The sequence below is a fragment of the Ornithodoros turicata genome, chromosome 7, assembly GCF_037126465.1.
Source record: "Ornithodoros turicata isolate Travis chromosome 7, ASM3712646v1, whole genome shotgun sequence".
In the NCBI taxonomy this organism is placed as follows: Eukaryota; Metazoa; Arthropoda; class Arachnida; order Ixodida; family Argasidae; genus Ornithodoros; species Ornithodoros turicata.
Genome location: NC_088207.1, coordinates 19,411,356 through 19,699,713, shown reverse-complemented (window position 1 = coordinate 19,699,713; position 288,358 = coordinate 19,411,356). Strand labels below are relative to the sequence as shown.

General features: G+C 46.5%; 7 protein-coding genes and 1 non-coding gene across 19 annotated transcripts; 5 read left to right on the top strand and 3 right to left on the bottom strand.

Moving 5' to 3' along the window:
• The first annotated feature begins 4,187 nt into the window (after nucleotides 1-4,187).
• LOC135400282 (beta-hexosaminidase subunit alpha-like) lies at nucleotides 4,188-48,004 on the top strand. Of its 3 annotated transcripts, none has more exons than XM_064632081.1 (14): nucleotides 4,188-4,878; nucleotides 14,209-14,293; nucleotides 15,217-15,514; nucleotides 20,415-20,533; nucleotides 25,290-25,400; nucleotides 28,336-28,437; nucleotides 28,536-28,644; nucleotides 33,379-33,583; nucleotides 37,233-37,319; nucleotides 37,376-37,448; nucleotides 38,295-38,466; nucleotides 42,181-42,271; nucleotides 42,374-42,478; nucleotides 47,723-48,004. In XM_064632081.1, exons 1-14 carry the CDS (start codon nucleotides 4,874-4,876, stop codon nucleotides 47,784-47,786), a joined length of 1,626 nt encoding a protein of 541 aa, XP_064488151.1. In that variant the 5' UTR covers nucleotides 4,188-4,873; the 3' UTR covers nucleotides 47,787-48,004. The 3 variants fall into 3 exon arrangements, with proteins under 3 accessions (XP_064488151.1, XP_064488150.1, XP_064488149.1); XM_064632080.1 differs by having other exon boundaries at nucleotides 14,206-14,293; XM_064632079.1 differs by lacking the exons at nucleotides 4,188-4,878; nucleotides 14,209-14,293 and adding an exon at nucleotides 14,367-14,515.
• A 9,095-nt stretch (nucleotides 48,005-57,099) lies between these two features.
• LOC135399640 (uncharacterized) lies at nucleotides 57,100-72,312 on the top strand. The gene is made up of 6 exons (XM_064631365.1): nucleotides 57,100-57,194; nucleotides 58,166-59,635; nucleotides 62,159-62,572; nucleotides 68,679-68,809; nucleotides 70,223-70,343; nucleotides 72,213-72,312. Exons 2-6 carry the CDS (start codon nucleotides 58,185-58,187, stop codon nucleotides 72,220-72,222), a joined length of 2,127 nt encoding a protein of 708 aa, XP_064487435.1. The 5' UTR covers nucleotides 57,100-57,194; nucleotides 58,166-58,184; the 3' UTR covers nucleotides 72,223-72,312.
• Nucleotides 72,313-81,620: 9,308 nt separating this feature from the next.
• Nucleotides 81,621-82,265, bottom strand: LOC135400515 (receptor expression-enhancing protein 4-like). Its single transcript, XM_064632346.1, has one exon. The coding sequence runs from the start codon at nucleotides 82,263-82,265 to the stop codon at nucleotides 81,621-81,623; it is 645 nt and encodes a 214-aa protein (XP_064488416.1).
• A 4,524-nt stretch (nucleotides 82,266-86,789) lies between these two features.
• On the top strand, nucleotides 86,790-113,234 carry LOC135399639 (organic anion transporter 3-like). Of its 5 annotated transcripts, none has more exons than XM_064631362.1 (10): nucleotides 86,790-87,220; nucleotides 89,516-89,619; nucleotides 91,102-91,256; nucleotides 92,003-92,171; nucleotides 94,253-94,343; nucleotides 98,255-98,349; nucleotides 100,452-100,657; nucleotides 102,612-102,808; nucleotides 108,782-108,909; nucleotides 112,760-113,234. In XM_064631362.1, exons 1-10 carry the CDS (start codon nucleotides 86,822-86,824, stop codon nucleotides 112,992-112,994), a joined length of 1,779 nt encoding a protein of 592 aa, XP_064487432.1. In that variant the 5' UTR covers nucleotides 86,790-86,821; the 3' UTR covers nucleotides 112,995-113,234. The 5 variants fall into 5 exon arrangements, with proteins under 5 accessions (XP_064487432.1, XP_064487431.1, XP_064487430.1 ...); XM_064631361.1 differs by having other exon boundaries at nucleotides 86,790-87,229; nucleotides 92,006-92,171; XM_064631360.1 differs by having other exon boundaries at nucleotides 86,790-87,229.
• Nucleotides 113,235-123,737: 10,503 nt separating this feature from the next.
• LOC135399638 (signal peptide peptidase-like 2A) lies at nucleotides 123,738-152,980 on the bottom strand. Its single transcript, XM_064631359.1, has 14 exons — nucleotides 152,877-152,980; nucleotides 152,157-152,219; nucleotides 146,707-146,817; nucleotides 145,989-146,171; nucleotides 145,831-145,908; nucleotides 144,554-144,699; nucleotides 143,213-143,406; nucleotides 142,381-142,477; nucleotides 140,153-140,348; nucleotides 137,406-137,480; nucleotides 135,694-135,847; nucleotides 132,784-132,861; nucleotides 132,563-132,717; nucleotides 123,738-124,089 (listed from the first exon to the last, which is right to left on the bottom strand). The coding sequence occupies exons 1-14, from the start codon at nucleotides 152,886-152,888 to the stop codon at nucleotides 123,820-123,822; spliced, it is 1,812 nt and encodes a 603-aa protein (XP_064487429.1). The 5' UTR covers nucleotides 152,889-152,980; the 3' UTR covers nucleotides 123,738-123,819.
• Nucleotides 152,981-153,935: 955 nt separating this feature from the next.
• LOC135399637 (N-acetylated-alpha-linked acidic dipeptidase 2-like) lies at nucleotides 153,936-190,058 on the top strand. Its single transcript, XM_064631357.1, has 19 exons — nucleotides 153,936-154,159; nucleotides 157,175-157,329; nucleotides 161,639-161,787; nucleotides 163,539-163,683; nucleotides 166,413-166,535; nucleotides 166,680-166,802; nucleotides 167,584-167,770; nucleotides 170,377-170,467; nucleotides 172,033-172,116; nucleotides 173,377-173,459; nucleotides 175,603-175,721; nucleotides 177,483-177,630; nucleotides 179,244-179,308; nucleotides 179,378-179,466; nucleotides 182,289-182,370; nucleotides 183,400-183,652; nucleotides 189,531-189,612; nucleotides 189,717-189,812; nucleotides 189,884-190,058. Exons 1-19 carry the CDS (start codon nucleotides 154,132-154,134, stop codon nucleotides 190,038-190,040), a joined length of 2,259 nt encoding a protein of 752 aa, XP_064487427.1. The 5' UTR covers nucleotides 153,936-154,131; the 3' UTR covers nucleotides 190,041-190,058.
• Nucleotides 190,059-197,064: 7,006 nt separating this feature from the next.
• Nucleotides 197,065-205,843, top strand: LOC135400280 (uncharacterized). 6 transcript variants are annotated; one of them, XM_064632078.1, is made up of 13 exons: nucleotides 197,065-197,185; nucleotides 197,277-197,332; nucleotides 197,404-197,455; nucleotides 197,538-197,656; nucleotides 198,313-198,372; nucleotides 198,505-198,546; nucleotides 198,701-198,748; nucleotides 198,871-198,885; nucleotides 199,788-199,943; nucleotides 202,996-203,205; nucleotides 203,278-203,487; nucleotides 205,458-205,630; nucleotides 205,692-205,843. In XM_064632078.1, exons 3-13 carry the CDS (start codon nucleotides 197,424-197,426, stop codon nucleotides 205,701-205,703), a joined length of 1,077 nt encoding a protein of 358 aa, XP_064488148.1. In that variant the 5' UTR covers nucleotides 197,065-197,185; nucleotides 197,277-197,332; nucleotides 197,404-197,423; the 3' UTR covers nucleotides 205,704-205,843. The 6 variants fall into 6 exon arrangements, with proteins under 6 accessions (XP_064488148.1, XP_064488147.1, XP_064488144.1 ...); XM_064632077.1 differs by having other exon boundaries at nucleotides 197,255-197,332; XM_064632074.1 differs by lacking the exons at nucleotides 197,277-197,332; nucleotides 198,871-198,885 and adding an exon at nucleotides 199,510-199,521.
• Nucleotides 197,782-197,854, bottom strand: Trnat-ggu (transfer RNA threonine (anticodon GGU)). The gene has a single exon. It is a non-coding gene; the product is annotated as a tRNA-Thr (tRNA).
• Nucleotides 205,844-288,358: the final 82,515 nt, after the last annotated feature.

Below are 288,358 nucleotides of genomic sequence, written 5' to 3'. Positions count from 1 at the left end.
TTTTTTAACTTTTTCTGTGACATTTATAAGTGCCAGAGCGAAAGCCAAACTGGAAATAATGGAACAGATCAAGTTTTTCAAAGAAAGTTTCATGTCTTATGTATACGAGTTTTTCAAACACCTTGCTGAGAGGTGAAAGTAGTGAAATGGCACGATAGTTGGACACATCCACTCTACTTCCTTTCTTATAAATGGGAATAACTTTCGCTGCCTTAAGCGCGCCAGGAAGTATTCCCTGAGAAAAAAAATGCATTGGTTATAGCTGACAGAGGATCAGCAACTAAAGGAGCAAGTCGTTACAATAGCACAGTGGACATGCCATCATGCCCCGGTGATTTCGAGGGTTTAAGAGAATCAATAACCGATATAACCTTTTCGGCGGTTGATGGTTCAAGGAAAACACTATGCGGATTAAAGGGAGGAAGAGGGGTGACTGGCCACTCCTACTCAGTATAGGTACACGATAAACCACGCTAGTGAAATAATCGTTTAATTTCAGCTGGATCAGTCAGCAAGTCACCGCTCTGGGACAGGAGTGACGCAACCATATCGTTCCGAGTATTCTTGTTCAGCAAAGCACCGTTTATCATGTTCCAGATAGCCTTGGAGTTACGCCGGAATTCCCTGATAACCTTAATAAAGTATTCTTGTTTCGCAGATTGGAGCATGTTTCTGAGAACGTTATTATAAGTATTATATCGGGATCGAAGACAGGAGTTTAACGATGATCGCCGCATCTTGACATAGAAATTGTTTTTATGTTTGATACTAAGATGACCTTAGTGATCCATGGCTGCCGAATTATACCACGCTTGGATACGGCAGATGTGGAAGACGATCTGGTGATCATACTACGAGGGTGGTTTCATAAGTTTCCGGCCCGACCAACTTTTAATAGTCATAGAGACGAAACAAGTGTATCACTTTTCGACATAGTCACCCTTAACTTCGATGCACTTTTGACACCTTTCAACCAGCATTCTTATACCCTTGAAAAAATAGTCCGAAGTTTTGTCCGCAAAATGCTGGAAAACTGCCTCTTGCACCTCAGTATCATCACTATATCACTATCGTTCGACAGGAAGTAGTCACTCTGTGCCAAGTCTGGTCTGTAGGGTGGGTGGTGGATTTCTTTGAAGCCGCACTCCTTCAGTGCAGCCTTGGCAACAGAAGCATTGTCCTGGAGCAACCGGACACCTCCACTCAACCTGCCGCGTCTCTTTTCCTTGATGGCGTCTCGCAGTCGGTGCAGGAGTGAAGCATAATAAGTCGCATTCACTGTGGTGTTCCTCTCTTTGAAGTCGATGAGGAGGATCCCGTGACAATCCCAAAATATTGTTGCAATGATCTTCTTTGTGGGTTGTGTGACCTTGGCTTTTCTTGGGGGTGCTTCTCCTGGTTTGCGCCATTCCATCGACTCCTTTTTCGAAAGGGGATCATGGTAGAGCACCATAGTCTCATCCCCTGTGACAATTGACTTCAATATTTCTTCTTCGTTCTCTTGACAGAGTTCCAAAAACTCTTTGGCACAGACGACGCGCTGTTGCTTTTGAAGTGACGAGAGAAGTCGTGGCACCCATCTCGCACTGACCTTTTTCATGTGAAGGCCCTCGGCGATCATGCGAAAAACGGTTGTTTTGGAAAGTCCCAGCCTTTCTGAGATTTGCTTCACCTTCAGACGCCTGTCGCCCAGCACTTCCTCCTCGACAAGAGACAAATTTTCTTGTGTCACCACTTCCACTGGACGACCATCGCGTGGATCATCTTCAATGGACTCTCGCCCCAGTCGAAACTGCTTAGCCCAGTCTTCTACCGTTGTGTACGGGGAGGCAGATCTCGGCCCTCTGCGATGCTTGCGAAGTGGTTGCGGACACATCACACCTCCTGCTGACCTGCCCCAAGTACACCAACCATCGCGATACCCTTTTCCGCTGCCTCGAACGTTTCGGGCACAACCAGCTCACGCTGGCCGCACTTCTTGGCCCTGTGCCTCAGCACCAACAGTGGGCCGTCACAACTGCCTTACTGCACTTTCTGAAGTGCACTGGCCTGGCCTCTAAGCTCTGAGCTGCGCGCTCCAGGAGCCTCACCTTCGTTTTCTTTCTTCTTCTTTTTTTTTCTTCTCTTTCTTCTTTCTCCGTTGTTTTTTTTTCCTTCCCTTCTTTCTTTTCGTTTTTGTTTTTCCTCCTTTTTACGGAGACTCACCTTTTCCTCTTCGTCCTTTCCTTTCTATTTATTCTTCGTTTTCTTTTTATTTTTTTCAAATGGAATAGCATGCCGACCTTGGTCTGGCAGACCTTTCCTTTCAATAAATATATATTCCCCCCCCCCCCCCCCCCCCCCGTTGTGTACGACGGAGAGGCTTCCCTGTACACGTTGTCCAGTCGCGCTTTAATTTCTTTAGGCGAAAGTCCCTCTTTTGTCAAGAATGCACCGAATGACCGTTTTTCCGACCGTGAGTCCGAATGACACGTTTTTTGAAACACCCTGTATTATATACAAGGTGTTTCAAAAAACGTGTCATTCGGACTTTATAAAAAAACGGGGCGACGGAAAAATACGGGGTAAACGGCATTTGTGTGGCAACTGAATTTGCCATCTTTCAAAAATATTTTCATTTGATTTTAATTAAAAGAAATTGAATTTCTTTAATTGAACTCGAAAATTTTCCAAGTCAACCTAGCGTGTTTTTTTTTTGTTCTTTTTTTTTACAGAATTAGAGAGCCCGTAGCGAACTTAGTAGGATCCACCAAGAAATTCGCTCGATATTGCAAATAGAACTGCCCAAAAAAAGTCCCGAAATTGAGGCTTCAGAGTTTCGGGTATTCAACGGCGCTCAAAATCAGTCGCAAAGACGCGCGGAGAGCCTGACATGCTCCTGCCCGCACAAAGCTAGTACAATTTATCGCCGAACCGGCGTGCAGCACAAGACGTGCCGATAACAAGGCGGTTGACATTGCACCATAGACTCTTAGAAATGATGGTGGTGGTGGTGGTGGTGATAGGGCTTGCCGTTGTCGGCCTCACGTATGTGGGCAACGTCACGACTCACGCCCTGGGGGAATGTGCGTCCTGGGCCGACTTCTAAGGGAACTGTGCCGACATACGTCTGAAAGCGTCTGAGGAAAACCTCTTAGAAATGAACTTCACCGCATAGCACGCACTTAGCCAATCATAATCTCGAATGATATCGTTATCTGCCCTGATTTGTTGAAAACGGGAGGCGTACGCCTTTTTTGTGACAATTATGAACAGCATAAGTGTCACAAAAAAGGCGCACGCCTCCCGTTTTCAACAAATCGGGGCAGATAACGATATCATTCGAGATTATGATTGGCTATGTGCGTGCTATGCGGTGAAGTTCATTTTTAAGAATGTACGTTGATAAGCGGCAAACAAAAATGATTCCGCCTCTTTTTTCGCGCCCTCTTTTTTTTTCGACCTTCTATCTTTCATGGGGGCAGGAGCATGCGCTGCTCTCTGTGCATCTTTGTGACTGATTTGGTGCGCCGTTGAATACCCGAAACTGTGAAGCCTCAATTTTGGGAATTTTTTTGGGCAGTTCCATTTGCAATATCAAGCGGATTTCTTTGTGGATCTGACTAAGTTCGCTACGGGCTCTCAAATTCTGTAAAAAAAAACGTTAGGTTGACTTGGGAAATTTTGGAGTTCAATTAAAGAAATTCAACTTATTTTAATTAAAATCAAACGAAAAAATTTTTGCAAGACGGCAAATTCAGTTGCCACACAAGTGCCGTTTACCCCGTATTTTTCCGTCGCCCCGTTTTTTTATAAAGTCCGAATGACACGTTTTTTGAAACACCCTGTAGAGTGACGCGTGTAGGTCATATTAAAGTTAGAACTATGATTATTTTCGTGATTTGACAGATTTACACGTAAGGTGGGTAGTCACTCTTAAGATGAGTCTTATTAGTTGGATTCCGTTATCTAATAACCACTGTCTTGGTCATGGTCTACACTCTTAGAAATGAACTTCACCGCATAGCAGGCTCCTAGCCAACCGTCATCTCGAATCGTCCCTTATCTTCCCTGATTTGTTGACAACGGGAGGCGTACGCCTTTTTTGTGACACTTATGCTGTTCATAATTGTCACAAAAAGGCGTACGCCTCCCGTTTTCAACAAATCAGGGAAGATAACTATATCATTCGAGATGATGGTGAACCTGCTATGCGGTGAAACTCTCTTTTTAGAGTGTACGAGATCGTCTCTTTAACGTGCCCCGCCGTCAAGAGCTTTCTAACGCACGTGTTTATGAGAACTTTGAATTTTCTTCACGGGTTGATATACGAAGAATACGAGAGCGTGTGAAAACGTGAACGTGTACAGTATGAGCGCATAAATGTTTTGGAGCAGCCTGCGTCACCGTGAGTGCTCCGCTTCAGACTTCCTCGGCAGCTATTGCAAGAAAGCCAGGTACTGTACGCCGTTGAACTACACTCACCAACTGAAATTCTTTGCATATACGGATCGCATTACCTTCGTTGCTGAAGCGATTGCTGTTGCAGAACAACTTGTGACGAAATTACAGCAACAAACAACAAATCGACAGGTGAAGTCGATAGATCCACCTAAGCAATATTCCTAATATCACCACACTATTCGCGTCACCTGAATTCACGTATTATTCACCTCCAAGTTACGGTGAATTGGGTGAATTAACCGCTGTATGAACCAAATATGTCACGGTCGCGAGTGCAGAGCACGTAAACCATACGAGTACGCTGGCAATACGAGTACGCTGGTATGGAAGTGTCGCTGAATGCAGACGCGGACTTTGACACCTAGACGTCATAGAATCCCGGAGAAGCAACTGTGAGAATCAATCAGACGCTTAGCCGGGAGGGTCCAGAATGTTGTGAGTATTAGCCTCTTTTTCTCCTTCTCTGAAGGAATGTTTTAAACGAGTCCGCGAGCGGGGGGCTACCGTACTGAGGAGTAACTTTTTCTGCAGCGTTGAATGAGCTGATGCATCTCGAATTCTTAAACAGGGAAGCATTAGCAGACTCCTACACTATAGTAATGAGGCGTCGGCAGATCGTTTAGAAGCAGTGGCAAAAATGCTAGGGGAGTCATCTACAACAGAGTTGCCGAATTAAAATTTCGGAATTGGAATGATTCCGGAGTGATGCCCCGTTTTTAGCGCACCGGAACGGAATGGGAATGGAGTTAAGTCACCAGCTGTTGGGAATGGGATTTGAATGGAGTTAGACATGGTTGGGGCCGGATCGAATGGCCAGCGAATGGTGTTAAATTGCAGGCCTCCAGCACGCTGGGTTTTGAGCAGGCTTGTGCGTAACGCGTTACTAGTAATTACGGTACTTGTAATCAAATACTTTTTTGAGTAATTGTTCGAGTAATCAGTTACTTTGCTGTCAAAGTAATTTTTCGAGTAATCAATTACTTTCCGGAGTAATCGATTACTCAGTAACAAGCAGCTCGTGCTGTCAGCCTTTGTTGGGCCGTTCTATACTATAGCAAGCGGACGTCATTGTAATAACGTTCTGGAATTTCAGGGTCTCTCTCCCTAATCTCTTCCTACACCAGTGGGGGTTTAGTGAGTCATGGGGAAGTTCTACGTGCAATCTTCTTCCACAATCGGGTTAACGTCTTCCCGGGCGATAAATACAGTAGACGTAAGATCTCCCTGTCGTGCGCGTTTTTGCTTTTTGTGTTATTTTAGCTGCTCCACCGTTGAACCTTTTTTTTTTCTTTTATGCGGCACACAAAGACGGGTATAATTTGCGTGAATGCAGAGTAACGACCGGAGTAACGCGTTACTTTTCTACTCGTTACACAGTTACATTTGGAGTCGAGTAATTGGTAACGGTAATCAATTACTTTTGGCGTAGAAGTAACGGTAACGGTAATCAATTACTTTCTTCGAGTAACGGGCACAAGTCTGGTTTTGAGTGGAGGCCACTCAAAGTAAGTGTCTGGCAATCATTCAACCGAAGGTCGTCTATAGTTTCGGATTACAATGGAAGAAAAACGTCCACATTTCGGACGCTGCACGTGCAGGCAATCTTGCTCGTAAACGCCAGAGGAACATAAAATTCATCAAAATAAAGCAGTATACGATTTTTAGTTCGTTGGCTGTTGGTGGGATATCTGGTATCCCGTTACATGTTTCGTGTTTTTTTCTTTTTTTTTTTTCTTTTTTGCACTGATCAGTGCACCAGTTAATAAGTTAGAGTGCACCACTTTAGTCGCGGAGTAGGAATACGAATTTCCTTTTATTGGGTGGAATGGAGAATGAGCCTCGCGTCTTCATCCCGAGGAGTTAAAAGGAATGGAATTTCGACTCGCGGCCACTCCTCGGAATGGAATTGAAATTGAATGGATCGACCCATTCCGCAACACTGATCTACACTGCATGGAAACCTTGTTGCAAACTGCGAATTTGTCGCTAGATGTAGATATACAGGGTGTTCAAAATTAAGCTTTCACGAGCGCTACGCAAACACAGCGATGACAGGAAACCGGATGACAACTTTACGCTATACTTCTGTAAGAAACAGGTGCTGCTAATCATGTAGCACCTGTTTCTTACTCAAGGAACAGAAAAAGTAGCACCAGTTTTCTTTTGTTCGCATGTTTATAAAGAGCTAGTGAAAGCTTAATTTTGAACACCCTGTATTTGGCGGGGTACGTCCCCCCCCCCCCCCCCCCCCCGCGCTTTATTGTGTTGTTTCTTGTTTTCCCTTTTTTGATTCTGGGTCTTTTCGATGTGCTTGTACGGGCTGTCCATGTTTATGTGTCTTCAGATTATACCAATATTGGGGTAGCTTGCCCTGCCCGCGTCAGAAATAACATCTTTATGATTTTCTCTGTAGTACCTAATGTCACGGTTTCGCAGCGGAAACTGCTCTATTGCAAAGTTCCCTTCGATAATGGCCGACTGTGAAGTAGAGGTCGGTTGCTCTGTTACGTAAATACGGCAAGGATCTATCGAAAAACCGCACAACGAGACCGCATCGTACGACCAAGATACCTCGCTGAACTCCTGCACATAATCTGAAATATAGGGCAGTTTAAGTATACGCCCAGTCAGACTTGCTCCCCCCCCCCCCCCCACACACAATACCTTGTGTAATATAAAAATTCAACACCTACTGGCTCAAAGTCAGATATTGAAGCGCATATAACCAGCAAAATTAATGTTCAGTAACTCGTCGTATTCTTCACATTCCATGTGAGAAAGACAGAAATAGAAATAAATAAAATAATAGTTAGTTCTTAAATAGGAAAAAGAACTGCGTCCGTTTTTTACGAAACTAAAAAAAACACCTTTACCTAAAGCAGACACCCAAATTTGCAAGGTGCATTGCCACCTACTTAAAGTCATTCTTTTTAATTGTACATTTAGCTATAACGGGGACTAACGGTGACAACTTCTGTCTCTGTCCCCGTAATGCCTGGCGCGTCCATGTTTCCCATTAATAAAGACAAAAAGTTGCTTAAATAGCTATCCGTTGCCAAAGGCGTTGCGTTTCGTATTCACAAGACGTTTAAACGACCTTGACATCACGATCAGCCGCTTCATTTTAACAAAACGCTTAAACGTTTCACAGTAACGACACGTTTAAACGTTTTGTATTAACAAAACCTTTGAACGTTTCGCATTAAACAAAACGTTTAAACGCTTCATAAGGAAACGTTTTCCATACTATACGTTAATCTAAACGGCGTATAAAACGTTTAAGGCTGGTTCACACTGTCACGTTTACGCTTGCGTCTACGGGTTACGGGCGCTTACGGTGGGGGTTGCCATGACGACGCAGAGACGGCGCCCGCAAGATCGTTTCCGCAAGGTGTTGAAGCAACTTTTCTTCCGCAAGCTCCGTAACCGTAAGCGCACTGACCAATAGGATGGCAGAAAAGTTCGGATGCCGCGCAAGCGTTTTGTCTCGCGCGTCTCTTTGCATAGATGGCGAAAACAATGGATGTCTTAGAAGCTCTTATTCTCCTAGTTGAGAAGTTTCCCTGGCTATGCAATAGCAAAAGAAGCGACTACAGGGATGTCACGAAAAAAGAAAACTCATGGATGACAATTAGCAAAGCAGTGGGTCTGTCAGGTGATATCTTTACTCAATGAATCTGTCCGAAGTAGCGAGTTGTACGTTGCACTGTCGACGATGGCGTTAAGTTAAGAACATTAACAGTTAAGAACATCGTCAAGGAATGTCTCATCTGATCTTCCAAAGCAGCCGGCACCGGGGTGCTCGACGCTGGACGCCATGCTAGTCTGTGGCTCTATTTCACTTTTCTTCGGAAGGATGGCGCTCTAGGAGGCCGCTCCTCATTGGCGCCGAAACGTAGTAATGTGAACGATGGAGGAACGTAGCCGGCAACGAGATGGGTACTACGTAAGCGCAACCCGTAGCCCGTAAGCGCGAACGTGGCAGTGTGAACCAGCCTTTAGACGGAAACGTCTTAATCGAAAATCACAAAAACGTGTTAGATCCCGAGCCCTAGTCCGAACAGATGAAAATTACTCAGTGCGAGGTCCGGTGAGTACAGCGTATGTGGTATGCACTCGAAACGCAGATTTATGATTCTGTCCGCTATCGTATGTGCATGCCGTGTGGGTGCTCGTATTGTCGAGCTACAGCAACACACCACAGCTCCACGACTCTCACAAACCACGAGTCTTTGACCGGATTGTAGGCTTCAAGTTGTTCTCAACCAGGTCAGGGAGTGATGCGCTGTTCACAGTGAGCCCTTTGACCACGTAATGTTCGACTATTGGGTCTTTATGGCCCCAGAAGACCGTGAGCGTGAGCCTGTGCACACCGTTGGAGCTTCCAGAAACTTGTTTGGACTTGGTGACGCAGTGTACTGCAACTCCTTGCTTGCTCTGTTGGTCTCTGCTTCGGCGTAGTGGATCCGGCGCTTGTAACCAGTGACAATGCGTCGAAGAAGATCGTGTTCTTGGCCTTCAGAGCGTCGCAGTAGCGTCTCGCAAGTATCGACACGCCGCTCCTTGAGGTCCGGGAAATGTTATTTTGCTACCCACCTGGAGGATACGTTGTGGTATACTGCAGAATGTCATGTATGACATAATGCGCCGAGCCGTGATAAATGTTCCATTCTTCAGTTACTTCGTCGATGAGACGCGGGTTTCCGTGTATAAGCCGTTCGATTCCAGAGATTGTGCTCGACGCATCGAAGAGTGAACCCAGCCGGAGCGAGGTGCGTTAGCCAAGCTTAACACTCCACTTTGCAACATTATGTGTCACTCTTCTTCTGTGTCATGTGACACACGTGCCCCTTCATACTGCTTCAACATTCTGCTATGAATATCCGCAGGCTTTTCGCTCTCTGCACCCAAAACTCGAGTCACCGAACGCTGCTCCTTTCCTGGTGTATGCTAAAATGTGGCCACATTGAAGAGAGCCGCATAACAGGGCGGCCGTACTGAAAGTGCTATGGTCACGTAACGTTCCCAAGAAGCCGCCCTGCATGAGTACACGACTTCCTCTATTGGCGGACAAAATATATCTGCAGCGTAGCAGCCTATATGACGGAATTTCATTTTTGGTACGGTTGAATTGCAGTTACTGTTTGGCGCCTGCCTCGTATTTCACAAGTTCTAGTATGCATAGCCCGACACTTCTGCACACCTCCGCCAAGTGCTGTACGTAGCGGCAGCACAAGTGGTACTGTAACCGTATTCGCTACTTTTTCGGAGAAGCGGAGTAGCGATCCCATTACAATTTAAACATGTACAAGCAGGGGCGGATCCAGGGGGGGGCCCTGGGGGCCCGGGTCCCCCACGAGACATACCTCAACCCCCCATTCCGGCAGATTTTCCTGCCGCACGGCGAATTTTCCTGCTACATAGCGACCCCCCCCCCGTCTTCTCTCTTTTTTTCAGTGCCCCCCCCCCCCCCCCCGAGGATCTTTCCTGGATCCGCCCCTGTGTACAAGCAGAGATCCCTGGACCGCCTTCATGACCAAACCTTTGACTTTGTGAAAGTACTGGGCGAATGGTGCGTGTGATGGACCAGATGTGACTGCTTAACCTCACAGCCCAAATGGACGTAGAGTGAACAGGGAAGCCGTTACACAAACGTTATTTATGGTTTCGGGGGTGCCGTCCAGTTCCTACACTCGAAAGGGTGTAACGCGACACCGTCGATCGGTCCCGTCTCTTCCGCTTCTCGGAAAGTGTCCGTTTCTCCCGGTTTGGTCTCGAACTCTCGACCACCATGCGTGGAGGAAGGCACTTGTGCCAGAGCTCCCGAAGGAAGCACGAAGGCCTAGGACCGAAATGGCAGGATGGAGAAAGCCAAGTTACGGCAGGTGGCCACTGCAACGACTCGGACGACAGGCCAACCCATCCTCAGGGCGAAGACAACGATTTGTGAGCCAGCCTTTCTACTCCGTGCTCTTATTAACTATGTGAGCCACAAAATCTGGTGTGTCGTGTACTTCTGTACCCAGCATGGACTCACGCGTCGGTAGCGAGCCTTCACACCTGCGAGAGAGAGAGAGAAATACATGATGACGATGATATGGGGATGACTTCCGTTCATTGAGCACCGCTCACACCTGCGATTCATTGTCAGGGTGTACAATGCTCACTCGTCACCTTCGTTAACAGAGCAAAGCTCTCGTCTTTTCAGACGTTTTCTTTCACTTTTGTTTTCTCAACTGGATCTGGACTAACTTGTCCCGCGGTGAGCGGGCTCACATCTCAGTCTTTTCTCCTACCATCATCATCATTATCATCATCAAGTACAGGAAAAAAAAGTAGTTCCGCTAAAAGTACCGTTACCGCTCCTTTGATTAAAAAACCAGACACACACAAATCTGTTTTTTTTTTAATTGTTTCTTTCTCTGTTGTATGTTATTTGTTTGGGTTACTGTCTGTTCCTTTGTTAACATGTTCGGCGATTCTCTTCAATTTGAACTACCCTCACAAGCTAAGTGAAAAATAATAGCACGGCAGTGGGGATAGATTTGTGATTAGGTTGCGAATTGCAAAGCTACTGCATGCGCGTTGATGATATCACATTGTTTCAATGAAATGTTTAGTTATAATTTCAATATTGTTTAATGTATTAATTATTATATATACAATTATATTATCAGTTAATCTTGCATTACTATTGTTGTTCAATTAGTTATTGTCTGTAACTTTATTTGTTTATTGAGTTTTATTTACGTTTGTACTGTCGTTGGTAGCAGGCAAACAGTATGTTGTGTCGTGCAGAACAGGAACGCAGAGAAATATCCGAATCATAGCAAAGTGTCTCCTCGGTAATTTCACCGTACAAGTTCACACAGTTAAGTTCTTGTCCCCTTGTTATTTTTTGCGGCTTCCCTTGTTATGTTTTGCGGCAGTAGGTTTCAGTGACGAAGCTATGTGCGCAGTGATGTGCCAAAAGGACGAAATGAATACGAGACTCAGTACAAAAACACGATGTTACAAGTGGCTGGAGTCAGAGAAATGCAGTGTTCGCTAGCAAGGCAGGATTTTGCGAGACATCAAATAAACATATCCTCTCGTCGCATCACATACAGGTGTTTTGACACAGATCGACAGCCGCGAGCGGCTGTATATCTCCTTCCGCACAGTTACATATATTATAAACACGGTGGCTGGTTCCGTGCACTTTGTCTCCATTCCCTTCGTTCGCGCCCCTCAAACTTTCTACATTATTTGCACTTGCAAAATCAGCCCTTCTTATTACGCCGGTCGCCACCGCAAGCTACAGTTCCACTAGAGAATGCATAGAACGGGTGGCGTGGTACCACGTCGGGTACTACCAAGACCGCCACTGGCGGCGCTGTCGCGACGAAACAGTTCGCCCTCTTTAGGTGTAGCACGGTGCCTATAGTATACAGGGTTATTCTAGCAAACGTTACACATTTCGATCGTACTATAAAAATAGAAGACTGGGTTTGGCCCATCCAAAACTTTCTAGGCTGATAGCCACTCGTCTGAAGTAAATTTTTTTGTAAGTGATATGGTCATGTAGGAAGAAAATCAAACAAAATCTCGCCCTATGCATTTTCAATGGCCTATTCCGCATAAACACCGCCATTTTTTTGTGTCAGCTTCACATTCATGTCACTTCACACAGGTAGCGCTGCCTACAACGACGTTGCATATGCCGATTCTGATGTTATGCACCAATCCTCCTGTTCCAGTCTTGTTCTTATACTGGTGCCGCCTGTGTGTGGTGCAATGAAAATGAAGCGCACACAGGAGAAAATGGCGGCTTGTGAGTGAGATAGGCCATAGAAAATGCATAGACTCGAATTTTGCTCGATTTTTAATTTTTCTTCTAGAGGACCATAACGTTCACAAAAAAATTCTAACAAAACTTCAGACAAATGGCTGCCAGTACGCAAAGTTTGAGGTTGAATAAACCACGTCTTCTATTTTTACGGTGCGATAAAAATGTGTAACGTTTGCTAGACTAACCCTGTAGTCAGAATTCGTCTGCTACTGCGATTCGCCGTTCTGCGAATTCAAGGACCCGCAAATGATTGCAGCTCACCTGGAACCTGCAGACAGACCTGAATATTTAGACAAGAAGTGCAACACGCTTTCCAGAAAACCAGTTTTGAGAAAGATCGGTACCGTTTTGCGCTTTATTTCCAAGTTTTCCCATTTAATACGCGGGGACGTCCAATCACCAATGGCAGACGACGGTGGTTAGTCGTGATGGCCACGACCGGTGAAAGCAAGTTCGCGATTGGCTGCCACCGTTGAAAACACGATCCTGATTTTTGTTGCGTCACGTCGACCAGTAAGCAGGCTTTCTCTATGCACGTGGTGTTAGCATGGGAATGGCATACGATGTGTCTGCGTGATTCTTTAAAGGTGGTGTCTGGATAAAAAACGTAACGCCGGTTGTTGGTGTACACTTTCCGCGACTTTCTTCGAGTGCCGTGCTGTTCAGTGCCACGAGGAATCTTGCCAGGGTTTTGAGAATGTGTTGGAGGTACCTCTTGTTGTCTGTGCTTGCTATGGCGGTGCATATGTATTTCTGCGGCCAGTACTCCGAACGAAAGATGCTCTATGTTGCGAATCACTCAAAGCTAACGGCTGCAGCCACTGATGGTTGTAAGACAGTAATTTTGGTTCACTACAGCTTATCCATCACCAAAGAAGAAGGCTTACTACGGATAAAATAATGGCATTACGTGAGAAGTACGTGATTTGCATGAACTTAAATTCACAAAAGGGGCTAGTCTTGCTTGCTTCAGGAATATTGTGGTTTCATCGTTGGTGGTGTAATGCTTATCGATGGCTGTTCTTTACTCTGGAGTGTTCTGTGTTGAATCAATGTATAATGTTACGTGTCAATATGTAATTTTTCATTACGTAAAACTGTTGTAAAACCTCTTCGAATCAACACATTACTTACCTGTGCACTACACCGTTCATTTGGGCCACTTTTTAAGAAACTGGTATTCTGGTTTTGACCATGCCAATTTGGTTACGAAAACAGGAGGGTAGCTGGACCATCTGCCTTTCTAGGGGTATGCCTGTGTGCGCTCTTCTAGGATGACCCCTAGCAAGCGCGCAATCGCACCACAGCGCAATTTCAGGCGTTGTGACTTCCGCCACATTCGTCAACAGCCACATTGGTCATACCCAGCTATAAAAGCAGTGCTACGCTTTCAGAATAATAAAGGGGCTGGGTCACTGCAATCATTGTATATGCATCATTGAAATTTCGCAAAATTACCTCAGGAAATGTGGCAGAGTATCGCCTTGTGCGATGAATCCCAATCATTATCATCATCACAATAAAATTGTTACTACGTTTTACTCGACAACTACATGCTTCTCTGCGTAAGTGCTGTTTAAACGTATCACTGTGACAATAAAACATTTAACCAATTATACTCATATCGAGGCGATAGTTTCCTTTTTTCCTTGGTTGTAAAAGCCTGGTATGAACCATGTGCATCATGATGCCTTGTGACCAATTGTGGCACTATGGCACTATTCATAGTAATTTTGTGTTGACAATTCTTCCTTATTATTAGTCATACTCTAGGTTTTTTTTTTATTCGCGCTCCAGTTGTTACGAATGCACTGCATTTTCATTGGTACTTGACACCTTATGTCTGGAGTGGTCGAAGTATTAAGATCTGAATATGTAACATGACTGTACGTATGCATAGCGGAAGTTGATGAATTTATTTATTTTTTCAGTAGCAGTACGAAGCACATTCTGGCAATCTTCCTCTTCGTCAACATCGTCGGTGGTAACGAGATTAAAACACCGAGGACAGTAGAAGTAGTAAGCAGAATATGAGAAGACATTTTTTGTTGTTTTGTCGTGCACTTCGGCATAGTGTCCGATTCGCGTTGCAAGGCTGGTGTTGCTTCGCGAGAACCATCAGATATGACGTTACAGCAGACGAATCGTAGACGAAGCTCGAAAGAAGAAAAAAAAATGTCAGGAGAATTACGAATTGCGACTACAAACTACGGGATACCTAATCGCACAAAAGATCTTCCTGTAAGTAATTCAGGCACGCGAGAGAGAGCTTTCATTTCAATCTTGCTGGTCAAGAAGGCTCCTCCCTCGTCTGCTAGTCTGTGACGTCACATCACCTGCCCAACAGTGAGGCGCGCGCCTTCTTTTTGTCTTGCACTGTTGTATATGTCGCAGCACGCCCCGCATCTGACATAGAGCAGTCGACCGACCGTCTTCCTTCCTCACCGTAGCAGCAGGCAATTCGCGGCAGCCAATAAAAGTGCTCTATTATCTCACGCAACTATACACGCCATAAGAAGCTGGGAGAAGAAAGCCGCCAGGCACTCTTTCAAACTAATTTTCTCTGGAAATACGGGTTTCTCAAAGGGAATATTTTGCGTGACAGTTCTTGTCACACGGTAAAAAAAAAATATGTATTACAGATACTTTTCTTTTCAAATATTTTCTACTCAACACATACTTAATCTGTGCGAAGGGAACCCTCGCCGAAAAATACTTACGAAAACGAGCCCGTTGGAATGCTTTAAAAGTAAACACGTGAACTCTTCACGTCAACGAAGCACGTGGGTCTGCTTCCTCATGTTATGCTCCTCCTCACAATGTGTGCACTACATTGCCGACTGACGGAGATATACCTCTGTGACTGCAGCTCTTAGGTTCTTTCGGAGTATTGTGCATGTAGGCTTCTGAGGTTCGTCGCTGAATAGCCACTTCATGTGCAGAACCCTTCCTCTGGAACAGTCTGGCCGAAGCCCCAGGACCAGAAAACATCATTTCGTCAATACATCATTGACTCTTCGACTTTCAAGCTCCGGCTGGAAAGCGACGTCTCAAAATGCGACATACTAACGGAAGCACTTCAGAGGTACAGACGCCTCTTCTTCCTACCAGACTGTCCAAGGCAACGGAGCCAGTCAGGTGTAGGTCCCTGGAACAATCCTGCGGCAGAGACATTGACCCAGCTGCAGGTACATATGACCACGTGTGAGGTGCAGCCATATTTAGGCATGGACGAACGCTGTAAGTATACGTGTAGTGGATATATGTTCTGGAGGAATCATTTTTAGAGGTTCATGTACAGAAAAAGGGAGAAGTGAGATTGGGAAGAAACGCGTCTTGGGCATGCCTGCTTTCGCGTGGGTGTTCGCTTTATTTGTTAGTATTGTGGCGGCCCGTGGATGGTGATGAGAACGTGCCTCTGCTGGCGCACGGCACAGCCCCGGCCTGGCTGGCAGGGCGAGGCAGCCGAGGCAGCAGAGGGCTGTGCCTCTGCTGGCGCACGGCACAGCCCCTGCCAGCCAGGCCGGGGCCTGCCGGGAACGGCCTGCCCCTACCGGCACCGTCCTAGTGTGAAGCCACGTCCATCTGCCCGCTAGGACATTCCATCATAGCCGGCCAGGACTCATGTAGAGGAACTCCACCTCCTCTACATTTGGTGACCCGAACAACGAACACGATGTTCGGCGTAATTCGGCCATGCAACATCCTAAATTTTTCGGCTGACCAACAGCGAACCACCCTCTAGCAGGCAAGGCGCACCCGTATCACTGTTCCAGCGAGGACCCGCAGGGAGACCACAGTAAGCTCAGGTCATGGCTTCCACCTGCTTCATGACGGTCCTCCATGGCATATCGCTGGCGGCAAACGGCGTCCGCGCTTACGTACCGGTCGCGGTACTGTCGCCCACTCAGCAACGCACTCACCCAACAACAATCAGCTCTCAGCAACTACCACTCAACGCACTTACTCGCAACAAGCAACGCAGCAACGATCACTCAACGCCGCACAACGCACTCACCGCCGCTCAACACAATCAGCAACCACTCAAGCATCCAAGCACTCAGCATTCACATCTCATCACTGGAACCCGCCCGGATCACAGTGCTCTTGTTCCCGCCATTCCGCTGCTGCTGCACCAACAGCCATAATCACAAGCAGTGTTCCCAGTCGTTCACGACGAAAAGGACGACGAGGTCGGGCTGGCTACCCCAGTATATCCATACAACAGTGCTCTAGAACACTGCACCTATTTAGCTGAGTATGAAATGCACACACAAAGGGGAAAAAAGCGGAGAACCGAAAATAAACTGGGAAAGGAATTGACGGCTGGCAGGGTAACCTACAACTCAGTCGACGAGCACCTGTCGCGTTATTAGATGCACTTCAGAACGAAAACTCGTCAAGGAAAAAGTTGAGTCCTTCCAAAGCAGGCGCTTAGTGGTGCAATGACTGGAGACTCTGAATCTTTACGGTGTCGAAGGTTTGGGCGTCCAGACAAGCCAAACTTGCTTCCAGTACCTTTCAACTATGGGCAACTACCGCCGTACTGCTCTGTATTCTGTACGACTTCGCACTCGCTGTAGTCGGGATAATAGTTGGCCAGTTTATACAGCAATCGACAGCTTCACGGTGCATTCAATTGCAGCCCATGTAGAAGAGGCGCGCTTCCTCAGGGAAACGACGGATACACTTGGAGACGTAACTAAGGGTCAACCGTGTACAGCAGTGCAGACCGGTCCATTTCAGATCGATTGAGGACTTCTTTATTCATCGTGTTATGACCGATAGGCTCAAAAAAGTGCCACCTAGCTGTACTCAGGGTGGCTCAGTACTGAGTGCAGGTTGTCCTCGCTGCCCTCACGACCTTCGGTGACCTCGTTGCTATATAGGAGGGTTGTTTTCTACGCTGAAACTAGGAGGTGACACGCGTTGGAATCCCGGCATACGCTGTGCTCTCTGGACGTTTTCCTTGGATTTTCCTCAGACACTTTAAAACAACTGGTTTCACAGTCTCCTGTGAAGTCAGTCCAGGAAGTAGGGCCCCCTCCCCCTGAACAACATATCATCAGGCAGATCGCTCGACAGTAAACGCCTTCAACTAACATGTTCAGAGGTCATGTATAGTTCACGCATAGAAACTAATACTCTAGGCGCAATGGTTAGTCTTGCCTGGCTAACCTCTCCTGGTCTTTCTACTTCCCCATAGTACTAGCACAACTAACACGCACAAGGCCGACTAGAATTGAGAACGATGTCGCTCTGTCACGTGGCGTAAGCCACTTTTGTAACAGGCTGTGAAGCTCTAAAGCCCTACAGAAAAGGTGTGAGGCTCCCGCTTTCAGCAGTCAGAACACAGAACGATAACGAAATTGAAGAAACAACACACACAGACGAGACGTCGGAGATCAGGATCTTCGTTGCCCAAGCTGCACTCATCATAGATAAGGTGCGATCAAAAAGTCCCGAGACTAGCTCAGTAGAACGATGAGAGATATAAAGAGATTAGAGGTTTGAGAGAGCTACAGGGACGAGTGCACTGTAGTTCATGTCAAAGACCTTCGTTTGTTCTCATGCCGAGCGGCATCCGTTTCTGATTATTTGTTGCTGTGCTACAGCGACGTTGTCAATAAAAATGTATCGGCAGGTGTACTATTGGCTTTATATGGGAGAAGAGGATTTCCCCTAGTTTTCCTTCCCAAATGCACTACCAAAGGTATCATGTCGTGAAGGGTTGAACACCCAGAACCCCCTGTATCAGCGCCAGTACTGTAATATACACTTTTTTTTTTATCACGTGCACGGGAGCCGTACAGACATCAATATGCTGCAATTGAAGCAGATCGCAAACATCAAATTCTACGCCAAACTCACTCGGTAAATCTACAACAGAGACCTTTGAGATGATCCAGCAGGCTTATGGCAATGATACAGTGAGTCGTGTAAGGTGCCTTGAGTGGCACTCACGCTTCAAGAAAGGCAGAAGAGCATTGGAAAGACGAGGAGAGGTGAGTGTTGCAACTGGCCCAGTGAAGTGACCGTCTCCTGAAACAAAGACAACAGCTGCGCGACACGTACTCCAAAAGAGGACACCAAGGCTACTTGTGATTAAGCCATTCATTATGTGGTGCCAACCGTCTGGGTTGTGATCAGCAGCTGACACTTTAGTGAATAGACTCAGTCTTCGTCCTTGTTCCCTTCGGGCACCTAAGAAGGTCACCTATGGATAAGCTCCCTATTCATCTCCCAGACAGCCACTCTTCGAGATCTCAAACAGGTGCGTCTGGCGACCTCGAGACGTCTGCAGTGACCAATGGCGGACTGTGACCGGTCAGCGGGATGGCTGGACAAGGTTAACAAGGTTAAGGTGACTCCCTTACCCTGAAATTTTCCTTTAAAAGAGCGCGGCCATAATGGCTTCTTTGTTCTTGAGATGCTGAACATGTAAATAAACATCTGTTGTTGTTGAAGACGGACCCCTGCCTCACTACCTCCAGCACAAGACCGCTCGGACCCCCGAACCGCAACGCCAGGTAGGACATAAAGGAGCACAGCCCCCGAAATTGTCGATGAGGTAAGGGAACCTGTGCATGACGACTGTAGGAGAACCATTTTGGACATCTCTGACGTCGTGGATCTGCCACATGGCACAGTGCAGAGAATCCTCACATCTGATTCAGGCATGCGCGGCATTGGGACCTGCGTTGAGGACCTGACCAGAAGGAGCATCGTGTTGAACTCTGTCGGAACCTTCGTGAGCAGGTTTTGAGCGATTCAACATTCACGTCAACGGTCATCACTGGGGACTAGACGTGGGTGTACGGTTATATCTCCTCGAAGTTATACCCCCAAGACTGAAGAAGGAGAGGGAAACCAGGAGCGCGACCAAGTGTATGATTATATATATATATATATTTCAATATTTGCCGAGTTGTGCAGCGGCAGCGTGTATTTGTCTCCGAGGGCCAGGTCGATAACGCACAGTTTTACTGCGACGTTCTCTAGCGTTTGAGGGAGGACACTCGACACAAGAAGCCTGGACTGTGGCACGGCAGCAATTGGATGCTCCATCGCGACAATTTACGTGCTCACAACAACATAAACTCGGCAGTTTTTGGGTCGCAGCAGAATAATCACCGTTCCGCACACGCCCTAGTCGCCCGATTTGGTCCCCTGCGACTTCTTCCTCTTCCCAACGATGAAGCTTAGGCTGAAGGGCCGCTGTCTCGAAGCTGTGAACGAGATCCAGCGTAAATCGCAGAAGTTGCTGGACATGCTCCGAGAACAGACTTTCAGGAACCGTCGCGACAGTGAGAAAGGCTCTGGGAGCGGTGTATCTGTGCACAAGGAGACTCCTTTGCGGGTGGTAATAGCAAAACTTCATATGCTCCTATTCTCGGAACTTTGTGATATCACCTCGTATGGCGAACCAGCTTGCCTGCGTATGTGGGAACACGGAACTGATTCGTTGGTTATCGATAAGCGCGCTACGTGCACAAAGTCTCTTTTTTTTTTTAATGTAGCCGTATATTTAATGCGACGATTTCGTTGACATACAGAGAGTAGGAAATCACGCTTCCTGAATTTCTAAACAAGTTGCTGTCGGTCAAGGCAAACGTCAGTGTAGCTAGTAATGGAGTTATCATGGAAGGGCCCAGACACATAAAATGCATAAGCATATTGCTTTTATGTGATGCCTTGTCTTGCGCAGTAGCTATACGGTGATGCAGTGGGAATGCTTTTTGGGGAAGGAAATATCTGTCATTGAGAAGTGAAGCTCAGAAAGGTTGAAACAGCCAGAATATATGCGGGAACTGGCATTCCTGCAACAAACTGTGCCCCTGCCACAAAGTCGATTAGTGAGTGCTTCTTTGTTCTCTGCAGTGAAGAGGCTGCGTCTGCACGCAAGTAATTCGCAATTGAGTCACACGTGCCCACATGACTATTTGACGCACCTATTGTGTAGTATAGCATGAACCTGAAGGACAGCAGTTGACGAAAAGTAGGTGAGGGCCCGCGGCAGCCAAGGAACCTCACACTCGCTTGCATTTCGTTAACAGCGCCCTCGTTCAGACCATTGCATGATTGCTCGCCCAGCCGCTACAATCTATACGGTACTATGTACTATTCCACTTGTTTCCAGACATAATACAACTGAGTGCTTTTGAGCCCGAGGCCCAGGTGCGTGCAGACACGAACTGGGGCATACTACGAGGACTGGAGACGTTCAGCCAACTAATCCAGACCGTCAATGACACACACGTGAGGATACAACCTTTAGTACTTCAGTAGCTCCTACGAACGACGAGGGAAGGTATTACTGACATTCAGTACTGCACCGGATACCTGACTTTGTGATTTTATTTTCCCTGTGAAATGTTTATTTTTTTTTCTCGACACTACTTTGTGCGTTAGAAAAACAACATCAGCGAATGAGGGAAAGAGAAAGAAAGAAGCAGTTAATTGAGCTGTGAGAAAAACGAGCAATAGAAGACAAATTAGCATAAATAGCGCGATGATCGCACCGGTTTTTGTACGAAAAAAACACACACACACAAGCGCCGTCCATTACTTATGCCATCTCAAGAAATGCATGCATGACTCCACGCTCTGCGCTGCCGAGCTCTCGCGGCGCGGTGACCAGAGCAGCAACGCCTTCTAACTACAGCACTGGCTGTCTTGGCACTCCCAATGCACTCACCTCGGTGAAAGGAGGTTTGTGACAATGGGCGTGTCGACTGTGTTTATTGTAGATCGCGAGTGTTGTATCGTTATTCATCTGTCATCTAGGACGAATGGGTAGCACAGACTGCTAATGGATTATGCGGGCTCTATGGACACATCGTCACTTTCACGACCTGCTATGTGCTGACACGACCATAACACTCGCCGATTTCCCTATGGAACTTCCGTCTGCGAACAGCGAGCGGAAGTGACGTGTTACGCGCAATGCGCCCGTGCGGCGGCGCTTTGTACGGGCCTCATCGCCTCGGCTCAGTAATACACGTGTATGAGTGTTCATGTGCAGAGTATTAACATTTTTTATTCCCATGTTTTGTAGTCAACATAACAAGGACGATTAATACAACAGCCTACAGCGTGATTTGTGGAAAAGAGGTGCGAATAAAGAACGTGATGGCTGCGTCAGTAATGACGAGAGTAACAGCTGGTGGCGGACGATGTTCCCTTGCAGGGAACACACTTTCCGCATTTGCAGAAATAGTCTTGGCCAGGTGAGGTTTCAACCATAAGCAACGTAAATAATGTGAGGTATGTTGTAGAGGATGACGACGAGGATTTTGTTGGTGCACTATTAGACTACACACGTCATTTTTCGTACTTTACGCGACGAGGACTTTTCACGAACAACGCATTGCGGTGCTTGCTTTTTTGTGGTCTCTTTACATTCATGCGATATACGTGACCTCATAAAGTGTGGCTGACATCTTTCCTGCAGCTGAACAAGGGATTGGCTGTCGCATGAGGAAGCACAGCCCTGGAAACAGGAGGACAATTAATGACCTGTCCCATTGTTTACAAGCAAGCATGATCATGCTACAACGTTCGCAACCAACACAACTATAGTACCTCAAAAAGTTTCTCAGTGGCTGGGGTTGCTGTATCAATTCAGGGAGTAGCTTGTGAGTAGCTTCCTCAAGGCTTATTACGAACCCAACAAATGTTCTTGTTGGGTAGCTTAGACCTCCACGATCAACGTTGAAAATAAGTCTATTCAACAACGATCTCAAGTGGAACTGGAGCAAGGGACGATGACAAGCGGATTAAAACATAAACGACAGGAGACCCTCCCTTTTCTGAGCCAGCCTGGGGTCGGTCCAGTGGCTTCAGCGGATGTCTTATCCAGGCCCTCCGTTGTGTTTTTATTTGAGTTTGCTTGTAGCTCGGATGGTCTTCAAACACTGTTGGAACTGCGCCACGCTTCCTCTTGGCAGCTACGTCGGAGTCGTCGGCTACGAAGTGAAGAGCATACAGTAGAGAAATCCGTAGCTCGCCATGGTTCATTCGTGCCTCATTAAATGTAAGGTGAAGATTATATGACCATGAGCAGTATTTCACCGTTTGTGAGTCGAAGGGCACGATGTGGCGCAAGAATTAAGAAATGACACATTATGTTTTTGTGAAGGAACTGATGTTCTGAAGCTGGAAAAAGGTAGAAGGGACAAACACATACACCCCTTCCCTTATGTGCCTTCTATGTTGTTCCAGCCTCAGAGCGTCAGTTCTTTCATGTTCAACAGTTGCCGCCTGCGCCGATCCCGTCGTATGAATGTGTGTGTGAGTGAGCGAAAATTTGAGAGTGAAAGGAGGATGAGTGAGAGAGAGTAGCTGGTTTCTCCCTTCAGAAGACGCACCCTGGAAGTCACTGAGAAGGCGTGCATGTTAGCTTAGCTCAATTGGTGGAGCCCTGGACCGGCAATCCAGATGATGTGGGTTCGAGTCCTACAGCTGGCTAGCCTTTTCAATTACTTTAATCTTTCATAGTTATGTTTTCGTGCTCACCTGGATCTGGATCCCTAGACATGTTATGCGGCCATTTATTCCGCAAGGTAGCGTCCGACAGATACCCGTGAAAGGAACTTTTTTTTTTATTCCGTGCTAGCGACGCGAAGCAACTGTGGCTGTGAGCGGCGTACAGACGTGGACAGATGGAGAGAGGACAGCAGGAAGGAGTGAGGGAGTCCATATGGATCGAGAAGTTACGAGTTAAGTTACCGTGTGAAAAATGTAACGAAGTCAAAAGCGAAGTTCTTCAGCCTGAAATGTAACTCGCAGTTACGGAGTTATTTAAAAAAAAGAACGAGTTACTTCCAAGTTACTTCGGACACTAAATAGCTTTAGGTAACAGCAGGTGCACCGCGCGTGAGCAGTTGAGTTAGACCTTGAGTTACCTGCGGAGTGCAACACGCTTAGATCGTTTTCGTTTATGTCCAACTCCAACAATAGACCTCTACCTGTTTGTAAATAAATGACGTTATAGTGGTCGACAGCGCTACAAAGCTACGTTCGAAGCAAGTGGTGAACAAGGTAGCGCCCGAAAGCCACTGTCTTCAGGGGATTACGATGGTCTCTGAAAGGGACGCGACCTTCGGTCCTACTTTCTTTCAGTGGGAGGCATCCAAAACGTGTCCGTTCGTGGAGCTGGACAGTCCTCTCCTTCCGATTTGTTTCGGTTTCAGTCTGTCTACCAACGTCATGATGACGTTCCTCTGGTAGAGGTCTATTCGAACGCTTCGGATCTTACTCCCTGTAGGCGCACAATTGTTCAGCTTCATTTCTATGACATCGGTTCTTACCTCCTGAATAGAATACAGTCATTGATTGAATACCACAAAATGGCATGAAGGAACCGGAGAGAAAGCAAGAAAATATGTGGGCGTGAGTGAAAAGCTAATTAAAAGTAACTTGGAACTTAAGTTACTTTGGAAAAGTTACCTGCAAAAGAAACGAGTTCCTCTGAAAGTTACCACAGCGCAGAAGTACCGAGTTAAGTTACAAATTACAAAGAAAAAGAACTTAGTTACAGTAACGGGTTTTGTTGCTTGGGGGACCAGGGAATGAAAGGAAATTCCTGGGGAGCAATGTCCCACCTTTGACTTGCAAAGAGAAACGGTGCAGTACACCCTAACGTAGGAACGTACACACAGTGAAGTCTGATTCAGAAATTGGCCAAGGCAAGCACACTTCACCATGCGAAGCCACGCTGTCAACATGTGGCCCGCCGTATGCTCGGCGGCCCGTACGGAGCACCCCAGACGTGCAGTGGTCACTCCGCGGAATAATTTCTGCGGGGCTGGGGAGAAGCGCGAGTATTATGGTCGTGTCAGTATATATAGGTCGTTGTCGCTTTATAAGGCGTGCGTCTGTGTCTCCTAAAATGCACCGAACCGTCTCTGCCACGTAACCATAATCATTACACTATGACAGCCACGGAGTTATGTAGTCGTCCAGATTGAATAGATCGTTCTCGCCTATTCGACGCCGCCATGGATGAACGCCACCTATAGATATAGATAGGGTTTGTGGTTTTCGGCATTTATTTTCAACCCAATTCGGGGGGTGTTTATCGGCATTTATATTGGGGACTATAAATCGGATTTTTTCGGCATCTATATTCCGCCCAAAAAATAAATGCCCGAATACGGGCATCTATTTATTTCGCATGAAGGAGAGCCTATTTTGCGGGCGAAGTAACAACGAACCGAAAAGAAGTGAATTGATTCATGGTTTCATTAACAATGTCTTTTGTTGCCTGTGCCAAACCGGCAAACAATGAGACTACCTCTTATTGTAATAGATGCAAGCGTACATCATCATGCTCGCATCTGTCATAGCGACTCGCTCCTTGCGATTAATAACACGCAGTTTAGAGAACGCGCGCTCAACATTAGCGTTAGAAACAGGAATAGCCAGTATGCTTAAGGTGCACTGCGATAACAAAGGCCATGTGCTGGGACGGGTCGTCCAAAACTGAATAGGAGATATATCCACCTGAGGGGCAGGGCATGCAGCATATTCGAAAAACTCGCCCTTTATATCATCCATACGAGATCATCAACAGAGCTGAGGTCATCCTCCTATAAGCGCTTACGCACAATGAAACAAGGGCACAGCCCTAAGATAATGCCACGCTCGAGAAATAGTCGGCAAAGGGAGATTTCAAGGGGATTTCCCTTTGCGGTTCCAGGGATGGCAGCTGTTAGGATACGAGAAATTCGTATTTTTTCGGAATATTCCGAATCTGAAAAAAATCATTCGGGGGGTGTTTTCCGGCATTTTCCGGAAAATGCCGAAAACCACGAACCCTAGTCATATAGAATAACAACGGACAAATTACAACTCGATGCCTTTACCTGCCCAATACCTTCTCTCAGTCATTCACACGTGGACGAATACGTCGGCTTTTCTCCAGACTATTAAATGGCGTCTGGCTGTTCCGATATCGCATAAGTTGCCTTTTAATTGAATAAAACGAAATTGTTCACCGCCTTTTGCGCAGTTCCTGATCAACGCTACCTACATCGAGGACTTTCCCAGGTTCCCTCATCGAGGGCTCTTGATCGACTCTTCGAGGCATTTTCTTCCGTTGCGGACAATTGTACAGACTTTGGTAAGCATATAATCCATAATGTATGTAGAGTATTTATTACATTGATCTCATGGTATGTACAATTAAACGAGTGAATGTATATGGAGCTTTGAACGTAGTTCAACTCTACCAAATTCGTGGCGCTGTCGAACACTATGACGTCATTTGTTTACAAACATGTAGATGTCTATTGATTGTTACGCCCATTCGAGAAAGGCGCTCGAAGTCAGGCGGGGCATCCCATCGCGCTTGCCACATAAAGTCGTGTGACAGACCTCGGGAGGTCGTTGAACCTGCTTCGAGCCCTTCCATGCTCACATTGGTTGTACCAAATATATTTAATAGAATGTGAACAAATATATTTGTAAGGTGTTAGTAGAGCCCTGATATTTAGGCATTTGCCAATAGCTAGACGACCTGCGCCTCTACGTCATTGATTATGTAACGCCGCCGCGCAATGCATGCTGGTGGCCACTATCAACCTTATCAGCCTATCATGTGACGCGTTGTTCCCGTTTCTTGCCCACCACAGCAAGATACAACCTCGAAGCAGACTTCTCGGGACCTCACATGGTTAGCGAGAGGATAGAGAGGTAGCAAGCGAGCTGGTGGTATAGATCCATAACTTAAAAACCCGAGACTAGGGGTCAGAAAAACGGCAAACACAGACAAGGTCTCAAACACAGCTCAAAGTTTACTTAACAGCACGAACGTATAAGGGTTCAAGTGCGTGAGAATGAAGGGTGAGGAGAACGTAGGAACGTCCCCAAAACCAACAGGAAGGTCAGGGAAGGCTTGCTGACACAGTTCCAAGCCGAGATAATGAAGAGCGTTTCCCTCATAAGCCTTTTCTTAAGGTCACTCTCACTGGACATTACAAAGGTTCCATGCTATCAGGGCGCACAACCTCTACAGACTTGGAAGTGGTTTACCCATTCGGAAGAACAACCGTTATTTTTTACTTTGAGGGCATGCTCCCGCAAGCGATCATTTAGGCAGCGTTTACTTTGGCCGATATAACAAAAACCACATTCCAGAGGTATCTGATATACAATATTAGAACGGCAGTTCACATACACAGTTCTGTGGGTTTTACACGAAGTTTCAGCTTTTTCAAAAGGTGTACACGAGTCTAAACGAAAATCATTTCTAAATACAAGGTTCACATCAAATTTCTTCGCAACAAAAAGCAGGCTATGAGAAATTTTATGAAAATTTTATGAGAAATTTTATTTTGTTATATCGGCCAAAGTAAACGCTGCCTAAACGATCGCTTGCGGGATTGTTCTTCCGAATTGGTAAAACACCTACAAGTCTGTAGAGGTTGTGCACCCAGATGGCACGAAACCTTTGTAATGTCGAGTGAGAGTGACCTTAACAAAAGGCTTATGCGGGAAACGCTGTCCATGATCTCGGCTGGGAACTGTGTCAGCAAACCTTCCCTGACCTTCCCGTTGGTTTTGGGGACGTTCCTACGTTCTCCTCACCCTTCATTCTCACCCACTTGAACCACCCTTATATGTTTGTACTGTTATGTAAACTTTCAACTGTGTTTGAGACCTTGTCTGTGTTTGTCGTTTTTCTGTCCCCTAGTCTCGGGTTTTTAAGTTATGGGACTCACATGTTTGTTAGCAAAGGGTCGTCTATAACTGCATAAATGCGCTTAAGTGCGACATTTTCGAGTCTGCAAACCTTTTTCGCGATCTCATTCCATAACTCCCCTTTCTAACATTGCCAGGCTGTCTTTTGTCCACCTCTTGATGCCTGTAATGGATAGTTACACAGAGGAACTAATAACGGGGGTGTTACCTAACCTTCCATTTTTCCTGTGCCACGCTCTACGCTGTTCGTGCAGCAATGCCAGATTTCGGCCTCCGACGGCCACGCTAGAGCACGGTATAAGCGTCGTACAGGTGTACCAGTGCGCAATTATACATTTTCCCTCTTTTTGATTCACGACTGTGGGTTGTTCTCTTTCAGGCAGGAGAAGGCCCCTTGGTTAGCTAGATGATATTCAAATAGCAGAAGGGATTAAGATACGCAGCCATTCCTGGCGTGTCCAAATGTTCATGGTTGGCTATGGGATACCAAAAACATGAGTCGTTATAAATATAATGTACTCTCAGGAGCGGCTAAAATATCTGTGTAAAACTGGTGGTGCCATCCTGGGCTCGGCACCATGCATAGAAGTACATTGAGGCAGTTGAAGCTTGTACAGTATATGATTTAAACGAATGCGAGCACCAGCATCGCATATGCTGAAAACTTTACAAGAAAGTCAGTATACATCATCAGGAGAACGCGCCTATTTCTTCGTTTCACTGCCTATGTTGGTGCTGTTTGGGGCTTAAGTGCCTGACCTTTAGGTCCCTATTAATGCCTAAAAAGCTCAGCCCCAGACATTAGTAGCATTGTGGCATGCTTTTCCCTCAGTGTGTCTGCAGTCGTTTTTAACCTGAGAACACTATCTCGGACGGGAAGGGAGAACTTAATAATATATCGCGTCGTTACGTTGAACTACAAAAATATCTTCCGTCAAATGTAAGCGAACTGAACTGAAGCCATGACATGCACAATGTTACAATCACTATATTGTCGTCTTATGGGTAGGTATGGAGCGAAACAAACTTGCAATATCGATCATAGGATGAACATGACTATAGTATGTCTGTACATGACTGAACATGACTACCGTACGTCACGTAACATTTCGACATCTAACGTACAGATAAAAACAAACGCTACTACATTATACTGGCAATAGTCACTGACGGCTGCGCATCACTGATATTTTGACACCAAAGCTTGCGAAAAACATTCCTCGCATTGGATAGACAGTTAGGCCCTGCGTGTTGAATGGCAGCACTCACAGAAAGCGTACATAAAGACGGTAGAGTTACTGCACGTCGCTGTTTCAACTTTTCATCTTACATGTACTCTTTTTGATACTCAACAGGACGCCATGGCCTACAACAAAATGAATGTCCTCCATTGGCACATTGTGGACGATCAGTCGTTTCCTTACGTCAGTTCCCGGTTTCCAGCCATGAGCGAGAAGGTGAACACAGCGCATTCATCACTCGGACATGCCCCGTAGAGTTCATTGAAGTGGGCAACGTAGCGGAACTATCGTTTACCTTCATCTGTGTTACGCAGGGAGCGTATGATCCCATGACGCATGTGTACAGCCCCAAAGACATTCGTTACGTCATTAAGGAAGCTGCGCTTCGTGGAATCCGTGTGATTGCCGAGTTTGATACACCAGGTATGTCTGTCGTACGTCATACTGACGTCCGTACACCATTTCTTATGGGACACGCAATCGCTTGCATGGTTTGATGGGGTGCGATGGCTTCGTGTTTTATGTATATATATATATATATATATATGTTGTTAGGGATATTAATGAAATGGTAGTACGGTAGCTGGCTACCAACTGTTGCTAATACACGACAACAACCATACTTGTGTGCAACGCACAAGTTGTGGTTACGTCACAAAAACCTGATGACGAGATATGAAGCCGCAAAAACAAGTATTTGTTTGCAGCGGGCGTGGGTGTATTGACATGCAACGAATCCGAAAGCGTTGACAAATGAGACAAATGATAAATGTCATTACCAGACACACGGGAACAAAAGGAGGTTTTAGAAAACCGTAGGAGACCTCAGGTACCGACTCCGTAACGCTGTGAGCCAATGAGAGCGCTGACCGTTGCGTTATAGGCTTTACAGTTCATCGACTCGCTATGCGTGTCTAGATGAGGTGGTGTTCCTCTACATGCGTTCTTATCGGCGATGATGGAATGTCCCAGCGGGCAGATGGACATGGCCTCACACTAGGACGGTGCCGGTAGAACTGGCTGACAGGCGCAGTGCCGCGCGCCAGCAGGGGCACGTCTTCGTCATCGTTCACGGGCCACCACATGACTTCCCCCCCCCCTCCTCCCCTCAGACGCGGAGCGGTGCATGCGGTTGAGGTCCACGTCGATCCATGAAGAGGAGAATGGGAACGATTCGTGGATGACGGACGACTGGACACACGGCTTGTGCTTGTGGCTGTTGATGCAGCAGCATCGGGATGACGGGAACGAGAGCGCTGCGATCTGGGCAGGTTCCAGCGATGAGATGTGAATGCTGAGTGCGTGACTACTTGGATGCTAGAGTGGTTGCTGATTGTGTTGAGCGGCGCTGAGTGCATCGTGTGGCGTTGAATGATCGTTGCTGCGTTGCTGAGTGGGCTACATCACCGCGACAGGTACGTAAGCGGGGATGCTGTTTGCCGCAAGAGAAGTGCCGGGGAGGACCACCGTGAAGCACCTGGAGGCCGTAAACTGAGCTCGCTGTGGTCTCCCTGCGGATCCCCGGTGGAACAGTGGTACCGGTGCGACTTACCTGCTATAAGGTGGTTCGCTGCTGGTTTGCCGAAAAATTTAGGATGATGGATGGCCAAATTACGCCGAACATGATGTTCGTTGCTCGAGTCACTAAAGATCAGCAACGATCACGTTCGGGTCACGAAACGTTGAGGAGGTGGTGTTCCTCTGCATGAGTCCTGACCGGCGATGATGGAATGTCCCAGCGGGCAGATGTTCGTGGCCTCATGCTAGGACGGCGCCGGTAGAACTGGCTGCCAGCGCAGCGCAGTAGCGCGCGAGAGCAGAGGCGCGTCGCCGTCGCCGTCCACGGTCCACCACACGTGGAAAGGAACCCCCTTCCGAATCCGTCTCGTGAAATCAATATGGCGACCCGATGACAGTCGACCACTGTTTCGGGTACCTCAAGAATTCCATGCAAACACTTTATGTTGGACGATGATTTATTCCACATTTGAGAAGTGCTTCATAGAGGAAAGAAAGAGCTAAAGAGATGACACGGTAGTGGGCCAAGCGGACGGAATGCCACGATGACCCATTCAATTAGTTAGTTAGTTAGCCCCAGTACCTAAACCCTTTTACGAGAATTCCTCCTATCGCCGATAGGTGCCGCTACGTCCCCGTTGTCGGAATGGTACAATGGGGAAGCGTTGATTTCACGAAAACACTAACAGGACACTTCGCATCCCATTCGCAAGCCGTTAGGGAGTCGCTTACGATTCTCTAACCTCTTTAATAAAATGATGATGCTCTTGAGCCGAAACGAGAACATCTGCGTGTGCGCGCGCCCTCCCGTACAAAGAGAGAGTGGTTTGCCCGACTGTGTTCACATCCCGTCTCCAGGCGTCACAATGGCGTCAGATGCGTTGCACATAGAGCAGTGAGCGTGGACGCGCGTCCTCCTCCGCCGTCGTCGTTGACAGGGTGGGGACTTCCTAGTGACGGGTCCGCGCCGGCGCCTCTGGGCGTACGTCATTTGAGGTCATATCTCTCCGTCTGTCGTTCGTTTGGCTTATGCTAGTGTACAGTTATTTTCGTCGCGACTTCTCCTGGCATTTGGAACATTTTTGCAACAATACAGAGCGCGACAACAATTGAAAATGGTGGTGTGAAAACTCGCACTGCCAGAAAGTTATGCGTGAAACGCGAAGTAACGGTGGTTGTACCTGTCCAACAAAACAAAAGTAGGTTCTCGGAACGACTTCGGAACCTCAATGTTTCTCGAGCTTTTTCTGTAATAGTCCCGTGTGCTATCACAGCTCCCGTATATAAGGAAAGGGTATGATGGTGATGTAACGTTGTTTGCCAGAAAGGGGAAATATTTCATGTCCGGTTTACCCCATTTCATTACGAAGTACATTCCCTACTACAATCGTCAGTGCCAGATTTACAGTGGTGGGGGCCCCGGGACACTGTGCTGTGGGGGCTCCCTCGTGTATTCTATGTCTATCCAATGTGTTATCGGGGTCGATATGCGTGGACGGAGGACATATCTTTACCAAGTTTCCGTTTCAGGGATGCGTTTCAGGCATGCAAAACAGTTTTACCTTAGACACGACCTTTTCTGGTGGGGGCCCCGGGACAAGTGCCCCGTCTGCCCCCTTAAATCCGGCACTTACAACGGTATTGAAGTCGGTAATACAATGATAACTACAATGGTAATTTAGCGAATCTGCGAGCCTCCCTCTCCCACCCACGATTTTGTTCAGCGATTACCATTGTATCAGGTGAAGTCGGGAATGTATCTTCCAGTAGAATCATATAAATGTTAGATGCGCTTTCTGTCTATGAGAAAAACGCCAAGAAGCTCGAAACGGCCGTCTCCCTTCAGATCGGCGTTCTAATGATCGCCGTGGAGGGAGACAACGTAGTGCATGCCTGCTCTTCGTTTTTAGGGCGAGGGCAGTACTATTTTTGAACCGTGATGTGGGCAACCTTGTGCTTGTCCCATCCTACAGTTGGCGATACGAAACGTTACATTCACTTTACAAACTTCGTAGTTCCGTTGACGCGATTGAAGAGATTTGTTTAAAATGGATAAAACGAACTCTACGGCGAAAGTTCTCTACAGATGAATATTTTCCTGCATATTTTTCCCAACGTTCCCTCTATTTTTGACATGATTACTAAGACATCCATTTGTTGTGAAATGTTTGTCGTGAAATTAGCTGCAGCAAACTGTCATGCTTGCATAGCAAAGCCGTCATTTGGATAGCAGACGCCAAAGTTTTTCAAGTGTGAGGTTCAATGTCGAAGGTATTCACTGAAGTTGCGTACGTCCCATCGTGGCAACGCACGTCAACATCAGAACGACGCGCACAAACAAGACGCCTTGTTGTTTCTGTTGCTTTCTCGCTCCCAGACTCGGATTTTTCTTTCTGTAAGTATGATACCAATCGGTCCTTTCTAAGGATGCTATCACGTTTAAGTAGTTTGGCACTTACAGAGAAAAGAAACTGAAACAGACACCGTTATGAGGCCCACCGATATTTCAGGTGTTTCGTAGAAAATGTAATTTTCGAAACGCGCGGGAGTAGTGATCACGCCGCCGCCGATACCAGCGTCACGCCGACTTGCGTCGATTCACGCCGCTGCCACCGTCCAAAAATGGGCCCAACGCTACCGCCGACCGTCGACGCTGTCGACGTCTATACGCCGCTCATAGCTGCAGTTACTTCGCGGCGCTAACACGCAATAAAAAAAATGATAATAATAGAAGAAAACTGAATACAACAAGGTCCGTACGGTGTGCCCGACGCACCCTACATTTGTAGCTGTAAGGGACGAATGTCGCCTCGGTAACAGCATCGGCGCACACCTCTAGTTGCACATAAGTATGATCATGGCTATACCCGTACATCGACGACATGAATTGTGATTCAACGTCGAAAAAAAACAAAAAACAACGTATTAATGAAACATCCGATACATATGAGTGCACCTTGCACTTGTTCGTGTAATATATACATGTAATATATATTTGAATTCTGCCTAACGCGATTACATTTGCGGCGGCATGACCAATGAAGCGCGATTGAGAGTAGAGCTTCAAAATCTCATACATTCAGAAGTTCGGAATGCTGCTTACATAGACGGCGCTAATTGCACGGACTTTCGAGAACAGTGGACACCCTTTCCCCAGTTTATATCATTTGTCCTCTACGGATTTGCACTATTTGTGTGAGTCGGCCTCGTCAACAGCGCGTTTGCACATTCAACCCATATGCAGTTGCTTACTTGTTGTCACCTGTTGTTAGATCTCAATTAACGTACTGCAACACCAGAGATTTATGATATCTTTTTCCAGATTGACAAGATTTTATATGTACTTTCCAGGGATCGCTCCGATGTGTGATTTAGCATATGTTGACCTATGAGTTCCTGCTTTAGTGCTGTACGTGCACTATACCTATAACCCGGCTTTGTGAGCGTGTACTCCTTAAGTAAATAAACATTATTTGGAGTGACGCTCGACTATGGGCTTGTTATGCGGTGAAATTCTGCGAGGTTCCGCGGTAACACGTGAGATGCTCGCATATTCAGTGCTCATTATTTTGTACGAAAATGCAACAAAGTTTTAGCTCGGTATTGATATGTGCTTTTGTAACTCTGTTATATGCATAGGTCACACCCTGTCGTGGGGTAGAGGACATCCTAATCTTCTGACCACTTGCTACGGGTACAAAAACCCAACTGACGCCTATGGTCCCATCGACCCATCGAGAGATGAGAACTACGTATTTCTGGAGCGGTTCTTCCAGGAAGCAGCTCAGGTCTTCCCCGACCAGTACATCCATCTGGGAGGCGATGAAGTCACATTCGATTGCTGGTAACATGACGGTTTCCTTGTAAGCAGGACCAGACCCTCGGTTCGGGGGGAAGAGGCGGTTTGTTTGTCGGAGCACGTAGTGCAGGAGGGGGGAGAAAGAAATCCAATGTAGAAAATTACGTTTTGGTAGGGGGGCGATCGCCCAACCGGCCCCCGCATGGATCCGCCGCTGTTTGCAAGCCCACTCTGTTGTTAGCACCACACTCTTAAAGGAACTGTAAAGTGAAATTTGACCCCCCCCCCCCCTGTCTCTGTGTGCGACCTGGCAGTGTTTGCCTATGTGATGCCTCACATACACTCTTAAAAATGAACTTCACCGCATAGCACGGTCCTAGCCAACCATTATCTCGAGTGATATCGTTATCTGCCCTGATTGGTTGAAAACGGGAGGCGTACGCCTTTTCTGTGACAATTATGAAGAGCATAAGTGTCGCAGAAAAGGCGTACGCCTCCCGTTTTCAACAAATCAGGGCAGATAACGATATCATTCGAGATGATGGTTGGCTAGGAGCATGCTATGCGGTGAAGTTCATTTTTAAGAGTGTAGAGCCTAGGCACTCAAAGCGCGTTAATTATTACACGGCATAAATTAAATCGGACGGTAGATTGCGCCCCGCAACAGCTACAAAAGTCATAATTGGAGTACTTCCGTCAGGTGATACCTAAGTAATACACAATGAACTTATGATCAGATACTAACCTCCAATATGCACTACTTTTAGAATCACAAGAATTACTAGGACAATTCTTGCAAATATAGAAGAAACAGTATCCCAAAATACTGTCAGCGCCCTCTGTTTGTTCTCCTCCCAACCATATCGCACGGCGAGGGCGTTTATTGCGGCCTTGCGAGGTTTGTGTACGCAAGAAAGTTAATTTCCTGCCGAAATTGAACGATGCTTCACCTGACAGCGATGCCAGGTATCTACTGTAATGTTCGGGGATACAGCAAGTGTGCTCTTTCGACAAGGGACGTTGTGTACCACAACCAACGGAAAATGCACGGAAACGAAAGTTGTTGCAAGTGCTTGGTCAAGACAGTCGTGAACCACGCCGTATGTGCTCAACCCATTTCAGTGCTCAACCCAGTCAGTTGCTCGCTGGCTGTCGAGGAGAGCAGACGTGCGCTCGGTTGCTCCGCAGTCCCCGCGCCCGCTCAGTTTCTACCTGGCTGATGAGCAGTCGCAAGGGAAAAAGATGAGTGATTTACCGGAGTTTGCACGTTGTTTTACCGTGCTCGTGTTAAGCCTTTTCTCGCTGTACGCGCATGTTTAGACTTGTTTAGCGGTGTCCCGTACCAAGCCTGTTGACGCACGTTTACCGTCGTGTGGCTAGTGGTTCCCACCTTGTGTTAGCTGCGTAGTGTTGTGACACTGTGGTTAGGCCTTTTCTCTCGCATGCCTAGACTTGTTGAGCAGTGCTGCTATCTTTACGTGCCGCTAGTACTTTGTTGGTCTCTGTCTTTCTCGCATAGAGCTATGATGCTGGCGCCATCTGGTGTGATGCCGCCCGCACGCGAGTCACCCGCACCGGCGTGATTTCTTCAAGATGGCGTCGTTAATTTTCAAATAAATTATTTCCCACTGTCTACTTCCTTTCTATCTAGTTTTTTTTTCTACAACCCCAGTTTTACATAGAAAATCCATGACAAGTATTGCACTGAGTTAGATTTTGCCCAATTTAAAAATTTAAATTTTTAAAAAAATTTAAAGTAATTTTAAAATAATTTAAAGTAAAAATTTCAATACTTGCCGAGGATTTTCTGTTTAAAACTTGGGTTGAATGATTACTACTGGTGTTGTGACGTTGTGAGGCAAACGTTTACAGGATCTCCATGTTCACTCGCATTATAGACGCTGTTCTTAGGATATCCATCGAAACGCTCATCTTGAATGTCAGCCGGGTAGACTTCTCGGAGGGGGCTACCACCCCTAGGAAAGTTCCGGGCGGAGGTCAGGCCCCGAAGCTACCACGCAGTCGGTGGCTATATGAGGAGAGGCTAAAAGGAAGGCTGAGAGAGAGTAATGGCGGAGAGCAAAGGACCTGTACGGAACCGGTACCTCCCGGCGATGTACGGAGGCACATGGTCGTTCCACGCGTAAACGCCAGTGCGCTTCGGCACACTGGTATTGAATCCAATTCAGGTCGTGGTTCGTTCGGCTGGGTTGCGTGTTCCCATGCTGTGTGCGAAGTGCTTTGCTTGCTGTCATCGTGTTTGTGTGGATTGCTTCTTTTGTGTTTAAACCTTTTGCTGCGGCACGTGAGAACGGTCCACGGCTCATAGGTAGGCATGTTATGCACACTGTACCTATCATTTCAGCTCACTTATTGAGATGCCCCCCTTCGCTAGCCTGGTTTCTAGCTATTATGAGAGTTCTGTGATCGGCACCGACATCACCTGAGGAAGACCGAGATCATGCGCGGGCCAAAATAACTTTTTGTTTGTTTGTTTGTTTGTTTGGTGAGATTAAACGTATGTCCTTTTTCCTCGGCTGAATTGAAACTTTCCACAAACAGCCTAAAGAAGTACAGAAGAAGAACCTACAATCCATCTGCAAGGAGAACGGGAAAGGGGTGCAGTGCCGGACAGCAGTTTACGGAAGATGCTCCGACGCATTCCTTCCATACAGTGTCACGCTAATAGCGAATGGGACCGTACGGAGTTACAAACAGATTTCTGGTTTACCTAGGCACATGTCTCTTCATTCGTATTTCATTCGCTGCTATTGCGTGTCACTATGAGGAAGAAATGCGTCGGAGCATGTTCCCTAAACTGTTGTCTCGCATTGTACACAGCGCTCGCGAGTCCAGACCTATGGCGGGAATGAAGAAAAAGCCCCGTGGTCAATGGAAACATCCGAGGAGATTTGACGCGCTTTAATCCGATTAGGGCCACAGTTATATGGCCCAACCTTGTCTTATGGGAGGCGATGGATCAGGGTCACAGGCACCAGACGCTTCGTTTGGGCAGGGTTCGCAAATTAACCTTGAGGACGTGGAACAGTGCAGGTTGTGAACGGCAAATAACATGATGCTTCTTTCATTTTTATCCTCCTCATAGATGGAGAGTGGCTCCAAATACAGCGCATTTTGCTCAACGAGTCAACAGTCAATTTATATGCGTGAGCGCTGACACCTGGGAGGCAATTTCTTTTCCCTCTCCTCGGCTCACGAACCAAGTCGCGCTGAAACTTTCAAAATGTATTCGTTTTTCTTCACCCACTGGTGGCTTCGGCATATGCATTTTTTTTCACAAATGCGAGAAACAAATACAATGACTACTATTTGACTAATGCCTGTATTTGAGACGGCACCACCCTAGCTTCCTTTGTTCTTAGGTCCCCAAGCGCTCAGCGTTCAGGCAACGAGTGGTCGTGAGCTTATATAGTGTACTATCAAGCCGTCATTTTTACTGGTATGGTAACTCGTGTTCGGTGAAATGTGGCCCAAGTTGTCTAGGAGCATCGTTCCAGTTCCGTACGTAGTTGTGCATATGCATTCCGGCGCGGAACGCGAAGCGTCTCCGCAATGAGCTAGAAGGGTATACTTGCGGTCCAAGTAATGGTCTCCCAGTCATATTCAACCCCCCCCCCCCCTCGCCCCAAAATTCCAACAATGCTTCCTGACTCATGTCTTCTGATATTCGTAGGAGATCCAACCCGAACATCACTCATTTTATGGAACAGCTAGGCATTGCGGGCAAGTACAACAAACTAGAGCAGCTCTATTTTCAGAGGTACGAAATTCATACCATGACGAGTAGCAATTACAGCACCTATTCTTTCTTCGCAGAGTCGTGAACTTAGTGGAAACGTTGCAGAAGAGCTATTTTGTGTGGCAAGATGTGTTCGACAACGGCGTTCAGGTATGACATACGATTCTGCCACACAAGTTATGATCATATCATGACACATAGAATATACACACTTCGCTCGTGACAATAACGCAGTTGGGATTGTCCTTGAGAGCAAAATGATGATAGTCGCTCTGTTATCTGCTAATGATAACGACAATTCGTTGCTCTCCCTCGCGAGCCCACCAAGCCCACCACACCCGCGAGCCCACCAAGATCATGATCAGTGGCCGCAGTGGTCGATTCGCGAGTTATGGATTACAGTCACCTTAGCGTTCGCCGCCGCCGCCGCCGCCGCCGCCGCCACAAACGTGTCCTGAGCCCGCTTGCAGGAAACTTCTGTTAGGATCCTAATCTTGAGGCAACTTCTTTTGGCGCAGCTCTGGCAGTGCATTTCGCTGATAAAAAGTGTACGTCAGTAGCACGTGATACAAGCACTAGCAAGGCTGCGCTAAAGGGCATTCCTCAAGGTTAGGATCCTAGCAGCAGTTTCGTGCAAGCGGGCCCTGAAATGTCAGCCCTCCTTAGTCTCAAGGTGAGGGTGTCTTGTGGGGCTGTATAGGTGTCCTGCACCATCAGACTGGCGTCCTGTGCCATGTTCGATCCCGCAACCTTGAAAACAGAAAGCGGGCAACGTTGCACCGCTACGCGCCATTACCAAACCACTAGACATACATGTCTAGATGATCCTTGGGAAACTGTGAAGCTACAGTGTGCCGCCAATGCCGCATTTCGGATATACGAGAACATGCTACGTGCGAATATTCTCTCGGAAGTTCTACCGCACAACCAAAGTTGCTGTGACAAGCGTCAGACGTTACGTTTATTCACACGCACATTTTAATCATTTCATTGTAGCTTGCGGAAGAAAGTATAATTCACGTATGGCGGCAACCTCATGAAGAAGAGATGTGGAGAGCTACCAACAAGGGTTTCCGAACTTTGCTGTCATCGTGCTGGTACCTGGACAACATCTCCTACGGCCACGACTGGCAAAAGTACTACCAGTGCGATCCCCGGAAATTTAACGGCAAGTTATGCAAAATAGTGTAGGTAGTTCTTTACACGCCAGCGTGATACGTTTCTTGAAAGCTGTCACCAAAAGGGAGAAAGAGAGAGTAAAGACTAGAAAAGAAATCTTTATCTGCTATAGTGCAACACTTGTACCATCAGGATCTCTTTGTTACTCCCTGCTTACTTTAAAAGCGATAAAACCCCCGTGCCGGGGAACAAGTCAAAAGACGACACAAGACACAGGCACAGCTTCGTTCAGAGAGTACTATTCATGGTATTAGTAAGGCATTCTGTTGGTTGGGTGACAACAAACACAGTTTTTGTCCAGGTGCACCGCCGCACACTAACGCGCACCCTCCCCGTACTATTGTTCTTCATTAAACCTCTAACACTTTCAGCAAGTAGTTGCACCTGTTGCGTCTTGGTCTTGCGTTGCGGTAGGTGCGCGTGCACAAGTGGGACGCGCGTGCGATTGAAGGCACCTTGTTGGGGTTCAGTGAAACTCAAAAAGGATACAGGATTCTACTGAAAGGGTCCCACGATGTCGAAGTGACACGCAGAGTAGTTTTCGACGAAATGCCAGTCATGGAGGCTTTTTGCATACAAGCTGCTCATGCATCTTCTAGTGGGCACGAGCACGACACTGCAAGACACCAATGCCGAGAGCCTTTCTGTGACGTTGAGCAGTGTCCAGGACCCGTCCGCTGAATTGGAGGTCGATGTGTGGACGCCGCCTCCGCTGCCGTCTTCACCAGTCCAACAAGAGGAGGATCAAGTAACTGCACCTCGCCGTTCGGAGAGAACCAACAAAGGTGCACGCCCAGATCGTCTGGCATATACGTCTTCGGTTCAAACCATCACTGATCCTGCGAGCTGGAAAGACATGCAAAAATTACCTCCTTCGGACAGAAGCCAATGGTTGGGGGCAGCCCAGGAAGAATTACCTGGGACCTTGTCGAGCTGCCAGACGGCAAACAGCCCTTTGGCTGTAAGTGGATCTTTAAAACCAAGCGGGACAACGACGGCAACGTAGAGCGTTATAAAGCAAGGTTGGTTGCTCAAGGGTACTCGCAGACATTTGGCGAAGATTATGACGCTACCTCCGCGCCCGTGTTCAAGCTAACCACGTTGCGAATACTTCTTACTCTGACATCGACACGGTGGTTACACGTCCGTCACTACGACGCGAAAACAGCGTTTCTCCACGGCGATGTTGAAGAAGACATCCATATGAAGCAACCGGAAGGGTTTCTTGCAGAGAGGCAGGAACACCTTGTGTGTAAATTGCAAAAATCCCTTTACGGTCTGAAGCAGGCAGCCAGGACTTGGAACATAAAGGCAAACAGTGTCCTCCTTGAACGCGGCTTTCGACATAGCCAAGAGGATCCGTGTTTATATTCCAAGTTAGTAGGCACCATGCGCTTGTATGTGTTACTCTAGTATATGGGCGATATGGTGATTTGTCATGAAAACGACGACATTCTTACTGACGTCGTAAGGGAACCCAACCAGTCGTTTGAGACAAAGGACCTTGGGCCAGTCAAGCTGTACACTCTAAAAGATGAACTTCACTGCATAGCACGCTGTGCGCCAACCATTGCCACAAATGATGGGGCTATCGCTTCTGATTCTAGGAGAGATGGAGGCGCACGCCTTTTTGTGTCAATTTCGATGTATGATAATTGACACAAAAAGGAGTACGCCTCCCTCCCTCCCGGAGGCCGCATAGGTACACAAATTATGACTCAAGACTTAACACGAGCATGCCGGGTGTTTCGTTTGACGAAGGTCCCCCGGCTGAATAATTCGTGAACAGGTGGCGCCACCGAAGAGAATTCTTTTTGGCAAAGATCCTTGAGACAACGGCCATGAACCGAGTAGTGAGCAGCTCATTTGCATGCGCTCACTAACTAAGTAAAGGTTCTAACTTTTAAATTTTACTTCGCACGCTTACGGGACCCCTGTATTACGCGTCGGGAGCTTCAGCAAGAAATATATAAAAAAAAACGCGTGCACCAATGCGCTCTCTGGACCAGCTATCCGGCTATCAATTTCGTGTTCGCCCGCCTCGTTGACACACGTGGGTGACTGAAGATAGGGAACAACCGCAAGGCCGCGGGAAACGCTTTGGTGTTCCTTCTCCTTCTTTGCACTCTTAAAAATGGACTTCACCACATAGCACGATCCTAGTCAAGTATCATCCCGAATGACAACGTTCTCTACCTTGACTTGATGAAAATGGGAGGCGTACGCCTTTTTCTTGTCCATTAGGCTGTACGTGAGGACAAAAAAAAAAAGAAAAAAAGGCTCCGCCTCCCGTTTTCAACAAATCAGGCAAGAACGTTGTCGTTCGGGATGATGGTTGGTTAGGAGCGTGCTATATGGTGCAGTCCATTTTTAAGCCGAGCCGAGCATACCATACTATATGCGGGAAACCCATCTTCCCCACGCCAGGTCTGGCATACTGACGGACGTCCTCTTCCCCGAAGGTTCTTGTGCGGAACGACTTTGAAAAACTCGCGGCCTCGTGCGCTTTCTTCAAGAAACGGGCCTAGCGGCGAGACTACTCTAGTGCACCTCTCACCTACAGTGTGCTTGCGTCCCATCAGTATCGGTCATCCTGCTTCTACATCACTTTGAAGTCATAAACTCTCCTCTCCCACTTTCTTTTGTTTTTTTTGGCTATAGTCGTGACGATGCCCACTTGAGTGCGGCCAACAACGGCAAGCTACCTCGACCCCCCCCCCCCATTTTTAAGAGTGTACCCCACTAGTTCACAGCGCTGGCGGCGTATTCGTCATCATTATTATAAGAGCACGCTATGTCACCTACGGAACGAAGGAACCGCCAGCCAGTTCCAACAGTCGCTTTGAGAACGAATACCAAAGCGGCTCTTGGCGGTTGTTCCTAATCTTCCGTCGCCCCCGTGCGTGAACCAGGCGGATGAACACCAAAATTGGCAGTCGGATAGTTGATCCAAACAGCGCATTGGTGCACTGCTCCGCCCAAGAAACATATAAACCGAAACCGATTAATTACTCGGAAAAATCACTAAGTGTTGACGCGTTTTTTTTTCGTGGAATATTTTTCGCTGAAGGTCCCGATGCGTAAAACAGAGGTTCCGTACGAAGCGCGCGAAGTAAAACTGAAAAGTTCGGATGTTTATTTAATTAGTGAGCGTATGCAAATGAGCCACTCACTACTCAGTTCATGGCCGATGTCCCAAGGATCTTTACCAAAAAGAAATTTTTTAGATGGCGCCACTTGTTCACGAGTCATTCAGCCGGGGGAGTTTCGTATACAGGTACCACACGGTATACCGGACCAGACGTGCTTTTGCTCATCAAATCTCTAATTTCCCACAAACTCGATGATGGTCTGCCTTATTCTCACCTACACCAGACAGCTTGCATTTTGTTTTTATGTCAGGTATCGTTTAGAACATGTCGTACCCAGCAATATAGTCTCAATGTAACCATGCGTAATTTATCATTACTCGGAGCTCAATAACCTTCCTTTACTTGGCGACGTAGCCTATAGCGTGCCCCCACAGTATAACGACCGCAAGAACCATATTCTCTAACGTTAGAAGATCGATGATTGTATTCAGCAGGGGAAATCCTAACAGATCCTACCTATATATTCTGTTATGAAGAAGCAACATGAGTAATAGACGATTAGCTGCTTTTCAAATGCGAGTTGTCATAGCGTTGGCACCGCGTATGTGTAGGCACCTCGAAGCAGAACAGTCTTGTGATGGGAGGCGAAGCTTGCATCTGGGGAGAATACGTGGACGCATCGAACTTAATCAGCCGCACTTGGTGAGTCTGGACCTTCAAACAGTCTCAGAGGCAATCACATTGAGAAGTGATGACATAACAAAGGACGCTCCACTACATGTATTTCTTGCGTGTCCTTCTTAGGCCCCGAGCATCTGCGGTAGCTGAGCGACTCTGGAGTCCCGCCTCCGCACGCAAAGTTGCAGAAGCCACACCCCGGTTCAAGAACCTGCGATGTCTTATGCTCAAGTAGGTCCTTCAGGTCACACTTGTTCTTGTAAATGGCGAAGCTCAAGCCGAAATGAAGGCGCATACTCCTTACAAAGGCGAGAGCAAGAACTGACTGTGATATTCCGTGTCACCTTGAGCAGCTTCAGGCGACCTGCTGAGGTTAAAGGAGCTATGAACTGTACCAAGCTAGCCCGCCGTGTTGTTTGTGACACCTTTTGTATAGGTGAATTTGATAGGTGCGTACCTTCAGCACATGGCACGCTCCTAGCCAACCAGCTTCCCGAATGACAACGTCCTCGCCCATGATTTGTTGTATCTACATGCGCGGCTACAAAATGGGCTACGCCTCCTGTTTTCAACAAATCGGAGACGAGAACGTTGGCATTCGAGATGGTGGTTGGCTAGGAGCGTGCCATATATAGTGAAGTTAATCTTGAAGAGGGCAAAGCAGAACGTTATGTGTACCTCCACGTTCGCGTCTGATTGGTTGCTACAATTCTTCAGATGACGTAACGATGGATAGAGGTATCCGGACGGCGGTGGCGTCTACTCGCCCGAATACGAAAGAGAGTGCGCTTTTGTATTAAAGGGTCTCTGACCAGAAGCTGGAGAGACTTTTCCGCAGTAGCTACCGATAGAATACACAAAAGCAACTTCACATACGAAAATGCATGCCTCAACACCTCGTAGTTTTCGTAAACTCGAATTTTAAACATCGCGGTTCACGCCGACGCTGGCACACCTAGCGTCAAACCAAGAAAACGTACGCATATATAGAAAACTCATCTGGTCATCCCACTGGGATGGCGTCATTCGCCCATGCAATCAGCGCGCAGAATGCCGTCACGTGATCGAACACTACAACAGCAACTTTCAGCAAGAACCAACATTTTTACACCGATATACTGTTGTCATAATTTCTGAAAACAAAAAGTATGTATATACTTCGAAATGTGCGACCTGTTTTATAACGATTTGTTTTGTAAGCGACGATTGTTTTATAACGATTGTTTTATAAGCGAGTGTGAGCGTATGTAGTCCCGTCACCGACTACTTTCTGTTTCCAAACACGTGGCGTGCCGAGAAGATCGGTTCGAGGTTATATTTTGCTCTGGTTGGCGACAAGCGGGCTAATTGGTTGATACAGCTGATAGTGCATACCAGCGTGCCTTGCCCGCTGGCATTACGTAATCAATGACATAGCGCTGCAGATCGTGTATACGGCGGCGCCATTATTATAACTATACTCCTCGTCCGCCTTCAGAATGAGGCTTTCGCGACTCCTCTCCTTAATGTGCAGACGCATTGTCATTCCAGTTAACCAATGTAGAGTTGTTTTATTAGCCCGGCCTCTTCATCCTTCATCATCACTCCTTCACCTCCTCACATGGTGCAGTCGATCCTCGAATCTTTCTTTCCTCAGTAAGCCTGTCTTTACTGATGGAGGTAGCGAGCCCTAGCCCATCACGCAAGTCAGACAAGAGCCAGCTAGTCATCTTCGCCTTCACGGTCCTTTTCAAGCGATCTCATTCGAGCCCAACCTCCAACGCCGTCTTATCGCAACTCCACAACAGCCACAGTCGTCATAGGAATCAACGGTTCAAGATGGACGCCCCTCGCATTTCTTCGAGAAACGTCGAATCGTCTCTCTCTTGTGGCTTCCCGAGATATTCTAAAACACTGAACAAGCATAACATTGCCAGGCGCAACCAAAGCCCACTCGTCGCCAGTGCGATGGCCTACACCGCATAACTTCGCTGTCCCCTGGACTCTCGCCTTCCCCTCAGCGCAACTCCATCTCTAATTAACTGGGACGCTGAATCCAGTGTCGCTCAGGTTTGTGACCTCTCGGACAAAGCAATAATACAAGAACGTCTTCGTCGCGATCTGTCACGTCGTGATCGTTTAACTACACTGATGCATCGACTTTTCGACCACCTTCAAGAACGACGAAATGTTTGGAGTTCACCTTCAGCAACATCCCGGTCTAAAAAGGAAACACAGTCATCACCACCTCAGCCTGAACAACTGCTACAGCTATATCCCGTCTAGCCAAGCGCACATCAGGAACAAGTTGTTTCTCTGCAAAGTCCTTCAGTATCTTCACAGCCTTCTTCAGTTCATAATTTACAAAGGAATAGCAGCCAGGGACAAGGACAGGAACCATATAAGCGAACTGCGGACTCTCAGCAAGCAGAACGTGTCGTTCCTGTCTGTGTCCCTGGTTGCTATTCGTTTTTCATAATGTACTGTTCCGCCTCTCGACGCTCGTTCTCTTCTTTAGTTCGTTCCGCAGCACCCACGTCGCTTCAGGTAACAACAATGGCAGAATTGTCGCAGTTCATCCACGTCTTTGAAGACATGGCTGAAGGAAGTCGAGTGTGCACATCACTTAGTAAAATGATCTGTAAACTTTCCGTGACTGCTCGTAACGAACGCGACGCTCTTGGGAGAGGACGCGATGATTGGTAATCTTGGAGACAGCTTTCCAGGCACAACTCAAGGGTAACTGAACCCTCATCGAATGGCAAGCTGAAGTAGCCGATTGCGCCCAATCTCCTGGTCAATCACTCGTCAGCTACAGCTCCGCAAAGCTCAAGCTCCTCGACCGGCACCCGGTGGGTCTGACCGAAAAGCACCAAATTCACTATTTCCTCCAAGGCCTTCATGACCACAATATCATGGCAGCTACTGTGACCCGGTTCCCCAGAACTGTTTGCGACTTCATCGAGATTTGCCACAGACCTTGACAACAGCTTCTCACGTGCCCCACTTTGTAATCGCCGTACAACCCACAGACAAATCATGCATCTCCGTTGACACCAACTGAACCACAGGAATAAGTTGATAATAGTTCTACAGTTGCCACTGCTTTCTTTCAGTTTAACACAGGATCTCACTTAAGGTCTACTCGCAACATTAGTTCCAACAACGTTTTTTTAACCGTGGTGAGCGTATATTTGACGTACCTACAACTGAACGGGAAGAGAAGTACAGATTCCTCAACAGCGCGGACACTCTTAGCAATGAACTTCACCGCATAGCACACTCGTAGCCAACAATCATCAGGAATGATATCGTTATCTGCACTGATTTGTTGAAAACGGGAGGTGTACGCCTTTTTTGTGACAATTATGAACAGCATAAGTGTCACAAAAAAGGTGTACGCCTCCCGCTTTCAACCAATCAGGGCAGATAACGATATCATTCTAGATTATGGTTGGCTAGGACCGTGCTATGTGGTGAAGTTCATTTTTAAGAGTGGAGCCCCAGCATTTCGCAGCGGCCAGGATGTCTCGTACACTACATGTTACGAATGTAGAAGGCATGGACACTTAGCATCCAAGTGCTCTACGCGCGTCAACCAGTCTGATTCATTTCAAGCTCCACCACAGGCTGCCCAGCCTAAGCAGTCGCGTTCAGTCGTCGATATCAGGTGTCCGAAGGGACCAGATGTTCTCATTGGGGCAACTTCGTAGCTTAGGGTTGATAGGGTTATCGATTCTTATTATAAGAGAGAGGTGGTGGTACGCCTTTTTGTGGCAATTTGGATATATGAAAATTGTCACAAAAAGGCGTACGCCGCCTCTCTCTTCGAATCAGAAGCGATAACCCTATCATTCTTGGCAACGGTTGGCACACAGCGTGCTATGTGGTGAAGTGTTGTTTTTAGAGTGTATAGTTATCCGCCCTGGCTTGTCGAAAACGGGAGGCGTGCGCCTCTTTTGCTTCAATTATGAACAGCATAAGTATCACAAAAAGGGCGAACACCTTTCGTTTTCAACTAATCAAGACAGATAACGGTATCATTCGGGATGATGGTTGGTTAGGAGCGTGCTATGCGGTGAAATTCGCTTTTAAGAATGTATACGGTGGCCCCTCTGTTGCAACTACACTCTTAAAAATGAACTTCACCGCATAGCACGCTCCTAGTCAACCATTATCTCGAATGATATCGTTATCTGCCCTGATTTGTTGAAAACAGGGGGCGTACGCCTTTTCTGTGACAATTATGAACAGCGTAAGTGTCACAGAAATGGCGTACGCCCCCCATTTTCAACAAATCAGGGCAGATAACGATATCATTCGAGATAATGGTTGGCTAGGAGCGTGCTATGCGGTGAAGTTCATTTTTAAGAGTGTATCCTCCTGGCTCGCCGTGAGAGAGAGACTTGGCGAGTTAGTTCTGTAGTGCTCGGACGCACCGTCGTCCCAGTTAATAAATGCAGCCAAGCCTCTTATCCTTCATCATCACCCTCATCATCATCCTTCTCCATCCTCCCAGGACAACACAACAGACACGTAAATTAAATTCCATGTCGTCTTATCTCACACCTCACCTACAGGAGGTCTAAATGGGTGAATATCTTTACATTCTCTGGGGCCACTCCACGGAGAACTGCACGGTGCTGCTCTAAGAGCGCACCAAATTAAAATGTAACGATGACGCTTCCTATGTGTAAACTCAAGATGTGGCCCCTGCTTTTTTTTTTTTCGAACACTTGTATACTGATGATTTGTTCAGGAACAAGGCAGCTCGCTTTGTTTCCTGTAAATAAATAAAAAATTATAAAAAAAACAGAAAAGGAAACTGCGCTTGATGAGAGATCTTTGGTATAGTTCCGTATTGGGGACCACTCGTTTTTAAAAATTGGTGAAAGCGTTTGGAAGGCGAATATTGCGTAGATGTGAAAGAATGTCATATACTCAATCTAAAAATGTAAGAATTCGGTGGAGTATAACCTTTTTATATGCGTTTCAACAACCCCATCTGATGCACTTCCGGCGCAGGAGAAACGCGTGAATGCCAAGCCTTACTGATACGAAATTTGCCATCTTGCAAAACCTAGGGTCGTTGAATTGGGCTAAATCATCTTTAATCACGTTAGTCCAGGTTGAGTTGTATAGATTTGGGAGGAGGGAGGGTCTGGGGGCCGGTCCTCCCCCATCGCCCCAGGCACGCACTAGGCATTGCGGGCATGAGACTGTGACGCCGGTTAGATCAGAAGGTCCTCAGTGAAGCTTGCGGATCGCCTTCAAGAAACGGGCGATGAAATTTAATTTTATGCGTTTCACGCAATGTACGAGGGTCATTCTTGTTTAATTGCATTCCAAAATTAGTTCCTCTTTTACGTAAAGGCGTTAGATTTTTATTGTTTTGTTTTCCTTTAAAAAGGACAGTGGTCCCTATACGGAACTACGTACATCCCCCTTCTTTCGTTATGAATAAATACTGACTCTCCCCCGTTCTGATGCTTTCAGACGTGGACTCACACCTGAACCGCAGGAAGGATCTGGCTTCTGCCCATGCGACCACCTCGTCTAGGATCCTTAGGCGATGAACACCAGGGAACTTTCGCGCTAATGGGCGCAACGTTATTTCCTTGAGGAGCAAGATTCTAACAGCTTCTTTGATGCTGCTCTCGGATCACATCAACGTCCCAAACTCGATCCACATAGCCTGATGTGGATAGGTGAATACAGAACAAGAAAATGGCTGAGACAATTCAAAATGAACGTCATAAATAATCTGTTTGTATACAACACTGTGTCAGCTGCTTATTCTCTCCCCACTGTCCAGTAAACATCCGTCACAGAGAAGCGAAACCTCCGTAAAACGCCATTCACCAAGTGAGCTATCCCTGCAACTCCCCAGTTTCCTTCTCTCTCTCCTACAAGCCGTGGAGCCACCTCATTGGTCCCACTGCCAAATAAGGGGGTAATAGCTCGTCGTGAGATGCGCATCGTTTCTTCAGTGGACCCATGTTGATCTATGAATACCCGCTTAGTGATGCCTTCACTTCGTCACGTGGTTTCTTAAACTCCCCATTCAGCCCTGCGCAGCAACAAACTGTCGTAGCGTAACGCGCAATGCGAAACCCCAAGGAGGGCCAAATATCCGTAGTCCGAGCCAGTGTAGGCCCTTTCCTTCAACCTCCAACATAAAAGAATCAGGTCACTGTACTCAGCGGCTCTCGGTAGCACTCAGTAGCACTCGGTGGCTACAAGAGATTGGAAATCATCCAGCGAACTTTGGAGTCGTGCCCAGAACTCATTTGTACTATTTTTGCTCTCGGTCCTGTTAAAGCACCGGTGAAGTGACTCTTAAAGGTTGTTTAATCGTTCAAGCAAATCTACGAAGAGCGATCGTGCTAAAACCGTGTTTACTAAACCTACGCCTTTTTTGTGACATAGCACGCTCCTAGCCAACCATCATCTCGAATGATAACGTTATCTTTCCTGATTTGTTGAAACCGATAGGCGTACGCCTTTTTTGTGACACTTATGCTGTTCATAATTGTCACAACAAAGGCGTACGCCTATCGGTTTCAACAAATCAGGAAAGATAACGTTATCATTCGAGATGATGGTTGGCTAGGAGCGTGCTATGCGGTAAATTTCATTTCTAATAGTGCAGGTGTGACACCAGGTTCCGATTTTGTAGCAACCCTCCAGCGGCATCTTGCCTGACGCTGCTAGCGCTGACGTCAGCGGCCTCTTGTGACAAAACTACCATCTCGTCCTGGCTCTACGTCACGGGAAACGTCATCCTGAGGTCATGTGACATTGTCTATGTTCTGCCTACACGCTGACCGACATTTCCTTGTCCGCATAAAATGATTAGATGAACGTATTTTGCTGGGGTATGTTGTACATTACTTTTTAGTCGACGTGGTAGTCTATTTCCACGAGTTCCCAGTGCACCACATCGGCTGAGTGAGCTTTAACACTGGCCTCGTTATCACATCGTTGTCAATGGCAAGTAGTACGAGACCACGTGCACACGCCGACCTGTTTAACTGCAAGCTTATTAATAAAAATTACTGGTATACAGGGGTGTCCCAGAAAATATGTCATTAAATTACATTTTAGAAGACTATCCCACCTAGAATCCCGCATTGAGCGGCATTTGCTCTTACTAAGTTTTTGCCACTTCCTGGTGTGGATGCCATCTAACTTAGCCTCTTTCATGACAGTATTTACGAACTGAACTCGGGAATTGCCAAAGTAAGGTAGCTTTTTACCCCACCAAGGTGATAATTGAGCGATAATAGTTACATATAATAATTACAAGCGATAATTGACACGAATATTGAGGAGCTATCCCATCGGAATAAATAGAGTACCTAGAGTACCTAGAGCCTAGCGCTCGACCACTTTTTGCGCGCCCTCGCTGGTAGTCCGATGAGGTGAGGTCGCTAAACCCAGCCCACAAGGGATACTAGAAAAAGAGCTCTTGAAATGGAGAGAGGGAAAGCATGATTCCAGAGGAAGCCGGATTCGCTAAACCATGCCTGTCTTATATGGTACCGAAGTATGAAAATTAAAAAAAAAACACACACGCACTCTTTGTACTATCCCTGTGGGTGGTGAGCTTAGCAACCTCCTTTCGTCGGACTCAGAACGACGACGCGCAAACAGTGATAGAGCGCTAGGCTCTGGACGCTCCGAAGCGCATGATGTTCGGCGATTTCTCCGAACTTCAAAGCTCTTCAATATCCGTGACAATTGTCATGATCTTGGAGTAAATTGGGCACGCGCTTCACATTTTTGGGGTAAAAGCGGCGTTTACTTGGCAAATTTCCGAGTTAGTTCGTAAAACTGACATAATAAAATTGAAAACAAAAACAAAACTAAAGTTCGATGACATTCACATCATGAAGTGACAAAAACCAAGCAAGAAGAAGTGCCGTTGACCGCGTGAATCTAGTTGCCGTATAGTTTCTATTACAGTTTAATGACACGTTTTCTGGGACACCCTGTAGATGGAAAGACGTTACAAGGCGACGCACAGAATAGGCAGTCGCTCTGCTTTCGTTTACAAATGGTATGGACGCTGGTAAGGGGTGCCGCCATTTTGATGATCTCGTGTATGACAACGTTTGCGCTGACGTCACGCCAGGACCTGTCCAGAATGCATTGCGTTCCCGCAGCACGGTATCATACATGGAGGGTGGGGGGCATGTCGTAGGACACCCGTGTGACTTGCCCGGGGGTGCCAGGGGTGCCCGTTTTCGCAACATATATCCCGGCGCTATCTGTTGAGATGACGGAGGCGCAGCGATACGAGCGTCCGTGAGCCAGGCACGCGATCGACAATACTACTGATTTCTCAGGAGGTACACGAAAGTTCCAAAGAGTCTGAGAAGACGTGGTTAGCATGGTTAGAGCGGTTTCCATAGCGCACGGAGAAATACGTGGGGCGGGTTCAGTCATGTCTGAGGCGTCGTGTTTTCCATGAAAACGTTACGATCTCCGATTCCTTTGCTCGCCTCGAACGATGTTGGCCTCGAAGTGATGGGGTGGTTATGCACCTATCCGAACCACCTTCACCGATAAGGGAGGCCTCCGGAATTTCTCGGTCTAACTATAGGTCCCTTCAGTTACTGGCCCTTGAGGATATTGTGAGTACGGTGAGTATTTTGAGTATTTTGTGAGTACCGTGTTCAGATGGGCATATTTTTGACGATTACGAGCCCGCCCGACACGATAGTCAACGGTGCGTGCCCACTCTTGCAAAGCATTTCGGGAGCAGCTGAGGAGCGCGTGATGCCAGGTATTACTTGGGCTCTAGTGGGCGGCTGCCAGGTGAGCGGTGTTACACGGCAAATTTCGAACGACGCAGCAGAATGCCAGATTCTAAGGTGCCTTCACCTGGCAGCCTGAAGGCAAAGACAGGTGAAGGCAAAGAAAGATTTGTAATAGGCAAAGGTATGGTAAGATGGAAACCGTTTGGAGATAGCGGCTCAAGGGGAGATACAAATCTCCTCTCTGGGATGCAAATCCCAACGACACGTGAGTATATGAGTCTACGTTTTATTGATCTGTGGCTGATAGAAAAGACCCTGTCGGGACGACTTTGTCCATCACTTCACGCATAAATTGGAATCACTGAAATACTGCCACTGCGCGGCAAAGCAAGTTCCTTGGGAACCTAAAAGATTCCCTCCCTCCTGAAGAAGGTGTCATCCTAATAGATTTAGCTAAAATCTACAGTTTTATCGTACAGGACACTCCGCAATCTTTCTAGTGTGATCAAGGACATACCACCATTCATCCGGTGGTAGTTTACAACCGTTTCCCTGGTGATATGAACTTCCGTCACCGTCACCGTACATTCTTGCGGCCCGACAATGCCGCGGTATATATATCTTTCAGACAGAGGTCACAAGCAGAATAAGAGCAGACTACCCCGATGTAAATAAACTTCACTACTTCACGGACGGCGCAGGTTCGCAATACAAAAAAAAAAAAAAATGTTTCGTCGACCTCTATCACCACTACTCGCATTTCAGCATTAGTGCATCACGCCACGTCTACCACATCACATGAGAATTGAGCCGCGCGATGGAGCTAGGACTCTGAATGGGAAGCTTGCTGCTAAAGCCAGCATTCAGAGGCCCTTAGAAGGTCACATACCCGTGGATCTCTACAGCTGGGCTGAAGCAAATCTCGACGCCATTAGGTCAGTCTGGGTGACGGAGGAACAGGTAGTGCGGCAGCAAGGGGCGCTGAAGAGCCGCTACGACAGCGCAAGGGCCGTGCCTGAAACAAGAAGGTATCACTGCTTCGAGCCCGTTACTACACTGAAATCACCGTGAAGAGAACATCCGTTCCCAAAACAACATTCCAGGTATTCCAGGTGTTCAAAGAGCAGCCAGAAACGCGGAGCCGACTTCTACTGCATCAATACTGGACATAATCTTGAGTGTCTTCACCGTGCTAGTATGCTCAGCACGACCATTCATTTCTGTTACAGACGTTTCCGTTTTGTACATTGGGTGTTTACGTCGCGAGCCAAATGAGAGGTTTTGTACAACTCGTATGAAAATGATAAGAGGAAGCTGTAAGCAAAAGTGTTTTCATGCGGCTATACGTTTCGGTCGGGTTTGTAATGCAAAGTATCCACTGGTGTTGCTATACTGGTGGAGGCAGTTTCCTTACCTGTCGCGACATTGGCGGTAGGTTGCGCATGCACTAGACCGATGCCCACAAGTCCAAATTATCGTTTTCGGCATCGTGCGACAAGCAGCGGCGTATCTGAGCTGTCGCGTTGCAGCGCGCTCTCCCTCCACCGGAGAGTGCAGCGCCTCCGCGTAGTATGTTCAGCGAAAAAAACATTTTCTCGCGCTTATCAAAAAGTACCTCTTTAGTTTTTTTTATGCAGGGTGTCCGGTGAGGAAGTGTCATTAAATTTAGAAAAATAGGTTTAACTTCAGAAAATTATGAAACTACTTGGAATGCACACAAACATACTTTTGCCACAGATTCAGGCCGTTTGCATTCGCGTCACTCATTAATTAAGCTAATTATGCTAATTGAACTCGAAAGTTAGCCAAGCAAAGGTAATGTCTTTTTTTTTTATGAATTCGGAAGCCAATGCACTATTTCAACCGAAATTACAGGTTTTTCCAGAAGATTTGTACAAAAACTTGACAGCCCCAAAACCGACCCCTTGCGAGGCGCGCTTGCTGGTATTTACGTTTGCGGAACTTTTCGTTCCATCCAAATACCCTCCCTCCTATGCGAACAAGGACATAATCACACCTTGCGCCCTTATCAACGTGCATACCGTCAGTCCCCAGCTACTGATTACGTCGGTTACCGCGGTAATGCTCTCGATCGGGTGTGGCTGTTTCCACTCAAAAAAGGCAGAGCGAGCATTTACGCAAACACAAATTTCATGAAGCACGCCTTGCCAAGTGATGGTTTTGCGGCTGTCAAATTTTTGTACAAATCTTCTGAAAAAACCTGTGATTTCGGTTGGAATAATGAGCTATGGCCATTGGCTTCCGAATTCATCAAGAAAGACGTTACCCCTGCTTGGCTAATTTTCGAGTTTAATTAGGAAGATTAGTTTAATTAATGTGTCACGCGAATGCAAACGGCCTGAATGTGTGGCAGAAGTCTGTGTGTGTGTGTTTCAATTAGTTTCATAATTTTCTGAAGTTAGACCTATTTTTAGAAATTTAATGACACTTTCTCACCGGACACCCTGTATGTATTGGCTGTAGGTTTCCTTTACCTAATGTATGCTAAATGACTGTTTTATGACGATTGCTGCCTGTTCCAAATTGGCCGTCAAAACGTTAAACTTTGCGAAAATCGCCAGGTTTGAGGTGCGCTATGGCAAAAACTACTGCATTGAAGGCTTTGAAAACCAGGTGGCTTGTAGGATGGGCCCTCGTGAACGGCCACAAAGTTTTCAAGAATTCCAGCTGTTACGTAAAGTATATATAAAAAAACGCAAAGTCGCAAGAATAATGCGCCGATAGACGGCGTTTTAGGGCACTAAAAGTTGAAGTTTCCCCAAAATTGCTGCTTTAGCACATTTTCCGAACCCAGTCGTCTGTTTCAGCAGCATAATTATGCGTGTAACTCGAGCGATGCACCCGCCTGATTATTTCAAGCACACTATGATTTTCGTGCTTACCGAAAACTTTGACCCCGCGTAAAATGACAGGGGCTCAATATTCCCCAGTAAAACTTTGGGAAATGTCAATTAATACCATAGGGTATCCACAATTATTTTTTTGGTCCAGAGGTACGGGGGGGCCGAGCAGGGCCTTTGGATCATTTGGCGTGGGATGACCCTCCTGCTTTATGAAATATACGTATTTCTGTGGAAACCGTGCAAGAGAGGTTCATCAGTCGCTTTATGACATATAGAAATTGTTTATTTGTATCCGTTAGAGATTTTTGTTGCAAAAGTCAATATGCTCAAAAGCGTCCCCTTGTCGTCCGGTCATATACTGACCCGCTGCAGTCCTATCGGTCAGGTACATCGACCATGCGCGGAACAATGCGCAAGCAGAAGGAGCTTACCTCCACAGACAAAAAGCGAATAATACCCCTGTCACACGGGCAGTCTTCAATGATCATTGAAACAAATGACCATTGAAAATGCGTGTAGTGACACCAAGTGTGTGACGTGTCAACTTCCCAAAGAGTATTGGATTCAACGTTCCCCGACAGGTTGACACGTTACGCGCTAGGTGGCGCTACACGCACTTTCAATGACGATTGCTTTCAATGACCATTGAAGACTGCCCGTGTGACAGGGGTATAAGTCGTAAACTCGACGTGTGGGCTAAACAGGAAGTCGCCTTGGTGGCACCAATTCGCTCAGCTTCATTTCAATGGCAGCGGTTCTTTCTTCCTGAATTCTTACTTCCTGTCATTGATTGAATATCACGTTCTGTGTCATAAAATGCCATGAAAGAACCGGAGAGAAACCAAGCAAATAGGCGTACGTGAGTGAAAAGCGAAATAAAACCAACTTGGAACTTAGCTTAAGTTACTTTGGCAAAGTCACCTGAAAAACAAACGAGATCCTCTGAAAGTTACCACAGAGCAAAAGTACCGACTTAAGTTACAAGTTACCAAAAGAGGAACTTGGTCACAGTAACGAGTTACTTGTAACGAATTACCTCGAATTCTGGTTCAAAAGGGATGGAAGAGTGGTAGTGTTGGTAACTTTGCTTTTGAAACGGTTTCGTCTTCGCTCTACTGCTCCGAACGCGAGTTGCTCTCCCTGGGAGGGAGTCTCTCTGCTGCCGTAGAGATGACGGGGCGCTAAGATGACATGAGCGCGTACCTTTGAGCACAAACGATGAATGGGGACTGTCATCGCCAGGACATTGCTGGTGGTGATGTGGAGAATGAAATAATGACCCCCTTCACAATAAGCAACGAAGTCCCATGGTGTTCGGGAAGGTCAAATGACCTTTGATGGCAGAGCGTTGGTCGGCTGGATTTGGCCAGGGACCAAACAATTTTGAGAAGCGAGAGTCTAGCTGGTTATACGCGATCCGGAGAGTACGGTTACTCAAGGTTGGTAGCGTTGGAAATGAAGAAGAAAGTGCTTTAGATCTTCTGGAGCACCGCAGTGACAGCACCTGGGATAGTCAACTTGTCTCAAGCGGTAACGCAACGAGACCGTAAGAGCCACGTCGAGTCGTATTCGATGAACTAATGCAGCATCGTGATGAGAGGTGTTTCGTGGCACGCGGAAAGCGAGCGTTGAATGAACTCTTCCAAGCATAGGTAGAGGGAGATGTCAGTTGTCCATTAGCGCGAAGTCAGGGAGTTCATAAAATGTAATTTTCAGTAATGCCTTAAGTACTTTTCAAAAACTGAGGAGCCTATTACGCATGTGGTGGAGAGAGCACACGATACGCATTATAGACACCAAGTACCTATTTTGCTGGTCCTCCAGGGCTGTTAGCGGTACCTCAGGTAGTGCAGAAACGACTTGTGCAGATCGGCTACATCTACATAATGAAACAAACGTACGCGTTGCCGCTAGTCTTTTTGGCGGCACATCGACAAAATTTCGGTCCGCAGGCTGTTTCCTTTCCTTGCATTTGAGAGCTGTGTGGAGCAGCCCGGAAAGATGATAGGCGCTGTGTCGTTTCACACTATACAGCTCGTCTGCAGTGCCGCGGGAAAAGACATTGCCATTGTGAACCCCCGTCCACGATTTTTAAAGGTACTGTAAAGCAGTAGAGAAGCATGATATGCCGGTGATGTGACTAGAGACTTTCTTGCTTCTAAATACCATATGCGGAACCATACGGCCGACAACGCCCTATAAATATTTTTAATTTGCCATGAAATATACGGCGTAGTGGAGCGGTGCGACGCCTGGTGTCAAACAACGCCCTGTACACAGCGGGCAATTGGTATTACAATACTGAAAATTGGTATTACACTCTATTACATCGGAACTTCGTTATTTTGATAACCATAGTATTAGTTTTCCTGTTTACCTATGCATTCTGAAACCCCTGTTAACAGTTTCACCTGTTAACCCCTGGTTTTGGGAAGTAACCCAGAGCTGGCCGCTGTTAGATGGAGGCTCTCAGTCTCCCTACTTCTCTGCTGCGCTTGCGCGCTCCTTCTGTTCGCGGCCTCTTTCGAACGAACAAACTCCCTTTGTGAACCTCTGTGAACAAACAAGTCCCGACGCTGTCTGGCTTCTTGAACGTCTGCCACATTCATTTTTTTCAACGGCTCAGCATTTCATTTGAGTTCGCTTATCCGTTTATCCTCAGATGTGGATCGTTGTGTGGATTGCAGGGGCAGATTTTCTGGTGGATTGTGGTTATGTCGGGCCCAGCGTTATACGCAATGCAATGTGGTTGCCGCGACATGTGTCAGGAGTACGGATTCATTTCAAATACGAAGTACAGTGTTGTTCGTAATCTTTAATTGTAATTTTCTAATTAATTGTAGCGGCGATTGGCATGAAACTTGCGCAGTTTTTGTCCTGGTGGCTTGGACTATCGAATAGCCACACTAAATGACATTTGATCGGTGGTGCTTTACAGTACCTTTAAACGCACCGCTTCTGAAAGTGCAGACCTCTGACTTTGTCCTTTGCACTCAGAACGCGGTTCCTCCGAGGGATTTCCCGTCCCACGGCTTCAGCTGTTCAATGCCTCCGAGAATTAGTTCTTCGTGACCTGAGGGTAAATTTATATATAAAAAAGTTCTGATTGCAGAAGAACAACCATTAGTGGCGTTAACCTAACTACGTGAAGATACCTTTTCACCCCTCTGCAAGTAATTTAATGACGTGTCACTGATTTTCTGATTGTTGCCTCCACGAACCGGTGCTGATCGCGTAGAAGGAGAGGCTGAGACAAGGCGTGCTGAGGTAGTGGAAAAAAGAAGAAGTAGTCGGTATTATCGACGTTCTTTGCAGGCAGAGCCGGCACCCACTGCTGAGGTAAGGTCGTTGTCCCGTATTTACGCTTTGGAAAGACAAAGATCGTATCAAACATTTGTTGTGTAAGGACTAGCTATAGGTACATTGATAAATTTTACGAGACTTTGGCAGCACGACATACATCCTTCTGACATAAATTCGCTTGGTGCGAAACGCCATTTCGAATGGTATTCTTCTGTCTGCTGACGTGTTGAAAGCAGAGAGTCTACTCGTTTTCGGTACAATTAACGCAAAACTTAAGGTGTGCAATGAAGGCGCATACACGCCCCATTATTAACAAATCAGGAGAAATTGAACGATGTCACCCTGACGGTTGCCTGGTTGCCCCATGGGGCATAATGTGAAGTCCTATTCAACGGTGTAGATTCTGCCTTATCCAGTTTATCAGCACGATGCTTCCGTGGGAGCCGAGGAGGATTGATGTCGTTGCCGCACCGCCATTGACCAGTGTTGGCGCAGATATTTACTTTCTTAAACGTTTTTCAATGGCAAAACAGTGAACGTTGTGCAAAAACTGCTGTGTCTCCGTTTCTAGATAGCATATATGTCTCATAAAGCCATCAACATACTTGATGATCGTGACGCGCACAAGCTTTTTGCGACAATGCTTGCTCCTTTTCTTCTTTTGCCTAGGAGCCGTTTCTAGTTATGGGTTCAGGCACGTGAACGTGACTTGTTGCGGAAAAGGCTTGGTGTGGCTATAGTCTTAGCACCTTTTACAGCTGTTTCTCCCACTTCTCGCATCTGTAACGAAGCTACTCACTGAGAGTGCGGCATAGATGCAGGCCACCCGCTGGAATAGACAGAGTCTCAGCACAACTAAAGTGACATGACGAATACAGGGCTTAGACTTTTCACACTATAAATCTGCTAGCATACCGTATGTCAAAAACAGTGCTCACCATCGGAACCTACGCCTCCCCGCTGCACCATTTGGTAGTGCTCTGATTGGGGAACTTACACACGCACAGGTCTTATCAGCAGGCGAACATGGCAGCTCCCGCAAAGCCACCTTCTCCAGGGAAGCTGCCCCCTGCGACAACTGCAAAACCAACAGCACAACCGCCTGTGCAGCCATTTGGATCTCTTGCTGCTGAAGTTGCCGCCGCAGCCCACAATCGTTCTGTGGGAGGAACACCGGGTGGCAACCCTGTGAACGCAGGGTCTCCTGCGAAACCCGCAGCATTCCCTTCCAAATTTCCCCCGCCTGTCAGTAGTAACCCGGCACCTGCGGAATCTCCGCAAAAAGCTGCAGCAAATGCTCCAGCTGAACCGACAAAGGCCTTTGTACCTCCGGCTGTGAAGCTTCTCGCCGACATCACAGCGAAAACGCCGCCCGCGAAACCTGCGTCGCCCGCAGCAAACCAGCCTCCTGCACCCCCACCCCCACCTCAAGGCCAGGTTTCGCCTCCTCCCGCTGCACCACCGCCTCAAGACAAGGTTTCGCCTTCTCCCGCTGCACCACCGCCTCAAGACCAGATTCCGCCTCCTGCCACTGCACCACCGGCTCCTACCACTGCACCACCGCAGGAGGAACAGTCTACCCCACTGCCAGCTGGTGAGGAGAAGCCCACCTCCAGTGAGCCAGCTCCAGTAGCGGAACAGCCTGAACATGCAGAACCTGCGCCGCACGTTGTGGCGGAAGTTGTGTTGAAATCTGCACCAGGAGAAGAACCTCCCCCACCACCGCCCCCTCCACCTCCAGCTCCTCTGCCTTCTGTTACCTCTCCGAGCGAAGCACCAGGTGGGAAACTGCAGGGACAAGCGGAACTCCCAATCAATGGCATGAAGAGTGACAGTAATTCGGAAGAGAAGACCAAGAAAGCGAAGAAGAAATCCCACAAGAAATCAACAGCTGATATCAAGACATCCATCAACATTTATACCAATGCGGGCGGCTCCGCGGCTGCTCTATCGAATGTGTTTCCAATGCGACCCCCTTCAATGACAATGGCGCGGCAGCAGGAGAGTTTTTCGAGTAGCAGTATGATGCCAGGGACAATGCAGAGACAAGCCGTTCAAGTGGCAACACCGCCGCCCTTGCCCGAAAGGAAAAGTTCGGCTGCTATGAGCAGACTCAGTAGCAGAAGCGGCGTGCCCATTTCACGGGCAAATTTAATCGGGCCGTCAGGTTCCGGGGTACAACCAATGCTAATGATACCGATACCGAAGCGGATGCCGAGGCCCGTGTCTCAGACTTTCAGGCAAGACGAAGGCATTACAATGAGTCAAACGGTGTACCAGCGAACGGACCAGCAACAGGGCTTTATGAATCAAGTATGCCTGCCGAATATGCAACCAGCAGTTCCTCAGCAGGTCGAGCCACCCACAAACGAGATGCCGAGATATCTCCTGTGCCGCGTGGTGCGCCCAAACAGTCCGCAAATGGCAGCAGTTCTTGAACAGCAGGGAGCCGTGGCGGTTGTTCCTCCCGCACACGAGTAAGTTTACACGAGGGTTTTACAACTATGAACAAAATCTCGTGTCTTCGGAGCCTTACGGAATATATGCCTCTGCATATCAAGTGTCTCACACTGTATTTTACCAAAATATTGTTCCTCCATTTGACGCGAAAGTGTGACGTCATAGTGACGTCATGGCGTGCTCGATCTACCAACGTGTCTGGCAACATTGTTCCTCGAGGGTTGATTTCTGTCTTCTCGCCAAAGCTATCCTGGCAGCAGACTTGTAGAGTAACTGGAGTACTAGTGTTTAATTACGTACCCTAAATACTTTTGCGAATTCGTATCTTGCAAATACTTTCGAACGTCAGTAATTAGTAATCTCACTTCCATACTTTCTTCAGTAACTTCTGATTTTCCAAACTACCTACTGTGAAGATACTTCTCTGTACGGTAACATGGAGGTCGAGCGAAAGATTATCTTTTTGTCTGGGCAATGCGCTTTGTGCTGTACCTATGTGCCTTAGCATACTGTGCACGCGGCGGGAATACAGCATTGACGAGGACGGCAGAACGTTTACAAACACACACAGAGACCGAAACTTTTAACCGCTTCCTAGGAAAGATGAATGAGGAATGATACCTGCCGCCTGCAAGATGTGTTCATACCAACCCGCTCACCTAATTCTGAGTGCATATGCTTTAGCGTCTGAAATATTCGTGCTTGGGAAGGGATAGCGTGCAGCGCCTCTGTTCCGGAAGCATGCGTGAGGCGATGTGCTGTCCTAAAGGGTATGAGGCTACACCGTGGGCATGATAGAAGGCCAGTGCCGAGAGCCCTGGCGAGCAGGTTCCCCAAGCTTATCGCGGACCACCGTCAAATGACAGAGGCCGCCATATTGTCCTGCACAAATGTCAGGCGGAGGTTTTCGGCGTTTATAACAAACAGCTATTCCTAATAAAATTATTTAAGATGACGTAGAGTCGTGTGGCGCGGTTTCTACGGATCCGGTAGAACGTTTAAATCGTTTATAAAGATATAAACCGACCATGAAACGCTCTGGCCCTTCTACCAACGGTGGGTGCGGTTGAGATTGGGCTCGTATTGGATCCGTAGCACATTACAATCCGCTATGAGCGAACTTCGGAGCGCGATCTATTATACACTCTTAAAAATGAACTTCACCGCATAGCACGTTCCTAGCCAACCGCCATCTCGACTGATATCGTTATCTGCCCTGATTTGTTGAAAACGGGAGGCGTACGCCTTTTCTGTGACAATTATGAACAGCATAAGTGTCAGTCGATATCAGTCGAGATGACGGTTGGCTAGGAACGTGCTATGCGGTGAAGTTCATTTTTAACAGTGTATGGCCCACATATATTACATTTACAAGCTCTTATTACTTCGCTTATTGCACTCGACTTTTAGTATAGTGTGCTATTTGGGAAACCGCTCTTTAGTCATGTGTCATATTATCATATATACAGCTAGGGTGTCTCAGTTAAATCCCCGGGCTAAATAATTCGCGAATGGGTGCACCAATCGAATAACTTTCTTTTTACAAATATCTGTCCGATACCACCTACAAGCCGCGCAACGTGTGAATCAGGGCGAGGGGCTCAGTATTTAAATAAATATTCGAAATGAGTTTCGTGAAAAACATGATTTCTGAAGCAAGGCGCAGTCGGCATTAAAAAGGGTACTACCCCTTTTTGGGACCTTCGGTGAACACCTTTGAGAGAAAATCTGCCACCGAAGACTGTCATTTGTTGCACTAATTAATTGGTTTCGGTTTACGTATTTTTGTCGCGGCTGGTCGCCGTGAAGCGCAAAAGGACGCTCTTCCACTCCCTTATCCACCTACGAATTACGTGGTCTTGAGCTTACTTCGCAATGGGGAGTTCTGAAGAAAAATGGAAAGCATGTGATATCAAGGTACTATGTGATTACCTGTGTTTCGTCCGTGCGATCATAACAGATAAAGGGTGCATATCAGTCAGATAAGCGAAGTGGGGATTGTTGACTGGGGACTGTGGGGACGAGGTGGCCTGTCTGACGCTGTTACTTTTGCTTCAGCACTCCCCGTTGCGAAGTATAGCTCAAGAACACGTAATTCATTGGTGGTTAAGGGAGTAGAAGAGCGTCCTTTTGCTCTTCACCGCTAGCAGCCGCGACAAAAATATGTACACCGAAACCAATAACTTACTGCAACAAATGACCCACTTAGGTGGCAGATTTTTCTAAAAGGTGTCCACTGAAAGTTCCAAAAGGGGTAGTGCCCATTTTAATGCCGACGGCGACCGGCTTTAGAAGTTGTCTTTCAAGAAACGTATTTGAATTGTTATTTAAATAATGAGCGCCTCCCACTCATTCACACGGCGCGCAGCCTGTAGGTGGTATCGAACAGATACTTGTAAAAAAGAAAGTTCTTCGACTAATGTAACCGTTCGCGAATTAGTTAGCCAGGGCATTTAACTGAGACACCCTGTATATATCGCATCAATAAGACTGTCATATTTGATGCGAATTTTTGTAGACAAAGAAATTTGGCATTCCAGGGTCAATGTGGACAACGCAGCAGCCGAGCCCACGGAGAGTAAAACAACAGTAGTGGCGATCAAGGACGGAGGCCCCGCAGTGCCTGTGAAAATTGCCCCAGTGCCAGTGAATATTTCCGCAGTGCCAGTGAAAATTCCGAGCTCACGTTCTGCGACAGTCTCCGCTTCTAGGGCTCCCGACCAAATTATTCGGCTTGAGGTCTTGAACATAACGCCTGGATCGAATGTCTCTGCGGTCGAATGCCTGGAAGAAGGCGTGAGAGGGGAGGGTCCGCTGCACGTGGACGTAGAAACAGAAATGGATCCGCCACCTGCTGCCAGCAACCCAAAGGAAGGAAAAACAAATCAGGCACAGGAACAGAACCCTCCAGCCACGCATCCGCCACCTACAGCTCCGAACATAGCACCAGTGGCGTAAGTACCAATCAGTGGTCATGCTCACCACGAAAGGACCTTCCAAAGTACCTCTCGTTGCGATTAGTTACGGAAATGCTAGTGCACTAGGGTACGTACGACCCACCATACAACTCTCATAGACGCCTTATATTATGTCTATAAACGATGGTGATGATGATGGAGATACTACACTCTTAAAAATGAACTTCACCACATAGCACGCTCCTAGCGAACCATCACCCCGAATGACAACGTTCTCGCCCTAGATTTGTTGAAAACGGGAGGAGGAGCCTATTTTGTGCCAGGCTCCTCCTCCCGTTTTCAACAAATCAGGGGCGAGAACGTTGTCATTCGGGATGGTGGTTGGCTTGGAGCGTGCTATGTGGTGAAGTTCATTTTTAAGAGTGTAGAGTCGCTAAATAGGGAGCAGAGTAGCGCCTCTGAGCCACGCCGGCGAGTGAGGGCGCCATCTTGGGTCCGGCGCGGCTGCGTTGCCTAGCAATGGGACGCCCATCTCCCCCTTCTCCGCCGGAGAATAGCACGCAGTCGAGCCAGCTCTCAACCGAGGAAACCGGTTTTTGGATGGAGGTGACTCAACATGGACGGCGCGTTCGCAGAAGCAGAAACCACGTGACACGATCGGCCCAATCGTGGACAGCGAACGGCGGCTCCGACGCGGAACAAGAATGCGATACTCTGTACCCCTATTTAGTGACTCTAGGAGCTACCAACCGCTGAGTGGCCATGATAGTTACGATATCCCTAACTATATGAACGGTACCCCGCTTTCTCCTGCACCCTGCTTACGCCATTCTCACATGTCGCCGTGGAAGGTTTGAACGGCACAACAGCCTTTCCCTACACGGAAAAGGAAACAAAGCAAGCCAGTGGCGGATCAATTCCCTATCAAAAAATAATGCTGATGGACCACCACGAATTCTGATGGCCAATCACATTTTTTGGGGGGCATCTCGTGGCCCACTAGGCATTCCTTGATTGCACCTGGTGGACCACCAGACGCTCCCTGACTGTACCTGGTGGACCACCAGACCTGTTCTGGTGGCACGTGACTGGCCACTAGGTTGACTCTGACAGCACCTGGTGGAACACCAGACCTGTTCTTGTGGCCCCTGATTGGCCACCAGGTTGATTCTGACAGCCCCTGGTTGGCCACCAGGACGGCCGAGTGGTATCGAATCCTGAGTGGTAATATGTGTCTGCCTACAGAAAATGTATACCAAGTCCAGCAAATATGCATATATGCACACGCACGTCTGTGGATGTACATATACTGCACATCAGGGCTGGTGGGGGCATTCAGCCAGTCAAGGCTGGTGGAATCAGGGCTGGTGGCCAATCAGCCCATCAAGGTCCAAAAACACACCAGACATCAGCTCTGGTGGCCCACCAAAAACTGGTTTTCAATAGGGAAGGGGTGGGGGCGGTTTTGCGATAGCCCCCCCGAGCACTACGCTAAACCCGGAACCGAGCACACCCAATGATAGCAGACAACACGAACGCGCATCACACATGAAGCTCCTGGTTTTGTACAGGAAGTTCCGCAAGGCATTGTGTTGCCGTACCTATCACGGCGGTTGGGGATATCGCCTCTTTACACGTCATTTGCTTATTCCGGCTTTGCTTTGATTTTCAGCTTTTCATCCAGCTTTTCTTTTAGCCTCTCCCCTTATGGTTCGTGTGCGATTCCGAGACTAGCATTTCCAGGAAGTATACGTTTTTTTTAGGACCCTTCGCGTTTGTAATTACCGCACGACGACTTATGACCCGCCCCATCAAAATCGGGAGTGTCATCTATGGGCTGGCAGTGAGCGTACTACGCCATGACGTTCTGCTTTTAAAGTTGTCTCAAAGCAGAAAGTGCGGGGCATACGCCATCGCTTTGCTCTTAATGCCGCAGGTCTTATTTTCTGTTCAGGAGGTAGGGGAGTCTTGATTGGCTCCAGAATGGGAGAGGATGATCAGTGACGAAACCAAAATAACAAGAAAAGGAGCTCGGTGTCTCCGCCTTCCTTCCGTCGTGCGCGCGTGCTCATCATATAGTCTGCTTATCTATCGTCTAATGATAGAGCAGTGTCTTCTCCCCGTCCGGAAAGATAAAAATGGGCCAGCGACGTACTCGAACGACTCAAAGCATTTCAATTCGGGAAGGGTCTTTCCCAGTATGTGTCCATTGCGATGTGCCTCCTGTCATGATTTTGGATGGGGCTTGTTGCATTGGTCGTACCGGTACCGGCTAAGAGGGGAACATGCTTGAATGAGAAACAGCAACAATGGATGAGACACTTGAGCAATAAAATAAACGTTTTCATAAGGTAACCACTGGGTTCATCTACAGCCAGCCATTGAGCATTTCCTCTGATGTCTATGATGAGGCTCCAGGAGTATCCTGGTAACGCAAATCCAATAGGTAGGCTATTTCCCATTAATTTATGTTACCTGAGAATGACTGTTTGGGACCACAAAGTATAAGAAGTCGGGTACGGTAAGCACGCGACACAAGCAGTACAAGCAAAATATGTGCTAGTGCAGAGATGAAGGCTTAGGAGGGGACGCGTTCCTTCATCTTCGTCCCGGTCCGTTCCCTTACAGAGTTCCGCTATTTCCTTTTCGCCACGTGCGGTTGTAACGTAGACATTCACTTATTTCTACACTCCAACTCAGCTTCAGCCTTCATTTAAGGAACAACAAAAACGTATACATTTCACGTGTGCTTGCTTCGAATGATCATATATAGGCAGTGAGATTGCAAACGTGTGCTTTAGGTATCAGATCATGCTCCGACAGAGGTTTACAACAGGTTCTTGTACAACAACTGATTATGATGACTGGGGAGATTCCACCCCAGGTACGATACTTTGTCCCACACATGTAGAAAGCTCGTTCCGCATCAGCGGAAGCATAGATCAGTTTCGAACAGAGTAATGGTCCTCAATGGAGCGCGACGCACAACTTGCGCACTCACCCCAGTGTATATTAAAAAAAAAGACAGATAATGATTAGATAGACAGAGATAATCGTAAGGCAACTTCACTTCCAAGAGACAAGCGTTTTTTTAATGACCAACAGACAACTACATCCCAAGCAGCAAAATGCACTGAAAGTCGAGTGCAATAGGGGTGGACGGGTAGATGAAAGGCCTTGAACAGATTCATGAAACTAGAGAACATTGATAAGACACATACCGTCCACCCCTAATGCACTCGACTTCCAGTACATTGTGCTGCTTGGGATGTAGAGCACATGGTCCACCATGATCTCTGGCGACGGTTACGCCTACCCAGGCATCCGGTCTGCATTATCACATTTGATAACGCGTAACATGCCCCAAGCAGCACAATGTACTGAAAGTCGAGTGCAATAGGGGTGGACGGTATGTATCTTATCAATGGTCTTTAGTTTCACGTGTCTGTTCCCACCTACACGTCCACTCCTATTGCACTCGACTTTCAGTACATTGTGCTGCTTGGGGCCCGATATCACACTTGTCACATTTTTGTTGCTCAAGTCCCTCATCTAGTGTCGCGTTTCTCATTAAAGCATGTTCCACTCCCCGCCGGTATCTCGCAGCATCGCGCAGTGGACACATGCTGGTGAAGGAACCTAACCTAGATCGACAAATTCTTTCAGTGGTTTGAGTACGTCGCTGGCACATTTTTACCTTACCAGACGGGAGGAAGGCTGCTCTATCATTCCGCGATAGATGAGCAGACTATGACAAGCGCGGACGCACAAACAAAGGTGGCCCAAGAGCGCGCGCTCATTTTCTTGTTATATTAGATTCGAGACTGATCATGCCCTCCCATTGCGGAACGAATACGGAGAGGAATGGAATCGTAACCTCTTTTCTTGTGTTCCTGTTTACTGTTTTTGAAACATAAGTGCACCGAGATTAGGCCACGTCTGAGCAGTTCCTGCGGTCGTCAGGACTTTTGTGCGTGGACTTTTGGACGTGGCCTAATCTCGGTGTACTTATGTTTCAAAAACAGTAAACAGGAACAAAAGAAAACAGGTTATACCCCTATCACACGGCAAACCGAATGGCATTCCCAGAGAATGACAATCGCACCGAATGCCATTCGTTTACATCGAGCTATACGAAGCAACAGAATGACATTCGCAAATTATGTTAGTATCGATAAATAAGGCACCAGGGCTGAACATATGGAGCACTATACAGGTACATTAGTTGTATTTTTTTTTTTGTTCGAAATTTGTGAAGCAGTACATTATTTCAAAAAATCGTTGCCTTTTCAAAGACACTTCGTTGGCTAAGTACCACGAGCGATTAAGAAGCCTATCTGCACCGCACTTGGCAACGTGGCGACTGGAAACCAGGGTAGTTCTCCGAAAAACTGTGTTCAACCTTCCTTCCTTCGTCTCAAAAGTTATCAAATTCGTGATTTAATATTGGAGTACAACTTTTCATTCGTTTTGCATTTCTGCAAACGGTTTATCGGTGTTGTTTTTGATACCCCTCTACCGCGAGGGAACGCTGTCAGTGCGAGAGGCAAGAGCGAATGAGTTCCCATGTATTGCCATTTGATTTCACCGTGTGACACGAAACGCATGTCATTCAGTGCGAATATCATTCGCTGGGAATGACATTCAATTTGCCGTGTGTCACGGGTATTACAATTCCCATTCCACTCCGCATTCCGAGGAAAGCGCTGCCCCGTCGACGCATTTGGAGCTAGCAGACAACGCGCGGTTGTCGGATCACCATCTCTCCCGTCTGGTGGCGCTGCGCAGCCCCGCCGCCACTAGCGAACGGAAGTGACGCGAAGGCGACTGCAACTTGGTTCGGTAACCCGCTTTTACGGGGGCTGAAGATATCAGACAAGTGTGTCGCAAGCAGTACGTAACGTAACGTAAGGATGCGTTGAGTAGGCTCCCCTCAGCGCGAGTGTTTCTGACTCCACTAACGCGACACGAGGGCCCCCGGCGCGCCCAAACGTGTGAGCCTCCGTGCCGCTTTTCGAGCTCCCGTTTCAGATGAGTGCAAGGAAGCACACGACAAGCGCCCGGGTGCTAGAGCTGGGTGCTGTTGAGGACGACCTTCGAAATCTGGGCTTGGAAGCGAAAAGTACGGACTGTCTATGCTACCCAATGCTTCAATTTTAGGAATGCTTCGATAAAGTGTAATATTTTTATAACGTCCATCATGCCTTCTTATTAGTGGCCAACTTCCACACGGATATCGACTGTTTTTCCAGTGAATTGCGGTGCTTTAATGCAGACACCTTCACGCCATGCAGTCGTCTTCACAGTAAACAGCTCCTGTGGCGCCCGTCACAAATTCTTATCTTTTCCATTTCGTTCTTTGTTGCAAGGAAAAGTCTTCACAACTACTGTCGTCCCTTCTGACGTTGCTGTACGTTCAAATTACGCTAACGCGTCCTCCATCTGTGCACTGCATGAGGAGTCCACAGGAAGCGGCATGAGCGAGCGAGCGGTGTAGCGCTCAAAATTGTCTTTTTGCTGTGCGCCAAAAAAGAGGGGAGCCTACTTGACGCACCCTAAGTGTCACTAAAAGGCGCGCGTATCCGCCTTTCCAGCACATCAGGGGAAGAGAACGGAGAGAGTATAATGACCTTGTACATGTACTTGTAAAGGCATGTACGAGCCATGTAAAGCTTGTAAAGGCATGTCCGGTGGCGCAGCGGTAACGCGTGCGCTTGGAGACTGGGAGGTCCGCGGTTCGAATCCGCGAGCCGGCTGTGCCGTTTGGGGTTTTTCCTGGGTTTCCCTCAGATGTGTAATAGGCGTATGCCGGCACAGTTCCCCTGAAGTCGGCCCATGGACGCAGCTATCCTCCCCCCGAGCGGATTCCGCTCGGTCTTCCACTTCACCCTCTCCTCCTCTCCACCACCTTTCCCTTCCCGAGAAACGTGCCGCCTAATCAGGCAGGCAGACCTCTCGGGTTCCTCCTAACGACACTCCTCCTCCTCCTCCTCCGCCAACCTTCTTTGCGTTCTGCCTCTTTGTCCAGCGTCATTCGTATCTTCAAGAAGGCGGTCACTACATTTTCTTTTCGGTTTCGGTTCCGACGAAGGTGTTTTCAGCGTTCATTTTAAATTTGGGAAATTGTTCTTTGCGTTTACAGCGGGAAAAGTATTGTTCCAGACCTGAATGCCAAGAAGACACATGCCGTCGTAGCAGCTGCTGTCGCCGGAATTGTCCTGCTCATGCTCGTAGTTTACATAGTGAGCACCCCGAGCCACGCACATCGACTTGGTGAGTTCATATTGAACTTTCGCAGCTCAGGCGTAGCGTCCTGGCCTACTGAGGTCAAGAACGTTGGTTCATGGCCGGCCTATAGTTGGATGGCATTGCGAGGGGGGTAAAATCTCCGACCCGTAGGCTTGTTGACTCCTGTATAGACTGCTGCACATGCAGGATGTCGCCAGACATTCGTAGGCTGACCCACCTTATGTGTAAAGCTGCACAAAATTGCACATAATTCTGCACATTAAAAACAGGGTTTGCTCAAGACGAGGGATGTACTCTTCGTAGCATGCAATTGTTGTGTTTTTAAAGCGTTACAGGTGGTGGTGCTGGTGCTGGTGGTGGTGGTGATAATGATGAAAGGGCTCGCCGCCACCACCCGCGAAAGCGTTACAGGAGGCGTACGCCTTTTTTGTGACACTTATGCTGTTCATAATTGTCACAAAAAGGCGTACGCCTCCCGTTTTCAACAAATCAGGGCAGATAACGATATCATTTGAGATGATGGTTGCCTAGGAGCGTGCTATGCGGTGAAGTTCATTTTTAAGAGTGTACTGCAGTTTGACTACAAAACAGGCTCCGCCTCCCGTTTTCAACAAATCAGGGGCGAGAACGATGTCATTGGCTAGGCGAATGGCGATGGTTGGCTAGGAGCGTGGCATGTGGTGAAGTTTATTTTGAAGAGAGTATAGCAGAACGTTATGTGTACCTCCGCGTTGGCGTCTGATTGAGTGCTACAATTCTTCAGATGGTGTAACAATGGATAGAGGTATCTGGATGGCGGTCCATCTACTCGCCCGTATCCGAAAAAAAAAGTGCGTTATTGTATTAACGCTGCGCACGTTATGAAGGGGAGGTATTGAACAATAAATTGTAAACAGAATTACGAAGCGTAGAAGTACAATATTACACCTATTACACCAGTAACTAAATACCTGCAGATAGGAGTTCTTACCTCCTTTAACAAATTCTACCGCTCAAGTCGGCAAACAGCGAAGCAGGCATTCTGTAAATTAGATAATGCACTACCGGTGGAAACAATCTTGGTCTTTCGGAACGTACCTTACTCAACGCTCAAAAATATCCCTCAGCGATGTTGTCATTTAATTCGCAGCCGTGTTCGTTTATACAGTGTACAGCTTACTGTACAGTATTCGATTATAGCGATTCCCAAACAGCACAATGTACTGGAAGTCGAGTGCAATAGGGGTGGACAATGTTCTTAAGTTTCAAGAGTCTGTTCAAGGCCTTCCACCCAGCCGTCCACCCCTACTGCACTCGACTTTCAGTACATTGTTGTGCTGCTTGGGTTTCTACTGGGTTTTCTCTTGTTTTTGGACACTACCAAAGGCAACTTGCGTTTTCGCTGAACTTTCCCAGCCGCATTCACTTTGAACGATCTAATAAAGACATCTTTTGCAGCGCACTCCTCGGCTCGCTCGGCCGTGGTTTACACACCCGATGTAACGGAGGAGTTAGTACCGAGGGAGATCGGTGACAGCCGCCAGGTGTATGCCTTCAAGAAAGAGAATCAACCCTACTGGTAAGATTCTCACAGTTAGTTCCATACACCGCGGGTCCTGCCTGCTTATCTATTATCCGTGCCTGCAGGGGGAATCCAATATACCTAGGGCGATAGAATTAGTTCTTGTCTTGTGTGTGTATTGTTCCAGTTCACAGCAGTCACAGCACACAAACACAGCACACACAGCAGTTTATGCTATCCGTTTTTCCCTGAGCTGCGATAAAATGGGATGATGTCCCCCCATCACTGGCCAATCATAGCCGATCACACTGCTTTCAAACACAAGCTCGAAGGTCACATTCGTAATTACACTCTTGAATGTACTCTGGATAACACGAGAGGTTGTCAATGAAAAAATGGCTAGGGAAGGAGCTGGTGAAGATGATGTCCTTTTTGTCCTCAACTGGTTGTTCCCTTCCCTCTGGTTGTATGTAATTCTTGTATGTGAAGTAAAATTTTCAGCTGTGTTTGACACTTCATGTTTGTGTCTGTCCTTTCGTGTTCCCTAGTCTCGGGGCAGACATGTACACGATACTCAAAAATGTATTTAAGATAAGATAATAAATACTGACGTTAGAATGTAATTAAGATGGAGTATAAATACATGAAAATTACAGTAATTAAGATAAAGTACGAAATACTTCAAAAAGTATTTGAAATACAATTAAGATACTGTTTATCCTTGAACGCAAAAAGTCACTATAGTCACTGCTCAATGCGGCGCGTCGCCGCTATGTGACATGAATCACCTAAACCCCGCGTACTATGCAAGCTGTCCCCATCTAAACACAAGTCCCAAAAAGATGACAAAGAGATACGACATAACTCCACTAGTTTATGTGACCCAGAACAAAACAAACTTCTAGCAGGTCCCTGCTCGGCGAGGTCAGAATTCGGCGTCACGGCGTCAGGGCACACATAATAGAACCCTCACTCGCCAAGGAGTAGTACACACGGGGCTATATCTCTAAATGGAAACTTCCAAGAAGGGCCAGTGTCCGAGGGACTGAGGAAATTTCCACTGAACAAGCAAGATAATGGAAAGACTAGACACAGAAAGTTTGAAAGGGAGATCCAAAATATGTAATTAGAGTATTGAGTAGCAAATACCATAAAATGTATTTTAAATAGAGTACAAATACACAAAACAAAAAGTATTGAGTAGAGTACCAAAATACCGCAAATTGTATTTAAAATACAGTATTTTAAATACAATACTCCAAATACGTACAAGTCTGTCTCAGGGTTTTACATTATGCATCACGAGGTGTTGGTAGCATTATTCACTGTTGCAGAATAGGGCAGGAAGGGAGCAAATTAGGGAGTAATTTGCAGCTTCTAGTCAGCTAAACTGCAATCAATCCCCTTTTTAGTCCCTCATCTTTATATTTACTCCCAGCCCATCTACACATGAATAAATAAACTTCCACGCACGAATCAGTCTGGTAGCATAGTACTGGCACTTGTTCTGGCAATGCATCTTGCCATTCAGAAAGTCTAAAATTAATTTTCTTGCTTCAGGGAGTTCCGTCGCCATTCTTCATGCGTTACGACTTTGTTTATCATGTGCAGTATAGATGTTCTGCCTGTGCGCAATTGTAATTGTGTCGTACTATCCATTGTATAATACTGTTTATCCAAACCGTAACAAGGACGAGACACCGCAACGAGCGTTATGCGTTGTGGTGTCTGTCGTGTCCTTCTTCCCGTTTGGTTCATGACTGATCATTAGCAACTACCACGCCTGGCTACTTTAGTTCTGTGGTCATATTGCGGCGTATCACACTTCCCCTCGTGTAACGCCCCCTTGTGGTGCCGTCACCAATAAAAACGTATTCGTTTTCATTTGATCTCATTGAGCTTGACGATCTCTGTTATCTCTTCCAGGAACCTCTGACGAGCCCACGGCGTGACAGATTCGGTTGTTGCAGCGTACGCTGTAAATGTGGAAAGTCTGTCTAATAAATATCGGCGGATCACATGTGTACGATATTCTACCCAAAAATCCACGCTGCGACAATCCAAAGACACGCTGCGAAGTGGAGAGAAGGTGAATGGGACTGCGAGTCCTGTGCTGTCAATGTATCTTACGAGATTAGGCTCTCTAGCTCATCCTCTTTAGTAATGAAGCTAGGGTGCGAATCTAACCATTTGGGCTTCGGGTTAGTTGTGAGGTGCCTTGTTAGCATTGGGGGGGGGGGCTGTTATTTTGGAATTTGGTATAGTGTAGAGGTATAGGTTCTTGGAAGAGGTGTTCGGGCGTGTCTGCCAACTTAGGGAGGTTTCAAATCGGGGGGTGGGGGTACGTCTTTTGGGAAATCAATAAGCCTTGACCCTGGCAGTTACTGCAAACGATTTGCAGCAGCTGACTTTGCCCAAAGTCCGTGACACTTTGTCAAAGGCACATGGGAGAACGAAACTGTTTTCATGTTTCCTTCGGCGGTTCTGAACCGTCCCCCACACTCTGCATTGCTGTGCGGAATGGACGGAATAACAAGCGCATTACCTCGGTAACGTGGATGAACTTAACGGTGCTTTATGTGGCTAGATTGTGAGCTTAAAGTAGTCCGAACAAGTTCGTTAACAAGTAGTTTGCGTGATACAATTGGGTACATCATGGCTAGCGCTAGTGACATCGGTAACAATGTCTGTCCTCTCTGCACGCGAAATTCTGATGTCACAGCCACGCACTGTACAGAACACCTTTTCATGGACTCGATGACACGTCCGAGTTCAGTTCTATACTGCTTGAGAAACACATGACACCAGTAGCAAAAAAGAAAAGGAAACAGGGAAGGATCCAGCTGGAATTTCCACGCTGGATCTAGGGACTGAATTGATAATGCACCCAGTCTTGATCCAGCCTAGAAATGGCTTGACCCTGGGTGGAAACACGATGGTTCCAGCACGAAAACGCATGCTCGAGAACCAGTTCCATAATGGACCCAAGCTGGAAGAAGGTTGGCTATACGCGGCCTGTTTCCAGCTGGGATCTCCGTTGTCTCGCGACGTAAACCCCCAATTAAAAAAAATGTTTCCAGCTGGAATTCCATTTCTCGATGTATCGGGGTGGCTTTAACAGGATCCAATGTTGCCTTGTATCGAAACCGATGTTCCAGGAACACATTTACATGGACGGTAGCCCGAAGGCTATATCAGGTCAAGTTGAAGCAACTGATTCATGATAAATTGCTGCACGAGAAAGCAGGAAAAGCTGAAATAGGCTAGCAAATTAACAAGTGACAATGAGCAATAAATTGAAATATATATTGTAATAATATGAGGCAGTCTGGCTGCAAGCGAAGACTGTCTATGCAAACTATGCGTCTAACAGCAAGAAAGGAAGATCTATAACGGAAGTAATTAAAACAATGTCAGCAACCCTCTGCTTTATTAATTTCTGATCCACACTAACACCCGATAACAGGTATGATAACAGATGTGCTACAAATATTCAGTGTACATGCAGCAACAGCGACAACACTGTAAGAAAATAACGTGACATCATAGAATACCGAACTGGCTCCGAAACATCGGATCTCCCCGTCCTGTAACTTGGTTGGAGATTTTGTGTCATTTTGATACACGCATGTGCGAAATCACAAAGGGCACTTATCACTCGCTCTTTCTCACTTAATTGTCCGACAACGTAAGTTCGTCATGTGCAAGCGGGACGATGGCAGTTCAGATAACTATAGATAAATATCGGACCATTGCCCCTCTCAGTTCAGATTTGGGACTTGAGGATCAACCGTCCTACACACGCCGATTACCTTTTGTCGTAAGAGAGCTCGTAGACGGGTTCAGGAACAAAACGCATGCATAACGGAGCGACTTACTACACAAATGCAAAGGCGCTCACATTTTGATACCGTCGGAGGAGTTGAGGGACGGGAGGTACAGGAAGAAGCATCTAATTTACCAATCTGCGTCTTAGGGCCAGATCTCACTTGGCGACGCCCGACGCGGCGTCGTGAGCGGGCGACGGAAGTAGAGGAGCATTCCCGCCGCCCACCAGCGGCATGGCCGAGTGGGCTAAGGCGTCCGCTCGTTGGTGGTAACCAAGGTCGTGCTGTAGACTGGGAGGTGGTGGGTTCGAATCCTACCTGAGGTTTTCCCCGGGTTTTCCGAAGACTTTCCAGACGAATGTCGGCACAGTTCCCCCTGAAGTCGGCCCAGGACGCACACTAAGACTATCCTTGACTTTGCTGACCAAGAGCGAGGGAGGCTCCGCCCCCAAATGGCGCGCCAATAGCAGGACTCGGGAGGCGGAGCGCTGCGGCCTCTGCTCTTGCCTAATAGATGGCGCATCGGTAGCGCTCGGCTCGGGATATGTGAGCCGCTGTCGTCTGCTTCTTCCGGTAGAGCTACGACCTTGAAGCCTCTGCTCTCGCGTAAGAGATGGCGCAACATTGGCGCTCGGTAAGGGCACGTGTGGTCACCATAACTTTGAGCCTCGACCTTGAGACTGGCCGGCAACCTAAATTCCGATGACGCGGCGATAGCAAACCATAGCGCGTAGTTTTGACGATTATGCTTCATGGATATGTCATTACATTACCAAATTTGTGGCCAGTTCGACGTTTCGCTCCGCTCTTTTGCGTAAACATTGTCTCAGCTCATGAAAAATGAAAGAAATATTTGTTCTACTCCTCGCACTGAAATAAATCATTTAAAATAATTGGACTGTGTGTTTCTTTTTTTCTTTTTATAAGTAGTTACGCAAGTATGTAAAAAGAACAGAAATGTTGCTGCTTGTTCTACTCCTCGCACTGAAATAAATAATTTAAAATAATTGAACCTCTGTATGCAATAAGGGGATAAGTCGAAAAATCCCAAAATGAGAAAAGGGGCCTGATATGATTGTCCGTCCCATTGACACACGTGCATTTCCCCTTTTTTTACCATGCTGTAGCGGGCCAACAAATCGCAATAAGATCCTAAGTTTTCATTGGCAGGTGCATACTGGTATGTAGATGTCATTGCAACAAAAATAGTAAAAAGAGGATAAATCGACTTATCCCCTTATTGCATACAGAGGTTTGCATACAGAGGTATTGCATACGAGTTCAATTGTACTGTGTGTTTCTTTTCACGTTTTTTTCCCCCTTTTTGTAAGTAGTTAGGCAAGTATACTGCGTAGTTTTGACGATTATGCTTCATGAATGTGTCATTATTACATTACTAAATTTTTTGGCCAGTTCGACGTTTCGCTCCGCTCTTATGCGTGAACATTGCCTCAGCTCATGGAAAAGGAAAGAAATGTTGCTGCTTTTGTTCTACTCCTCGCACTGAAATAAATCATTTAAAATAATTGTACTGTGTGTCTCTTTTTTTTTTTGTACGTAGTTACGCAAGTATGTAAAAAGGAAAGAAATGTCGCTGCTTGTTCTACTCCTCGCACTGAAATGGATCATTTACAATTGTACTGTTTGTGTGTCTTTTTCTTTCTTTTTGTAAGTAGTTACGGAAGTATGTAAAAAGGAAAGAAATGTTGCTGCTTGTTCTACTCCTCACACTGAATTAAATAATTTAAAATAATTATACTCTGTTTCTTTTTTCCCTTTTTGTAAGTAGTTACGGAAGAAAATAATTGTACTATGTGTGTGTGTCTTTTTGTTTCTTTTTGTCAGTAGTTACGGAAGAAAATAATTGTACACTGTGTGTGTGTTTCCTTTTTGTAAGGGTTCCGGGACATTTGATCGAACGTCGTTTGGTCGAAAGCTGTTTGATCGAACGCGGGACATTTGGTCGAAAGGCATTTGATCAAACACCGTTTGATCGAGACGGCAGCAGTCGTTCGATCGATTCTTTTATTCGTTCGCTTGGAGCGTTGATGAAACAAAAAAGAAGAAAACAACAAAAGAAATCTTCAGTTCTAAATGCTGTTATCCCAAGGAATATTTCACTCTCTGTCATCCGCTCGCCCATAAACGCATTCCTCATCCTAATCCACTTTTTCGCATCCAGAAGGCGATCCGATGATGTGCCTTTTTTTTTTTTTTCGCTATTTATTTGCATTTGCTGAAACTGCGTTTGCAGGAGCTTTGCAAGTAAAATTAGACGTTTAGGTCCACTCTCATGTCCTCGTGGCTGATACTGTCTCAGCGTGTTGCTAAAAGTACGCCCAAACATTTCATTTGGTAAAATGCTCCGCAAACTGGGAAAATTTTTTCCTACGCCCACGCTAGCGTGAGACATGTGGTTCGCTGCGTTTTTCCAACATATCTGCAGGAAATATGCAGAAGGTATTAGGCCTTGGGGAATTGCTTCTTAATCTTGTCACGTTGTCTGTGTGTTCTGTTTTATGACCGCTGCCGTTTCAGTCAAACGGTGTTCGATTAAATGGCTTTCGTCCAAATATTTCGTGACAGCTTTCGACCAAACGACGTTCGATCCCGGAATCCCTTACAAAAACGAAACAGTTTCTTCCGTAACTACTTACAAAACGAAAAAGACACACACAGTACAATTATTTCAAATGATTTATTTCAGTGCAAAAAGTAGAGCAATCAGCAACATTTCTTTCCTTTTTACGTACTTCTGTACTTACAAAAACGAAACACAGACGCACACACAGTACAATTATTTTCTTCCATAACTACTTACAAAAAGGGAAAAAAGAAACAGAGTATAATTATTTCAAAGGATTTAATTCAGTGTGAGGAGTAGAACAAGCAGCAACATTTCTTTCCTTTTTACATACTTCCGTAACTACTTACAAAAAGAAAGAAAAAGACACACAAACAGTACAATTGTAAATGATTCATTTCAGTGCGAGGAGTAGAACAAGCAGCGACATTTCTTTCCTTTTTACATACTTGCGTAACTACGTACAAAAAAGAAAAAAAGAGACACACAGTACAATTATTTTAAATGATTTATTTCAGTGCGAGGCGTAGAACAAAAGCAGCAACATTTCTTTCCTTTTCCATGAGCTGAGGCAATGTTCACGCATAAGAGCGGAGCGAAACGTCGAACTGGCCAAAAAATTTAGTAATGTAATAATGACACATTCATGAAGCATAATCGTCAAAACTACGCAGTATACTTGCCTAACTACTTACAAAAAGGGGGGAAAAAAAAGAACGTGAAAAGAAACACACAGTACAATTGAACCTCTGTATGCAATAAGGGTTGGTATAATTTTTGTTGCAATGACATCTACATACCAGTAGCACCTGCCAATGAAAACTTAGGATCTTATTGCGATTTGTTGGCCCGCTACAGCATGGTAAAAAAGGGGAAATGCATGTGTGTCAATGGGACGGACAATCATATCAGGCCCCTTTTCTCATTTTGGGATTTTTCGACTTATCCCCTTATTGCATACAGAGGTTCAATTATTTTAAATTATTTATTTCAGTGCGAGGAGTAGAACAAGCAGCAACATTTCTGTTCTTTTTACATACTTGCGTAACTACTTACAAAAAGAAAAAAAGAAACACACAGTCCAATTATTTTAAATGATTTATTTCAGTGCGAGGAGTAGAACAAATATTTCTTTCATTTTTCATGAGCTGAGACAATGTTTACGCAAAAGAGCGGAGCGAAACGTCGAACGGCCACAAATTTGGTAATGTAATGACATATCCATGAAGCATAATCGTCAAAACTACGCACTATGGTTTGCTATCGCCGCGTCATCGGAATTTAGGTTACCGGCCAGTCTCAAGGTCGAGGCTCAAAGTTATGGTGACCACACGTGCCCTTACCGAGCGCCAATGTTGCGCCATCTCTTACGCGAGAGCAGAGGCTTCAAGGTCGTAGCTCTACCGGAAGAAGCAGACGACAGCGGCTCACATATCCCGAGCCGAGCGCTACCGATGCGCCATCTATTAGGCAAGAGCAGAGGCCGCAGCGCTCCGCCTCCCGAGTCCTCCTATTGGCGCGCCATTTGGGGGCGGAGCCTCCCTCGCTCTTGGTCAGCAAAGTCAAGGATAGTCCACACTAATCCCCCTGTCCCCCTCTCCTTCCTGCTGTCCTCTCTCCGTCTGTCCACACCTGTACGCCGCTCATAGCCACAGTTGCTTCGTGGCGCTAACACGCAATCAAAAAAAAAAAAAAAAATTCCCGCCGCCCGGTCAGAGTGCACGGTCTTCATGTTCCCACAACAGTAGCATTTCGTCGTTCAAAGCAGATAAAAAATCACGAGGCGTGGCCTCTCTGTGTCACCTTATTGGTCGCCAGTATATCTTCTCTCACGCTCCCAGGACGCACATTTCCCCAGGGCGTCAGTCGTGACGTTGCCCACATACGTGAGGCCGACAACGGCAATCCCTTTCACCATCACCACCACCACCTTATATATAGTTCTTGGCAGCTCTCGCCGATGTCGTGAAAGAAGTTCGGCACGGCTTTTTTTTTTTTGCTCGACATCTCCCCTGTCCCAACACCGGAAATGCGCGACTATTTCCGTCGTCCGCTCATGACTTCGCGTTGGGCGTCGCCTATAGTGAAAGCTGGCCCTTAGATGTTGTAGCGCCACCGCCATCTAACGATGGTCACGGTCCTCGAGGACTGCTTCTTCTGTCTCGAGCTGTCTGTTCCTTTCGGGCAGTGCCGAAATGGCACCGCGCAGTAAACACTGTTCTTCCCCTTCTGTCCTCGAGGACTGCTTCTTCCCTCTCGATCTGTCTGTTCCTTTCGGGCAGTGCCGAAGTGGCACCGCGCAGTAAACACTGTTCTTCCCCTTCTGTCCTCGAGGACTGCTTCTTCCCTCTCGATCTGTCTGTTCCTTTCGGGCAGTGCCGAAATGGCACCGCGCAGTAAACACTGTTCTTCCCCTTCTGTCCTCGAGGACTGCTTCTTCCCTCTCGATCTGTCTGTTCCTTTCGGGCAGTGCCGAAGTGGCACCGCGCAGTAAACACTGTTTTTCCCCTTCTGTCGGAGTCTTCTAGTGTGGACTCGTTTACTCAGGCTTCCACAACGACATGGACGCCTACAAACCAACAGCAGACATTTCCAAGTTCAAAACATATTCTGAGTTGATGCCGATGGCGCTTGGTCGCATATGACGATAAGAGCATTATGGATATAGTTCCGGTTTGAAAGACTGGGAAAGGTCATGTCACGCACATCTCGCAGCGTAAAGCCAGGAACTGTCGCATTGTACAATCCTTGTTTGTAACCTACTCAGGTATGTGGAGTTGTGTGCATAACTTGCTGGGTATTTGTTTATTTAATTACTTTATTTATTTATTTTATTACATTTGAGCATATATTATTCGCACACATTTGTGCAATTAGTTTCGGCATTTTTATTTGCTATTATCTTCACAGCCAGGAATCTCGCACAATCCCGCGTACCTTCCTAAACATCCCATTTCCACCTCGGCTCAGCAGTGAACCACCCTTGTTTTCGAAACAAAGTTGGACGGTTTTAGAATGAAAATTCAAACTGCACCACTTTCAGCACTGAAACTGCCTTGGCCAGCCCAGCTCTAACCTTGGATGGCGTTTCCAGGCCGGTTCCACAGTGGACCCAGGCTGTTTTTTTTTGTGTGTGTTACTGTCTAGGATTACTATTACTAGTAGTCAAACCTTTTTCCAGTAACATCCATCCACTCTCCTGCCCACCTCCAAAAACACCACTTTTTTCAAAGAGCGCACGAGGGAACAACTCGTGAAATCGTAGCGGTCTGCAAAAGCCCTCAGCCCGCACAAATGACTGCAATTGGAACTGGAAAACATGGAAAATTTATAATCAGAAATCGAGAAAGGGTTAAAAAGATGGATGTGCACAGAAAAGGTTTAAAATTTTTCTTCACATACTTGCGGAGTCAATGATAGGGATGGTTCTGAAGGGAAGCCTGTGTTGAAGACATTGGCATGTTCCCACCTGAGGGTCTCTTCAGTACTGATGAAGAAGTCATGAACTCACGTGATGTCTGATAGGAAAGATGATAGATAATGTCATATATGTCATAAGATACTTGGATCTGACTTGGCCTTAGTCCCCATCATTACTGCACAGACATAGACAAACATCTCACGCCCCTTTTGTCCTGGCCAATCTCCCTTAGTGGCTCACGGCCATTATCTCATTGGTAGAAGAAGAAGAAGATGACGATAGCCTATGCAGCTTATGGACTGGAACTTGTTTGTAGCAAACACCTGTGCACTGAAAAAAAAAAAAAAAGCCTGTATTGTGTGCTTCCGGTGCCTTGTCCGCTTGCACACTATCAGTAGTGAACTGGCTCAACGAACGTATTAGTAATCTACAATGCGATTGTGATCGGCGGCATGTGAGCTGTCCAGTTATCGATGTGCAGCGCAAAGGGATCGTCATGCTGTATACCGTTCATAAGCAACTTCGTCTTGCAGCAGCACTTACCTCATTCCTTCAGAGATCCAAATTTGTACGAGTACTGTGCAAAGGGACAGTCGAGTGAGGTGTAGCTGTGCAACACAGCCGATGTAGCACTTGCGAAAGTAATCGCACGGCGGCGTTCAGTGTGTTTCGCCAACACCCACCGCGCGCATGCGCAGATGGCGCGTCTTGTTTGTAAACACTAAAGTGGCTATAAGTAACAGTCACTCTTTTCGCTCTATGCTACTCCATCCCTATACGCACAAGACGCACTGGCACGCTAGGCGACAGGGAGTCGTAAGGGCAATGTGCCTCACGACCAAGTGTCGCCCCAAACACGCCGGAGAGCAAAGCCATAAAGCGATATCAGGCATCATGTGCAGACGGTCAAAACCTTTGAATTACAAAAGTGCATGTCTACCGATCCATTGCATAGAGTACCGAGCAATATGGTACTGCTTGGCTACATGTCCTTGAGTGAAGCTTTGAAATAGCGATAATTAACGAAGGAAAACTACAGCGCCACGAATGACACAGCCATATTAGCCTCCACAATCAAAACCTGAGATTGGGAAACACTGAGGAGAACAAGATTGGTGTCGTGTATTCTGTGTTCCGCACTTTCAGGTTTTGAGTATGGATGTCCGTAGGCACCTGCTCACCTGCGTTCTCGCACGGGTCTATCTGTCACATAAGCCTCAAACAGCTGATACGCAACCAAAGTCAAATAACCCAGAAACTCACGCCAGGATTCAAAGTTAGGAGGAGGAGGAGGAGAAGTTTTTCCCCTGTTATTCGAAGTTTTCATGAAACAAGTCACACGGCATCCTGTGCCGTCAACCAGCCTACTCCAGACCACCTCTAACGCAAGACAGGCATAAGCCGTATTAAAACACATTTTTTTAAAAATCAAACGCATCTCAGAAGTGCGCCTTGTACAACAAATTTCTCGTCCGTATACTGTTCCTTGTCCTCCAAGGATATCACGGCACCAGAGTGTTTGTATTGTTGGCCATCGTGTTACGACTTCGTAACGGTGACATATTCCTTCTTATATGATCTCCCGGAGCAGATGACAGCTCGGCCCCCGTGTCCTCGTTCGCCGGTACGTCCGTTCCATCCATGGAGAGAACTAAATCAGACGGTATATGCTCTCGTAGAGTGCTGTCCTTGCTCACTTGGGTCATGATGCCCCGTATGATGAGCCGCTTCATTGTACGACCAGCGAAGGAGAACACGGCTACAGCGTAACATTTCAAAGCAGCCAAGCACCTGTCGACCACTGCCTCATGTCGGAGGAAACTGGGTAAGATGACTTTACGATACACGTGCTTCGCCCCCTTCGCCGACGAAGACTGCAACCACAATACGAAAGCGAGCTTCAGGGGCGCGTAACACGTGATGCAATTGGCAAAAACGATGTCGGCCAATGGCTCCAACGTAGCAAAGACTGACAACGATACCCAGTACATCATCCAGCGGACGTACTCGTAGTTATTCTTGTCGCTGATGGCTTGGCAGCAGTTATACGCAGGATACAGAACGCCCACAGTAAGAATGGCGAGGTTGCATATGGTTCTTGACGAGATGCTCAGCAGTATCAGAAGGATCCACATCTTCGGCGGCATTGAAGTACTGAAGGACGGACGTTCCAGTGCTTGAAACCGGACTTGACAGAGAATGTCGGGGTTAATGTGATCGGGAGTCTGTGTCCAGACTGCGGACACGGAATTAGTCCACGTGCGCACGCGACTGTGGAAGTGCGCGTGTAATGTGTGTAACGCCCCGCAGCAGTTTTTCACTCTGAGATGCGGCAACAAATATAACCATACACATAAAAGTATAGCGCTGTGATCTGTAATATCCCGAATCCTGAAATCAGTGCATTCAGTGTATTGTTCAGATCCTAAAGTTTCAACACTCGACGGAAATACGGGAGATATACCCTTGACACAGTCGAGACAAAGAACTGTAGAATTATTACGAACACCCAGAGCAGTGGAACACGTCCTTGCAACCTCCCGCGATGCAAAACATGCAAGCACGTTCAACACGCTAACGCCATCAAAAACACTGCGAGTAATTACACCCACTCTGTTAACCACGCATTCACATGCACAAGTCCCAATGTCATATGCTGCATTGAATGCGGCGACTGCTCTACGCAATATTTTGGTGAAACCGGCCAAGAAATGAAGGCCCGCCTTACCGGACACAGAACCCGCACCTTCGACAAACTCCTCAAAGCAGTCGCACAACACTTCTACGTTCCTGGTCACAATTTTGACAACATTAAACTATATATTCTAGAAACCACACAGACACGTGACAGACGTCTTATCTCATATAGGAGTTCAATGCCCACCCGTTCGGTATCAACAAACCACAAGGCACCATAGAAACACTTCGCAAAAAACTACGCCCAGACCTTTTCCCAACTATTCCGCACCCTTTATCATCTATCGATACTGTTATGTTCTGCATGGCCACTACCTTATCGCTTTCTTTTTTCTTCCATGCCACAACTGTGTATTACAAATATATACGTTACAAAAAAGGAATTCTTGCTCTGAAAATTTCCCCATGTAACCACCAACCTCGTTATCTTTCGGAATGCTCGCCCATTCCTGCCTGTTGTCCCGTTTCGTCCCATTGTACGTGAACCTGGCATTTCTACCGGTCGAGGAGGAGGAGGAGGAGTGTCGTTGGGCGGAACCCGAGAGGTCTGCCTGCCTGATTAGGCGGCATGTTTCTCGGGAAGGGAAAGGTGGTGGAGAGGAGGAGAGGAAAGGGTGAAGTGGAAGACCGAGCGGAATCCGCTCGGGGGGAGGATAGCTGCGTCCATGGGCCGACTTCAGGGGAACTGTGCCGGCATACGCCTATTACACATCTGAGGGAAACCCAGGAAAAACCCCAGACGGCACAGCCGGCCCGCGGATTCGAACCGCGGACCTCCCAGTCTCCAAGCGCACGCGTTACCGCTGCGCCAGGAGCAAAGATAACTGCATTCACATAACCCCCACCACACTATAACAAAGCGACCTGTACGGACAATTTCTTTCCCCCAGGGCTGTTAACCCACAATTCGCATGAACCTTTAACACGTTATGCCCAAGCTTCAAATACCATGCCAATGATGAGGACGGTGCCCACAAGAAGACTCTCTGCTCGAAATGTCGGCGGCTCTTGTCCATGAGGCAACTCCCTTCGTATTTCCTTTCGCTTCGCATCCGTCGCCCGCGTGCGTGAACCAGACGGATAAACACGGTGGGGGGAATGGACAGCCAGATAGCCGATCCAAAGAGCGCATTGGTGCACTACTCCGAGCAAGATATATGTAAACAGAAACCAATTTATTAATCGGAAAAATGACGTGTGACAGCGCGTTTTTTCTTCTTTGAAAACGTTTTTTTCTTCTTGCAATAGTTTTCGCATAAGTTCCCGATATGAAAGTCCATAGGCGTGCAAAGTAAAATTTAAAAGTTAGGATGTTTATTTAATTCTTGACTGTACGCGAAGTAGCCGCTCACTACTCAGTTCATGGCCGATGTCCCAAGGATATTTGCCAAAAAGAAATTTCTTCGATGGCGCTACCTGTTAACGAATTATTCAGCCGGGGGGATTTTCGTGAAACGCCCGGTATAGCTGAATATATAGCGTCGGTCAATACGGCACTGTTTTTTCAATGTGAGCACATATCTCTTCTTGTATCCGTACGTATTTTAGGCTTTATCGCAGAAAGCGGCCATTGGTACTCGCGTGCTTTGTGAACGAATTGCCTACCTCCAACTTGTTGGCGGCCGTCATCGTCCGAGTCAAAAAGAAAGTGAATAGCACTGGACGATTGCACTTGACGAGCACCAGCTGGCTCACTGCTCGGCGCTGGACATGTTTCATCGAGACTGGGAGGTACCTCGAGTCCCAGTGCCGATGTGCTATCTGGGGTTATTCCTGTGTTTTCCTCAGTCGGCTCTCAGATATACGTTGATACAGTTCCCTTAGATGTCGGCCTAGGAGGCACATTCCCCCAGAGCGTTACTCTTGATGTTGCCCACCTCTGTGAGGCCGACGACGGCGAGCTCTTTCATTGGCCTATGCGCATTATACACCATCGATGACCGAGCGTGCACGTCGAGACTGGGAGGTACCCGGGTTCGAATCCCGGTGCCGGCTGTGCTGTCTGGGGTTTTTCCTGGGTTTTCCTCAGACGCTTTCAGACATATGTCGGCACAGTTCCCTTAGAAGTCGGCCCAGGACGCACATTCCCCCAGGGCGTCAGTCGTGACGTTGCCCACCTACGTGAGGCCGACAACGGCAAGCCCTTTCACCACCCACCACCACCACCACGAGCGTGCACAACGAGGATGTCTGCCGTCAGAGTGTGGTGGTGGTGGTGGTGGTGGTGAGGGGGGGGGGGGCGGTGAAAGAACGCGCCGTCAATCAGCGTGCTCGTCCACGACGCTTGGTGGCCCTACACAAGCTAGCCTGTCTGCCGTTGAAGTATAAACAGGCCTTTAGAGCGAACACTAAGCACTACTTCGTAGAAAAGTCATGTCAAACGAACAAGGAGCTAATGCATATAACCGCATGACCGCACATTTTCTCTCCATCAACATTTTAGGCCATATCCAAGCAATCCGCGTTAAGTTCGTTACTTTTCGTCGCTGCTTCTAGACTGCTCACAGACCTAGAGCAGATGATGTTATGTATACCTCCGCGTTAGTTGTAATAGAGTAGCGCAAAAAAAAAAGCGGACACAGAAGAGAAACTAGCGCTTTCTTTCAACACTTTGGAAAGGTGTGCTGTTGGGGACACGGTTGTCTAAAATTTCCAGTTTCCGGCGCAGCAATCCCCTATCGGCGATGTCGCGCACGAAGGAACTATACCAATACCCTCACCGAGGGGAGACCGTGCTGAACTGCTCTCCCTAGCAGACGACGCTGAGAATGCGACGGCACTCTCTCCAGAGAGGTGGCACTGGGTGGCGTTACCTCGGAGACGGTAATGGCATAGTTCCTTCGTGCGCGACATCGCCGATAGGGAACTGCTCGGCCACGGGCTGGAAATTTTAGACAACTGTGTCCCCAACAGTACATGAACACATAAGGCCACACAGAACCCAGAGAAACCTGCCGTTACATTTCGTTCCGCCGGAGAAATGGGGGGCGGGGGAATATGTTTATTGAAAAAAAAAGGGGGGGGGGCATCTCCTTGCCAGATAGGTGGATCGACTGTGTCGCCACACATTCAGCTCCCAACTTACCCGGGTACCCGTGTTCGAATCCCAGTGCCGGCTGTGCCGTCTGGGGTTTTTCCTGGGTTTTCCTCAGACGCTTTCAGACACATGTCGGCACAGTTCCCCTAGAAGTCGGCCCAGGACGCACATTTCCCCAGGGCGTCAGTCGTGACGTTGCCCACATACGTGAGGCCGACAACGGCAAGCCCTTTCAGCACCACCACCACCAGCTCCCAACTTATCAATTACGTTTTCCTACACTATCTCTCGTGTCAATCGACCTGCGTGTCAAGGTCTTCTTGTCGATTGACAGATGTTGGCAACGTCACGATTGACCGTGACGTCATAGACCTGGTGGTGGTGGTGGTGGTGGTGATAGGGCTTGCCGTTGTTGGCCTCACGTATGTGGGCAACGTCACGACTGACGCCCTGGGGAAATGTGCGTCCTGGGCCGACTTCTAGGGGAACTGTGCCGACATATGTCTGAAAGCGTCTGAGGAAAACCCAGGAAAAACCCCAGACAGCACAGCCGGCACCGACCTGTCGGTGGTGGTGTGTGGTGAAAGGGCTTGCCGTTGTCGGCCTCACGTAGGTGGGCAACGTCACGACTGAGCACCGACCTGTGGTGGTGGTGGTGATGGTGAAAGGGCTTGCCGTTGTCGGCCTCACGTATGAGGGCAACGTCACGACTGACGCCCTGGGGAAATGTGCGTCCTGGGCCGACTTCTAGGGGAACTGTGCCGACATATGTCTGAAAGCGTCTGAAGAAAACTCAGGAAAAACCCCAGACAGCACAGCCGGCACCGACCTGTCACCTTATATTCACCTAGCTCAGCGGCCAATTGCCGACGGCTGTGTGGCACTTCTGAGAAGAACGAGAAGTGAGTAAAGACGAAGGTGTTCCAGAAGCTCGCACTGCACGTGTGAGGAGAAGAAGAAGAAATCACCATGGAAGAAGCACCGCAACAATTACCACAGGCCGGAGAAGCCGGAGAACTGCAGCCGGATGCCGACAATCCAGAGCAGCCACAACAGCCACCGCAACCGGCACCGAGGCGTCGTCGGCGGGGGAGGCAGTGGAATATGCTTTTCCTATACGATGTCCTCGTGTTTGTCGTTACTACTCTTCACAACCTGATGCCCGTTGTGGCAGCTCCGGATGTCGACCACTGGTGCCATCAGCCTGAAGAGGACCTCGTTCTCACGGTCGAGGAGTGGAAGAACATGAGCATCCCAAGGCGTTGGGATGGCAGCTACGATCGTTGCTTCATGTACAGGAACATCACGGCGGATGACCAAAGGCTCATCCCGTGCACCACTTGGGACTTTGACAACTATTACACTATTGTGAGTGAGGTAAGCTTTCCTCCTTGGTGCATAGATAAAACGCTGCCGAGTCATCTGGACATTATACTGACCACAAAGAATGACCTAGTCAAAACGTAAAACACATGACGTCACCGGAAACGCGAACCTCATTTTCTTGATGAAAGATGAAAGTCACTGAAAAGGTTAGCCAGCTGTAGGACTCGAACCCACATCTTCTGGATTCTTTCATGCTCATTTTCTCGACACAGTCAGACAGGTTTTGGATGTTGCACAATGGTTGTCTTTTTGGAACTACTACAGAAATGGAGTGTTTTCGATGAAGAGGTACATTCAGGGGTATACGCTTGTGATGAAGGAAATCGTGTATTGACTTCTACGTCGTTTCTCGGATTTGAAATAACGCTCGGCAAAAAAGAGAACGCAGCGGCAACTAAAACCAGTCTGAAGAGCTACTCAGAGTACAGTCGACGCAAGAGCTGTCTGTCTGGTTATAGGCCTGTACGGCTGGCCAGAGGGCGCGAGTGCGCATTGCTTTCAGAGACGCCTGTGGCAGTTTTGTGCAACTCTGCTAAGTACACGGTGTGCTGTTTGGCATAGCCACACAGTACTTCGTACGGCTGGGATATGCTTACTCGTTCTCTGAAGTGCGCGGGATTGACGTTTTTGTTCTAGTTTTTTTCTCTAGTGAACATGTGGATAGTGAATGGCGAACTTGCGAGTAGAGCACCTGAGAAGTAGTTTTTGGGGGTGGGGTGGGGTGAGAATTTTGTTAGGAGTAGCAGAACAAATCGGGAGAAGAGTTCAATTTCTCCTTGTTTTTTTTTCTTACAGACAAACAAACAAACAAAACGTTTTTTTTTTTTTTCTCCAGCAAATGTCAAGAAAGGGACGCTACTCGTCAAGCAATACGCAACATAGGAAGGGTTTTGTAATGTGAGTGTGCAGGATGCAGCGGGATCAGCGGCATGATAGCAGTCTTGCCCCGCGGGTGGTTTTATAGGCTTAGCGCCGTATAGGCAATAGGAAATGTTAAAAGAGCCGCGGTTTTTCCTTTTTTCGAATTATCCACGGCGAATTAAACAAAAGCAAGGCTATGAGATGAAATTCTAGAGCATTATTCATCCTCTGATATGCGATTTGGCTCTGAGGGTCCCGCATAATTCATTTTATCAGCACTACAAACCCGGGAGTTTATCTTGGCGGACCCTGTATATGTCACAAGTCAGTATGTTCTCAATGTTTTATTTCACGTCTCTCAGCACCCCACTTCCATGGAAGTTTAGCAGGCCTTGGTAACATTTGCAGAGCAGTAGGACATTTAACATAGCTACGATTTTATGATCGGTGCCTGGAGGTTGACAAGGGCCCCACACACTTTCATTACTTTACCCATGCGGGGAATTAGGGCAAGCGGTACGCCTTTGTTCAATACATTATACAGTTTCAACCTCTGAATTACACGCTCTACTTGGATTCTTACTTGTGCTATGACAAGTGTAGAGTTCATGTCCTCTACAGAAAGCTGACCTCCCCCAGTGTTGAATGGTGGCATCAGGAGAACAGCTCCATTATGTTATGTTCCTCCATTATAGTTTTTATCGCTGGGAAACCCTTGTCGCTCATTACCAGGCAGAACATGTGTGAGAAAACCAGACTGCCTTGTTATGAGGGAATCTGAGTGCCGTCCCCCATAGGGCTCAGAAACAAACGCAATCATGCCATTGGGAATGATACCCACAAGCCACTTAAGAGTGTATCCCCCCTTATAGTGAGAATAAAGGTACTAATGTTGTTCCTACGAACGCTTGTGCACGAACGGTAGTGATTAAGCGAAAAACTTGAACCAACACGTGCGACTGTAGCCGAAGCGAATACGAGTGTACTTAGCAGAGTTGCAAGACTGGCCCACCAGGGGAGAAAAGCAGCGCTGCCGTCGCCCCCCGAAACTCCAGCCGAACATGCCTATAAGGACAAAATTACAGGCAGTGGGTTCGATGTTATTCGACCCTGTCCCTCTATAGAAAAGCGTAGCTCGCGTTAGCGACCGTTAGTGCATAATGAACGCTCCGATATATAGCAGGTTTCTCACACGTAACAACCATTATTCAATGATAACTAATACATTGGCATAATGGGATGTCTGCAGCTTATTAGGCATCACTCACTTCATCTCCCCTGAAGAAACACCAACACGAAAAGTGAAGGAACTCACGATACTGCCGGATTGTGTTGTGTTTCGCATGTCCGCTAGTGAATGTTATTTGCACTGAGTAATTAGTTCGTACTGACAACACGTTTCTTTCTTTTTTTCAGTGGAACTTGGTGTGCGACCGTAAAGTACTGTTGTCATTAGCACTATCAGTCTACGTATTGGGATCGGTGATCGGTACCTTGATGGCTGGCATCGCCTCTGACAAGTAAGATTTGTGCAACAGAACTTTTCTCGATTATTCACCAAGGTTTTCGCGTGCGCTGGCATGTGATTCGTTTTAAGACAGAGCCGTCAGAGGTTGGCTTTTCCTGGAGCAGGATATGCTCAAATTCACCTCCAGAACCACTGCCATGAGATTGGATGGGACAGTTTTCTAGATAACGAGTACTGTATTCGGTAGCGGTAATTGCGCGGTGAAGGTGGGCAACAGTGTCCTCTGGTGCCCAAAAGGTGAACAGTGCTCTTAGGACCTGGCGCTGTTGAGAAAGATTTCATCGCCGGGACACTTTCCATTTATGGAAATAGCAAGAGACTGTGGTAATAGTCGCGGAAAGGCGAACCTTCTTTGCCTGTAATCAGACGCGATAGCACTATCATTTTGTGCTTTGTCTTGACCGTGCTATATGATGAAGTTGCCATTTGAAAACACCTGCCAAGCGATTTCAGGTTATGAATATAGCGCAGGACCCATGCTGTTGTCCTATGAAGCTTGAGTACGGAACTGTACTTGTTGATGTCAAGTAAAACCGGTACTGTGGATGTTGAAGTAGCTGTGGTTAACACCTGGGATTTCATTTCTTCAAGTTCTTCGGACGCAAACCGTGTCGTTGGGGGCCTTCCTGGCCACGAGCTCTCGTCGCTGTCGATCCACGGTGGTCCCTTCCACCGCAACTGACTCTCGATCAGTCGTTGAGCTGATATTCCTCTGGTCATTAAGTCAGCGGGATTCTCTTTGCTCAGACAGTAGTGCCAAGGATGCGAATCGCTGTTCTTTTGAATTTCGGTCACTCGGTTCCTTACGAATGGTTTCCATCTTGCTGCATCGCCCTGGATCCAATGGAGTGTGATCATACTGTCGGTCCAGAAATGCACGCCGCTAACGTCAAGCTTGAGGTTTCCGCCGATATACTGAAATAGGCGTGATGCCACGAGCTTGACGTTAGCGGCGTGCATTTCTGGACCGACAGTATGATCACACTCCATTGGATCCAGGGCGATGCAGCAAGATGGAAACCATTCGTAAGGAACCGAGTGGCCGAAATTCAAAAGAACAGCATTGTGTATTCAGAATCAACTGTCAATCAGAATTTCATTGTTTTTGATTTGTTGAAAACGGGAGGCATACACCCTTATGTGAAAATATGCGCATGCGTCAGTTGCCACAAAACGACGTGTGGGCTCTCTCGTCACAATGATTGGGATAGTGTGTGTCTTTGGTGAAGTTGTTTCGAAGGTGTAGAGGGAGTCACAAGAGACATGGGAGGATATTTGAGCAGAACTCTCGTTTGTGTTAACACAGCCACTGCCTCTCGTACCTTTCCCTCCGATATTGGCTGTTGGTGATACAGCTAAGCCTTTATATCTGTGGGGTCATAGAGTGTCGCCCTCTTAGCAGCTGCTACTGTAATGACCCTCTTGAAAAATTATTGGTGCGTACAATACAAAACAGTCGCTTCGTTACACGTAGGATAGGACGTAGGCCAGTAGTCTGCTGCTTGGTTGTCGTGCTTGAAGTGTGCGGGCTTGCAGTGTACAGTACAAACGACTTCAACACGTTTACGGCACTGCGCTTCTTCGTTGGCTTCGGTTGCATGGGAGTATACTCCATAACCTACGTACTGTGTGAGTATAACTACTCAGTAGTTAATTTAAGTGTTATGCTATGTCTATGAAACCGCTATTTACTACTAGCAGCGCAATGTAAGCATTCATCAATGTATAAATAAATCATCCTTCATGGTATTGCGCGTAACATTAAGCACTCGGGTGTACAAGTGATGAAAGACGGAAGTCACTGAAAAGGTTAGCCACATCTTCTGGATTACCGGTCCAGGGCTCTCAGCTGTTGTTAATGTTTTAACAGATGGACGCACGACGACCACAAAAGAAGTAAAACTTGAAAAACGACCGAGGAAAAGGACACCAATAAATTTTTATGAGGATTGTGTGTCACTTCACTAATTTCTTTCGAAAATATAGCAAAAAATAGTGGAGAATCGCGAAAAATCATTATGCTCCTCGTGTTAGATTCTCGTTGTCGTTGCACCGTTAAGGAACAAATCATCATCACGATGTCATTGTCAATGAGCGATTATCGAACAATTGCAATTGGAGCCAATGTAGGTCCGACGCAGTGTTAATAGTTAGTCCGTCTTTTGGGGAACTGCACTGCAGGAAACCTGTGGAATTAAATCATTCCAGTTTCTGCAGTCTGCAGATAGCAATAGTGTACAATGATCTAGGCTCACTGCATTTCCATCTAGCGGCAATGTTAGCGCGTACGCTGAGTATTGTCAGGTTTCCCCGCGCTAGCAGAGGATGACGTTCCAGCTTACCTTGGTATAAATGTGGTCTTCCTCTTGTTTCAGTAGCAGAAGTGGTGGGCCATGAACAGAGAAGCGGTTACATCATAAATGTGCAGTATGGCTTTGCGGTTGGCATCACGATGGTCAACCTCATGGGAGATCTTGCCCTTGATTGGCGAAGTTACCAATTGACCGCCATGATGCCCACTGCCGTGTTAGTCATCGGTTTCCTGTGAGTTGAGTTTTGCTTTCTCGGAGATCGCTTCTGTAACAACCAGGGGCGGCGCAACGCCCTAAATTGAGGGGGGCCCCAGATCCCAACCGGTGCCCCCTTCCAACACTTCCTCTCCGCGAGTACCAATTCGTGCCCGGGTCCCAAAAATTAGAGGGGGTCTGAGTGACAAAAAGTGCGCTTCCCTTAGGAATTCGTGGGGAAGAAATGTATCCCTGCACTCCACAGTATGACCGCTCGTGCTGGCGAAGATTGGGCAGGGTACGGCTCTGCTTACAACAACCGACTCTTTCTTATGGGTCGTTCTTTTCTGTGGCGGCTTTTCCGAAGGCGTTAACCGCGGACGAGAACCAGAGTGCCTGGAATTGCATGCGCAGCGCTGTGGGGTGCACCTTTCGGTTCTACAGCTTATGGCACACATGAGACCGCTGTACTATAGCAGTGGGACTGGTGGCTTTTAAACGTTGGTGAGTGCATTTAAAAGTGAAATAGTGCATGGAAGTGAAAGAAGGCCATATACCGGGTTTAAAAATAAATAAGATTTATAAAATTATGTGGTCTAGAACCGTTTTTATATGTATTTCAATAACACCATCTGAACCACGAAAAAACACGGCCACGCTAAGCCTAACTGCTTCGGGTGGGTGACCTTGTGAAAGGCATGAGCCTTGGGTTAAGTCAGGTAAGCGTTTTTAGTTAGGTTGGGTCAGGTCAGGGTAGGTTAGACAGATTGGGGGGGTCTGCCCCCCCCCCCCCCCCCAGGTACACCCTAGGCTTCGCGGGCATGAGAAAAGATGGGCCTGACTAAAGGTGGCGGAAATCAGTCCCATTGCTAAAGGATATCCCATGAGACATAGTTGTGTAGAATATACTGGAACCGGTGAACACGTTCAGGTCTCTCAGGTCATGTCCTGAGTTCTACCGCATCAGTCGACAAAACTTTAACTCCGCTGGCAATTCGATCGATTTCTGAAAAGGGTTTATGGCATTTTATTCGCATGCGGCACGTAAGCTAACACCTTGGTACCTGACCTCCATGGGAAATATGAGCCCCCTTCGCAAATTCAGGGGCTCTGGAGTAACACCTGTAACCCCGCGTTCCGCCGCCCCTGGTAACTATCCATGGAACAGAATGCACGCAGGTACTGGATAAACTGAGAGCGAGGCGCTTGCAAGCGTTGTCAAGCAGTTCTTAGTTTCGCTGGAAGGCTCGTTTGAGAAGCATCGCTTTGTCGTGAGTAATAAGGTTGTGAATGCCAATTCATTTTAAATCGTTTAGGGCAACGATTCCTCGTTTCATTCTTCTTCTTCAGCTTCTTTACTTCATTCTTCTTCTTACGTCTTCTCCCCTTGTTAATCACTGCTTAACACGGAGTATGTCAACACCTCTCGTACGGTCAGTTTCTCGGCGCCAATATGCCTTTTTCCGTGACAATTAGTATAGCTGCACAAGTGTAACAAAAGGCGCTCGCCACCAGTTTTCCTACAAATCAGGGGAGATAACGATGTTATTCGGCATGATGGTTGGCTACGAGTGTGCTATGCGGTGAAGTTTTGTGTTAAGAGTGCGGGCAACTGGGTCTGCTTCCATGTATACGTAACGAAACCATTTTGATCCTTCGGGTTTGTGTATTTGATTTCTGCGTTGCTACAATGCGCCCAAGATGCGGTCGAACCGCTATATACGCACAGTAGCGCACGGGGTCACGGCGGTGGCCCTTGGGGGCGGACGAGATGTGCATTTGCCACGCCCTGTGTGTCCCTCCAGAGACAGCCCAACAGCTTCAAACACAATGACCTTATTATCTTATACCCTGGTCAGACGGCAAACTTAAGGTAATAAACGATATGGTCGGTAACTTCACCTCTAGCACAATCACCACCTCGAATCAAATCGTTCTCTCCTCTGATATGTGGGAAAACTGGAGGCGTACTCCTTTTTCGTGACAATTATGCCAAAGCATAATTGTCACGAAGTGTGGAAACGCTAGTGCGGAAACTTTGCTGCGGAGTCTCATGCAAGCACCTTTTCCCTTTTGTACTTGTTTTAACCTAATTGCAAATTCTACTCATTTCACCAGTGTTGTACCGGAGTCACCACGTTGGTTAGAAATGCAAGTGGCACATAAAGCAGAAAGAGCGGCTGCCAAATTTGACGTAGAAGCTCAAAGGGCAAGTACCTACTACGCTCATTGCGAAAACACTAGAGTGCAAATGAGATTATAGACTGTATATCATACCTGGGAAACTGCGTAACAGTCATGACGTATCGCGTCATCAAGTATCGCGTGAGAGAAGCAAGTAAACGTCCAGCCTTGACTTAGGGATCTTAATGTTAGGTTCTTGCATTGTGTATCTTTGCGATAGCAAATATGCGTTATGGTTTGGAGAAACAAGGAAACATGGCAGGGTCTTTACCCAACATAGCTGATCTGCGCGGAAGCGTTCAACGATGTTTGTACTGCACGAAAATCTTGCCGACTGGAGGAACATATTCCAGTGAAGCAACCAGTCTACGAAAGACACTTTATAGCAAAAGAAGTAAAGCGTACGAAAACTAAGCAAGAAAAATAGGAGAAACCGTAAGGCTATGTGCCTTCAAAAGGAGTCTGGAAAAGTCTGGAGTCGTTAACTGGTTTGAGATCAGTGTTGCCAGAGTTGTATTCCACTGTGAATCGATGCGGGGATAGCATGCACAAAATTGCATCCGGGAAAGCGTCGTGGTGTTCGAGATAAACGAGGAAAATGAAAGCGCGTTCCCATCCAGTTTCAATTCTACAGTGGTGATTGAACGCCTCTTAAAGGGGCTATGAACTCTACCACGCTAGCCCGCCGATTGTGTCTGCTTCAAACGGCGATGTTAACTTGCTGGTTGTGACAGCTTTCGTATAGATGAATCTGATAGGTCCGTATATAAAACTTCAGACTGGGCCTGTTGGTAAGGCATGGCAGAATAAAAGCGCTAAAAACACGAGGACGACGAGGACGACGTTGTGAAGCATAGGGATAGATTTGTTAACTGTGTTTCTCATGTTGTATATGAAATTCCATTGTCATGTGGGTCCATGTATCTGGGCCAAACAGGAAGGTGTTTAAATGTTCGATTGAGAGAGCACAAGTATAATCTATCTGCACGTTCTGGTAATCTTTTTTTACATGTGAGGGATTGTGGTTGCCTACCTTTGTTTGGTGACACGCAGATAAAGGGCAGGTTCTCTGATAGCAGGGAACGAGAAATCTGGGAAGCTTTTTTGATAGCGGAGGGGGGTGACAAGTGCGTCAGCAGCGCTTCCATTGGGTTGACAACGAAGGAAAGGGAATTTGTGAGCTCTTTTAAGGAACGGTTGTTGTTGAAAAATAAATGTTGTTAGTGCGCTAACTGTGTGTCCGTCGCCCTCGTGTTTTTAGCGCTTTTATTCTGCCATGTCCGTATAGCACGCTGCTAGCCAACCATCATCCCCAATGACAACGTTCTCGTTCCCGATTTGCTGATAACGGGACGCGGAGCCTATTATGTGGAGCCATTATGTACCGTATTATGGTTACAAAATAGGCTCCGCCTCCCGTTTGCAACAAATCAGGGACGAGAACGTTGTCATTCGGGATGATGGTTGGCTAGGAGCGTGCCATGTGGTGAAGTATATTTTTAAGAGTGTAAAGCAGAACGGTATGTGTACCTCCGCGTTGGCGTCTGATTGGGTGCTACAATTCTTCAGATGACGTAACAATGAATAGAGGTATCTGGATGGCGGTGCATCTACTCGCCCGTACCCGAAAAAAAAGTGCGTTTTTGTATTAACGCTGCACACGTTATGAAGGAGAAGAATTGAACAATAAATTGGTAAATATAATTACGAAGTGTAGAACAACAATGTATTAAACCCGCAACGAAATACATGCAGATTGGAGTTCTTACCTCCTTTAAAGTAGCACAGAAGTATTTCGTTGTTTTCTTCCTGTAAAACTGTTAATTAAACCAGTAAGATGCACCATGCGAAGTAATTCGCACCACAGTCATAATTATCGCAAAAATTGAATTTAAAATACGCCGCAAAAAAGCGACGGCGGTGGAGAGCAGTACCAGCCTGTGATCTGCCTGGGACATCGCGCTGACGCTACAAGGACCACGCTCGCTGATTGGTCCAGAGAAATGTTGTCTGCTACACCGCTGTCGTCTGCTACTCGGCTGTTCGGGGTTCTGAAAAAGCATTGCTCATGGCTCGGTCATGATTCGGCCGCTCCTTCTATCCCCAATTCTTCGGGAGAACTGGCAAAAGTGGTTTGCGACGGCGAAGGGACAAGGCGCTGACCCCCACTGACCGGCGAACCAGAACGAGTTCTCCATGTAACGTCATCGGTGACGTGGCATCATACCTTCTTCTCCTCGCTATTCCCGGAGTGGCGAGTTAAGGGTGAACTCTTAGAGCAATGTTTATGTGAGCTTTTTTTTTCTTCTGGGAAAGATATTGCGCACATCAAAACCTTTTGCGCTATGCGGTAAAATGACACACATTTTTACGAGACTTCTCAATCTGAAATTTTTTTGGATGGCCCTCTGTACTCCTTTAAGGCTGATTCACACTGCTGCCTTTACAGTTGCGCTTGCGTATTACACCCGCTGACAGCGAATCATTGCAACTGAATATTCTTCAGAACGAAGACACACGTAAGGTGCTATACACAACCGTAAACGCAGTAATGTGAACCTTTGGAGGTGGCTTCAAGGAGCATGGACGCCACCTCGAACAAGAGTGCGCGCAGCGGCGGCGATCTCTTCCAACACCTTCTGCCGCGTTGTGACGTCAGACCATGAGAGGCTGCTATTGGCTGTCTAGAATGGTCTGCTATACGGCGTCGGAGCAAGGCGACCGGTCGGCTGCTCTGTGTCAGGGTCAGCTCTCACTTGGCGATGCCCGACGCGGCGTCGTGAGCGGGCGGCGGAAATAGACGCGCATTTCCGGCGTTGAGAGAAGTCAAGCCAAAAAAAAGTGTCGTGCCGAACTTCTTCCACGACGTCGGCGCGAGAGCTGCCGAAAACGATATACTGGAGCCCAACAAGGTAACACACAAAGGGCCACGCCTCCTGATTTTTCGTCTGCTTTAGACGACGGAATGCCACTGTGGTGGGAGAATGAAAATCGTGCGCTCCGACGGGTCGGCGGAAACTCGCCTCTACTTCCGCCGCCCGCTCACAACGTCCCGTCGGGCGTAGCTAAGCGTGAGCTGGCCCTCATATCCGGTACGGGAAGCGTGGAATACAACCGCAACATGAGGAAAAAAAGCGAGAGAGAGAGAGAGATAAAAGAAAACGTAACATATCAGACTGACGGCCGGGAGAGGCAGCTTTTCTGGTCCGCGAGATTAATAGCCGCTTTACACACCAGCATTGCACGCAGCGCTCGCATGTGTTGTTCACATGCTTTCCCAAGGCTTGTATATTTGCAACGCCTACATCTGACGTGTCCTTCCATGCTCCTTTTTTTGTACGCGAGTTTTGCTTGGAATCCATACTCGGCAGAACAGAAACTGCACTCTTAAAAGTGAGCTTTACAACATAGCACGGTGAAGGTCAATAATTGCGCAGAATGATACCCTGAATGCTCAGGCCGTACGCCTTTTTGTGACAATTAGCGTAGCTGCACAAGTGTCACGAAAAGGCTGTTTAGGACTCCCGTTCTTAACCCATCAGGGGCAGAACGATGTCATTCGGGATAGTTGGCAAAGGGCGTGCTATGCGGTGAAGTTTCGTCTTTAGATTGTGGAAGCCACTCATACACAGCGGCATGTCACTGCAGCAGAGCCTCTGAGCATGTTTATTATAAATAACTGACTCGAGTTCTATTGGAATTACCATCGTGGCTATAGCTCTGGGTGTGCATAACAAAGCGTTCGCGAGCATTTCTCAGCTTTGGCTTTGGTCTGGAGTCTGGACCGAGGATCTAGGTACTGACGCGCAGAGTCTATCACTCTGACATCTTTTACGCCTGCACCCCGTGTTCATAGGCCTTATGCGGCTTATGCGCGGTGTAAGATGGCAACATTGTCCAGCTTCTAACGCTCTCCTAACGACACTTAACGCGCAGAGACGACGAAAACGTAAACTCTTTCTATCCACGAGATTGCGTCTGCTGATGTCCAAGGAGCTGCGCTTTGTCAGCATCGCCCTGTACTTTACCTGGTACGTTCCCTTCCCACTTCATTCTTATATTGTTTGTCTCGATCACAGCGAAGAACAAAAACAAACAAACAAAAAAACCTGAAGCTGTCAGCAGTCCCTTAGTAGTGTTTACTAGGTATTTTTAGGTAAGGAAGGGGACACAAAGCGCATGTGCACATGAGGCTTCGGTTTCACGGTGACGTAAGCACTAACTGCTAATTGATAGGATGTACGAACACACCACTCTGTCAGTTTCGCCGTGAAAAGACTGCAAGATGTATACGGAAGCTACGAAACCATCTTTTTGGCGGCTCTTATGGTGAACGTTTAAACGATTCCGATGGGTAATGTTGCCGATAAAAACGGGCAGCGCTCGTTCTTTCACGGGACTGCCCAGCAAGTTTCATTTCCAGTAAACAGTCCAGATATCCATCAAATGTGACTGCGGGTCCTTCCTACCTGAAGAATCGGTAAAAACTGGTATCCTACAGAACCAAACTACGACAATCAACTTGGGAGACTAATATGTAAAACAAGGAATTCTAAAACAAAATATCACTGAAAACTGGCAGGCAAATGCTCCCACAAAATGGCAGGTAACACAAATATGCGTAATTGGAGCAAACCCAGATTGTAAATTGAGAGCACACGTTACGCACAACACCAAGGTAGAGGCGACATGATACGCCCTTTTTGATAAAAGTGCAGTGAAAGACCACTCCATCCTTTCGCTATTTTTGCTTGTCGGTAGTTGCGAGGGTGATGTGGAACTTCCACTCTAAGAATGACAGGACCTGACTTCCGCAGCTCCCGAACACAACGAACCCTTTATTATGATGAGAAGTCCTTTCACGACAGCTCCCAGCGTTGCAGCAGCCTCCCAGAGCATCCGGTTTCCAGCAGGCCGGATCGCAGAATGCCCGAACGTGCGCTTCCCTCGCGCTGGTCAGCTTTTTTTGGCCTCGTCTTTCACACTTGTTAAAAAATATGTAACAAGGGAATCGAAGGTTCTACACCACAAGGACAACAATCGGACCTGTAGCGGACCAGAAGTCCGATCTGGAACTACCATAAACGCCATGAACTGCTGCAGACATACGCAAGAGAATGCCCGCAAGGACTCTGACGCGAAGAGGATGCAGGATATAGGACGCACGCGATTGGAACCCTGCTGTTCACAGTGACACAAAAAGTTGTTCATTATAGCGTGTTATCCGAACGCCTGCAACGAAGCGAAAGGTAAACCTTCAGCCCTCAGACGCGACTAGAGACCTTGTGACTAGGGAATGGTAACGCAAACAGAAACGGTACATATTACCGAAATTCGATATGGTAACGATAACACAACATAGACTCCACGCACACTAGTCCACCATAGCACGAGCATCCACCATAGCACGAGAATGACAGCCTACGATCGCTTTTTTAGTTTTCTTTTTCTTTTTTTGTTTTGTCACCGTGGCTATGGCAGTATTGTTTACCATTGAGAGCGTCCGCCTATGAATACGACACCGGAGCCCGTCTTGGGTTTCTGGACTCAGAGTAAATGAAGACAGAAGTCTGACTGAAGACATGTTCCTAAATACCAGGGAAAAAATTGTCGGAGCTCTTTGGCTGCACGTATAGCATATGTTTGTGAGCTGCTCAAACGTTGCCTGCCTGCGTACCGTTGATGAGGCCCACGAAGGCCGAGACAGCTGTTCAGTACTGGCATGACGACGTTTGACTTACAAAAACACGCATGTATATAGATATAAATAGGAAAAATCAGAAGAAGACAAAGGGCTTACAGGAAAACACAAAGGGGAGTTTATTAACACTTAGGGACGGGGGTCGACGTTTCGGCAGTCAGCGCAGCCTTCGACGCCGGGACTGGGGTTTGGTGACAAGAACAAGCTTTGTACATGGGAGAGTGTTATTTACAAGTGAAGGAGAGTAGCCGCATGCGCTTTTATCATGACTAACATAGGTTGGTGGCTAAGAGAAAGGGGAATGACCGGGGCTGTGCGGTAGGACCTTGAGGGAACATCTGTGAGCCTGAAAAGAGACGAAAGAGTGTGTGTACGTCTGTATGTTCTGGGTCCTGGTATAGATACACTTCACAATTCGTATCGTATGCGCAGGGCAACTTGTACTACAACGTTCTACATGTTGACGTTCAGCGAGGAAGTGCCCACTGGAATGCGTGCGATCTACACAATATTCACGGGTCTTCTACCGATCCTCACGTCGGCAATAACGGTGGAGTGGATCGGTCGAAAAATCACCATTGTCGCAGCCCTCACTGTGGCCAGTGTCCCGCTCATGCTAATGGCTCTCATGTCACAACGTGAGTCACTTGTTGAGAAAACACGTTCGGCTATTTCCTGTATAGGCAACCGTCATCCCGGATGACATCGTTCCCTTTCCTGGGTTGTTGAAGACGGGAAGCATACGCCCTTTTTTGACACTTATGCAGTTACCGTAATTGCCACAAAAATGCGGTTGTTGCAAACTAGGCGTGACAACCGTATCATTCTGTGCAGTGCTTGGCCTTTAAGCGTGCTATGTGGCCAACTTCTATTCTACATTCAACATAGCGCTTTTATTCTATTCTACATAGCGCATTGCACACTGAATGCTAACAAGCATTAATGATAACATAGCATTTTGTTTCTGTTTTGTTCTGTTTCTGAGGGCGATAGATAGCCGTTTTGTTTCTAGCGGATATTTCTCGCCGATATAGCCGTCACTGCTATTACAGCGTCACTGCGTCAGATATTTCTAGCCGATATAGCCGATATAACCGTATTATTGTCCGTTTCTAGCCGATATAGCCGATATTTGTTTCTGTTTTGTTCTGTTTCTGAGGGCGATAGATAGCCGTTACTCCGGTTCACTGACAGACACCTACACTCTTAAAAATGAACTTCACCGCATAGCACGCTCCTGGCCAACTATAATCTCGAATGATATCATTCTCTGCCTTGATTTGTTGAAAACGGGGGGCGTACGCCTCTTTTGTGACAATTATGAAAGCATAAGTGTAACAGAAAAGGCGTATGCCTTCCGTTTTCAACAAATCAGGGCAGATAACGATATCATTCGAGATGATGGTTGGCTAGGAGCGTGCTATGCGGTGAAGTTCATTTTTAAGAGTGTAGAGTGTTACAAAAATGACCAGCGGTTCTCTTCGGTTATAATTATAATTCCAAATGTCGCTTGTGTGGCAGTGTGTCAACAGCACCCCTAAGAAAAAAGGGCGTGAAAAGGTGGTAATTTCTATAGGGTCTGATAAAGGGTGTAAAAGGGTGGTTAAAGCAATTACCATATATCCGAATCGCTACAAATCGTACACGTTATAATCACAATTAATTAATAATATAATCGTAATCATACACAAACGTTATACAAAACCGTACGACCCCTCGCTCCCCGTATCAGAACCGATAACCCTATGATTCGTGGCAATGGTTGGCGTACAACGTGTTATGCGACAAAGTTCTGTTTTGAAAGTGAGGCAGCAGGTAGAACTTTGCAACCTTTTAGACGCAACAACATTGCGACAACAATTAGTGCCCCACCCTTTTATCTGAGAGTGACGATGGATGCGGCAATCTGAGAGTCGTACTAGCTAATTCTAAACTACGCGCGACACACTTTCGATGCCTGTGTGCTTGACCTTATTGATTTATTTTGTCTCCAGAATCGATGAATGCAGATGCCATCGGGGACAGAAAATTTACGCTAAGTAAAGCATTAATGTCCCTGGGACATCCATACAAGGTGGCTAACGTGCTCAGTATCCGGACATCCCTGGGATATCTATGGGATATGCCGGAACAACCAGTGTTTTTGGCGTTAAGGACAGTGTGCGTCTCGTAAAGTACACGCATCCCCATTCCACACCCTGACTCTGAAACTGCAAACACTCGCGCAACTTTGCACAAACTTCCATGCATTTGGTCTCGAAGAAGACACGTGCATCTACACTCTTAGAAATGAACTTCACCACATAGCACCCTCCTAGCCAACCATCATCCCGAATGACAACGTTCTCGCCCCTGATTTGCTGAAAACGGGAGGAGTAGCCTATTTTCTTGCCATTATTCACGGCACAAAATAGGCTCCTCCTCGCGTTTTCAACAAATCAGGGGCGAGAACGTTTTCATTCGGGATGATGGTTGGCTAGTAGAGTGCTATGTGGTGAAGTTCATTTTTAAGAGTGTAGGACCCAAAGGGACTAAAATTACTTCATCTTTTTTGGTATAATCCATCTCACATATCACTTCGCCTCTTTGCAGTGAAATTGACCGGGCGCATCAGCGCAGGTTTTTACACTGGACTAACATTGACAGCGCAGAATACCGTGTTGATCGCCTACGCTTCCATCCTGCTGTACACAGTGGAGCTGTATCCAACCGACGTGCGCTGCATCGGGTTCTGTCTCACCGTCATCATCGGCCGTGCCGCGATCACCCTTATACCCTTCGTGCAGTTGGTATTATGCATTTCTTATCTGACGTTCCTACTTTACGCGTATTGCACATGTGGAAGCTAAACGCAGACATGCTGAAAGTATAGTAGGACAAGCAGCTTCAGACATCGTTAGCGAAGCTATTGGTTTGAAACTATTACTTAAGCTACATCGCACATTATGCGCTACATACTCAAGGTTGCATTTTCCGTATACAGTTCGAAATATATGGGTGAAACAGGTTTAAAGTTGACATGGTGTCGTTACCTAAACTGAGCAGCAATCCAATTCTAAGTTAATATATCAATTGTAACGTCATCTTACGCTCCAGGATATTTTACAGCGACAGCTGTTAATGGCTCAATTTCGTAAATATCTTGTCCGGTATGTCGCATCGCCGAAACACGGAAGAGAAGAACGTTGCAAGACGCAGGTCATTTCAGAGAGCCACGTTGGCTGTGGCATTGGCCTCATTGTGGTCCGTCGTAAGAAGTATACCGTCTCCTGAAGAGCTCCGGGCACATCGCGCTGGATAAGCACGGGAGAGATGCGCCAAAACTATGACGGTCATGGCCCCACATAGGTGACCGAGGCTGCTCTGTCGCTGTCGTTGGTTTTATATAACTTTCATTATATCTGCCACCTTTTTTTTTTTTTCACTTCCATGCCCCTTTAAACGAACTATTCAAGCTTACGTCAAGTGGCCGTGGCAGTGTGCAAGACTAGGATTGCACGACATCGTTTCAGGATACAGGTATATATTGATGTATTGAAGGTTCTTAGTGCAGACAAGGCTGCGTAGCAACTTGTTGCAAGGAAGGTGCGCAATGCGGAAATAGAAATAGCTCGCCGTGCCCAGAATAGCGAAGACGCGACGGCTGAACTTGCAATGGCGGAAGGAGAAAGGAGAGCCCATGCAGAGGACCGAAGAAGATAGACAGACAGGCAGGCCCAACAAGCACAGGCAGACCGACAAAGACGAGCCTAAGTGGGTGTAGAAGGCCCCGACATGCAGAAGCAGGAACAAAGAATATCACAAATGAGCGAAGAACAGAAAGCAAAAGGCTGTATTCGAACTTGAAAGAAGAAAGCGCACGTCTGAGCAATACGAAGAAACATCCACGAAGCGTGTTTGTGCCCAGCGTTGGGGGAGTGCGTATTCCCATTTCAAGCGTGCGTTACCGAACAAATAGTTTGGAGCCGTTTGCGGCATGTGCGACAGGTTTCGGTTCGAGGACGACGTGCGCCCGGTGAACAGTACGAGAATGTGTAGATGGTGTTGGTTGGGACTGAACGTGATTGAGAACGCCGAGGAACAAAGACGAACGCTTTCGTGTGTGCGTCGTCTTTGTCCCTCCGCGTTCTCAATCATGTTTGGTGAACAGTGTGCCAGTTGCGATGGATTTGTAAGAGAAATTTTGAAATATTAACATATTATACGTTAAGAGGGGATACGACCTCCGGCGGCCCCATGTATTCTCTATGGGCGAAACAATGCGATCTTTTGCAGCTAATACTGAACCGATTTGGACCAAAATGGCCTTGTTCGATAGATTTTCGAATTTCAAAAAATTCGCATTGGAGACATTTGCAATTTTTTTTGCAGAAGTTTTTAGAAACCTTACGAAAGCTGCAAAAAATTTATAAGTTCGGTCTCTCGCTTTTGGAAGTTCGTAGCTCGTTTACTGTAGCACATATGTGAAATGTAATCAGTAGCATTTACGCAGAATTGTTTCTTGAATATTTACGTGTCCATGTCATGTCTGTCCATGCCTCCAGTTGTTCACGATATTGAAAAAACTTAAGGTATGTACGGCTCCGTGAACTGCCCCGTCTTGCCATCGTACGGTAGCGCCACATTGCTGGTCAGAAGAGAACTTCATATCGTTCCGCGGAATGCAGTCACTGTTCTGGCACCCTATCCCAGAAGGGGTTTCCCCGGCAGCGGAAGCGCGAAATTGAGGTCGTGAAACCTGTCTGAAGAGATCCACGTTGAGTAGGTCGTCGCAAAATAATGGGAAGGCCTTGAGTGAGAATAGGGAGAATAGGCGGCATAGACCAGGAAAGCTTCGCTACACAGCCACACAGTATTCGTCTCGCATCGCATGCACGTAAAAAGAACGGTAGGGTTAGGGGAGGTGAGGCACAGTGAGACCGAGTGGTGTTATCATTCGCTCTCCCGATGTGTTGAAATTGGAAGACAGTTTTCTTTCTTCTTTTAATGAGGTAATATCAAACAGTCAAAGGCTGGATTATGGAAAGGCCGAAAAATAAGGAATTCCAAGAGAATGTCTGCGAAATAAATAATTTATGAATAAAACGTTGAAAAAGACTCCACGTAGAAATTTACTTTTTAACAGAACTTTTTCAAAAGAAGCTCTTTCTCTATCCACAGCTGTAAGATCCACCCCAGTACACGAGGGATGCTGCCAAAAAGTGGCATGCGCTGGACAAGGTCAAACAAAGTTATTTTAAATGCATAAAAAGCATTTAGCACATTAATTCCCAATACCTGTCCTGAGCACAGCGTTGTGGATCTACCTGATGTAGCAGATGTATAACTTTTCGAATATATATTTTTCCTTTCTTGGTGGCCTCTGGCTTTCGATAGTTCAGTCTACCGAGTTCTCGGGCTCGGGGTCCATTGATGGGTGTAACAGGGGTGTCACATATTACACCCAAAAGAAGGGTGCTTATTGGGGATATTGACTCAAAAAATGGCAAGTTCTGAAAAAAAAAAGGCTTGCTCCCAAAATTCACGGAACACTATTTGCACTGATGTACTGCAACCTGCATTTGCAAGTCTGAGGAAGCCTATCAAAAGACCGAAAATCGTAACGGCGAACTACCATAAGGCCGAAAGTCAAAAGGCCGAAAAATCATAACGCCGAAGTGTCAGAAGGCCGAAAGCCAAAAGGCCGAAAGCCAAAAGGCCGAAAGCCAAAAGGCCGAAAGCCAAAAGGCCGAAAGTCAAAAGGCCGAAGATCAGAACACCAAACCGAACATCGAAATATAGCGGCCAAAGAAACAGAAGACCTAGTGTAAGCATCCCTATGAATGACCCACTGAAAGGGTCGCTCTTCGCTCTTTTCATTAAAAAAAAGCAATAAACTATAATCTCGTATTGCCAACCTAATCTAGCAATAATCTAACATGTTTACTACAAAAAGAAAGTGTGTGGTAGGTGAATGCCAGTGAATGTTTCTCTACATTTGGTAACCCGAACCTGATTGCCACCGTCTACAATAAACACACAATGACACAGTGGTTCATATCTCTACTTTTCCTTTTTGTTTTCCCCAAAGTTATCGAAAGTACTTTATTAATGCGATGTTCTGTGAAACGATTTATTTGCTGTATTAATTCCCAACAAGTTTATTCTATAGAATCTGTAGAGCTAATTTTTTTTAATCGCAGTTGGAATACCAGTTCTCGTATCCTGGGTTCCTCATTTGTCGGCGTTTCGATAATTCGGTTTTGTGACTTTTCGGCCTTGTGATTTTTCGGCCTTCTGGTTTTCGGCCTTATGATTGTTCGATGTTTCGATTTTTCGGCCTTTTGAGTTTGTCTTTTGATAATTCGGCCTTGTGAGTTTCGGGCTTATGATTGCCACCCCAAGTCTGAGCGTCTTAGCTGCCTAGACTCTTGGGGACATGTTTACAAAAAGAAAGTGCCTGGTGGGTGGTTGCCAGTGAATGACTTGTACTACCCACTCAATGAATTAGAGGAGATGGTGTCGGTCTATATATTTGGCAACCCGAACGTGATTGTCGTCGTGTACAATAAACACTTGCAATAACACAGTCATCTCTACTTTTACTTTTTGTTTTCTGCCTAAGTGATCGAAAGTACGTTATCTAAAGGGAAGTTTGGTGAAACGATTTATTCCCTGTATTAATTCTCAACAATTCTATCCTACTTACTTTTTAGAGCTCATTTTTTATCGCAGTTGGAATAACAATTTCCGTAACTTGGTTTCCTTACTTTTCGACCTTACGGTAATTCGGTTTTCTGGCTTTCCGGCCTGCTGATAGTTCGGTTTTCTGAATTTTCAGCCTTCTGATCGTTCGATGTTTTAATTTTTCGGCCTTTTAAGTTCCGACCTTCTGATATCTTGTCTAGGTTTCGAAGGATACATGTATGTTGTAAGGATCAAATTTAGGTTCACCTGCACATAGGCGCAAAGTAAATAAACTAAAACTGGGTGTCCGCCCATTTCATCGAAAATCGTTTGGTCTAATGCCGTTTGATCGACGCCGTTTGTTGGAAAGGCGTTTGTTTTGAAAGGAGTTCAGAGCTCCGTGGAGGGGGCCGTAAGCACCTGTTCTTCCGTAAGTTTTGATTCGAGCATACGGTGCAGGCAATCAGTGTCCTCCGCTTTTTTATTTATTTCTTTGCTTTGTTCAGCCGCCGAAGAGGGGAGGCCACTGGTTATTTTAAGACCTTTATTCATTTACGAACAACACAGCTGAACAGAAAAGTGGGTACTATCCGACGAATACACATATTGATGAATATGGCCTGTATGGTTTGTTTGCTGTACTAATTGTCCTATTCACACTTGTATGCATTACCACGTTATATTAAATTTTCCTCCAACACAATATGGCCTGACGTTGGGAGCAGCAGACAGTATGTGCTTCTTCAGGGCACCCTTCTCATGTTCTCATTGCTGGTGGCAAATTTAAAGGAGAAGGTCTGAAATCGGATATCCATATGTGTGCGAAAGCCGCTCGTCTGTGGAAACTATAAGAAGGAAATTTCGCCATGGTACAACAAAACATATTAAATTAACAGCATATAAAGCATTAGTTCCGAGTGGCTCGGGACTAACATCTCCATTTTTTTTCTTTTACAAATCAATCAATCAAAACACTAGGAAGGGAGTTGCCTCAGGACAGAAGCCGCCGATATTTCGAACAGAACCTGTTCTTCTTCTGTTCTTCTGAGACTGTTCTTCAGAGACTGTTCTTCTTCAATAGTCTCTGTTCGAAATATCGGCGGCTTCTGTCCTGAGGCAACTCCCTTCCTACATCTCTACCGGTTCGCTGGATTTCTACCCATCTACAACCAAAACATTAGTTCCCCTCATTTAGAGTATGCATCTGCAGTCTTGAATCTCTGCACATCCACGCTGTCCGAGAAAAAAAAATAAAGAAGACAAAATGCAAAGGTCTGCTGCACGGCTTATCTTGCCTCAGAACATCAGTTTATCTCTTGTTCGGAGGACTTATTCGGTTAATGTTTGTAGCGACAAATAAATTTAGATTCACTTGCACACAGACGCAAGGTAAATACACTAAATCAGAATAGTCAGTTAAATACAAAATGCGTCCGCAAAATGTTCTAGTGTGAGAACTCGGCGCCAAAGAAAAATCAGCAGGTGAATATAAATAAGCGAGGGCCAACGAAATATAACATTTGGACTCCGCGCTGCGTCCAGAAAGTCAGACAAGCTAAGATAGCAAAACGTCAAGAAGTCACCCGATGCAGTCCACAAAGAGACAAAAGGGAAGAATTGGCTTTCGTCGGGACCTCCTCCTTTCTTTGTGCAAGATGGAAACAATAGTAGTGAGTTGACCTTGGCAACCCAAACATGACGTGAGATCCCTGCATCTCAATAGTCAAGGAGGTCACACGTGTTTTTGGGACTACACAATCCTGCGGAGGAGTGAGTTATTTGTACTAAGGGTAATGGTTACAGCTTCCTCCAGGCTGAGACCCGTATGTTCGTGTGGCGCCATCTACGAGCGAAAAAATCGTGAATCGGAGATGCCGCCTCACTCGTATCCCCTCTTAAGAACTCTCAAACACAGAGAAAGAAACGTGTAACAAGCACGATCACAATGCGTAATGACATAGCTGTCTCTGTATTTCAACTGCGTGCACCAATTTCACCCGAGGAACAGCGGTGAATGACGCTCACTACACCTTTCCGACACTTCTTGGCATGCATAAGGCGCGCGTTTTCGATATCGCTGGAACTTTCTTGCTTAGGGCTCCCGAGCTGTACAATATGTCCTCATCGGTTCGACGTGCCTGTTCTGCATCCTCCTGCTGAGCCCACTGCCTGAAACGAGAGCAGTTGCCCTGCCAGACGCTGAATCCAGGGGGGACATATTGAAGTAAGTGTTCTCATGTTGAAAGCTTCTTGGATGAACACCAACACTCTCAGAAAAAAGGATGGAGCAGTTATTTCAGGAGGTAATATATCCGTTGTAAGGTTCTACCTGCTACCTCACTCTCTGCCACGAATGATAGGGTTACCGCTTCTGATTCGGTGAGCGAAAGGGGCGTACGCCTTTTTGTAGAAATTTGGATATATGGTAATTGCTTTTACCAGTCTTTTACGGCCTTTATCAGACGCTATGCTGACCTGCGTGGTAACCATACAAGTTACCACTTTTTCACACCCTTTTTTCTGAGAGTGAACCATGAAGTACAGGTGCTCCAAAATAGCGTGTCCAACCTGCACTGGGGACGCGCACTCGCGAAGCAGAACTTCGCCACACAACGCCCGAATGGCCAAGATTACACAGAACGGTACGCCTTTTGCAAAGATGGCTGTACCAGGGAGGTTTTGCGAAGTTGACGGTGATTATAGCGACTGTAGCAGAGACTAGATGTCACGGCGCGAAGACATTACAATAGGAATGCCACTAATCACATCACACACACACACATGACATGGCACCCTCTGCAGCACCGACATTGATCAGCGTGGTAGTCAAACGCAGCGCAGGGAGACGGAAATGAACCGAGAGCGGTGTGCTTGCCGGACCAAGCCACTGTATACCATTGTGCCAGGTTGTAAAGCGGAGCATGACGCTGCTGCTCGAAAGGATGCGTTGCGCACAAAGAGACGGACGACGAAGCCGCATTCGCCGCGAATAGCAGACTGCGAAAAGACCATGCAGTCAGGCAAGGCCATAGGGGTATGTTGTCGCTCTCTGGAAACAGCAAGAAGCAACAGCTGTCTGCGTATGTGTGGAATAAACGCAGCCGTGAAAACATTGCGCGTTTGATTTTTTTTTTTTTTTCGTTCGTTTTGGTCTCCCGAACATCCTGAAATCTTTCCGTTCCAACCGCGTTTCAATTATTGGAAAATACAGTGAAACAGTAGGAGAGTAACCTCCAAGGTGGCTCAGAAATTGTGAAAAAAAGAAAAAGAAAGATGTCGTTGAAAGGTAAAAGGTTTCAGGATGACCGGCATATTGAAACGAATGTGACGAGAGAGCTCGGGTGTTTTTATTGAAGGTTTCCAACAATGGAAACAACACTGACACAAGTGGGTGGTATCCGAAGGGGGCTGCCTCGACGGTGACTCCAGTTTCAAATTGATGCATTTTGCTTTTTTCTATACAAATTCATTCTGGATATTTTTTGCTAGTTCTCGGTCGCATTGTGTCCATGGTGCGACTATAGAGAAGACTGCCAGGATCGAATATAGCCCTGCTTGCAAAGGAACGACGCGTGGTCATGAACCTGGGGAGTGAGCCCAGTTCAACATTTCGGCGGGATGATCAAGTGACATTATGAAGAGCAACTGTGGGCAGAAAGAGGCGAGATCTTGCATAGACAATGAAACAGTGAATGTCCTTGCAGTCTGATTATATGCCCGTGCAAGACATATATGGCATTGAGGCATGCATCTAAGCCTTAATCATTCCCCTTGTTGTCCTTGCAATTCTGTCTGTAATCAGTTACCATAATTTATATAACGATTTCCATCGGTCTCTTCGCCTCCGAGATTGCTCACAGAGCTGTTCCCACACTATAAGAACTGAACTTCACCGCATTGCACGCTATGCCCCGACCATTGCCACGGATGATAGGGTCATCGCTTCTGATTTGAAGCGAGGTGGGAGGGGGTGTACGCCTTTTTGTGGCAATTTGGATACATCACTCTTAAAACTGAACTTCACCGCATAGCACACACCTAGCCAACCATCATCTGGAATGATATCAATATCTGCTCCGATTTGTTGAAAACGGGAGGCGTACGCCTTTTTGTGACACTTATGCTGTTCATAATTGTCACAAAAAAGGCGTACGCCTCCCGTTTTCAACAAATCAGGACAGATAACGATATCATTGGAGATTATGGTTGGCTAGGAGCGTGCTATGCGGTGAAGTTCATTTTTAAGAGTGATATTAATTGACACAAAACGGCGTACGCCTCCCACTCTTCTCGAATCAGAAGCGATAACCCTATCATTCGCGCAGGGGGTGCTGTGCGGTGAAGTTCAGTTTTTAGAGTGTAGGTATTATAGCATTGAACGACGTTCCTGTCCAATTTTGGATTCTGACCGCAATGACACCTCAATCACGCGATCTTATCAGCAGAGATCCTAGATTTCCGTGGCGAAACCATCTAAGCTCTGTGTTAAAATACCGGAAACTCCGCGTATTTCCGGGACAAAAAGTTACACATAAGACTGAGCCCATGCCGGCATAAAAATTCCCGCGTCACTAATCTGCTATACGTACGTAACATAGGAACGCCACACAGTCGCTTACTGCAATGAAATGCAATGATGGTTCTTGCAACGACGTCATCAAAGGTCAGACTACATAGAGGGTGCCCGGTGAGAAAGTGTCACTAGATACTTAAAAAAAAGAAAAATCAACGGGAGATGAAAATGGGAACCCTTGTGCACAACGCCTGGGAAGGTCTTTTCCTTCTGTGAGTGTACCTCATTAATTAATCTAACTAGCTGAAGTGAACTCAAGAATTCGCAAAGGAAAGGTAATTAGACAGCCCATGTGGCCACAACACACCACTTCAGTCGCAAATACAGGATCTTTCACAACGTTTCCACAAAAATTTGGCACCGGAAAACACGTAACATCTACACACACACACACACAGAAAAAAAGAAAAAGGAAAACGCCGTTCATCAAGGCGCGCTCGTTCAAGTTGCCCCGCCTAAAGTATGGGAAGGAGGAAAGGACAACACAGAAAACAGCCCAGAACATCCGACGTCGGTGATTATCGGTAAGTGATGGCTGCGAACAGATAAGCTTGCGAAGTCAAAATACGTGATGAGGTCGGTCCCCGCCCTCCCGTTTTTTTTTTTTCCTGTTTTTCTCACGCTGTTTCCATGCTCAGTGGGGAGCATGGGCCCTTGCCGATAGTGTCCGCACTGACGAAATCCGAAAACAGGCTTGCAGAGATGGCAAGTTTTCGTCTGTCAAATAATTGGGGAATAGTTGAAGAAACTTTACATTACGATTGGGATTGCATGCTGTGGCCACGGACCTTCTAAAAAAAAACGTTGACATCCTTGACAAAATTAATTTGAGTTCAATTAAGATAATTACCCTAATTAATAAAGTACACTCACGCAAAACACTTGTTTGGGTGGCAAAAACCTTCAGGAGTGTCAAACAAGAAGACTCAAATTTTGATTTTATTTCAAATTTTGATGACACTTTCTCAGCGGACACACTGTAGTTTCAGCTTTCGTACGCTCCAGCAAGTGACACGTCCCTATATGAACGACACAAATGTCGCGTCCTCGTGCCTCCCCATAGTGTGCATCAAAATGTAACTGATTTACAATTTAACGTTGTTAAAGTAGAGCTACAGCAACCTGGCTACATTTTCCTCCTTGGAGGCGTTGGCGTAGGAGCACAACAAAATTGGCTGTCTCGCCGCTCTGTGTGAGCCGACTCGAAGACGAATAACAAGCATGGGTATTGCGATTTGAGAGAGCAGCCTAGTTTCTTGAACGAGAACCTCCCAAAAAAGTATGCTTTGTATCGCTTCTGTAGAAGGGTGTTGCGCGTATACGCTGTTGTTCACTGATAAGATTGCAGAAAGAGGGAAAGCGGTACAGAGAGGTACAGAGGTTGTACATAGGGAAAGAATACGATCCATGGCAAAGTGTGTGACATTATTTTGGTTAAAATTTCAGGCAATCTAATCACGACAATCAATCGGACAGTGTTAAGTAATTTAGTTCATTTCAGGAAGAAGAAGAAAAAGAAGACCCAGAAAGGTGCAAGGGCCAAGCAGGGGTCCGACATCGGGAGCCACGGAGGTGTACCAGGTGTACTTTCCCCGCACTTGTCAGACGTTGAGGGTAGCATGGAACGCCACGTGGAGAAGCATCACGCAAAACAGAAAGGGCATAAATCACCACATCATCACCACCATGAAAAAAACGCATCCAAAGGCATCCTGAGTCCGCAAAAGGCATCCTGAGTCGCCTCAGGATGCCTGTGTTTTGTGTAGTGTACGCTGATACTTTCATACAGGTCTTTCAAGTTTATGGCAGTGGTTTACCCTCGCGTGCCATATGTAATACATACATGGAATATGTCCCATATACACAAGAAAACAACCCAAAGAGATACTAGGTATACTGAGAATCCTTACCACGGGTTCCCCTGTTTGTACTGCAAAGTGGAGTGCTATGAGAGAATCAGTAAATTTGTCTGAATGGAGTTTTGGAGGTGGTTTGGTGAGGTTTAGATGGGTGATTTCGTTGCGTGGTTTCGGGGTTTTGATGGAGTAGCGAAGCGCCACCCTAAGTAACGAGCCAGAAGCGTCGCTTAGTAGACGTACTCCGCACGTTCGCCGGTCATTGGAAATGGAACTTTCAGAGTTCGTAACGGCAGAACGGACAAAGCACAGATAACGCACATCTAAGCAAACTGGAAGTCCTTCACATCGTTTTTGTTGAAGTCTCCCACCATGACGACCCACTCCTGAGTAAGCATAACGCAATCCATCGTGTGGTTTAGAGTGGTTGACGCTTGCCTGTGTATATTGCGTGGCTGGAGTTACACAGTAACGAAGTTGCGATGCGTGGTAAGAGGTCTCATCGTCACAGGACTCTTCTCTCGAGGTGTAACGCTGATGCCATCCTTAGTGTAGATAGCAACTCCGGGCTTTTGGTTTGCAGGACGTTTCACTCCAGTAATGTAGGAGAAGCCCTTGATTTGGATGGGCAGGGCACATCGCATATCTATCGCAGTTTCAGAGTCCAAAGTCGCAGACACAGTCTGTCGCAACGTGTCGTATCCCCCTGTCTCCGTTGTTTTCTTTCAAGCTGCTCCTTGCTAGCTTCTTTGTCCTCGTCTTTCCTTCTCGTTTCTTTCACGTGTCCGCACATCGACACCGCCGTTTTTCCTTTTACATAAGCCTTCTAATGCTAGCCCATTAAAAGAGAAAACGAGGAAAGTAAATAAGGAACAAAAAAAGAAGCAAAAGAGAACCGGTGAATCGAAACAAGCAATCAATGAAAACAAGCAAACCAGAAAGGAGGAAGCGCAAGAGCGAACCAAAGGCCTCTGTAAACGCGATTTCGAAAGGATCCACCAATGGACCTTCCTACAGTTCTGGTTTGGTTTGGCGGTAAAATAAACAATTTGGGTTCGGGACAGTTACGATTCAGTCAAAAACAAGGGGATTTAGCGGTTTTCGGTTCGGGTTCAGCTTCGGTTCCGATCCCTGCCGCCACATGCGTGCCTGGAAGGCTCACTTCGGAGCCCTATAACGTCGACGCCACGCAAATAATGCAACAGGTTTTTACATATTCTGAAAGCACAAGCATTTAGACAGTCAATAGAAAAATATCAAGTCGATAAAACATGTGGCACTTTAGAAATTGTCTCGAATGTATGAACTACTTCCGAATTTTTCCCATTTGTGCACGGCTGCAGTGTGAGACATACTGAACCTTATCAAACTCATATCACCGAAAAGAACATATCACGACCAACAAAATGATTGCTTAGCAGAAGGTATTCAACTGACGCTACACAGAACTGCCCGCAATACAACAGTAAAGTGAACGACCGGGCAAGTTTGCCATTTTTTTTACACAAAGATGGAATTTCGTAGCGCATTTTTGTACACCTCTGTCCTGTATGTGGACAACAAGAGAAAATCACAGAGCTTTCTACCCGGTGTCGTGCCTTCGCTAAGAGAGGCCAAAGTTCGCAAAAACGAAAAGAGCGATAAAAGCGAATTCCACCTCGCTTCACGCTTACTTTTTTTTATTTTTTTATCGGCAACGAGTTCACATAGCGACTTGAAACAAGCGGCTTCGTCCCAACAACATATAATTCTTCGAGCAAAATCTGAGAACACGTCCTGATCAGCCTGTCTGAGCTGACGTGGAATCACGCACCCTTGTCCTGGGAAGTATTTAAGACCATTGTCGCAGTTCAGGTCAGGTGGATTAGTATGCGTTCTAAGCCGACCTCAGGTGGAATTGTGCCGATATTCGTCTGGAAATTCTGCCAGAATTTCACGACTGTGAAGTTGAAAATGGCAGTATCAAAAAAAAAAAATAATAATAATAATAATAATAAGGAAAAAATGTTACGGCAGAAATCGCTGTGCAGATTGTCATTGAATTGCGATAGCATTTAAATGCTCGCCGCTAGCATTTTTCTAAGATGGACAGTGGAGAGCAGGAAAGATTGAAGTAACTAACGTACTTGGGCCACAGCTGCCTTGTCTATGCTCCTGACAGACACAATCTATAACACTTCCCGTGCGGGTTATGGTAATTTATCGTCACGACTAGTCGAAGCTTTCCCTCATAAAGCCCGTGAACCAGTTCTGGTGTTTCTTAATGTCCATATTGAGGTACCCCTGGGCATGATGTGTTCCCTCAATTTTTCTATGAAGATGTTGCTTGCAGAGTAGCTGAAGAGTTTGGCTGGAAGGAACTTCTTGACCCTGCATTTTTGGGGATCCTGGCGTAGTACATATAACACGTTGAGGGTGGGGGCATCCATGTATAGTCCACTTGCACACGCAGAGGTGGTGTAACTTAACCAATCATACTGGCGGTTACCTCGGTACAGAGAGCATCTCAATGAAGGCTACTGTGGAAGGCTCGTGCGTTTTCTGCGTTGGGTAGTTCGCAACTACCACATTCCCAGATCAGGCGAGGGATTGCACAACATCTGTACGAGGGTGGTTCCATAAGTTTCCGGCCCGACCAACTTTTAATAGTCATAGAGACGAAACAAGTGTATCACCCTTCGACATAGTCACCCTTAACTTCGATGCACTTTTGACACCTTTCAACCAGCATTCTTATAGCCTTGAAAAAATAGTTTGAAGTTTTGTCCGCATAATGCTGGAAAACTGCCTCTTGCACCTCGCTATCGTTTTGAAATCTCCGTCCTCTGAGATCCCTCTTCAAGGAAGTAGTCACTCGGTGCCAAGTCTGGACTGTAGGGTGGGTGGTGGATTTCTTCGAAGCCGCACTCCTTCAGCGCAGCCTTGGCAACAGAAGCCGTGTGGACAGAAGCATTGTCCTGGAGCAAGCGGACACCTCGACTCAACCTGCCGCGCCTCTTTTCCTTGATGGCGTCTCGCAGTCCGTGCAGGAATGAAGCATAATAACTCGCATTCACTGTGGTGTTCCTCTCTGAAGTCGATGAGGAGGATTCCGTGACAATCCCAAAATATTGTTGCCATAATCTTCTTTGTGGATTGTGTGACCTTGGCTTTTCTTGGGGGTGCTTCTCCTGGTTTGCGCCATTCCAGCGACTCCCTTTTCGAAAGGGGATCATAGTAGAGCACCATAGTCTCGTCCCCTGTGACAATTGACTTCAATATTCTTCTTCGTTCTCTGGACAGAGCTCCAAAAACTCTTTGGCACAGAGGACGCGCTGTTGCTTTTGAACCGACGAGAGAAGTCGTGGCACCCATCTCGCACTGACCTTTTTCATGTGAAGGCCCTCGCCGATGATGCGAAAAACGGCTGTTTTGGAAAGCCCCAGCCTTTCTGAGATTTCTGTCACCTTCAGACGCCTGTCGCTCAGCACTCCCTCCTCGACAAGAGGCAAATTTCCTTGTGTCACCACTCCCACTGGACCACCATCGCGTGGATCATCTTCAATGGACTCTCGCCCTAGTCGAAACTGCTTAGCCCAGTCTTTTACCGTTGTGTGCGACGGAGAGGCTTCCCTGCACAAGTTGTCCAGTCGCGCTTTAATTTCTTTAGGCGAAAGTCCCTCTTTTGTCAAGAATTTTATCACAGCGCGGTACTCGATTTTTTTCCATTTTAACTGAAGAGTGCACCCTGGCTGTTTGAAATGCCGCTCTCCAACCGACAAAAGCATGGAGAGGGTTGAGGGTGGTGCTCCGGCCCTCCAACGGATGGCGCTAGGCGTCCTTAATCGCATTTTCATATTCGCGCGCATTTTCTACCTCGGGCCAGAAACTTATGGAACCACCCTCGTACCTCCACCACACTTCCCCCTTTTTTTCATCTTTCCCTCTACTCCATTGCCTGGCTGCACCGAGCTGCCACCTACGAGGAGCCTGACCTCAGCTCCCTCAAACACCATTTCCCCGGCTTTACGACGCGTACGTCGCCAACTTCGTCTGCAGTTGCTAGGGCCTTTTCTACCTTATTGTCTACTTCTAGCGTGGCTGTCTTGATTGCCAAGATAGTTTCGTGATTTCTCGAGTAGTTATAGCCATACCGGCGTTTCGGTTGTCTTCTCTCTTCGTAAGGTAAACGCATCACAAGCCTTCCAATGTCGCGGTAGGTTGGTGTAGGTCTCACAGAGACGTTGCAGTTGGCCAGTACCGGGTCAGTCGCTGTATCGGTAGCATGTGCGTTGGGAGTTCTGCGTGTTAAGGGCCTCCATGTTTGTCGTTTTCCTTGGCTCACTGCACCATCTTTTCGGAAACCTTGAGACTAGTATAGGTAGTTTTTTGTTGCTGTTGTTGTTTAGCGCGCGGCCCCATAGCATTGTAGATGAAGTTGGTGCTGTTCGTCGTTTTCGGGAGACACTCTCGCCCGCTAAAGGGACATAACGTTGGGCAGACGAGGGATCAGCCCGCCTAGGCTGGCGGCACGTTGCTATGGACAGAGTACAAAATCTTGGGCACAAAAAGGCGTAGTAGAGGGAGGGAGGGAAGGAAAGGGAAGGACCGTTAACTTAAATAAGGACAGCAAGCACTGGGAAAGAACTTGGGGGTTTTATCACCATTAACTTATTTCCTAGTCAGCACAATCCCCAGGAGGTGGGGGTACAGATGTGCTGGTGGGTTGCATAACTCGCTGCAGTCTGTGTCTTGCATCAGTCTTGCATCGTCCGCATAGCTTGTTGTGTTTTGGACAAACGCGCTTTGCATTGATCTGAAGTGTCCGTCTTTCTTCATACTTACACATACTTACGCTACGTGAGGCCGACAACGGCAAGCCCTTTCACCATCACCACCACCACCACCACATACTTACGCTTGAACTAGAGAAGTTCTTCCGCCGACAACTGCTTGCGCCGGTGCACGTAGCGTCGGGACGTCCACGATATGACATCTGCAAGCGCGCCTTCTCTCATGGTGGTTTTATAACCGCGCTTGAACACCTATGGGAAATTACACCTCAAAACGCACGCCGAGCTGTCTGACCACAGCGGCTGCCCCAGAGAACGCAGCAACGTACATGTTAACGAAAAGCAAAGGCGTTTATTTGCTTACATGCCATTCTGCTGTGTTCGAGCTCTGGGAGGCTAAGTTCGTTCAGTGTAGAGATAACTTGATGCGTCGAGATAAGTAATCGGAACGCGCCTATTGGACAGCGTTGCGCATGGTGCTCCCCATTGTCCAATAGAGGCGTTCTGATTGTTTTTGTCGGCGCATCAAGGCATCTCAACAGTGAACGAACTTAGCCCGCTGTACTGTCCTCTGTCTGCTTTCTGCATGCCGTTGTGCATAAGCCACTTCTTCATCTTCGTCTTGTCTCTTCTTTTTTCTCTCTGCTTCGTGCAGCTTGCTATGCCGCATTTCACGGCTTTGCTCTTCCTCGTCACCAGGGATTTCCCTACATCCCCCTCAGGGGGGGGGGGGGGGTGTACATCCTCCCTGCATTTTTGCAACACCCCCCCTGAAATTTCTCAAGTGACTCCACCCAGCTCGGCCACCAACATGTTCTGGTAGTGAGTCCGGCGCAGCGAATTACATCCTGTGCTGTCAAACTTGGGCTGTAGGACCACAGTCATGCAGATGATGGTACCATGCATTTGTCCAAAATCATTTGAAAGTGACTGTGCAATGCATATATTGCGCGTATGTACGAGCAAAAATGCATGCGGGCACGCAAACTCAAATGTGGATCATCAAGAGCCATTTGCGCCCAACTCATCCAAGCGAGGTATTCTAAGGTTTTCACCGTTGATTGCTAGGTGTTCGTTGACAAGATGGTAGTCTCTTATCTTTGTCGGTGGTGTGATTATGCATCTTAATGTTGAAATGCCATTCACAATGAATCTCTATTCTAATGTACTGTGTTCTAAAGTAATAACATGTACAAATAAACCGGGAAAGCTGTGCAGATATTTCACCATTGTGCCACGATTCTTTCCGTGTCTAAGAAAAATTCCGTAAGTGGAACCATCACCAAGCATGACCCCCCCCCCCTTGAAAGCTCGGCACCCCCCCAGTAGTGAATTTCTGGGGAAATCACTGCTCGTCACTGCGAGGGAGTTTCTCCACGTTTAGTGGCCACGTTTGTTATCGCCTGGGAACAATTCAGCGTTATTACAACACGCGTTATCGCCAAGCAGCAGCCAATGGGTGCATGTCTTACGCGGCATACCCTGCCTCAAGAAAACGCAGTGGGTTCGCTCATAAATGCTACCGCATTTAGAAGTGTATTAACTTGCAGGAGGAACTGTTTTTCAAAATTTCTATACGATGGTATGCCGTTGTTTACCACTGTGGGGTCACCCCATGGGTACACCTGGTTTGCGCATTACCACCTATACTAACAGGCGCTATGCAGATGTGAGCAGAACCGACATAATTCGCTATCGTTTCTCTCCTTATTATCTTTGCTTTAGCCTCAGGAAGAGTTATTAATATTTTACGTGCCCTCTCTCGCTACGGCTATGACATTCTCGCGTAAACATAAACGTACCCCCGCCGCAACTTCCGGTGCCACGACGACTTGCGGTCCTTCCGCTACTAAGCACGCTCGGAACCAGCTGCCATGCAGAAATATATCTTTCGCTTTCCTGATTTGTTGAAAACTAGAGGCCAACGCCTTTTTTTTGTGACACGTATACAAGACATAACTGAACAGAAAAAGGCGTACGCCTCCTGTTTTCAACAAATCGGGAGGGAGAACGATGCCATTTAAGATTATGATTGGTTAGGAGCTGAAGTTACTGTCATTCCGTTTAAAGCAGGTAAGAACTCCTATCTGCAGGTATTTTGTTACGGGTGTAACAGGTGTAATATTGTTTTTCTACGCTTAGCAATTCTATTTACAATTTATTGCAGCGTTAATACAAAAATGCACTTTTTTGCGAATACGGGCGCCTCTTGCGATCAACAAATCATGGGCGAGAACGTTGTCAATCGGGATATGGTTGGCTAGGAGCGTGCTATATACGGTGAAGATACGGACCTATCGGATATACAAAAGATGTCACAGTCAACAAGTTGATATCGCCGTTTGGAGCCAACAGAGTCGGCGGACTAGCCTGGTAGATTTCATAGCTCCTTTAATGCATTAAGTTAGCTGTATGGCTAGGGTTTAAGAACCCGTTTGTGTCTACGAAATCACACGCTCTGCTCTAACCGTTGCTAGGAATGATAGGGTTATCGCTTCTGATTCGAAGATAGAGGGGCGTACGCCTTTTTGTGGCAATTTGTATATACACCTTTTTTTTGCACCGCTTCCGGTTTATATTGCCAAAACAACATCCGGTTTCACAGCAAACACGCTCTGCGCCAACCACTATGACGAGTGATGCAGGTATCGCTTGTGAATTGAGGAGAGAGAGGGTCGTATACGCCATTTTATGGCAATTCAAATTACCACGAAGAGGCGTACGCCTCCCATTTTCAACAAATCAGGAAAGCGAAAGATAGAATATTCTACATGCCGGCTGGTTCCGAGCGTCCTTAGACGCGGAAGGAGCGGAAGTCATCGTTGCACCGGAGGCTGTGGCGGAGGCTTGTTTATGTTTACCCGGGAATGTCATGTATATACCGGCGTGCAAAAGCGTAGTCAGAGGGGGGTTCTGGAGGTTCAACGCCCCTCCCGAAACGGTACCTTTGATAGTGCATTGGGGAGAAGGAAACAATGGGATATCCTCCTCTCCCTTGTAAACAACTTCGCGTACAACCCCTCCAGACATATTTTCCTAGCTACTCCGACGTCGCTGTGGCCCCCAGAGAACCCGATACATGCGTCGACCACTTGAGCTTGGACTTTCGCACGCGCTCGTTTGTGAGTTCGGCGCGCCAACGCCCGACACGGATACAACCCCAACGTAGTAGCTAGCTCAATAGGATGGTCACCTACTGTCAAATGATATCAAAGATGAATTCACTGCTTGTCATTACTATATGTTAAAATAGGTTGGGTGATTGCTGTTTTGGACCCTGATTTGAAGAAAGCGACTTCAGGACTGATGTGATTTGGGAAACTGTCTTATGATGCTAACATCGGCTGACGTTAACATCAGCGGCGTAGTCAGACCTCCAAGGTTCGGGGGGGGGGGGGGGGGGGGGCTCGATACGAACCGCCCCCCAACTGATCCTGGGTGCGCCAACACGCATATACTTGTGCACAAAAGAACGGAAATAATTGATGTGCACGTTCACAAGACGATTACATATAGGCTGTTATGTCCAATGAGGTGGTGTCACGAGATTGTAAGCACCTTGGCAGGCTCGTACTTTGAAAACCATTCAAGAGTGCTGCTTAGATAGCCGCCATGAACTGCAAGAACTTTCGCGATCGTCAGACTGGTCCCCCTCATATATTATTTTCTCCTCGGATTTGCCCGATTTGCGTGGGTCGGGCCGTGGCAGGTAGGGGTGCTCAAGCCCCCCCCCTAGCCCCCCCCGTGGCTACGCCACAGGTAAACGTGAAAGCCACTCTGACGCTGATGTTAGCATTTGAGCTGTCCTGGCTGATGCTAACATCAGAGCTGCTTTGATAATGATGTTATCAGAGCTGTCCAGTCTGATCTTAACATTAGAGCTGCTATGATGCTGATACTAACGCAGGAGCCGCCCTGGCTGATGCTAACGTCTGAGCTGTCTTGATGCTGACGTTGAAATGAAAGCTGCATTGACGCCAGTTATGGCAATCTTCAAAATGCTGCAGTCTCTGTGTCCTGAAATGTTCTGCAGGGAAAGCCCCTGATGTCTGCGATAGATGAGTACCCGCAAGCACCCACAGAAAACAGTGTAATTAGAAGCAAGAAATCACTTTATTCACCACTAGGAGTATGCACCTTTCAAAGCATATCCATTTATCATCAACACACCTGAGCACTCATGGAAGCACAAAATGTGTAATGATCGAACGATGAACAACGAAAAAGAGCACACCTTGCTCCTCATTTCCGGTCCAACTTGTCCTTCTTCTGGAAAAGCACCAACAAGTTGACTCCTGAATTAGATCTCCGGCAAAAGCCAGATAGCAGAATTTGAGTGTTCATCTGAACATCTCATCTACACAGCATGCAAACTGTACTGACACTGGGCTGCACAGCAGACTTCCAGGGCTTCCTCTACTTTGCTTGCGCAGTTCAAATGTTCCGCATAAGAACATTCCACCTTCCCGTAAGAGAACATGTAAGGCAAGAACTGACGTTGGCGTTGTAGACACGGATCTGCACTTTTACTGCGCTGCTTATGAACGACGAAAAATGGATGTAGTTATGACAGGGTTTCTGGTCTTGGGTAGTTACGGAAAACCGCCGATAACTGCTCGCCGATAAAGTTTATTCGCATTCGGCAAAAAACGCCGATAACCGCCGCCAGTGGGGTGAGCTTCCTTGAACTGAAGCGTACCTAAATATTCTTATTGGAAGCATTGCAGCATTCGAGTGTACTGCAAAGAACCTTGGAGCAGAACAACCTGAAAGGTGCATGTTGTGGAGGATCGAGCTTTGGAACAACGTTACAGTTAGGCTCACAATAATACCGGCGGAGGCAGTGTTATAAGGAAGAACTTCGCCGATACACAAAAGCTGGAGCAATACATGAGAAGTCTCCAGACGGCATACTATTGTGCTGACCGATCTATGAGGCTACAGGCCATCGAACAGAGCCGGCAACGACGGGAGACATGGAAGACGACAGCGACTGGAAGCGAGTGGACGGCTTTCTCTACGCTTTTCGATCCACCACATCGGTCACTGATGAAGAACGACTACGGGATTAACTTTCTGAGTATCCCGTGCTGAAGCTACCAGGCGACAAACTTCTGGTTGTCCCGTGAAAGGGACCGGTCTATCCTCGTTTCCGCAGTCCCAGACCGCCTATCACTGCCAGTCTCCAGCGCAAGCGTGGATCGGTCATTCTCAGGTCTGGTCTGTATTTAGTGTTGTACTCTTGCGTTCGATCGTAACAAACCACAACCACCAATGTTCCACTGAGATGTATAGTTTTTTCGCCTATTTTCACTGTGTCTATGATCACGGTTTCCTGGTGTAAAAAAATAAAGCCTTTTATCGCCGAATTTCGAAAAAATCGCCCAAGACCAGAAATCCTAGTTGGGGCTTTGTACTCACTGTTACCCACAGTTACTACAGCGCCGTGCTTTTATCAGAGTTCATTTATCTGAATTCGCAGGCACTGTGTAGACAAAGAAAATTGTGTACTTGACAGGTGTGTCCTTTTTGCACCGATCGCTTTAAAGGGCTCTGAAACGCGTGCCCTATCATTGACTGGTGAGAACGGCCAACAGCTTTAGCCTCCTCGTGTCTGGTTTCTTCACCGATAGCTTCTTCCCTCTTTTCTTCCTTCAGCTCGGAGCACTCTTGCTTACAGCACTGGTATCGCCTGTCGAATATACCATTAGAATGAAATATAGCTCCGGATATTGCGACAGGCATTTGCAGGAACGTACGTTTAGCGTTGCCGGTTTGCCTTGCACTGCTTTTCTTTCACACTATCGCACAATACTTCATTCCCTATGGTTTGCTTGCGGACGTGTATGAATACGCTTACAGTAACGTGCGTTTATTTTACTAAATTGCAAGAAGATTTTCGAAATGTCTATCTGCGGGGACCACAGTTAGTCCTATACGTGGCCAGGAGTGCTAGCGGATGGGGTCCTATCAGGTGTACGCGCATACGGTCCTGCTGCGTAAGATGGACTTTGACTTGGAGACGGACTTCGACTTCCATTTGGGGTTCCGTTTCTGGATGGACTTCGACTTCGTGACCGCGCATTGCTATCTGCAGAAGAGGAGCGGCGGCTGCGCGACCGACGTGAACGCGGAGGTGTCCCTAGCTCCTCCGGCGGCAGCTTTGGTAGTGGGCCAACGTCGAGGTTTTCCGGGATCGGGGGCTGCAGGATGCCAAAAAAAGAGAAAAATGAAAAATACGGCTATCGTATTAATCCTACTGTAAGCGCACAATTCATGCGACGTTTTAATATGCATCAGAAACCTCCATTTGCTTTACGCAACTAACGGAGTGGTCGGTGTGGTGCGAGCACCCAAATTCCTCAGACATCAAATCCGAATGAAAATCCAAAAACGAATCGTGCTCGAGACAAGAGCCTCGGGGGAAGCAGTGGCGCCGCATCCGGCCTAGAAACGATAAAGCGCTCAGTGCAAGGTAAAAAGAATACAGGACAAACAAGAGACGAAACAAAAGCACTGAACTGCCGAAGTATTTATTGGTTGAACAAGGCATGCATTTTATAGATGCCCAATCTCATTTCCCAGCCTCCTCGTGTCCGGTTCCTACACCTACAGCCTCTAAGAATTGTGAAAGGCAACGAGACCCTGCCCCTGCCACACCCTGCTCCTGCGCGCGTGTTGTCCTTCGTTTAGTTGGCTGGTTGTGTCGCCCCTGAACAGTCAGAGGAATAAACCGTCGTATGTTCCAGCTGGAGTCAATCTTTCCCCGTACGTTTCCCAACATTACAGGCAAACGCCCCTATAGGTTACCTACTTCAAATAGATACGTTTGCAGGCGACTAGACCGATTGGCAGTCCTTCTGGGACCAGTTCTGCTCCTGCATTCATGATAACCCAGCTTTGTATAGAATCGCAAAATTTCAGTATCTACGTCTGCTTGTTCAGGGCAAGCCTGAATTTGGCATCAAAGGGTTAGATCTCACGGCAAGTAATTACCGAGCCGCGGTACAGATTTTACAACAACAATTGTGGAACACAAGTCTCCTCATATCGGACCACATAGTCCATCTTCTGGAGCTTCCTACTATTCGCTCTTTGGATGATGTTACAAGACGCCGTTTACTTTACCATTGCAGTCCGAACTTGAAAAGTCTGCAAGTGCCTGAAACCGCCTACTGTATCGTACTTTTGGCCGCCATGCTGCGGAAAATACCTCGAGCAAGAATATTACCGACAAACAACGAAAAACTACAGCACTCTACAACCGCTTGCACAATCCTCCACGTCTCCAACTTCAGACACTTCCCTTGCCCAAGATTCCGACACGCTTCTCTCCTCTCCTTACAACAACAGGAAATTGAACACAGAGAACGTGTGATGATACTATAGAGTCACTAAATAAGCTTCGCTTCAGAGTATCGACACTGAGGTCCAAGGCAGAGCAGGAGCGCCATCTTGTTCCAGCACCACACCGGCACCATCCCCAGTTGAGGGTCAATGACAGCTAACATAATGCTCGCTGTGGGATAGAGAAGCGTGCATGATTGTTGTGCGATAATCCATGTATTGTCCACCAGAGCGTCCCGAGGTAGTCAGGGTCAGAGGCGGATCCAGACCCTCGGTTTGGGGGGGGGGGGTTTCTTTGTCGGAGAGCGTAGTGGGGGAGCGGGAAATTCAACGTATAAACTGACGTTTTTGTGGGCGATTCCCCCACCCCCCACCCCCACCCCCTGGAACCGCCACTGGTCAGGGTGAGCTCAAGGCCGTCAGCCTTGATGAGCTGCTTGCGAGAGAAAGGAACGTTTCACCCGCGCACGATAAGGTCGCTCCCCTGCGTTCCTTTGCGGTTCGGATCACCACTCAGTGACTAGCTGCACATCCAGCTTGACCCGTGAGCAAAAGTTGCAGAAATTACGAGCCTCTGGCCCGCAAATGCACATGCACAAACCCTTACAAAAATAAGTTTAGCCAGTCTATTGACATCGTTTGGACGTCCTATTTCCTGAATAGACTTCCTTTGGACTATTGAATTTATAGCCTATCTGTTTCAAGTCTATAGGCATCTTTTGGACTATCGTGTATCTTCTGTTTGGCCTGTCAATGGGGGATTGGCACCAACCGTCTATAGACAATAGACAACCTGCTATAGAAAGGAAATTGATATCTGCCATTGCCTGTCTCTTGACTTTCTATAGACCAACGATAGACTGGCGACTGGTCCACCATTCCCCTTCTACCATCATCATAAGCACCCTATTCGGATTCATGAACTGTAAACCCTTGAATCTGAACATGGAATTCTGCTGAGTTCCTGTTGTGTGAAAGTGTATTACCTGTGCTGAGAAGCAATACAAGGTAATACGTGGCCATCATTGGCACACGTCTAGGATCATCGAGGATAATCCTTCTGCAATAGCTTAACCAGTGCAAGGACGTAGCACGTGCAGTTAGAAAGGCATATGCAGCACTGCCATCTCCTTCCTAAGAGAAAACAGATATCATATATTGCTTGACTTTCGATCTTCCGCAAATTCGAGTGACCTGCTTGCCTCTGACTAGTCAGAATGAAGGGTGAGGTGTCTCAGCTTAATTCGATTATGGAAACATCCAACACCAAACTGAGGAATTGCTTGGAGTATTACCTCACCACCACGATAATTCAAAGGCCCATGATTCATCCGTTGAAATTCCCCGTCCTCTCGAGCAAACTATGGAAATTGCGTCTTCTGCGTCCTTGTGCGACGTGACATCAGACAGTCGCCTTAATCCTGTCAATGTCTCCACTATTCAAGACAGCTCGATTATCCTTCCGCTGACTGCCATGACATGGGCCCACTCCCCCGCCTGTCCAATACGAAGGAAACTTATTCGAATTCTTTTGGACGGCTGTGGCCAACGTACCTTCATTCGGAAGAACGTTTCGGAATTTTAAACTACACGGCAGGACATGAAAAAATTGCAATCTTTGCCCTCGGCCGTCTGGCAAACACCGACGCCCTACCTCGACGAGTCAGGTTATCTCTCTCTGGCTGCTTCTCAGGAAAGCTTCGTGCCCTTCGAGCCCTTGAATTCCAAGATCAATGCGTCGGAACCCTGCCTATGCCCGACGCTGTTCTCCTCTCGCATCTTGCAAGCTTGGGCATTGAAGTTGCCGATCATCATAGTCACCCACTTGACTTTCAAGACATTTTTTGTTGATTGGCGCAGATTATTACAGATTGTAACCGGCAACACACACAAACTATCCAACGGAATTGCTGTGGTCGAAACCATCTTTGGTTGGGATCTGCAAGGTCCACAGCCCAGTACAACCACACCCTCCTCGGTGGCTAGACGTCCTGTACACGCATTACACGTACAAGCCCAGGACGTTACTATAAGCGAAGAACTTCAACACTTTTGGGGCCTCGGGCACCTCGGGGTCAAGCATGCCTCAGAGTCAGACACACCAGACGATGATCCCGTACAATATCCCTTTTACCAGACTGCTCAACTTGCCGATCACCGTTATACGACAATGAAAAAACGGCAAGGAAGCAAGCGAGCTGGTGAAGATGATGCATGATGTAAAACCCCGAGACTAGGAAACACGAAGGGACAGACACAAACACGGCCTCAAACAGCAGCTGTGTTTGAGACTTTCTGTGTGTTTGTGTCTGTCCCTTCGTATTCCCTAGTCTCGGGGTTTTACATCGTGCACCGTTATACGGTTCGTCTTTCTTGGCTACAAGACGCTACTGAGTTACCCAGCGACAGGTCCATCGCAGAGAAGCGTGTAATGGTACTCACTCGCACCCGTTCCCAGGGACAAAACCATTCCACATACATACGACTCCACCATTCCCCAGTACTCAGAGCATCAACATGCAGAGAAGGTAGACTCCCAGATCCCAACTGAAGCTTCTCCAACCTATTACATGACCCATCATGTCGTCGTTCGTAATGATCGTGAGACGACGAAAGTGCGCATAGTCCCTGACATTAGCTCCGAGCAACCCGGTGCTCACTCACTGCTCTCGCACCTGGACCAATCTAAATCCTGATTGCTCAAGCTTTCATTCCGCTTCCACTCTTACAAGGTTGCGATGATCGCCGACATCGAGAAGGCAGATTATGTTAGACGTTCAAGACATCGACTTTCTTCGCTTTTTCTGGTACACGGTTCATCTTATGACGGACAACTACCACAAGTCGAAACTTGGCGCATGACGCGTGTTCCCTTTGGAGCCTCGTGCAGTACCTTCCTCTTAGCTGCCACAATACACCATCATCTACGCCTCATGGAATCCACTTACCCTTGAACAACTAGTCGGCTAAAATAGTCATTTTTACGTTGACGATCTCGTTAAAGGCGCCGATACCGTCCGTGATGCCGAAAAATTGTTTCGGGAAAACCTCAAGATATTTGACGCAGCAAGTTTGCCGGTCCGGAAACGCCTGATGAATGACCATTTGCAGCAGCAGTTTGTTCAGTTAATTTGCACTAGATTGTCCACACAACGTCTGCCAAGGTCCTGGGCATTCTCTGGCATACCGGTAGAGACGACATCAGTTGCTCCCTTTCATCAACTTCCGACTTTGTCAAGTCCGCAAAGCCTACCAGCGAAATGTCTCGCGTAGCATTTCCCGCATGTTCGATCCCTTTGGACTTAGGCTGGAATACGTGGTGTGCCGGCATTCCCAAGATCGAGAGTTTCCCACTCCCTCGTCTACTTGACCTTGATGTCCCTACTTGTATTGAGCGTATCTCTCTTTACATGTTTTCTGCGATGCAAGCCCTCACGCCTTTGGCACGGATGCATACCTTCGCTACCCAGACTCCTGCCGAGTCAGTTTCATGGTCGCCAAATCTCGACCACTCAAGATTCAGACTCTTCCGCGCCTGGAACTTACCGCGGCACTCCTAGGAGCTCGGCTTTCCCATACCGTGTCAGATGCGTTTTCGCTGGCGCTGGCGTTTTCGCGGCGAAAACTGTACGTGTGGGACGGATTCCATGACTGTCCAGGGATGGATTCGGTCCAATCTCTCCCGCCTCGCACTTTTCGTCCGTCATCGTGTCACAGAAATTCAGGGCCATATTCCTCCACGCCGTTGGAGGCATTCTGCTGGGCACGAAAATCTCACAGACCTAACCCAGACTTAACCCGAGCAGTTTCCGCAGCATTCAGGGAACCCTTGCCCAGCTACGCGAGCGCTTTTGAATTCTACGCTGCCGTCAAACTGTCGATAGAATCTTTTTTTTTTTTTTATCTTATACCCCTGTTACATGGGCACATATCTGTCGACGTTATGGAAGCAGGTCAGCCACTCAGAAAACGGCTCCGCTACCCCGGGATCGTGTATCTCAAGGTGAACCTTTCCGCGACCACTGGGATGGACTTTGCCGGCCCTAGCTGCTATCAAACGAACTTCGAGCGCAATCGCTCTCAGTGCGACGAAAGGAGGTTCCGAAGCCAGCCCACAGAGTGATAGTAGAAAAAGTAGCTGTTCCTAAAATTGTGAGAGGGAAAGCATTATCCCAGCGAAAGTCGAACGTGATAAGCCGTGCCTGTTTCATCTCTTTCTGCGATGTCGGGGAGGGCTGGGTTTCCAACCTCCTTTCGTCGGACTGACAACGATTGCGCTGAAAAATTCATCGTGCGCTATTCTGTGCGACCTCCGTTGAGCATGATGTTCAGTTATTTTTTCCGATGGGATAGCTCCTGAATGTCCCTAACAATTATCACTAATTTGACTAAATTAGGCACGCTCTTCGCATTGGTGGGGTAAAAAAGTGACCTTTACTAGGCAAATTTCCGACTTAAGCTCGCAAAAATTTACATAATTAAACTTACGTTACACGACATTCACATGAGGAGGTGGCAAAAACCCAGTAAGAACAAATGCCATTGACCACATAACTCTGGGTGGTGTAGTTTATTTATTATAATTCAATGACACGTTTTCTGGGACACACTGTATATACAGTGTGGCGCAGGAAAAGTGGACCAGTGCCTAAGAGAGTGATACACAGAAACCTGACGCTATATATTTATGGTACCAGAGTTGAACAGGTGTTACTGTTGACGTGCACCTGTATGTAACTCAAGTACCACAAGTACAGCCTCAGGTTTCCGTTGATCGCCCATTGGGATCTGCCACTTTCCTTGGGACACCCTGTCTAGTACGTTCCCAGTGGTCATTAATGGGACGAACCAGGTTCACCGTTCTAGGGGGTGTAACTGCTTACACCCTACAGACTTTACACCCAAATAGGTGTGAGTTATCAAACACCATTTTTACACTGGAAAGGGTGTAAAACAGTTTAGTGTGTGGGGAGGGTTCTGGAAGCGACTCGTCCGCTCGGTCAAGGATGTCTTGCGCAAGACTCCGGGACGCAGCTCGTTCACCTTCGAGCAACTCACTACCATCCTCACGGAAACCGAGGACATTATTACATTAATTCACTCCCTCTGACCTATATTTCCGATGACTCCCGAGATTTCTTTCCCCTTTGTCCTTCTCGCTTCCTTGTTGGGAAATGTCCCACACAACTTAGATTTTACGCTGACCCACGACGATGTCAATGAAAACCGCTCATCGATCATCGACAGAGCCCAGCGCCGCACTCTTAAAAATGAGGGGGGGGGGGGGGGGTGTCGAGGTAGCTTGCCGTTGTTGGCCGCACTCAAGTGGGCATCGTCACGACTATAGCCAAAAAAAAGAGATGTGATACGCAAGAAGTCAGCAAGTACACTCTTAAAAATGAACTTCACCGCATAGCACGCTCCTAGCCAACCATCATCCCGAATGACAACGTTCTCGCCCCTGATTTGTTGAAAACGGGAGGAGCCTATTTTGTGCCATTATGCACGGCACAAAATAGGCTCCTCCTCCCGTTTTCAACAAATCTAGAGCGAGAACGTTGTCATTTGGGGTGATGGTTGGCTAGGAGCGTGCTATGTGGTGAAGTTCATTTTTAAGAGTGTACTTGCTGACTTCTTGCGTATCACATCTCTTCGGGAGTACATCTCCCAATTGCCGTCTGCTCACCGTCTGCTCACAAAACCGCAAGGTTGTGTTCTTTGATGTAGGCGAGCTAGTAGTCCCGTCTTCCACTCACCAAGCAAGGGCCCTGTGGTCTTTCGCATGGATTACTGAGGTTCAGCCGGGACGCGACGGCGTCATCCAGGCGTGCAAAGTGACCCTTCCCAGTGGCTCTATTATTTGACGGCCCGTGCAACTTCTACACAAACTGGGATTCTAACTTCCACATTTACTTCCGCCCGGGGAGTAAGAACTGTGAAAGAAAATGAGGCCCTGCCCCTGCCACCCCCTGCTCCTGCGGCGTGTTGTTCTTCGTTTAGTTTGCCTGTTCCATCGCTCCTGAACAGTCACAGCAATAAACCGTTGAACTCACTGGAAATTGGTGTGATGCTGAATTCTGAGATTGGATCACTGAATACACAAAGCATCAAATGCCTAAGATAACTGAACGAGGAGGTAAACCGTCGTGTGTTCCAGCTGGAGTACTTTTCCCCGTACGTTTCCCAACAGCCTCTTTTGTTATCTTCATCCGCCAATCATAAACGTCAGGAAAAGGTACAGGCTGATACAAACACTACCAACTTCCCTTATTTCAATCGCCTCTCTCAACAATAAACTACCTTCTTTTTCGTAGTTCTTTTGTAGTTTTACACGGGGATACCGCTCGTCTGAGTACTCCAGTATTACCAGCATGTACCGGACGCCCGGGTAGGCACAGTGCAGGCCGCATGCATTGTATGTTTGGCAGTTGCGGGGGGCGCTAGTGCTGCAGAGGGAATCGACAACCACAGGAGCTGCTACAGAACCGACTATGCAGCATGCCAGCATGTCCACGTGAATATTGCTGCGCGGGGGACCACACAGCGTGCTTGTACCACTTGCAAGCCGCAGGACTGGCACGCGACAAATACAGCAGTCAGCTGCGTTTTTTCCAGCGGTGTCGCCTCCTTATGTCGATATATCGTCTGATTGTCTTTGACTTCCTAAATGAACTGCAGCACCTATACACTCTAAAAACCGATCTTGACCGGGTAACGCGCTGAAGGCCAATCATTGCACAGAATGATATCGTTACCACTACCGGTTTGTGGAAAGAGCAGGACTTCAGGGTATAGACACTCAGGTCCAAGGGGGAGCAGGAGCGCCATCTTGTTTCAGCGTCACACCGGTACCATCCACGGCTAACATAATGCTCCCTGTGGGATAGAGAAGCGTGCATGATTGTTGTGCGATAATCTATGTATTGTAGACCAGAGCGTCCCGATGATTTCAAAGGTGAGCTCTGCAGTCGGCCCAGGACGCACACTAACCCCCCTGTCCCCCTCTCCTTCCTGCTGTCCTCTCACCATCCTATGATGGAATGATAATCCTATCATTCGTGGCAATGATTGGCGCAGACCGTGCTATGCGGTGAAGTTCAGTTTTTTTTAGTGTAGCGTGGCGCGGAAACAATATGGCGCATGCTCGCTCTTGGAATTCAGTGTCGACACTCTGAAGCGTAGCTTATGTAGTGACTCTAGTGTAGTGTGATCATTTCGAATAGTGTAAGGCAGAGGAAGAAAAAATTTTGATGCAGCAGAAATAGTAGATAAAATACTAGATCTTCCCGTAGATAAGATACTAGATCTTCCCGTAAATAAGGTACTAACCGGCGTGCCATGCCACATTTCACTCAGATGACCCCGGAAAGTGGCGAGGATGACCGTTGATCCCAACGTGGCGGGAACCAGGTAAATGAGAGCCGGCTGAGCGATCTCCATCAATATAAGGGCGACGAATGTCACCCCTAGTCCGATTGCATAAACTGAAAACAGGCATACACGGAGCCCGTTAGTATACGTTAAAGGGGAACACGACGAGTGAGACTTACATGTAACTGCACATATATAGTAGTAGGACTCTTGCGTGTTAATGAGATCGAACCCCCTGCAGTAGGAAACTAGAAGACCTAGGTGAAGAAAATCGACTCATTATCGTTGTATTGGAAGCGTTTCAGCCGCGAACCCAGACTTGTGATTCGTACACCCAGCATTCCAATCAAATGTCTGGAAAATTATAGTGACAGCATGCAGGCTATACTGGCGTGATTACGAGGATAGTAGCAAGTTGAGCTTCAGGGGTTCCGGAAGAATGACGAAGTGGACAAAGAAATCCATTTCACGTTGTAACGTAATTAAGATAAAAACGTAATTTCAAATAGTAATGCGTCGTCTTTCAGAAATGTGAACTCCTCAAAACGTAATATATTAACTTATATATTTCTGGAAGAAATTAAAAAGAACTCGGCAAATGTTGATTTGGAATGGGTATTACAGGACACAAATCACACTACACACAAATACAGTACAGAGAGTATCGTCCCTAGCGACGAAATTCCCCATTCATCAAGTAAAGTTGCTGTTGTTCGTGTGTTAAATATTTTTTTAGAGTTTTTCGTACCATGTCAAATGGCGGTTCGGGAGTGCATGCACTAAGTGAACTGCTTTTTCGTGTTTTTCTGTGAGGAGCATATTCTTCAGATATGTGATAGAAATATCCGTACCAGGTAATCTCGTAAAAGTAATATTCTTGTTCACCACCATGTTGAGTATATCGAGACCAATTCGCCAACATTTCGAATCATTTTCACCACACTAAAAAATATTTTACTCCATTTTATTGCTTATTTTGTTTCGCACAATATTCTATGTCCCTCCGTAGCGTGCATATCAAAACTCCGTCGTGCAACTTCATCGCATAACGCACGCATTCAGTCTAAGCATTCAGAATGATATCGCGCTCTGTTTTCTGATAGCTGAAGGTAAAATGAGTATCCCATTTTCGTGCATTCGAAGAGAGAACGCCATCATTCTGAATGCTGGCTTTCCTTGAGCATGTTATGCGATAAAGTTCGGTTAGTCCAGTCAGCCCAAGCGAATCACCCAAATACTGTTGCCAAAAGATGTTCTCGAAGAGAACATAAAAGTCATCGAATAGCAAAAGACGGAAGCCTCCTTGAGTCCATATGATCCCTAGAGGTCGGTCCAAACAGCCAACCACAGAATTCGGCTGGAACAACACTACACTCAGGCGACCAGCATCGTCACCATGTAATACACGGGAAGACACGCTTTATGTGGTCGTCCAATGTCCGGTATTCAAACAGCATCGACAAAGACTGGAAAGTGCCCTACAAAAGCTTGACTGGCGTTCCTTCAGTTTTTGTAAGATGCTATAGGTCCCTCGCCTTGCCCTGAATTGCAAAGCACAGCGGAGAAAGACCTCTTCGTTTTTCTTAAAGAAAGCGGCATCGCAGACCGCTTCTGAACCCGTACTCAAAAATACGTGACCCGAAACCGAAGGTATCACATGACATTCATCCGAGTGTATGGGGTGGCTGTGGTGACTATGGTTTTTAATGTGGTAAATGTGGTGCCAAACATTCAAGCCTCTTCTTTAGATACCACCACCTACAAGGAATGGAGCTGCAGGCGACATGTGAAAGTCACCGCATAGCTCCAGGAAACAACCAGCTAAGAACAAGAAATTCGTTTTTTAGAGCGTGTACCAAACCCATGAACATTTGTCTCACGGGGCTTACCACTTAAAATCGGCAGTGTGCTGCAAAACCTTCTCCTTCAGGCTTTCCATGCTTCGAATTTAAGAGCAATGAACGCCACAGCGTGAAATAGGTCGAATTGCGCGAATTCAACCTCCCTGTGTTATTTAACCAACCACCAACCAACCAGGTGGCTTAATCACTTGCACGCGTTAGTCGCTAACGAGAGGCGGGGCACTCGTCGAGAAGGCCACGTGACAAAACACGTGCACGGCACTCTTCGCGCGATACGTGAAAGGCGTGGGATACGTCATGCGCAATGTGTCACGTGCCCATCTTTTTGAATTTCCCGCCCGCCTTTTTGAATTTCCCGCCGCTCGTTAGCTCATAACGAACGTAACGTAAGGAAGGAAGAGAAAGACGTGCGGTGCTAGGGTTTTTCGAGAGAAGAGGAAAGCGGGGCAAGTAACGTAAGAACGATGGGTAATTTCTAGCTTCCTTGAAGACTTGTAAGGGCACAACTCTGGGGACCATTCCAACGCGCTTCGATCCGAAACCGGAAGACTAACACTGACGTCGCAAGACCGATGCCCCAATTCCAGCTTCACTTTCCTGCCCATAATAAGACACCTTCTTTCATACTTTTCTCCATGCCAGACGTACAATTTCTGAGTCAGTCATATGTACACTCTAAAAACAGAACTTCACCGCACAACACAGTCAAGGCCAACGACCTGCTACGTTTTCAAACCAAGTTCAATCTAAACCGAAGCCACTATGCGGCCAGGACGTTTCACGTACGATCGGCTCAAAACCGTTTATAAACGCACGCCCCACGGTTCAAATTGGTCCTGCATCGTTTTATTCGTTCGTTCGTTTATTTCTATTTGTTTTTAACACCGCAAAACACTGTCTGGCAACTCTGGGACACATTATGGCGGCTTCCGTCCTTTGAGGGCTGTTCCCGAAAAACTTTGGGCTCCTGGACTGCGCCGAATGTTACAGAATGTCGCTGTCGCTTTCGATTTATGGAGAGAGCGGGGCGTACACTTTTTTGTGGAAGGTAACATCTCCGCTCCGCCACAGAGGGATGCGCCATCACTTTTCAGCTAACTGGGAAAGAGAATGATAGCATTGTGAACGACGGCTGGTTCCGAGCGTGTTGTTATGCGGTGAAGTTTCGTTCTCAAGAAGCCTCTGAAGTCTCTCGAGGTGTTAGGCATGAAAATTTTCAAAGTTCACCAGGCACGAGGATGTCTCCATATCCGAGCATCGTTTCTGGGTTCATGCATATGGCGATGGGCTGGTTGCCCAAAACGGGAACTCTCATCGTGGCTGGCAGCTTCTCGCGGTCCTCAGTGCCTTTTGCCACCTTAACCATGACGCTCTCTCCATCCTGCAAATGAACATTACTTACTGCTGCGTGTATTTTATCGACAACAATAGACCCTAAAATAAGAACCTCACCGCGTCACAAGCCCAAGACCAATCATTGCAAATAACGATACCGGTATCACTCTTGATACGTGGAAACTGTGGGGAGTACGCGTTTTTCTGCAACTACATAAGTGTCACAAATAGTGTCTAGAACCCCAGCAGGCGAAACGATGTCATTCCACATTAAGAGTGTGGGGTTCGGGCGGTACGAGCTGTTCCGCGATAATCGTCAAGCATGGCAAGCGAATCACCGCCACGGCATGGTAACGTCCACGCGCAAACCCTCTCTCCTGTACAATGACTACTTAAGCAGTTCCGCAGGCCGGAAGGGGTTCTTTCCTTGACTGCGTTTGGGTGGAGGCATCACGCAGATACGGTCTGGAACGGCGTAATCTTCTTTCTTGTTGTTAGTTGCTGTGCTCGTGTTCTTCGGTATTACGCTGGGTAGGGGACCGCGGTTCCCTCAGTTTCCAGCTCGATCCGAAAAACCAGAACTCGAAAATCGCCTACAGATTTGTTCCTATTGACAGGGACACTCTGAATTATGGAGTTCCAGAAATTCATAATTCTGCAAGAACTCAGCAGTGAGATATCGCAGTCTGCACCCTTTCGGGAGAACTTCACCGTTCTTTTCCAACCAACGCTCAGAATCATATCGTTATGCCATCTGTCTGTTGAAAACGGGAGACCGCACGTCTTCTCCGTAAAACTCTACACATACAAATGGTGTTCGAAAAGTGGCACACGCCCCGCGTCCTCAGCGAATCAGGGGGCTTAATCGCTTGCAGGTCGAACGAGTGCCGAGGTACTCCGGGACGTTCGTCAAAGAGGGCACGTGATACCGAACGTGCACGGCGCTCTTCGCGTGATACGCGAAGGACGCATCGTACGTCATGAACAATGCGTCACGTACGTGTTCGTCTTGATGAATTTGCCGCCCCTCGTTCCGTCGTCGGACTTGTAAGCGATTAAGCCCTCAGGGGACGGAGGGACATCATTTCAAAAAATGGTCTGCATTGAGCGTGTTCCGCGCTGAAGCTCTGACCTTACGCCCGAAAACCAAACTTCACCGCATAACACGCTCAAGGCTAACCCATGATATCGAGCATGTTCCTATGATATGAAGCATCATTCCTGATTTGAAAGAGATCAGATGGGGGACGGGATCCCCAAGCAGCAAAATGTACTGAAAGTCGAGTGCAATAGGGGTGGACGGTATATGTCTTATCAATCTTCTTTAGTTTCAAGAGTCTGTTCAAGGCCTTCCACCTACCCGTCCACCCCTATTGCACTCAACTTTCAGTACACTGTGCTGCTTGGGGAGTATTTCTCAATGGATTAAGGTTGAAGATTGCCTCGAAAGGTATCTACTCTTCCTTGTGGTGATAATTTCATCTAGTATATATCCATTATTTAGTATATAATTTATCTTGTACGTATACGGTTCCTGTGTATGTTTACCGGGATTATAAGGGAAACTGCAGATGGTGTAAACATATATGCTACGAATTTCGTACCTTGGTTAAATATGGTGTAAGAAAGACGAAGAATGCATCGTAGAACAACAGCATGACAAGAAAGACTGCAATAACCTGTAACGATAAAGGGAAGCAATCAATCAATAAAGGCGCGTGTATATCGCAGAAGCATTTATACTGAGTGTTTCAGTCGTGCAACCGCGACACCCTCTCTTGTTGATGTGCGCGATGAATCCGCGTAACATAAAATTACGCCTTTTCGCAACCATACGAAGAAGTTACAGCTGTATCATCCGTGCGCGGGCGCCACGTCTGTCCGAAACCACAGCCTATCGCCGACGTCACAAACATGTCTTAACCCGTTATTCACAAATTTCTCCGCAAGCTACGCGTTGACTGATGCAAACTCCGACGGACGCACATTCGTTTCAAGTACGCTCGTCCGGCTGAAGACCGTTTACATCTTCGATTCGAAGCTTATCCCCGAATTCGTGCGTGCGAGTTGATCTCGACTTGACTTGCAGATGCCTTGGAAGAACGCCAATGCACTTTAGAAACCCTGCTCGGCTTGAAGCGTTCTTACGCAGCGAACTCAAATTGACACGTGGTAAAAATCTCAAGTCAGCGCTCGGGCTACTTTGAACCAGACTTGGATAACGCTCTATAGTACAGCAGCTTCAAGAAGCCACATGACTCCCAGAATCTTGCCTTGCCTTGGCTTTACAGGAGCTGATGAGTCATCAATTTTTTTACAGCGACATTGCACAAGCGTTGGAGACACAGGTGTGGCACATGCTATAAGCCCTGACACTAGAAACGTGTCGCGTCTTGATACTGCAAAGCAAATTTTAAGTGTAAATTTGAGCGAAAATCCCGCTCCTAAACGCAGTTAAAGTCAGCAAGCTGCGATTTGACAAAGTACGCTAGCGGGAGGGTTCATGAAAGACGCAAACCGTCTTGAGCGACGACAGGTCTCGGCGCAGACTTGCGCAATCAGGATGTGGCTACAAGTTACATCTATGAATTCGGGGGTAAGGGAACGCGACACCGCTAGGCGACTTAAGGTGGGAGGCCGAACAAGTATGCAAGCAGTAAGGCGTGCCCACTCCAGACGTGTGCACTCGAAACAAATGGCCGTCCGCCAGAGTTTGCGGAGAGGTTTCTGAATAACAGATTCGGACGTGTTTCACGATAGGCTGTGGTTTCGGATCGGCATGGCGCACGCACGCACTGAACACAGCGAACTGTTAGTGGTGGTTTTGCTGGTGAAAGGGATCGCCTTCGTCGGCCTCACATAGGTGGGCAATGTCACGACTGACGCCCTGGGGGAATGTGCGTCCTGGGCCAACTTCTAATGGAACTGTGCCGACACATGTCTGAAAGCGTCTGAGCGTCCCAGGAAAAACCCCAGACAGCATAACCGGCGCGATTCGAACCCGAGTACCTCGCAGTCTCGACGTGACATGGCCAGCACGCTAACCACTGAGCCACGCGAGATGGTGGACAATACAACCACTGCAACAATACAATACTATTGCCCTCCAATGCGTGCGGGTTGCCGTGGTAACGAAACTGTGCGTCATCCCTCGTGTCATAGGCAATCATAGGCTGCACTACAGGAAGAAGAAGCATGCCAACACACACTCACGCAGCGGGACGCACAGATTGAAAAGCAATAATGTAAACCGGGCTCTCCCAGGGGGGGGGGGGGGGGGGGTGTCGAGGTAGCTTGCCGTTGTTGGCCGCACTCAAGTTGGCATCGTCACGACTATAGCCAAAAAAAAAAGGAAAAGAAGGTGGGAGAAAGGGGAGTTGAGGACTTCAAAGTGATGTAGAAGCAGGATGACCGATACTGATGGGACAGAAGCACACTGTAGGTGAGAGGTGCACTAGAGTGGTCTCTCCGCTAGGCCCGTTGCTTGGAGAAACGGCTCTCCCATTTGCTGCTGCGCCCGCTGCGCCAACCAATGGCACGCCGAATAAAGCGCCAGGAACCATGCACGGCCTTGGTAAAACTTCCCTCATACAGCTACGGCTGTAATGAAGCTCGAATCACGTTGTGACTTCGGAAGCAGAGAGGACGCCCTCTGCTACTCGTCGCGAGACCGACACCACCACGCAGCTACTGTATGGGGGAATCATGACAGCGCGCTACTTTCTCTGTCGTTGTCGCAAGCCAGCAATGAAACTACTGCTTCTCGGTACATATTTTTTTCAAATTTTTTCATGATGGCAGTGAAAGTGACCAATTCATATCGCTAGAAGTCGACTTCTCTGTGACAGGCTCCTTACGTTTATAAATTATCGAATGGGACCTCTTATTTTGACGAGGTACTTTCCGACGAACACATTCGCCATAAAACTGCAGCAGCAACCAGGTGCAGATCCAGAAAGGGGGGCATGTCTTCACCGCCTCCCCAATTTCTGTATACACAGTTTAATTGACCATTAGTAGTGTACATAGCATGTTATCGTAGGCTGCCTTAGTCAAGCGTCATCATGAAAAGCCATTGTTGTGAGACTGGATCGTGCAAAGGGACAAGTGCAACACAAGCTTTAACGATGAAACAAGCTTTAAGTTGTCTGGGAACATGAACAGTTGAAATACGGCATAGTTCAAATCCCGCCGCTATGTAGCTTTTTCGATGATTGCCGTATTTCAATCGTCACACTCCTTCGAAGCGGCTGACACTACGTTACTGATCCTTGATTTGTCAAATTCCTTTATCCGGCCGTTTTGGCATAGCGTACTTATGTACTCGTTACTTTCACGGCCAATGCCTTACCTTGAGGTTAGGCATGCGCAGCGCCTTCATAGCGCTGACACAGAAGCAGAAACCTAGTATGTTCTGCAGGATCCACGAAATCTTATCGTGGCGGAAGATGATCCAGGAAATTGAAAGCGCCAGCGCGCCACCTAAAAGAAATGCTTGGCGCACCTCCAATTCCTCGAACAGACACCAGCACAGTTCTTGCGGAAGCCTGCACCACGTGAGAGATAAAGTCATTATTTTCTCCTTGAGAAACGACTAGGCCTTCATTTATTACACCGTGCCTTAATTCACGACATTGAAAGCATGCGGCGAGTTTATTTTACTGCACTCCACAGTGGCGATCGCGACATAGCCCAGAACGGTGGCGACATTGTTAGATGGCGTAAAGTGTAAAATGTTATGGTATGTCTAAGAGCTGGTTTATGACAGTCATTTTCGAAGAATTCGACTGCAGGAAACATTTCAATGTTGCTGTAATGAAAAAAAAAAGAAGAAAGCTATGCCATGTGGCATAGCTTCTTCTTTTTTTTTTTTTTTTTGAACTTTCAGGCCTGGTGCAATACATGGAGGCCGCGCAAAGATTACGACTGCAGGGCGTTGCATGTCAGCATAATACCGTGTATTACGATAAGACGACATAAGACGATTGAATGGGAACAGTATTACAATGCTAACATCCTCACTCTTAAAAATGAACTTCACCGCATAGCACGCTCCTAGCCAACCATTATCTCGAATGATATCGTTATCTGCCCTGATTTGTTGAAAACAGGGGGCGTACGCCTTTTCTGTGACAATTATGAACAGCATAAGTGTCACAGAAATGGCGTACGCCCCCTGTTTTCAACAAATCAGGGCAGATAACGATATCATTCGAGATAATGGTTGGCTAGGAGCGTGCTATGCGGTGAAGTTCATTTTTAAGAGTGCTCCTGATCCAACCACTAAACAGAACGACATCGTTCTCTTTTCTGACCGTGGAAGTGAAAGGTGTTCGCATTTCTATGGCAGTCTGAGCACAGATTAATTGAAAAAAAGAAAATCGTACGCCCCGCTCACTCCTCAAATCACGAGCGATAATTACCCCTTGCCGCGATGCGGTGAAGTCGTGAAGTGCGTTTGATTGCCATCTTGAAATTAAAGTACAGTAAATCCTCGTTATGGCGAAACCGTTTTATTCGAATTATCGCTTAATTCGAACATATACGTGCTTCGGACCGAAGTTCATGGCTTCCGAACCGAATTATTCGAATTCTACTCCCAGCAGACTCCGCTTACTGGATATAGGATGATCGGATTCAGTGAGCCCAGTGAGTGAGACCGTATCGCAAACGCAGCTCTCGTCTTCTTTAGTTTCTTAGAGCGCGGCTCTCTGGAGCACTTTTCACGTTGAGCGGCGTCGGCGTTGTAACAGGCAGAGCAAACGAGGAGCGAAGCGAAGGATGAAAGTACGGGAGAGCGTCAGGAGGAAAGCAGCGGGGAAGCGTACGGCGAGAGTGAAGAGGGCGCGAAGAGGAAAGCCAAGATGGGGGGCACGCTTGGGAAGCCCGAACAGCATCTGGTTGCAGTTCGATTAGCTTCGCTCCAAATTTGTGACTGGAAACCGTGGCGGGAACGACGAACGACGTGGCGGGAACCGTGGCGGGACGAAACGGGACAACAGGCAAGAATATTCTTGCCTGTTGTCCCGTTTCGTCCACGTGTTCGTGAACCTTACATTTTTCTGTAACCGGTCTGTAGCCTAGATCACTACGTTCACATAATCCCCTCCACACTCTAACAAAGCAGCCATTCACTCCGGCCGTAGAAGCCCGTACGGAACCTTTCTTCCCTCCGGGCTGTTGACCCACAATTCGCATGAACCTTTAAACACGTCACACCTAACCCTTTAAATACCATGCCAATGATGAGGACGGTGCCCAGAAGAAGAACAGTCTCTGTTCGAAATATCGGCGGCTTCTGTCCTGAGGCAACTCCCTTCCTACATTCTACCGGTTCGCTGGATTTCTACCCATCTACGTAGAAAGTCAGAGTACCTCAGCTCGGACTTTGAAAAAGTAGCTCTTTTTTTTCCTCTTCTTATTCTTCTTCTTCTTCTTTGTTGACGCCGTTTGATTTTGCATTTTTTCGACAAGCATATATGGTTTTGATAAAGTGGATTTTGACAAAACGATCAAGGCTTTGATGAAATGACGTCCACAAATTAGAGTCGTCGGACATGAACAGTAAATCACACGTACTTAGATGTTCCGATGGGAATCCTGTAGACGACGGGCTCCAGAACGGCGACGACCGCCGCAGTTGTCGCCATAGCAAAGGTCGGAACGATAAGGTAACCTGGAACATTAGATAGCTTGAGAATAGGACACCAAAGCGCTTTAGGTCCCCAATGAAATTGAGGCTCGTCACTGCACAGGACCTGAAATAATAATTCTAAAAACCAGACGTGTACGCATTTCGGTATCAATTAACAGACACATACATTATTCACACGAATTAACAAACATAGAGGATAGACAGGTAGCAAGCGAGCTGGTGGTATAGCTTAACTTAAACCACCATAACTTAAAGATGTTCAACAACATGTTCAACAAATATGTTCTTGTTGATACAATAATACGTACACTTTCTATTTTCAGCATATCAAGAAAGATAACGGTATCATCCTGAATGACGTCTTTACTCTACAAACGGAACTTCACCGCATGGCACGCAGTGAGTCAACCATTGCCAGGAACGATAGGGTTATCGCTTTTGACAGGAAGACAGATGGGTGCGCACGCCTCTTTGTGGCAATTTTTCTCTATCCAAATTGACACAAAAGGACGTACGCCCCCCTCTCTCTTTGAATCAGAAGCGATCACCCTATCATTAGTGGCAATGGTTGACGCACAACGTGCGCTGCCGTGAAGTTCTGTTTTAAAGTGTGGTTCTGAGGCGTGCTATGCAGAGAAATTCTTTTTCTAGAGTTTACTTAAAGGGTCTAGGTTTACTTAACAGGTCAAAAAAGGTCTCAATGGTCTGTCATAAGCCTCCTTAAACGATTCGCCCAATCATCGCGCAGTTACTTACTGATATAATCGACGAGAAAATACAGAGTCATGAGCATGGCGGCCATAATGGCTACGAAGGTGACAACATCCCCAACTTTTATGTCCATCTTTCTGTCGTACTCCTTCATTACGTCACGCACTGTAGGGGGTTTCCTCTCTACGATTACCCGTGTTTTCCTCCGATGGATCTCTTTGGCCAAGTCCCGAAGGTAACTGCATTGAGAAATAATGATGATTTTGAGATCAAGAAAGGACGAGCGAAGTTTTTAGACAGCGTCGCGTACTCTAGTGCATTCGCATAATAGCCTGCAGGACAGACTGCAAGCACCGCAGCTCTTTGCTTGAAAACAATTTTATACGTGTCACCACTCATACTATGCCTGCAATAGACGATTTCAGGAAATCCCTGTATCCCTTGCGCACGCGTTGCATTCTGGCGGGATACTGTCACAAGGGAGGGCCGAACAGTCATCCACGTTTCGTTTTCGCTTAACTTGACACTTCGTGGGTTATCGGGCGAGGGAGAAGAGATCTAAACAGTTTGGAGACCTTCTCCCACTTTGTTATCACAGAAGTTCCCATAGTTCAAAGCGGCGCTAAGCTCTATCGGATTTTCTGAAGTCGTGTTTGTACGAATGTGTTGGGCCGTTGGGCTGAGTCGGCCAATCGACTGGTCAGTGCCGGGCATTCCAGGACCGGCATTGCTTGTAATCCCTTTTACAAGCCTTCCTTTATGATAATTCACCAGATTTGCCTAATTGAAACAGCGTCCAGTAGGAACTGTGCATGCCATAGTGTATCCAGCAGAGCACCTAGCTAGAGCATATGCCATAGCAACTTAAATGACCAACCAAACTCTTCCTTGCAGAGATCGTGTACTTCGCACCAATCTAGACGGCGAATTCGAAGAAGGCTGGCCTTCATAATCGTCAGCACTTTATTGTTATTATTATTATTAAAAAGGGGTGATTCAGTGTCACATTCAGGAAATGGGCAGCTCATGACGCTCCAAGCAATCTGAGAAAGGACAAACGCAGTTAAAAGAACTTATAGTCCACCTGAAAGTTATGGTTAAACACTTAAACAGGCTCTTAGCCAACCATAGTCCCGGACATAACGCAACAGACCCATGACGACAACCAGTGTTCCTTTTGTGTTGGTATCAAAGTAACGGAATCTCTGTCCGGTAAGGAGAATTCACAGGCTTGACCTCGCAATCCCACATCTAATTTGTGTATATGATGCAAAATAAAAAAAATTATTGAATCTTGAACCTTGAGAAAGTTTCGCACGCACTTCAGTACACCTTTAACGTATTACGCTCTTTATGCAGTAAATTAGTCACATAACTATAGCTTACATTTCATATTTCTTTCCTCCTGATAGGTAGGCACCCAAGGCCACTGCGGCGACAGCTATGGAACCGATGATGGCTAAGGCAGGATCCAAGGTCCTGGGCCACGTGTAGATCTCCAGACCAGTCATTTCATTCGTACGTGGCATCGTCTACAACGGTAAGGTAGTCAACATCAAGAGGAGAACGACATGGGGGGGGGGGGGGGAGCAGGTGACTAGCTTTGGCAATTTGGGCTACACTGCAAATCGAGATATGCGCCACAAAAAGCACTCCTTGCGAACTGTCATTAAATTAAATTTATTTTACCAACCAGGTTCAGAGTGTAGGTAATCGAGAATATCCCTCTCTCTTGACTTTTCGAAATCTGAGAATCAAAAGGCCTTCCGCATACGAGACGCTTTCACCTTTTTGACGTAGAATGTCATTTATCTGTAACTAGCTAGTTTGTAAATATTTAGCTGATAGCAATAGTTAAAGTGAATTAAGGGCGAATGAATTAAATTGTACGGCCAATATACCTCGCGAACTCCTCGAACAGAGGGAGCCTTCCGATTTTTTTGTGCTAAAACTCAGTTGCAATGACTATTGGACAGCTGATTACAGAGAAAGGGTTGTAATAATCAATAATAATAAATGTTACTGCTGCTCCTGGGCCACACTATACATTCACCATTTGTTGATTTTAAACCGCGACAGCTTGCGTAACATGCGACATGAACAAGTATGGTTTCAGAGAGAAAATCTAGTGGCTGCAAGACACCGCAGAAGGCGTCGATTACATATTGACAATACACTCTTAAAAATGAACTTCACCGCATAGCACGCTCCTAGCCAACTATCATCTCGAATGATATCGTTATCTGCCCTGATTTGTTGAAAACGGGGGGCGTACGCCTTTTTGTAACACTTATGCTGTTCATAATTGTCACAAAAAGGCGTACGCCTCCTGTTTTCAACAGATCAGAGGTTAGCTAGGAGCGTTCTATGCGGTGAAGTTCGTTTTTAAGAGTGTAGGGTGCCTGAGCTTCCTCAGTGCAGTGCAGGGTGAAGAGAATAGCGTTGCCTGCTACAACAGCCGCCATTCTGCATCCAAATTGTCGTACAATCCACTTAGGAACAGGCTAGATAAATAGCAGACGAGGCTTGGGGGTGGTGATGAAACCAGAACACAGCATCCAGGAATGATGACACATAGCATCAAAATGGCGGCTTCTCGGCGTTCGCTTTTGCTAACGGTGACCGCATCTGTACATCAAAAGGTGACAGGGTGCTCTACGTACGTCAATGAACTTTTTTGCCGCGACAAGCACAACCATGTTCCCCTTGGCCGTCTTCGTACGACACTCGTTCAGCAAGCGCTGAAAAAGCATCGTTACTATTGTCACTTCACGGAAATGCGCTCTACAGCAACAAAATGGCAAACTAAGCAGTTTCTGACCTTGCTGATGTTTTTTACTGATATCAAAACACCCAGCGGCTTTGCGTTCTCGAAGCTCTGCACGACTTCGTTGCAGCTGCAGTTCTCGTGGAGGTACACGAGGGCGAATTTGCCGGTTAGGTTGATACCCCTGATGTAATTGCAAGGGCTCTGAGCTGTGAGGTCCGTGAGCGATACATCTTTCTGAAAGACGCGGGGTTTGCATGAATCAGATGCCACACTCTTCTGCATACTTCACCACACAACATACTGAAGCCCAACCATTTGCACAGGAAGCACACAATGATTTGCGGAAAGCGAGGGACGTTCTCCTTTTAGTGACACACTCTTAAAAATGAACTTCACCGCATAGCACGCTCCTAGCCAACCATTATCTCGAGTGATATCGCTATGTGACCTGATTTGTTCAAAACGGTACGCGTACGCCTTTTTTGTGACACTTATGTGGTTCATAGTTGTCACAAAAATGGCATACGCCTCCCGTTTTCAGCAAATCATGGCAGATAACGATATCATTCGAGATTATGGTTGGCTAGGAGCGTGCTATGCGATGAAGTTCATTTCTAAGGGTGCACCCTGTTTTAAACAAATCAGGGGTGTGAACGATGTCGTGCGGAATGACGGTTGGCCAGGAACGTGTTAAGCGGTGAAGTTATCTTTTAAAGATGAAAGTTTGCTCGAGTAAACCATCTATACGGAACAAAGGTATGGCACATACCAGGCTATTTGGATACACAGGTAGCTCTTTGAAATCCGGGTAGTAGCGAGCGCAGACCTCGGTTTGATTTCCGTGGCTGGTGTATTTCAAAGTAGCAAATTGGACCTCTGCCTGGGAGCACAAAACGTTGGAACGTGCACAGTTTGTTCTTTTGTAGATATGTTCTGTTCACAAAGGTTGTGGTACGTAGTACATGCATTCAGTATTGTACAGTAGTGCAAACGGAGCTCCTCTCTTGCTGACGCTGCGAGGCATTTTCTCTAAAGGACGTAAGAACTCATATCTGCAGGTATTTTGTTACGGTTGTAATAGGTGTACACTCTTAAATATGAACTTCACCACATAGCACACTCCTAGCCAACCATCATTCCGAGTGACATCGTTCTCTCCCCTGATTTGTTGAAAATGTGAGGCGTCCGCCTTTTTGTGACAATTAACATTTCTACATAAGTGTCACAAAAAGGCGTACGCCTCCCGTTTTCAACAAATCAGGGGAGAGAACGATGTCACTCGGGATGATGGTTGGCTACACTCTTAAAAATGAACTTCACTTCATAGCACGCTCCTAGCAAACCATAATGTCGAATGATATCGTTATCTGCCCTGATTTGTTGAAAAGGGGGGGCGTACGCCTTTTCTGTGACAATTATGAACAGCATAAGTGTCACAAAAATGGCGTACGCCTCCCGTTTTCAACAAATCAGGGCAGATAACGATATAATTCAAGATGGTGGTTGGCTAGGAGCGTGCTATGCGGTGAAGTTCATTTTTTAGAGTGTAGGAGCGTGCTATGTGGTGAAGTTCATTTTTAATAGTGTGTTATATGTATTGTTGTTCTACGCTTCGTAATTCTATTTACAATTTGTTGTTCAATATTTATCCTTCATAACGTGTGCAGCGTTAATACAAAAACGTTACTTTTTTGCGAATACGGGCGAGTAGACGCACCGCCATCCAGATACCTCTATCCATTGTTATGTCATCTGAAGAATTGTAGCACCAAATCAGACGCCAACGCGGAGGTGCACATAACGTTCGGTTCTACACTCTAAAAACAGAACTTCGCCGCATAGCACGCTGTGCGCCAACCATTGCCACGAATGATAGGGCTACCGCTTCTGATTCGAAGAGAGACGGGGGCGTACGCCTTTTTGTGGCAATTTTCGTATACCCAAACTGCCACAAAAAAGCGTACGCCCACCTCTCTCTTCGAATCAGAAGCGATAACCCTATCATTCGTGGCAATGGTTGGCTCACAGCGTGCTATGGGGTGAACTTCTGTTAGTGTGTACATTCCTGAAAACGAACTTCACCACATGGCACGCTCCTAGCGAACCATCATCCCGAATGACAACGTTCTCGTCCCTGATTTGTTGCAAACGGGAGGCGGAGCCATTTTGCAGTCGTACGTTATGGATACATAATAGGCTCCGCCTCTTGTGATCAACAAACCATGGGCGAGAACGTTGTCAATCGGGATTATGGTTGGCTAGGAGCGTGCTATATACGGTGAAGATACGGACCTATCGATTCATCTGTACAAAACATGTCACAGCCAACAAGTTAAAACCGCCGTTCGGAAGCAACACAGTCGGCGGACTACACTGTTAAAACAGAACTTCACCACATAGCACGCTCCTGACCAACCATCATACCGAATGATATCATTCTGTGTCATGATTTGTTCAAAACAGTGGGGAGGCGCCTATCTGGGACAAGATAATCTGTCCCAGATAGGCGCCTCCTCTCATTTTCAACAAATCAATGCACAGAATGATACCATTCGGAATGACGGTTGGCTAGCGGAGAGACCACTCTAGTGCACCTCTCACCTACAGTGTGCTTCTGTCCCATCAGTACCGGTCATCCTGCTTCTACATCACTTTGAAGCCCTCAACTCCCCTTTCTCCCACCTTCTTTTCCTTTTTTTGGCTATAGTCGTGACGATGCCCACTTGAGTGCGGCCAACAACGGCAAGCTACCTCGACACCCCCCCCCCCCCCCCCCCCCTCTGTTTTAACAGTGTAGCTTGGTAGAGTTCATAACTTCTGTTTAAGCTTCTTTTTCCGGGAAATAGCCGTGCAAAAGCCGAGCACGATGAAAGTGCGTCGCTGCCGTGTATTGTGCAAGGGAGATACGAGGATAAAAATGGAGGAAAGACAGGCCCTCAATTAAATTCTTCTCCGGAGTTACGGCCGATCTCCACGAGGCCGGTTGACGAAGACTCTACTATAATTACGTGTCCAGAGACGTCTCCGCGTTATATTTCATTGTCTCTCAGTAAGCAGACAGCATCCGTTTTGGCTGTCTGCGAATTACGTCGAGCATTTCGAAATGCCTTTCAGTTTGCTCGTTTTTCGGGCAATATACGATAGTTGCATGAAAGCGAAATGAAAGCCACAATCACCTTGCGAGCAAACCAAAGAATAGAACCGAACCCGAATCGAAAAACGTTACTGACCGTTGTTTTTGGCCAAACCGGAATTCAACCGGACCGAAACAGTCGACGCGATCTTGTGACGCGAACCGTTAAAAATTACCGGTAACCGGTTCAAATAACGTTTTATACGGAACTACACTCTTAGAAATGAACTTCACCGCATAGCACGCTCCTATCCAACCATCATCTCGAATGATATCGTTACCTGCCCTGATTTGCTGAAAACGGGAGGCGTACGCCATTTTTGTGACAATTATGAACCGCATAAGTGTCACAAAAAAGGCGTACGCCTACCGTTTTGAACAAATCAGGGCACATGGCGATATCATTCGAGATAGTGGTTGGCTAGGAGCGTGCTATGCGGTGAAGTTCATTTTTAAGAGTGTACGGACGGAACTCTGCATGTTGTGTTGTGCGCAAACATAAAAATTTCTTTTTTCGTCTTTTTGTTTCCATCTCCTTTTATTACCTTCGTAGCCTTGCTGTTGCTTGCCGACAAAAGTCGTGTCCTGCAGGAATGCTCTATATATTCTGGAGTCGCGAAACAACAACAACAAAGGTGATAACTTAAAAACTTATGCCTGCTAATGTCTAAGACATACACATAAATACATATAAGGATTAGAGATCAACGACAGGTTTTGGTAGCGTTCATGAGGTGAGATATATCATAATAATATACTAATCAGCCTCAGCTATACCGGGTGTCCACTCTAACTGCAGAACTGATCGGTGACAAATAGCGAGTGTGACCTTACATAAGCCCCTTACAAAGTAAAGGGCCAGCCACACTCATGCTGGTCAGAATGAAAAGAACACACCAAGCTGGATTTCTTTCTGCATTTCAAATAAAAGAGGTAGAAACAACCATACCGACATCGTATTTAAGAATTGCCAATGGGTCGAAATTTCTGTTTGCACTTTCTGTTGCCCGTGCTTTTGTCTTTGTTCCACAGATATTTCACTCTAACTGCGACATGGTATAGCGTATAGTACGATAACGTGCCTTTTTCATAAAGGCCCCGGGCAACCATTGGAATCGCACAATTCCAATCCAACTACCATCAAGCGCTGATTAACGTGTATTCGAGTCTCCTGACTGGTAATCAATATATTAGTATCAATATCAATGACTTAAATGACTTAGACCGAGGCTAGACCGAGTGACTTAGGCTTGGTTGACTGCTATATTCCTGCTGAGATTATGCGAACGACCCAGTGGGTTAGTCAACCGCAGCGATAAGAGCCACGTGCTGGACCAGTCAGGTAAAAACGCGAGAAACCCCAGTGCCGGTGAGCTAAAATGAGTCAATCCAACTACCATGATGCGTCGTTTGCTGCTTAACGTGTATTCCCGTGTACTGACTGGCAATCAATAATTTCAATTACTTAAATGACTTAGGCTAAGGCTTAGGCCATGGAGGTAAGAAACTAAGGAGATGCCCTAAGCGCCTCTCGCAATGCAAGCGGGCGTGCTGTGACCCGCGCATGGCATTGTGGTTAGTTGCCCACACACGTGACCCATAAACGTCACGGCAAGACGTCATAAAACATGGCGTCCTCCATGCCCGCGGCGTATCTTACCTGAATACAGAGACAAGATGCGGCCGAATAACTTCTTTCCGCTTTCATAGCATCTTTGGAGTTTGAAGTTATCGTACTCGTTGAAACACAAAATACACAAGCTCTGTGTGGAAGCAATGGATCACTGAATCGCTAGAAGACGTACGTACGTCATCGTGACATTGCCTGTCTTCTCTTCTGTTTTGCTCAACTTTTGCTGTTATTTATCACGCGGCAAATGTTGAAACACCACATAAACTTCAAAGTATTGTGCAAATGGACTCCTCGAAGGTAAGAGGTTTGCTGAAGATGAGGGGTTGCTAAACTTCCAAGCCTCCGCGCAGACCGCCATAACACCGAAACATGTGTTGATCACGTGACCGGGCAACTAGATGGGCGTGGTATTGCCAGGAGCGACCGCTAGAGGGGTCCCGCGGCCCTCCGATCTTATAGCCCTCTCCTTAGTTTCTTACCTCCATGGCTTAGGCTTAGGTTAGGTGGCTAACCACCGCGACATGAGCTACATGCTGGGTCAGTCAACCCAAACTGGTAATTCATGGTTATGCTCTTGTCGTAACCATGCACTGTTTTTCATATCGCGCAAAATCTTTCAAGGTATTGAACGATCGTTGACGCCTTCCTGTCTGCTTCGAGCACTGTACCACACAAACGGAAGTGTGCTTTAACCTGTCTGTTGTGCTTGAATCCCACCCGTGGCCCGTGAACCGGTTCGTGAACCGAACAGTTTAAAACAAAAAGCCGGTTCGAACCATTATGGTTGCCTTCCAGAGCAGAACCGGAATTGAGCCCTCGTCGTGGAACCTATACCCGAACCGAACCAATAAACGTTTCGGTTCGACTCTCTGGAGCAAACACAGCTCCACCTAGCTGCCAGCATGTGCGGCGAGTTGCCGTCTCGGGAGCGACGTCCCAGGAAAGCTCTCAACTGATTTTCGCAACAATTCCTTCATGATTGTTTGGATTGCGGGAATTACACGTTTCTTGTTATACCTTTGCGCAGGGATGCTCCATCACTTCGAAATTTATCAGGAGTTAATTCCAGCTTTCTATGTGGACACAATGTTCCACCTGCATTGAGTAATTGGCCAGCACGGCATTCCGACGCCGGGTAGACGGTCCGGGTTTATAGGGTCATACCCTCACATCATATAAACATCATATCACATAAACATCAAATATGCATATAAATATATAAATAGATAAAATATATAAATTGATGAAAGACATCAAAATACGCGAACGTTGCCGAGTGCACATCACAAGTAAAATCACCCTGACATTGTGGTCTAGAGCTGGATTGCTTCTGCATATCAACTAGTGCACACGGACTGGCAGTTACTGCGCTTGATGGAAATTATTTATAAAGCCTTCGCGACAGCGTGGTTGAGATACTGATCATACTTCATTCGTGGTAAATGTAGCTTACCTGGCACATATGAAAGGCAACAACAACCAACCACAGCCTGACGTGGCCAAAGGCAAAGTCCATCTGAAAAATCGTTGCGTGATTAATAGCTATCCCAGTACTCACAAATAAGTTGCTGCTGTTGCCAACATCCATATATTTTTCGTTCTGGATAGCAGCAGCGTTAAAGTAATCAGTGAGGAAATACAAACACTCCGTGTTACGGTGTATGCTGTGCTCGCAATTCGGGTTCAGTAACGAGATATCCTACTCGAATCTTCACAAATACGTAACATAGGCTTTGCTTCACTGTGTCAATATTTCTTTTTTACTACACCGAATAAAATTCCGTTTTAATTGCGTTGCCACACGCTCTTGGCTGCGGTGCAGTACAACACTTTCAGGAAATATGTGCTCTTTGCAGATTATCGACAGCCCGATTGCAGTTCAATAACATCGTTCACATTTTATATATGTTTTAAATTGTTGCTTCTTTATTGCTATTCCTAGAGAACCAGACAAATTAAGTTCCTTTCAAAAACAAAACAAAAATGTTTGTCCTTTAACGCAATCCAAGGTCATGCAAGATCTATTTACAATTTTAGCCCATCTTGCGGAGTTTGAGCCTTACTGTACTTTAACAAGACTGTGTTCTTTCCCCGCATTTATGGATTTATCATTGTGAGGTGACGTCACCTAACCTAGGCGTCTGGAGATATCAAGAATTATAGATGTACGTACACATCGAGACATCCTTCCAGGAGATTGCAGGGCAACTGGTTCACGTACACGCACTGTCTAACGTATCCCGAGTCCACCGGAACAGAATTCGGTTTTCTTCTTCGTTTCTTCTCACGTGCCCAGTACCACTCCCACCTGTTCTGTATACTTCTTTACTATTTTTTTGTTGCAGCGCGGCAGCGCTCACAAGGGCACTGCGGCACAGTCTCTTGTGACCAGTTTTCCCCATAGCGTTAGTCGTGACGTTCCCCACCTCTGTGAGGACGACAACGGCGAACTGTTTCATTAGCATCATCATACTGTGACCAGAACCTCGTGACCTGTTGGCTACAATTATGGCATTCAACGCCGAGACTGGGAGATGACCCGGATTCGAAATCGGGCGCGTCTTGTGCTCTCTGAGTGCTTTTTTTCCTGAAGGACGCTTCGAAATGAATGATGGAACGGTTCCGTGGAAGGTTAAAGGTTAATGGCTAATGGTTAGCTCATAACAAGCGAACATAGTTACTCCTAGTCCTGGTGCCAATATCCCAATGGATCGAGGCCGGAAAGTGCGAGAAACAAGAACCCATATTTGCTTCCTTTTCAATACTGCTTTGCGTTCTCGGTGAATTTAGTTTATTAATAGCTCTAGCCAATCTCCCTTTGTGGATCATGGCCAGTATCTGTGAGGACGAAGAAGATTAAGCAGGTTTAAGCCATATCTGATAACCTGAGCCCCTACGGCGTCGATTATGTTTCGTCGCCGCGCAAAGCATGCTCGCCGACGATATTTTTATCAAGCAGGGCGACTCAGCCGACGCGTTTTTGCCGCTTCTTGCCCACCACAGCAAAATATAACCTCGAACCGGTTCTCGTGACGTCAAATCTTTGTAAACAGAGGGTCGTCTATAGTGTACAATACCCGCGATGGCCATTCTACATGAGGCAAAAGAAGAAGATCCATCCTCCAGGTACACGTTTGTCACAATCCATATTATCCATAGTATCATCTCATTCATCTCCAGCTCGAACTGGTTCTAACTCTGTTTTACCATCCTGTTGACCGCATCTCATTAGCCTGGCCAATCTCCCTGGCGGATAAGCGCCATCCCGCTTGAGGAGCAACAACAACAACAACAATCATCGTCGTCGTTTCGAAGGGAAGACCGCATGCCATCGACATAATCATCATCATTTTTTTCGAATCCCGTCACATTTGACGTCGAGGTCTTTTTGTATTATTTTAGCGGCACGTTATTGAGCAACCGTAACGATGAAGGCAGGCTCTGACTCAACCAAAGGTAAATCCACAACTTATACTCCACGAATCTGTTCCCGTGTACTGGGTACCGTTAAAGTCGTGGAATGGCGCCCAGCGGCTAATGGGACGCTCTTTATATGATGTTTCCCCGCCATTTTTTTTCTAGTTAACTACCGAAGCATAATTTTGACGCGTGGAGAAGGTGTCAATCATTGTATCGATCAAGTGGTCGATGATTGTATCTACACTGCGAACTATACCTCTCGTGGTCGTATGCACGTATGCAGGTTTCTGTCTGACTTAGGGCTTCGTTTTGATGATCCTGTACTTTAACACTGTCCAAGCCGCCATATACCGAAAAGCACGACGTGTACTGCCCGTGTTCGACATCCGTTGCGGAATATAACTGTGGCTGCGACTGTAAACAAGCCTGAGCATGGGCGCACAAGAAAAACACACACACACACACACACACAATACGGCAGCTAATACAGTCCTTGTGAAAATACTCTCTTTCTTTCGTTACAGTCCTTGTGTGCCCATGTACAGGCTTGTTTACAATGGAATTCACCCACCGGCTAGCCTGCATATACGCCTTTTTTTTTCTTTGTGTGGCTACCAGTACAGTACCTGTCAGCGCGTAGGGTCGCAAGAGATGGGAATGATGAAGGTGGGGTCCTGGGTGTCAAAGTTGTGATTTCCAGTATGGCAAGTAGTTAACTACATGTAATTAAGCTACTGCACAGTAGTTAAAAATAGTTAGAAACTATCTCTCGGATTGTAATGATAAGTAATAGTTAAGCTACATTTTTTCTGTATTTAACCACTGTAGTTAGGTTACTGCAGGCTATAACAACTTAGCATTTTATGTCTTTGTCTCACACTCACCATAGTTATGGCGCTCTTTGGCCTTTGCAGCCTTTGTGCCATTAAACCCATAATCGCTAATCGCTTTCGTTCTTTGCCTACGTTAGAGCGCTCTCCTGTGAAAGCATGAAAAAGGACGTAATTCATTGCTGTAATTCATTGGTGAAAGAATGCAATTAATTGGCGGATAAGGGAGTATTGGAGATCGTCCTTTTGCGCTTCAGCGCGACAAAAATATGTAAACCGAAACCAATTAATTACTGCAACAAATGACACGCTTCGGTGGAAGATTCTTCTCTAAAAGGTGTCCACTGAAGGTCAAAGAAGGGCTAGTACCCATTTTAATGCCGACGGCGCCCTGCTTTAGAAGTTATGTTTGTCAAGAAACTCATTTGAATTTGTATTTACATAATGAGCGCCTCCCACTGATATACATGGTGCACAGCTTGCAGATGGTATCATATCGAATTCAGCTGATCGTTTTAGTGCAGAAAAAGTTGCACTGGCTCGAGTGTGCGCGTCACAGGGCCGCTTCAATCCAATGTGCGTCCCCTTCCATAGGTCCTACCGTTAGCTCTTCGTTCCTTTCTAGGCTCAACCCACACAGGTACACTCTTAAAAATGACCTTCACCGCATAGCACGCTCCTAGCCAACCATCATCTCGAATGATATCGTTATCTGCCCTGATTTGTTGAAAACGGGAGGCGTACGCCTTTTCTGTGACACTTATGCTGTTCATAATTGTCACAGAAAAGGCGTACGCCTCCCGTTTTCAACAAATCAGGGCAGATAACGATATCAGTCGAGATGACGGTTGGCTAGGAACGTGCTATGCGGTGAAGTTCATTTTTAAGAGTGTACACTACACTACGCTTCACGAAAACGACCAGCTGAATTCGCTAACAGACCGATAGTTGTAAGAAAAGAATTCTCCGATTGGTCAACCCGTTCGCGGATTATTTAGCCCGGGGATTTAACTAAAACACCCTGGATGTACTGGAGGAGCAGGTGATCTTTCCGAAATAAACGTATATCCCCCCCCCCCCCCCCCAGGTGATGTTGCCTTGCTTCCTTTCGACAGCAAAATAGAAATAATAATAGGCTGTACATTTTCTATCGATTAATTGCATAAAATAAAACTCATTTACAGAGACAACAAAATATGCTGATTAAACGTTTTTGCGTTTCTGCTAGCTGCGAGTAGAGCAGTTCCAAATGACTGTTATGACTCTTATTCATGCTTTCTTCATTTCATACGAGCGACACCTCCGGAGGATATTTTACAGTGCCACGGAGCTTTAGCTTCACTCAGAAGGAGCGCGGTGTAATCTGCTTCGCTCCTTTCGGAATAATATTTGCTCTCGACAGACTTTTGTTTCTACGTTGTACTGCATTCGGTAGTTCGTCCAGTCCCTGCTTCACTTTTCGCCATCTTTCGAGCTATAATTTATTATCGGCATTATAAATCACATCAATGCCCACAATTTCGCATGTTCCCGCTGAGAGGGGACAGTACGTCATTAGTTGTCGACATTGTGACGACACGGGGACTTCCCCTGGGCGAAATGTTCGCCTAGCCTCAGCTGTGTGAACGATTTGCTTCAGCTTTGGGTTCTGGTGCTGCGAATGCTCGAGGAGGAGGTGTGAGAGAGGACGCACGCCCGTGACCATCCCGGTTGCGACGTCACGGAAACGTCTGATCAGGGAGATCGACCAGATTTTTCGGGAACCGGGCGGTGCACATACGGTCGATCGGTGCGTACTCAAACCCCGAAGAAGAACGGTCGGGAGCAAACTGGTAGTCGAATCGAAGCGGGCAGAAGGATCACCGTGCTGGAAGGATAGTCCCCACGAGAGGTAAACCCCAGGAGCTAGTGCATCTCTCCCTTCTCTCCCAAAGTAATCGTATACCGGGTATGTTCAACCGGTTCCCGAAGACACTCTGGAAACGGGCTGGTGAAGAGGTTCTCCTACTTGTCCCTCCGTCCTTGACCAGGGTAGACCCTCACGACAAGCTATGCATAAGTCTGGGAATACGTCGGGTTTGAACAAAAAGTAGCGCAGAAAAGTTGGAGTAAACGCTCGGGTCAGACATATTTATTTCAGTTACGCTAGGAAGCATTTTACAATTAGGCATTTGCCGGTACGCGTTAGACTCAATAACTGAGAAAACGATATTCTGTGTAGATACCACAGGATCGGTGTCAACGAACTCCGAGAAGACTACTGGTGTGGACCGTTACCTGCGCACTCCCGCCGAGAAGATGCTGTTGCGATGGGTGCTTGCCTGGCTTATACTCGCAATGGTCGCCACCGCTGTTCTGCTTGTGTTTCTACTACAGGTATGCGCTTTGTAGCATTGGAGCGAAGTGTAGGTGACGTAGCGACGTAGAAGAAGAATGTAGATAAATGAAGATTCAGTATAATTCGAATAGCAAATATGTTAAACTACACTCTTAAAAATGAACTTCGCCTCATAGCACGCTCCTAGCCAACCATTATCTCGAATGATATCGTTATCTGCCCTGATTTGTTGAAAACGGGGGGCGTACGCCATTTCTGTGACACTTATGCTGTTCATAATTTTCACAGAAAAGGCGTACGCCCCGCGTTTTCAACAAATCAGGGCAGATAACGATATCATTCGAGATAATGGTTGGCTAGGAGCGTGCTATGTGGTGAAGCTCATTTTTAAGAGTGTACCGCCTGGTACTGCTTGGGACAAAAGGTTACGGAACACCGGGGTGGCGCGTTTCTGCATTGCGGCGACACCCTTGTAGCAAACTGTAGCGGACACACATACTGAGAGGTAAACAAAACGGCTGGTCACCCGTTCCTTATTCGATCTCTTCCTCATAGCTAGCAGGGGGCCGCTATACAATGAAGAAATACGCTAGTGCCGTGTTCCGTAAACTTTTGTCCCGAGCTGTACGTGCCTATCACACTGCTGTCAAACAAAATAACGCAATATTTCTTAACGTAGCCATATTAACGCCTAATCCTACACTCTTAAAAATGAGTTTCACTGCATAGCACGCTCCTAGCCAACCATCATCTCGAATGATATTGCTATCTGCCCTGATTTGTTGGAAACGGGAGGCGTACGCCTTTTTTGTGACACTTATGCTGTTCATAATTGTCACAAAAAAGGCGTACGCCTCCCGTTTTCAACAAATCGGAGCAGATAACGATATTATTCGAGATAATGGTTGGCTAGGAGCGTGCTATGTGGTGAAGTTCATTTTTAAGAGTGTAACTCGTACATACTGTGCCGCAGCGAGTGTTACAAGCTCAAACTCTCTATGACCAACTATTGGTCACTGTCACTATCACAAAAACTAGCACGCTTCATTAACCCAGACCTGCAAAAAAATACAGTCATGGAATCGCTCTGACCGGGTTTGGTCAAGTTGATGCATCCCGATGAAAATCAGTCCTGTCTGTTTCTGTAAAATTGTGAATCATATCATTTTTGTAAATGTATTCGTGTCTTTAGTACTACATTTTTTATGTGTGCTGAAGGTGTGAAGGCGGTTTTGTTAAACTGCTGCTGATTGTCAAGTGAAAAGGGAGTCAAGCCACGTCATGTTACTTACTTGCAGCTGTTTGCGTGTTCCTCCCACCATGTGATAGGTAACATTATTATTATTATTATTAAACGTACGCAGCAATTGCTTCAACGCTAGTTCGCACCAATGAAGTAAAATGTATTATAAAGAAATAAAAATGCATTACGTGTACTCGAACAGGCCCTTGCTAAAAATGGACAGAAATTTCTAAAGTAGCAAGCGTCTTATTTTTTTCTTTTTTTTGTAAATTACAATAAATGGCGGTGTATGCTCAAACAAGTGGAACACCTTAGGGCTGCACTATTAACCACCGTGGGTGGGGGTGGGGTGGGGGGATTGTTCTAATTAATTTTTACTAATCTCCCTTTTAGTCGTGGTAGATAAAAGTTTAATTCAACGAGAATATACGGTTTTCTTTTGGTGCCCTGATACCTTTGCCGTTTTCGGAGAAAAGGTTGAGTCATAGCCTCCGTAAGAAAATGGCCCCCGAAAAAAAAAAAAACGGCAGATTTGAGGTTGTTGTAGTCTCTCTCCTAAAGCACAAGCCTTTGCGTCTGCGTCTAGCAGAGTAGCCCCGCCAGGAAATAGCAAAAACAAAGGTTGCAGCGCGAGAGACACAGAACATGATTTACCTATAGCAAAAGTGCGCGTTAATACCCATCGTTCCATTATAATACACTGAAAACTGCAAATACTGAGCGGCAAAACGGGAGGTTTTCCATGTGAATGTTTCATTCATAAGGACATGTCCGCCGAACATAAATACCGTTGACTCCAAGCATAATTTCTAATAAAATTGTGTTGGTAGGTGAAACGCTCTGTAAGGCAGAACACACCCTTGCCATATAGCAAAGACATGGGGAAAGAATTGGCGAAAATTGGCGAAAAATCGTGTCGGGATTTCTTCGTCTTCTGATCTGATTGAGTTTCAAAGAACACTGTGCGCTCGCTGATGCATCGGAGAAAATCAGTTACATTATAAAAGGTATGATCAAACTGCGGCATACCCTTGCCCAGATTCTTTGAGAATTCCTATTGCCTTGCCGATGGGGATCAGTACACTCTTAAAAATGAACTTCACCGCATAGCACGCTCTTAACCAACCATCATCTCAAATGATATCGTTATCTGCCCTGATTTGTTGAAAACGGGAGGCGTACGCCTTTTCTGTGACAATTATGAACAGCATAAGTGTCACAAAAAAGGCGTACGCCTCCCGTTTTCAACAAATCAAGGCAGATAACGATATTATTCGAGATTATGGTTGGCTAGGAGCGTGCTATGCGGCGAAGTTCATTTTTAAGAGTGTAGGGCCCCAAACCGCCAGTTATGGGTTTGATACCACTATACACTCTTAAAAATTAACTTCACCACATAGCACGCTCCTAGCCAACCATCATCTCGAATGATATCTTTATCTACCCCGATTTGTTGAAAACGGGAGGCGTACGCCTTTTTTGTGACACTTATGCTGTTCATAATTGTCACAGAAAAGGCGTACGCCTCCCGTTTTCAACAAATCAGAGCAGATAACGATATCATTCGGGATAATGGTTGGCTAGGAGCGTGCTATGTGGTGAAGTTCATTTTTAAGACTGTAAGGCTTGGTTGTCCCCGTGTAGGTTCTTTCAATCACTCATCATATAAATTGGAGCTTGCCTTATTGAAACACGTACTGGTCCGCCACTGACACTGTGCGCCTTAAAACTTCACCGCGTAGCACTCTTCTAGCCAGCCACCATCCCAAACGACATCATTCTGTCCTGTGATAAAACAGGATGCGTACTCCTTCCTCTGACACTTATGTTAGCAGTCAGGATACGCCCCGTGATTTCCACAAATCCGGATTGAAAACGGTGTGATTCTGTGCAATGGTTGGCCTCCACGTGCTATGTGGTGAAGGCCTGTTTTAAGAGTGTATAGACCCTTTTCGTTTCGTAAACAAGATGGCTCACCTGCGCATGCGCGTGGAGCAGACGTCGCTGTTGTGCAAAAGGGAGTAGGAAACCATATGGTGTGCACGGCGTATTTGACCTTTTTTGTACAGCGTAACACATGCAATAGCTACATCACTTTGCGGCATGCCATGCCTTTAATAACGTCCGAAAACACAGAGTGAGTCGATGATCGTGCGATTTTTGCCCGCTGGACAGGACAGCAACGCCGCCGCATTGCTCTGACGTGACACTCTGGAATGGGTCTGTAGTAAAAATGAGGCGAGGTGGCCATGACATATTCGAACATTTAGGTGGTTGTGACACTTGTGTGGCTACCTTCAATGATCATTGAACCCAATGTCCATTGAAGATGCGAACGAGCAAGTAGCGAGAAAGTTTTCAAAGATCACTGGATCCAGTGCACCCCTGCTGGTTGGAACGTTACACGCTTGGTGGCGTCACGCGCATGTTCAATGGGCATTGGGTTCAATGATCACTGAAGACTGCCCGTGTGACAGGGTGTTATTACATCATGGACACATTGCACCGCAGACCAGTATATTGGGTGTGAAAAATATTTCTCTGCGTGTCGTAATTGGAGATATACAAATAGACATCACCGTCGTGCTCTGACGTGATATAGGAGCGAGACCCCCGGCTATTGCTATTGGATCGCGTAGGCACGTGACTCCTCCCGCGGCCGCTTCCCTGGCGGAAATGGCTGTCGCGACGTAACATGCCCATGAGTTTCGCTATTCGCCGAGGCGATTTTCTACGCCTCTGTTGTACCCGCTGCTGTAAAACGTGGAATGCATCGACGCAAACATGTTGTTTGCATTTACCCGCCATAAATTTGGGCGAAGTATCACAACGTCTCCGAGCATGGTTAACTCATGCACAAATGATACGGTCGTCTTCAAATCGGACGCAAGAAAAAATATCGCCCACTTTACAGTTCGGTGTTCACGCAGACCCTAGTTTTTCGAAAGTCTTTCAAAGAACACAATCGTTGAATCTGAGAAAATGTGCAGTGTGCACCTATGTAACAGGAATAGCGTTACCAAAATCGAGGTCGAGTAACAACATTCCAGATATAAAATTATGTATTTTTGATGCTATATCATATTCGTTTGAAACGACTGCAGCTGAATAAATATCGCGTCGTCGACGACAAGCTCAAGGTAACGTTGGAACTGCAGCGGAGACTCACTAGAAAGGTCTACTCGAAGTCCGACGAAGTTTCCAGGATGATCATCAACGAAACTTCGAGTGATAAAATCAAGGACACGCTCAGGTAAGGGTTTACGATTATGCACTGCTGTAACATGATTTCATCACATTACACTGCTCTGAGCCAACCGTGATATCGTTCTGTCTCCTAATTTGTTGAAAATGGGATAAATTATTCTGGTTAGGACAGATTCTCCAAAAATGTCCGAAATAGGCGGATCATTCCCAGTTTCTGTGTTGACAGTGCATATCAAGGAAGAACGCTGGCATTGGCAACGGAGCGAACGGAGTGCAGTGTATTTTATCACATAGGTGATATATTTTATCACTTGTACATACATATTTTATCACACAGTGAAGGCGAACCACTGCACGGAATGGTACAGGTATAACCACAATTTGTAGAAATTGAGGGGAGTACCCCTTTTTGTGCCAATTAACGCAAGTACCTACACTGTAAACTGGAAAACACCCTTATGGGTGTAAATGGCTTGTCCTATAACTGACACCTCTTTTTACACCGTACATGGTCTGGAACACCCTTTTTAGAGGGTGTATTCCGTGTAAATCACCCCTGGAAAGGGCGCTTTTCTTTTAAAATGCCCTCTTTTGCACCCTTTAAACACCCTTTTAGGAGGGTGTAAGATCGTTAAACACTCTCCTAAAAAGGTGTACAAAGGGTGCAAAAGACGGTATTTTCAAGGAAAAGCACCCTTTCAAAGGGCGTTTTACACGGGATACACCCTCTAAAAAGGGTGTTCCAGACCATACCGTGTAAAAAGAGGAGTCAATTATAGAACAAGCGATTTACACCCATAAGGGTGTTTTTCAGTTTACAGTGTAGGTGTAAGATAAAAGGTGTGCGCCGTCCATTTTGATCCAGGGAGTCGAACGGAACCCGAGCCCGAACTGAAAACCGTTATTCTCGATTCGTCGTGCATCTTTCCCATTTTTCACAATGGCCTATGCGCATGCGTATGGCTTGAGGCGCCGAGGAGGATTATCTCCGTCTTCACAAGATGGCGCACTATGGGGACGACAGAGGTGGGGACCAGTGGGGAGACCGCACGAATGGCGCGACCCTGTCGGCCCCACTCCGGACCGGTTTCGGTCCTTTGTGCTATCCAACTGGATTTGTTTTGACGTGCGCCGAGCATGGTTCGTTGGAGAGCCGCTAGGATACCACGCGTATGTGAAAAGGGTCAGTTTCATGCAAATGCAACAGTGTCAACTAAAGGTACTATGCGGTTTATTCTGTCTCATTGTACGTTGTGCATGAATTGTCTAAAATAGGCGTACGGTTCCTGTTTTCAACAGTCCAACAACCAGACCGTTCTGCATGCTCGCTGCACCGCACGCTCCACGCCGATCATACACTCTTAAAAATGAACTTCACCACATTGCACTATCCTAGCCAACCATCATCCCGAATGACAACGTTCTCGCCCCTGATTTGTTGAAAGCGGGAGGAGGAGCCTGTTTTGTGCCGTGCATAATGGGCACAAAATAGGCTCCTCCTCCCGTTTTCAGCAACTCAGGGGCGAGAACGCTGTCATTCGGGATGATGGTTGGCTAGGAGAGTGCAATGTGGTGAAGTTCATTTCTAAGAGTGTAGCGTCGAATGTAGCAGTGGCTAGCTTCCGATTCTGCAGATGTGAGGAGAGAGCGTGGCGTACAATGTGATTTAACGCATATGCAAAGTTGTCACAAAAAGCCGTACCCCTACAGTTTTCAGTACAATATAGGCGTGTGAACGAGGGTTCTGAATATCTTTGCTCAGAAGATGAAAGGAATGCCGCAATTATTTTCTACTAGGTCTCTCGTGCGTGAGGCCTCCAGTGGTCAACAGAAGGTGCTGGATTACGTAAAGAACATGTGGACGTCGCACGGCATGGACCACACTGACCTGTTCACTTACGGCGTGCTAATGAGCTTGCCAGACCCTAACAATGAAAACAAGGTACGCAGATATCTCGGTTCAGTGAGTCGATATACCCACATTCGCTCGCGACATCTTTCCAATATTAGCCAGTTTTAGTATACCGTTGGTAGCATCACCGTCATGTTACTGTACCTATACGGGAACCCATGGCACCGCGCATGATTCATTACTTTGTTGACTACTGTTAACTACTACGCTGATTACTACTACGTTGACTGGCTGTGGTATAGAAGGGAAGTTTACTTCGGAAGCCATGTTATCAACGGTATATACTAACACTATCTATTTGCACCTTTTTTGCTGCCCGGTAAAGTTATGTCAGAAATATGGTAGCTACAAGTCATTGGTATTTTTCATTCGGTCGCCACGGGCTTGCTACGTTGGACCAATATTGGCAATATCGTTGACACAACATCGGACAGAGTTGTATTGCCAAGACTTGACGCAATATCCCCTATGTTGGCTGCCAGTGTTGGGCAGATATTCGTCGAATTATGCTGCCTGGATTATTCTTACGCGAACGGCGAAGAAAAAAATGAAGCGCTGACGATGATGATGATCGTGTTGGCCGTTCCCTTTATACCGGGCGCTGTACGCGAACCAGACAATGTTGTTAGCACTCGTCAATCGCACTTGTCAACATCTTTTAGATTTCTGTTTTCATTCCTGTTTTTTTTTTTTTTTTTTTTTGCATTGTGCCTAAGTAGGTCTAGGACATTAGCTAACCTTTAAAATATTGCTTCAACGGTCGAGGTATGAATTGGCATGTTGCATCGAGCACCTTAGGAAACGCGACAAAGGTTCTTTCAACAAGATACATCTTCTGTGGCTATGTGAGTCTTTCCAGAAAGAAGAAAAAAAAACGCCGTATTTTAGACCAACGAGAAGATCAAGCGACATTTTCGGATTCCGGCTCCGTCTCACGGGGTGTAAGCCTGAGCTCCCGCACCCTGGTAGATGTAACGATGATGTGCTACTGGCACCAGGACATCTGAGGCAGGGAAGGATAACGGACGTATTTTGCTTACCGTTTCCATTTTCGTTACTGCTGTATTTTCGTTTCCGTTATCCGTTTCTGATACCGACCTTTCAATTTCGTTTCCGTTTAGTTTCCGTTACTGTTTCCGGTAATGGAACGGTTGTTACAGAGCTGCGGGAGGACATCCCGTCCGGCTCTATAAGAACCCTGCTTTGCCCAAGTGCTGTTTCGGTGTCACGCGTACACACTACACAAGCAATTTTACGTCGTTGGGATGGGCACATGTTGCAAGATAAATATATATATATTATGTAGGAACATGTTTTCAGTCTTCACTCGGAGTCGAGCAACTCAAGACGGGCGTAACTTTCATCCAATGTCGCATTCATAAGCGCCATAGCCACAATGTACTGCCATGGCCACAGTGAAAAGAAAAAAAGTACAAGATAAGTAACTAAAAATCATAGGCTGGTATCCTCGTGCTATGGTGGAGTATAGTCATGTGTTGATGTCAAGGAGTTATGAACACTGGGGCGTGGTAAGTGAGGGATGCACCCTCGAGATCCAATTTGCGCTTTCTTCCCGTGCTCTCGAGTAGTATTTAGAGCTTTACAGGGAATGAAGTCATCAAAATACAAAAGCAAAAAATGAAAAGTCACTCAAATGTCATCGCGCAACAGAAATGGCCATTGCTCGAATACAATACCGGGCGATAAATTCGTTTCCGTTTCTGTTTCCGGTAATAGGGGACCGTGGTATGCGTTTCCGTTATCGTTACCATCTCCAATTTCGGTTATATACAGTTTCTGTTACCGTTACCATTACCGTTACCCTTCCCTGATCTGAGGGCTATACTTTCGGATACTAGAAAAAGTAATCAGCTATTTTTGTATTGAATCGGTTGCTTAATTGATCGGCATGGCAGAAAGTGGAAGTTACAAACAGTGACACCACGGCAGCAAAAAGGCACTGGCTATAAAATTCAGTAATGAATAACTGCACTCTTAGAAATGAACTTCACCACATAGCACCTCCCTAGCCAACCATCATCCCGAATGACAACGTTCTCGCTCTAGATTTGTTGAAAACGGGAGGAGGAGCCTATTTTGTGCCATTATGCACGGCACAAAATAGGCTCCTCCTCCCGTTTTCAACAAATCAGGGGCGAGAACGTTGTCATTCGGGATGATGGTTGGCTAGGAGCGTGCTATGTGGTGAGAGAGAGACCACTCTAGTGCACCTCTCACCTACAGTGTGCTTCCGTCCCATCAGTACCGGTCATCCTGCTTCTACATCACTTTGAAGTCCTCAACTCCCCTTTCTCCCACCTTCGTTTCCTTTTTTTTTTTGGCTATAGTCGTGACGATGCCCACTTGAGTGCGGCCAGCAACGGCAAGCTACCTCGACACCCCCCCCCCCCCCCTCATTTCTAAGAGTGTGGGTCCACATTTAGCTCAGATACACTCTGAGCATGATAAGAAAGGAGATGACTGTGTTTGGCTTTGCTTTTTAAACGGCCTGTGGCTTTAAGTGTTGTGTTCGGCCTCCCGTGTTTGCGTCAACTACTTGTACGTTCTTCGGCACCGATTTTAAACGATACAACAATGCGTTATCGCAAACATCTGACCCTCCTGTCATCATAATAGTCTGTCATAACTGCATATTTCATTCATTACAACGTTCGACATCACGCATTTACCCTTGCTTTCCACGCTATCCACGGGAGCGGTATGTTGATAACGTTGAAATGTAACGCAATCATTCTCAGGTGGAGCTGTACAAAGATGGTGTGTCTTCTTTCACGGCCACTAACCAAGAAGTTCCTGTTCCTGAAACTCAAATGTCCAATGGCCCACCCTTCTACGCCTATGCTGCAGCAGGAGACGTCAAGGTGCGCACTGCATATTGTGCATGACAGTAACAAATAACACGTGCCGTACATTATGCCGCGAGCGGGTCGTCTCAATGGCGCTACATAACGGTTCACGCAGCTTACCTTTCTGACTGCCATCATAGTAATTTACGCTACTTCCAGGAAGCTTACATCTACGTGAATTACGGCAGAATGTCTGACCTCAACTATCTGGAGAACCGGGGAATTGCAGTACAGGGAAAGATTTTTGTCGGGCGCCTTGGAAAGATAATGCCTGCGAAGAAGGTAAGGTGTAAGAATGAACTATACGGATTAATATGACCCAATGATCACGATGTTCGAGAATCCGTATGCGTGTATGTGAAATGGATCATTTCCGAGCAAGCCTGCGCGCACTCGCAGCCACCTGCGGTCGCCATGTTTGTCGGGCGGAAATGCGTCAGCTTTAAGGTTAGGTGGACGCTCGAGGCCGAGTTGCCACGAAGCTTTGCTCGCTTTGCACGCAGTGCGCTCTGTCTCTTTCTGTATGTCTTACCTTGTTAGTTTGACGCACGGCGTGAGCGTCGCCATGATTACTGTGTGGAAAACACGGCGTTCGACATTCCGCCACCACACTCTTAAAAATGAACTTCACCACATAGCACGCTCCTAGCCAACCATCATCCCGAATGACAACGTTCTCGCCCTAGATTTGTTGAAAACGGGAGGAGGAGCCTATTTTGTGCCGTGCATAATGGGCACAAAATAGGCTCCTCCTCCCGTTTTCAACAAATCAGGGGCGAGAACGTTGTCATTCGGGATGATGGTTGGCTAGGAGAGTGCTATGGGGTGAAGTTCATTTTTAAGAGTGCAGGGGCGACGTCAGTGCGGAAATGGTTCATTTCCGCTTTGCTTAATTTGAACTGCACTCTAAAAAAACTGAACTTCACTACATTTCAAGCTATTTCCAATATTTATTCATATTGTTCCCATGGACATGACATAGCATGACACGTTCAGGACAAAATGGCATACACGATGGTTGCGCAGTCCTTATGCCATAATTTCGCCAATTTTCTTACCGAAGGCACAAAATGCGGAAAAAGCGGGAGCAGCGGCACTGGTTTTGTTCATGGACCCGAAGGACGTTGGGCCACGAGGCAACGGTCAAGGACCGTTCCCAGACTCCTGGTGGGTCGGGGGCAGTGCTCTGCATAGGGGCAGCGTTGCGTACGTCGGAGGGGATCCGTCTACTCCTGGGTACCCTTCCAGAGGTAAGGAAAACTCGATAAAATTGTGCATCACCATGCAGAATAGGTATTACTTGCTGCTGGTTCTAGAGTTGTGTGTAGCTCAACGCCTAGTGGGCTCAAATGCACTATACCATACGTAATGCAGCGTGGCTTTCTAGTGTAGCTTGGCATAAGAGTCTGCGGAACACGGCACTGGCATATTTCTTGATAGGAGCGGCCCCCTGGTAGGTACATACGAAACGGATCACCGGCTGCTCTATGCACCTACCTGTACACGTGTCCGCTCCTGTTTGCTGCTATAGGGTGTCGCTCCAATGAATAAATGCTACACCCCGTTTTCGGTAAACTTTTGTCCAAATCTTTACATCGCTGTCGCAACTCGGTGCAGCGATAATTCTTTACCGGATCCAAAACAAAGGTTAAAACGAAGCGAACGCCACTACGTGTTGTCCTGTGATCCTTAGAGAGACAGTGCAAAATATTTTTATTGTACTCTCGGCCAAATAATAATAATTGAAATCAGTAGCTGCAGGGTTTTGTTGTGTCGCTGATTAAAGGTACTATACTCTGAGAAATTAAAAAAAAAATTCTTCAGAAATTCACAAATGAACTTCACCACATAGCACGCTCCTAGCCAACGATCATCCCGAATGACAACGTTCTCGTCCCTGATTTGTTGAAAACGGGAGGCGGAGCCTATTCTATGCCGTGCATAATGAGCACAAAATAGGCTCCTCCTCCTGTTTTGAACAAATCTAGGACGAGAACGTTGTCATTCGAGATTGTGGTTGACTATGAGCGTGCTATGTCGTGAAGTTCATTTTTGAGAGTGCAGTACACTCTTAAAAATGAACTTCACCGCATAGCATGCTCCTAGCCAACCATCAACTCGAATGATATCGCTATGTGCCCTGATTTGTTCAAAACGGTAGGCGTACGCCTTTTTTGTGACACTTATGCTGTTCACAATTGTTACAAAAATGGTGTACACCCCCAGTTTTCAGCAAATCAGGGCAGATAACGATATCATTCGAGATGATAGTTGGCTAGGAGCGTGCTATGCGGTGAAGTTAATTTTTAAGAGTGTAGATCCGCAATATCAGAAAATTTATCTGTTCGTTAGCCTGAGCCATCAGTACTCTTCATAGGTCCCAATTTTCGTCCAAACTGGGCTCATAGTTTTTGACAAAAATTAAAATCGAGAATTGCCGGCAGCACTGCATCGAAGTCTGCAGCTACTGCGCATTCCTCCGCAATAGGGTTCTGCGTTTTTTGGGGATTTATTCCTTGGGAGCTCGGGTAGGTGTTTTGTTGGGCATATATGTTTTGTCACATTTGGATATTTTCAGCATTTACAGTGAAACCTCCCTGTCTTGGGCACCCGCGGTGCAGCCAAAATGTGTCCTACTTAGGGAGGCGGCCGAGTTACAGAATACAAGGAAAGCAAAAAGTGGAAAATTTGTAACTGTGTTGCAAGAAATCGTCCCCCTTCTTCAATTCACTGTCAATAGTGTTACCTGATACTCTTACCCACTCACTTTTCACTGACGAGTATTGCTGATTGTGGTAGATTCAATTCCGTCCAGATTCCACTCAATGACATTGCCTGTGGAGCTTTTCGAGCAGCGTGCTGCTTGCTTGAGAGCTTAAACTCACTTGGAATTAAGGTGAAGCACTTGTCTCTGAAGCGTCAGCCCACTTTTGGTTTCCTTGGTGAGGTGCGTGTTGAAAAGCTCTAGAGAACCCGAAGACAAGTGTTCACACTAAAGAATATTTACTTTATGTGTGCACACTGACAGCACCCCTTTTTCGACTTTGAAAAATAAAACAACAGATTGCTGAGTTCACTACAAAAAAAAAAAAAAAGAAAGAAAAAGGAAATGGGCGAAAGCAAAAAAATGCACTGGTTCGGTCTTTTTGGTGCAACGATGGGGGGCTTAGACTCAGATAATTTGGCCAGGGTTTTGTTCGACTTAATAGGGTAAACCCTGTCCTACACACTTAGAAATGAACTTCACCACATAGCACGCTCCTAGCCAACCATCACCTCGAATGATATCATTATCTACCCTGATTTGTTGAAAACGGGGGGCGTACGCCTTTTCTGTGACACTTATGCTGTTCATAATTGTCACGAAAAGGCGTACGCCCCCCCGTTTTCAACAAATCAGGGCAGATAACGATATCATTTGAGATGATGGTTGGCTAGCAGCGTGCTATGCGGTGAAGTTCATTTTTAAGAGTGTACTTCCAGGACAGGGATGTGTCCGATATAGGGAGTTTCGTCCCCCATATAGTTTTAATGGGAGACTGAGATGGTGCCCTCTCATCAATGGACGTACTTAACAAGGGCTCAACCGTGTTCTCCTCACTTACCGGTGCGTTGCTGTACATCTGCCGCTGAGTATCAGAACACAATGAAAGGACGGGAACTTGGTTAACCACACAGGGTCAGCAGAATCCGTTCTCACTAAACCCGTGTACGTAGCACGGAACAGATCCTCCGGGCGCTCCACGTTGTTCCGTTCCCGGTTTAGGTTCAAGTTGGTGGAAATCTCCGCACAGTTTAGGTATGTCGGCACAGGACGCATACTAACCCCCACTCCTTCCTGCTGTCCTCTGTGCAGCTGGATTTTACAAAGTTCCTACGGACAACGCGATGCTACCAAAGATTCCATGTCAACCTATAGGATACGACGACGCCAGAACAATTCTTGGGTAGGTAACAGCTTTTACGGTTATTTTTAGATAAGTGAGAACTTAATTATGCAGGCTTTGTACGCGTCCTATTGCCGCTCGCGTTCCCTCCTCACGGCCTGTCTTTTGGCGCATCTTTTTAACAATATTTCTGCAATACACTGTTTATTCTACCTTTTCAGCATCGCTTTTCGAGCTTAGGCAGGAAAATAAACGTAACGTCTCTTCTCTTTATATCGCACTTGTCGCTAGCAACCTTTCTAGCACTGTGCTTTGAGAGACTATGAAATTTTCCGGAGGGCCCTGCACTCTTAAAAATGAGTTTCACCGCATAGCACGCTCCTAGCCAACCATAATCTCGAATGATATTGTTATCTGCCCTGATTTGTTGAAGACGGGAGGCGTACGCCTTTTTTGTGACACTTATGCTGTTCGTAATTGTCACAAAAAAGGCGTACGCCTCCCGTTTTCAACAAATCAGGACAGATAACGATATCATTCGAGATAATGGTTGGCTAGGATCGTGCTGTGCGGTGAAGTTCATTTTTAAGTGTGTGTACAATACTTGCTGAACTTCAAAACTTGTTGCTGAAATGATTGCTGGTTCTTCCTGTCGAAAACTCGTACACCGGGTTTTACTCCTTACTTGTGCCGTATCTTAACCACGTGCGGTTAAGATCGCCACTGTACCTCTCCTCTGCCGTCCTCCTTCTCCTGTACCTCCTCACACTTTTACCTACTAGGCTCGTGTGCCTACACTCTAAAAACAGAACTTCACCGCATAGCACACTGTACACCAACCGTTGCCACGAATGATAGGGTTATCGCTTCTGATTCGAAGAGAGAGGGGGCGTACGCCTTTTTGTGGCAGTTTGGATATATGAAAATTGACACAAAAAGACGTACGCCTCCCTCTGTCTTCCAATCAAAAGCGATAACCCAATCATTCGTGGCAATGGTTGGCGCACTGTGTGCTATGCGGTGAAGTTCTGCTTTTAGCGTGTAGGCTATGCTACATAGATAACAGAAGGCATCCGCACTCTTTCAAATGACGTCACGCACTTTGCCCTACCATCGCTTTTAACGATCGATACGTGAAGTCACCGAAATAGCGAAGGAGAGAAAACCTCCCGCATTGAAAATATATGGCAGCTGGTCTACACTCTTAAAAATGAACTTCACCGCATAGCACGCTCCTAGCCAACCATTATCTCGAATGATATCGTTATCTGCCCTGATTTGTTGAAAACAGGGGGCGTACGCCTTTTCTGTGACAATTATGAACAGCATAAGTGTCACAGAAATGGCGTACGCCCCCCGTTTTCAACAAATCAGGGCAGATAACGATATCATTCGAGATAATGGTTGGCTAGGAGCGTGCTATGCGGTGAAGTTCATTTTTAAGAGTGTAGGTGCGTGACGTTATCGAGAGAGATTGCTGAGGTCGTTTGTTATCTCGATGGCATTGGCCTCTTACCACCTCACGTGGCGGTCAAATATTACCTCCCATTTTTATACTTCAATTACATTGTCGTGTGTGCTAGATTGGATACCTTGGCATAGCGCTAAATCGTTTCCTTCTCCAGGGAGCTCAATTCTAACGCCTGTCCAGATAAATGGAAGCCACAGTTGTCGATTCCCTGCAACATTGACTCTTCTAGCGACTTGCAGTAAGTACATTATCTCTCATTTAATATTGAACGCATTCTCAGAGAAGCACGAACCCTGAACTTTTTTTCTCTCCCATCACCTTGGCATCCACTCTCCGTCTTCTCTCTCTGCTTGCTGATATGTAATTGCTCTAAATATAAACGGGGCGATGGCCGTTATGGAATGACTCAGCAACATACTAACTTCAATTGTATACATGCCCACAAACAGCATATCCACCGCTGAATTGGGAAAGGAAAGCGAGGGAACAGTGTAACCACTGACTGAGGCTGCGATTTCTTTCCTATTTACTTGTGACTCCCCAAACTTTCATTCACCTGAGAAAATTTTGAAATTGCATCCGAAAGTGCACATTCGCTAATGCAGGGTCGGTCACGACTTACCTCAGTGGGACCCTAAATTGGATTCTACCTATGTTACTGTAGTGCGCACGTCCATTGATACTGGGACACCTGCACTCAAACGAATGCGTGTTCATCGCCGATGCACCTCCTTAGAAGTTGAAAAAAAAAAAAGTGCACCGTTCCTGAGAGAAAAAAAAAAACTTTGCCTCTTACCTCACATATGAGTTCTCTAAATTCCGAGTCAAAGCAGCCAGAAGGTGACGCCTAACATTCCTCGAAAACCCCTTCGAGTCTACCAGGAGTCATCGTGCGCAATATTTTCGCTGCACGGTGTATTGTTATTGCACAATCAAATTTAGAAAAAGGTCTGCGCGTGTGGATCATTGAGGCCCGGCCCGACATCCTGTCGTGACGTAGGAAGGTCCGTGCGACGTGCTTCTATTACGGACACGGCGCGGCGTACTCCGTACGGCACGAATTGGCGTCATGCCCTCATCTCATAACGGGCTTTCTGGAAGAGGTGGAGGGCTACTGCAGATCAAAGACCTCTCGTTCGCCCTGATACGTGCCAGTTGCGATCGTCATTATTGCGCAAGGATACATGTCACACCCTTGTCACGCGGGGAGGTTTCAATAACCGTTAAAATAAACGGCCAACGAACATGCGCGTAGCTCCAGCTATAGGTGTAATGTGTCAACCTCTCAGGCAGCATTGGATCCGATGCTCTTTGAGAAGTTGACACGTCACACGCATGGTGGCGCTGTGCCTATGTTCGACTGCCATTGGCTTGAGTGATAATTGAAAACTGCTCTATATGCCGCAGCTAAAAACCAAACATTGTGCGGGTGGGGAGGGCCTACCTGCCCCTATGCACTCTATTTGACGTCCGTTGCACGTTGTACTTCTTTGTGCAGGCTCCGGGTGGCTGTATACAACAAGCTTCAGAGCACAACGATAACGAACATCGTTGCGACCATCAATGGAAGCAAAGAAGCTGGTACGCTGGTCTTTGAGTATGATCATTGGTTGGGGAACGTGCATTGAACGTGTGATGTCGTCTTTGCGGCCTGTGTTGCACACACGCCTCTATGTGTAACACACGTAAAGCAAATACAACGGAAGCTTGTTCGTAATGTGCCCTGGGGACAACACATACCGGGTATTTTAGCTAACACATCACAAAAGGCTGCTAACAAATCTGCTTCTCTGAGAATCTCGGAGTTGCGTTGTTTATCTGTATAGAACTGTATCTGTATCTCTATATTGTCAAATTTTAAAACTTTGTATTTTATTTAAAAATGTTAATATTTTGTTAAATTGTAAAATTACTCGAATTGAACTGTGAAGTTTGCAAAGTTAGCGTAACCCCTTCTAGCCCCAGCTTGAAGGGAATAGCTTACGTATAGCTAAGTACGTGTGAGTACTTGGTAAGAATATGTTACCTCGCCTTACATTGGCCCATTTCCAGGGTTCAGTTCAATAAATTACATCTCGCTTAAATAAAATTTGATGAAGGTACTTAGTAGGTGTAGCACAAGTTCACGGAAGATGAATACCGTTGACTTCATTACTTACAAATGCGTAACAAGTGCATTCTTTAGCGTTCCTTTGTGACGCTTTAGACGAATACACCATATGTGAACGTTTTAATTCATTGTTGCGATACATATTTTTTTTATATATATAAAACGAAAAACTGTCAGTGTAACGTCTATGCTGTTCAAGTTGCTTATACGCAGGGATCCGGGTTTTCAGATTTATCCGAAAAACTCCGAAAAACATACGCCAGTAAAATGTAAGGTTATTGGGATTTATCTGAAAAACTCCACTTTGGAGTATATTAGTAACCGAGAGCTCAGCAAGGAAAGCGATGCCCTGCACTCTAAGAAAAAAAATGAGTACCTTTACTCCTTTTGGGGAGTAATTGCATTGCCACAAAAAATAGTCCCTTTCGGGAGTAAATGCACGGGAGTAAATGAATATCACAGAGTGAAGACCGCATTTCACGCGCTGTTGTAAGTGTCCCAGGTACATAATTGGTGCGCATGCATGAAAATACTTTGAAGCAAACCGTCAACGGTGATATATCGAGTGATATAAAATCTTGCGCCATACTAGGGCACAATTTTGCGAAGAAAGATGCGCTAACTGTTTCTTACTCTGTGTGGCTGGAAAATTGCTACGTTTTCTGAGTTATACATCCTTATGTCGTTCAAATTGACCAAGGGCACATATTTACGTAGACTGTTGCATTCAGGAGACCATTCGCGAAGTTTAGTGACAATTTGCAGTCCTGGGGAGTAAATGTCGGGACTAAATGTTGGGTTAGGGGAGTACAATGGGGAGTAATTGCAAACTAGGGGAGTAAAATGGGGAGTAATTGCAAACTAGGGCAGTATAGAAGCTGTAATTACTCTCTGTTTTACTCCTTTTTTTCTTAGAGTGTGATTCTGAGTTGACGGTGTTCGTTTTCTTTTGAGTCGAGACTACCTAGCCAGGGTAGCAGCGCTCGCAACAAGGAAGGGGCGTTTTGTGGTCACAAACCCACTGTGCAAGAGTCTCGCGCGTAATGCGTGCAATACCATCCTTGCCCAGAGGCGCCTTGACATTGAATCACTTAATAAGACAACTCGTTTAGCGCGTATACTCGACACAAGGACATTTGGAGGTGATCTCAACCATTTCCCAGTACTTTAACTATCTCGAAGTTCTGCAGCACAGCAGTAAGCGTCTTTCAAGACAGCTTCTCTTGCATTTTGTGAGTACGTCGCTCGGTCATTTTTATTTTCCCTCCGAGTGCAGCGTATTTAGTTTCTCGGAATATAACGCACTCCAAGAAACATTATTTCCTAATATGCCAATAAATAAACTGTGACGTTATGGGAAAAGGCCACGAAACTTTCGCAGTACAAAATATGGAGCGCCACAACAGTCTGAAAAGCGCACTCAAATCCTCTTGATCCTGCGCTGCGGAAGTTCTTCGTAATGAGTTATAGATGGTGTCAAAGTTTCTGCAGCGAGTGATTGCTGTGAATCTGCTTAACAGAGTGAAAGGTTCCCATGCGATCGACTGAGACTGTATGCAGCTTGCTTACTCGCGTAACTAGCGCACTTCTTATTTGCATGCATGCCATGAACAGACCGCCTTGTGATGGTGGGCCACCATCTGGACTCCGTCACCAAGATATCGGCGTCAGATCCCTTGCTGGGCATCAGTCAGCTCCTGGAAGTGACACGAGTCTTCGGACATCTACTATCAGTAAGCAGAAGCCCATTCATATAAACCGCGTCAGATTCTCTGAACCGGTTGCTGACGCGAAATGAACAGCGTTTATCTCGTGACAAGAATTAATTTGGTAATACCGGATGTAATGTAAACGTTTCGATTTTAGGCTTGAGCTCATACCCTTAGAAAATATTTTGGACGGTTGCAGATATTCGGTTACATGTATTATGCGCTATACAAGGTGTCCCAGCTAATTGCGAACATATTTTTTAAATGTATATATATATATATATATATATATATATATATATCACTTTTTCCGAGACGAAATCAATTGCATTACAGCATAGGCTGAAGGGCACTCCTTAGGAGGCCATTAGCAAACTCCTAAGTCAACTTGAGAAGGGTTGAGGATTGGGCTAGTTGGTAATGAGACATCTGAACTGAGAGCGCAAGATACACGGACAAAGAACGGAGAAACAGACAGGACGGGCGCTATAGCGCCCGTCCTGTCTGTTTCTCCGTTCTTTGTCCGTGTATCTTGCGCTCTCAGTTCAGATGTCCTAAGTCAATGTCTTAATTAACGATGAAAGATGAAAGTCACTGAAAAGGTTAGCCAGCTGTAGGACTCGAACCCACATCTTCTGGATGGCCGGTCCAGGGCTCTACCAATTGAGCTAAGCTAATATTAATTAACTTTCAATAATAAACTTTTTAATTATGAAAGCTACGAAGTTGTCCCAATGAGAACATCTGATCCATTTGGTCATCTGATACCGGAGCCGTTTCCAGAACAAAAATCCGTTCGATAGATCGTCTGATCGATGAATGAACATCTTTTTTTTTTCTTTATTTTGTTCATTGCGCATCTTCGGAGACGCGTACTTCCTTCACCCCAATGTGAGAGGCTGAAAGAGCACACTATCGCCGCTTGCATCCCGGAAAATAAGAAGATTAAAAGATAACAGAAAATACAACCCAAGATAGGTTTATAAGTCCTAAACGTTGCCACACCAGCATTGGACAGCTGTTTCGGCCTTATTGGGCCTTCATCAGCATGCTGATGAAGGCTCAACATCTAGGTTCAACATCAACAAGGTTCTAGCTAGCCCATGTGTCAGGGGTATAAGACGCTATTGAATAATTGCGATATTGACTGCTTCTCGAACGTTTGTTTCGAAACCATCGACACACTGGGAGGGGTGGGCAGTTACTACTTGTTTTGCAGTTCAACAACCAAGCCGTTTTTGAAACCACTAACAGCTACGGCTTGGCGCGATGGAGTCGCTACAGTTCAACTCCGGGACGTCTCTTCTCACACATGCTTTATCACATCCGTAAGCTTTGTTACCTAGTGCCGTGTGGAATTTCAGGTACACTGAAACGTCAACGTGTTGAACAAACAGCAATAGCATCGCTGCCTTGGTACCTATCCTGCAACTTATGTTCATACTACCGGATTCGGAACTCCTATACAACTGATTCACGTCCACTCGTGTGCCGTACTCCATATCCCTATCGCCCATACTGCGAAAAGTAGCTATATATTCGTATGCTGCGGACGTCTGCTAATACGCGGATCTCCGTTCGTATCAGCGGATTGTGTAGGGCGCTATAATACCTAGGGCTTGGAAACGCTGAGCATAAAAGTACGAGATGTGGCAATTGACAACTGTTAATCTCGGGCTCCTTCAGAGCTACCATCACACACCTAGAGCGCTTCGATGATAACGCGGGCCACGCTTCTTTGAATGTCTGACATGGGAATAATGTTGAGCGTATATGTACTTGCAGAAAGGGTGGCGCCCCGAACGCACGTTGGTGTTCTCCCTATGGGACGGTGAAGAACAGGGCATGCTCGGCTCTACAGAATGGGTAGAGGATCACATGGCCAGCCTCAGGTCACGGGCTGTCCTCTACATCGGCACTGACGTGCTCTCTGGTACGCTACATTGTAACGCAACGGGGAATATACGTGCATTCAACGCCCGTGACATATCTTCCGCGTGGAATATGTGCGAAGGAAAATGCAATTCGTGGGTCCCTCTCCCTGTCCTTCTCTAGATGGACCACAACGCGCTCTTATCTCACCATCAAACGCGACTCACCAATCATCCCCGGTGATCGCTTGAGGAAGCCAATCCTGAGTACGCTCCGTATTGTCGGCCTCTTCCTGAGAAGGAGAGGGCTATTGCGATTCGTTTCGCTCGTAAATCAGGAGCGACGCAACCAACGAATTCAGTTCCCTTTGTACTATTGTCAAGGCAACTACAACTTTCATTTCGCGAGAAACACTTTTCACTTTAATGCCCCTTTGACACACTGCATGCGGAAGAAATACGCGCCTATGTGGTACTCATTGGGTTCTTTCAAATTCGGGAGGGAAAAATCGGTTGCTATTTACACACGAGAATTCGGGGAGAAATCTGGCGCTACGATCTCTGTTTGATAATGTCATAGGGGGAACTTTCGGATGAAACCAAAGGCATATGAAAAAAAGCCACAGCTGTGACACTGGCGCGATCGAGAAGCAATAATTTTTATACTCGTATTTCTTTTTTTTTTTTTTTTTCATTTCATTTCATTTCATTTATTGGAACATTTGTAAAAACCTGTACATCACAGGGTGGCCAAAAAGCAGCAAAAAAAAGCTGCTTGACTAGGGCACGACCCTTTATCACTCATCATTGATAGTTATATCAAAATCTAGCCGTAGAAAAACATATAAAGGAACATATACCCGAAATGCATGCACTGCACATTGGAAACAAATCAGCATAATCAGCCACACAATGCACCACGTATGCTTAGTGTCCTTAGGAAGGACAATGACACATCATTAACGTGCAAATTTAGTGCGGAAAACCTGTTTAGTATATGTGGAAGGCTATAGGTTAGCGACTGGCGTCCGTAATCTGTCCTCCTTTCTCTCATTTCTGTCCTCCTCTATTTCCGCTCGGAACTGGGGCAGTGAATGACAGCGGTATTCAAACACTTCCCCGAGCTCCACAAGAGCTCCTCTTTCACTATACTGCAGGAGGGGATTGTAAAAGGAGGACAAATAGGTTGTCACAAATAGCTCTCTTTGAATGATATTATGATTCACTTTTCCGACGGTTTATGTAGAACGACAAGTTGAATGACCGCACAAGGATTTCGGGTAGATATCGGGTTTTGACCCGAATTCTTAAAAACTGGTTCGGGAGGAACTGTAATTAAAAATTGGGTTTAACCCGAAAACGAAGAACACTACACTCTTAAAAATGAACTTCACCTCATAGCACGCTCCTAGCCATCCATTATCTCGAATGATATCGTTATCTGCCCTGATTTGTTGAAAACGGGGGGCGTACGCCATTTCTGTGACACTTATGTTTTTCATAATTGTCACAGAAAAGGCGTACGCCCCGTGTTTTCAACAAATCAGGGCAGATAGTGATATCATTCGAGATAATGGTTGGCTAGGAGCGTGCTATGCGGTGAAGTTCATTTTTAAGAGTGTAGGTACTCGGTATGAGTTGTGCAATACAGTAACGGGGCAACAACGTATTCCAGGGGACCGTTTCCGACCGAGGTCTTCACCGGCTATAGCGGCTTCAATCCGCCGCACGGCTTCAATTGTAAGTAGCACGTCGCATGATGTTGTAAGCCTACAACCGTTCCTAACGCTGTGGTACGTATGACTTCAGACTCCACATCACAAGGACATGGCTTTAACATTGCTAGACTCATGGTCTGCCGACCCCACGGCGAAGAAAAACACTCAAACGCAACCACTGTAAGTTGTATGCCAGGCGAATGGATTTCAGTTGTGTGCTTAATGTGTCTTAACGATAGCTCCAGACTGCGCAGAGAAAGAGAGCAAACAATACGGGGGTCGTACTGAAAGTCATGAGCAGTTTCTGTTTATTTATTCTCTTTTTTGTTGTTTTGTTTTGTTTTTTTTGTAAAGCAACGTGCTGTGCAAACAAAATGCAATATTTGAACCTTAGTTTTTTTTTTCTTTTTTATTTTTTTTTTATATAATCGCCGCTTCTCTGCACAAGTTTCTTCTCTCTACAGACGGCAGAAATCGGTTCCAACCTCCCGAAGACATTCGTGCTTGCTTTTTGGATTGCCTGCTTTGTCTCGTAACGTTGTCCGCGCAGCTGAACCTCCACAGATCCGAACAGATCCTCGTAGGGGGCGGTACCAGATAGGGGCTGTATGGTGGGTACGGAAGAACTTCCCAACCCATCTTCGCAACTGCTTCTGACATGAGGCGAACGGTGTGCGGGCGGCATTGTCACGCAGGAGTATCAGCTAGAGCTAGAGGAGTGTCTGGTATAGGTGAGGTTCTACCATGTCCTAGGGGAGGCCGCACGTTTAGAGGAAATGTTAGCTGTACAAGAGGAATTTATTTCTTTAGCATAAACGTAGTCTGCTTCTGCACTAGTCGCTGTTCAGGCAGACACTGCTGGGGCTGGGCCAAAATTAAGCCTTTTGCATCCCAGAAGATCGTGCCCATCACCTCCGCAGCTGACGGCAATGTCTTCTGAGTTGACGGAGATTAGAGATGACATCATTCCACGGTCTGCTGTTTCAGTCTCAAAACCAGCTTTGTCACAATGAGAAGCAGAAAGTTATCGCCTTCATGCGATACCGCTGCAGCACATCTGAGGCGACTTTTCTGTGACATTCCTGGTTTTCGGTCAATAACAGCGTGACCCACCGAGCACGATCTTTACTGTTGCCTAAGCTTCGAATCGTCTTCTGCACTGCATTATGCCCCATTCCAAGCGTTCCTGCTATACGTTGTCCACAGTCACACGACTGTCGTCTTGGATAATCGCATCCAGCACTCTCTCTTTGCCGTATTTTTTCTCTCCTTCTCTTTCACTTTTTCTCTCTTTCTCTTTCTCTCTCTCTCTGCCGTATTTTTTCCACTTACGATTGCCGATTGGAATGACCTTCCTCAGTCTTTAGTCACCTCGCCTAACCATCAAACTTTCCGTAGAAACTTGGCATCATATCTACACATTTAGTGGGGAAGCATTACCTCATGTCTTGTATGTGTGTGAAATTTTGTTATTACCTTAACTATTTGGTGCAGTGTTTGTGCTGTTTCATGTACTAATGTTGCATATACTGTACGTAGCCCCCTCATGTATCGCCCCAATGGGCTCTTTGAGGTATTTACATAAATAAATAAATATTCAATGAAAGCTGTACGAGGGCGACGGCTCGGAGGCTGATTTTTGATGCTGCTGTTGCCATATTTGAAAATTTTCACCTACGTCGATCCGAACACTGCTGGCACACATGCACACACCTCTATAAGCACGCTGGGGTCTATCGTAAATTTCCGCAGGAGGGTCTACTTCTTGAACGAGAAATTCGATAACAACATGCTGACGAAACGACATTCCTTTGTCGGCCATGTTGGTAGGAGTTCCACTGGTTGCGTGATGCAAGATTATGGCGTCTAAAGACAGTCAAGGGTAACACAACAACTGCCGCCACCTATCGCCGCAGTCCCCTTCGTCTGCTGCTGGCGGTTGGTTGTCGAAAAAGGTTGCTCTTTTATTTTTGGCACTAGCCTCGTGCCAATGAAATTACTTGAGTGAAATATGTGCTTGTTTGTGTAAAATATGTCAAAAACTACATCTGCAGTACTTTTAACTATTTGCACCGTGGCAAAATATGGAAAAGCCTGTACACTCTTAAAAATGAGGGGGGGGGGGTCGAGGTAGCTTGCCGTTGTTGGCCGCACTCAAGTGGGCATCGTCACGACTATAGCCAAAAAAAAAAAGGAAAAGAAGGTGGGAGAAAGGGGAGTTGAGGACTTCAAAGTGATGTAGAAGCAGGATGACCGGTACTGACCGGTACAACGTTCTCGCCCCTGATTTGTTGAAAACGGGAGGAGGAGCCTATTTTGTGCCGTGCATAATGGCCACAAAATAGGCTCCTCCTTCCGTTTTCAACAAATCTAGGGCGAGAACGTTGTCATTCGGGGTGATGGTTGGCTAGGAGCGTGCTATGTGGTGAAGTTCATTTTTAAGAGTGTAGAAAGGAGGGTGAAAGTGCTTACAGCGCCTCCCATTGCAGGTAATTGCGGTCGTGAACGGTCGATGTTGACCGCATCAGCATGTTCAAGAAAATCATAAGCACTGCGATGCAACAGCAATAACGTTACTTAAATTACAATGAGTGGGGAGTGTCATCACAAGGGGGGATACTATCTCTGGGGTCGCGACTACGGTCATGAGACGACGCTATGAGAGAGCCATATATCGCATAGAGAGTCACCACAGTGACATATCACACATTCCAGACATGTGTGGCCCCGTAAATAATGCGCACGACGCAGGTAAATGATGTGATGGCACGCGCCTATTGTGCGTTTGCCTTAACTGAAACGTAGCCTGATTACATGCTTGCATCCTTCCCATGCATCAATCCCATGCATCCTTGCATCAATCCCATGGGTGGATGGTACCTGGTGTTCGATCTTTGTAAACATTATTTAAGAGGAGCATGCATGGAACAGTGTAGCACTGTAAACATTAATAAAGCACACGGGTAGTTCAGAGCGTGTTTCCCTTACGTGTATCCTTGCAGCTCCTGGCCTATCGTAGGACGATCGGACGACGCGGCGTTCGTTTTCAGTGCTGGAGTTTCAACAGCCTTCATGCACTTTACGGTGAGAGGACGTTTCACTACCAGTGATATCGATTCTTAATTATCGTTATGGAGTTGTGATTAAATTCGTTCCGCGTTATGTCAAATTCTATGTTTGCTTTAAAATACCGATCAACTCAGTTTACAGCTTATTTGTTGAACCGCCTCAAATCTCTGTTTCGGCTGTCACGGAACTCACGCGTGATAAGACCGATACGCCTGTACCTGATATTAAACCGTATACAAGAAATAGGCCGTTTGGATTCCTGAACTAGCAACATTACCCAAGCGTTTCGTAATTGAGAAGTTACCCGTCAAAAAGAACTCGTTACGAGTTAAGTTACCGTGTAAAAATTAATTAAAATTAATTAATTAATTAATAATTAATTAGTTAAAAATTAAAAAATTATTAACGAAGTTCCTCAGCCTAAAATGTAACACAAAGTTACGGAGTTACTTTAAAAAAAAAGAACGAGTTGCTTCCGAGTTGCTTCCAAGTTACTTCGGACACAAAATAGCAGTACACAGGTGGACCGCGCGTGAGCAGTTGAGTTCGACCTTGAGTTGCCTGCGGAGGAGTGCAACACACTTAGATCGTTCCCGTTATGTCCAACAATTCGAACGCTTTGCATCTTACTTCCTGTGGGCGCACAATGGTTCAGTTTCATTTCAATGGCAGCGGTTCTTACTTCCTGAGTAGTATACTGTCATTGATTGAATACCACGTTCTGTGGCATAAAACGCCATGAAAGAACCGGAGGAAAAGCAAGAAAATAAGGACGTGAGTGAAAAACGAATTAAAAGTAACTTGGAACTTACCTTAAGTTACTTTAGCAAAGTTAACTTCAAAAGAAACGAGTTCCTCTGAAAGTTACCACAGCGCAGAAGCACCGAGTTAAGTTACAAATTACAAAAAAAAAAAAAAAACTTAGTTACAGTAACGAGTTACTTGTAACGAGGTACGATATTCCAGCGACCAGATCGCACCTGCGCAACTACGCAGAATTCATGTTATCCAACTTCTCTCATAGTACATTCTATTCCCTTTTAGCAGCGACCTGGTAAGGCCTTCCCCGCCCACCACACCGGGTATGACACATACGAGATGGTGGAGAAGTACGTAGACCCCGGATTCCTTGTGAGCCGCATGTCGGCGCAGATGATGGCAGGCCTGGCACGTCAATGGGCGGATCGCTCACTTCTGCCGTATGAGCTCAGGGAACTTTCCTACGAGATCAGGGTTGGACTGGATACCTTTTTTTCCAAGCACAAGAATACCATTAACTCTCTTCAGCTTGATCTGAGTAAGTTATGTTCGCTGCACCAAGTCTTACATGTACAGGGTTATTCTAGCAAACGTTACACATTTCAATCGCACCGTAAAAATAGAAGACTAGGTTTGGCCCATCCCAAACTTTGCAGACTGATAGCCATTTATCTGAAGTTTCATTCGAATTTTTTGTAAGCGCTATAGTCATGTAGAAAGAAGATTAAAAATAAAGCAAAATCTGGCCCCATGCATTTTCAATGGCCTATCCCACACAAACACCGCCATTTTTTCTTGTGTCTGCTCCACGTTCACATCACTTCACACAGGTAGCGCTGCCTACAACGATCTGACAGGCTAATTCTGACGTTATGCACCAATCCTCATGTTCCAGTCTTGTTCCATATGCTGGTGCCACCTGTGTGTGGTGAAATGAAAATGAAGCGCACACAGCAGAAAATGTCGGCTTTTGAGTGAGATAGGCCATAGAAAATGCATGGAGTGAAATTTTGCTTGATTTTTAATTTTTCTTCTACACTCTGAGAAAAAAAGGAGTCGAACGAGAGTATTAGGCAATTTTACACCCCTTGATGCAGTTTAACTCTCACCAAACACCATTGCAACTCCCTGTTTCTGCGTTTCTATGTTTTCATGCTCTAATAACTCCATTCAACCAGCGCTTTACTCCGTGGTAAGAGTTGAGCGCGAGGCGTCTTCATATTCTTGGACCGTTTTTGTTCTTTTCATTGCGTAGTCTAGCAACACTGACATCGTGCGGTCGTTTAGCGGTTGGCCGTTGTCGTGCGGGAACTTGAAACTGTATCAATGATGTTCTCAAAGCTGAATAAGATTATCTTCGAAGAACAACGTCGGCGTGCTGAAGTGCAATGAATGCCACAACTACAAATCATGTGTCTGAGTGTCGTCCTGTATGTACTTCAGGTAAGTATGCGTCCTGTGTTACGTACACGAATTATGAAAATGTGGTATCTGTTCACAGTTATGCTTCTTCCAGAGAGTTTCTTTTCGTAAGTGGACCTTTGTATCCTAAGAAGTCTAACTTCTTTGAAGAACAGGAACTTCAAATTGACGATAAGTGAAATCGTATTTTGGATAGGATGCTTTGTTAATTAATGTGAACAGCATTGCAGAATAGTCTGGCTTTGATGGAACGCACTGCAGATGACGAAGGTGGCAAGTTAACTAAAGGCTAGCATCACTCGGCATGTCTCTGGAATGAGAAGTCAACTGTGCAGGTTGTGGTAAGGAGGTACCCTGCACTGGTAAGTTTCAATGGGGTAGGTATTACCGCCGTTCTGTATTATCATTCACGTGTATCCTGACGACGACAAGTGGTGTCAGTGCAGGGGCGGATCCAGTCCGTGTCGCTTTTGTTGTTGTTGTTTGGGGGGGGGGGTTGTTTGTCGAAGCCCCTAAGTGGGGGGGGGGGGAGTGGGGATACTCCGCTGCTAAACCTGCTGTTTTGAGCCGGGGGGGGGGGCGATCGCCCAACCGTCCCTCCCCCCGGATCCGCCACTGCATCAGTGTTGAGTTCTAATGCTATTTCAGATTTACGAGTCGTTTGCAGGGCACATTGGGCAGACAGAGAAAAGAAAGTGCTGCTCCACCTCCACAAAGGATAGATGCACATTGCAAGGAAGACAAAGGGACTAGTTAGAGTAATGATCAGCTCATAAATGAGAATATTATTGATGAACAAGATAGTAAGTAACCGACATAGCACCAATCACTTTTTGCACGCACAGACATGATTCAAACCACTCATTTTCCTAGCATAGTTTGTTTGGCACAAGAAATTGTTAGTTATGAAAGTACTTGACTTATGATAACGTAACATATCGCCACTGCTCGGACTCCATTACCTATATTTATCTTGCAGATTATTACCCAGCATGAGTAATTCATGCCCTTGCTCATCTGCTGAAGGAGGTGCACCTGACCTTTTCACTTGTGTAAGTGCTCATCTTATTACAGGTGATTTACAATAGATATATTGGGAAGTGTATACACACATCTATTTTAGGCAAGATATTCTTGTAGGCTCCAAATTGTGAATTGCATATGACAGCAGTTTCTCATATAAGGCAACTACTCTTCTGCCAAGAAAAAAGAAAACTCTAAAGAGCATGTACTGCACTTTATGCCTCAGCCAGATGCACTTCAAAAGGCGCGTCTCCCCCTGCTTTCTCATGAAAAAGCAAAAAAGTGGGTGCCGATATGCCAAATTCCTATGCACTGATATGTTAATGTATAGCGACAGATTAACTTCAAATAACTGTTTTGTTTCCTGTTTGTAGGAGTTGGAAGTATATGCCAGGTGATAGTTGCATTGGGTGTGTGGCAACCTTATAATGGAAGAATGTACTTGTACCTGTGGCATCTTACCAGTTGTTTTCATAGGATCATATTAAGCACAGAAAGCTTCCTTTTTCTGTTCTTGCCAATTTGTATGAGAGACACAATAAATGTTTCTTATTGAGATATACTGTTTTGCAACACTTATTTGCATGATCTTCAAGGTGAGGAGACGACTGGAGTAATGTGCACTCCAGGTGAAGGGCATAACTTTTATGCCTTATGTAGCATAACAAGAACTCCCCAGTGGAGTTATGCTAGCCGCATGAACGGAGTTACTTTTACACCCGATATGCTGGAGTAAATAGGGAGCTGTATGGGAGTAACTTTTACTCTGTACCCTAGGAGTAAATTTTACTCCGTAGTTTCCGGAGTTGCAGATACTCTTCAAAAGGGGTGTTATTTTGCACCCCGGAGTTAGAACGTTTTACCCCCGTAAAGGAGTCGGTACGACTCCTTTTTTTTTCAGAGTGTACAGGACCATAATGCCCACAAAAAATCCCAACAAAACTTCAGACAAATGGCTACGAGTCTGCAAAGTTTGGTGTTGGATAAACCCAGTCTTCTATTTTTACGATGCGATCAAAATGTGTAACGTTTGTGAGACTAACCCTGTAGTATCTTTACTTCCTAGTTCCTACTGCTACTCTTCTGCCACAATTTTCCCTTCGCACTCTTCGAACATTGTACGATCCTAGGCAACCATCATATAGAGTAATATCGTTCATTCCTTTGATTTATTGAAAACTGAGAGCGTATGGCTCTTTTGGACATTTTAATTTTCGTGGGGACTGTCCGAAATAGATGTATTCATGTCCTGGTAAGTGTAGAAAGCCTCGAAAGTTGGTCGGAGCTCATATTAAAAAGACGAGCACACAAACGAGGACGGACAAACACGAAAGGCTCAAACTGGCAACTGAGGCCGGAGGCCAAGTCGCTTCCTGGTTCACAGTTCCTTTCACCCTCCCCCCACCCTTTCGTGTGCTCGTACAATAAACTTCAGTCGCAATTTCGTGTCTGCGCTGTTTGTCCTTCTTCCTTTTTGCGCTCGTAGATACGTACATGGATACGTACATGTCCCGTTTCCGAACAGGTTATGGGTCAAAACGTCATCATTCCGAATGACGATTGGTCACTGGAGGTGATATTATTAGGACTTTTCTGACGGTGTCGTCCATATGTGGATCGACAACTTGACAGCACATCCACAACACGGTCAACCGCACAAATTTAGAAATATGCGAAGTGGACTGCTCCATATTGTGTGCACCACGACCATTCGCACCTAGCCCCAGCGCCGATGACTCAGTTTCACCAAGCGGCCGCCTCATGTTTGTGGCGCTCAATACGGACCCCTCGGCAGACGACGCATGTCATGCGGATACCGTCGCTGCCGTCATTCGCGTTTGGCTTTGGCTGGTTTTCACACGATCGGTGGTGTTTGTCTCCAGTGCATGGTTTGTCAGACATGAGGCGTGATGCTGTACTGCACCGTCCCGCTTTGCAAGCCGAAGAAAGCAGTGTCGGACCCAAGTAGTTCCTTCCATAAGTTCCCCTCAAATGCTGCCCTACGGGAGAAGTTCCTGCAAATATATCTCGGGGTAGTGGCCTAAGTAACTGCATTGCGGTTGTTTCATTTGATATAAGGTGTAGTTTACGTAATCTTTAACGCATCTCTCTCTGAAACAACGAATGAACCATGGCCTCCGACAGACTACTCGATAGCTTGTACTGGCGATGTTAGTGGTCACGAAGTTTACGTGACCTTGCGCCTCCCGCGAGTGGAAAGGGAACATAAAGGGAGCACACACACACGCAAAAAACAAAAACAAAAAAACACACAGCCTGCCAAATCGCGTGTCTTGTGACGAATGTCGAATTGCTCGTGAGCACGTGAAGGATATGCTGGCTAAAGGAACAATTCAGTAATCAGCAAGTCCCTGGTGATCGCCAGCTTTTCTAGACAAAGAGAAAGAAGAAAGTTGGATATTTTGAATTTCGGAAGTTAAACAGTATCACCAGAAACGACGTGTATTCACTTACGAAAATTGGAAAAGCTCTAGATTATTTGCGCGGCGCATGCCTTTTGTCAACGGTGGATTTGCGTTCTGTCTATAGGCAGAGTTCAGTCGACGATAACGATAGTGAAAAGACAGCATCCTTTACCTTTCAAGGACTGTACAAGCTAAACGTCATGTCGTTGGATATGCAATGCACTAGCAAGATTTAAGCGAATGATAGACATCTTTCTCCGCTCCTATCGGTGGTATTTGGCTTTGCTGTCTGTATCGCGTTTTGATGTCGCGTTGATTGATGAACATCTCGCGTCTTGCTAGAGTATGCACCTGCTTTCCACCTGCAATATTTCGGTTTAAAGCTAAAAAAAAATGGTTGATTGGGTGATCACATTCTGTGTCACGTCCTCGACAAACACGGTGTATAACCCAACTCAAACAAGCTGCAGTCGTACGATATTTCCATGTAACCTGCCGGTTACGAGGTTACGACAGCTTATTTTATGTTTACTTCGGGATCTCTGGCGTCAGCAGCGCAAGGTGTCCCGCACGCATACTATGCGGCAGTATTTGAAAGGTCATGACATCCAAATGCAGTGGATCGCTGGCCACTGTGGTATTGCAGGCAACGAGGCTGTGGACGCTACTGCACGCAGGGCTCTTCAACTCAGGCGCGTCCCAACGATGTCCCTATATTTCACCAAGGGCGACGCGGAACGAATGCTGAACGAGCCCAAGCAACAAATGTGCAGGACCTCCTGGTTAACAGGATCGGCTTCTTCGGATTCGCTTCTGTACAAGGTCGACCCAGAGTTACGCTTTCGAGTAGCATTTTCCTTCACGCGACAAACGACGAATGTCCTACATAGGCTACGGATCAATGTACCGTACAGCGCACGTCTCCTCTTCAAACTGTAGTGAGTGTGGCGTTGTAGAGGATGTAGAACACATCCTTCTCAGGTGTCAGAAATACGTTGATGCACCGCACAGCACTTCACTACTTCTGCACTTCTTCAGCACTTCTGCCACCTTATAGAGTGACCCACGACTCATTTTCTACAACAGCGGTATCACCAGCATTAATCGCCAGGTGCCGTATCTTGTTGGTGCTGAAGACAGGCAATAACACAGATACAACCTCCATCTTCGCTCATGCGATTTCGTCTAGCTGTGGACTCTAAATGGACGCGCCGGCAATGCAGAGAAGTTTGAACAACGGTCCACTTGTCCACATGAGGTTGTGCACTACATATCCGACCTGGACTACAATCTACAATTGGTTAACACACCTCGTGACCGCTGATTATGGTCCACCCCTCCCATCGACCATATCGTTAGACCAGAGCTCTACTCCCAGCATTGTAGACCTGCGAGTGCGGGGTGGTTGTTAGAATGCTGCCCTGTTAAGAAAGCAAAGGGTTGGTGCATTCAGTCTCGAAGAATAACATTGTACGGACCTGCATTGGAAGGTTCCCTAATAACACGCGGTCAAGTTCGGCTTATATGTACGCACTTGTCTCGCAGGTGCTCCATTCAAGGCTGCATCGGAGTTCATCCATGCTACTGAGAGATTCATGAACTTGACAAAGCATTTGGACCTACTTAAGTAAGGCACCTGCCCATCTGCAATCTGCTGGAAGCTATTCAGAACAAGCGCTGAGCTTCCATCAGCATGCGCCACATATTCTGGCATACTTTTTTTTTTCGCAGCCCTATCATGATCCGTGTTGCCAACGACATCATGATGAAGATAGAGAAGATATTCATCTGTCCAGGTGGAATTCCCAGTAGGGATATTACACTGAGGTAGGGATCTGGGTTAGAACGTCCATTATGTCGATAGTAATTTTGTGCGATGTCCTTCCATTCTTATCCAGGAATCTCGTATACTCCCCTGATGGAGTCATGTTCCCTGGGATGCAAGATGCGATAATGAGAAATCCCGTGGACGTGGATGCTTTCGGCCGCCAGGTGGCCCTGCTCACTGAAGTGCTCTGTCAAGCTTCTCGCCATCTCCTCCTGTCACCCGTGTGAATAAATTCATAGATAACATTTATCTTGTAACTTGTAACTTTGATTCTCTAGTGACCCGCCGTTGGCTTCTAACGGAGGCAATTATAGTCGTGTTCAACCTAAGAGTGGTATGTCGGGAGCTGTAGGTATAACTTGCGCTCGTTACAATTAATAATGAATTACTGTGAGCTATAACAATAACCTACTGGCTCACATAGCGTTCCGAACGCTGTGTTGTCTTTTGGCGGTTAAATGGGGAGAGGAGAAGATGCACCAACATTCCATTTCTTGGTTTAACACGACTATACAGGTGTGTAGTCAAGCAGAAGCCCCAAGAAGAAGAAGAGAAAAAATAGGGACACGAAGTCTGCGAGTGCAGTTTGCCACACAACGCTAAGACAAAAGCGCTAAGGAAATAATAAAAGGCTTCCATACACAGAAGGCAGGAGTATGCGTAAAGGAGTATACTTTGAGAGAAATAAGTGTACGGCAGGGCGTATACGCTCTATTTTTACAACTAGCGTAATTGCATAAGTGTCGCAAAGTGCACGTGAGCCTCCCATATTAAAAAAAAGGAAAATAACAAATGAAAAGTCACGGGAGAGAACGAGTCGTTCGACATTTTGTTTCTCTGGGAGCGAAATATGCGATGAATTTGTTTAAGCAGAAATTCATCACATATCTCATTCACTTGTTATAGCTTACCCCGCTATTTTAATTGATATTCGTTATTTTAAACATGCGTTTTATGGGGATTCCTTAATTTTTAATTTGATTAAGTTAATTTCTGGGCGTTTGAGGCTTACGTGTTTGTGTTGTCCCCAATTGTGACCTGCCTGGGCGATTTCTCGCTTTTACAACGAAGCGTTCATGTCGCTCCTCATCATACGGTGAAGCGTTTCAAGATTCAATAATTACCTCAACCCACCAGTTTGTGTTGCTGATGCGGAGCGTAAACTAACTGATAAGATAAATGTACGTCGGGAGGAGGCACCTATTTCCAACTGAGCTTGAAATATGGACGGCTTCAATTTTGAGCCTTTTCCTTCTATGTATTGGCATAGGAGTTAGGTTTCAAGTTACTTTGGACGTATACTCGCGGAAATGTGAACTTGGATTTTTTTTTTTTCTGTTCTATCAGTATTCTCGTAATTTCCGCATTGAAAAATTTGAACGTACAGAGACTGGCTCCAGCCATGCCCTTTTGGTTTTCAAGCTAAGTGCTTTGCGGATACGTGCGGACAGGTTATGGCGTATGGACTGCAAAGTGCTTGCACGCTTGGAGCAATACTTGAGGACGGTGAACGACGGCGTGTACAACTGCGGCGCGAACTATGAATGTCAATAACTACAGTTGTCACGTGCCACTACGACGTGCCACCTATTAAGATTGGACTTCGTCCTGGGTCATCAAAAGGAACTACACAGCCATCTGTTCGAGAAGTATATAAGAAAAAAGGGAATTGACCCACGAGTATTGGCCTCGTTGCTCTAAGTGGGGACATGCACTAGCAGCTATTTTATGAAAACCTTCGTCTCTTGTTTGAGGCCTGCTGAATGGCATAACGTGTGTCCCATAGATGACGCGATTCGCGTATAAACATAGAACTTTTTTTAGAATGTAGTATGTACAACACTTATCATAGAGTGTGCAGCCTTGTCTCCTTTTTGCTTTGTTGCCTGCGGTGTCGTGATGGAGTCAGTTCTAAAATTCCTAGTCTTGCTAACAGGACTTAGCATCTTCCGAGTAGTATTAGCACGGAAATTTGTCATTTGGCTTCGTTTCTCGCGCAAATTCCCATTCCGGACCAATTCCAGTATATTCCCGACCAGCCGCGCATTCGGGACCACTCTATATTTCTAAACAACATCGACGAATTGTCCAACACCTGCGTAAAGGAGCTTAACGTTGCCATGGGTACGTTTCCATTCGTCTCACGATACACTCTTAAACCCGTACCTTTTATTGTAACTTTTAGAAACATGTAACTTCTATATAGACGTAGATTTCGAGATTTCTTATAGGTTACACCACTGTAACGTATATTTAGAGGTTAAAAGCGACCAAAGTCATGTCTTTACAACAGGAATAGAAGTTACATCTCGGAAAAAACAAAAACAGCTTGTTGTAACTTATAAATGTACCCTCTACTCCGACACTGTAACTTCTAAGCGAAATCTCCAACGATAATTTCTTTGTTAGTTTCTTATCGTTTGTTTTCCTTCTGTTTTTCAGCATAATGCCGCGTTTCAGCCTCCCATTCGAGACGACAGTTGCGAATCTAAGCTGTTATTTTTTTATCTGTTTCAGCGTCATCTATACGTCGACTACATGTTATCAATGCTGTATGAACACAGATTATAAGTTCGCAGTCTGGAATACTGATAGTATGTTTCTTTCTAAAGGGTGGAAAACCATTGTCAATGCTGCAACCACCAAGATTTCCGATTTCGCTGCGTAGCCGAGCCTTGCAAGGTATATCTAAACTGGTAGCGAAAACTAGCGAAAATACCAAATCAGACCCATCGGCAAGGCCACCAGCATGAGGCGCGAGCGATCCTGGGTGTTGACAGTAGAAGTACGGTTGTAAACAGAAAAACTTTACAACATGGGCCTGGCTTGTGTGTGTACTAATAGGTTATTCTTAATTTCAATGTAGAAAAAGCTTTCTGTTGCCCCGCTCGTGCACATATACGAGATCATCTACCACTCCATTACATTTCCGTATCCTGCTCCTTTGCGCATGTGACACAGTTGGGGGGTGTTTATCCGTGTGTCTCTGTATCCGTACCGTGTGTCCGTGCATTGTAATACGGAGTTCGTACACTCTTTGGGTTAAACAGGAAGCGACCTTCACATCTCCGTGCTGTAGATCAAGATTAACAGGTGTGAACAGATGGATGCAACAATGCATCTCCTGTTGCTGTGCCCGCGAAAAAAAGATTTCGTCGTGGGACGAGCGGCCATGATGGTGTGAGTGTTAGCAGGAACCAACTGTGCACCAACGATGTTGTGTTTTGTTGCAATGGACCTATAACGGCCACTCATTGAATAAATGCAAACGTCTAATCACTAGATGTACGTATAGCTCTAGGTGAGAAATGGGCCTTATGTGAGCCTTTCTAATTTCTTTGTGGTCATCACGACGCCTTTCTGTTTGGAGTTGTCAAAATCTGGGATAACTGTATGTATTTGGAATTGATATGATTCATTAAATATGATATGCTTTATTTTTCTGTGTTCTCGTCTGGTATTGTTGACTGGGCGCGGAAAAGGGAATACAAGGCAAGCGAAGTGGGCCAGTATAAACGTGCATGGCTAATTATGCACTACTTATTATTCATACTAGTGACGTCGTCTCTGACGTCATTTATTTACAATCGTAGTAGTCCGCGCAACGGATGGATGGCGCTGACCGTCTCTATCATGGCGTCATTCTGAAGACACAGGGGCCTATGGGAGTTGCGCTACCTGTTTAAATATACCTTGAGCCTTGTCTAGGTCTATCCACACTGAGAGCGGTTTCCTTGAAACGCTTAACGCTCGTCGTCCGTCTGTTAACAAGTGTAATCTGTTTTAGTCAGTGGTTTTCCTCGCGTTTATCATAGTATCGTCAGGAACAACGGAAAAGCTAGATGTCGCTAGCAAACAAGGATATTCTCGGTGTTCTCAGGGGAAAGTGTAGTGAGTGCGAAGATTGCAAAGAATATATAACCGAAAACGAACGTCACCACCGCAGCCCTAATTCACACACTTCGTACACTGGGTAAGTGTGCATTTTGTGCTAGGTACGTGCGTTATTTTGATAGCAAGAGCTCTTAGCGCATGTTTGTTGTGATTATGGCAAGCGTTTTGCGGTCCTGCATATGAACGCCACTTACGCTTGCTACTTTTCTGCTCTTACTTGGTCGCCAAGTCAATACACCGGCGTGCATTTTGCATAGCTGCGGATATATACATCGAGATATATAATTCGCAGCTTCCTACTTGTTGTATTCTTACGATATTCTAAGACTCAATCGCGGAGTGAACGCCTTCCCGCATTTATGCTGCTTTGTACCTTGTGCTTTGTACGGATTTGAATGGTTCCGTAACTCTCATTGTCCAAACTTTTGTTCCCAGGATCCCACATGCAGGTTCACACACCGTCACCAGCGCAATGCAGTACCTCACAGACTCGTCCCAGAGCGCCTCCAACGCTGATAACGCAGTAATGTAGCGTCTCCTGCGTTACTGTACACTCATATTCCTCAAGGTTGTGTGGGTTTTATGTAATACTGTATTGCCATTTGCGCTCGCCTCTGCAACACGAATGTGGAATACATTTTGTTCTGCTGCAATTCTCTATTTCGTTGGGTCTGTTCAGCTTAGCAAACATAGGTCAGTTGTTTTGACTCGCTGGCTTCCTCGCACTTTTATGCATTGCTTCTCACTTAGAAGATAGTTCTTTTTTCCACATACATGGTAAAGCGACCATGGTTTCTCCTCACCGCTGTCGTAACGTCATAACGTAAACACTATGTCGTTACTTTCTCCGCTACCGTGCCCTTCTCTATAGGCAACACGACGAGCAATTGGGTTAGTTGGTGCGAATGCATAATGAAGTAAACACGACGCAAAAGACAAAGGGACGGAGGAACAGACAGGAAGTGGAAGTGACGCTCGTCCTGCCTGTTCTTCCGTCCCTTTGTCTTTTGCGTCGTGTTTACTTCTATATGCAACACCTCATCGTAGTCACCCCATTGCCGAATGTTTCTAAAGATGATACAATATTTGTTCCCTCACGAGCCAGGGGGATATGAAAGTTTATTAAATGAATAAGGAAAGGTAATCTAAACAAAGCTCGCGTCTTGTTATTCCAAAATACCACTCCTAGTCCGGACTGCTCCTCTGGTGGAGTCATGAGTAAGTATACAAGGTTGTGAAAAGATGAAACGAATAACATACCGTTCACTCATGCTTTCGCCAGGGCCAACGCCTCCAAGAAGAATAGACAGTCTTCTGTGTGCTGTTGACATACTGCACCACAGCTTAGCTCTCAGAGGAATAAGCAATTACTGTTGTTGCCCATGCACCTGCTGCCACTCTTCGAGCAAGGCGATGGCTTCTCTTACAAGGCATTTGACTGTTCGAAGAACTACGTTTAACACTCTTCTTCTGGTAGTATGAGATCATCAGTTAGAGTCTACACGTGTGAGATTACTTCCGTAATTAACCAAGCAGAAGAAGAAAAAAGAAAATATGTAAATTTTCGCTGTTCATGTCATATCATTCCAGCGGCTGATCCAGGGGGAAAAAAGGGGGTGGGGGTGGCTACCGCACCCGAACACTCGGTTATACATTAGTTTTCCCTTCCCCTCTCCAGGTTACGCACTTTGACAAAGCTAGAGTCACTAAATGAGCTTCGCTTCAGAGTATCGACACTGAGGTCCAAGAAAGAGCAGGAGCGCCATCTTGTTTCCGCACCACACCGGTACTACAGTCACTAAATAGGGAGCAGAGTAGCGACACTGCGCCACGCCGGCGAGCAAGACCGCCATCTTGTGTCCGGCGCGGTTGCGTCGCCTAGCAATGGGACGGCAACAGCCCCCTCCTCCGCCGGTGAACAGCGCGCAGGCGAGAGAGCTCGCAACAGAGGAAACCGGTTTTGGATAGAGGGGACTCAACATGACAACGCGTTATTGGAAAGAGAAACCACGTGACACGATCGGCCCAATCTCGGACACCGAACAGCGGCTCCGGAGCGGAAAAGGAATGCGATACTCTGTACCCTTATTTAGTGACTCTAACCGGTACCATCCGCAGTTGAGGATCAAAGACGGCTCACGCAATGCTTGCTGTGGGATAGAGAAGCGTGTATGATTGTTGTGCGGTAATCCATGCATTGTTCACGAGAGCGTCCAGAAGATGTCACGGTGAGCTCAAGGCCGTCAACTGCTGCTTGTAAACGAAAGGAACACTTCACCCGCGCACGATAGGTGGCATCATGCGCTAACGTGCGCAGTGCGCGTGCGCCTGGGTAGCGTGGCGCGGAACAAGAATGCGCATGCTCGCTCTTGGAACTCAGTGTCGATACTCCGAAGCGTAGCTTATTTAGTGACTCTAGACAAAGCAACCCCCCCCCCGCCCCCCAAAGCGAGTGTCTGGACGCGATTTCGTTGAGTTTACTATATATTTTCGGATTGCTGTTCCAAAGGACCGGGTATTTTCTTTGTCTGCTCAGAACAAACGTTGCAAAACGAGGTTTGAAATGTGCTATCAACACGGTCACACTAGTTTTGCGGCTGACTGTATCAAGAAACTAGCCTCGTAGCACATATCATGCTGTACGTTACACAACAACGACTACATGAATGACGATGAGATGAGGTATTTCACCTCAACAATTGCGGTTCCATACAGTATGTTACACGTACATGTTTGTGGCTCGCAAATGTGAGCTCAAAAGTTCAGAACTGCACAGAATAACACCAATTATATTCCTAAATAGTCGATTGCTCTTAGCCTGTGCGAGTAAGTGAAATTGTCGAAGATCTTCACGTCAGTCTGCCTGATTACCCAGTAACTTAAAGGAATAACAACAACAAAATTGCGCTTCGCCGTTCTTCCTTCTCTTCGTTTCCTTTCTCTGTGTTCCACGTCTTCCATATAATGACAAGTAGCGGTAGCGGAGAAAGAGTCCGCCTCTACTCATATTTGTAACGGAAATACTTTTACCGTGACCAACTTAAAATATAGCGGGATCGCTAGTACGCTACTGAAAAACGTAGCGAATACACTAGCTATGTACTAGAATGATCGTGCGTCATGGGGCGACTTCACAGGGAACTGTGCCGACACGTATGACGAAAATCCAGGGAAACCCCAAGACAGCACAGCCGGCGCATGGATTCGACCCCGGGTCACCTCCCGGTCCCGGTGTGGTCCCGGCGTTCCGATATTCGAATAGTGACATGTCTCAAATATTGGAGCCCTAATTGTCGTTCCTGTGAGAGACCTAATCATACCCGAAATCCCTAGTGGTATTGCTTGGTGCAAATGGCGCGCGCGAGACAGTTTTTCCTTTTGTTTTTTGCACGAGGCACAGCGCCATTTGGTCTTCTATCGGTTCCTCCTACATTGATCGGTTTCTCCTCCTTGCTCCTGAAAATGCATTTCAACATCGGTAAGGGCTAATTATCTAACGATTTTTTAAAATTCCGATGCGGGCAAACATTGCTTCTCCTACCTACAGTAGCGTCTCCTCCATCCTACAGTTGGCAATACAAAGGACTAACAATATTAACTGCTTTCTCTACAATGAATATGTGAAGTATGTGCAGTACGTCAACGTACGATGAACGCAATGTGATTCAAATATATCGTGTACACTGTTTGGCGCAGATTACCTTCCAGGGGCCCACATGTTCAGCGAGAGCGGAATTCTGGATAAAAGGTAAGCCTATAGTGCGTGTGTCATCGACACATCTTGGAGACCCGTTACCTGCAACGTTATATATTTACATGTTTCAACACAGCGGGGAGGAGTCCGGAAAGAGCTTGCGTGGAATCTTTGGCCCTACAGTTGCTCTGCTGTCTTTTCTCGGCTGCACGATTCTTGTTCTGCTCGCTGGGTCCGATGGTTCTGTTGCACACCGTAAGGCTGTCAATATTATGTATGATGATGAACCAATATGATGATATATGATGATATTATGTATGTATGATGAACCAATAAAACATTGAATTCAACGATGAAAGATGAAAGTCACTGAAAAGGTTAGCTAGCTGTAGGGATCGAACCCACATCTTCTGGATTACCGGTCCAGGGCTCTACCAATTGAGCTAAGCTAACACGCCTCTCCAGCGACTTTCGGGGTGCGTCATCAGAAGGGACAAAAAACCAGCCACTCACTCTCACTCACCCTCCTTTCACTCTTACATTATTTGCTCACTCATACACGCATTCATACGACGGAAATCGACGCAAGCGGCACCTGTTGAACAAGAGATAAGCTGATGTTCTGAGGCTGGAACAACATAGAAGGGACAGATACAAACAAAGCCTCAAATTGCCTAAGAAATCCAGAAGATGTGGGTTCGATCCCTACAGCTAGCTAACCTTTTCAGTGACTTTCATCTTTCATCGTTGATTTCTTAGGCAATTTGAGGCTTTGTTTGTATCTGTCCCTTCTATGTTGTTCGAGCCTCAGAACATCAGCTTATCTCTTATTGAATTCAATTATTCGATCAATTATTAAGTATTAATATTGAATCAATACGATGTGATCATAGCACCTGTTTCCACTACAGTTGTCCCCTGGCACCGTGGACGGAGCTCTCCTCAAATTTTACCAGTTGTCCTAGACACTAGTAAGTACGTTATTTATGTCGTCTGCGATCCTGAGTATTTGGGGTACGTCAAATAGCAACTATTATTCTCGAAATCATTACTGTTTTTCGTTCTCACGATGTGTAGCGACTGATGTTTAGAGCCTTTTGCAGAAAATGCCAACTTTTCGACGGTAAGGTCGTGTGCTAAAGATAGTAAGTAAATGACGTCCTTGAGGTTTGTTTCTATGCGCTGGACAATGTTCTCTACGAACGTAATAGTCGCAGCAAAGTTGCTACGTATACTACAGCGTATACATGGCTGGTGACATGGAGGCATTTCAAATTTCCTGTATACTTGATTTTTCAGATCGAACAGGCTACGAGACAGGAATCAATGCTAGTACGGGTACCGTAGGTAACGTAAAATCTACATTACACTCAGACTTCGCGTTCCACACACTTAAAATAAACACGCGACACGTGGAAACGCACTTGGATAGAAGTACACGTTTCAAATAAACACATTTAACCCATCAGGGCAAGGAGTGACTGGTGACCGAAATATTAAGTATTTTCGTATTTCTATACCGTACAAAGCAGGGCTTCTGAAGACACGAGGCAATAGATGAAGCTAAGCTCTGTCTTAATAATCCCCATAAGCTTGATAACATTTACTGTTGCAGTATTTAACAACTTGCAACCTACGCAACTACGTAACCTCATGGCGTGTAAAGCATTTATTGCATGCATGCTTCACCGTGCAACGGTTGTACCTATCTTCGCCCTAAGCTATGGCGGGTGAACGTAACGAACTGTTCTTTGCACCGATCTGAAACTGCATCCCAAATTCTCGAGCAGAGGGGTATCTGACGGTAGACGGGGTAGAAAATCCGCATCGTGAATACCGAAAGTTATGAAGCTGCGCCATTGTGGCTGGAGCCTCCATCAGTAAGGCGATCACATCGCGGCGAGAGAGGTCACGTTACTGAGAACCAATAGGACGCTGAAATTTGTCCACGTGTTTGTAACTAGGGCACATAGGAAAGTTTCTTTTTTCTTTTTTTGCTCATGCTCTGACGTGCATGTTGTAATGACTTGCGCCTATCAATGTCACAACCCTGTTAGATCTACCCATGACTGAATAGTATTGTTTCACTTATTCCAAATTATAAAAAGTTTCAGGTGGTCGTAAGTAAGGCTGCGCTGGGCAGAAGCGTTCAAATGTGTCTTGTCTAAGTCCACCAATTTTTCGTAACGCAGAAATAATTCCACAACGCTGCACTGCACTGTCTGTAGAGCTCTTTTAGAATTATCCAGCAATTACTCGCTAGATAGTTGCGAGCTACTCTGACATGTTTTACGTATAGCTTCCATGTATATGCATCACTCTTAAAAAATGTCTAAGTTGACGCCGAAGTATAAAACCGTTAAGCGAAGTAAAATTTCCTTAACAGACGCAATGGACACCAAATACATTAATACCTTGCAAAAGAGGCTAAATGGGACAACTTTACCGCCAAGAACCGCACGCTCCGTAGGCACATCTTCAACCTCTGCTAGGACCGTTACGAAGACAAGGTTAGAAGAGACCGCAAACTATATCCGGCCACGTAAGTTAATTTAATCAAAGTACTTGGCATATCAAGCCCAGCAACTTCCAGAGCACATCATCTGTTACATGTACACACGTAAAATCCAACGCTAAAATAATTAGCGCTTGTTTTATTTTTGTTCGTTTTTTCGGGTGAGACCGGAATACCGGCTATGGACCATGGTTGCCCTCTTACTAGGGGGATTTATGCGAAGGTGCAGGACCGTTTACTGCAAGCAAGAGGTACAAGAGCCAGCGCCCGTGGCACGGATACAGTTGCCCTTCCGTCCTTTTCCTACCTTGCTTCGTTACAATGTCAACACCACTTTGTATTTGTGTCTTCCTTTGGTGTTCGCGCCACACTGAGTTGGCATAAGAGAACTCGGGAAGAGCGTATAGGAACAGTGTAGCTCGCTAACACGTTTCGTCCTTCGGGGTCTCTTAGCTCGTGCATCAGACGTGCTCTGATGTCGAGTACGTCACATTCGAAATGGCAACTCGATCGAGTCGACTTCTGTGCCGGGTGTTGCTTATTTTCGCTTCCCGAAAGATGAAAAGCGTCGCCGGGAGTGGGACGCAGCGCTCCGAATGGCTAAAGTGAGTGGAATGATTCGACACAGAGTAGGATATGTTTCGACTATATCGAATCTCAGGAGTTCGACATTCCGGAAGTTTCGATGCAACATCTCTCACCGCCTCTCTTTTCACACATTGTTGCACAAAGAAAACGATATAAAAAAAAAGCTATAAGGCGTTGAAAGTACACAGGCAGAGACCAGGCGGACGCACACCCAGTGACGCAGGAGGGCCGCTCACTGTTGCAACACGTTCTTCCAGCAACGGCTCACAGCGGCCGCTCCTCACATTTCAAAAACCATTTTCGTGACGCATGCGCCGTTTTCAGCCGATGTATTCCGTTGCTGCGTTTCAAACCACGACGTACTCTATACTAGAGACCTGGACATATGGCAATCGCCTATGGGAGAACCGGCTCATGGGTTAGAAAAGCTAGCGCGCGCTAGAAGCGTCACTTAGCGTTATTGGGGAGAGGGAATGACGTGTACATTATCATTTCCACCGTCGTTTTTTCTTCTACTCTGCTACACAGCCTGTTGCTATGCAGCGCTACCCTCTTCCGTACCTCTCCGTATACCTACCCTCTTCCGTACCAACATGACGATGGCGGTGATGGCGAAAGGGCTCGCCGTTATCGTGACGTCGTCAACACGACCCATCGCCATTCTATCTATTCTATCTATGCTATTGTAGCGGGCTGTGGTCAACGACGAAGATGCGACCACGCCGCCTGGAGCACCGGCCTCAGTTCCACCTGCGCAGCCATGGAGATAGGCCACTGTCATCGCTTCTCCGTGGCATACCATCATCGCCGGTCGGGACTCATGTAGAGGAATACCATCGTCCTCTACATTTGGTGACCCGAACTACGATCACCTTAGTTCGGTAAACAATTCGGCCTCTTCAACATTCCCAAATTTTGCAACAGCTTCACCGGCATGGTGCTGAGCATCCCATCCTGGAAGCCTCACAACCCAACGACACCCTGCGTTCACGTGACAGTCCGACCATTCAACTGCGACTCGACTCCTTCGAACCGTCTCATCCACACGCCACGACCTGGTCACATTTCCAAAGGCTTCTTCTGCTCGGCAAGACCACAGCTGTACTGCAGGCGCCGTATTGCGAAGCACATCCCTCCGGCACACACGCGCTTCACAGCTGCATCAACCTTCACTCCTGCCGCACCCCAGCACTCTTTCACTGCCGGCCGCGACACTCGAGCCAAGCGCTCACCTGCCGGTCGCGGCAGTCACGGCAACCGACGCCACGGCACGTTTCAGCCGGCGTCTCGGCATCTCATCACCGCTACGCAGCCTCACTCCCTGGGACCCTACAAGCTCTCGCTCCCTTGCCGGTTGCAGCACCCCAGTCAACGACTCCAGCGCCCGACCACGACGATGTCAACGCTCATTTCTCGCAAACCTCATCTTGACCGCTCCCGCCGCACTCATCGACCTCTGCCTGCAACGCGTGCTGTGCCGGGCCGTGGACGTGTCCAGCAGTGCGCGTCATCCACGGTCGCTCTTGCTCTCTCCATCCGGTGTAGACGTGCTTCATCGTTCTTCTTTCTCGCCGCTCCGCGCCTGAGGCGGGGAGCACTGTAGCGGGCCGTGGTCAACGACGAAGATGACCACGCGCCTGGAGCACCGGCCTCAGTTCCACCGGCGTGGCCTTGGAGATATGCCACTGTCATCGCCTCTCTGTGGCATACTATCATCGCCGGTCGGGACTCATGTAGAGGAATACCATCGTCCACTACACTATCTATCTACGCCATTCTATCTGTGACGCAGCATACATTGCCGCGGTTCGAGCAAATCACGTGATAACGAATAGTGCTAGCTAGCGTCGAATCCCATAGCGAAGCGGCTACCGCCAGAACTTACTACCCCGGGTGGGAGCTCTACTTATGTCCACGTCTGTAGTACAGTATTACGTCGTGTTGAAACATGTCCATTATTGTAAAAGTAACAGAAGCCTATAACATTTTTGTTCGGAAGTCCCCCTTCAACATCCCTTTTAGATATGCTATAGTGATTCTCTAGTAGGCGCGCGCACTCACTATTGTGCTATGTGAACACAATCTTGTAATATTTATTACTTTACTTGTTTTAGTTTGTAGCGTATTTCCATTGCAACGGAATGGAGGGAACTCGAACAAAAAGTGAAGGTGCCTTCCTTTGGCAACGCTCGCGCACTCAATAAAGGATGACACGCGAATTATTTATCCCAATCCATCGTCAGTTCCACCGCCAGCATAGAAATTTTACGGAGAGAGGCTAAAAGGAAAGGTGGGGAACGTCGCGTAAGTTTAGCCCGTGAAAACATGCGCAGTTCCAAAAACTGTTTGCAACGCTTGCTCGGCTGCTTGAGTTGGCTACGAATTTTGTCACATGTCCACTCTTATCAAGGCTCGTAGCCAAGGCTAGTCTTGACAACGGCAGCCTCACCTCCTTAGCCCATACCACAGTGAAACTGACATTTCTGCGTAGGCTCGTCGGAATGGAGCTACCAGTGCCACTCTCCTCGTCTCTTTGTCCGATGTTCCTCAGCAAACGTGCCCAGTCCTCCCAATCTGTTCTACTACGAAGTCGATGCAATGGGCAACGGTCGTTGCGAACGATGGGTTAACGGAGACGAGTGCTTGGACGGCACTTATAACGCCTTTTCTACCCTCTCGGAATGCCGCAGAATCTGCGAAAGTACGTGGCAGAATCCAAATCCTTGTATACCGTGTTCGGTACGCCTCATATTGGTTCTCGTATATCTCACAGATACAACGGAGATGCAGAAGAGCTCTGATCGCTGCTCTATGGTTGTCAGTCGTCCCTGCTCACCGCCCGATCGGAGGTTCGAGTACGTCTACCACAACGACCTCAACGGATCGGCATGCGTGCGACTCCCGGGAAGAAAGTGCACGACAAGGGAGTACGGATTCCCAACCCGGAAGGAATGCCTAGAGTCGTGCCACCCACGTAAAATAGGCAAGAACGCGGACTACATAACTTCCGCGTTGAGGCGCGTTCCCACTGCCGTGCGGGAGCCCGGAACTGCGTCCGCAGCGGCAGACAAATCACTTGGAGGACGCCGGAGGCCCGTTCTGTGGCGCCGTCCAAGAAGCCGCTCCTTGCGCGACCGGCGAATGGCAACGACGAAGCAATCAAAGCGAAGAACAAGACGAAGGTCCGTGGCGCATGAACACAAACGATTTCCTCGTAGCGCTCGTGGAAGTCTCACTTCCCTCGTCCTCGTAGTTTTTTTCTCGAGAGAACGGCGGACCTCGGAGCGGACACTCTCGCCGTTCTCTGTTCGGCGCTCCCGGCGCACGCCCGGCAAGGGGAACGTAGCTTTACTTGGCAACCTGCTATTGACGCTGAGAAGTTTGGGAGTCGCCTTCTGGCGTTCGCTGAACGAACCGTGTCCTGAATTTATCCCCGGGCAGTATTTGCAGATTGCATTGCGTATCAAGCCATTGCACATGTAAGAGTTGATCTTTCCTGCAATTATCTTACCTGAAAATGGACGACGAAAACAACATATGTCTTCCAATCAAGTCGCATTTTCATTTAAATAGGACAGTTTTTACTGTAAATAACAGAAACGAAACCGAAACAAGGATCCCCATGAAGAGGCGGCATAGTGGCGCCTCTAGTGAGGGTCTCGCCGCCCGTAATACATCTAGCTCATAGTCATTTTCTACAGATTTTCGCAAATCGCTCGTTTGTTCAACCATGATAAGTCGCATGTGCGATGAATCGGACGAATGTTTCGCACAGAACATAACCGGATTATACCGGTAGAAAAAAAGCTTGTACAGATAGATCAGAGATGCACAGCCTGAGTAGGGTTGTCAATCCATTTTTGCAGTCCCGGGATCCCAGGACGGGATTTCGGGATTGTGACGAGTTCAGATGGGTGCTTCCAATTATAGTTCTGCGCGGGTCAGAATTATCTAACCCGCCATTATCTAACCAAGTCCATTTACCTCACGTGACTATATCGGCGTGTTGTACGCAGTTCACGTACGCTTTGTCAATTCTGCCTTTTCCTGAAGGAAAGCACTCGAAAATTCGCAGTGTAACCACATTGGTAAAATAGTGACGGCGAAACTCTTACTTTTTTTTTAAATTTATTTTCCTGCTACGACAATGCCACTCCTTTTCTATTCATGTGCATCTCACTGTTGCACATGAAAAGAAGGCGAGTCTCACTGCACTTGAAGTAACAGGAAATATTACTTTATAATTTCCTCAAACGGTGTAACATTCCACTTGAATGAGGAACAGAAACAACAACAACAACAACAAAACGAATGCAAAGAAACGAAACACTAACCAGTTTATAAACACCGTCGCTGCGTGCTTGTCACATTGTACTCGTACAATCATTAACGCACGACCTGAGAAAGCACAGAACGTCGAGGCTGGTGTCCCCCAGTTCGGAGCGAACTTTGGTGAAAGTACTGGCTGCCAAACCGAAGGTCCGTTCAGCTTCTGCGCTAGAAGAAACGACAGTCAGCAAATATCTGTACGCACGTGTAGGCAGCGGTCCTCTGCCACCTCCAGTCATAAAACGTGTTCCTTACGAAGGAGAGAGTCTGTGCCTGATGGCCCGCAGGTGCTTGATATTCCTGTCATGTTTGCTCTCACGAAATCCCGGGATTTTCAGGAAGAAACCCCGGGACTTCGGGACGTCAAAAATTGGCCGGGATCCCGGGATTTCGGGATATCCCGATTGACAACCCTACTCGTGAGTTTCAGAGTATGACGCTAGGAGTTTTCGGTGCTCTCGCATTTGTACGGAACTTTTTGCGATGGATAATCCTATTGAACGCTGTTGGGGTGGGGGGATCTAGTTGTTTGACAGAAAAAGTCTCCGGAAAAAGAAGACTTCCAATTCGTTAGTGAAAAAAGGAAAAGAAACGCTGTTGGATTGGATTTCCCTACCTTTTCAGGAACAGATCCGAGATGCAAACCTGGAGCCGAGGGACACGACTGCCAACGACATGATCGGAAGTATCCGTTTTATTACGATGACGAGGAAGGAAAATGTCTTCCCTGGACAGATATCTGCCTTGTGTCCGGCTTCCCGGACAAAGAAACATGCGAAATTGTCTGCAGTGGCGAGGTATTCGAATGCTTAGATGGCCTAACCAAACTGTTCTACTACTCACGTGGGTCTTTTTCAGTTTCAGTCATGACTCCCTGCCCCCGAAAAATCGTCGGTATCCGACCGTCCTATTCAGAGATATCCAATGTTATGGAGTTAGCGCTAATAGCTCGATATCGATTGTTCATACGCCCAATAAATTCTAGCAGTGTAAATCACTGTGTAACTGTCTGTGTTACTGTCTGTCTTCTACTCACGAAGAGGTTGAAAATACAGCAAAATAGCAGCAATTTGAGAAAGTTGATGCATTATTAAAAGGTGTGGACTGCGATGCACAATACGGACACAAAGGCACATGACACCCGCTGTTCCCAATTGCTCAGGGTTTGTTCGCACACGAACTTGTACATCCATATTCTCCCTTAATGTTGGTCCTCTTTCTCTCGCCTTATCAGTGTGTTATCTTGTAGTCCGACTGTGCTCCTGTAGCCTTGTGTTCTCTCGTTCCGTGCTCACCGTGGACGCCGCCATATTGATAGCGCTGCGCCGTCTAGACGGGGAAGGGGGAGGGGGGGAAATCGTCGAGAACTGTTTACCACCCCAGCTAGAGAGAAGGAAAGCGCGTCCTCCCTGGTGTCGCTTTCCTCCTTACTGACTTGGGCAGGCTGCAAAAGCGCTGGTTGAGAAGCTGGCTGGCGAGTTCCATGCAGGCATGTATAATAATTCGGGGCTTTACGTCGCGAGATAACTGCGACAATTAAGCGACTCCACGGTGGTCGGGTCTGTGGCTTAAAGGGTTCTTTATCGTGCACCGAAATATCGACACACGGCAAATCACATTTAACGTTCCTCACCGAAGACTGTGCCTGAGCACCTTGTACCCTTCCACCACGTTGCCACCGTCCGACGGCCTGAGGCGGACATGTGACCGACTGAGCCACCGAAGGCTGCGCAGGCATGTATACGTGAAACTAACGCGAACATAGCAACCTAAGAATGGCATTGTCGGTGCTCTATACAACCATCAAATAACGTACGGGGCGTTTTTTCTGATCCCTTGTAGATTGTTCATTTAAAAAGGCCAAACCCAGCCCACCAACGCTGTGCCCTCAAAGCTCTGTTGGCATTTTTGGACACCATAGGACTTCGATCCTTACTGTGAAGGGGCTCATGATTTCGTTCCCAGCATCACCGCTAGCAATGGGTAAAGTATCGCTCCTGGAGATTAAACTCCCCGTTCATCATCTCAGCAAAATAGTTGTTCTTCTAAAGGTCTCAGAACAGTATACACATCGTTTTTGCAATCGGAGTTTCACGGCCAGGCGGAAATCTCGAAGAAACTTTGCACCGACTAAATGTCGAATTACCTAAAATTAGTCCCTTTAATTAAGGGGATTTTGCAGAAGCGACATAGCAGAATGCGAAGCAATCCACATTGAAAGTCATCCCAGGTTTAAGAAATCCTGAAACGCGCACATGCGTTAAAATATCCAATCCTACATTTTGGTATGCAAATGAGCCGAGACCGAAACCACGGCTGCCGGGAGCGCACGGAGCACGTCGCTCACTTCACGTCAGAAGGCCACGTGCTTTGGAGCGATGGAGATGATTGGAGTAGGTGCTGAGCTGCTGGCATTGATCAACCGCGTCGGCTTTAAGGCAAATGTAGGCAAACAGTTCCCTGTGAAGTCGGCCCAGGACACACGATAGTGTTCCTTGCGATAGTTGTAACGTTGCCCGCCTAAGCGTGAGCGGCTAGGGCATGCAGTTTCATTAATAATTATCACCACCACCACCAGTAACCGCCAGCCCAGATAAGCCACCGTCGGCGAAGGTGATGAGCACCTGAGGCCCACTTTTTTCGGTTTCGGCTCATTTGCATTGCGAAATTTAATTACGGATATTGTTACGAGGACGACGACGGTGTCGGCAGGGACCGGCGCGTGTCACGCACGGCCATTCTCATTCTGCTCATTAAACCATTGCCATCATCACGCTGTGCTGCCCGTATCATTTGGTGGAGGTGCGGGCTATCCTCCTTCGCAAGCGCTCTTGTCGTGGCCTTCGACGCCCCAGCCCCGACCTTATGACAAGACGCCGCCGCCCAGAAGATGCCAAAAGCCCCGAAGATGCCCCCAGCCTCGAAGACGGCCAACGACGCCCGCGACGACAGCCCTCAGTGGAGGATACCCTCGGCCCTGACCCTGTGGAGGCAGCACAGCGTCATTCCACCATCGTCCCATCGTCGACCACCCGTCCATCTTTCGAACATCACCGCATCGAGCCATTCCCATCATCGACCATTACAGTACAGTACCATTACAGAGTACATAATCTATTGTGCCCCCGGCAGCATGGCATTCTTCATCTATCGTGTCCCGGAGGTCACGCCTCGGGGAGGGGGGCAATGTTACGAGGACGACGACGGTGTCGGCAGGGACCGGCGCGTGTCACGCACGGCCATTCTCATTCTGCTCATTAAACCATTGCCATCATCACGCTGTGCTGCCCGTATCAATATTTCATGGCACGCGCTCGTTTCTCGATTTTTAAATGATAGAATGTGTTTTGACGATGACTTTGTATGCTTCTGAGGCTTTGTATGCATTTGTCTTTTCTATGTGTGCCAGCCTCAGAACAAAATTCCCATCATGGACATGCTATTGTTCTGACATTGAAGTTACGTCTGTTCGATAGTGCTGACACTGGTTAAATTTCATGTGGCATTCTGGTCTTATGGGTTGACGTAAGGCCAAGTAATATGGTTTTTTTTTTTCGTTTCTTTTATCTCAATAACATACAATTACATATGTTGAATTAAAAGGTCACTGCTCTCATTGGCGCGCTGCCAAACGCTTGCGAAATTGACTAGCGTTGCATCTGACGAAGGACCGGCGCTGTGACCGTACATGATTTGCGTGGGCGCAAAGGCGAACCAGACCGTCCGTTGGCCTCGTGCAGAAACGCGGGTGTCGTTCACTCCCTCTCAAAGTCGCGGTGCTGTTTGGCGTGAATTTCTGAACATCTGGCTGAGATAATGGAGACACGCTTAGCCGCACGCCGTTTCCTGGCATTCTCGGCCACACGAAACTTACGTTCCTCATTTTTGGTCAACGTGTCCGCATCTCCCGCAGCAACGACGGCACATCTGCGAGCTCTATACTTACGCAATGCTTCGTAGCACGCCGCCTACGCTGTAACTGTGCTGCGTTTGTGGTGCCGGACGATGCGGCCGATATCTCCCGAGACGCGCTGTGCAAACACAGAGAGCGTGTACACGCCGCGACGTCTCTTCTGAGCCGAGGGATCGCGATGTAGCAGGGTGAAGGGCGCGTCAGGAGACTGCGGGAGCCCCTCTCCGCCTAAGGCTACACCAAGCCGACTCTGGAAGACTCTACCGAAGCTTCCAAATTGCGTTAAAGGAATGCTACCCCATCTAACAGTCACCGACGTACATTCTACACTCTTAAAAAAATGGTGTGATTTAACTGCTTTTCCTTGCCACATATATCACTACCTTTGGAGTGTACAATTACTCTCCAGTCATCATCTCCCACACACACGCTCACCATAGTTTTGGCGCTCTTTGGCCTTTGTTGCCTTTGTGCCATTAAACGCATAATCTCTCTCTCGCTCTCCAGTATACAGAGTTAAAGGATCTTCTCACTCCCTTCAGGAAGTGAGGAGACTCCTTTTTGAGAGTAATTGTACTCTCCAAAAGGGACAGATATATGAGGCAAGTAATTGTACACTCTAAATGGAATGATATATGAGGCAAGTAATTGTACACTCCAAAAAGAGTGATATCATGTGGCGAGTGTGTACTCCCCAGAAAGGAGTTACTGTACACCCTTTTTTTAAGAGGGCACGCTCATACCCTTGCTACCGGCCTCGGTGGCTCAGTCGGTAGCGTGTTCGCCTTCTCATCCCGGAGTCGCGGGTTCGAACCCGGCCGAGGACGCCAACGACTTGGTGGCAGGGTACAAGTTGCTTAGACACGTCGTCTTCCGCGAGGGACGTTAAATACGGGTGCCGTGTGGTGAGCTTTCATCGCACGTTAAAGAACCCTCAGGTGGGCAAAAGCAATCCATAGACCGACCGCTGTGGCGTCGCTCATGATTTCAGTTGTCTCGCGACGTAAACACCCAATTATTATTATTATTATTATCATAACCTTGCTGACCTCTTCAACGGGGATAACCCCTGTATTTTCCTTCGTCTTTGTGTCCGCACAATCCCGCCGTCGAATTCCAGATTACAAACTGTCGCACGGCAATATCGGAGGCGACAGTGCGCTTAGCGGAACTGGGAGCACTCATGTCACATCAGTATGCATCCCACTTCACCACAACTAGCACTCCACCCTACTGTATATCCCAACTAGTCAAGACACTTCCGATGTTCACACGTGAGAACGAGCGATAGGTAATCTCTGGAGACGTTGTGCTCTAATCTCCCTCTGTCTATCTCTGCACCGATTCCGCTGAATAGCAACCGGTGACAAAATAATTACATTATCGCGAATGTCGCATTCGACGTAATCACAGTGAAATTCGCGGAAAAAAATGGTGGGCGCTAGTTTGAACTTGTCAAGAACGAGCGCCCGAACGGCAAGCTGAGACCAGCATACAAAGCTGTGCTATGGTCGACGTACTGGGACTGCAAGCGTTCACCTCGTCACCTGTGCTGTGGCCGAGCGAATCGCTTGAAGGTAAGTGTGGCTTTCTTGATCACTTTCCGGCAAGTTCGGCTATTTGCAAGTTAACGAAATGTTATACGGGAGCTCCTACTTTTTCGTTCTTCTCCGTTCACAGAATAGATAGTAAGCTGTGCGTATTAGAGGCCGGCGGTCGAAAGACGTTGATAATCATCGTTGAAAAGAAGCTGAGGCATCAGACCAGAAGCAGCCAATATTTAGATCAGAGACTTCCTTTCTACTGGTCCCAGTAAATCAGGGAACATGTAATTTACATTTAGCTACTTTCGATCGAAATTTCGGATAGCGAGAAAAACAGGCCATTCGAACAAATCAACGAGATTTGATAGGGTGCGACACCCTTGAGCCACTATAGGATTTCCCCTACATCTTTTCTGATGGTATGGCCCCGCGCAGAATTATTCAATTTGCGTGAAGTATGTCTTGGCTGGTAGGTTTCAAGCACTTCTTGTGCTTAATGTGGCTAGATATTCGTGCCTTAAAAATAACAACAGAATAGAACAATATAATAGAACAGACCAGAAATGAGAACAGAAAAATAGGTAGATGGTGGCTCCTACAGAGCACATTGAAAGTTTTTGTTTGTCGTTTGTCTGTTGTATTTCGTATCAGTTCCCCCCACGATCCTGTTGAGCTTTTGTACACCTCTCAAAAGATAGTAAAAAGTTGATCACTCGAAAGCAATGCATACACCTCGCCCGCGAATTCGAATCTCCTTAAAGTGCTGGTACGAACTTTGATGCTGCATTGATCGGATGCAGCTCCTAGCGATCTGTAACAAGTTCGATAAACAGAGCTGTGCTGCTGCATTCTGCATTTGATAATTTCGATGGATGATGCACTAGTTCCGTTTATATGCACGGTTTACAAGGTACGCGAGAAAAAAAAAAAGAAAGAAGGAAGTAGTGCTACTGTTGAACTACAGAACAGCATTACCGTCTCTGTCTTTTCCTCCCTGTCGGTCGCGGTTGTGTGGAGTCATTTCATCATGTTCGAAGCAATAGAAGCTCTTTCTGGAAACAGTGCTTGTTAGCAACATATGTAACCTGTCAAAGTCAAAATGTCGTGCATTTTTTATTAGAAAACTCTAACGTTTACTATGATGTGTTATCCACCGCACCCTCTAGGTTTTTTTTTTTTTTTTTTTTGCTTTTGGCTCTTCGGGGTTATGTTACCTGACGTGACGTAACGTCAATAACATCCCACGACCGATCCAACACAAGCATAATATACGAGATGGGCATAGCAGCTTTAGCCATGGTTGTTATCCCTCTCAGTCAAGCGCTAATATCATTTATTGGTGGCTTATTTAATACCACCCTTCATTTCTGTATGTTTTTGTTCTTTCCAGCAAGGCATTGCACTATGTGTGAAGAACGAGGATCAAGTCATCTGCAGGACTCGGAAACATATGTGGTGTCAGAGCCATTCGGAGATACGTGCCGTTACTGTGAAAGGCCCTGCAGCGCAAAAGAGTGCAACAGTGAGTGCTGGATTTTTGATTACTTCGAATCGCTCAACGAGCTACTGTTCAACGTTGGCTGCGAGATCTCTTGCAACGAGAACGGTTGCTATCAACTTGAATCATTTCCACGAACAACGTGTTCCGACAGGTCGCTCGGTCACAAGAGTAAAAATATTCTGCTTTGGCTCGTGGAAAATCACCACTGCATTAGCAACTTTGTGCTTCGAAACTATCCCTTAACCTCAGCCGTTCTCCACTCTGTTCGGTACTCAGCACCACTGGAGACGCTGGCTCTGTTCGACCACGAAGCCAAGCCAGAGCTTGGGAGCCTTATTGGTACGGTCGAGCGAGTCGCACTGTCTAACGTCACGCAAGAAGACGACGAAGATAGCGTGATTGGTTACGAACTGGCTCAAAGTAATCACCTCAGAGAGGTCGCATTCCGGAGCACGAGGAGCAACAATGGCCTTCTGAAGGACTTCCTGAGGTACGGAAATCCAAACACAGGCATTTCCACTCTAGCCCTTTCAGAGTGCGACCTCGCAGTGCACGCATATAAAAATTTACTAAAGTTCGTTCGAACAAGCGCAACAATAACTTCGTTGTGTTTGCGTAATTGCAACCTCGACAAGATGAAGGCTAAATTACTGGCAAATGTGATCAAGCAGAACGCAAGCATAGTGGTGTTAGATTTGTCCTTCAATACACATATGACCTGCGTCGGTCTATCTTCAATAGCGTCAGCATTGGCAACAAATAGCGCAGTAAAGATTCTGAACCTCTCTTATACCGGCAGCCGGGAAACAACCGTGGAATCCATCGGCAAAGCATTGCAACACAACTCAACGCTGGAGAACATTGATCTGTCCGGCAACGCATTGTGTTCAACTGACTCTGTTGCGGATGTAATTCGCAATACAAGGTCCATGAAGATGTTGACACTGAGGAAATGTTTCGAGGATCCGATTAACCCCAAGGATATCGCCAGAGCCCTTCGAGATAGCCTGTCCAATATATGTGTCACACTCGGCAACGTTGGAACGTGCGAAACTTTCAAAACCTTTCACGAGTTCCAAGTTTTACACCGCGTCGAATGTGGCTTGCTCTTGAACTGCAATTCTGAACTCGCCACCCTATCGGACGTAATAAGTGTTGTGAAGGAACTTCACATCTCTTCGAGCACAACACGCGCGAATGAGAGCATCGTGTACAAACACCTGCACGCTGCAAAAGAGCTAATCCGGATGGAGAACGTCAGCCTTCACCTGTTCGACGTGGAACAGCACGGTTCTCTACTTTCTTTCCTGGAGGAAACTGCATCGCTCGAGCACATTTCCTTCGATTTTTACAACTTAAACCCTGACACAATACGACTGCTTGTGTATAGCCTTCAGAAGAACAGAAGTCTCGTGTCCATCACCATTACACAGGGCGTGAAGAAACAGGAAATAGGAGATGCATGGTCGCTTTCTTGCCTGATTGGAAGTTTGGTCCAGAGCCGGACACTGGAACGTCTGAACCTTGACTTTAAATTGCCAGATTTTATCATGCCACTCCTGTCGCAGTCTATTCGGGCTAACTACTCCCTCACGGACTTCATCCGAAATGGGAACGACGACATTGGAAAGATACGATGCGCCTTGTCAAGAAATAAGATATTGCATTCGCGAGCTGTGGACTTCGTGCTACGGGACACTGAAAATAAGTCGTTGGCGGAAGCTTTCGAACTAACCTGTCACACAGGACCGGTACAGAGGAAAATTACAGAACTCACTGGGTTGTCGACCGAGTGCGTGAAACGTGTGGTGAAATCGAAACTGCTTTTCCTTCGTCAGCACTACTTTGTCATCACAGGTGTCGTCAAGGATAGGATTTGCTGTCGAGAGTGTGAGAGCGGCAGGGTGCAGATTGATCGGCTGGACGCTCCCTGTATCACTTTGATCACCTCATTCCTCAACGTGAGAGATGTAAAAACTGAGCGAATGGTGTGTTCCGCATGAACGAATAGCGCACGATTTAAGAAACGCATGTGGAGTATGTGGTGTATGCTCTGTGGGACAGGGTATTTTAATTTAATTCATCGTGATCTTTTTTTATGTGCTTAGGAGCGTTATGCATTTTGGATTGTCAATAAAGCAATGGAGTAATGCATTCTTTGCCTTCTTCTTCATGCGTTCTTTTTTTTTTTTTCTTTTTGTCTTGGCTGCTATGGCTTATACATCACCGATGAATAGATAAAAGCGACGACCAGAGTAGTAGTTTTAGTTCTCTCCTAAGGTAGCCATGGCGTAGCCAGAGAGGGGGGGGGGGGGGGGGGTCATCGCCTCCGGTACTGTATGCGGGAGAGGGAACTCCTGGAAAATTCTCTTCTCCGCATGCAAAGTCCACGTACGGCTTGGGACAAAAGTTTGTGGGACTTCTCTATAGGAGTGACACCCTAACAGCAAACAGAAGCGGAGACATACACTGAGAGATTGAAAAGCCAGCCAGTCGCACGTCACTTATTGGATTCTTCCCGATATCTAGCAGGGGGCTGATCCGGTGAAGAAATACGCCGGTGCTGCGTTCCGTAAACTTTTGTCCCAAAGTGTACAACCACTCCCGAAACATATCTCGGGCTACGCTGCTGCTGCCGAAGGAATGGAAAAATATTCAGTGGCGATTTAGCGGTAAATGCGAGAGAAATTCGTTAGCATGGAGCACCTTTACCGGTTGTCACTACCTACCACTTACTTGACTTCCGGTCGTCCACTTCACGTCTGTACTTGACTTCCAGTATCCACTACCGGTCTAACCTGACTTCCAGTTCTCTGGACTTCTACTTGACTTCCCATTCAACAGTTTCAATTACTATATGCGAGTACTATATACTATATGTGCCGACTCACTTCCTAAAAGGACTATGAAACGAGTTTTTTTTTTTTTTTCGTTTTCAGCACAAACACAACATTTTTCCGAGTCTAGAACAAAAATTTATCTTTGTCATGCGAGGAATATTCTCGGGAGCGAATTTAAATGGAGCGGCGAAGGGAGTACAGCTCGCTCCGCGCCGTGGCGAGCTGCCGCGCGGAGAAACACCGAGCAACTTGAGGAACCACGGCCGGGTCCGAGACACGTCATCGTGACGTTCGTAGTCCCGCCAGGAGCATGCGCCGTAGGATGCTGCGTATGCGTTCATCGGGAGCGGAAATCTCTACGACGCCAACTCCCGCGCGATGCTCGCAGTCGCATCCTGTGGTTTTCGCCGACATGTCGAGACGATGTTGGATGGTTGCTTGCCCTAATTCACATCAATATTAGCGGGACATCCAATGCCATATGCTTCCCAGTGACGAGACGGACAGCTTTCGATGGCACGAAGCAATTGGACCGCCGAAATGGAAAGGCGCTGCGGTGCCATCGACTCCTCGTGTTTGTAGCGAAATTTGCCATGCTTGCGATTATGAAGGAGACGCTGAATCTCTTCAACGTACTGGATACCGAGCTCAGTGTCGTTTGAAACAAGGTATAGTGTCATCACAATACCTGTTCACACCGGGGAGAGAACATGCACCTAAACGGCGCAAAAGTGTCAGTAATTTTTGTTATTGGGGCTAACAAAGATCCCTCACTCCGTGTCCAAATCCTATCACAGATTTCAGGATTGTGTAAATGGGTTAACTCTCATCTGCGCGACTTGGAACCTTACGACCGCTTTCGGCAGATAAGAGGGAGGGAAAGTAAAAAAGACAAAACAGAAGTTACCGAAACTAATCACTAAACTCAGGTGGTGCACTGTTGATAAAAATACACTTCGTTTAGCATAATCTTAAAAACCATACTCTAACAGCATATTTATGTAATATATTGAACATATGTATCCGTTCTTTTCTCTTCACTGATCTGCTTTCATGTTTACAGGTAACTTCCTCAGCAAAGCCTGGAACCTCTAAGGTGCGGTAGCATGATCACTGCAACCCACTGTTCAGAGCAGACAAATGCTGCGCAGCCTCCTTCCAGATTCTTCTTTGCAGCATTGTCTTGCCTACTATTCATGCTCTTATATTGTTCGCATGGTTCCTTTTTTGTATTTTTGTTATTTGATTTCAGTTTACTTTATCATGTGGAAAAATATGATATTGAGGAGGGCATTGTCTTGTTGACACCTGAATAAGTTAGGTTGCTTTTAAGAGGTGCAGACGTTTGTTCCTTATGTAATAATCATTACTCAGGTGGGTTACAGCCATTTGCATTCACTGGAACTGGAGTTGCATACTGTGTTATTCTTTTTCTTCTCTCAAACCAGGGCGGCCCATGTGTACGGCAGCTAAAGTCTTTCACGAGCCTAACATGCCAGAACAACTCCAGCAAGTGTTCTGCAGTTCACCTCTAAAATAAAGACGCCTACTTTTGATGCACCATGTGTGTCAGGAGATTTCGTTCCTGCTACAACTCTTTGTGCTTTGTTTTACATTACCAAAAATAACCTTACCAACCATTGCTATATCAGTGGCGTACTACTGCATTCAACCAGTTCAACTTGCTCTGGGTATCCTGTAAAGCCTGTACAGCTCTTATTGACTGATAACATTGGTGTCAATACAGTTGTTGGATGACCTGTGTGGCAGTGTAAAATAGAATACGTCCTCTGCTTGCATATGCATAAAAAAAGCAACTTTATTGTGAGATGATGAATGGGGTGTTTCATCGCCAGGGGCGATATGCATAAAAATTATACATGTGTAGCATGTAATGCGTATATGTAGATGTACAGCTAGTGGTGAGAAAGAAAGAAATCCTACCCTGGATGTGTCTGCCATTGCTTAACATATCTACTTTCATGAAATACTGCACAATTAGCACTGGGGCCATTCCACGCTAAGTGATCCAGAGGTGCCGCTCGACCCCCCTAGAATTTTATGTGATTTTTTTTTGTGTGGTTCCTTATGAAATTGAACTTCACGGGGTGCAGCGCCCCTCAAAGATGCAGTGCTTGGAGAAAATCTGTCGTTTTAAGCAGGCACTACTGCCCAGGTAAGGCACGGAGCATGTCAGAAAGCTCTTACGTGATAGGGGAGAGTTCATTTCACTGTATGTAAGCAATTGTCAGCATCACACTCGATGGGTTCAACACTTGTGGCATGCACGAAATTTGCACAGCTTGTGCAAGTTTACGATTTTTTTTTTCAATATCAAATTATGAAATTTATTCCTCAAATTTTTTTGTCGAATAGCCTCCGTGTTGTACTTTAAGCACAAAAAAATCCAGTCCCTCGGGTGCACTGTAAGGCGCAGTAAAAAATCGGGAAGTTGTGAAAATTCGACAAAATGCATAATTTTGACCGAAAAATTCGGTATGAGGAGGTTGGGATAGCAGCGTGATCAAGGTGTTGTTCGATACACCGTCTTCCTAGCAAAATGTAGCAGAAGAATAACAGAGGTACTTTTGTTAACCACAAATAATAATTTTTTAATTGAAAGTGACCTTGCAAATGTGTATGCGCGCTGCAGCGCATCGTAGCGAATGAACAACTGAGCGGGTCACTCACAAAACACTAGATGCAAAGAAAACACTATGCGGTCGCATTGTTGAAGAGCAAATAACGACTGCGAACACGTGCTTGCCTCCTTCGAGACCCGACGGTTGTGCAGTGAGCGCTCATCAAGGTGGCCATCTTGTGCTCTAACAAAACTTTTAGCCACATCGCGGTGCTGGTAAGTGAACGATAAGGACAGACATGGAGATAGGGGTCCATTCAGGCTTTCTGGTATCATATGGTTGATTTTTGGATGTGTGGCATCTGGCATCCGTCAGTTGAGTCGTTGACATTAGTAGAGTAATCACAACATGAACAGTGATCAAGTACTGCCTGCACTGAACACAAGCGGAGAATTGTTTCACCAGTAAGTTCCTCGAATGTACCATTATTCCTTTCATTTTTTTTGTATGTGTGTCTGTTAACTCATTTCTGTATTGGGAACAGATCCTTTCAGCTGTCCGTTCCTCTTGCACGTATATAAAACTTATTTGGTAGCTGTGATGTACGATCTTTTCGCTTTGTGCGCGAACTATTGAGATATATGTATAATAGAAAAATTTTGTTAGTCACGGGTGCTATCATTTTTGATATCGGAGAAACTATTTCCTTGCATTTCTGTTGTGTACAAAGCTATGATACTGCGTTATTCAGGTCAGGTCTAACGTTTCTTTCATGGTCATCTTGCATGCGAAGCACGGGCGAACGTACGAGGACAGGCACATTTATACTGCTTGCCATGTGAAGACACTTTAATGTATAAGCCTGACCTTGGAAATTACTTCAGGGAGACCTGGGACTTTTTGCCTTGTTCGTTGGCTTAGATCTTGACTTTCGCAGTTCAACTCACAAAAAACCGCTAACTTGACCATTTCTTACTGTTGTTTCATGGCAGTGATCAGGTTCCAAGCAGCAAGCCTGCACATCTTTGTCGTAAAATTCCTTTCCGCGATCAACGTGTAGGAGATAGGGGTGGATGGATTCCTGTACAATTTCATAAATCCTTTCTTCACGTCGTCGGCTCGCTTGGTCTTGAGGGATTTGGCCATGAGTTGTCTCGATAAATAGTCTATCACAACCAGTATGTAGAAAAATCCTTCATTGTATTTCTTGTATTGAATGAAGGAGACGAGGTCTGCTTGGTGGAAGTGGATCAGATGGAGTGAGATTACTTTCCTTCTCTTAACCCTTCGCCTTCCATCTTTGTGGAGTATATAGACGTCATTGCATTGTAATTCTTGTAGTGCTTCTTTCTCTGTGATTTTCCGGGCCTTTTGATAGCAGGCAACTCCTCTAAGACCCCCGATAGGGTCCCTGTAGCTCATTCTTCTCAGAAATATTCTTCGTCTGAAAGTGAAAGCAACTTTGTTCTTTGGGGTGACTTGTATGTTTCCCACAATATTTTCTTCTCTATTTTCTTTTCTGTTTGATTTTGTGTGGTGGTAGAGGTTTTGACACATTTAGAGACCAAGCGTGCCTCCCTGGTTTATGACCGGAGACGCATTATACTAGAGCTGTGAATTGTTTTGTTGGTATGAATGATTTCTCCTGTTTCACTCGGCGACGACGAATTCCTTGGTAGCGCTGACACTATTCGTCTTACTTTTTAATACGAGTGGCGTTCGAGTCAAACCGGGACTTTTCATTTTTCGCAAAAGTAAAATGAACTTAAAGGCGAGAAATCAGTTTTATTTTTCAACGTAATCTCCAGCTGCACTAATGCACTTGTCCCAGCGTTTCGCGATAGGACCGCATTCTTGACCTCGTCGTCGCAGCTGAAGTGGCGGCTCCCAAGGAATGCCTTCAGTGGCCCGAAGAGATGGAAATCGCTGGAGGTGAGGTCCGGACTGTAAGGGGGATGCGACAGCAACTCCCAGCCAAGTTCCTCTAAGGTGCGTGTCGTGAGATGCGCGGTATGCGGGCGTGCATTGTCCTCTAGGAGGGGGACTCCTTTGGTGATGAGGCCTGACCGCTTTTGCTTCAGCGCCTTATGCACATCCCTGAGAACCTGGCAGTAATATGCACTATTGATACTGAGACATGTTATCCGTCGGTCCTTGAGGATCAGGCGCTCCACAAGTTGGATGTTCTCAGGAACTCTGACACTGGGCTCTGAGCCGCCCCGGCCGGGATCGCCCAGCACTGATGTACAGCCGTCTCGGAAGCGTTTGCACCACTCAAACGCTTTGCTGCGGCGAAGTGTATCGTGGCCATACTGAGCCTGAAGTCTTCTGTGAATTTCGGATGACTTTATGCCTTCATTCATGAGAAACTTAATGACAATTCGCTGTTCGATGTGCACGCTCACTTCGTTGTCGGCCATCTTGTCAAGCACGTGTCTTCTGTTTTGCACAAACTTTGGACCACCGCGTGGTGAACGCGGAGGCCTGTAGCGTGTGAAAATGACGATGAAAATGAAAATGTGAGCCAGTTGTACACTCAGGAGACAGAAAGTCCCGGTTTGACTTGAACACTTATGCATATTAACTTATATATATAAATATATAACTTATATATATATATATATATATATATATATATAACTTATATATATATATATATATATAACTTATATATATAAATATTAACTTTATGCATAATTAATTTATGCATTCTTGTGATGTGATGCTCGCGTGTAGAGTTGAACAACGTCTTGCATAACACTCTTTTCAGTCATGAGATCGTCAACTATAATCAATGTTTGGTATAAATAATATGATGTAAATAACATATGAAAAAAATTCTCTTTCTGTCAAAGAATCTTACAGTGCCTTAGCAAATTGTGGAGTTCCACTCAAGAAATTCAATTCCTTTCAATTAAAATTGGACCAAGTTCCTAGTAGCACATGGCAAAAATTCCATACACATAAATGCCGTTGATCGTATAGTAGGGATAAAACAAAAGAGCATTTCAGTTGAAGTGTACTAGTCGATCACTAAGAGGAACACAAACAAAAGCATGTACTGTAATGTACTGTAGATGTATGCAGCGTACATTTTTTTAGACAGTTACTGGAAGACCCTGCATACACTGCATGAATAAGTGCTGGTGTACATGGGCTGATCATCCGTTCACACTGCATACTATCAAAACCAATAAGCGCTGTAATGTTAGCGAACTGGCAACTTAGCCATCAATTAGCATTAAAACTACAATGAAACCACCATATCCCTGATTCAAGACTAGCGTCTCAAGCTCATGCGAATCACCAAGTAATGGCGTTGTTTCATCCGGGTACTAACTGTGCCCTTTAGTTAACCTGTCGTAAAGTTGTAAACCTGTTGTAAACCTAGAATTACTAATGGAGCGCAGGTTTTACCTTTTCATTCACAACACAGGGCATCCTTATTTCATTGTGAGTGCTAGCTGAAGAAGTACAAATGAATCTTGTAGCCAGCAGAGACAACGACACTTTACTTATGGCGCTGCAGTCGAAGATAGTCGCACAAAGTAACACCGGCAACAGCAGAATACCGCCAAAATGTAGAATTCTTTCCGCGTCTCAGCCTTCCCTCCCTCGGCTCTTCCGGCCGCCACACACGCGCAGCTTACGGAGGAGGAAAGCAGGCGTCAAGGACAGGGGAGAGTGCTGTTGGCACGATGTTCCCAGGAATACCGTGTTTTCTGTTGAATGGTGCTATGCATTCTACTTCGCATAAGGCCGTTGTGAGATCTTCATACGTCAAATGGCGCCTTCCTAAGCAACGCCTGAGGGAGTCCTTCACGCATCTGACCATCCTCTCCCACCACCCGCCCCACCAGGGTGCTCTCTCGACAATAAACCACAATAGGATGCAATGTGTGGAACATTCCACCAAGCACTGGGGTAGAGTATCGCCTGTTGCGATGAAACTCCCCACTCTCCAAGGCCGAAAATAAAGTTGTTGTTGTTGTTTCTTTGTTTACATAGCCATTTTTTTTTAAACTCAGAACAACCATCGGAATATAGGACGAATAAAGGATGGAATCGATGGACAAGCATCGGAATAAAGGCTGATTTTCGCGTTGCAACGGTGCCAAATAAGAACATTCAGGTCCATGCACGTGCCCATTCGTGTGTATGTTTCTAGTTGCATACGTGTCTAACGAAGGTACCTTCTCACAATAAGCGTCATCTAATAGGGAACGTTTCCCCTTCCGGGACATGTTCTTCAATCACGTACATAAAAATTGGGAGTAGATTTACACGTAAGGTGAGTTAGCCTATTTGTGTGACGACATGCTGCACGTGCCGCTGGGAAGGTCTGCGGATAATTTCGACCTCCTGTGGTTCCTCTGATGTGCGCCGGAAATCTCCGACACATGGTGCTGGAAGGAACGTTTACCTTCTGAACATTGTTACCGTCCTTGGCCGGTCTTAAGCTCAATCACGTACTATTTTATGGGATTATTATATGGAGAAACCAGATCAGTCTTGCTCAATAATTGCCTTGGCGATAATTTCTTATTTCTGTTGCCACAGAAATAAGAAAAGAATCATACGATGATGGCAGATTTATGCCTTCTCCGAGTTGTTTTCTGAAATGCGAGCGGAAAAATTAGAACTTGGTTCCCGGGCAGCGGCGCGCCGATCGGCAGAACCGGCGGCGGCGACGACCACAAATTGACCGGCGGCGTGGCGCACACCTCTAGTGGAGACTGAGCATTATTCTGTGAGGAGGGAGCTCAACACAGGGGTGACACAAACCCGCCATTGTTGTAACTACCCTCAAGCGGGTGCTTTTGGCAAAACTGCCATCTTCTCCTGGTCGCACGTCATAGAAAACGTCATTTTGAGGTCATGTGACTTTGTTTACATGTCGTTTTGCCGCTTACCGACATATTTCCGTCGTCATAACGTATTTTGCCACCGTAAACTATGCGGTGCTTCTTCCGCAACATGGTAGCCCATTTCTCCTTAGTTTAAGTACATCGCATCGGCTCATTGAGTCTTAACGCGCGGTCGTAATCACAACTTTGGAAGTCGTCAACAATACGAGGCTATGTGCGAAACTGCGCGTTTTACTGCTTGATTATCGGATGAAAATAATTACCGTGATCGAAAGACATCGAAAACGTTGCGCAGAGACAACAACCGCATTGTTTACAAACGGTTTGGCCGCCGATCACGGGCGCCTCCATCTTTAAGGTCACGTGCGCCTTGACGTTTGCTGTGACGTGCGACCAGGACCTGTCCAGGATGCATTGCGTTACATTGGATGCCACCCCTGTGATCTATAAAGGCTGGATCGCGCATAGGAGAGGGGCTCGTGGGAGAGAGGTGTGCCACGCGGCCGCCGTGTTGATGGGCCCAATGGCGCAGGCTGCAGCAATGGGAAGCGATTTGATTTGGAGCATTTGTTCCGCTTTAAACGCTCCTCATTGCTGATTAGCACACACCTTTCTTAGGACTCAGTGTGCTGATGTATTCCAACCGTGCTTCAGCGGTGTTCCTGTACTCTTTAATGGTAATTGCCTTCCTTTTCTTCTTCGCTTCCTGTGCTCCGAATACGGGGTCGTTAGTGTCGTGCACGGAAACATACGCATGAAGAAATTCAGTGAATGTCAACCTATAAAAACAATTCCTTTTGCGTAGAAAGGATCTACACTGTTTGTTACTAGAAGGTACTTCCGTTTTCTGTGTGGTCTTCGTTTATTGTTCGATTTTCGTGTGGTGTTTCGTGGTTTTCGTTCGTTGTGTGGTTTTTCCTGCGGTGTTTGGTAGTTTTCATTCATCATTTTTGTGGTTTTGCTGTGGTGTTCCGTGGTTTTCGTTCGTTATTGTGTGGTTTTCGTTTGGTGTTGTATGGTTCTCCTTTGGCTTTCTCCATAATCGTATTATGTTCTGCGAGTATATGTGTATCTGTGTTGAACAGTAGGGCTTCGATCCTAATTGTGAAGGGGCTCATTATTTCATTCAACACGTCACCACCAGCAATGGGGTAAAGTATCGCCCCTGGAGATGAAAGTCCCCATTCCTCATCTTTAAATAACGTTGCTGTTGCGAGTGTGTTGCGCTTGTTCAGCTATCAGTGCAGTTCATTACAGAAATTCGAAGTGCTGTTCACGAAGAGCATGCACACGCATGACTTATTGCACATGCTGTGGAAGCGACTGCACTTACGAGGTTAAGACAGCAGTTTATTTACTTCCACCCTAGCTCACAAATCACAAGAACAGCGGAACAAATTGGCATATTTAGCTTCGTAATACTTAAAGTGATACCGAGATAAAACTGGGTATTACGGAACAGTACCTCCGCTGTGATCGTGGCATGTAGAAATTTAAAAGATCATATTGAAACAAACGACTTCTACGGCCATGAGTCATCGTCATTGCTGTTGAACACTATAATTCTTGAAAGCTTCTTTCGTAGTCGTGGTCTGTCATTCATGTTCTCTGTGTGCTCCTTTGCAAGATGGTAATGTGGAATCTTGCCATAGGAGTTTGCTATCAGGAGCCATGAGGTTAATGACGTGGTTTTCTTCAGGAGGGCACTCGAACATGTGCTCGTGAAGGTCATGATGGAGGTCAGTGGCACTGGAGTGAAAACCTAGATACGATTATTTTTCATTAATTCATTACTAGTATTACTTTGTCTTTCTTTTTTATTTTTTTGCAGTGAATGACAAACACCTAACGTGCTAGTATCTATTGGTTCCTACAAGTCAGAGTATTACGCTACAGGACACTGACCTTAGACTTGGACTATCTTGAATAATCAAGTCATGGACCTGACTTTTAAGGTCTAGGTAGTGAATGGAAAGTTACATTGCGAGGAGCCATAAAAGCAAAAAGCAGTGGTGTGTCACCTCGGTCCGGCAATTGTCGCGTGATCGAGTTCGCCAAAAAGAAAAAGCATGTGTTGTATAATTCTTTCTGACTTTGCGCCCAGCCTATTCAAACCGCATTTGTGCGCATTTCTGCACAACTTCAGAGGAGTTGTAATTTCCACCAACTAAAATTGAGAAATTGTGGAACATCAATACAACAAAACTATGTTAGGAAGCTGTTTGTTTCATTGTCATAAGACTTACGAAAGATGACACGTAGTCTAGCAGAGAATGTAAACTATTTTGCACCATAAATTTTGTATCATAGAGTTCTGTCATATCTATGTTGACTGATGCTATACTTCTGAAGACCTGTACTGAGCTCGTTGGATCAACTAGCACATTTAGAACTACCGCACTCTCCACAGGTACCCAAGCAAATTCTAATGTGTTACTCTTGTGCTTACTTTTATGTGGTGCTGCGCAAAGTCAAACTTTGTAGGCACAGCATCACTCTTGAGTCGCACAGTTTGCCGTGTACGTTCGAAACAGGTCTCCTCAAAGTCTCTGCTGCAGAGCGCCGAAGATTTAGACGAGGCCGCAATTTTTGCGACGCAGGTTTTGCACCCGCTTCTTCGACACGACTCGGCGACTATGAGGGAACCTGTATAGCACAAGCGCATTTTTATAGGAAATACATAGTTTTGAGCAGTCAAACAAAATTTCTTAGTGCTTAATGGCGCCAGCGAAGAAGCAGTGCAAGTAAGTCCGGGTTGTCAGATGCATGCGATACGAATAAACACGATAACTCCTCAAAATGAAAAGCTTACCTGTGAAAAGTTATCCCCCTTTCTCTGTCCGTGTGTGAAGTGCACCCAAAACTGCAACAAGCTGGCATGGCATGCCCTCTAATTTAAAGAAAATTTAAAAACGCGGGCAGCCCCGCTTGAACTAGAAATGCAGACGATAGGATGCGTTGGGCCCACCAATATGGCGGCCGGTGACCACGCTGTGGCGCACCCTATGCGCGATCCAGGCATATACTATAGAGGTCAGTGATTTGTGCACGGCTGCATAGGATGGCACTAGGGCTGTGCTTCGATCTCTTTCATTGTTGTCGTCTCTTACAGTAGATGGAGCTCTGTGTCTGCTGCGCCGGGGAAGGAGGCGCTTGTAATGGGAGGTATGAGGAAGCATTGTCTTTCAATTCATTCCGTTTCTTTCTGTAGATCACTCAAATGGGTTCTGATAAGAGTATCTTTGCTCGACACCCATCGCATAGCTGTGCTGATACAGCAGATTGCGTAACCGTGAACATATGCCACAATTATCCGGCTCCACATTGTTAAAGCTCGACAGAAAAGCCATAATAACTCTGCAATAGAGTGTGTATTGAGAATCGCGCAATAAAAATTAAATTGAGTTCTTTTTGAGCCAACTCAACGCTGTTAAGCTCAACACAAAAGCAATAGCAACCCTGCAATACAGTCCCTATTTAGCCTTGTGCAATAAAATTTCTTCTGTCCTGAGGCAACTCCCTTCCTACAAAATTTCTATTGAGTTTGTTTTGGGCTAATTCATTGATATTCTATTGAGTTTCTGTTGACCCAAAGGAACTCGACAAAATGTTCACAAAAATTGAAACTCATTTTCGTAAGGCGTTTTACTGGATGCTTGAGACACTCTTACGCCGACCCCGTATCCCCCCCCCCTCTTTTATATCTCAGGACGGTTACGGTTGTGTAACGCGAATTTCAGCGACAGCACCGTGGGCATTGGGCCGTCATTTGAACCGTCCAATTCTAGTCGAAGCAGTGCATTCCAAGTCAACGGTAGCGTTGTGAGCAAAGGGGTTATCCCAGGACTGCCTAGTGAAACCTTTCGGCTGACAGGAACATATGTACGAGGCGTTCCCCTCCAAAACTCGCGGATTTTATTCGAATGAGTCAATTACGAAGCGGGCGCTTCGTCTCTGTGAAGCAAGAGGTTTCTGAAAGAAACACGGCGCTCCGCCTCACCGGCTGGTTTACCCAGCACTGCGTCCTTTGTCTTGGCCGTATATTCGCTTCTATCCCGTTGAAATCGATACCATAATGGTCCGGTCAATATGTTGCATAAGCAATTGCGGCAACAGATCTCCCGACACGACGGAAACAGCGATTACCTCGAGAATCCATTTGTTTCGGTCGAAACGCAAGGGAAGATCCAGGACTCCAAGCAGACGACGGCGTAGGGTAACATCGCGGTATTCCCCTCTGCACGAATAGTGAGTTTTAGTCAGATTTCTACGTCTTTTAAGTATTGTGTTTAAAATACTGTATTTTAAATACTGCGTACTGCGATGAGTAGTTTGTACTCTATCTCAAATACTTTTTCCGGTATTTTCTACTAAGTACTTTACTTGATTACTTTGTCAATCGCACACTTCAGTTGAATAATGGCAGTTGAAGAAAAAGCACGAGCAGTGGCATTCGCGCACACACCTCTGATTGCCGGTCAGGGATGCTGCCAGTTACACCGTGCTAGCTACTCTCTCTTCGACGTACCAAATCACACTATTCGCCGCTCCAACTTGGTGCTCGCCACCTAGCGGACCCCAGTAGAAGCACTCAGTGATTGATAGTGACAGCAGACGCACGATATGTTTCGCGGTGTCCCGACACGATGCTGAAACTTCCCTTCGTATTTCGTATGCGATGGAGTTTCGCGGCTTACAGAACTCAAACAGAGACAAGCACTACCCAGCTACGCAGAGTCAATGCGGAGAAGGCAAAAAGGCAAAGGATAGTGTCCCAGGAGCGGCGTGAGCGAACCACTTCCCCCTTCCCCTGTTTTTCTTTTTAGTAGTTAATTACTGCTACTACTACTACTACTATAAAGAAAGTGAGAAACGACACGCGGGTTATGTTATTTGTACAATTCTTGAAACGTGTTTGGTGGAAGAAGGCATGAAGAAGCAGGTTGGAAGGTTAGTTCATCTCCGCCATGTTAAGAGCGACGCGAACGCCTCCACAGGTAGTTGGGAGGCGAATGGGAAACGCAAGGACAAGCAATCACACTTTCTCTCATACATTGTTGCCTGTCGCTCCCGCATTCACACAGACGAATACATGAGGAACAAATTTTACTCGCGCAACAGTAATACAAGGGGGGGGGATATATATCTATTAGAACAGGAAGGGGGAAAAATTGGGGAATGGTCAGCCAGGCGATTGTCAGCTTGCTATTGCGCAAGAAAAGGAAAATAAAGAGATAATTGGGAAATAAAGGATAAAGGGTTATGCTATAATAGGTATCCACGGGATAGCTTCTGTTCAGTTCGACGTTCACCTTTTCTTTCTTTCTTTCTTTCTTTTTTTATAATTGTTGGGAAGTCCCTCTTTAGAATGGCACTAGTGATTCAGTCTGGCGTCTTCACAATCTTACCGAATTCGAGTCTCACAAAGTTTCAATTACAATTCCAATTCAATTACTATTGCAGTTCGTGTCTCACACCGTATTCTCCGAAAATACTGCTTCTCTATGGTACATGGAAGTATAAAATTAATTCATAGTTTTAAGAGGTATGACGTCATACGGTGCGCGATCCCCAATGCGTCTGTCAGCATTGCTCCAGTAATGACTCCACAGCTGCTGGTAGACTTCCAACGTAGAGAGAAGGGCGAAAACAGGTTCGGGTGGTTGCTTGGAGAAAGAGCGAAGAAAAGGGAGAGAGAGAGAGAGAAACGCCAGCTCCCGATGACGTCACCTATACCCTTCCAGATATTCGAAACCATGGAGTTTTGCGGCCTCTTTCGAAAATTCGTGGCACCTCGGAATATCCACTGATAGGGCATTTATATTTTACGTACTCAGTCTTTGAATGAAGGTCATTTATAATAGAAAATAAAATGAACATCATTTTTAGTTCGTAGTGGCGCTTTAAGAAATACTTTGAACCAAATGGTTCAGGCAGAAGCAGTGTGTGGATATACAGCGTTTTTCTCTTTCTATTATTATTATTATTATTATTACTATTATTCGATGCAGATTTTTTATTAAAAGGCTGCAGGAGCTGCGTTGATGCCATCTTGGCGGGCGGATTATGCGGCCTGGTGGATGTCCTGTAGGACAGTGTGTGCAACTGCCGGACAGCAAATTAGTTAAATGAACTTCATAATTAGCGATTAAACTTAATAATTAATTTTTTTGGGGGGAAATGCGAGATAGCAGAATTGAAGGCAGTCACGATTCAAATCTGTCGTGCTTATTAAACACCCTGAGAAGCGGACGTACCTTGAGAAACTGCCCAATTCCGCTTCCAAATTCCAAAGCAAAATTTCCATTCAATTCAAAATTCCAATTCCAAAGCAGAACGCATGCTCGAGGGCAGAAAGAGTGACAGGCAATCCACGTGAAAAGGTCACGTGCTTTGAAGAAATTGAGCTGATCGGAGTTCGAATCACGGTGTCGGTTGTGCTGTCTCGTTTTCTGTCTGTCTGTCTGTCTGTGTTTTTTTTTTCCTTCGTTCTCCTTTGACGCCGTGAGACGTATGTCGGCACAGTTCCCTTAGAAGTCGGCCCTGGACGCACATTCCCCAACAGTGTTTGACGCTTACGTTACCCCCGACGTTACCCACATCTGTTAAGCCGACAACGGCGAGCTCTTTTAGCACCACCACCACCTAGCACCAGATAAGGTCACCTCCTTTCAACCGTTTTCGAAAAAAGGAGAGAGAAAGAGAGAGAGAAAGCCCTATAGCCGAGTGCACCGGTTGAAATAATATCTGATTACAAAGAGAAGCGACCTTTTTTTTTTTTTTCTTCTTTAAGAGCAAAGACGAAGAAACGAGAGGAAAAGAAAGTACTAAAGTCTGTTGTAATGGCATGGTCGACTTGCCCTTATGTTGCAATAAGCCGTTCGTTACACATTTATTTTTGTTGGTGTGTATGAGGCATGCGAGTGCATTCTGGCTCCAATATTTCCAATATCCAAGAGTTACAACATTCGTTCAGCAAGTTAATTCCGGAACCGTGTAATACGAAGTAATATCGGTCTAATCGACCAGAAGTTCCAGTTCGTCTTAATTTAACCTGATTACCCTTTAGCTCCAGTGAAATGAACGAATAAAGAGAATCGGCAGCCCCACAACTGAGACACAAACACAACCACTCACGCGCACTACAGTCGTCTAATGATATCAGGAAGCACGTCTCATTACCAAAAGAAACAACAATTCAGTTATATTACAACTGCCGAAATGTGTAGCTTCTATGACAATGCTTCCTTTAAAATTACATGGCCGTGACCAGTTGCGCATAAACAATGCAAGTTCTCATACAGAGAAATAGAGAGAAATAAAAAAAAAAAAAACACTGAGGTCGGGACCCTTTCTTGCTCGTTATACACACTCTGAAGTTTTCCTATTGGCTTGCTTTGTAGAACATATTTTTGTAGAGGTACTTGTCCTCCATTTTTGTTCGGCCAAACTCTAATTTTCTCTTTTCCGCGCGTGTACAGCGGCCGTGAGTTTATCTACACACCCGTCATTTTCTGCAACTCCATTGTTGACATTCACTCTCGCCTTCTGGACTTTTTCTTGCCGCACGGACCGAGGGAGCCCGTGGGAATTATACGCAGACAGCTTTCACCACGTCATCAAAAACGCCACATCGAGCTCACCCGTAACCCACCCATCTGAAAGTAATCGCATCCCCCGAACATTCGTTTTTCGTCTCCGCGATGACGGTAACCGTCTCTGCAAATCAGACTTCCACAGCTGTTAGGGAACGCGGCGATGTGAGAACGGACGCGATGTCACCGACGTACCACCGCGGCCAAGTTCCAGTGGACATTGACAATCCACAGTGAAAGCTAACGTGCAGTGTGCATTGTTGACTAGGCGCCGTCATGCTTTGAGCGACTTACCACACATGACCAGCTCACAAAACACGCGGAACTGACTGTGAAGGTTTTCCAGTTGATTGGGCGTCAGGCTCTGTGCACACGCTCCCTTGGCTTGTGAGCGACGTGCACTGGTGACACCGGCGAAGGTTTGTGTGTTTTGCCCTCCTTGTTCGCTCGGAAAAGCTTCCAAACAAGCGCCCTAACGACTTCACGAAGGCTTCATTACCTGAGCGTATACACGGTGCTTCATGTGAGGACTGTATTGACGTGTGGTGTACAGTGCTGCGACTAGTATTGCGGAAAGCCCTTCCGAAGGTATACGCGAACGGTGATGAGGTGGAGCAGTGTCGTAGCTTGGTGTGCTCTATGGGTGTTCAGGATTGAGTGCGTGATGGAAAAGGATGTTGGCAATGGCATGAATGTTGCAGATGATGATGAACTACTGCTAACGCCGTTATTAGAAATGGGTGATGTGGCCAAAGCGCGAAGACTGAGTCGAGTAACGGACCTGCCCGGGGCCCGTTACCAGATCAACAGCTATTCTGGATACTTTACAGTGGACAAGAGGTTCAACAGCAATCTCTTCTTCTGGTTCTTTCCGAAGCCGGTGAGTCTTACCAACAACTCTCCCACAATTTTGCGCGCTGCCCAGCGCGCAAATTTTATGCGGTGAACCAATTCATACACAGTGTCAACCGCGGTGTCAGGCTGTTCAGGGAGCTCATATACAGTATGTACCAGCTAACATGCATGTCTAAAAAAAAAAAACAGTCTACGAGTGCTCTACACTGATGAAATGAAATGAATGTTATTGACAGCCGTGGATCATGATCGCCAGTATTTTTTCATTGTGCGTTTTTAATTAATTATAAAGACTAATAAGGTAATTTTAAATATTGTTCTAACAGGGCCGAGGGGCAATCGGAAAGCGTTACAGTACCTTGAAACACCCGGCCAAGGATTTTCAGACAAAATAGCGCTTTATGTTTGTCTGTTTTTCTTCTGCTTTTACCTGTACAGAAATCTCGTGAAATACCAAGGACATTACCATGGAACAACGCGCGCGCATTGTCACGCGTTAGTTTTTGTAGTCCGCGTGGTTTCTACCGCTAAATATGGGCACGCCTCGGCGCACGGGCCAGCATTCTCTGCCCGTTTGGCAACACCTTTCCGATTTACTTATCTTTAGTTGGCGTCATCTCGATTACGGCAAGCGTTTCGCTTCCCATAATCCTTGACTGCGGCATCCTTGCGTCCAAGCTGAAATTATTCTATCGCTGTCGATCGAGCCTCTTTCCTTTTTGTGAGAATGGCATGAACGCAGACAAGCTGTTGGACAGTCTCTATGATGACAGACTTAGGGATTTCTGCTTCGCGTTGTTCAAAATAGTGAGCAAACAAAAATCTCTTTCTCATGGAACCAAGTCCTGGATGCGGGCTGGGTACTTAATTTGCACGGTGAAGTAACGCAGCAAAAGAATGCGAACAAAAAGAAAGAACACCCGACGCACGTGTGTTTCGCGTGTTCTTTCTTTCGATATTTCTCACGTTGCTGGTCGAACTGTACCAGCAACAACGGGGACGAGAGGAATTATTAAAAATCCCAGAACGGAAACCATTCCTTTGGAAGCAGCGGCAGTGCGTACTAACCGGATATTGCATAGTGCCATATGCAGATGACCACTCACGAGAAACAGCGCTGTTTCAGTAGCTGCGTCGAATCAGTAATTCCTTTGTCCCCGGACTTTTAACTGTTATGTTGTTAAATGACGGAGAAGCGTCGAACAGATTCAAGATTGATGAAGATTTAGATTTAGTTTAATGTGTTATTGGAATATTTCCATTGTTTCGGCCTTTGTAGTGGTCCTTTGTGTTGTCCTACAACAACACCAACAACAAATAAGTTAATGATAATGAATGGGGATTCTCTATGTAAGGTGCGGCCCACTACCCCAAGGCACAATGGATAGGATGAGATGTGTCCTGATGATGAGGTGAGGTGAGGTGTTATCCATGCGTGGCTCCGTGTGGGAAGTAACTGAAGAAACAGTAATCGTATTATTGGTACAAGATGAAGCTGCGCATGCGCGCTGAGTTTTGGCATAAGCGTGACGTTTTGTTGCCCTCGGATAGTCACAATACGCGCCGTATTGGTTACGGTTCCAGAGCACAATTTAGAATTGAGATTCATCTGTACAAAAAGACATGATTCGAAAGAATGATTCGAAGACATTCGACATCATGATTCGAAAAAGGTCTACATTCGAAATGCTTCTTCTTTGAGCAGAGCTCGCGACAGCAGGCCTAGGAACTGAAAAGTGGTTGAATTGAATTAACTCAGATGAAACACCTTACAACTGCGCGAAGATACCTTGGTGGGCAAAGTACCAGGAAAAGTACTTCAAGTAAAGTATTAAGTACTTGCGAAACTATGTGTATTTTAAATATAGTAAAAAGTCCTGCCTGTGCTAAATACAGTACAGTATAAAGTAGTGACAAATGTGCTTGAAGTACTAATTAGTGACCCTGAAATGCAACGCTCTTTACGGAGACTACTATGCACACACAAATGCAACATCTCGGGCAAACCACAATGACGCTATATGCATGAGGAAACAACGTGGAAGAACATGTTGAGACATGCTAATTTATCGTCTCCGATGGATTGCGAACGGGCTAAAATAAGCCGAGGTGCAGTGCTGTGGACACCACAAGGAACACCACGGTGTCGGGCTGGACACTGTGCAGCGAGCTAGCAAGTCTCACAGAAAGATACTTGAAGTACTTCAAAAGAAAGTGCAGCAAAATTTACTTCCAGTAAAGTAGAAAAGTATTATTCAGCAGGATTACATGAAGTACCCCAGAAAGTACTTTAAGTTTTACTTAGGTACGGACTGCTTCAAGTGGTGCCCCAAGACCAACAATGTCAGTGTCACCAGTTGGACCCTCAACCATTCCAAGTCATTCCGCGGCGTGTTCAAGTCTCGCCTCACCAGCCTCTTCTCTGTCGCAACACTACTTGGCACAGGCAGCGGTGCTGTAACCGCGGCGCTCCTTCACTACCTGCGTGATATCGCTCCCTTCAGCAGCCTTTGACGTCGTGGATGTGACGGCGGACGACATCTGACCCAACATCGCCTTACTCTAGCTACCCTACGAACTTCACTACCCACTGTGGAATTATTTAACAAGGGATAGCAAACCATCCTTACTGGCTTACTTCTCCTGTCAACATAAATAGATTCCCCCCTCCCACACACAAACGTTTACTACTTCCCTTCTCATCTTTTATTCTATTGTCTTTCGTCATTGGTGTTTCTTGTAGTTACCATGGAGCGCCCACATTACTCTCACATTATTATTATTCTCCCCACTACATTAATTACGGTATAATAAGAAGAAAACATGTTCACGTTGCCGGGACTCGCTACTGCCCCCCCCCTTTTTTTTTCTATCACATCACTCGCTACTGCAGTACGCGCATAGACTGCTAAAATATGCGAACGGGAAACCGTGTAAGAACCCAGACAGACAATCGACAGGAGGGAGTGGAAGCAGGCTATCTGGGTAAAGAAGAACCCGGAAGACACGGAACAAAAAGAGAACGACACGAACAAATTCTCAAAAGAATTTGACAATTTGTTCGTGGCGTTCCTTTTTTTGCTCCGTGTTTCTCAGTTTCTTTATACATCCAGACAGACAAAGGCAGAGTGGATAACGGTAAGGAAAACGAGAACCGTTAATTAACCTAATTCCGCGGACAACAAAACTAGAAAGAGAAACGAAAAAAGTTTTTTTTTTCTTTTTCCATTACTAGAAACTGAAACGGAAACAAAATCCAAGTGCCTCTAGGATACGGAGACTCAGTTCGTGAAAGTGAAGTCACACCTTTGGTGACTAGTACCTGTCACTTGTTTACTTGTCTAGCCATATCACTTGAGTCAGCATAACAAACTTTCGCAATGGGCGAGAAATGCTAAGTGACAAATTCGAGCTCCACAATTCAAACAAAAAATTAATAATAGTTGGAGGTTTACGTCGCGAGACAACTCAGATCATGAGCGACGCCACAGCGGTCGGTCTGTGGATTGCTTTTGCCCACCTGAGGGTTCTTTAACGTGCGATGAAAGCTCATCACGCGGCACCCCGTATTTAACGTCCCTCGCGGAAGACGGCGGGTCTAAGCAACTTGTACTCTGCCACCAAGTTGCTGGCGTCCTCGGCTGGGTTTGTACCCGCGATCTCGGGATCAGAAGGCGAACACGCTACCGACTGAGCCACCGAGGCCGGTTCAAACCAAAAAGCATGCTGGTAAAAAAAATAAAAAAATCTATACACGCGAGATGTGTCCAATTGCTTGGCTCTTCCGTCAATTTATTCAGTGAGGCATGCTGCTGGCACTGTATCGATAAGTTACAGATGTCATGGTTATGCATGTCTATGACTTTCCCATGTCTCACTTACAGTTTTGGATAGAAAATGGTGACCATAGATATCGGTGTCTTTATCAGTTTTGGGTTGTGGAGCTTCGCAATTTTTGCGTGCAACTTAGTCGGACTACTAAGCAATCCAATCCAATCCGCATGTATGTTCAACTCCCACCCCACTCCACCTGTCTCCCCCACCTTCCTGCTGTCCTCTCTCTTTATATCTGTCCACGTCACTACGCCCCTCCTAGCCACAGCTGCCCCTAACACACACACAAAAAAAAAAAAAAAAGAAGAAGAGGAATGCGCACCTGTTGGGCACGCGCAAAAACCGATACCGGAAACGCATCAGAAACGAAAACCGAAAGTAGGTTGGAAACGAAAAGTCGAACTTTTCATGTACCAGAAACACAAGACGGAAAGATTGTTATTTGCAGTACATTACCCTGATGGCACTGCATGATGGGTAAATGATAAATTAATGATAAAAAATAAATACCTTCGAGAATAAAAAAAAAACTAACAAAAATTTGCAGAGAGCGAATCCGACGTCATAATAGTATAAGGAGTAGGGAACGAACACGTGTGTCGTCCAACACCGGCCAGACATATGAAAACATGCTGGTGCTAGGCAGGAGTACGGTACAAAAGAAAAAGGACCACAGGACATCATCAGCAACAATAGATACACGATGATAATAATACTAGTATACTTTATTGAATAAGGTGCCTGCAAACAGCAGTGCACCAAGTCACAGCTATACAGCAAGTCACAGCTTGAGGTAACAGGGGACCTCCTGTCTAAAATGACTATAAGATGAGTGAAATTGCTCAACATGACCTCACAAACAATTAAAATACGTCTAGATACGTCGCGTGGGCGACTGACGAGCTGTAGTATCATCCGCATAAAACAGGGATGTATTTCGGACAATGTGAGTGGGTGCGTGAAAATTCAGTAAGCTGATTACAGATGTCGTATCTAAAATGCTATGAACACATTTATGATTGATGGCATGTTGTGTTTCACCGCACCTGGTTACCCTGCCTCACCCTCCGCCATTACATATGTTATAATTGGGGGTTTACGTCGCGAGACAACTGAGATCATGAGCGACGCCACAGCGGTCGGTCTCTGGATTGCTTTTGCCCACCTGAGGGTTCTTTAACGTGCGATGAAAGCTCATCACACGACACCCCGTATTTAACGTCCCTCGCGGAAGACGACGTGTCTAAGCAACTTGTACCCTGCCACCGATCCGCCATTACATGTGAGTTATTTCATTTCATTTCATTTCATTTATTAAAGCTCAAATGCATAAAAGGCGATACATCAGGGGGGGTTTGTACAAGAACTCAAGCCCGCAGAGTTAAACAAAATCGTCGTCAGGAAGAGTATGTGATGTGCAATATTTGATGGAAAAGCATTCCATTCTCGATGAATAGAATAAAGTATCCTTTTGAGCCGAACACGGGTTGCAATTTGCAAACACAACTAGTATGTGTGCCGGCTATAAATGCTATTATACGACGGAGATTGGAATCAGATGGATGGAACACGCACACATATGACAGATGAGGCATACACCGTAGGCATACGGAACCAAGTGGGTATAGGCGCGCTGTGCACACTACAGTAATTCTCTTGAGAAAGCATCCATACAAGATAAGATAAGGCGCACATTCCCCCAGGGCGTTACTCGGGACGTTGCCCACTTCTGTGATGCCGGCAAAGGCGAGCCCTTTCGCCGCCAGCATCGCCAGCGTCATATACAGGGTGTCTATTTTTCCTTCGATACAGATTTTTATTTATAAAAACTATAAGGGCTATGGATATCCTGTTTTCGCCTCTACCATCTCTGGGCCGGCGGACGTTCTTGGCCATCTGTTGCTCGACCGTCGAATGACTAATTACCTAAAAATCATTAATTAACTTTTTAATTATAAAAGCTACGAAGTTGTCCCAATGAGAACATCTGTTCCTTTCGGTCACCTGATATCGTAGCCGTTTTCGAAACAAAAGTCCGTTCGATAGATCGTCCGCCAAAAAAATTGTGAAGGAACACCATTTTTTTTCTTTATTTTGTTCATTGCGCATCTTCGAAGACCCGTCTTTCCTTCACCCACAATGTGAGAGGGTGAAAGAGCACACTGTGACCTCTTGCGCCCTGGAAAAAGATAAAAAAAAGATTAAAGCAAAACAGAAAATGTATTCCAAGAAAAGGGTAGTTACGATCGCGTCACCCGATACATGTGTTTTTGTTTTGTTTCCGCAAGTTACAGCTCATCTTCGACGCATGAGGCGGCGCTACGCTCCTTCACCCTCTCACATTGGGGGTGAAGGAAAGATGCGTCTCTGATGATGCGCAATGAACAAAATAAAGAAAAAAAATGGTGTTCCTTCACGAATTTTTGCGGACGGTCTACCGAACTAATTTTCGTTCTGAAAACGGCTACGATATCAGGTGATCGAAAGGAACAGATGTTCCCATTGGGACCACTTCGTAGCTTTTATAATTAAAAAGTTAAGTAACGATTTTTAGGTAATTAGTCATCCCACGGTTGAGCAACAGATGGCCATGAACGTTTGCCGGCCCAGAGATAATAGAAGTGAAAACAGGATGTCTATATCCCTTATAGTTTTTTAATGAAAAATCTTTAGCGTAGAAAAAAAAAGACACCCTGTAACTTAGATTGGATTTAGAAAAAGCCTCAGCGAGGGTCTCCGGTGAGGACTCACTGACTTTTCGTGAAGGAATGCCCTTCCATAATTCCTCCATATTGGTGACGCCGTTGTCATCCCTAGCTCTTGAATGTGGCTCTGCGATTTCTGTTCTGATCTAAAGGTCTAGGGCTGTGGGCCTATGCAAATGTGTGAGTTGAGATTGTTATAGTGTGTCCGCTCGTATCTGAATGTGGTCCGTGGTATCAGCCAAGTGCATCAGGCTGCGTTCGAACACCGCCGAGGAAACTTACCGATATTGTTTTTTTCGTCAAGTCCTTTCCATTGCGTTAGAGTTAACCGTATCGAGCTGGCGTTCTGTTTTTCGGAAAGGAGTTGCTACACTTTGATAGGTGCGGTCTACCGCATCATTCAGTCACCGTGCGGCACGCCGGGATACTCAGAAAAAATTGAATGAATGAGTGTAAACAAAAACAATATGGAGACATTGGCTCCGTCTACGTGGATACCAGCCACTCTAGACACCCTAAATTTAAAAGAGCAATGAAGCGACATTTGATGTGGCTCGAAACCCTATCTAATCCGTTAAAGGGACACTAAAATGCAAAAACAACTTGCTCTCAAATGAAAGTCCGTGTTTCGATTAGTGTAATGTAAGCAAAATTAGTTCACACAGCGCTACCGTTTAGAAGAAAAACGCAATGGAAACAGAGCGGTATTTGGCGGCAACGAATGGAATCACCAGGAGGCAAAGATAGGCGGCATTCAGTGAGACAATAGGACAAACGTGCGCAAACCTATCGTGGTCGTGTGGATTTGGAACGGGTCCGATCGTAGTGTTCCGTATATGCGCGGCATGATGCGCACTGCTGCATTTTTCAATACCGATCCACTGACAACAGTTCTCGCGAATGTTCCGCTGACAACATTTATCTTCACGTGCATCGGAACGCGACGCCAGTCCGCTTCGCAACGCGCACTACGTTTTTCACCGGGACTACTCCACGGAGTGGCACGCGCGTGCACGCGCAGCATGGACTAAAAAGTAAAACACCGATGCACGATTTGAAACGACGTTTACTGCTTAGCGCCGAAGCAAGAAATAGTCCGGTGTAATTTCGATTGTATAGCTTCGGAATGGAATCAAAGGATTTGAATTATGATAAAAAGTACAAAATCAACATAGCGTGTAATGTACTTTGAAGTGACCTTGTTTTTTTTTTTTTTTCATTTCTGTGCCCTCCATCAGGAGCCACAATGGAAAATATTTTTGCATTGTTGATTGATTATATCGTTGACTGTTGATATTTTTGCAGTGCGGTATGTTGTCACTGTGCAATCAAATTAAACAGAGAAAGTGAGACGGAGAAAGCAGACGATGCGAGCGTGGCGTCGCCAAGTTCCCCGTGTCATTTCTTCTTCGTTCCTTTTTTCTCAACTCACGCGCCGCTTATACCCGCTTCAGCTGCGCCGATCTACGTCACGCGGCACGTTACGTTACCAGGGAATAGGTTATGCCCACGATGCGCCCTCCTCCTTCCCTCATTCTCCGACACGCACTTTCGAAAAGGGGAGAATGGATCTTTTTCACACTTGCGCCGTATCCTAGCGGCTGTCCAGCGAAACACGATCGGCGCGCGCCAAAGCACAGCCTGCGTCATATTGGGGCCATCTATTGAATGTGTACGGAACTCTCTTCGGCACCGTCAGGGTCACAGAGCATGCGTAGAAGCGTTGTGAAAAAGGTCCATATTAGAGAAATGTGCGAAACGCTGAGAGGCCTTCCAACTGCGCTGCAGGTGATCTGCGCTCGTCGATCTGTGCCAATATGGTCATTTTATTAGTTGCGGAACACACGGCGGGCAAAAACAAAGCTCACCTCACCTCAGCAGACATTTAGTTGTTGTTCTGTCAGCGGCTGCAGTTTCATGTTTGTGTTGTCACGTTGGCACGTGATGTAGACTGTACTGGAGTCACTGAATCGCTCCAGAGTATACTGCAACTGATGTACAACTGCAAGTTTTACGCCAGGGGGCGCCGTGTGGAAACGTCATATTGGCTCCGTTAAGTTCCTCTGCTACACGCTAAAAACTGAACTTCACCGCATAGCACCCTCTGCGCCAACCATTGCCACGAATGATAGGGTTATCGCTTCTGATTCGAAGAGAGAGGGGGCGTACGCCTTTTTGTGTCAATTTGGGTATATGATAATTGACACAAAAAGGCGTATGCCTCCCTCTCTCCTCGAATCAGAAGTGATAACCCTATCATTCGTGGCAATGGGTGGTGCAGAGCGTGCTATGCGATGAAGTTCAGTTTTTAGAGTGTATGTTAATGACGGATCGCGTTTGTATATGTTCGTTCTTTCTTGTTTACTCTACCACGCTTTTGCGTCTTCCTTGAAGACAATGGATCGAGGCCTTCTAAACAAAATCGCACGTGCTCTTACGGCCAACGCGCTGCAATTCGCGATGTGAAATAAGTTTGCCGCAGCATACGGTCGCTTTGCCTTGGCGGAAAGAAACTGCACTCTTAAAACTGAACTTCACCGCATAGCACGCTCTTAGCCAACCATCATCTCGAATGATATCGTTATCTGCCCTGATTTGTTGAAAACGGGAGGCGTACGCCTTTTTTGTGACACTTATGCTGTTCATAATTGTCACAGAAAAGGCGTACTCCTCCCGTTTTCAACAAATCAGGGCAGATAACTATATGATTCGAGATGATGGTTGCCTAAGAGCGTGCTATGCAGCGAAGTTCAGTTTTAAGAGTGTACGGTTCCACTGGCGTGTCACGAAAATGCCACCGAATTGCACATTTTGTCCAATAGGAGAGCGGCGCATGCTAAAACGGAACTTCACCACATAGCACGCTCCTATCCAACCACAATTTCGAATGATATCATTCACTATCCTGATTTGTTCAAAACAGGGGGAGGCGCATCTGAGACAAGCGTAATGTGTCCTATATAGGCGCCTCCTCCCATTTTCAGCAAGTCATCTAGACACAGAATGATATCATTCGGAACTATGGTTGGCTACGAGCGTGCTATGTGATGAAGTTTGTTTTAACAGTGTAGAGCACGCAAAGTTACGAAAATGAAATGATCCTGGAAGATCCCGTAAAAACAGTAGCAAATGTGAAGGAGATGCATCTTGAGTGTATCAGTGCTTTACACCCCTTTCACACGGGCAGTCTTCAATGATCATTGAAACCAATGACCTTTGAAAATGCGTGTAATGACACCAAGCGTGTAACCTGTCAACCTGTCGGGGAACACTGAATCCAATATACTTTGGGAAGTTGACACGTTACACGCTAGCTGGCGCTACAAGCATTTTCAGTGACGATTGGTTTCAATGCTCATTGACTGATTTTCGATATGCCCCTGCCACGGCACTTTCAATGCGGATTGAATCCGATCCGTATCGAGTTTCTCAAAAGCGTTCGGTGCGCGATGCTGCCACATGGTGCTGCCACATGCTCAATGCGTATTGAAGGTTGGCTTGTCGATAGGCGGCGCTAACAGCGGCGAGGCAGTACGCTGGGACTGACAAATACGTTCCTAAAAGTCTAGAATAACCGCATCCGCTTTCGCATTGTGGTGTTTACTAAGCCTTTACGGGGGGGACGATGTCCAGAGTGGTCAAGATTAAACAAATTAGCAAACGCAGTCGCCCGTCATACCTAGACTAAAACCATAACCGTGATATTCGGGCTTGTATAGGAACATTTGCAAATTAATTAACGCAATTAATTAACTAATTAAATTAATTAATTAAACATTAATTAAATTAATGTAATGTTTTTTGTTGACTACTACAAATTCGCTGAGTTCGAGGATGCCAATGACGGTCTTCCAGCCGTCTTGAGAATCTCAATCCCGTTTAACAAACTGGATCGGCTTAAGCGGGATCGCAGTTCGATCCTACTCGAACGTATCCGTGTAGCAGCGCCGGATCCGCGTTGAGCTCGATGAGCAGTGGCTCAATGCGGATCGAAAGCGTCCGTGTGACAGGTGTATTAGATTTTGTTTTGAAAACAACATCGTTTTGCGCATCTCGAAAATTCGGTATAAGGACGCACAACATGATGTAGGTCGTTCTCATTAAAGCCTATAATGCCGCTTTCAGAAATGGGCGCACTTCTATTAAAACCTTCCCAACTCGGCAACAAAGAGGCAGCTTAGCGGGATATTCAATATGGCGCCCTCTGCGAAACAACTCGCAGAAACTTTAATGTACACATTACCATAAAGATAGTTAGGGCCCAGAGCAGCTTACTTTAATCACCGATGCTTTCCTCGGGCACAGGCAGTTAACGCCTGTGTAGCCCCAAGCTTTTACGGTTTACGGCCTCATTATGCTGTGTACTTTTCGAGATGTGTCTGGCAAGATATAACCTGCGCGGCTTGACAGCGAGTAAGTTCGGCTGCTCGAAATTTCTCTGGCATGCGAACTAATTGCGGAACACTATGAAGCACGTCGCTAATACGCGGACGTCGTTTCTGGTTTTTTTCTATTTTTTTTTTTTTTTTGTGAAGCTGAGTTGTGGCAAGCACGATAGTCTGAAGGCGGGAGAACGTTTGTGTGTTAGTACTGTTATTGAAAGGCTTTAATCCCATTTATGTGACGTTTGGCCTGCAGTAGGGATTGCTTTATCTGGGGTTTCACAATGTTTTCCTGCACAACCTATGCCCCCCCCCCCAATTCTTTTTTTTTTTTCTTCGTTGTTGTTGTTGGAGCTGTATTTTTCCAATCTTCAAGTATCTGGTATGAAGTATCTTCAAGTATCAAGTAGACCCTAGTGTGAGCTTTTCTTACATGCATCGTGCGAATATATTCCAAAACCGGGAATGATAATGCAAGATGAAAAAAAGAAGAAACCAACACTGACTTAACATAACAAAAACCAACAACAATTTAGTCAGATGTTTCGTCTCCCATACGGGAGACATCATCAGTGCACCCTCAGGAGGGAATTAGAGTCACTAAATAAGCTTCGCTTATTCAGCGTAGCTTGTTTTGTGACTCTAGAGGGAATGAATGACTCAAAACCAGTTAAGTCTTTGTATACATCGGGAAGTGGGCCACGGTTGGCGTTGCATGCGGCAGGCTCTTCTTTGTTATGCCACGATCCTAGGTATGTTCGTGGCCCCCACCGTTGTTCTCGTGCGAAAGTCACAGCGTTGTCAAAGCTGAAAGCGTGCCCCATTCTCCAGCAGTGGCCAACGAGATCAGTCTTTAGCCTTGTTGCGTTTGTCGCTCTTTCGACGTCTCGCCGGTGTTTCTTAATCAGGGTGCTGCGTTTACGGCCAGTCTCCCCAATGTACGTTATGTCACAGTCGCGGCAGTCGAACTTGTACTGGTACACGACGCCGCTTTGGGATTCCGGGGAGACTTATGTTAAGTCGGTGTTAGTTCCTTTATTTTTTCCATGCATCATGTACGCCATATTTACTCGGAGCCATCAAAGTTCGATCCGACATATATGGCGTCGTAGTATAGACTTCGTTCTCCTCGCTACCGTGTATCTCACATTGTGTCTGAAGAACGCATCCCCTCTGAAATGGGTTCAAAATCACCGACATCTTCACAGAAACTGCTGTTCAGGAAAAATTTCGATGCATAGCACTCATCACGTCGTCGCGATACGCTTTAAATGCGAAAGCACTTTTGGGCCTCGCGGAGCGCAGCGCCAGAGGAGAGGAACCCTTTCACACTCGCGATGTGCCATCTCCTCCTCATTTGTTCCCTGATTGCGTGCTTCGGCTCATAAGAAACGTTTCGGCGGTGGAGGATTTAGCAGATTGGAAGGTTTTTACGCTAGCCTTCCCGAAACACGATAACTCAAACCTCTGATTCCTTTGAAGTGGCTGACATCATGTTGTGGATCTTTGGTTTGTTGTTGGTTCTGAGGTAGGAACACCACAAACTGACAAATACAACACAAATATCTTTCACCTTTTCCTTCATTATATGGTTTTCGTACAGCGCTTGCGACCTGCTGAAACTCTCTTATGTCTGCATAGTGTGTTTCATGTAATGCCGTCAATGTCGTCCGGACACCACGGAGTTCGTGTAAACGACGTATCGCCGAGCATTCGATCGCGCAGGTAAGAGGTTGCAGATTTGTCACCGCAGCTGCGGGAAATGCGGACGCGTTCGCTAAAAATAAAATGAATGCAAGCGACGGGCCGCCGAGAATGCCAGTTAACCGTGTGCGGCAAGGCGAACTACCGTTGTTGCCTAAGGAGGGACCGAAGTACGGGTCAACCTATAATAATAATAGTAATCCGTGGCTTTACTTCGCGAGACAACTATGATCATGAGTGACTACGCGTTGCATAAATACTAAACCATATACTAAGCCTCTAAATCCCACATCTGCATTCGGTGACGCTATTCTTCGTTTGCGAGACAACATCCCCATAGCCTCGGCCCGGACCACCTATGCGCCACCCATGTGGACACTTCACTACCCAACTGTACAAACGTCCATTCCAGGTCTCAGGAAGAAGGATGCTGTGCCAACAGGTGTGACCTGCCAACTTACTTTACACCACATCCACAGCCCCCTCCGGCATCGAACTCAAGTATACACTGATGCTTCAGTCTCTCTAGTTTGGTCGTCTGCTGCCTTTTGCATCCCAGATGATGAAACTGAGGACGTATTCAAACTCCCTCTTATATCCTCTGCAGAGGCCGAGGCATTCGCACTACTGGTCGCCTTGAGACACGTCTCCTCGATGGCGCCCAGGGCGTGGACGATCTTCACTACAGTAAAGTGGCTCTGGAGGCGCTGGCCTCCTACTCTGCTGCAGTCATCAGTGACACCTACACCACGATCATCGCCCTGCACTCCGAACTTTTATCCCTGGGACACGGTGTGGTATTCCAATGGATTGTGAGTCATGTCGGGCTTTCTGGCAATGATCGTGCTGAGGCTCTCGCTCGGCAAGCCCACGGCACTGAGCAACCAATTGTCCTTTCCATTGCGCTCTCTATGTGACAGCTGAAAATCCGCCGTTTTATTGCCAACTGCACGCAGCTCTTTCAGCAAGAAGCTATACACACCAATGCCTTTCTCAAATCCGTTGACCCGCTTATGACACATGCTATGCCGGACCGCATCCCGCGCATCGGGGAGTCGTTGCTTCATCGGCTGCGGCTGAATGGGGCTCGAACTCCACTCCTCCTCTTTAAGCTGAGTCGACATTCATCACCTCTTTGTCCCACATGTCATGTAGAAGCTGATGTGCCACACGTACCCCTTGCCTGAAAGCGGTACGAAGATCGCCGGTCCGGTCACCAGCGCCGTCTCGCTGATCTAGGCTACCGAGAGCTTTCCCTCGTTGCGCTACTTGGCCCTACTCAGCACGCTGATGTCACGTCTGCGATGACACAATTCCTTCCTGAATCTACGCTCATAGGCGCTCTGTGATACCTCCTATATGTCTGTCTGCACAAGTGAGGAGATGAGAGTGTGTCCTTTCCAGTATTTCTTCATAATTTTCTGTGTCTGCTGCTTTTATCTTTCTTCTGTGTGTTAGGTTTCATTTGGGAATAGCAAACCTATACGATATCATGGCTAACTTTCCCCTTTTCTCTTTTTTCGTCAGCATTAAACATGCTGATAAAGGCACCTCCCCCCCTACCCTTGAAATACTCCTGTGTGATATACACTGACTCAAAATCAGCCCTGCAATGTGTAGGAAGCATGGGCATCCGCGGCTCTTTGACCCCGGTGGTGCTGAGTATCCCGACGGCGCTCAGGTTCCTGGGGAACAGGGACACCGGTTGACCCTATACAGTGGGTCCCCTGCCGCACTGGTAAGGGCAACGAGGAGGAAGGAGATACGAGGAGTGGAGTGCATAAAGTCTGCATGTCCTCCATTACCCTCTCCAACGGAGATAGACGCTTCTACTTGTCTGCATTGGTGTCACCCTTGGCCAGCCAGCAATGACTCCATAACATCACTGAATGGTCACTCATCCGTGCAGTGCACACGTCATTATCATTTAGGGTGCCAGGTGGATTCCCTGGCAGCTGTACGTCACTTCTGCGGCGTCTACGACTCAACGTGACCTTCACCCTTGTGTTCCGGGTTAAGCTGGGTTACAGTAACACGGCGCTGTGCCCAGCTTGCCACACCCCAGCTGCGATCCTCCATATCATTGAAGACTGTGACCGGTACATGTGTGAACGGCCCTTTGGCCCATGGAGCTCCCCTGCGCATCAGTGTCGGGCTCTTCGCTCCCTTTTTGCTTTCATGCAAGCCAATGGACTCCTCGAAGGGCTCTAAAGAGAACTCCGACCTGTCGTCGCTTCGCGTTCACCATAATTCGTCCTCTCATATTAACCTCTGCGAGGTGGGGTAGGGTCTTATGGCTACCACAGGGATTGATTCATTGATTTGTAAAACCACAGGGAAACATCGACATGTCATCATCACTTCTACTTCATTTATTGTTGTTGTTGTTGTCGATATACTTCCGTTAACCGCACACTCGTAGGGGAAGGTGGGGCAAAATGAGGTACTTCAGGGAAAACCGGAAATTGTGACTATACGGAAATGGAGGAGAAACTTCAGTTCTTACTTCAGATCACACATTTATCCCGCGACTATATGCTGATGATTGCATGGCAGCCAAAACAATCCCGGACGGCACATTCCATGCATTTACTAGGGGTATACTAAACGAGTTTTGTATACCATGCAAAATGAGACGAGTCCCATTTTGCCTTCCCCTGTGGGGAAAAACGGAGCAATGGTACTGGACAGAATGGGGGCAGTTCACGAAAAGCCTCACGAAATTGATGAGTACAAAGTATTGATTCGTTTATTCACTTTGCAAACTGCCCGTATACTGTGAGCAACACAACATCGTTGCGCAAACAAAACAGACTCAGCTGCGAGCGAGACGTTATAAGCCGTTAATCTGAACCAGAAAAGTCGCACACAAAATCATCGTCAGTTTCAATGGTGCCAGCGCAGGAACTCACTTTGAGCAGACGCTGTATCATATTTCTTTATGCGAGCTCGTACGCTAGTCTCCTGACCCCTGTGCTTGTTAACCCAAAGAAAAAGCTCCCCATTTCTACGATGTACGTGGCCAACGCTTCCACTAGTTCAAGAGAAAGGACAGACGTGATCCGAGGTGCTTGACGAATCCGAGGGCCTTCTTGTTTGTGCCACGAACATGTCTTTCCGGTGTAGTCTGTGGTACACCACGTGTGGTCTTGATGTATCCCATAGCTTTCGACCTCGCAACATCGATTGCTTGCTTTTCGACGACCAACTCTGATGATTCGTCTCCCGCTTATAATGGCGTACCATCGTAGTCTACAGCAAAAAGAGGCATCATAAAACCCGCTGTGAGGTTTATACCCACTAGGTTATTCGAAATATCAAAAATAATAAAACCTCTGGGGCAAATTGATCTACTATACCGCCCTGCCTCGCGCCGTAGTTCCCCACTATGCCTCTAACCGCACCCTGAGGCTTCTCTGCTCTATTGGGGTAACCACGTGCGAGTGCACACCATAGCATTTTGTGCGCAAAACCTTCGATTTCAGCATAAAGTACCTCGTAATGTGCGAAAGCAAGATGTGTGACGTTTACGTACCACGCTCCTGTTGGATGACAATACACACATTTTAAGGCACACAACGTAAAACACATTTCACCTACCTGTGAGCTCAACAGCGTCACTTTGTCTGGATGTCCATTTGCAATCTGTTTGTGCACATGTGCTCTAAATGTTTCAACGTGCTTCTCATACATGGCTCGGCGCGTTGAACACTGTTAGAAGAAAAGGTATTTAAAAGGTATAAAAAAGGTATAAATAAGGTCTAGAGTACGACATTTATACCTCATCACCATTGTCTATACCCTATTTAAACCATGTGTAAGGTACAGATCACCGATTCTATACCTTCCACGGCAGCTGAGGGTATAAAAAGGTACTTCTATGTTACGTTTATACTTTCAGCGTTTTGTATACCTTTTCTCCCGCAACATCTGGGATCACATTGATTTGTGACGGCGACTATATCATCTCAGTTAAACAATAACTTAATTTAAAAACATAGTCAGTAATACAGTAGCATTCTAATTATATTGGATAGTGACACCTGGAAGCCAATTATTTGATCCCAAAATAAATAAATTTACACGCCCTCACTTCTTAAGTTGCTTCCCGCGCGAAGAATGGTCTCCACCATGTGTAGCCGCGGTGTACTGTATATGTATCTGTTCTCCAGCAAATGCCAACTGCTCCTGGAAATATTGTTCCTAATATTTGTTGGTGTTGCTCCTTGGTTTCCAATTTAATGCTAATTATTACTTAATTCCTTCCCTCTCCGATTCACATCCATGCTTTGTGAGTTTGTGCGCGAGTGTCTCCAGGTATTTTCTTTTTTGTTATCGTTCCTTTGGTCCTTTTTTTCCCGATATTTGTGGAAAGCTGCGCTGGGACTGGGAAGCCGCCACTCGGATATGACGCTGAAACAAATCGAATATTACCGTTTTCTTCAATTATACCACAAAGCCCTTAAAAATATACCCTCTAGGAGGTATATGTTTATACCTTGAGGTGCAAATAATATGCCTTCAGGAAGGTATAAAGATAGTATACCTTGAAGAAGGTATAGAGTTTATACCTCAAAAGGTACACGCCCTGGGACAAGCCGTTTATACCCCAAAAGGTATAAATTTTTCTAACAGTGAAGCTTGAAGGCCGACACCCCCATTTTACCGAACTGTCCCATTTTGCCCCATGTTCCCCTATACTGCCGAACCGAACTGCCGTAAGCGCACTGGTCGAGGTCGAACGTAAACGTCGAGTGGCCGAGGAGACATTCAATTTGGAGATCGTGCTGAGCGATGTGAATATGCCGATCACACGTAAACGGCACAACGATAGACTGTATGTTCACGAGAAGTGTTATAATATGCGCTGCATGGACTACATCTCCTACTACAGTGTTCACAAACCCATTCTTTGTATCGACATAATTGAAGACCATCTGGACGGAGACGACTCGTCCGAGTGATCGTTAAAAAAAAAGAAAAAAAAAAGCAGATCGGAAGGTCTTCACGACAACGAATCGGAAAACATGATAAAGTCAATCACCTGATTCCTTTGAAGTGGCTTACATCACATTGTTCATCTTTGATTTGATTGATTGATTGATTGGTAAAAGAAAAAAAATGGGGAAGTTAGTTCGAGTCTCGTATCGTATCCGAGTAGTGTACCGTATCGCAGAGTGCTGGCGATCTGCTGAAACTCCCGAAAGTGTGCTTCTTTCGAATCAGAAATGGAGTTGTCGTCCTTCGTCCGTTGTAATGCTAGTAATGCTGGCATTTCATACGCGTTTGGTACGACCAGCTCCGATGGCGCAGCGGTAACGCGTGCGCTTGGAGACTGGGAGGTCCGCGGTTCGAATCCGCGGGCCGGCTGTGCCGTCTGGGGTTTTTCCTGGGTTTCCCTCAGATGGGTAATAGGCGTATGCCGGCACAGTTCCCCATGGACGCAGCTATCCTCCCCCCGAGCGGATTCCGCTCGGTCTTCCACTTCACCCTTTCCTCTCCTCCTCTCCACCACTTTTCCCTTCCCGAGAAACATGCCGCCTAATCAGGCAGGCAGACCTCTCGGGTTCCTCCCAACGACACTCCTCCTCCTCCTCGTTTGGTACGCATTTTTTTACCATGTACGTATAAACACGCGCGTTATACCCCGCACTAATACGGTATGTAAAAGACAGACAAAGAGAGACACACAATTATGGAGCGCATCACCGCAAGCGTTCACTTTCCTCCTTTGCAGCCGCTGCTGCTTCCATGCGCAACAACTACAAACAAAAGACTCTTTCACTCTCATGCGCTCATCATCCTAAAGCAAAAGCACTGGAAACGACGAGCAAACGCACGCTGTATATGTTGGGCCTTCTATTTTAGACGCGAGAACGCAATCAAGCGTATCGGTTAGGTTTGACCGCATCGCTCTTTCAGTAGTGCTGCCGAGCGACTGCATTCATCGAACGAAATGGAAACTTCGTGGTAGCATTGGTATTGTTACGATTGGTGAATGGGGAAAAGCAACTTCTGTTGACGAGACTTCGTGTAACCGGAGGGGTTGAACGCATCCGCGCTTGACTGGCAGCGTGGAACGGTTCTGCTGAGCGGGGAGTGCAGCGCCTCAGCCCACCCAGGCAAGAGGGTCAATAACTGTGTTTAATGACGTGTTTTACGTTCAAAATCAATTTTAATTATGTCTTGTGCAAGCAGTTTTATGGATGGTTTTTTCAGCAGTACCTTCGAGAAAAGAACGGAATGAGTTGCTTTATGGGGTATCAGGAAAAAGATTCTCCGTCCCGCTGCTCGTATTCGTATCAGTTTTATGTCCTCCGTTGGACCCAGCAGTCATATTGATCTTACACTCTTAAAAATGAACTTCACCGCATAGCACGTTCGTAGCCAACCATAATTTCAAATGATATCGTTATCTGCCCTGATTTGTTGAAAACGGGAGGCGTACGCCTTTTCTGTGACACTTATGCTGTTCATAATTGTCAAGAAAAGGCGTACGCCTCCCGTTTTCAACAAATCAGGGCAGATAACGATATCATTCGAGATGCTGGTTGGCTAGTAGCGTGCTTTGCGGTGAAGTTCATTTTTAAGAGTGCACTAGCTGTAAGCTACAGTAGCGCTGCGAAAGTTTGAAATTATGGTATTGCTATTGTGTGTATGCTATTGTACACCTTTAAAGCAGCACGTTCCCGGCTAGTACCTCCTGCGGAGCCAGCTGTCATTCAGGATAATACAGCAGGACTATATATCATAAGAGTCGGATGTTCTGATTCGTTGCACGCATTACACTCGGAAAGTACAGCATGATCGCAATCGTAAACTGCGGAAACTGAACGAACAATTAAGATAAACATGGCATTTGAGCCCCACAAGCGCCCATGCAAAGATCTGAAAGGCGGTTGTTGACGAATAGCTGTCTGAGAAGTGTGGGATCGACTCCCGCCATCGGCACTCGCTGACTTTTCGCCGACTGCAGACTCTCAGAACTCGGCCGAAAACTTCTCCTAGCTAACTTCTCGTCTGAACCTCATAAACAAACAGACAAACACTTATAAAACAGATGGTGGGGGGGGGGGGTATAAATGGTGGCGGTGGTGATGGAATCGGGGCTTGCGCCGTCGTCGGCCACGCTCATGCAGGTAACGTCACGACTATAGTGGGGACGGGTTCGTGCGTCCAGGACCGACTTCACAGGAAACTCTGCCGACTTTTGTCTTAGAGCCACCTCCCCCTCGTCTCACAAAAAAAACAGGGGAAACTTTCGTTTTCGGGGACGCTTTCGAACCCGGTTCACCTCCAGGTTACATAGCACGCTGAAGGCCACGCATTGCACTGAATGATATACCGTTATTACTCCTCATTTGTGGAAAGCACGGGGCGTACGCCTTTTTGTGGCAATTTTCGTAACTGCGTAAGTGTCACAAAAAGGCGTGTCCCCCCCCCCCCCCCGTTTTCAACAAATAAGGGGAGTGAACGATGTCATCCCGGTTGAAGGTTGGCTAGGAGCGTGTTATGCGGCGAGTTCTGTTTTAAAAATGTAGAACGGTATTGATACAGTATACAGGGAGTTTCAGTTACTTCCCCTGGCTAAATAATTCGCCAACGGGTGCAGCAATCGAATAACTTTATTTCTTTTTCTTTTTTTTTTAAGTATCTGTTCGATACCACCTACAAGCTGCGCACCGTGTGAATGAGTGGGAGGCGCTATTTAGATAAAAATTCAAATAATTTTTGTGAGAAAACGTAGCTTCTAAAGCAGGGCGCCATCGACATTAAAATGAGTGCTACCCCATTTGGGACCTTCAGTGGACATCTTTTAGTGAAAATTCTGCCACCGGAGCGGGTCATTTGTTGCAGTAATTAATTGGTTTCGGTTTACACATTTTTGTCGCGTCTGGTCGCGGTGGTGGTGGTGGTGGTGGTGATAGGGCTTGCCGGTCTGGTCGCGGTGAAGCGCAAAAGGACGCTCTTTCACTCCCTCATCCACCAATGAATTAACGTCCTTTTGCGCCTCGCCGCGACCACCAGCGACAAAAATATGTAAACCGAAACCAATTAATTACTGCAACAAACGACCCGCTTTGCTGGCATATTTTTCTCTAAAAAGTGTCCACTGAAGGTCCTAAAAGGGGTAGTACCCATTTTAATGTCGTCGGCGCGCTGCTTTAGAAGTTACGCGTTTTTACGAAACTCATTTGAATTTTTATTTAAATAACGAGCACCTCCCACTCATTCACACGGTGCGCAGCTTGTAGGTGGTATCGGACAGATACTTGAAAAAAAGATAGCACTTCGATTGGTGCACCCGTTGGCGAATTATTGAACCCGGGGATTTCACTGAGACACCTTGTATAAAGTCGCATGATACAGTTATCGCTTCTGATAGAAAGAGAGAGCGGTGCGTACACTCGACTTGTAAGAATTAATGTGACTGCATAAAACTGACAAAAGCCCGCATGCTTCCCATGCGCCTGCACTCTTGAAAATGAACTTCACCACATAGCACGCTCCTAGCCAACCATCATCCCGAGTGACATCGTTCTCTCCCCTGATTTGTTGAAAACGGGAGGCGTACGCCTTTTTGTGACAATTAACATTTCCGCATAAGTGTCACAAAAAGGCGTACTCCTCCCGTTTTCAACAAATCAGGGGAGAGAACGATGTCACTCGGGATGATGGTTGGCTAGGAGCGTGCTATGTGGTGAAGTTCATTTTTAAGAGTGTGGGGCAGAATAAACATGAAGCTCCCCGCCACCAGTTTTGTAGACAAAAACGGCGAAAGAGATCCTCCTGCGTTTCTGATCTAAAAAAAATTATTACCTCGGCTCTCGCTTTATTGCCCAACTTAGCTGCTGGCTTGCCGTCTGGGGAGGGTGCCCGGAGCGGCTAGACCCCTTGCCTCCCCATGTCGGAACGACTCTGTGTGTCTGATGAGTTCTCTTCTAATAATGGCGACGTGATGTTACGCGTAACGCTTGTCTGCCTATATAGTATGGCGACATGTTGCACGTGCCGCAGGGTAAGACTGCGGATAAATTCGACCTCCCGGGTGTCTTTCGACGTGCGCCGGATATATCCGACACACTGTGCTGGAAGCAATGTTTGCCTCCCTCACATTGCTACTAGCAGTGAACGGGAAGCGAGCGCATCTCCTCAACCTCGTCTTCTCCCTCGGCGAGCATTGTGGTGTGACGGATGAAAAGCCCGGATGTATCCTCGCTCCATAGCTGCAGCAGGAAGCGACTTCCGAGAGGAGACTAGAAACGCTCCAAGGCCGCTTCTTCACGATGGGAGGTGACCGTCTCGAAAAACAGATGTGTCAATTCAGTAACCGTTCCCTTTTCTTTTAGCTGAACCTAAATCTGAACTTTAGAAGGCTGCATAAGCTGCCCATACTCCCTCTGTAAGATATTTAACTTACATCTGCTCCTAAATGCTTTAGTTGAATGCTGTAGTCAACGTCTTCATTGCCGTGGCTACGCTGCCAGTAGGTTTTTTTTTTCTCTCTCTCTCTCGCTCTCGCTCTCTTTCTATACATGACATTCACGGGTAAACATAAACGAGCCTTTGGGTGTCACGAAGACTTCCGGTCCTTCCGCGGCTAAGGATGCTCGGAACCATCCACCATGCAGAATGATAGCTTTCACTATCCTGATTTGTTGAAAACTGGAGGCATACGCCTCTCTGTGGCAATCCGAAATGCCATAAAAAGGCGATACGGCCCCCTCGATCCTCAAGTCAGAAGCGATAGCAGTATCAGTCGCCATAGCGGTTGGCGCAGACCGTGTTTGCTGCGAAACCGGATGTCGTTTTGGCAACAAAACGGAAGCGGTGCGGACATACGAATGTCCCTAGCCATGCACGGCCAAATATAGCGGTCCGCAACCAGACGCCTGGTGGTGCGGACTCCGGGATGGGAGACGTCGTGTAAAGCGCGAAAGGCCAGATTGCGAAGACTTGGTGCAAGGTAAGGCCTTGGGGAAGCGGTTGAGACGTCGCAGACAATCGTGGAAGTGGCGCCGGGGAGAGGCACTTCTGACAATTGCAGCGCCGTTTCATGAGACGTGCGGAATGACTTGAGGTCGCCGTCTTGGCGCTGTTCGTGCGGAAGGCGCTCCAACATGTCTGGTGGAAATGCGGAGATACGGCTGAATGTGTCCGCAGGGAGAGAGAGAGAGAGATTATGCGTTTATTGGCACAAATGCAACAAAGGCCATAGAGCGCCAAAACGCAGTGATGTTGTTTTTCCCGCTGATGTGCTCGATGGTTGCCTGGAAGTCCGCGAGGAAAGACAGCTGGCAGATCTCGCGTAGCGTGTGGTGCTGGCCAGCAGCCCGGAATGCGTGGACCAAGGGCTTGTGTTCTGTGAACAGTATGAATGGGCGACCCTCCAGGAAATAGCGAAAGTGCCTGACTGCGGCGAACGCTGCAAACAGCTCGCGGCCAAAGGCACTGTATCGCTGTTGAGTGGGCGTGAGCTTCACCGAAAAGAAGGCGATGGGCTGCCATGAACTGTCGAAGTACTGTTGAAGGACGGCCCCGGCAGCCGATCCTGACGCGTCCACAGCCAGGGACGTTGGAGCATCATGGCGCGGGTAGACCGGCATAACAGCGTTCGCAAGAGCTTCCATGGCTGCGAGAAAGGCTTCCTCCGCGTCGTCTGACCAAGCGACACTAGTTGACCCTGGGGCCTTCTGTGGTGTAGGAAGGAGGGCTCCAAGGGGGGCGAGCAGAGACGCCATTTCGGAATAAAACGCCGGTAGAAGTTTAACAGGCCGAGGTAGCGGCGGAGCTGGCGAAGAGTGGTCGGGAAGTCTCGCACTACCTTGACTTTTGATGGTAACGGCTTGATACAGTGGCGGTCAAGGATGTGATGTCCCAGAAATTCCACGGAATCTACCCCGAACTGGCACTTTTGGACGTTGATGATGATGCCGTATTCTTCCAACCAAGCGAACAACTGTGGTGGAGGGAGCCGCCGCGAGTCGAAAGCATTGGTAGGCAGGGAATGTTCGGTTCGGGTCACCAGCTTGTGGAGCGCTAACTAATGGCGAATTTGGGTGGTCATTTCGTAGCAACTTTTTTTGCCAGATCTCGAGCAGTCATGTTCGCTTGGTCAAATTGAAGCAATCTCGCATGTTCACGTGGCGGTTTCCGAGCGCTCGGAATATGCCAGCTAGCACTTTTTTTCCCCGTTTTCAAAACGATCGAGCAGCAGATTGGTCAACTGTATCCGGTGTCGTCACATCCGCACTGCAACGGTGGCGAGTGCCCTCATTGGCCCGCATATTGAAATCACGTGGTTTAGCAGACGACAGAACTCGAAGACTTGCTACCGCGACGGGCCTAGCGTGATCCAAGTACCTAAAACCGCTAGATTCCTAGCAATCATGTTCGGGTGGCAACGGTCACGTGATCAAGCTCGGTCGCCGACCTAGCAATTTCCGAGCCCTCGGCCGTGTTGCTACGAAATGACCACCCGAATTCGCTATAAGGAAGGACCGGACAGCAGTGGAGACGGTAAAGGAATGAATGGTTCTTCTTCTTCTTCTCCCCAGGAAGATGGCCGCGGAATGGTTTATTATGGCGCGTGAGAAGGTGCCTGTAGAATGTAGATGAAGGTGGCGATGAAGGCGATGATGATCTTGTTGGCTGTGTGATGGATGAAGGCGAGCGATAGCGATGCCGCTACACCATGATTGGAATTCTCTGCCACCAGAAGTCATAGCATGTGACACCTTGTCTTCATTTAATGCGGCCATCTCTGCTTACTTGACAGGTCAGGATGAGTGACTGTTTCGCTTTCTCGTGCTTTCTCTTCCTTTACCATTTTTTTACCTCTTTCCATTGTAATTGCACTAATGCTGAACGTGCCTTTCCTTCATTTTTTTCTTAATAAACATATCCCCCCCTGAACGTGCTGTATTTGCCCCTCCTTCTATGGCAGTCCCCGGAAGTATTATAAATAAATAAATACAGGTACACGCGCGAGTCATGTACATAAACCACTCGTTCGCTACATATCCCGTTTTTGCCTCTTCTGAAAAGACCCTGGCCTTGCGTCTGCCCTCTGACTGGACATTCTTGGAACTTTCGTGCCTGTACTGCACTGGACTGCGTGCATGTTTTTCTTTCATTTTTTCCTTTCCTTTCTTTTGTTTATTCTCAGCTTCTTTCCGTTTGTTTATTTTTCAGTGTCTTTTCGGAATAGCAAGCTGGCAATACCCTGGCTGACATTTCCTTCTTTTTCCTTTTTTTTTCTCTTCTCTTTCACTCTATTAAACATATCCCCCCGTTTTTGCCTCCTATATGGAAGCCACTGACAGAAAGGGAACACACTGCCGTTTCTGCTTGAAATAGATCGGCTACGCGGCGTACCTGCCCTAGCTGTATGTCATGGTTATGTGTCAATTTCGTTCCTGAAAAGCAAATACGTACGCGCCGTGCCCTTGTTATCGCGCGTGATCAGAAACAATCAGTCCTTGAAGGTAATTAATGAACGTAATATGGGCACCCCGTTCACACTTGCGACAGTCATTGTCGACAACGAGGAGTACCCTTCAATTCCATTGTTTTTCTATGGCTCTTGACCCAATTGGAACGATGCCAGGTCACACTTTGCGAACGGAACACTTTATATCCCTACCTTAAAATGTTGTAGCCCTGCCCGGCAGGCATGAACAAAAAATAAAAAATAAAAAAGACCGGGAAAGAAAAAGACAAAAAGCTACGGTTGTCTGCTGACACCTAATTCATCTGGACATGAGGTGTTCGCCGCTAATGGTACACCTACACTCCTTTGTCTCTTATCTCTCTGCGTGGTTGCACCGTGACTGCTTCCACTGCATCAACTGAACGCTATCGGTGAACGGTGATGCTCGAATTGCGTCAGCCCAAAATCGACATCACACATCAATTTTTTACCAATTTGTTACCCTGAATGAGTATTAGTAAAATTCTGCTGACTACCATCATAGCAGAGATGGGCATAAATATTTTTTTAGTATTTAAATATACAGAATACTTTGTTGAAAGAGGTATTTAAATACTCTGCATAAATACTTTCAATATGAGTATTTAAATACAAACTGTAAATGCAGTATTTAAATACCATAACTACTACCATAAATACTGTAAGATGTCATCCGGCATTAGAGATATAATAATGATCATGACAACAAATCAGCAACAAACAATGGCATCTATTTGTTATTTATCGTGGCGATTTTAATATTACAAGTTTCTGGAAGACTGCATCTTCTGTGTATCTTCTGTTCGGCCGTAGAATACGTAGAACACGTCTCCACAGGTGATGATAAAGAAAGACTCGTATTTTGACTAAGACGACGAAATTTGACGAAGATGCTTCGTACAATATAGTCGTGTAGTCTCGTCCGCTGTCCGCAACAACAGTGAAAAACTGGCCATCTAAAATGGTTTGCCGCAAGTTTGTGCTTGCAAAATCACGCCATAACTGCGCAGCGCTCCAAACTCTGCTTCGCCCTTCTTACCGAAAGGTCTCATGCAGGGTATATGAGTCAGTATCTGGCGTATTTAGGAGTATTTATAAAGTATTTACAAAAATAATTACCGAAAAATTTGTATTTAAATATAATTCCTAATACATTTTCCAGGTATCTATTTAAATAGAAAATATAAATGCATGTATTTATATTTTAGATACTATTCTGAGTACAATGTATTAAAAATAGGCGATGTCAAGTTGCCGGTGGTGCGTAAATGAAAGAGTGATATTAAACGGTAGGAACAACTTATTTATTTACACATGGTAAACAAGACTTTCGTGCACGAGACTGCACTTCTTCAGGTTACAAAAATATAAACATGGTACAGGCACATGTATACAGTTGAAGGGGGAAGGGGGAGTTCTGGCATGAGTTCTCTCATTTTTTCTATCTGTCGTAACTCCGTCTGTCTGTAATAACTCCGTCGTAATCTGTCGTAACTCCGTCGTACGGGAAAGTTACGGCGAAATGTAGATTCACGAAGGACGCGCGTCGCAAAATCTTCGCAGCTTACGGCGGAATCCTGCGAGAGCTCCCGAGCGGTCTTAAGAGGAAAGATGGCGGCGTATTTTGCAGCGGTGGATTTGGAGGCGGCAAACAAAGACTCCGTAATACGCGCCCACGCATTGCACTTTGCCACAGAACATTCGAGACCGTCCCTGAAGCGTCAATGACGCGCTTTTCTGCGTGATAACCTTTAACGAATGCTTCAATTTTCTGCTCCTTAAAATCGGGCCGCAGGGATTTTTCAAGCATCCCCATACCCACAAGCCATTCCTCACTTATTCCTCACTTCAATGTTGCTGGTGTGAGTAAATGAAATAAATTTAGCAACGACTATGAAAATGCCGTCCAGAAATCGACAGCAACTGCCCCTGTCATGGCTGAAGCCAAGGGGCCACACCTACACTCTTAAAAATGAACTTCACCGCATAGCACGCTCCTAGCCAACCATCAACTCGAATGATATCGCTATGTGCCCTGATTTGCTCAAACCAGTAGGCGTACGCCTTTTTTGTGACACTTATGCTGTTCATAATTGTCACAAAAATGACGTACGCCCCCCAGCAAATCAGGGGGCTTAATCGCTTCATCGTCGTTACGGTCGTTACAAGCTAACGAGTGGCGGGAAATTCAAAAAGCCGGGCGGGAAATTTAAAAAGGTCGGCACGTGATAAAACACGTGCACGGCGCTCTTCGCGGGATACGTGAAGGCCGTGGTACACGTCACGCGCAATGTGTCACGTGCCTACCTTTTTGAATTTCCCGCCTGTCGTTACGACCGTAACGACGATGAAGCGATTAAGCCCCCAGGGCAGATAACGATATCATTCGAGATGATGGTTGGCTACGAGCGTGCTATGCGGTGAAGTTCATTTTTAAGAGTGTAGCCTCCATGCGGACTACCGATTCCACCTACAGTTCCACCAGGGGAGTTTCAGGGACCGCCCGTACATGTAAATGTCCCTGGCTTAACTTCGAAAAAATCTGCTACGACGATTGTTCTTCGGCAACTCAGTCCGGTCATGCTTCGTCGCACTCAAGGGAGAATTAAAATATTTACCGACGGTTCATCGACTCAAGCCGGTTCCGCCTGTGGATATGTAATTCCTGAGCTGTCGACTGAAGGAAGTAGAAGGCTTTCGGCAGCAGACGTCGGCGGCTGCGGCCGAGCTTCATGCCATTCATTTGGCGTTTTATTTTATTGTGTCCCATCAGCCCCGATACAATGGCCATCTAGAGCGACTCCAAAACCGCCCTGCAAGCTCTGCCCTGTACCATGGGATCAAGCTCTCTCGCTCCACTGGTGTGTGACGCCTTCAGGGAGTATTCATATACTGTCACACAGTGTCATAACATCAACTTGCAGTGGATACCGGGTCACTCCGGTGTAGCTATAGGAATGAAACTGCTGAACCCGGTTAGAAGACGGATTCTAACCATTTATTCATACAAGTCATTTTTCTGCCGGCAGCAAGTCAAGAAGGAGTGAGACGATATCTGATAAACGAAGTCACCACGGGACTTATATACTTATAAGCAGGGGAGGGTAACGGTAATGGTAACGGAAACAGAAACGGTATATTACCGAAATTGGAGATGGTAACGGTAACGGAAACGGAAACGCATACCACGGTCCTCCATTACCGGAAGCAGAAACGGAAACGAAAATTATCGTCCGGTATTGAATTCGGGTAATGGCTATTCCTGTTGTACGATGGAAGTTGAGTGACTTTCCATTTTTGTTTTTGTATATTGATGACTCCATTGCCCGTAATGCTCTACATAGTATACGAGAGCATGGAAAGAAGGCACAATAATGGATCTCGAGGGTGCATCCCTGGTTTACCTCGTTCCAGTCCTCGGAACTTCATGACATCAACACATGACTACACTCCACCATAGCACGAGGATGAGAACCTACTATTTTTAGTTACTTATTTCGTACTTTTTTTCATTTCACCGTGACCATGGCAGTATTGTTTACTACTCAGAGCGTCCGCTTATGAATGCGACATTGGATGAAGGTTACGCCCATCTTGAGTTGCTGGACTACGAGTGACCAAAGACATGATCCTACTTTATTCATTTTAACACTTGCAAGATGTGCGCATCCGAACGACGCAAAATTACTTGTGTAGTGCGCACGCATGTCACCGAAGCAGCGCTTGGGCAAAACAGGGTGCTAATAGAGCCGAACGGGCTGTCCTCCCGCAGCTCCGTAACAGCTGTTCCGTTACAGGAAACAGTAACGGAAACGTAACGGAAACGAAATTGAAAGGCCGGTATCAGAAAGGGATAGCGTAAACGAAAATATAGCAGTAACGAAAATGGAAACGGTAACGAAAATACGTCCGTTATCCTTCCCTGCTTATAAGTACACTCTTAAAAATGAACTTCACCGCATAGCACGCTCCTAGCCAACCATCATCTCGAGTGATATCGTTATCTGCCCCGATTTGTTGAAAACGGGAGGCGTACGCCCTTTTTGTGACACTTATGCTGCTCATAATTGTCACAGAAAAGGCGTACGCCTCCCGTTTTCAACAAATCAGAGCAGATAACGATATCATTTGAGATTATAGTTGGCTAGGAGCGTGCTATGCGGTGAAGTTCATTTTTAAGAGTGTAGGGCCTGACTTTTTCGGGTTTTATTTTTGGCCAAATTCGGGGGGTAAATATCGGGTGATATTTTTCATTTGAAAATTCAGGTGTATTCGGGTTAAATCCCGTTACGGCATATTCTGCCGTCAGGAATTTGGGTGATTTTTTTTTGTTTAATAAAAATTTGTCTTAACATGGAACTAATGTTTAGTAATGTTATCAAACTTTATTTTAATGCACGCTTATGAGTGTGCCACGCGACCCGGATGTTTTCGGGTAGATTCGGGTTAAACCCGAATTTTACAGATTTCGTTCGGGGGGTAAATATCGGGCGGATACGGGTTTAACCCTAAAAAGTCAGGCCATATACTTATAAGACGCCCGCTCGTCGTGTAGCATTCACACGAGTCATTTTTTTCCGACGGCCGTGAGTTTTCCGATCCCCTCTGTTTCTGTTTTCGTGCTTGCGTCTCGTTTGTGACTAGGGTAGGATGACCAACGAAAGAGAAAACTGATTGCACTTGGGCTCCTTTTGGATGATGCGGAGTGCAGTCACATGAAAAACCGATACAAGATATCATCAAAGCGCCATGGAATGCAAAGCCTTAACCCGTGTGTACACGACCCAAGCGCCTGTCGGAATATTTTGAGAACGGTGGTGGTGGTGATAGGGCTTGCCGTTGTCGGCCTCACGTATGTGGGCAACGTCACGACTCACGTCCTGGGCCGACTTCTAAGGGAACTGTGCCGACATATGTCTGAAAGCGTCTGAGGAAAACCCAGGAAAAACCCCAGACAGCACAGCCGGCACCGGGATTCGAACCCGGGTACCTCCCAGTCTCGACGTGACATGGCCAGCACGCTAACCACTGTACCACGCGAGCTGGTTTTTGAGAACGGACGTTGACATATCTGATTTTATGCTCCTCAAATCAGAGAAGTACGTCTCGAAGCTGAACACCACGTGCCGGCAAGTGATCGACTGACGATGACGCTGTAATATCTGACAGCCGGAAGGCGATAATTAATCATATCAAATTAAATCAAGTCAATTTTTATTTCCCTTTCTGTTGTAAAAACAGCTTCCAAGTACGATATATGTGCTGAATATACGTGCATGTATTGGACAGGAACAAGCGTTCGATTAAGTGTAGACAAGGTTTGTCCGCCGAAAGAAATATCAGCTCTCACGAAGTTCTTACTTTGTATTCCGTGTCCGCTTCGCCGCATCGAGAGAGAAAGCATCTTGATGTTGATGTTGACGGAAAAATCAATAATACCGAGAAGCATCCAAGCATACTATGCAACACTGCATTGAAGGCTTCCATCTATATGCATTGTATAATTCTTCCGAAGCCGCTGCGCTGGCAGATATTATATGTGTGTCGCACCGCTTTCAGGGGAAAACCAAGCATTGTCGGCGTTCAAATTCAGAATTGGCCACCGTACAGTGAATCTCATTGTATGAGACACACGCAGAGCAATCCTGATGCAATAAAAGACGCACATCTTCTCCCTCTGCCGGCAGCAGACGGCGTCGGTCGTCAGAATCTGTGCTGAGAGGACAGGCTCTCCGGCTGCTTCCGCTGCGAAGACAGCGGATGCAGCACAGGGGTGGCATCCAATGTATTGCTCCGTAGACGAAAGCGTGCTGGGCGAACGCAATGCATCCTGGACAGGTCCTGGTTGCACGTCACAGCAAACGTCAAGGCACACGTGACCTTAAAGATGGCGGCGCCCGTGATCGGCGGCCAAACCGTTTGTAAACAATGCGGTTGTTGTTTCTGGCCGACGTTTTGGATGTTTTTCGATCACGGTAATTATTTGTATCCGATTATCTCGCAATAATACGCGCAGTTTTACACATAGCCTCGTACTGCTGACAACTTCCAAACATGTGATGACGACCGTGCGTTAAGACTTACCGAGCCGATGCGATGTACATAAACTAAGGTGAAATGGACTGCCATGTTGCGGAAGAAGCACCGCATAGTTTACGCTGGCAAAATTCGGTCATCTCTTGGTGTTATGACGGCGAAAATATGTCGCTAAGCGGCAAAACGACATGTAAAAAAAGTCACGTGACCTCAAAATGACGTTTTCTATGACGTGCGACCAGGACAAGATGGCAGTTTTGCCAAAAGCACCCGCTTGAGGGTACTTACAACAATGGTGGGTTTGTGTCACCCCTGTGGGGTGCAGGCATCTGTCGCTCCGGAGACGAGGAAGTAGTGAGCGGTGAAACGCGCCGGTCACGTGGCCCCAGAGAGCGGTGACGTTCCCTTCGGCATACACTCTTAAAAACGAGCTCCACCGCATAGCACGCTCCCAGCCAACCATCATCTCGTATGATATCGTTATCTCCCCTGATTTGTTGAAAACGGAGGCGTACGCCTTTTTTGTGACACTTATGCTGTTCATAATTGTCACAAAAAAAGCGTACGCCTCCGTTTTCAACAAATCAGTGGCGATCGAGAACGATATCATTCGAGATGATGGTTGGCAAGGAGCGTGTTATGCGGTGAAGTTCATTTTTAAGAGTGTAGGGTTGCCACCTCTCCAGATTTTACCCGAATACTTCGGAAATTCAAATTGCGTTTGGTGTCCGAGTGAAGGTGTAATCCATAAAATGTTCAGGAATTGGCCATGTCGTAGTCGTTGGCGTCGTAGTCAACAAAGATTGAGCCATAGATAAAATCAGCAGTCACAGCTACGTTCATCATATTGAACCTATTATTACAACCCTCTGTGCTCAGGTTGATGCGGCCCTTCACAATTAACTTCGTCCAGTCCAAGACGGGGGAAAATGGAGGGCGGCGTTGCAGTAACAGCTCTCCATAGAACGCATATTTTGAGATAGTTCACACAGCACTGGGTACAATGCAGACAAAATGAACAGGACGAATAAAAATGCAACATTATGCATTCCAGGCCGCCAGAGAGGGGCCTTCCTGTTTGGCTCGCCTTTTAGCGTGACCGGGCTGCCATCGACTTCTACTGGTTTTCCGCGTGACGCCCAGTTATTTGTGGCCTGGGATAATTAAAGCAATGTTGGGTTTCAGACGTTGTATTGATTCTAAAGGTTTATTATGTACACAAGGCCCGCCGCGTTACGCCCGCATTACGGCCGCGCGGGTAAGGCTTTGTCGGACACTGAACTTCAACTCCGGGTCTATATAGCGAAGAAGACGAGTAGACGAAGAGGAAACAGGGGGGATGAGGTTGACCATCTATGCACGGTTGCCGGAGGCAGTGATGGGAAGTACTTGATGTACCAAGTACTCAGGGTGTACTTTGATTACATTATCAAGTACATGAACTTTAAGTACATCTCGAATCGTGTACTGTACTTCAAGTATACTTTTCCCAGTGCTTTCCCATCAAGTATATACTCAAGTACCCACACTTGGACTCCAGATTCCCGCACTTGCGCACTCTGTGAGGTATACGAGCTCCCGTGGCATAGTGGTTAGGATGATTACCTTCCACGTCGACACTGGGAGGTGACGCGGGTTCGAATCCCCGCAGCGGCTGTGCGTTCTATAGGGTTTTTCCTGGGTCTTCCGGCAGACTTTCCAGACCAATGTCGGCACAGTTCACCCTGAAGTCGGCCCAGGACGCATACTAACCCCCCCCCCCCCCTGTCGATCACTCCTCCCTGCTCTCGTCTCGCCATCTGTCCACGTCTGTACGCCGCTCATAGCGCCAGTTACTTCGCAGTGCAGCGTTTCGCAACATGTCAGCCATTCCGAGGTCCCAAACGCGTTGCGTGCTGCATGCGCAAGAGCATCAACTACACATTAGAGAGTTTTAGTGTATCGTACGCTATCGCCTCGCGTACGCAAGTGATAGCGTGGTGGTTCTGCGCAATGCTCAAAGCTCTCTTTATGTTTTACGCATGCGCAGAACCACTAGCGCTATCCCTTATGTACGCAAAGGCGATACCGTAGGATAGACTAAAACTCACCATTAGAGAGTTTTAGCCCATCGTACGCTATCGCTTTTACGTACGGAAGGGATAACGCTGGAGGTTCTGCGCACTGCGCGGAGCTCTCTTTATGTTGTGGGCGTGCGCAGAATCATCAACGCTATCCCTTCCGTTCGCAAAGGCAATAGCGTACTAAAACTCATTATTCTCTAGTGCCGTATCGAGTTGCATACGTACAAGCCTTATTTGAGGAAAATCTTCCGCACGAGAATTGGAGCACGTGAGGATAACAATACGCTCTGCGAGTACACTCTTATAAATGCCCTTCACCGCACAGCACGCTCCTACACTCTTAAAAATGAACTTCACCGCATAGCACGCTGCTAGCCAACCATCATCTCGAATGATATCGTTATCTGCCCTGATTTGTTGAAAACGGGGGGCGTACGCCTTTTTTGTGACAATTATGAACAGCATAAGTGTCACAAAAAGGCGTACGCCCCACGTTTTCAACAAATCAGGGAAGATAACGATATCATTCGAGATGATGGTTGGCTAGGAGCGTGCTATGCGGTGAAGTTCATTTTTAAGAGTGTAGCAAACCATCATCTCGAATGATATCGTTATCTGCCCTGATTTGCTGAAAACGAAAGGCTTACGCCATTTGTGTGGCAATTATGAACCGCATAAGTGTCACAAAAAAAGGCGTACGCCTACCGTTTTGAACAAATCAGGGCACACAGCGAGAGATAATGGTTGGCTCGGAGCATGCTCTGCGGTGAAGTTCATTTTTAAGAGTTTAGGTCTCACTTCCGCGCATCTCCTCAGTCCCCCCTTTCCCTCAGCCTCTGACGTAACCTAACGTGGCACATGATTTGCCGTCCCCCATAACGACAAACTGAACGCGGAGAGCCCACGTGGGTCGGTTCACGTGGGAAGGAAGCAACGAAGTAATGGCAACCACAACATCGAGCACGTTGGTTACTCCGCGCCGCCCGGAACGCTGCCCACGTGATTTCTTCTCCCATTTTCCCCTCTCCTGCGCAAAAGTTCAACTTGCACAGAGCATAATGTGATAGTGTTGTACGCTCTCAAGACTGGTTTTTATCCCACTTTCCCTTTTTATCTTTCCGTTTCCTTCTTATATCTTTTTCTGCCAATAAATTCCATCCCCCACTCCACTGCCTCGTGACTCGTGAACGCTCTAAAAACTGAACTTCACCGCATAGCACGCTCTGCGCCAACCATTGCCACGAATGATAGGGTTATCGCTTCTGATTCGAGGAGAGAGGGGAGGCGTACGCCATTTTGTGTCAATTATCATATATCCAAATTGACACCAAAAAGGCGTAGGCCCCCCTTCTCTCTTCGAATCAGAAGCGATAACCCTATGATTCGTGGCAATGGTTGGCGCAGAGCATACTATGCTGTGAAGTTCAGTTTTTAGAGTGAACTGCATGCCACCTTTGTTATGGTGTCTTTTTTCTTCTTTCTTTTTTTCCTGTTCCTTTCTTTCTTTCTTTCTTTTTCTTCTGTTCCGTTTTTCTATTCCCTTTTTTTTTGGAATAGCAAGTTGGCTCTTTGCTGGGCTAACCTTTCTTTTTTTTTTCTTAATAAACATATCCCCCCCTCCCCAATTCGAACATAATGTTCTAAATGTTCTCGCATGCATTATGACTATTTTGTGTTAAGATCGCACTTTTTTGTGATTGATGATTGATTGATTGAAAGAAAGAAAAACTTCTTCACTTTTTTGTTCTTCGGAGTAATTCAGTCGGTTTAGGTTCACTCTCCTCGGCATATGTTTTCTATGTTCCAAACGCGAAGAGTGTTTCATTTTAAGAAACACACACCTCGCGGATGGATTGCCACTGCTAGAATTCACTTGCGGCCGACGGCAGAAACAATTCACAGACGGGTATTCATCATTTGTCTTGTTCACCTTCCAAACTCCTCCACACCCCATCACAGAAGCGCACACGTGTTATTGCTCAACAACCCACATACTTGCATTCGGAAGCACGCGCACGCTTGACCAACCTTTCCTCCCTTTCTTTTTTTCAATAAACGTATCCCCCCTCCCCCAACACATACACACACACACACGCAGTCGATAAACCAAGAGAGAGAGAGAACGGTAACAAAGATAGAAAGAAAAAAAAGAACGGGACAACGAAACAGCACCTGATTTACTCGAAGAACTCAAATGAGAACACAAACCAGATAACCGTCCACTCCCCACCGTAACCGTCAGGCACGCGGCACCGCATACGGGCCATGTTTTCTGTTTCCCGTCCACTGCGGCGATGAGGTAGCCTATAGAGGAAAAGGCGTTTCGTGCCGTAAAATGCCGCGAAATTATGGCAGCCAAGTTCTTATCAGTTTGAAGGAAACTCTATTCCCTCGCGTGGACGATCGATTATTGATTAGTCGTTGGCGACGAAAGACACTATCGTCTCCTTTGTCCTATATAGGAGCAAACGCCGTGAGCAATTGAAATTCTTTTTCAGGTACAACCAGCTACATCCTCGATGTTTTACGATGTAAGGAAGACATCCTTGGAAGACAGAGCAGCGCTCTGGGAGCGCGTCAGTAAGTAAGGTCGAGGGCCAGCGTTTTTCTTGTATAGGAATACGAGAAAGATAGATTGAAGTACTCGTCTTTCGTGCAGTCTGTGGGCGGAATACATATCGTCTGACATAAAGGAGCGATGGAAAACCTCTGCATAATTTTCTCGTTGCCGACTGCGACGGCTTGCACGAGAAATAGTATCGTCTGTTATTGCAGAAAAATAATCATCGTCGCAGGCCTGCAGCACCTTTCTGTAGCACACGAGAGATGTATTTCATCTGGCCACCCTCTACACTCTTAGAAATGAACTTCACGCATATAGCACGCTCCTGTCAACCATCATCTCGAATGATATCGGTCTTTCCCCTGATTTGTTGAAAACGGGAGGCGTACGCCTTTTTGTGACACTTATGCTGTCCATAATTGTCACAAAAAAGGCGTACGCTTCCCATTTTCAACATATCAGGGGAAAGAACGGTACCATTCGAGATGATGGTTGGCTAGGAGCGTGCTATGCGGTGAAGTCCATTTTGAAGAGCACAGTCGTCACAGTTCCTTTAGAAGTCGGCCCAGGACGCACATTCCCCCAGGGCGTCACGTCAGTCGTGACGTTGCCCACCTCTCTGTGGCCGACAACGGCGAGCCCTTTCACAACCACCACCACCACCACCACCACCACCACTACCATCATTTTTAAGAGTGTAGAGTAGCTGTCGCCCACAGGAGTGCCGGGCCATACATATGAATATCTGTCCATGAACTGTAACATGCCGGATGAACGCAATGCATTCTGGAGAGGTCCTGGTCACACATGACTGTAATCGTCAGCATACACGTGACCATAAAAATGGTGGCGCCCATAACCTGCGCGAAAAACCCATTGTAAGCAACACGATTACTGTTCCCGTGAGCCGTTTTGTAACTTCTTCATATAACTTTGCAACGGAGGCTTCATATAGTGTTTTTTTTTATTCACTGTTAACGCAGCGACGCAACTGTGGCTATGAGCGGCGTACAGATGTGGACAGATGGAGAGAGGACAGCAGGAAGGATTGGGGGATGGGGGGATTAGTATTCAAAGTAGTCAAATATGCGTCCTGAACACCGACCTCGGGGGGAACTGTGCACACATTCGTCTGGAAAGTCTTCGGAAAACCCAGGGAAAACCTCAGACAGCACAGGCGTTGGTAGGATTCGAACCCACCACCTCCCACTCTTCAGCACGACCTTGGGACGGGAACGGGACGCCTTAATCCGCGAGGCAATGCCGCTGCTCTTCCGTACACCTGACCAGATGTCGACACATGTGAGTGTCCTGTCGACGACCTCACTCATCATTTGACGCACTGCAGCAAGAATCAAATCAAATCATGACTTTGTTCATCAACTACACCAGATTGTTCCTCAACTCTTAAAAAAGAAAGGGTGTGTTGCAACTCCTTTTCGGGGAGCACACCCTCGCCACATATATCACTCCCTTTGCGGAGTACAGTTAATCTCTATCATAAAGGCGGTACGTGCCTGCACTCCCCCATACAGTGGAAGGATACGTCCCGTTAAGCAGTGTCGTCACTCCTGTAATAGGGTTGTAAATATACCTTGAGAGGAGTATGGTATAACACTCATGAAAGGAGTATCATAACTCCTTGAGTGTCACTACACCTTGAGGGGGATTTACAGTGTTTTCTGATTGCGCTTGACGTGGCAGTAAATACGGTTCAAAATCGCAGATTCGTGATCGAAAAACATGGACAGAATTGGGGAGTCAGCCAAGACATATGCGAATGGTACATGTGTGTGTAAAGTTGAAAAATTGGGAGACTGAATAAGTGTTACCTTTGTTTGAAATGGCACACAAATTCTAGAATAGATACAGATATAATCATAAACTTGTGTGAAACCGTGCTGCGCTCCTGAATCTCAGTTTAAATGGTGTTTGTCAGTGATACCCTACTCTTGCAATGCATGCACGAGAACATGTGTGACTGGGAAAAGACGTGGCACAATAGTATGTAGTAGGACGTCACTGTCCCCCGCTCCTTCCTGCTGTCCTCTCTCCACCTGTCCATATCTATACACCGCTAATAGTCACAGTTGCTTCGCGGCGCTAACACGGAATAAAAGAACAATAATAAAGAAGAATCCCGAAGCGGGGTAACCATCATATTTTAAGTTACCTGTCGCGTGCTTGCACGTGCCACGCGGATGTCGCAAAACACGACGTACAGAGGAAAGACCAACACTGTACCACCCGCAGCAAGAATATTAAGCGTGAGATTTTCCACGAAGCTTAATTAAAGTTTTGACGTTATTTATTGAACATCCCTCGTAAAATGCATGCAGCCGGCACAGACACACAAAGAAAGTAAGTCTACACTCTTAAAAATGAACTTCACCGCATAGCACGTTCCTAGCCAACCATCATCTGGAATAATATCGTTATCTGCCCTGATTTGTTGAAAACGGGAGGCGTACGCCTTTTTTGTGACAATTATGAACAGCATAAGTGTCACAAAAAAGGCGTACGCCTCCCGTTTTCAACAAATCAGGGCAGATAACGATATCATTCGAGATTATGGTTGGCTAGGAGTGTGCTATGCGGTGAAGTTCATTTTTAAGAGTGTAGGGCGGGAAATGGAATCTCAGAAAGTCACCGCAAATGGATGTGAGAGTAGAGTACAGACTACCAGGAAACCCCAGAAGATGAGCAAGAAAAAAGAAAAAAAAAGAATGCGTGTGTGTGCCTTCGCAATGTCCTAAAGCTTCTCTATGACAATCTTGGAAGTGTAACGGGACTCGGTGCAGACAAAGTAAACCGAGTCTCGGATGAACGACGCTTTCCCCCCCCCCCCCCGGTACATTTCCCTCTACGTCGTTCGATGCAAGAGAGACTATAAGAGAGCCTTACAGGCGGAGGAAGAACCAATAACTGAAGCAGCGGTGATATTACTCTTTACATAGCTGCGTCGTGTCGCTGTTGCTTTCTTCTTCGCCCTGTACACTCGGTGCGAAAATGTCTGCTACGGAAAGAGTGGATTTCTCGCCGCTCGAGTACTTCTCACTTCTCTGTAGATGGCGTTGTGATCAACTGGGGAAATTTCATTTCGCTCAGGCACGCTATAGTGGACGATCAGAAACGGCAGCCTTTCCAGAAACCTCCCACGCAGACCGGTTGGGAAGTTGTTTAGAGGCCGCTTTGTTTTCTTTCTTTAAAAAGAAAAAAAGATCGATTTATCATTTTGGTCGATCTTCGTGGCTGTGATCAAGCAGCAAGACATGTGTTTGCGCTGCGACCTACTATAAATTAGAGCGACTATATAGGCTGTGTTCCAAAACAAACTCTCGAGTAGGAGTTGGTCACGTGACCGAGTCGTACCAAACAACAACAACTTTATATTGTGACGATGCATTAGAAGTTTCATAATCAGAAGTTTCACGTAATACATTGGTGTAATTCATTGGGATAAGGACATAATTCATTGGTGGATAAGGGAGTGGAAGAGCTCCCTTTTACGCTTCACTGCAACCAGCCGCAACAAAAATATGTAAACCGAAACCAATTAATTACTGGAACAAATGACCCGCTTCCGGGTGGCAGATTTTTCTCTACAAGGTGTCCACTGAAGGTCACAAAAGGGGTATTACTCATTTTAATGCCGACAGCGCCCTGCTTTAGATGCTATGTTGTTTTACGAAACTCATTCGAATTTTTATTTAAATAGTGAGCACCTCCCACTCTTCTTCTTCTTCTTCTTCGCTAACTGAGCGGGAGTTGGAACTTGGTGGCTGTCCAAAAGGGCGCCTGCAGCTCCATTTCTTTCTTCATTTCCCCACTCATTTACACGGAGCGCGGCTTGTAGATGGTATCGGACAGATACTTGCAAAAAGTTCGTCGATTGGTGCACCCGTTCGCGAATTATTTAGCCCGAGGATTTAACTGAAACACTCGGTATAACTGTATTATTATAACTGTACACTCTTAAAAATGAACGTCACCTCATAGCACGCTCCTAGCCAACCACTATCTCGAATGATATCGTTTACTGCCCTGATTTGTTAAAAACGGGAAGCGTACGCCTTTTTTGTGACACTTATGCGGTTCATAATTGTCACAAAAAAGGCGTACGCCTCCCGTTTTCAACGAACCAGGGCAGATAACGATATCATTTGAGATTATGGTTTGCTAGGAGCGTGCTATGCGGTGAAGTTCATTTTTAAGAGTGTAGGTCCGTGTCGAAGATGCGCTACTCCTCCGAACTGGCATCCGAAGCAGGACAAGACAGTCCTTCTTAAACTCCTGTCTGCTGCTATTGAGTTACGGGTGCAGTGCTGTTATTCTACGCTTCGTAATTCTATTTACAAGTTCCTGTTCAATACTTTTCTTTCGTGACGGGTGCAGCGTTATTATAAAAAGGTGTTTTGTTTTTTTTTTCTCGGATACGGGCGACAATGCAGAAGTACCGCCATCCAGTTACCTCTATCTATTGTTACGTCTTCTGTAGAATTTTAACACCCAATCCACGTCGCCTGCGCTATAGGTCGGTGAGTAGTCTACAAGCAGCGAGAAAAAATGACGAACTTACGCGAATTTGGTAGAGTTCATAGGCCCTTTAAAGGTAAACGGTGCAGAGCTTCGTCATGATGAAAAGTGTTCCCAGCGCTCCTTTGCTGTTCTGGGTTTCCGACAAAGAATCTTATCAAGTTCATGAGCACAAACAAGGTTTGCGAACAAGTGTATGCAGTTTCGAACAGTGCAGGACTAGAAGTTGCTTCGTTTTCCGTGCCTTCGCGCAGATGCAGCACAATGCAAATATTTTTTTAATATAGAAATATATAAAAATTGTCTAGGTGTCACGCTTTCACTAGAATTTGAACTGCTAACTAAAAAAAAAATGTCGTCACAATGTTTTCACGCGTTAAATGGAAAACGGGACATTTCTTTGACGTATATACGTTTTAAAACGTTCCTTCATGTCCATAGGGCACTCGACCTGTATTCGCTTTGTCGTACAATTGCTGCTTTTTTTAACAATATATGCAGTAATATTGCAGATGGAAGAGTTACAAAGACATAGAATAGCACCGTACGACAGGAAAAACGACATGGTTCCATTCTAAGATGTATGTAATTTCCAGAACAATTGTCGTCAAGCACGATGGCGTATCGGAGATATGGCCCTTGGGATTATATTTTCCTTGTCCATTGTTGTTGGTCCAAGTGCTTATTTTCTCCACTTGCGTACCCCGTGATTTTGTGAACGCCACGTTTTGTTTGGTTCTTCAGCTTTCAAATGGAAACGTACTGTATAGACGGGAATTGTCACTCAGAAAGGAAAGCAAAAGGAATAGCGTATCATAACAGCACGATGGCTGCAAATGTCAAATTCATATTGCGCATGCAGGGGTCCTATACTCTCGCAAAAGTAATCGACCTCGATTACTTTGAGTCCGTCCTGTCAATGGTCATTACGTGAAGAAGAGAAATGAATGTCACGCGCCCTCAAGCAAATGTCGAAGGCTTGACCCTGCACTCTTCATGCTTTATCTGCACTTTAATTAGCACGAAGGTTACAGGATCAAGAGCTCGACTATCTGTTGAGGGCGCGTGACATTCACTTCTTTTCTGCACGCCTTCTTCACGTGACTACGAATGACAGGCGAAACACAAAGGAATCGAGGCCCATTACTTTGACGAGAATGCGGCCCCTGATAGACGATTCTGCCTCCGACGGCATAGCTCGACATTTCGGTTCACTCGCGATCTGATAAGGCATGAGCTCAGCAGTGTGCTGCCAACTCACGTGAAAGTCGACATGGCGTACACCCTTAAAAATGAACTTGAACACAGAGCACGCTCCTAGCCAACCGTCATCCGGAATGACAACGTTTTCGGCCCTGATTTGTTGAAAACGGGAGGCGGAGCCTATTTTGTGGCATTATGCACGGCACAGAATAGGCTCCGCCTCCCGTTTTCAACAAATCAGGGGCGAGAACGTTGTCATTCGGGATGATGGTTGGCTAGGAGCGTGCCATGTGGTGAAGTTCATTTATAAGAGTGTACACTCTTAAAAATGAACTTCCCCACATAGCACGCTCCAAGGCAACCATCATCTCAAATGATCTTGTTATCTACCCTGATTTGTTGAAAACGGGAGGCGTACGCCTTTTTTTTTTTTTTGTGTGACAATTATGAACAGCATAAGCGTCATAGAAAAGGCTTACGCCTCCCGTTTTCAACAAATCAGGGCAGATAACAAGATCACTCGCAATGATGGTTGGCTTGGAGCGTGCTTGGAGCTGTGTGGCCAACAACGACGAGCCTCTCCTGCCATAACCCCCCCCCCCCCCCCGCCACCTCATTTTTAAGAGCCTGTGGCTGAGCTCGATCATGCCGCATATTAGCGCCCTCACCACATAACATCACACCTGTGACCAGAGATCGGTAAAATAACCCATGCTCTTGTCGCAAGTGTGATGTTATCCGGTGAATGTGAATATGTGGCATATGTGTGTGGATCCAGCTCAGCGATACGTCATGTCGACCTTCACGCGAGTTCGTAGTCAGCGAAGAAGTCAGACAATGCGGCGAGGATTCGGATTGGTCTACTCAAACGATCTCCCGCGTTGATTGGACAAATTGTTTGCGGACACCAATCAGAGCGCGCTCGGAATCGTCGGCATTCTTGAGAATGAGAGTGAGAGAGAAAGCGTAAATCGCGGGTTCTTTCGCTCCGAAATCACGAAAGGCGCAACCCTATGACTCTCATTCCTTTTGTGTTGGTGTCAAAGTATAGACACACTTCGTTCCGCGAGAAATTGTTGCACTTTACTCTCCCTCTAATGAAACGAAGTTCATCAAAGGGGTTGCGACACTTTGGCCCAAGTTATGTAGCACAAATATGAAACACAAGCAGTTGGGCCGATGCGGACCTGCATCTCAAGTAGCACGCTGTACAACGAAGTTAGCAATAGACGCGTGGAAGGCAGCATGACCAATTACCGAAACCCACCCGCCTCTGACGTCACGGCAGGAATTCCCACCAATGAGGCTGCCGCTCGCTGGGTCACGTGCTCTCGACAACCCATGAGAGTGGCCGTAGCTCTGACCACAGAACCTGGCGCGTATACGTGTGTTGAAGGGCTTGCAGCTCGCCGAGTATACGTCAAGTAGAAAAAAGATTTTTTTATAGTCATCAGTACTCTAGCGCGTAGTACAATGTGTGAGTGACGAAATCAACCACAACTCTCAAAGTGTCGCAAACTTTTCAAATGAAAACGAAAATTTGCCTACGAAATCACTTTTCTTGTTGAACACGCGGTATAAATCCACAGCCCTCACTGCACATCCCTTTCGAAAAGGGGCGATTCCTTTAATAATAATAATCTACGAAGTACACTCTTAAAAATGAACTTCACCGCATAGCACGCTCCTAGCCAACCATCATCTCGAATGATGTCGTTATCTGTCCTGATTTGTTGAAAACTGGGGGCGTACGCCTTTTTTGTGACAATTATGAACAGCATAAGTGTCACAAAAAGGTGTACGCCTCCAGTTTTCAACAAATCAGGACAGATAACGATATCATTCGAGATGGTGGTTGGCTAGGAGCGTGCTATGCGGCGAAGTTCATTTTTAAGAGTGTAGTTGCGTTAGACCCACTCCTCGAATCTTGTAACGGATATCTTGTGAACGAACGTTAAAGGACGCTGCCATATACTGTGACACTCTATGCTGTGTGTACACAGGCGTGCGGCCATTTTCCACCGTGCACTCTCATAGACAAACAAGGCAGGCGGTTTCTTCTAGATTGGTTCAGTTTGTTCGCCCGCTTAAATATAGACCAGAGTTTTAGCGCGAACGCGACTCTCCTTTACTCTCGACACAGCGCGCCACCTGGTGACACGGTCGGCGCGGTGTCTGCGGGAGAAGCTGGCGGAACTTGCAGCGGTATAAGTTTCCAGCGCTGCATTTGTTTATGGCATTGTCGTGCAGTCTGATCGCTTTCAATGAATAACACGGCTGCATTAATCAACAATGCTGCAACATTAATCTGCACGGCACTGCGTCGTGGTTGGCAGCACAGAACAGCTGACGCGAACGGAATATTTCGCCGTCCGAGGTTTCTAATAGGAATGAAGGCGAATGGCTCATTTGTATCGCATGTATATGCACCGCCTACTCGCTGCACAGATTTCTCGCAGCGCCTGAAGGGCGTCGTTGGGGATTCGGAACCGCTCTCATGTTGATGCCCAGTGTTGTTGCGTATTTACCCGAATGAAATTGTGGTGCACGTCCGCCAGATCGACGTCGGCGCGCTTCATTTCATACAAGAGATGAAGCCGCGATATTTCGAACAGAGACTGTGCTTTTTTCTGGGCGAGCAGTCTTTGTTTGAGATATCGATTTCAAGATTTTTCTCCGGGACACTGGTCTCCTCTCTACCCTACACTCTTAAAAATGAACTTCACCGCGTAGCACGGTCTTAGCCAACCATCATCTCGAATGATACCGTTATCTCCCTGATTCGTTGAAAACAGGAGGCGTACACCTTTTTGTCACACTTATGCTGTTCATAATTGTCCCAAAAAAAGGCGTACGCCTCCCGTTTTTAACAAATCAGGGCAGATAACGATATCATTTGAGATGATGGTTGGCTAAGACCGTGCTATGCGGTGAAGTTCATTTTTAAGAATGTATGATGTGCCTGCGTACCTGTGTGCTGTGTGTGTGTGTGTTTTCGTGTGCTGTGGTTTTGCCTAGTGTTCTGATGTCTTACTGACTCCACGGACTATCGACTCCTATTTAGCATCGTTCATCACCTCATCATCAGGACATATCTCATCCTGCCCGTTGTGCCTTGGGGTAGTGGGCCGCACCTTATGTGGCGAATTTCCCCATTCATTGTCCTTAATTTATTTGTGGTTGTTGTTGTTGAAATATCGCTTGCTCTCGTCTTGATGCTCTTCCGTTAACATTTCCCTGTCGGTTTGCTGGATTTTCTACACTTCTACGTTCCTTAATTGGTAGTTTCATGAGGATACCTACCGAACTTCTTAGATCATTACCGTGATTTCACGCGTATTAGCCGCGGCTTATGCGCGATTTATTTTTTTTCTCACGGGCGCTCTGCGGGTTATCTACCGGTGCGGCTTATCTGATGACTATTTTTTCCTGGTATTTTCTCCATACGCTGGTTGTAACGAAAGGGCCGACAGTGTCTCTGGAACAGCACTGCCCTGCCGATGCACGAACAGTGCGTAACAGGGACGGGTCCACATTTGAGTAGATTAGTCTTCCTGGTGCATTCCTTTAACTCAAGCGGTGAGAGTGATTCACGTCTTCTGGAAGACCACTGACCCATCAATCCATGAAAAACGCCCAACAAGGACACAGTCCGATCTTGGTAGAACTCTACACTCTCCGAAAAAAAGGGTGGAGCAGTTATGCCTTTCAGGAGGTAATATTTGTCGCATATCTTTTGCCTAAAAGGTTGCAAAGTTCCAACTTCTACCTCACTCTCTCCTACGAATGACAGGGTTACTATAACTTCTGATTCGGTTTGCGAGTGGGGCGTACGCCTTTTTGTAGCAATTTGGATATATGATAATTGCTTTTACCACCCTTTTACAGCCTTTATCAGATGATATTGTGAAGAAGACGAGCAACGGGCAGCCGCTTCGCTATCGTTGGGTTAGCACCCGCCGCTTTCGAATATTGAGCGTCGCTCAGTAAACGGTCTCTTGCCCTCCTATCCTGCCTCTACTGTCCTGCCTACACTTGGTGGAGGTGCGGCCGCTCCCATCCTCGAGACGATTTTATCGTTGCTTCCCTCGCCTACTGACTGACCTGGAACTTCGCTCCGGACGGGTTTTGCGAGCAGTCGCCATGCTACAAAATCATGCTGAGAGATCTTCTCCTCCTGCTGGGGATGCCCAGCCATCCTCCTTTCCTCAACCCGCACCCCTCGCTCGCAAAGGCCTTATTGCACCGTGTACTTTGTCCACTATCAAGGATGGAGAAACCTGTATTCCCATCACCAATACATTGGCAGCGCCTGTTTGGCTGCCGGCTGGGTTCGTTGCCGCATTGCTCGACTCGCCCAGTTCTCCTGCCGTTACGCCTCTGCTCGCCGCCAACGACGACCCACCGCCCCCCCTATCGGCCACCGACTCCAGCGCTCTAAACAAAATGATATCTACCGACCTCGAGGAATGTCACCGCCCCGATATGCTCCGCCTTCTTCACGACTATGTTTCGCTCTTTGACATCGGCCGGCCATGGCAAGGAGTTGCCAGGGGTGTTACGCATTCTATCGACACCGGAGATTCTCGGCCAGTCCGACAGAGACCTTACCGCGTGTCTGCTTCCGAGCGGCGAGTCATTGAAAAGGAAGTCCAGGACATGTTAGCTAAAGGAGTCATACAGCCATCTTCCAGCCCTTGGGCGTCTCCAGTGGTACTTGTCACCAAAAAGGATGGTTCCATTCGCTTCTGCGTTGACTATCGTCGCCTTAACAAAATTACCCGCCGGGACGTCTACCCCATGCCTCGCATTGACGACGCACTGGATTCACTTCAAGGCACTACGTATTTCTCTTCCCTCGATCTCCGGTCAGGCTACTGGCAAATACCAATGGAACCATCCGATATCGAAAAGACCGCGTTTACCACTCCCGACGGCTTGTACGAGTTCCGCGTCATGCCCTTCGGCCTATCCAACGCCCCAGCTACCTTTGAGCGAATGATGGATACGGTGCTCCGAGGCTTGCGATGGAACATCTGTCTCTGCTACTTGGACGATGTAGTTGTATACTCCAAAGACTTTCCCACCCACCTCCAGCGTCTTCAAGCTGTATTCGACTGCTTCGTCGCCGCCGGTCTGCAACTCAACCACAAAAAATGCCATTTCGCCTACCGTCAAATCAAGGTATTAGGCCACGTTGTCTCCCACGAGGGCATTTCCCCCGATCCCGAGAAGATCAAAGCTGTTTCTGAATTTCCGGCACCCAAGACTCTCAAGGAGCTTCGCAGTTTCATTGGACTTTGCTCTTATTTCCGACGTTTTGTTCGTGGTTTCGCCGCCCTAGCAGCCCCGTTAACCACCTTACTCTCCAAGGACGCGCCCTTCTTGTGGTCAGAGGCCTGCACGGAAGCCTTCGAACGCCTCAAATCCACGTTGACCTCCGCACCTGTTCTCCGCCATTTTGATCCGTCCGCTCCCACCGAGATCCATACAGACGCCAGCGGCGTGGGTATCGGGGCCGTGCTTGCACAACGCCTGCCTGGAGCTCCGATGGAACACGCCGTGGCGTTCGCCAGCCGCACCCTTACGAAAGCTGAGCAGAACTATTCCACCACTGACAAAGAATGTCTTGCGATCGTCTGGGCCGTTTGCCACTTCCGCCCATATATTTATGGTAGACCCTTCGATGTCGTGACGGACCATCACGCGTTATGCTGGCTCCACTCATTGCGGGATCCATCTGGACGACTCGGCCGCTGGGTTCTCCGTCTTCAGGAGTATGATATCACCATCAAGTTCAAATCCGGGAGGAAACATTGTGATGCCGACGCCCTGTCCCGCTGTCCCCTCCCGAGGAATGCTACTGCAGATCCTCCGGAATCACCGACTGCGTGCGTGGCCTCTGTGTGCCCTTTCACGTCCTACGATGCCCGCTCTCTGCGTCATGAACAACTGAAGGACCCCAACCTTTCTTCCTTAATAACTCTTCTGGACGGTCAAGGCGCCTCATCTGACAAGAAACTTCTCAAGAGGGCTCGGAACTTTGTTTTGTCGGACGGCGTCTTGTACAAAAAGAACTATTGCCCGGACGGCCAGCGCTTGCTATTAGCGGTTCCTCGGACGCTCCGTGCGCGCATCCTTCGCGCTTTACACGACGATGCCACCGCGGGCCACCTTGGCTTTTACAAAACATACCAGCGCGTCCGTCAGCGGTATTTCTGGCCCCGCATGTATTCCACTGTACTGAGCTACGTGAACTCCTGCTTGGCTTGCCAACAGCAGAAGCCTGCGCCCTCTCCTAGCCCTGGCCTCCTTCATCCTCTTGAGCCGCCGCAACTACCTTTTGATCGCATCGGTCTCGACTTGTTTGGTCCTCTTCCCACATCGTCTACTGGAAAGCGTTGGGTAATCGTTGCAATCGACCACAGCACACGGTATGTCGAGACTGCAGCCCTCGCTTCTGGTACATCTCAGGAAATAGCTGCCTTTTTCATATCTCACATTCTACTTCGCCACGGCGCCCCTCGCGTCCTCATCAGCGACCGTGGTCGCTCCTTCCTCGCCACTTTACTGCGCGACATCTTCCGTGCCTGCGCGGTCGTCCACAAGCCTACCACCGCTTACCATCCTCAGACGAACGGTCTCACAGAACGTTTCAACCGCACTCTCGCCGACATGATCGCCTTTTATGTGTCGGCGCAACATGACAATTGGGATGCCATTCTCCCTTACATCACGTTCGCTTACAATACGGCGGTCCAGTCCACGACACGCTACAGCCCATTTTACCTCCTTTACGGCCGAAACCCCGTTTGTACCATCGACACCATGTTTCCGTATCCCCCTTGTAGCGCCAACAACCCGACACTTGAAGAGGCGACCTCATGCTCCGAGGAATGCCGTCAAATCGCCCGCTGCCGTACCTACGACTCCCAAGCTGCAGCGAAACAGCGCTACGATGAGACGCACCGTGTTGTGTCTCACAAAGTTGGCGATCTGGTCTGGCTTTGGGTACCTCGACGGAAGCCCGGATTCTCCCCCAAATTTTCATGCCGCTACACCGGCCCTTACAGAATCGTGCAGCGGGTTTCTGATGTCAATTACGCCGTTGAGCCTGTGCACTCCCCGCCCGACGCCCGACACCGCGGCTCCGACGTCATCCACGTCTCCCGGCTAAAACCGTGTGTCCTCCCGTCCCCAAAACACCGGAGCGATCGCCAGGATGGCTCCCTCTTTGCCCAGGGGGAGATGTGAAGAAGACGAGCAACGGGCAGCCGCTTCGCTATCGTTGGGTTAGCACCCGCCGCTTTCGAATATTGAGCGTCGCTCAGTAAACGGTCTCTTGCCCTCCTATCCTGCCTCTACTGTCCTGCCTACAATATGTTGACCTAGGTGGTAAATATATAGAAGTTACAACCTTTTCACGCCCTTTTTTCTGAGAGTGTAGAGCTGACCCCGGAGTATGGACCACAGGGTTTATGGTCTTCTCGGTAGTAGCTCATAAGCACCAAATGCTCATAACCTCCAAACGCTCAAAACCTCCAAACGCTCGTATGCACCGAAAAAAAGTTGGTGGTTTTGAGCATTTGGTGGAAATGAGCAGGAGGGGAGAAGCTGCTCATAAGCACCAAACGTCCAAAACATCCGAATGCTCATATGCACCGAAAGGCGGGAGACCACAAAGGCCGGGTCTTCCTCTCCCGCATTTGGAACAAGGTCATAGGGTGAGAAAGGTGGAATGAATGGCGACTACCAAGGCCGCTTAATGTACATACATACATACATAAACATTTTATTTCCATCAGAAGATGGGAGGAGTCGAGGCTAAAAGCCGAAGGGCTTGAGAAGTGCCTCGACTCCTCTACAGTAGCAGCAACCGTTCACATTCGCATGCAATAGCCTATAACAATAGCAAGAATACGGTGCCACTGGAAGGGTGAAGTGCTCATGGGAAGAGAGAGAGAGTACATAAATCAATAGATATAAAGTAGTAAGAGATTGTGCACAATTTATCTATAGGGTTTCTCATGAAAACGTTAACTCGTTTTCTTTAAATGTTATTTTCAAATCACGAAATGATATTGTGTGTATGTCGACACCATTTCGGTATAAAGTGTTCAGAAGACGGGGTACTGAAGACGATTAGCATTTGCGGTTTTTATAGACTGTTTATATGATAAGGCTAGACGAGAGGGGTAGTGCTGAAAAACTGGGAGGACACCGTGCTTGCGAAACAGTGCTTGAGTCGTAGCATCATATGGAATATCCTCGATGAACCTGAGGGCTCTTTTTTGTAGCAAGAACAGATGATGGAGGGTAGTTTTGGTGGCAGTTCCCCAGACAAGAGAGCAATAGCTCAGACGTGAGTGGATTAGCGTTTGATAAAGCATAAGCTTGCACCAGCTGGGCAATATGTATTTTAACTTACTTAATGCGCCGAGAACCTTGCTGATTTCGGACGCTATTTCAGAAATGTGGTGGTGCCAAAGCAGCTTATTATCGAAGGTGACGCCAAGAATTTTTATGCATTCAGCGAATCGTATTTTTGAGCCTCCCACGTACAAATCCATAGTTGAGGTGACATATTGTCAGTTTGAAGTTTATGTAACAGCTTGGTCCTGCTTGTATGTAGTCAGAACGAATTTTTAGGGAAGTTTATTTTTATCTATCGTGAGTCAATTGGTGTTTGAACGCCGTAGTGTCCGCCCATTTGGTCGAACGCCGTTTGGTCTAATGACGTTTGATCGAAGGCGTTTGATCGAACGCCGCTTCGTCGAAAACCGTTTGATCGAAAGCCGGTTGATCGATGCCGTTTGTTCGAAAGACGTTTGTTCGAAGGGAGTTCAAAACTGCATGCACTGTGTCATCCGCACCTCTTTTTCTGTAACTTTTGACTCGAGCATACGGAGCTGGCAATCAGGGTACTCTGCTTTTTTCATTTTTATTATTATTATTTCTTTTCCTTTTCTTTTCTTTTTTTTTTCTTTTTTTGCAGGGAGACCGCTGGTTACTTGCAGACGTTTGTAATTTACGAACTAGTCGGACACATGTTGAAGAAAGTTGCCCCAGGTTGGGAGCAGCCGATAGTGTGTGTTTCTTCTGAGCACCCTTCTCATTGCTGGTGACATATTTAAAGGGAACGGTCTGAAACGGGATAGCCATATGTGCGCGAAAGCCACTCCAAGTCTGTGGATGCTAAGAAGGAAATTTCGCCATGGCACAACGAAAGATATTAAATTAACAGCATATAAAACCTTAGTTCAACCTCGTTTAGTGTATGCATCTACAATCTGGGTCACTACACATGCACGCTATCCGAAAAAATAGAGAAAGGACAAAGATCTGCTGCCCTGCTTATCTTGTCTAGGTTTCGAAGGACTTCTTCGGTTACATGTCTGTTGCAAGAACTAAATTTAGATTCACCTGCACATAGGCGAAAAGTAAATAAACTAAAACTGTTCTTTCTCCTATACAATGGTCAGTTGATTGTCAGAAACAATAATACAGTTAAAATTTATCCACATTCAACAGGAATAAATAATCGAAAAATGTCATTAATTTATTTTTATTTATTTGCCAAGAATGTTTAATACTTGAAATCAATTATTATTTGACAAAGTGTGTTAGCATGAGGAATGTGTTTACGAGCAAACGGGTTACACGCAGTTAAATGTTGCTTAGGATAACGGCATTTAGAACTCCGGCGTTCAACACTCCAAGTGAACCAATAAAAAATCGATCAAACGACCGCTGCCGTTTCGATCTTCGATTAAATGTCTTTCGACCAAATCATATGTCGGCGCAGTTCCTATAGAAGTCGACCAGGATGCACATTCCCCAAGGCCGTCAGTCGTGACGTTGCCCACCTCTGTGAGGCCAACAACGGCGAGACCTTTCATCGTCACCACAGTGAACTAAATTCGCCTACCTGAGGTAGAGTGTGGTTGACAAAACGTGTAAGAGAAAATGTGGCCGATGAACGGATATCAACATGGAACGCCGTCGACTCCATAGCGCCTTAAGCTACATAAACGAGTAAACACAAGAGAAAACGAGTAGTAAAAATAAACTGAAGAAATAACATTAAACTGAATATATGTTAGAGGTTCAACGATAACACCCAGTGAGCTTGAACTAGCGGTGCAGGAAGGAGGATTGACGCTGCACAGCGTCGCAGTCAGGCACTGGCGTCATCGAATGGTTCTGTAGCATCCGCTACAGTTCCACAGTATAAAGTCTGCGTCGTGAAGCGTACATTAGAAGTAGTTTTGGCATGTGCTACAACGTGTCTGTTTTTGCATGTTCTTGCCTGTTTAGGTTTTTTTTCTGTCTAAATATCTGTCTATTTTCATGGTTTTGGCACGTAAATTTCCGAGTTCTACTTATAAGAGGAAACAATGTTGTTCTTGAATGCCTAAAACGGTGAGCAAACAGAAATGAGTTGAAAACCAATCATCCAAAGAACCAAACCAGTCATCTTCCAGACCGAAGGTAGAATAACTATAGGAGCGAGAATGTGTAGAGCATGTTGGATGGAGTTTCGGAAAAAAATAGTCCCGGAAAAGTTCGTCCCGGAAAAATTGGTCCCTGGTTGCGTGGCGGAAGAAATGGTCCCGCGCGGTTCCGTGCGCCCAAAAATACAGGAGCGTCGTTGTGGACATCTGATAAACCGAATCATAGCCAATAAAGTGCTATCATTCGCACTCCTCATTTGTTCGAAATTGGAAGACATGCTTTTTTAAATTAGTATTAATCTTAATGAACAATAAATGCTGGACGCCATTTAATGAGGAACATAAAAGCGGTTCCATTTGCTGCACCGCTTGTATTGTACAAATTGCGTCTGTTCTTTCTGTTCCTCTCTTTATATTGCGGAGTACAGACAACGCGACAAGATCATGAAGCAGTTCTGCAATGTCTGCTACCTTCTCCTAAAAGTGAAAAAAGAAATAATAATAATAAAAAGGAAGAGTCGTCTTTCTGCAGAACGAAAATTCAAATCTCAGTTCTTTCTTATTCTCACTGATCAGGCCATATCTTCTGTTTTGTCAACCAACTCGTAGAGTGGTAAAAGTTGTTTGGATTTCTGTAGAACGCTAACAACTTGGGGCAGCGTCAATGGGAACTTGAACTGGAGAATCGCAGCAAAAATTTTGAAGTAAAAATGGTAGACATCGATGCCAGCGAACTTATAATGGAATATCCTTTTGTGTCATTGAGAAAAAGAGAGGACGCCAAACAAAGAGACGCCAAACAATTTTTAACGTACACGATGCATTTGCGTCAGCACTCTATTTTCTGACCACAGCAGCTACTGTCGCTGATGCTGAAAGAAGTCTCAGCACAATGAAAGTGACCGATCAAGAATATCCTGTGCTCCATTAACCATAAGAGATGTCAGGCTTTCTGAGTTCGTAGTCAACCGAAAACATGGTTATCATATCTCTGGACTATGATGCATTGATTAACCAACTTGCGAAGAACAAGGCTCGAAAGAAGGATGAAAGATGAAAGTCACTGAGAAGGTTAGCCAGCTGTAGGGATCGAACCCACATCTTCTGGATTACCTTCCTGGTTTCTCTCTTGTTCGAAATGTTTGCGCAAATGTTCACTGCAGGCCTATGTATGCATAATATAAACCCTATATAAATATCGTATTCCAGCTTCTGCACTGTAAGTGAACCCGGACATATGTTCGGAGGGGGCCACGCTTTTTGTTGCTACAGCCCTGGGAGCCGAGTGCCTTTCGAGCTAGAATCAAGTATTTTGTCCTAGGCTGCCTCCATGTCTATGAAAATAAAGCTCAAATTGAAATCCATAAACGAGAAGGCGCTATTCGTTCTGGCTACATACAAGCAGGACCAAGCTGTTACATAAACTTCAAACGGACACATTAAGCGGTCTTGGTAATCGCCATTTGTTCCACCTTTCTCACCCTATGACCTTGTTCCAAATGCGGGAGAGGAAGACCCGGCCTTTGTGTTCGCCCGCCTTTCGGTGCATATGAGCATTCGGATGTTCTGGACGTTTGGTGCTTATGAGCAGGTTCTCCCCTCCTGCTCATTTCCACCAAACGCTCAAAACCACCAACTTTTTTTCGGTGCATATGAGCGTTCGGAGGTTTTGAGCGTTTGGAGGTTATGAGCATTTGGTGCCCTTCTCTATGGTCTCCTTTGTAGCACAAATCAGTCGTCTCGTATTCCCCGCGGCTTATCTGCGAGTGCGACTTATCTGCCAGAAAATTTTCAAAGCTTTCCTAAAAACGCGTCCTGCGGCTTATCTGCGGTGCGGCTTATAGGCGTGAAATTACGGTAATTGATTTTCTTCAAACCTGTGTACGTTGATGAATAACCCAGTGTATAAGCTGACAATGCATTCCATATCTTTACCACAGAACTTTGGAATGAGAAGTAGCCAAACTTGATTCGTATGTTAGGTAGACGTAGTGCAAGAGCCTCATATGACTTCGTAGAGTGGTTATATAAATTCGACAATGAACAGTTGCAAATGGTTTAGTCCACGGATGGATTCTTAATTTGTACACAAAAGCTACGTTTTCAAATACCGATATTACTTTACTTTGGGCCAAAAAAGCAGGTGCGCACTATTCCCTTTATGCTGACTACGTTTAGCGCTACATGGCACCGTTCAAACGTATACCGTGGACCCTCGTTATTACGACCACTACCGTTCCCGCAGATTTTGGTCATAAAGCGAGTTATCATACTAACGAGAAATGCACACTCTGCTGACCTCAGAGACCTCTTCGTGCCGGCCATTCCTAGGTGCACCACAGCAGCAGCACAGTGTGACCTGGTCTCGTGGTCACAGCTGTTTTATACCCATCATCCCACGTCTCACCCTCCGCATGAGGTACGTGTGTGAACTCTTCCAGGGGCTACTCTGCGGGTCATGTGACGTGGTCCACGAGATGATAATACCTGTGTTTTGCCCTACTTGTGGCAAAAATCTCGGTCATAGTCAGAAACGCGGATTGTCATATTAACATCATATTGGGGGTTCATCTGGCTCATAACTTGTCGTGGTCATATCATATTAATGAAATCTCTCACAAAGCATCTCATACTCTGGGGTTTCTACGACGTCTATTGCGCTTGGCATCTACAGAAGTTAGATTAATGGCCTACAACAGTTTGGTTCGCAGTAAATTGGTATACGTTCATTATTTGGAATCCTTTCCAGAAGTATTTAATTGAACAAATCGAGGCTGTTCAAAATAATATAGTATAGTGACATCGGCAACACGCTCGCTAGGTGCAATTTTTCGTATAACTAGAGATTTTCGTAACAAGGAAAGCGTACTGGCGCTTTACAGGAGTCTAGTAAGGTCAAAATTAGAATTCGCGTCCGCTGCGTGGAATTTCCTAAACAGTAAATTATCAGCTAAGATTGAATCAGTACAGAAACGATTTATCAGAACGTTTTTTGATAGATTTTTCGACAGAAGACATTTTTATGATTATTACTGGATTCTGAAGAAACTTGACTTGTGTTCTTTAAGTGTTCGCAGAGATATTCATGATGTGTTGTTTTTGCACAAAATTTTAAACAGTTCCATTGATTGTCCAGACTTACTCTCGTCTGTATCGTTTTGCGTACCTTCTCGCCAACGGAGAAATGCTAATTTGTTTTACGTTGCTCGTGTGTTATTGTCTTCACCTGTGATCAGGAGTGAATTAATGTTTAATACTCTAGAATCTAATGAGATTGATATGTTCATGAGTACGAATTTTTATCATACTGTTCGAAGTGTTTTTGCCTAACAGTGTTCTGCTTTTTTCCCTGTATGTGCTCCCTTTTCTTTTTTCTTTTCCTTGATCCATTTTTCCATGTATGTGCACCGTTCACAAGGCGCTTTAATGGGCTGTTAATGGGCACAATAAAACCAAATCAAATCAAATCAAATCAAATAGCTATGGCACTTAAGGTATATAAATAAATAAATAAAATAAATAACGAGAGGGCTTTACATGGCGGAGGAACGGTTCCCGAGAAAAACGGTCATAAAAATGAGTATGTCAGAGTATCGGGGGTCGTATTAATGAGGGTTCGCTGTAACAAGATGCCTCGTGTTTAACACACACGCAACGGAGAGCGGCTGCAAGCCACACGGAGCGTGACAAAGCAGCCCAGTGACATTCGTGGATGCAAGCGGAGGTGTATTCAAACATGTACATTTGCGAGCGAACGCGCGGAAGCACGTCATGGAAATGTCATTTCACTTTCACGACGTAGAAATCCCTTGTGTTCGTAGGCGGCTTTGTATTCGCGTCTATGAAATGTTTACGCATGGAACATCCCGTAATTTCGAGGAACAGTGGACGCGCGAAGGAAATTATAAGTTAGGAAAGACTTTGTCCTGAAGGGCTGGCTATTGTATTCACGAGATGTATCCCGAGGTCCATACCGCGAATATTTTCCTCGTCTGTTTACGGACGAGAACGAATAAAGTATCTAATTTTAAATATTTAAAGCAAAATTCCTTCTGTTTATAGTGAGTGTCATAATCTTCATTTGCACAGTTTGCAAATGCGGACGTGAAAAGTCTTTTCCAGAGAGTGAGATTTTGTTGTTTTATGAATATCAAATAATAAATATAGTACTTTTTTACTGCGCCGGGAGGAACCACCGGAATGTACGCAGTGTGGGGAGCAGCTGTCTGTGCTGCACATCCTAATCACGTGTCCTGCACATGAACCTCATCGTCACTATCACTTTAAAGAGCTTTACAAATATCAGTTGCCACTTCACCCAGCCTTGTTGTTCGGTGATGAGCCTCTTTTACCCTTCATGAGAGTTTTTAACTATTTTAAAGATATTGGCTATTTAAATACAATATAGTTTTACCCAGCTCTGCTCATGTATCTTGTTTTACTGTCTAAACCTTTCTAAAACTATGGTTTTAGTTTAATCTTGCTGCTTTTACATAGTCACCAACCACCCCCATTGTCTTTTCACCATAGCTTTGGCGCACTATGACCTTAGTTGTCCGTGCGCCATAAAAACCTGAATAATCATCATCATCAGTAATAATATTAAGATTGAGAATAATATAAGTAATGCTAATGAAGGAAGCAGTGCAGTGTGACACCTACCTCGTCAAGCTTCTTGTCCTTCCCTCAACAACAATGAAAACTATAGTTATATCAGGAGGTTTGCGGCGCATGTCAAAAGAACTCCAGGTGGTCGAAATTATCCCCAGCCATACCTTGCGGTACGTGCAGTGTGTAGTGTTGCAACCGACGGTCCAAATGGTAGCGTGCAGGCAGGGAACCAGGCAGAAGAACGTCTCGGGTAACAAAACAACGTTTAATCACAAGTTGAGGCGATGATGACAGCAGAATGTTTCGGGTCCTCTGGATCCCGCGCTTAAATAGAGAGAGAGAGAGAGAGATTTATTTTATTGATCCATCAGTGTGTACAAGTTATTTGGTAGGACCGCTAGGCGAACCTGTATTGCGGTCCCGCAAATCTGATGTAATGCTAAATGTGCATACAAATTAAATATATACATGAGCAAAACAAAAGTAACAACATTGTAAGTACAGTCCTACATGAAGAAACAGTGTCAGTCACGACAAAAATATGTTAGCTCACATCTTGCTTGAGAGCATATTTCTAAAAATATGAAGGCTAGTCGCTTTTTTAACCTCAGATGCAAGTTCATTCCAATTTTTGCCTGCGAAATATCTAAATGAATGTAAACCATAATTAGAACGTGGACGAGGAAGTTGAATACAATAATCGTTATTCCTTAACGTATATGGGCCTGTGCAATAACTAATAGAGATTAATGAGGATTTAACCATGTTATGAAGAAGTTTATACATCAAGAGAAGACACTTGTACTCGAAATATCTTACAGTCCGGAAACTGATGTCACAGTAGCTGATTGTATACAAGTTTACACGTCAGCTCCGGTCCAAATAGTGTCTGGGAATGGGGCCAAACTTTCGTTGTTTCCTGTCGTCGTGTCCTGAAGTCTGTAGGTCACGATGCTACCCCGTTATTGTTGGAGCCTCCAAGGTCCGGTCAGGTCCGGCTGGCCGTCGGGATGAATAGGTTGGTTATCCGCTCGTGACCCGCTTTCCCTAAATGTTGCGCTGCAGAATGTGGGAACGGGTTCACGTGGCATGGCGAATTGAAGCGAGTCGTAAGAGTACACTCTTAAAAATGAACTTCACCACATAGCACGCTCCTAGCCAACCATCATCGCGAATGACAACGTTCTCGCCCCTGATTTGTTGAAAATGGGAGGCGGAGCCTATTCTGTGCCGTGCATAATGGACACAAAACAGGCTCCGGCTC

Excerpts from the sequence above, each read along its gene's own strand:
- LOC135399639 (XM_064631360.1), top strand. The coding sequence starts at position 86,822 with ATGGAAGAAGCACCGCAACAATTACCACAGGCCGGAGAAGCCGGAGAA. Across the intron at positions 87,230-89,515 it reads ATTACACTATTGTGAGTGAG|TGGAACTTGGTGTGCGACCG; the intron begins GTAAGCTTTCCT and ends TCTTTTTTTCAG. Across the intron at positions 102,809-108,781 it reads TTATACCCTTCGTGCAGTTG|GGCTCCCGAGCTGTACAATA; the intron begins GTATTATGCATT and ends TTTCTTGCTTAG.
- LOC135399640 (XM_064631365.1), top strand. The coding sequence starts at position 58,185 with ATGGCAGCTCCCGCAAAGCCACCTTCTCCAGGGAAGCTGCCCCCTGCG. Across the intron at positions 62,573-68,678 it reads CCGAACATAGCACCAGTGGC|CGGGAAAAGTATTGTTCCAG; the intron begins GTAAGTACCAAT and ends TTGCGTTTACAG. Across the intron at positions 68,810-70,222 it reads GAGCCACGCACATCGACTTG|CGCACTCCTCGGCTCGCTCG; the intron begins GTGAGTTCATAT and ends CATCTTTTGCAG.
- LOC135400282 (XM_064632079.1), top strand. The coding sequence starts at position 14,399 with ATGACGTTACAGCAGACGAATCGTAGACGAAGCTCGAAAGAAGAAAAA. Across the intron at positions 25,401-28,335 it reads GGACAATTGTACAGACTTTG|GACGCCATGGCCTACAACAA; the intron begins GTAAGCATATAA and ends GATACTCAACAG. Across the intron at positions 28,438-28,535 it reads TTCCAGCCATGAGCGAGAAG|GGAGCGTATGATCCCATGAC; the intron begins GTGAACACAGCG and ends TGTGTTACGCAG.
- LOC135399637 (XM_064631357.1), top strand. The coding sequence starts at position 154,132 with ATGAAGGCAGGCTCTGACTCAACCAAAG. Across the intron at positions 177,631-179,243 it reads CGGCACTGACGTGCTCTCTG|GGGACCGTTTCCGACCGAGG; the intron begins GTACGCTACATT and ends AACGTATTCCAG. Across the intron at positions 179,467-182,288 it reads AACACTCAAACGCAACCACT|CTCCTGGCCTATCGTAGGAC; the intron begins GTAAGTTGTATG and ends GTATCCTTGCAG.
- LOC135400515 (XM_064632346.1), bottom strand. The coding sequence starts at position 82,265 with ATGCCGCCGAAGATGTGGATCCTTCTGATACTGCTGAGCATCTCGTCA.
- LOC135400280 (XM_064632073.1), top strand. Across the intron at positions 199,944-202,995 it reads CGCAAACTATATCCGGCCAC|GCTCGTCGGAATGGAGCTAC; the intron begins GTAAGTTAATTT and ends ATTTCTGCGTAG. Across the intron at positions 203,488-205,457 it reads GTGCCACCCACGTAAAATAG|GAACAGATCCGAGATGCAAA; the intron begins GCAAGAACGCGG and ends CTACCTTTTCAG.
- LOC135399638 (XM_064631359.1), bottom strand. Across the intron at positions 137,481-140,152 it reads TGCGCATGCCTAACCTCAAG|GTTATTGCAGTCTTTCTTGT; the intron begins GTAAGGCATTGG and ends TTATCGTTACAG. Across the intron at positions 132,718-132,783 it reads CTATATATGTGCAGTTACAT|TTTATGCAATCGGACTAGGG; the intron begins GTAAGTCTCACT and ends GCCTGTTTTCAG.